The sequence below is a fragment of the Ochotona princeps genome, chromosome 1, assembly GCF_030435755.1.
Source record: "Ochotona princeps isolate mOchPri1 chromosome 1, mOchPri1.hap1, whole genome shotgun sequence".
Taxonomy (NCBI): domain Eukaryota; kingdom Metazoa; phylum Chordata; class Mammalia; order Lagomorpha; family Ochotonidae; genus Ochotona; species Ochotona princeps.
The window spans coordinates 44,177,087-44,465,444 of NC_080832.1; the positions used below are offsets into that span (position 1 = coordinate 44,177,087).

Sequence of the window (288,358 nt, forward strand, 5' to 3'; positions counted from 1 at the left end):
TGTGATATTGTTCTTCTAGCCCTCAATTTTCTGGAAAAGAGTTGGAGGCCATGGGACTACAGCGTGCTCTAGAGCTGAACAAATTCACGGGCCATTTTAGGGCAAGTAGGATGGGATTAGATGTTCCAGTCATCACTGTTATCCTAAGCCTGCCACGATCTGAAACTTAGCTCTTGGGTCTGGGCCAGAACCAGACTGACCTTCAAGGGAGAGTAAAGAAGGCAGCAGTTTGTGGACAACTGTGTTGGCGAGCTGTTACCCCATGCTGTCCGAGGGCTGAGCCTATGTGGCCAATAACCCACAGCACACAACCAGGGCCCCCTCCTACTGAAATCTTATTACACAAGTGCACTTCAAAACATTTGTGGAAAAATGAGATTAAATAACAGATTGAATTTCAGAATCCACACTTTTTCATAATATGCATTTCCATCACTTCTTTGAAGACCCCTTGTATGTTTCGATTTCAGAATGTTTTTGGCACCAAAATGAACTTAACCTTTAGTTCCATTTTCGATACAATTTTACGTGAAGTTCTCTCATGCCTTTTTATTTTATTTTTTTAAAGATTTATTCATTTTTTTTAAATTACAGCCAGATATACACAGAGAGGAGAGACAGAGAGGAAGATCTTCTGTCCGATGATTCACTCCCCAAGTGAGCCGTAACAGGCCGGTGCACGCCGATCCGATGCCTGGAACCTGGAACCTCTTCTGGGTCTCCCACGCGGGTGCAGTGTCCCAATGCATTGGGCCGTCCTCAACTGCTTTCCCAGGCCACAAGCAGGGAGCTGGATGGGAAGTGGAGCTGCCGGGATTAGAACCGCGCTCATATGGGATCCCGGGGCTTTCAAGACGAGGATTTTAGCTGCTAGGCCACGCTGCTGGGCCCTCTCATGCCTTTTTAATGTTTGAGAAGAAGTGCTTATCACTATATCTTTTGGACTCAGTTGAAAGCAGCCATTTTTCTGTCTTTCACAGTATAAATAATCTGCCTGATTCATGCAGGTGAAAATTTGCTCCATAAACTGTATTAGGAGATTATCTGTGGTGGATTTCAACATACTTAACAATTAATACAGAAATTGGTGTAATGTCCCAATTAGGGGACATGCTATGTAATTTCATATATGTGCAATGTATATGTCTTCTACCTTTTGTTATTATCCACAATATATATATGTCATGTGAATTAATTTTGGATGTTCACTGTTGATTATTGCATTCTCTGAATGTTTGTGACAATGAATTTATTTGATATTCAGGTAGCTCATCGTGCTTTCATTTTGCAGTTCAGTAATTGGTGATATAAGATACAAACAACATTTTAAAATGCTAGTATCAATGACTGCAATGAAAATATGGATTTGTTATTTTTATGTTTTAAAAAAAACTTTCAAACACAACTGAGTTGAAAAATTCTGTGAGATTTTTTATATTTTGTTTGATTTAAAATGTTAATAGATTATTCAAACATAGCCTTAAAAATAGGAGTATGAGAAATTAAGAAATACGTTGTGAACCTAAGTAGAGGGGGAAAATCAATTTTACTTTAGTCTAGATATATGCAAATAAGTATAATTTGGTAATCAACAAATAATAGTAATAGTAATCCACATTATTTCACAAAGGTGCTTTGAATGACTCAATAAGTTCAATCTTTGAGATATAAATGAAATAATTAAATATCAGCTTCCATTGTTTATTGATTTCCACTTAACATAGCTGCTAGATATTGCTTTGTTCTTACCAATGTCATATTGAACATATATTTATAATCATTACTATGCCATAATTATTATATTACATTTCAAATTGATTTTTTAAAGTTGATTTATTTTGTGTTCATAAAGTAGATTCCAGATTTTACAGACTGAATTTATATCAGGTAAATGACTTCTCCAATCAGTACATTATTGATCAAAATAAAGTAAGAGGATGTATGAGAGATTAGGTGGACTGCACAAAGTGACAATCTTTTTGGGGAGATAGCTTGTGTTAAAACTGACAAAACTCACCTTAAACACCAAAAGTCACCTATATCCAGACACACCAAACAGGAAGCCTAAAGGCTGTCCAACAGCATGGTGAAGCAGCCAGTTTCACGCTAGTGTCTAGTTTTAATGGTCCCTCCCTATTTGGCCACTCCACAAGTAATTTCCAGATGAAAAAATTAGTATTTTCTACACTATCTTTCTGTTTTTATATGGATCATATTTACAGTCACAAGAAAGATCAGAAATTAGTTCTTCCATAAACCTAAAAATTATAGCTGGTCTCATGTGTGGTTTTATGACTATAATTTACTACTTGTTAAGATTCCAGGCATCCACTGAGATATAACAAAAGGTTCCACTCCTTAAATAAGCCCACATCCTCCCAGGGGCTGTTTTAGTGATGTTAAATTCTATTTACAGTTCCAGAGATCCCTAAATTCTACCACTGCATAGCAATATATTGAAAATTCTTTGAAAAGAAAATAGCACAGTAAACAGAATGTAATGGATTGAATTCCTTTCTCCTGCCTAGAAGATAGTTTTCGCCATGAAGACAGTCTTAACGATTTAAAATTATTTAAGTGAATATTATATTAAGTATAATTGCTCTTAATTAGCCAATTAAAACCCTGTTGACCTCAGCGAACTCGGTAAGTTTCACAAACATGTAATTTGCTTTTGGAAACACTTTGGATAGTTACCAGGTTTTCCAACTGGAGCAGTAGCTGCTGGGTGCCGCTCAGCCTGGTGCATGGAGGATCTTCTTCCCAAGAGTCACGGATGCCTGAGTGGTTTTGAGTTCATTTAGTCACAAGCCTGCCTTCCTCTTTGCACAATTTAAGGCACTTATTTATCTGGTTTTTGTTTGTTTGTTTGTTTGTTTGTTTGTTTTGTTTCTTTTTTGTATAGTTTTACTCTAAGTCGGCGTTTTTTTTCCCCTTTCTGGCAGCTCATTCATATATGTTGACTTCTCTCAGAAGAATTTTCATTATGCTGTATAAACCCTAAGCTGTTGCTGAAACCAAGTAGAAAAAGCCCCCCCCCAAGTACATTATATATTAACTTATAGATAGATAAAAATTGAACATATTTATGAGGTACTGTATGATGTTTTGGTACATGTGCACATTTTGTAAAGTCCACTCAGGATGAATATATTTATATCTTTAAACTACTTAACATTTATTTATGGAGAAAGAGTCCAAAAGCTTATCATTTAGCTTTATTTTTAAAAATCTTTATCAACATGAAGAGGGCAGATTTCATGTGTTTCATGAATTATTCTAATTATCATACTGCTCTCCCTCCCTCAATCCCTCTTCCATTCTTTTAATTTTACATAAACATAATTTCGTTTTATTTTATATCCATAGCCTTAATGCATCACTAGGCATAATGTTTAAAAAGTTGGACTGCTAGTCCACAGGAGTGTAGACAACAGTTAAAAGCAATAATCAAATCACAAGATGTCAGTCTCATTCTTACACATATTTTTATATATCACAATTGAGAAAACATGTGATTTGTCTTTTTAGGATTGGCTTATTTCATAAAGCAAAATGGTCTTCGGTTGCATCCATTTTGTTGCAAAATACAGGATTTCATTATTTTATCTTTGAGTTCATTGTGTATATATATAACCACATTTGATGACATTCTGGGTTGATTCCATATCTCAGCTATTATGAAGTGAGCTGAAATAAACGTACATATAACTTGTTCAAATGCTGATTTTATGTGCTTTGGATAAATTCCCATTTCTTAACTGTATTATTTTGTTGTTGAGCTTTTTGAGTTATTTATAGATCCTGAATATTAATCCTCTATCAGTTACATAGTTTGCAAATATTTTTCCCATTTTATTGGCTGTCTCTTCACTTTGCTGTTGATGGCTTGGCAGTGCAGAAGCTTCTTTGATGTAATCCCATTTGTTTATTTTTTTTCCATCAATTGTTTGTGCTTTGGGGATCTCTTCCAAGGAGTCTTTGCCTATGTCTATGTCTTACAGAGTGTCTCTTGATGTTTTCCTCCAGTAATTTGTAGATTTTGATCCTTGATTCTTTCAGAGTTGTTTTTTGTATATGGTATAATGTAGTGATGTTGTTTCAGACTGCTCCATGCAGAGATCCAATTTTCTCAATTGTATTTTTTTATTTGAAGAGATTGTCTTGCCATCAGGAATTGATTTTAGCTTGTTTGTCAAAGATTAGTTGGTTATAATACATGGAATAATTTCTGGGTTTTCCATTATGTTCCATTGGTCTAAATGTCTATTTCTGTGCCGGTTTCAACTTAGGCTTCTTTGTGGACTTTTGCTCCACCTACTAACGCTGACCAGAGTTATCTGGCTCCACCCAGCCCCACGTCTGGATATCCCCGAAGGTACTGTAAATAGGAGCACATTCCCAGGAGCAAAGACTTAAGAGAAACTACTATTTCTCCAGATGGAGAAAAAGTATGGAAATTAAAAAAAACATAAATAAGGAAGACAGCATGACTCTTCAAAAGGAACATGATAATACTTTAATATTAGACTGTGAAGATTGAGAAAGTGACAGCGTGTCTGGAGAAGAGTTCCAAAGATTGGAAGATTACTCACAAATATGGGTTAAGAAATTATATAAGTTAAGAAATCTGTGAATGACATGAAGAAATAGAAAGAGTAAAGAAATATTAAATAGAAACATTAGAAATGAATAATTCAATATGTCCAATAAAAGATAAAGTAGAAAGCCTAAACAGCAGAGTTAGTGAACCCATGGAAAGACTGAGGATCTGAGCTGGAACACAATGGTTTTCAGATATATTAGGCAAAACAAACAAACAAACAAACAAAAAACCAAACCAACAGAGAACATGAAAACTGTTCAGAATCTAAGGAATATCATCACATCGAATAGCAACATATTTCCATTTTAGATATCCCTGGTTTGATTTTTTAGTAGAGAAGTAGACAGTATGTTGACATTATCTGTGTTCACCTTTCTGTGCAACAGAAGACCTTGAGTTTTTTACCCCAATCTAGGTATAACCCAGTATCTAAAAAATTGACATTTCCTACTTACACTCTTCCCCAGCTTCTCTCTCTAAACCAACGCCATACTTTCAGCTTCTATGAGATTATATTTTCTTTGGACTCCACATATGAGTGAGATCATGTGAGACTTTCTGTGCTTGGCTTGCTTTACTCAACTTGAGTCCAGTTTCATCCATATAATTGCAGGTGACAACATTTTCTTTTTCTTTTTTACGGCTAAGCAGCATTACATTGTGATGTGACCCATTTTTAGAACAATTTATTTATTTGTAAGGCATAGTTACAGAGACAAGGAGAGACAGAATAAGAAACATGTTCGATCCTTTTGTTCACTATCCATATGGCTGCAACAAGGGATGGGCCAGGCCAAGAGCTTCATCCATGTCTCCACATAGGTGCAGGGACCTAAGCAACTTGACCACCTTCCTCTGCTTTCCTAGTCGCATTGGAGGTAGCTGCATCAGAATAGAGTAGCCAGGATTTGTACTGTCGTCCATATGGGGATGGCTGTGTTGTAGATAATGGCTTAACCTGTTGCATTACCATGAAGACTCTGTGCCCTCAGAGTTCTTTTATCCAGTCATCAATAGATAATTTTTAGGTTGTTTCCATTTCTTGGATATTAAGAACAGTGAATTAAATATGAAATATGGGAGTGTAACTCTTCTTTACAGATATGTCATTTGCTCCAGGAAGCAAATGCTAAAGTAGAATGAGGAGTGTTAAGAGATTTATTGGAAAATGACCCTTTGAAATATAAGGAGGAGCAAGAGTCAGAAATGGAAAGACTAAAGTGCAGTTCTGACAGAGTCTCAGGGTCTCAGACCAAAACCTGATGATTAGAGGAGATTGGCTCTGGAATGAATGATAGAGATCTAGCATCTTTGCTAAGCTCAGACATTGGCTCTGGATACTTGGAGAAAGACGCAGCAACTACTCAGAGATACAGGGCCAGGAGTTGCAGGCTGTCAGATAATTGCAGTCTTGGCAGCCAAACACTAAGATCTTTCTTGAAGGGAGATCACAGAAACCAACCTGCAATTCTTATACTGTCTCACCTCTGAAATCTTAAATTTCAACATGCTCTTCTCTCTTCCTAATGTCATGTTTTTCCAACTTTCACTCCCTTATTCTCATTATATTTTCACTTTGATTACAAAACTTCCACTGCTTTATTCCCTCGCCCTTTTCCCAACCTTTTGGCTTTCTCTGAATTTTACTGCTTTTTCCAGTTCAGCTAGACCCAGATCCTCACCACTGCAATCATTTTTCAGCCAATATCATTAAGTATCTCATCCTTTTTCTTCCCACAATTCAAAACACTACTGATCTGTGTCTTTATTCCAAAACTGCTGACTTCAGCTACATAAAAAAATCATACTATTACACAATAATGTCACATGATTTCCAATTTTAACCGTTTTTTTTACTACATTAGAAACCCTATAATTAGGTACTTCCCTCACATATGGCATCTGAAATATGTATAATATTTATTTTTCATGTTAAAGAAATATATTCATGGAAAACTCATGAATAATTTTAAACCACATGTATCAGATTTGAATTCTGGCTCTTTACTTCTGTATGACCTCATTGAACTTTTCTGGGTCTTCTTTCCTAATCTATGAAATGGAGTTCACACTGAATTTTTATGATAATTATTTTAAGGATTGCATAAAATATGTAATTGCTATAGTGAGAAGTGCAAAATCATAATATATACGCAAATGATCTTTTCCTGCAGTAATTGCTACCAATTGTACTACACTGAAAAATCTCATTTTTCATTGAATATATACCAAATTCCACAATTTTTAAATATGTTTTCTGCTATTCAGTCATCATCTTTACTATTGTGGATTAGTGTGGGTAAGAGAGAAGGCTGTGCTTGTGTGTTTAATACAGATACAATCTGCTTCCAAGGATTCCACAATCTGCTTCCACACTTCCACCTTTCCACTTACCATTCATCGATGGATAATCTTCAGGTTATTTCCATTTCTTGGGTATTGTGAATAGTACATTCAACATGGGAGTGTAAATCTTGTGTATAGATGTGTCATTTGCTCCCTGGAGCAAATGCTAAAATGGAGCAAGGAGTATAAGAGATTTGATATCTTTAGTCATTGGTATCTCAATGACTGGCTTCAATGTTTCATATCTTAACTATACTCTCCACAGTCACTTCAATCCAACTCTGGAGTGAAAGGTCTCATGAGGCTCATTTTCTGTGACTTCCAGGAATCAGAGACTTGACAATGAGGTGTTCTTGTCCTCTTGTTCTGGTCATATCATTCAGCCCCTCTCCCTAGTTTTCCTTCCTCTATTTTGATAGCACTTGGTGGAACACCAAACCCCATAGCCATGCAAATGTCTATATGGAGAGTTTGGGGAATCATATTTTAGAATTAAAACTTCTGTGAATTGGCTTCAAATAATTTGGTAAGTATTTCTCAAGTGTATACTATTTCACCCTAATTGTTGGACTAAATAGTAATTGCAAAGAGTAAGGAACTGCTATCAGTCAGCACTTCATTATGATATATATATAAAACATGAACTACAACAGACCTGGCCTAGACATGTAATGTTCTTAGTAACATCTAATGAAGTTCCATCTTTGGGTTAGTTGTATTGCTAGCCTTTTCCAAGATACTTTATAAATATTAACTCATTTAAGCCCTCACAGTAACCCCAGGAAGTCATTACTATTTTAATCTCCAAATTATATATGAGAAAACTGAGGCAAGACAGGATAAATAACCTGTTTGTCTTTGTCTTTTATTCACTGTTGTATTGATAAATTCTATCAACCAGGAATCCAGCTAAAATTCCAAATTCACCTTTTAAAACAGCTGTTTCAGTTCTATTTCTCTATCATTACAAGTGATTGCCTGCGATTATAAAGCCAATAATGGTGGCTTGTAATATTTTTGATGCTGAAGAGACTGTAAACCATGGTTCTCGATATATCCTTGATAGACCAGAATTGTCTAGTCTGTAACTTTCAATTATTCATCCAAACATATTTTTCTATTTGGTTGTAATTTCCTTTAGAAACTATCAATCTTTAATGGTTGCATTAATTTTCTTATAAGCTTTTTGAATGTATGTTTATAAATACAAAGCTCTTTGAGGCTTCTTTGTATTATGCCTGGGATTTCCTTTTTAAAAAATATTTATTTGGGCCCGGCGGTGTGGCCTAGCGGCTAAAGTCCTCGCCTTGAAAGCCCCGGGATCCCATATGGGCGCCGGTTCTTATCCCGGCAGCTCCACTTCCCATCCAGCTCCCTGCTTGTGGCCTGGGAAAGCAGTCGAGGACGGCCCAAAGCTTTGGGACACTGCACCCGCGTGGGAGACCCGGAAGAGGTTCCTGGTTCCCAGCATCAGATCGGCGCGTACCAGCCCGTTGCGGCTCACTTGGGGAGTGAAACATCGGATGGAAGATCTTCCTCTCTGTCTCTCCTCCTCTCTGTATATCTGGCTTTCCAATAACAATAAAATCTTAAAAAAATATATTTATTTTTATTTGAAAGTCAGATATACAGAGAGGGGGAGAGGAAGATCTTCTGTCCACTGATTCAGCTGGAGCTGAATCAAGTGGCTGCAACAGCCAGAGCTGATCCCATCTGAAGCTAGGAGTCCAGAGCTGAGCTGCGTCTTGGTCTCCCACATGGGTGCAGGGTCCCAAAGGCTTTGGGCTGCCTTCAACTGCTTTTCCAGGCCACAAGCAGGAAGCTGGATGTGAAGCGGGGTGGCCAGGATATGAATCCGGCATGTTCAAGGCAAGGACTTTAGCTGCTAGGCTACTGTTTGGTGCCCTGGGATTTTCTTGTAATTTAAAAATACTGCTTTATCACTGTTACATCCCTGTTTAGCTCTGAGTATTGTTCACCCAATTTGATAAATCTGACTCAGAATAAGACAGTTCTCTCTCTGTATATATATATCCAACACTATGATTTGTGAATTGCACATTTTCCATTTTAAAGTTGCTATTTTTTGGAATGTGCTATTTTCAATGGGGGTCTGTATTAGCCAGTTTTTCTGTGACTTCAATGAAGGATCAAGCCTGAGACAAGCTGGATATGAAGAAGGTTATTTATCTCAGGTTTTTGGAGGCTGAGATGCCATGATGCAGGCTTTGGCAAAGGCCTCATGGAAGACGCTCAGGTATACTTAGGGGAAGGATCATCAAGTGAGCTTGGAAGCAGACAGTGAGTGTGTTAGTGGGGTCAAACTCAGGCTTCCATAGCAAACCTTTTGGGAGATCTACTTTGCTAGAACATATTTCCAGTGACTAAAGAACCATCCATTAGGCCCCGCCTCCCAAAGCTTGTACCATCTCCCAGTGACATCACCCTGCAGACTCAGCCTTTAACACCCAAATCTTGCAGAGATATCCAACTTCCAACTCATACAAGAATTTAACAGAACTTGGTATTATGGAGTTTTTAGTACCAATTTTATTTTCTTCAATCTAGTATATATTCTTTAAAATTCCTTCAAAACATCTATGTTCATTTCACCTGAGCAATATTTACTTACATGTATATGTATACTCACAAGCATACAGTCACCATTTTGATGGCTTATCTTTTCTAAATAGAACAATGACTGAGATTGAAGTTGACTTATGTTGAACTATAATCTGCTTGTAAGATTCTCCCTGAGGTTCTAACACAGTATCCCAATAGAGCAAAATGTGTCAGCTTACAGTATCAGATTTAGTAATGGTTATATAGACCTTAGATGCACCAACTTGTGCTGTGATAAATTTTGACCATTCTGAGAGCCAAGGATAGTGGGTATGTCATTGGGGCAAATACTGCTCACGTATCATAGATGTTAGGGAGCTGGTATCAGTTCAGTATATATTCTGACTAAATGCTTAAAATGGGTATAGATTACAAAGCCATCTGTATAATATTCTTCTAATATTTCAACAATATGTTTAAGCTGTAAGTGCTCAAAAATTTAATCAACAGAACCACAACAATTTTTTTCAGTGGTGCTAACTCTGAAAAGAAACCTTTTTAAAAGATTTATTTTAGTTTTATTGGACAGTCAGATATACAGAGAGGCTGAAGATCACGGTCATCTCACCCTTGGTGACCTCAGGCCTGCTGGCAGGTTTAAACCCCTGAGATCTTTCGTTTGTTGATTCACTCCCCAAGAGGTCACAAGGCCCGAGCTGAGCTGATTTAAAGTCTGCAGTCTGGAGCCTCTTCTGTGTCTCCCACCTGGGTGCAGGGTCCCACCCAAGGCTTTTGAGCCTAGGCCTTGGGCTAGGCTACCACGCAGGGCTCGAAACACGTTTTTACTGTCTGCTTTTATTCTTTCATAGTAATGGAAATGGCTGACATAGTCTCAGCTTCAGGTGTAGGTGTGTGTGTGTGGGCGCGCGCGCGCGCGCGCGCGTTCCCTTCTGATCACTTAACCCCTAAAAGTTTTAAGCAGTTATTTCTCCATGTAGGTGTCTTTAAGAAAAAAAAAATGCAAGCATATCTTGCAGGACAGGAAAAAGCATCCCAGGACTCAAAGCCTTTATGAGGGGGCAGGAGACTACATTCTGGTGGACTCCAGACAGGCCCAGCTCACAGCCCTCCTGCCACTAGCGCACTCTGCCAGTATTTATTAAATGAGCTACTTGCTATCTAAAATGTTGGAAAATCAGCTATTGCCCATGAAAACAATATTTAAAAGTAAGAGGATGCTGTGTCCCTCTGCAAGGTGTGGGATTCAGGTTCTAGGTTCAGGCGTGGGGTGACGATTGTAGAAAGCAGATCCTTGGGAAGTTCATGGCAAAAGCATATTATCAAGAAACTATGATTTTAGGATTTTAACAATAAAGTAAACATTTTTTAAGTTCCACTTTCCCACAAACACGGGACCACTACATCACAATTCTGGGCCCTCTTTTAACTATGTGGTTCTAATTACTTCTGGACCTTTTTAATCTTCTCCAGGTTTTGCTGCTCACTTCCGGGTGTGGTATCAGTGTTCCCCACCTGCAGCAAATTCAGGAAAGCTACCTGCTTGTGGTTGTCTGCTGTGGTCCATAAAACGAAGTCATGCTGACTGAAGACTTTAATCCCAATCCCAAATCTTAGCTCCTCCTTGATTGCCCTCTTTTCTCCAAAGATGGTGACGCTGAAGCGGGGCCAGGTCCTCTCTCGGGTGTACCGAAGGGCAAGGGAGTGGGGGACACTCTGGAGAAGGGGGCGTGTATGGCAACACAGGGTCTCGGCCAAGTCACTGCCCTCCTTACCTGACCCAGCGCTGGGACGGCGAAGGGCAGATGCAGCTGGACGTTAAGACCAGCTGGTCTTAAGACCAGCAGAGAAGCGAGGCAGCGAGCGGGTGCCCACCCACCCGGGCCGCAGTCTCCGCCCCGCGTCGCGCACGCTTAAGTGTGCGCCCGAGGCCCCGCCCAGGCCCGGCCTCGCCCCCGGCCCCAGCTCCGGCTCCGCGGGCGGCGGGGGCGGTGAGAAGCCGCAGCTGCAAGTTCGCCGAGAGCCTCTGAGCCGTTGCTCAGCCTGGGATCCAGCTGCAGTCACGGCGGAGCCGCCTCTTCCCCGGCCCGGGCCTCAGCCTTAAACCGGCTGGGCCATGGCAGCCGCCGCCACTGCGGCCAATCTGGCCCCTTCGCTCCTCGGCCGTCGCTGAGCAGCCGTTAAGTCGCCTGCCTTCCTGCGGGCGCGGGTGCGGCCGCGGCCCAGGCTCCACACAAGTTTCCGCCGCGAGACAAGCCGGAGGCAAAGGCGAAGGAGGACGGACGTGCCCCCGGCCCACCCGCCCGCGATGTGGGGACGCTTTCTGGCTCCGGAGGCCAGCGGCCGCGTTAGCCCCGGCGAGGCCCGCAGCTTTTCGGCTGGTGAGGAATGGGGGGTAGCACCGGGACGGGGTGGAGGGGACGCGCCGACCACGGAGCCTCGGGACCCCGCCGCCGCTCCCTTGCCTCCTCAGGCCTCCCTTCCCCCTGACGCCGCCGCGCGCTTGCCTGCCCCGATTGCCTCCGCCTGCGAGCACCCAGTCCGGCGGCTGACGTCTGGCGGTCCTGGTCGCCGGCGCGTCTGTCCCGCATCCCCGCGTCGGGGCCGCACCTCCTCGAACCGCAGCCCGCAACTTTGAGCTCCTCCGGACCTCTCGGGTTGGGCTTTGTGTTCGCCGTCATCCTCTTGCTTGAGGGGAGTGTGAGGGGCGGTATTGGGGCTTGCCCGCCGCGCGCCGCCCCCGGGCGGGAAGGTCGCTGCGACCGTGCTGCGGCAGCAGCCACCGGGGCTCGCCCACGGGACTCGTGTGGGGACGCTGGCCCTGCTCTGCCGTGCGCATGCCAGTTGCCGCTACTCTCTGGCACATTTTGGGGCAGGAGGAGGTTGCTGGGGCTGCCACCCGCAAGGGGACTTCAGCCCATCAGGACCTGGTCGCCTTCCCGCAGTCCGTCCTATCCTAAGGGGAGGAGGACACGTCGTGCCAGAGCCGGTACATCTTGGAACAAGAGGGATTGTTAGGTCGTTTGCTTCTTCCAGGCCCCTTCCGTGGAAATGGGGGGTTTAAGGCGATGCTTGCACTGAGGGGTTGTATGCCCAGGACAGCCATTTCGTGCCTGCGACGCCTGCCCAGTTGAGTGGGAGCCACCACGCGAGGACGAATCATTGCCTCATTTGCGGCTGGTGTTGCCTGTGACAAGTTACCTAAGGGTGATGGTCCTCCTAGGCACCTTGAGTTTTCTTGAGTTTTGAATCTGTTTGAAAAGCTGAAAGTCACCCCAAAATTACATACCCCCAGTTTTCTCCGTAATAGTTGGTGGTTGTGGAACTTCCTGTTTTGTAACCTTGTTCCACACGGTGTTCGAGGTTGGCTTGTGCAATTTGGAGACATATTAGCCTGCATTTTCAAAGCTATCATTTTGCAAGACAAAAAAAAAACCAAAAACATAAAAAAAGCAAAAGCAGAAGCAGCCTTTAAAAGGGGTCTCTTGGTGGTAATATTTTCTATTTTAAAGCCATCAAGCAGTAGGTGACTAGGATGTAATCAAAATTTTGAATAATTCAGTTGTATGACACTTTAGATATTTGAGAAGTGGTTTTTAAAAAGGTGTATCTATCCATCTCCAGAGTTAGGCTTGAAGTCAGACTCTATTCTTGTAATGCTTCTAGAGATTTTAAGTCTGAGTTTAGTAAAAAAAAACAAAAACAAAAACAAAACAGCAACAACAGCAAACACACACACACGCAAGTGAGGAATTAGATTTTCCAAAATGTGCAGGATTTGTCTGAGGAGGAGGAGACGGTGGCTGAGCGTGGGGGCTTGCTCAGAGTTGACCAGTTCTGCCATCCCTGTGGCTGATACTCATACATCATTGTCCCTAGGGGATGGGCAGAGTGTCTTCAATTTATCTGTACATGGTAAAAGCCATCTGTATTGTCTTTGCAGCTTCACCTCTTAACTTTCATTTGTGATAATAATAGCTTGTTGGAAGGCATGTTGCAGAAGCATCGTGTCCATTTTTCCATTGTTTTCTGGGAAGAACAAAATTTAGAAGTATTTAGAAGTTAAAGAATTGAAGGCCTTTGATATTATACTGCAGTTTCCAGACATTAACTGTAGCATATAATGTAGTCTGAAAGAAGATTGTTTCATAAATATAACCCAAGTTTAAGGAATTTAGACAATAAATCTGTGTATAAGGATGTATTTCATCTGGGCTTTAATAGTGACAAAACATTGGCTGAAAAATTGACATAGCTTTCAAATGATTTTTTCATTTTTCATCTGTGTTTTTCTTTTTTTACAGTAGTAATGATGCAGTTACATTTTTGGACAAGTACTTAAAATTGGTTTTTGAAAGTTATTCCTGAGATGAAAACCTTTGTGGTTTCTTTAAGCATATGAACAGATGACGAAGGTCAAGATGGTGACTTCTCGATTGAAATGGGGATCTTTTATCCTTTGAGAATTTGATGAAAATGCGTATTTCAAAATGCTATCCAATGTGTCTTGTGATGACTTTAAGCTACTTTAGGACTTGTCTGAAAACAGGGGTAACCCATCTTCTGATTGAATTTATTAGTGAATGCCTTGGTCCTGAGGGCCAGTATGCAGACAGGGATCAGCACGTAATTCCTGGTATTAAAATGAGTCTATCTTGGTATGTGGGTTGAGTCTAGCTGTCTTGAAACTGGGTGGCTTGTTTTCTTCTAACTAGACTAAAGGGAGACCCAAAGGTAAGAGATCGAACTTTCTAGAAAGTTGAAGGAAACTTCTTAAGGAATTACAGTAAAATACAGATAAGAGAAGGAACAATTGTGGTTTGGCAGATACTGAACTAAACTCACTCTAGGATTTAATTTCAGCTTCACCAGTAGTTTTTCAGCTTTCTAGGATAACTATATTATAACCAAAAATAAAATGAATATTTCCTTATGTTTCCACACATCAAATAAAAGTTTCCTCCCACCCCCTGCTTTGCCGTTGGCAAATTTAGTTAGATGGCCTTTCCCCCCTTTCATTTTATTTGAAGGAGTTCCAGAGTTAAATAGTACATCTGCTGCTTCATTCTCCCAAAATTCCCAACAGCCAGGGTTGTACCAGGTGGAAGTCAGGAGACTGGAGTTTAATCCTGTTGTCCCACGTGGAGCCATCACCTGCTGCCCGGCAATATGTGCGTTGGCAGGAAGCTGACTCAGAAGTGGAGGAGCCTGGGTTTGAGTCAGCACTCACACCTGATGTGGGCATCCCTAATGCTGACTTCACTGCTGCACCTGAAGTTTGCCACTAGGTGGCTAATTGTACATTTGGTTGTGTGTGTTTGGGATTGCCTTATTGATCAGTAAGTTTTAAAATTGGGTGAACGGTATAGTTCACTTAGACATTTAAAGTTTAGGATAGTTTTGTGATGTTTGAATACTTGTACTGTAATTCAGTTAATACATTCTTAATATTTTACAAATAGTAATAACAACCCTTAAAACATTTCTAAGTAGAATACTGTACCTTTAAAGTGTGTTAAATATAAGATGTTACAGGGCATTGTTTCTTTTTTAAAAAAGGATTTATTTATTTTTATTGGAAAGTCAGATATACAGAGAGGAGAAAAGACAGAGAAAAAGATTTTCCATTCGATGACTCACTCCCCAACCAACCACAACAGCCAGAGCAGCTCTGATCTGAAGCCAGCAGCCAGGAGCCGGGAGCTTCTTCTGTGTTTCCCATACGAGTGAAGGGTCAAGGCTTTGGGCCGTCCTTGCCTGCTTTTCCAGGATATAAGCAGGAAGCTTGATGGGAAGCGGGGCTGCCGGAATTAGAACTGGCACCCATATGGGATCCCAGTGCGTTCAAGGCGAGGATTTTAGCCACTAGGCACCATACCAGGCCCCACGGCACTGTTTCTTGATATGAAGTGTTGGTCGTTGTCTCGAGCTTCAAGTGTACATATTTGTAGTTAACACATTGCCTTAAGGTGTTTGTTTAGTGATGTCATAATGATAGTGGTAATAGCACAACAGGTAATGTTTTCTTCCATGATTCTGAATTAGATGGACATAAGAGTACTATCCTAATGTTTAAATATAACTCATTAACTTATGGACATATTCTCTCATAGTGAGGGGTGAATCTAAATTATAGTGGTGACTTCTGTGAAATGAACTAGATTAGTAATTGGAATTTGATCACATCTTATTTTCAGTGAAGCTGATGAATTGAGGCCAGGCAATAAATGGTGAGTTAATAATCTCTTTTCAGAGTTATGATTCTTCTGTGTGGATGACATGTTTGTGTACTCTGAAGAGATGAGGAAGAGTCGAATCTCCTGTATAATATTTTACTGAGTTACAGCTTAAGTGATTATCAGATGTGCATTAATAGATGAAGACTGCGATCATCTAGGATAACATTAAAGCCAAAATATAAAATTATTATTGCTTTAAATATTTTCAGGGCTGATGGTGTGGTTTAGCAAGTCAAGCATTGCCTGAAACTCCAGCATCCCATGTGGGTACCAGTTCTAACTCCTGGCTGCCCCGCTGCTGATCTAACTCCCTGCTAATGAACCTGAGGAAGCAGTACAAGAAGGCCTGAGTCCTAGGGCACCTGCCACTCCCATGGGACACCTGGATGGAGTTGTAGCCTCCTGCCTTTGGGTTGGTCCAGCCCTGGGTATTTGAGGCCATTGTGGAGTGAATCAGTGGATAAAAGATCTATCTCTTTGTCTCGCCCTCTGACTCTGTAACTTTGCCTTTCAAATAAATAAGTACATTAAAAAAAACCTGAGACTTTCAAAATAATCTAAGAAGAGTAATTTATTATGTAAGGTCACTAAAAACAATGATCAACATAAAAAAACGTAGAAGTGCTTTTTATATTAACATTTTACTTATACTTTCCATAGTTTTTATAAAGATTTATTTATTTTTGGAAAAGTCAGATTTATACAGAGAAGGAAATACAAAGAGAAATATCTGCCAGACTCTGTTTCACTCCCCTAGTGGCCACAATGGCTAGAGCTGAGCTGACCCGAAGTCAGGAGCCAGGAGCTTCTTCTGGGTCTTCCATGTAGGCGCAAGGTCCCAAGGCTTTGTGCCATCCTCTACTGCTTTCCCAGGCTACAAGCAGGGAGCTGGAAGTGGAGCAGCTGGGACACAAAGTGGCGCCCATATGGGTTCTTGGTGCATGCAAGGCGAGGACTTTAGCCACCAGGCTACAGCGCCTGGCCCTCTACATTTTTTTAAATGAGAGAAGTCTACTGTCATTACCTAGCATAGTGTTCATGTGCTTTGTATATGTTTGTGAATTATTCTGTCAATAAATTAATTATATGCCCGTCATTGTGCTAGTTCGTCACTGAAGAAGAAAGATGTGGTGCCTACTCTAAGGGGGCTAGTTTTTTTTTTTTTAATGTTTATTTTTTTATTGGGAAGTCGGATATATAGAGAGGAGGAGAAACAGAGGAAGATCTTCTGTCTGCTGATTCACTCCCTAAGTGGCTGCAACGGTTGGAGCTGAGCTGATCTGACCCAGGAGCCAGGAGCTTCTTCCGGGTCTCCCATGCGGGTGCAGGGTCCCAAGGTTCTGGGCCATCCTCAGCTGCTTTCACATGCAGGGAGCTGGATGGGAAGCGGGGCTGCTGGGACATGAACTGGTGCCCATATGGGATCCCAGTGCATGCAAGGTGAGGACTTTAGTCACTAGGCTACTGGGCCCAGGGGTTAGTTTTCTAAGGTGGAGAAAATAGTAACAAGATAGTTGGAGAGAAAACTGGGTAACATAGTATAGGATAAGCAAGGCTACTCTGGTGAGTTGGTTAGGAAAGGGCTTAAGAGGGTAAGGTTGCACTGAGATATAAATAATGAGCCAGGAATGAGGTGAGAGGTGTTCAGGTAAAAGGAATTAAAACACAGTCAAGGCTCAAATGTGCAAATGAGTTTGGAAAGTTGGAAAGTCAGTGAGTCTGGAGGTTAGGAACTTGAGTGTGAGGTTAGGATGGTGTGATAACAATGTAAGGCATTGTTCGGGTTGTGAGCTATGCAACGCTGCTGGCTGTGAATGGCCAGCAGAGATAATTCTTTCTCAATACTCCTGGTGCCAGCTATGGGGCAGTCATTGTTGTTCTCAGTATGGGGCACAGGTAACACATACCCTATCCTTAGTGATAACAGGTCAGTCTTGGCTGGCATGTGGGAGAAGAAATTGTAAAGGGGCAAGAATAGCAGTAGGAAAGTCAGGCCTTTGCAGTTACTAGCTGAGAGATGATTTCGTGGACTAACTTGGAATTGAAGAGCTGAGGAAAGGTTTGGAATGGGCTTGAAGTAAAGAGAAGTAGCTTACTGATGTTTTGGGGGTGCCAAGTGAAGGAATGAGAATCAGAGATAACAGATTTGATCCAGCAATTAGGTTGGATACTGGTGTTGTTGCTGGAGATGGGAAAAGTTGGGAGAGGTGATGAGTGTAAATCTAGGTGGAGTCAAGAATTCTGTTCTGGTCTGTGAAGTCTGAGATGTTTCTTTGCAGTTCAGTTGACATGTTGAGCGGAAAGTTGGGTGTACAAGCCTGAAGCTCAGTGGGGAGGTCATTGGGAGGGATATAGGAATGTAGGAGTTGCTTGTGTGAAACTGTATGTAAGGTCATAGAGGTGGGTGGATCACATGGGGGTATTAATGGGGAAGACAGCAGAGGTCTGAGCCTTGGAATACTCATGCTTTCTAATCCAGGAGAGGAAGACAGGCAGCTGAAGGAACCGAGAAGCAGCAGCAGCCAGGGAGGTAGGAATAGAACCAAGACAATGTGGCCTTCCAGAAGAGGGGGACAGGTGGGAATCGATCAGTGCCACTGCTCAGATTCAGTGGGAGACTTAATTTTTTCTTGTAGAGTTAAAGGAAGGGACACATACACATGCACACACAGGAAGAAAGAGACCAAGAGCTCTTCCAACTGCTGGGTCACTCCCCAAATGGCTGCAACAGCCAGAGCTGAGCTGGTTCAAAGTTGGGAACCAAGAGCTTCCCAGGTCTCTTACATGGGTGCAGGAAACTAGGTAGTTGGACCATTAACAGGGAGCTGGATGGGACCTGAACTGGTGCTCATGGAATGCTCATATCATAGGCTGCAGCTTTACCCACTACACCACAGCACCAGTCCCAAGACTTAAAATTTTAAAACTGGCAAAGATAGATACCTAACTCCGTTGTGTAGGGTTTGATATATAGGTGCGCAATAATTTGTAAGTTACTTTCCCTTAATGCCCCTTAAACTGATGTGACTAGAATGACTAATATGCTTGAGATGTTTCATGTCATTATTAGGAAGAGTATCTTGTATTTATACAGAAAGCTGGCATTAAATGGTAGCTGCCCAAGTTATCTGATCCACTGGATGATATTCTTCCACCAGAAGGTAATAGAATGGCAGACGCTCTCAATCAGGGGCCAGACTTGATTATTTATTTTTATTTCATGCTGTTACTGACCTCCCTCCTGTCTGATAATCTCTCTCAGAAGATCATCAAACCACTGCTTTTATTTTTTCCTTACTTGGTGAATTGCTTTGAGATCTCATTAGATAGTGCTAAATAAAAGCAGGTAATTTTTAGGCTTTTTAGTTACTGGAAGGGAGTTAACTTCAGATTAAAAAAACCCTTCTTCTTATGCCCTTTTCATAGAGTGGATGTGTAGTGAATATTGATAGTCAAAAAAATAATTTCCAGTGTTAAAGTTCAGAGTTCTGAACTACAGTTTTTAGTTGCTCCTTGGGAGGAGAGTAGGGTGAAAGCTCTGAACTGCGTTTCATATAGTTTAGCATTTTCTGTCAGTTGGCTGCATTGCTTTTGTAGAGTCAAAGATTGCATTCCACTTAGCCATAAGAAATTCTGTGTACAAGTCTGTGATCTTTCTATGACTTAACTTTTTTATTTTTAAAATTTATTTGAGAGGAAGAGAGGCGGTACAGGCGAGTGTGTGCCTGTACAGTGAGGGGATGAGGGATGAGCAATGGTGGGCCATGGAGTTGGAGTCATAACAGCTCTCTTCAGCTGGTGGAACTCTACTGCTTGAGCCGTCATCACTGCTTCCGGGCCTCCACATTGGCAGAAAGCTGGAGTGTGAACTGGCAGATGGAACCCAGACACTGAAATGTGGACTATGGGCATCCTGCACGTGGAATAGCTAGGCTGTGATGTTTCTGAAGCTGAGCATTCCCTCTCATTTTTGTAATAAGATGCTGTAGAATTTAACCAGATGTTTTAACTTTGGGACAGAAAATTTCCAGATATTTATAAATTTTCTCAAGTCCTTGAGATATTCTAAGACTGAAATCTTGTCCTAATTGTTATTTAAACATGTTGTATGTGATACTCATGTTCCTAAGTATCAGGAAAATAAAAAGATTACTGAAGAATAATTCGTACTGCTTCCTTACTATCATTATTTTTATTTTTTTGCATTGAGAGGTTGGGAATGAGAGAAAGAGGGAGAAGAGGGAGGGAGGGAGGGAGGGTGAGAAAGAGAGAAATGAAGGAGTTTCCTGTCTGCTGGTGTTGTCACCAAGCGCTTGCACAGGCTGGGGCAGGCTGCAGGTGGGTGTGGGAACGCTGTCCGGCCCTGCCTCCTGGATGGCAGTTGCAGTTGTCTGAGCCATCACCTGCCACCTCCTACAGGGCACGTTAGTGGCGAGCTGGAGTGGTGAATAGAGCTGAGAATTGATCCCAAGCAATCCAGTGTGGGATGCAGACATCCTAATCAGTGTATTACTGGCTGGCCAGACACCTCCCTCTGCTTCCTGGGAAGGTCTGCAGTTTCATTAGTTTTAGAGTTTGGAAATTTAAGAGAAGTTTGATGAAGGTTTTTAGTTTTTGCCAGGGTCCTGATTAGTTTTGGTGTATTTTGCTACCATGTAGAATATTTTCTTTGTTAGCTGAAAAATAGTTGTTTTCCAAGACAAATAGAAACTCCTCTGGAATACTTAGTGTACTCCCACGTTTGTAGTGTTTGTATTAACTGTCTCTAATTTTTGCTACTTACGTTTTTCAGTTTATCAACAGAAATCAGGGCATATGAAAGGCTAAGTTAAATATATGTCTTGCATTCTGAACACTGTTTTGAATATACTTTTTCATGTAATCATGAGATAGGACTCTGGCCTATCAGCACACTGAAATCAACAGACATGTATTTTTTAGAAAGAGATAATTATCATAATTCATATGTTGTGTTTTTTCTCCTTGACTTTTTTTTTTCTGCTAAATATTTGGGGACTAGATTTGAGTCATACTTTTTTTTAAAATATTTTAAAACTTTTATTGGAAAGTCAGGTATACAGAGAAGAGAAGAGACAGAGGAAGCTTTTCCATTTGATGATTCACTCCCCAAGTGACGGCAACAGCTGGAGCTGCACTGATCTGAAGCCAGGAACCAGTAGCTTCTTCTGGGTCTCCTGTGTGGGTATAGGGTCCCAAGGCTTTGGGCTGTCATTGACTGCTTTCCCAAGCTACAAGCAGGGAGATGGATGGCAAGTGGGGCCTCTGGGATATGAACCGGTGCCCATACGGGATCCTGCAAGGCGAGGGCTTTTACTGTTAGGCTACCGCATCGGGCCCGTCATAGTTTTCAATAAAAGGCAAACTATTTATTTATTAATCTAATCATTTACCTGTTTAAGGGCTTTGCTGCAGTAGAACTAAAAGCAAGGAAATTCAGGTACCAGCGTTGTGGTGTATCAAGCTAAGCTTCTACCTCTAGTGTCTGCATCCCATGTTGGTGCTGGTTCAAGTTCTGACTGTTCTACTTGTACTACTTGCTTATGGTCTGGGGAAGCAATAAAAAATGGCTCAAGTCCAAGGACCCATGCACTCATGTAGGAAACCCAGAGAAAGCATCCGGTTCCTGTCTTTAGATGGATTCAATTCTGGTGGTTGTGGCTGTTTGGGGAGTAAACCAACAGGTGGCCTACTCTCTGTCTCTCTGTCTCTTCTCTATAATTCTGCCTTTCAAGTTATTTTTTAACTATGTCTTGAAAGTTTTTTTAAAAAGTCTTAAGTCTCAAGATATGTTTTAAAGAAGTCTTAAAAAAAACAAGGACTTTCTGAATCACATCTGAAGCACTTTTTCTATATTAAAATAGTTAAAAAGTGAACCTCTCATTTCCTTTTTAGTTTTTATTTAAAAAGAAACAGTATTTATTGACTAGAAAGGCTGAGTGACAGAGAGGGCAGGAGAGATAGAGCAGAGTGCTTCCCCTCACTGATTCACCAGAGAGGGAGCAGCCTGAGGTCAGGAGCATGGAGCTTCCTCAGGGTCTCCGTGCAGGTGGCCCCTGAGCCTGCGAGGGTCTCAGCGGGAAGGTGGATCTGAAGTTGAGTAGCTGGGATGGGCTGAAGTGTCCAAAGCAGCCTCTCAGCCACTGCCCTGAAGCCCCTGCTTCCTGTCTATTCTTTCTTTTGATTTATGTACTTTAGGACTGACATTGTGGCACAGAAAGGTGCTGCCTGTGATCCAGCATCCAGTGTTGCAGCACCAGTTCATGTTCTCTTAAAACTGAAAAATAATTACACACACTCACGGGATCCTTTGTGATGCTTTGCTCTAGTATAGATTGTAGAAAGAATATATCAATGTAATTTTCTTTACCTCACCAACTTTTTGGTAGCAAAAGTGTTAAAAATATATTCTTTTGCAATTTTTTTACTTTTTTTAAATTTAATTTTTAATAATCTTATTTAGTTGATTAGGGTACAAAGGGTCAAGAGCTACAGGATGAAAGTGGATAATATTATTGTTTTCACACTAATATCATTTTTTCCCTGTATCTGGGGTCAGGGGAGAAACAAAGGGAAAAGCCCCACCCAGCCTCACACCCATCCCAGATCCCCAATGTGGGGCATGCTCTGAGGGTCCTGCTCAAGCAGTGTTGATAGTTCAACAGTTCTGGATTGCTGCCAATCTCACCGTTCCCATCGTGATGAAACCTACTCAGAGTCCACTGGCTGACAGTCTCTTCATGGTTGGGGTTCTGAGATCAGCAGTTCAGTTGGAAGGATCTCTAAAGAAACTTCATCTGAGATGATCCCAAACCTGATTTTTGTGTGAGTTTGCCAGTACAGGGTCTTGCAGTCTGTCACCCCAAACAGCTTATGCACATGCTAGTCGTTGCTATTGCCGGTTCAGTCCTGTTTCCAGCACTGTCTTCCCCTTGAACCAATGGGTGTTGTAGTCAGCTCAATCCTACCCACTTCATACTCGGTCCTCACAAAAACTAGTGGGAGCTGCAGCCTAGTTGGGGCGACTCCATATAACCCCCACCAGTTCTGTACCCTACCCTGGTTCCCATGCTTGCCATTATGTACCGCAGGGTTGTTCAGTCTGTCCCACATCCCATTTAACTCTCGTACATGTCAATGGGCATTGAAGCCTGGTTCAACCCAACCAACCTACTATCCAGCCCACACACCTACTGGCAGGTGCCTTTCTGTCTAGCAACCCGTGCCCCAATCCTGGTTTTCGTGCTCTCTAGTGAGAGTGGTAACCCCAAAGGAAGTGCCCACTGTCTCCCTTCTAGGCCACTCCAACTCCCAGATTGTGCACTCTCCAGGTGGTTCTGGCATTTAACTTGACAGAAATAGCTCCCAGTGCCAGCCTCTGCCAGCTGATGCTGCGGCTAAGCCCAAACAACCTTCACCCTCTCTAATTTTTGCTTGCAACAGTTGAAACAGTCAGCCTAATCTGGCCCTTCCCTTGTCTAGCTGACATGAGGCCCACAAGTGTTGTAGCCCTGCCTAGACTGGTCTGCCCCCATCCCAACTCATGCTCTCCAGTGGCAGTGGTTGTCCAGCAGGGGAGCCCACATTCCCCTGTCGGCTTTGCCTCCTCCCCCTGGTTTTCACATGTGCTGTTTGGGCACTGCAACCACATCTGGTGTGGCTCATCTCACTTTGGCATTCCTTAATGTGCACTGGTTTTTGTCGCCACCGAACCTGGCCTGACCCATGCTCTATTCTGGTGCTTGAATTCACCAGTGGGTGATGTGAATGAGGTCAGCCTGGTCTGCCCCCAACCCATGCCAACGTATGCCAGTGGGATAATTTCCATAGCTTGTTCTGGGCTGTTTCCTATCATGCTTCTTGCGCTTACCTGCCGGGTCTGTGTCCTGCCAGAGGGGTTACCCAGGCTCCTCCATCAGAACCTCTCCCAGTGCCAGGTTTTGCGCTTACCAGGGGGTCCATGAGCCAGCCCTACTCAGTTCACCTCCTGTCCTAGCAGGAACAGTGGCTTTTCCTGACTGGCCTTCATCCCAATCTGGTTCTTGCTGTTGGATGTTTCAACCCAGCCATGGCTCGTCCATACCCACATACAGCTCACACATGGCTCAGTAGGGGTTAAGACCTAGCCTAGTTCGTCCCACATCTACCCTGGTCCTCCAGGACACTAGACAATGTTGGAGTCTGGCCCGGCTTGGTTTGTCCAGTCCTTGTCCACACTTTTTCCAAGGGAGACTACAACCGTATCCTGATCAGAATGCAGCCCCCCATATCAGCCCATGTGCTCCTTGGTAGGAACCTCAACCCAGCTAAGGTGTCCCCTTAGCTCCCCAACCAGACCTATTCCCAGCCTTAGATCTTGTGCATGCCAGTGGTTGCTCTGACTCAGCTTGGCAGAACCCCTCACCTGTCCTGTCCTGCCCCTGCCTTAGACACTGTGGCTTAGCGTCCCTGTCTCACATGTGGATAAGTAGGTGCAAGGGCCTAATCGGCATGACCTGTGCTCCAGTCTGATTTCTGTTCTTGTGAGTTAGGGTTTGCTTGGCCCTGCCCATTCCTCCCCCTTCCAGTTGCAGCCTGGCCCACCCCACATCCTATTTTAGGACACGTATTTGGGTGCTGCTGCCATGACCTGCCCAGACTGTTGTGGGTTCCTTTACCCGTGAGTGATGGCAGGTGCTATGGCCACACCTGGCTTAGTCCATTGCAACCTCAGCTTGTGAGCTAACCAGCAGGACTTGTATTTGCACGGGGTTGGGCCCACACTTCCCCACAGAGTCTACCCCCGGACCAAGTTCTCTCGCGTGCTGGATAGTGTCTTGACTCTGCCAAATGTGACCACTCCACCATTGCACCACCCAGTCAGGTAATGGTAACTAGCCCTGCCAAACAGGCCCCCATCGATAGCTTTGGTGTGGACTGGTGTGTGGCTGTCAATGATGCTCTTTGCTACCAGCCCATCTCTGGATTCCTAATTGGGCTGGTGAATCAGTCTGACCCAAATTATCTTATGGATACTTCCCTCCAAGCCACCAGGTCTCAGTCTCCACGCATGAGAAAAAGTTTCATGACTCTATCACTGGAAATGACCCAGAATTCACTTCTCACCTACACTGAAACTAGCCTTCATCATGGGTGTCCCCAGGCAGCAACTACGTATCTTAAAAACCCCAGAATTTGCCGCTGGGTGACCAGCAGGCAAAGCCTGACACCAGTTGGTACACTGGCCACCCAAGGCCGAGGACTTGTTCACTGCCTTTGGCGTGAGCCCTCAGCACTGGGTCCGGCCCGGCAGGGGCGCCCCCACAGCCGCAGTTGCTCCCAACCCCCTCTCTTGCAATTTTGAAATACACAGTACACTGTCAGACTCCTACCACATGTAGCACAGAAAATCACTGGAATTTATTCCTCTGTATAACAAAGCTGTGTGTGCTTTCTTCAGCACTTCCCTTCTCCCATCCATCTCCCTCCTTTAGTGTTTGGGAAGCAGACACATCCTAGTTACCAGTTACTTAAATGCAAGAAAATTCTGTTAGCTTAGATTGAGATAGATTTTAATGATATAGACACATCATCTAGCTGGTGTGTTTATGTGAATTTATGAATATTACCAACAGCTTGATGCTCCTAACTTTATTTTAGCTGAGTGGAACCATCTTCACTCACTAATTACTTTTTTTCTGGTCTTGGAACTTGATCTTTTTTTATTCTTGGTTTTTATTTTCCTCTGATCTAGAATTTCACTTCCGGTTAGGACCTTCCTCGCCTGAGTTAGGATCATTTCATCTCTCTGAATTTGGAAGAACACATAACCTCTCAGTACATTCCCTTGCTTGCTACCTGCTACTTTTTTTTTTTTTTTTTTTTTTTTTTTTGGTGTGTTATGACTGGCCCTTCATGAAAGCTGCAGGTGTTAAGCAAATGTTGAATGTATGGCCATTTACTTTTGTGAATAATTTATGTGAGGCAGAGAGAATCTGTATGCACTTCTACTTGCTGGCTTACTCCCAAAATACCCCCTACAGCCAGAAGTGGGCTGTGGTTTGTAGTTTGAGGTTTATTTCCAGTTTTTCAATACTAGGACTGCAACATTGTGTGGCAGAGGCCTGCTATTGCAAGTACATTAGCAGAGAGCTGAATTAAAACTTAAGCAGCCAGGTCTGAGTGTTTGGATTAGGATGTTGGGCATCACAGGTGTGGAATTAATCCGCTGCACCCCTGTGGTACTGTTTTTCATCCACTAGACAGTTCGTTTAGGGATGGTTTAAGTAAAGCTGCATAATATAATGTGTACGTCTGCGTAAGTAAGCACCAACTGCATTGCACTGCTGCACACCAAAGTCACATGGATGCAGACTGTCGTTGTCAGTCGGTTGTGAGGAAGAACTCTCCTCCCTCCCTCGGTTTACTTACATACTGTTGCCATCCAAGTGAAGATATCAGTGATACCCTGTATATTAAATATTAATGTATTGCTTTTTCTTAAATTCTAAATAGAAACAGTCTGATATTCCAGCAGCCCACAAGTGGATTTACCTACATAGTCCCTGACCTGTGTGTGTTTAAACATGTTTTTAAACGTGACAGTGAGAAATAAAGTCAGAGAAGCTGTTGGAAAGTGTAGATGCTCTTAACTGAATAGGAAAGGGAAAGGACAAGATGGAAAACTCTGGAAAGAGGACAGTGATGCACCTCATGAGAAGCAGAATTTTTATGGCATTTGAAAAATGACTTTTCTTCTCTGATTATTAAAATTAAGCACATGTCTGAAAGAAAATTCACAGTTACAAAAAGTGGCGGAATGCACTTGACCCCAGGTTGCTTGGTTTCATTTTTTTTTTTTTTTACTTTTTTCTCCATAAACTATAGTGTTAACTGTATAAGAAAAACTGAAATGATTAGAGCCACTTATCCTCGGGAAAAACAGTGATAAAACGAAGAGGAAAACAGGGTTGAAGAATGCAGTTTTTTTTTTTTTTTTGAAAGTGTTTCTGTCAACTTAGCTAGACATTATCCAGTGTGGTGCAAGTTTTTCTGTTGCCCTTAAGCTTTCCCTTTCTGACTACATATAATGTCACTGTTTTCTGTATGATTTAATGATTAGTTTGTGTGTGTGTGGGTAAGAGAGAGACTTTTTTTTGCGTGTTTTTTTTTTAACCTATTGGAGTCTATCCTATGTTAACTGGGAATTTTGGGTTTGACCATTAGTTCTTTATACAAGTTAAAATTACTCTTTTATAAAGTTGCTTTAATAAATATTTACTGATTTATAAATAGATACTTAAATGCAAACTGGCTGGGAGTACAGTTTAAAATAACCTGGATTCTGAAATAACAGACAACAGCTATCAAATAAAATCCTTGTTTTAATCCTCTTCTAAGGGAAGGATATTTTTGTATCTTCCATTGTAAGGCTTTCAAAATTCTAATTATATTCTGTGAGTGTTTATTGGGTACCTAGTGGTAAGGATGACTGCGTTTATTAAGACCTTACCTGCGTGTGCTAGGTACTGCATGCTATTTAGAAAAAGAAAAGCTACATTCTACTGCTGCCAGTTTGGTAAGAGAGAAGAAAATCATATACCTGTGGGTGCATATCATTTAGTAAGGGCTATTTTGACATTGGGAGTGAGCAAAATAGTAGCACTTATAATCAGGGAAGGCAGAGCATGTTGTCTGAACTGGGCCCCAGCAAGATGACAGAGAAAGGAAGTAGTTTGAAGTCGTGAAATAACCTGATCTACTTGGAGGCTGTGATTGGTAAGTATGGCTAGTGATTGTAAAGGAATTGGAGTTAGGGAAGTAGGAATTTCAATGTTAGAAAATAGGACTGTCAGTTAAAGTTCTTTACCAAATTTAGGGACTCTAAGTCTTGTTTAATACACTGTGAGGAATCCATAGACTGTGTAATCAGGAAAATGGCATATACTTCTGACTTGAGTCTAAGAAGATAATTCTGATGAGCATAGAGGCTGGCCTGGGTGGAGTTACTGCACAAGAGAAGCGGTTCCAGGAGATAATTTTAGCTCTCCAGCCAAAAGATATGATCTGTGGCAGTGGGGTGGAGAGGAGAGATTAATATAATTAATGTTTTTGAAATACAGTGAAAATCTTCAATAGTTGATTAGATTTGTTGTTGAGTAACCTGGATTTAATTGTATCTAAGTGATATAGTGATTTCTATTGATATGTGGAATTGGGAAGAGTTGGTAGCCATTCTGACTTTGTGCCAAAGTTTTTTTTTTTGTTAAAATAAGAAATATATGCAGCTTATATGATAAGAAGGAATTGTACTTTGACATTTTCTATTTTATTTTAAGAGGTTGGTCTGTGAATTGGTTGTTAAAACCTGCTAATACAGAGGTAGTCTGAATTTTAAAAAATTGACATTTGTATTCGTAATTTATGATATGTAATCATCTTAATGTGAAAGCATAAACTTTGTCACTAGTATGGTGTTTTATTCTGGCTTAGAATTGCCATTAAATGTTCAACAAGGAGATTATTATTTTAAGTGCAGTGATATACACCTGTAATGATACTGTGATTTTGCTTAAAAAATAGTCAGAAAATATAATTGCTGCTTTATTCAACATTGATCTTTCATGTTTTCCTTGTGAGTTGTATAATAGTTCTTTTTAATAACGTTTCCAAGTGCATTTGGTATTCTATTTGAAATAGTTGAAATTGGTATTGAAAAATGTAACATATTGTCTTCTGAAAAGAGGTTTTATTAAACATCATTTAGGGATCTTTGCTATCCTTAGGGCAATGCTTCTGTCCTTGTTCTAGAGCAAGCCGTTTCAGTGACTGCACTGCTTTAGTGTGCTAGGATCTAGTAGCTGATACTTAATCCCAGAGGTCACTGAGCTTTAATGGTTTTTGTAGGTGCCAGGAGCATGTTTAGAGACTCAGTAATGTAGCTTTGTAACTATTTTGAGAGATACTCCTCATTAAATTACCTACTAAGCTTGTGTCAGTTTATCCTGCTCCATGATTCTGAATTGACTTGTCTAGAGACAAGAACATTAATTCATTCAATCTAAATTAAAAGATGAGAGTGTTGTTTTATCTATGACAGGTGTTTATCGTCTTTAGTGTTCTAGGCACATAAAATACATTGGGTGGTTCTCTGTTCTATTTAAAGGTTGAGATAAATGAGGGGAGTCTGTAGGAGATTAAGTTATACAGATAATTCTCTCATGATGTTTCTGGCTTTTTGTGAAACATGGGTGAACTACTTTCTTCCTTAAAAACTTTAGAATAAAGAAAAATAGAATTAAGGTAACGAGTTTATAAGCAAATTAAAATATTTTGTTAGCTTGAAAGGAGAAGATGTTCTAGATAGGTCAGGTGTTTTCTCTGTTGATTGATCCATTTGATTTGTTTGAAGTGATTGAGTTTAGCACCTGTTTCCTTTCCCTAGAAATGGGGATACCAGCATAGAAAAAGGAGAGCCACATTGGTGAATATCAAAACATACGAGTTGCTGTTCCTCCAGGATAAGCTCCTACAGAGTAGCTTCAGCGTTTTGCTTTTTTTTCTTTCCTTCTTCCCTCTCACACTCACCTTCTCTCCCTCTCCATCCCTTCCTTCCCTGCTCTTCCTAAGACAGAATTACTGGGGTTGGCTCAATGGCTCACCAAGCTAATCCTCTACCTCCAAGCACTGGCTTCTTCCCATGTGAGCTGGTTCATGTCCTGGCTGCTCTACTTGAGATCAAGCTCTCTGCTTTTGATCTGGGGAAGCATCAGATGATGGCCGAAGTCTTGGGACCCTGCACCTAGTTGGGAGACCCAGAGAAAGCTTCCAACTTCAGATGGGCTCAGCTCCAGCCGTTGTGGCCATTGGGGAGTGAACCAGTGAATGGAAGATTTTCCTGTCTTTCCCTCTCTCTTTAAATCTGCCTTTCCAATAAAAATGTACAGGTAAGAAAGAAAGAAAGAACGAAAGAAGAAAGGAAGGAAAAAGAATTACTGAGAGAAAGAAAAGAGAGTTACTGAGAGAAACTTTCCATTCTTTTGTTGACTCTCCAAATGGTCATCACTTGCAGGGCTGGGTCTAGCTGAAGTCAGGAGCGCAGAGTTCCATCTGGTCTCCCACCTGGCTGGCAAGGGCCCAAACACTTGGGCCGTTTTCTGCTTTCTCATTCACATTAGTGGGGAGCTGGATCAAAAGTGGAGTAGCTGGGCCTTGAACTGGTACTCCTATGGGACGTTGCAAGCTGCAGTTTCAGCCACTACAGTAGAGCCATTGGATATGTTTTCTGATTAATTGATTGTGTTATTATTGAAACAGACAATCTATATAAGCAGAAACAGTTATTCCAAGTTTTTATTTCAAATTCAAAGAACATTTTTCCCATTGAAATTTGTGGATTACAAGATTCATGTACATTAATGTCTAGGTTCAAGTATCTCTAACAGTTATGGCTTAATTTATGTGTTAGAAGCTCTCCATTTTAGTCCAGACTACACCAATTAGGGCAGCATTATCATTCAAAAAACAGACAGACAGACAAACAAAAACCCTCCTAAGATGTTTAAGTGGTCCTTTACTGGTAAGTAAATTGTTTGATTTATTAGTGTTAAGGTGCGAGGCATTTTCAAACAGTCCCCCCCCCCCATCAAACTAAGCTTCTTCCTAATTAAAAGGAAAATCAAAGCATAATGCCAAACAAACTCACCAGTAATCCTATCATCCAAAGGAAATTGTTTACCTTATCTTGTGTTTCTCTCTTCCAGTTGAAGTGTGCATGCCTAGCTTTTGTTTACTGTATTGTACCTGCAGCACTGGGTCAGGACTGGCACACTTGGCCTTTGTCTTCGATGAACGTTAGTACAGTCTGAAAGGAAAACAGTGCATGAACTGATACCTTCTGTGCAAGGTGGTGGGTACTGAGAGCGATGGACAAAGAGGAGTTCAGAGAATCCTAGACATCATCAAAGCAGAGATTATCTGAGTTTCCCATTTATCACATTTCATCTTATTTGGCTTGACAGCACAAATACCTAATGTTTTTGTATTTTCTCATTTAACATTTTAATGGCCCAAATCCTTTTTGTTTCTCCCCATTTGGATGTATTTGTAATTCTCATATAATACAGCTCAGCCTCTGTCTCGAGTCTTATTCCTCCAAATGGTTTGATTTCTTTGAGAGGATTCATGGGATGAATATGATTCATATAAGGACTCATGCATATTGCCTAATAACTTGCAAAGGTTTCTTTTTTGAAGTGAACAAATTAACAGTGCACTTAGCAATATGTGGGGATACTTTAGGAATGTTGTTTATTTAAAGTTTGCTAGACTTACTGCAAAAATTGATATCATTTACTCACCAGTTATTTTTCTCATAATTTTATGTGCTTTTCTCTTTGAAATTTGTCTTTCTTTTTTGTCCACTTGTGTGATACTTGGTTTGTATTTTATTTACTGTCTGTAATTTTACATTAACACTTTACGTGCAGTTTTCCTATTTAAAAAACAGCTATTTGACAACTTAAAATGTTACTGCTTACCTTTGTGTCTTTTTGTAAGAAAGAAGTACACACTTTTTTTTAATTTTTTTTTTATTTTATTTTTAATTAATATTTAGCATTATATGACAGTTTCATAGGCTTTGGGAATTCCCCCTCCCCCTCCCCTCCCCCCTGGTGGATTCCTCCACCTTGATGCAGCATTACAGTTCAAATTCAATCAAGATTCTTTCCTTGCAAACATATATTAAGCATGGAGTCCAGCTACTTATTGTCCAGATGGGTTGAACAGTTTCTTGGGGAGACCATTTCTGGTCCGAAGTCAGAGCTGGTATAATATCATCACAGTCAATTAAGAGTCCCAATATAACATCAACAGCAATTTGCAATATTATGGAATTGACATGGTTTTGAGTAACCAGTATGTTAAAGAAAAAAAAAGAAAAAAAAAAAACAAAACCAAAAACAAACAAACAAAAAAGAACAAAATAACAAAAAAGCAAGTCCTAACCACAACCTATGATTAGCTCATTGACATCTCAATTTTAGTTTATATACAGGACCGGACCGGCTGCTATATACCCCGAAAAGGCTGCAGGGTACCATTCAGCTGTCTCATGTCTACTTTTAAAGTAGTAGTCCACCTTGTGTGCCCGGCTAGCTCAGTCGGTAGAGCATGAGACTCTTAAAGTAGTAGTTCACCAAAGAAAATTCTGAAACTTTTTTTTTTTGAGTTGCTAGGAAAATAGGCTCTAAGTATGTGCTGACAGTTCCTGACCTAGTGGTTCAACTTAATGATCACTGACCTGTGAAAGTGCAAAAGCCATATGCATTCACTAGCAGCTCTGCTTTTCCTTTTAATCTTTCCTGAGCCGGGATATGTGGTCACTTGTGATGCTGGGCAGTAGCAGCAACACCAGCAGCAGATTGCCGCTCCTAGTTAGTCATATGATCATGAATGGAACAGTTAGTACTCTCTGGGGTGGTCTTTTGCTCAGTAAGGTATACTATTCAGTAGATTAGGTGTACTTAGTGCATTTCAGCCTGTAATATTTTAAACTTTTGATAGACTTGGTGTAAGGATGTGCTGTGGTCTGTGATTTAGAGGTAGGATTTAGTTTGTAGAGAGGCAGAGTAGTAGCAAGTCTTAAACCACATTTTCTGCCCCCCCACCTTTTTCTAAGACAACTTTTGAATAGGAGATAGCTGGACACAGATCTTTAAAAGTACTCAAGTTATTTGGAAATCAGATGAGTAGGTATTATATTATATAGATAATACGGATGAGATACCATGAGGGAAATTGATTGGTGTGACTGTTTTCTTCCAGACAGTTGTGCTTCCTCTCTGCAACTCCCAGTATCCATAAACAAAATTGAGGTTTTCCTCCTTCCTCCAAATTGTTCTAGGATTCTCCAGGGAAATAAAACCAATAGGAAATTATTAATTGAGGAATTGGCCTACAAGGTTGTGAAGGCTGATAGATCTCAAAATCTCCATGGTTGCAGTTGGCACCTGGAGACCTAGATTTCCAGTCTGGAGGCTGGAGGTTCAGCTCTCGGGGCTCTGGAGCCCATGTTTCAGCTGAAATTTGAAAGTAGGGAAAACCCAGTGTTTTAGTTCAAAGGTCATCAGAAATAGTTTGTCCACATGTCTGGACTCCCCATGGTCCAAACACTCTTAGACATCAAATATATTACATATTGGCATTGTTCAAGTATGCCATACAGATAAACTGAGACCATTCAGTTCCTGGAAAACAATGCTCACAGAGCCTCAGCATCTCACGAAAGACTATGTTCTGAACAGCATAGCCCATCAATCAATAACTTAGAGCTAGATTTTCTTCTAAATAAAGAAATGAATGAACATACTGGAGGGAGTTGTCCATTGTGAATCAGTTGATCCTTACAGAATATTTTCCAGTTATAATAATTTTTACTGTATTTGGGGATTGGCAAAATATGCCCACTGGAGAAATATGGCTTTACCACCTGTTTCTTTAAATAAATGTATATGGTAGTGTAACTACACACAGTCTTTTGTCTGCAGCTGATTTACTACAGTGATTTACTGTCACTTGAGGTAGAGATTGAATGCCTGCAAAAATGAAAATATTTATTGTCTGGACCTTTACAGAAAATACTTTGTTGAGCCATTCTTCCTGGCAATAATTACAACATAAATTGATTTATTTTCTTAGATTCTGATGATAATGCCGTAGTATTAGTGTATGCAGTAGATTTTGCCTTCCGTTACTGGTGCACATATCTGTGTGTTTGTGTTGATGTGTGTGTTAGAGATTGTGTTCTTCAATCTAAAATGATTCCCTAAACAAGATGTCATCTATAGGGTGGCAGTGTGTTGTGGTTAGAATGATGCAGTGCTTGGTTTTGATAAATAGATTAATGAGATTTTTACTTCAGCTATCCAGTATAGTAACAATTGTTAGTAGGAATCTACTGGATTTATATATCCTGATCTTTTACTGGTCCCTAATTTACAGTCAGATGTTGATGCAATATGCAAATCAGTATGCATAGTTTTCATCATTTTTGTCATAAAGTGATAGTTGTCAATGAAGTAGATACTCCTGTAATATAATTGCATTTTAGAAGAACCTTGGAATTAGTGCTAATGGTTTGATGTAGAGCTCCCTGAAAGTTCTTTCATCCATGTATATAACTGTTTACTTTCCCTTCAGTTGTAGAATTGTGTGTGTGTGTGTGTGTGTGTGTGTGTATTCAGCTATGTAAATTGCTTCTCTCCCACAATACTATTTTTTTTACTATCCTTTCATGTTAGAAAGGTGAATTATCTTTAGCATTTAAAAATTGTCAGCTAATTTATAATATATACTTTGTTTCTAGATTTCATTTTTAAGCATTTTTGTCAGTAATGTTCTGTTATGTGTTTGTATTTTGGTTCTTTCTGATATTTCTTTAAGGTAAGTTGTCAGCAGAAGGTCTTTTATCAGTGTTGAAATTTTTATACCTTTCCAAAGATTGCCCTTTAGAAAGAGTTTATCAGTTTGCATGGCTTCAAAAATACATTGAGTATTTCTCCTTCTAACACCAGTCTTTCAGATTTTTGTCAATGTGTTAGTTAAAAAATCTAAATTTCTTTAATTGCTGTGAGATTGAACATAGCTTCTTGACTCTTTTATTGTTATTTTTAATTTGTATAAGATAAGTAGATTTTATGAATATATTTGATCATTTTTATTTGAAAGGCAGATTTACATAGTGAGTGCATGAGACAGAGAAAGATAATCTTGAGCGCATTGATTCACTTCCCAAGTGGCTGCAGTGACTGGAGCTGAACTGATCTGAAGCCAGGATCTTCTTTCTGGGTCTCACACATAGTTGCAGGGTCCCAGGGACTCCTGTGTTGCTTTTTTAGGGCATAAGCAGGGATCTGGAGTGTAGGTGGAATAGCTGGGTTATGAACCGGCTACACATGGGGTGCCAGTGCAGCAGGCAGAGGATCAGCCTGTTAGGCCAACTGCACCAGCTCCAGCATTCATATATATTTTTTTTTCTGTGATGCAGATTTAGAAGTATAGGATTCCACTCCCACCCTGCTCCTTCTTGATAACAACCCTTTAGTACTTTATCCCAAATTATTATAATAGCATCATCATTCATTTTATAGTAACAAACTTGACTTAATGATATACAAATGTATCATGACATAGCAAGTAGAGGAAAAGGATTAAAAAATAGCATAATGTAAAAGTAAAATAAGAAATTAAAATGGATATCCTGCTTTTACTCAGGAGTAAAGATGCATGCTGTATGTATATAGCAGCTAGTTTCCAGTATGCTAATCTTACTTATGGAGAATGTTTTTTGTATTCTGTGTATTAGTTGTTCTGGATCAGAGAGAACATGTATTTGTCTTTTTCAACTAGCTTATTTCACTAAGCATAAGAACAACTTTATGTTCCATATATATTTCCACTATGCTATTTGCTGAGTGTCCCTAAAAAACTTAGATCTATAACAAATAGATTTATACTTATGAGAGTATGTTGTGGCCTGATTGCTTGTTTTCAAAATGCTTTTGATGCCATTTAAGTTCACTCAGATTGGTTAGCACCTGATGGAAGAGAATATTTTGATATAGATTATAGACCACAGAGTGGGATAAAGTTATTCACAGAATACCTTCATCTGGTGATTTAGTGTCTGAATATTTAATCAGGTGAATTAAATAAATTGTATTATCAGAGAGGTCCAGAATCTACGTATATTTAAGTGAGAGGCCTGAAATTGAAAGCTGAAATATTTTTGGTCAATATTTTTCAATTAATTTAAATGTAGTATTTAAGGCTGCTTATATACTTCATACATCTGTAGGACCTGAATTTAATGGATTAATTATATAATGTTTTGAAATAATATTAGTGTGGCATGTTTTATTAAACCGGAATCATTAATATTGACCCTAATATACTAAAAGTAAGCTGAAATGTGGCTTAATACTAATCTGTTTACTAATATTGATTTTTATTTAGTATAAAATTATTATAACAAAATATTCCTAAAATATGGTTAAAATGGTGTAGTTTTACATACATGCTTGTGATTTTGAGATTTGATATTTAAATTTCCAGAAAGCATTCTTTTTCTTTCAAACCCAAAAAGATCTCACTTATAATTCAGTAAAGCTGTCTTGTTTCAAAATATAAGCATCTTGTGATATTAGTCTTTTACTCTGAGACAGTTGCAGTCATAAGTGTAAAACACAAATGAATTCTCTAACAATATGTCTGTATAATTAAGCTGTACCGATAATCTGTTGTGATTATTTTTTAATGAGTATTATTGAAACAACAGCTTAAAATTCTTGTAGAAGCTTGTTAACTTGCTTTAACAAGTTGTAGTTTCTGTTACAAGACTTACTATGTTAGGCATTGATAATGATGTCTGGTACTACAATCTTCATATGAAAGCAATGAAGTTAAAATGATCCTTTCTAATTATTATAAAAGTTCCAAGAACTCATTTATTTTGTCACCTAATTTGCAGTAGTTTCGTTTATGCATTGAGTGACATTGTGGTATATATGGAAAAAATGTAGTGTGCTAATATGATTAAAACAGAAAATGACAAAAATTAAGTGAGAACTAAACATGGTGATTGGAAATGAGCATTGGAAGAGTACTAAAAGACAAAAATCTGATAAAAATACAGATTTTATGTAGCTCAAAAAGGAAATGGAGGGAGGTATACTAAAACACCGTGCTGTTAAGTTTTTCCAGAATAAATTAATCAATTCAAAATTTTAAATTATTTTGCATATTAAGTAACTATGTTAGGAAAAATGATTTAAAACTTTTAATTTTGGGGGGGATATATTTTGGAAAAAGAGTGCGAAAGCATGAGAGAGTATGTGTGACAGATCTTCAATTCATTGGCTCACTCTCCAGGTGACCACAAAGACGCAGGTGGAACCTGGCTTAAACCAGCAGCCAGGAGCTCCCTCCTGGTCACCCACATGTGCCCAAGCACTTGGGTCATCCTCTGCTACTTTCCCAGGTCATTAGCAGGGAAGTAGATCAGAAGTGGAACAGACTGTGCCCACTTGACATGCCTAACATTGCGGTCTGTGTCTGTCTGCTGTACCACATGTCCTCCACAGAATACAGATTTAGTCTAACACAAAAGGATAAATGGAACAAAATGTAGGGTAGCACCAAGCTCTTTTTATCAAAAGAAATAAAACAAATTCAGTTAAAATACTCCGCAAAGAAGGAACTATTATATCAGGCAACTACATAGGGACCCAGGACACACGAAAAGCAGAGTACCGTGATGCCTCGAAAAGAACAAAAGAATCCTCCAGAATTAGTCTGAACTGAAGGGAATCTATGAAATGGCAGACACAGAATTAAAAATAATGGCTGTAAGGAAACTTGAGATTCAGTACTTTTGGTAGACTAAAAAGGAAATCAAGGAGTGACATGAATGCAAATGTTACCAAGGATATAGAACTCAAGAATCAAATAGAAATTTTGAAATGAAACCTTCAACCACTGAAGTAAGAAAAAAAATACAGTTGAGAGTTTCAACACCGATGTAGACCAAGTGGAAGAAAGAATTTGTGACCTTGAGGACAAGAATTTTGAAATAGCCCAGACAAGAATAAAAAGAAGGTCTACATGAAGTATGGAATACCATTAAGTGACCAAATATTTGTATTATAAGTATTTCTGAAGGGGGAAAAATGGAAAGGATATTGAAGATTTGCTAAATCATCTAATTAAAAAAGATCAGCAACAGAAAGTTTTTGAGAACATAAACTAGATAAATCTCTAGCTAGAGTAACAGTGAGAAGTAGAAAAAACTAGAGATGAAAAAGGAGATTTTATAGCCAGTGATAAATCCATGGAAAGAATCCCAAGAAGTTGCTATGATAAACTATATACTGATAACTGGAAAACTTCAAATAAATGAATGCTTTCCCGGATACATATAACCTACCAAGCTTAAATCAAGAGGATATAGATAATCTTAGCAGACCCATTATCCAGCAAGCAACGATTTGAAGTAGTAATCAAAGTCTTTCACCAAGGAAAACTCTGGGATTCTGATGATTTCACTGCTGAATTCTATACAAAATATTCAAAGAGAAAATAAGTCTAGTGCTTTTCAGACTGTTCCAAAATATTGAATGGGTTGGAAATCTACCAAACTCTTTTCATGAGGCCAGCATCAAAATAAAAAATGCAGCACAAAGAGAAAATTGCAAACTTATATCTTCAATAAACATAGATGCAAAAATTCTTGACATACTAGCAAATCAGATCCAGAACTGCATCAAAAAGATCATACAACATGATCAAGTAGAATTTATCACAGAAGAGCAAGGGTGGTTCGACATTGAGAAATGATAGTCGTGGATCACATCCATGGACTAAGAAACAGAAACCAAACGGCCTCTCAGTAGATGCAGAGAGAGCATTCAATAAGATTGAACACCCCTCGATGATAAAAACTCTCCACAAATTAAGTATGGAAGGGGACATTCTTCAAAATTGTAAAGGCTATTTATCACAAGCCAACAGTCAGTAATACTGAATGGGTAAAAGCTGAAAGCATTTCCCCAGAGATCTGGACCAAGACAGGGATGGCCACTTTCACCACTATTTTTCAATATAGCATGGAAATTCTAGCAAGAGTATTTAGGGAGAGGAAAGGATTAAAAGGCATCAACATTGGAACAGAGAAATCAAACTGCTTGTGTATAACATGCTTTTGTACATGGAAAAACCTAAACAACCCATGAAAATGCTTTAGAATTGATAAAACAATTTAGTAAAGTTTCAGATCACAAAGTAAACATGCAAAAGTAACTTGTTATATGTTAATGATGAACAGTAGGCAGTTCTCAAAAGAAGAAATACAGGCGACTACAAATAGATGAAAAAAAAATGCTCAACATCATTAGCCATCAGGGAATGCAAATCAGAATCACAGTGAGATGTCCCCTGTCCCCTGTCAGAATGGCTAAAATCCAAAACACAGAGAATAACAAATGCTGGTAAAGTTGTAGAGAAAGGGGAGCACTTAACTGCAATAGATTTACCATATATTCCAGCAAATCACTACTGTGCATGTACCTAAAATACATGAGCTCATTTTATCAAAGATACCTGCTCTACCATGTTTAGTTACCACACTGTTCACAATAGCATAACATGGAATCAACCAAAGTATCTTTCATGAGATGAATGGATATAGAAAGTATAGTGTCTGTATGTATATATGATGTATATACATCTGATATCCTGGCATTCAGTTTTGCTTTTTTGTGATCTGTCCTTACCACATATATAGATTATATAGAGATCAAGAAAGACATTTCATACAAGAGTGACGGAAAATCAAGTATTTAGGAATAAACTTAACCAAAGGAGCAGAAGAGCCCTACAGTGAAAATGATCAAACATTGATACATGTATACATACATGTAGAATATCATTCAACCGTAAAAAATGAAATTCTACCATGGAGTCAAGTGGAGGACATCAGATGAGTAAAATAAGAGATACCCACAAACAAATACCTCGTGTTTTCTCATATGTGGGAGCTAAAATTAAAAAGAGACGCCTATGTGTGTTATTGCTACAGATAGTTTTGTGAGATATTGTTCTACTTTTGGTGTTTACTTGTTAAACTTCTTGATGAAGTATTTTTTTTACTGTAATGTAATTTTTAAATATGTAATCTGAAAAATGAAAGAAATGGGCGAAAGAGTGAGGGTTGGAGGGAAAGAGAAAGGAAGAAAATACCATGTTCTTAAAGTTGCATACACAAACCATATTGAATCTGTTAAAAACAAAGTTAAAATAATTTCCATGACCATATTCTACTTATACTGTTCTGTAATATGATCACTTAGAATTTCTCTGAGATTAAGTCTCACTAATACCTGAATATAGAATCTCAGAAGACTGTTGAATATGCCGGAGCTGCATGTTAGCATGTGAAGGTAAACAGAGACATTTAACATTTATTTATTTATTTTTTTTTTTTTTACCTTTTTTTTCTTTTTTTTTTTTTTTTTTTTTTTTTTTTTACAAAGTCAGATATACTGAGAGGAGGAGAGACAGAGAGGAAGTGGAGCTGCCGGGATTAGAACCAGCGGCCATATGGGATCAAGGCGAGGACCTTAGCCACTAGGCCACACTGCCGAGCCCGACATTTAACATTTATAACCACACAGCAATGGTTTCAAAATCCAGTATCTGAGGAAGAAACAGTTCTTCAAATAGAGGAAGCTTCAAAATCAGCATTGATTTGATGTATGTGTCATATGTTTCTCTGGTGAATCCTAGGTCTTTATTTTTATTTATTTATTTTATTTTTTATTTTATTTAATTACATTGTATTATGTGACACAGTTTCATAGGTACTGGGATACCCCCACCCCTCCCCCCACTCTCCCCCCATGTTGGGTTACTCCACCTTGTTACATAACCACAGTTCAAGCTCAGTTGAGATTACCTCACTCCAAGCATATACCAAACATAGAGTCCAGCATCTTGCTGTCCGGCCTAGTTCAACGGCTTCTTAGGGAGACCCTTCCCATATACCATCAGCAAAAATTTACATCATTATGGAATTAGTTGGCATAGTAATGAGTAACCAATATGTTAAAAATAAAAGCGAGTTCTTAACCACATTCTGTGACCACTTCATTGACATTTCAATTTTAGTTTATACACAACTTATAACATAACATACATAGCATGACATGTTTTACATAACATCATATCATCTTAAATTAAGGCAAACATGTGGTATCTAACCTTTTGGGATTGGCTCATTTCCCTTAGCATTATGGTTTCCAGTTTGGCCCATTTGGCCACAAAGAACTGCATTTTTTTTTAAAGATTTTATTATTATTGGAAAGCCGGATATACAGAAAGAAGGAGAGACAGAGAGGAAGATCTTCCATCCGATGTTTCACTCCCCAAGTGAGCCGCAATGGGCCGGTGCGCGCCGATCCGAAGCCGGGAACCAGGAACCTCTTCCGGGTCTCTCACGCGGGTGCAGGGTCCCAAAGCTTTGGGCCGTCCTCGACTGCTTTCCCAGGCCACAAGCAGGGAGCTGGATGGGAAGTGGAGCTGCTGGGATTAGAACCGGCGCCCATATGGGATCCTGGGGCTTTCAAGGCGAGGACTGCCAGACCCTGCATTTTGTTTTTTTTTAATAGCTGAGTAGTATTCCATGGAGTAGATGAACCATAGCTTTCTTATCCCATCCTCTGCTGATGGGCATTTTGGTTGCTTCCATGTTTTTGCAATTACTGATTGTGCTGCTATGAACATTGGGATACATGTTGGTTTCTCATAAAACAGGTGATTTGGATATATTCCTAGGAGTGCTATTGCTGGATCATACGGTATGTTGATTTTAAGTTGTTTGAATGTTCTCCATACCGATTTCCATAGAGGCTGTACCAACCTGCATTCCCACCAGCAGTGGAGTAGGGTTCCCTTTTCTCCACAACCTCGCCAACATGTGTTGTTGGTGCTTTTTTTCATGTGGGCCAATCTTACTGGCGTTAGATGGTACCTCATTGATGTTTTAATTTGGATTTCCCTTATTGCCAGGGAATTTGAGCATTTGCCATTTGGGTTTATTCCTTTGTGAAATGTCTGCCCATTTCCCGTGCCCATTTCTTGAGTGACTTATTTGTTTTGGTGTTTTGGCTGTTTTGTAGTTCTTCGTATATTCTGGAGATTAGCCCTCTATCCCCTATGTAGTGCACGAATATCTTCTCCCATTCTGTGGGTTTCTTTTTTACTTTGTTGATTGTTTCCTTTGCTGTACAGAAGCTTCTTAGTTTGATGAGGTCCCATTTGTTTATTCTGGTCTTGATTGTTATTGCCTTTGGTGTCCTTTGAGGAAGTAGGAACCTACCCCTAGATCTTGCAGAGTATTTCCAACATTATCTTCCAAAAGTTTGAAGGTTTCTGGATGTAGGTTTAGATCTGTTATCCATTTAGATTTGATTTTAGTGTATGGTGAGAGATGTGGGTCTAGGTCTTTATTTTTAAATAATTTTGTGCTGGCACTGTAGTGGGGTTAAGCTGCTACCCTGTACCACCATCCCATATGGGTGCTGGTTTGTGTTCTGGCTGCTCCATTTCTGATCTGGGTTCCTGCAAATGCTCCTGTGAAAGCATCTGAGAGTAGCCCAGATCTTTTCCCCCGGTGCATCCTTGCAGATGAATCATGCAGGTGAGTTTGACCTGTCCCCGACTCAGCTGGTGTGAAACAGCAGAGCAAAGATTTTTCTCTGCCTCTGTAACTCTTTCGGGTAAATAAATGTTTAAAAAAATATTTTGAGCAGAAAGCCTTTTATACCTGTATGTTTTTAGTAAGGTAATAAAATGCCTATTCAAAGACAAATGTATTAATTGTTGCATGTTTTCCTCTGTAGGCCCTGATTATTCATCATCATGGTTACCTGGTAATGAATCATTGTGGCAGGCCACAGCTGTTCCATCTCATCATCGACATAACCAAACCAGGAGACACAGCGTAGCTTCTGACAGTGGGGACACTGGCATCGGAACTTCCTGTTCTGACAGTGTGGAAGGTGAGCTCAAATCCTCAGTGTTTAGATCTTTAGCGAATGGTTGTTACATGAGAATATTTGGTATGTTTTATTGTTCCAAGGTAAATTTTATAAAATAGCATTTAATGCTTGATAAAATTTAGTGTTGCTATATGTTAAATTATCTCTGATTATATTTAATAAAAATTTTGAGATAAGTGTAAGGTCACATGTAGTTTTAATTCAGAGAAACCCTATGTATAATGTATCCATTTTGTCTCATTGTAATGTCTTTCAAGCTTACAGATGCTGCCATTGGAAGAGTTGAGACAGAACATTTTTAGATACCTTATATTGCTCGCACTTGCTTCGCTCCCTTGCCCTTATAATCCTTAGCATTTCCATTAATCCTTAGAAAATACTCTGTATGTATGATTCTATCATTTCAAAGATGTTATAGAAATGGAATTGTACCATTCAATGGACTTTTGGAATTGGCCTTTTACCCTGAAGTGAGTGCACATAGTTTGTGTGTATGAACAGTTCATTACTTTTTATTGATGAATGGTATTGTGCAAGGGTGGTGTTTAGCCATTGTGCCATTGAGACCATCTGGGTTATTCAGTTTTTGACTTCTGAATAAAGGTGCTGTAAACATAACATCTGTGGACATATGATTTTTATTTCTGTGGTATAGATGCCAGTGTTACATTTTTTTCCTATTTGTATTTCTTGTACCCCCCCCCCTTTTTTTTTTTTGAGAGGTGGTCATGCCACACTGGGGAAAAGGAACTGTGGTGAAATCTTAATCAGTGATGGTGAGGCACGGGGGTTAGGGATGGTGTTCTATATTCCTGTGATTAGGCCTCAGTGTTTCAGTGAACCTGTGCTCCTGGGCTGTGAACTTACAAGTGCTTTTCAATTTCTAAATTTATATTTTCACCATCTTGACTAGGACGGGTGGGACTAGAGTAAGGAACTTCCCATCCTAAGCATGGAAAGCTAGAGTTGAATAGAATTTCTTATTTGTCTAACCCTGTTTCCCCAGTACAGTTAGGCCCTGCTTAAAGTCATCAGGCTAACATCTGGTAAGATAGGGCAGAACTTGTTAAGAAAAACAGGCTGCTGTGGTGTATTTCCAATTGGTCTTTTCCCCTCGGTCTACAGGAAGCCTGCATTTTCCTCTGATGGTATTCATATTCACAATGAGAATACCATTATGATCCTGAATGTGAAACAAAAGTCTCCTGTCCCCCTATGACTGGGTGCTCTAAAATTTTAAACACAGAATTGCCCAAAACCTAAATTATAGAACAGTAAATTTAATTGCCACCCGCAGCACTGGCATCCCAAATGGGCATTGAGTCGAGTCCTGGTTGCTGCACTTCTGAACCAACTTCCTGCTAATGTGGCTAGAAATGCTGCGGAAGATGGCCCAAGTGCTGGAGTTCATCCACATGGGATACTCAGAAGTTCTTAGCTCCTGGCTTCAGCCCCGCTCAGTTCTGGCTGTTAGGATCATTTAGGGAGTGAACCAGCTTCAATGGTCAATCTCTCCCTCCCTCTCTATAGTTCTGCTTTTAAAAATAATTTTTTAAAAAAGATATGTTCATACCTAAGTGTCATCATTTTGTCAGTTGTAAATTGAAGTTTTACTGCCTGTGCCTTGGTTCACATGAGGTCTCAGCTGTTAGATTTCTGATCTGGTGAATTACGATCTTGTGTGTTTGCTTGTTGCTCTCCTATTGTGACAACAGTGTTTGTCCTGTGACCTCACTGCTCTTAGGGAACTAAAGAGTCACTTTTACATTTTGTCAGAAAGTGGTGCAGTAACCATTGGCCTGAAAGCCTAACCACTAATTATATATATTTTATATATTTATTTAATATTTACTTGTTTTACTTGAAAAAGAGGAGGGAAGAGAGAGACACAGACAGAGAGAAGGAGAGGATAGGAGAGAGAGAGAGATAAAGAAATATTCCATCAACTCGCTTACTTTTCATATGGTCACAGTGGTCAGAGCTGGACTCATCTGAAGCTGGGAGCCAGGACCTTCTTGCTCTGCTACATGGGTGCAGGGACCCAAGGCTTGCTGCTTTCCCAGGCACATTAACAGGGAGCTGGATTGGAAAGGGAACAGCTGTGAAGTTTGTTTTTGTTGTCTGTACATCATTTTGAGGAGAATTGACAATTTTGTTGAGTTTTCCAATATGTAAGCATGAGGTATTTCTTCATTTATTTAGATCTTATATAGCTTTCATCATACATATCCTATTCATATTTCATTAGATATGCAATTAGATGTAGTTTTAACTGTTTCTAATGACTTTGTTTATGATGTGTTATTTATGTAGAATAATCGATAGGTATAACATACTAGAATGCATTTGGTTTTAAAAATATTTAGCTTGTTTCTTGTTATCTGACCTTGTTCAGCTCTCATTTTTGGTAGATTCCTTGGGATTTTTGGTGTAGATAATCACATCATTTATAAATAGGAGTGGGTTTTCTTTTTGCTTTGTGTGGTTTTAATTACTGTCAGGACTGGAACATCCAGTGCAGTGATGAAAATGAGCAGTAGAATGGGTATTCTTGCCTTGTTTCTGTTTATCTTTTGCTGTTAAGTAGCAATAGCACAGGTATTAGCTGTAGATTTTTTTTTTTCACGTACTGTTATTTGAAGTAATTCTCCTCAATTCCCAGTTTTTGGCGTTTTCACATGAATGGTTGTTGGATTTTGTCCAATGCTTTTTCAAATAAGTAACTAAAAAAAAAAGTACGAAGTCTGATCTGGGATCAGCTACTTTACTCCTCAAATGGCCTCAACAGCCAAGGCTGGGCCAGGCCAAGCCAGGAGCCAGGAACTCCAAACAAGTCTCCCACACGGGTGGCAGGGGCCCAAGTTCTTTGGTCATCTTCGTCTGCCTTCCCAGGTGAATTAGCAGGAATTCCAGATTGGAAGCATACCAGCCAGGAGTTTTCTCAGGTGTTGACTTAAACCTGTTACACTACACCAGTCCCTCAAGTGCTTTTTTTTTTTTTGGTTAATGTATAAATTGATCACTGATTTTCTTTTTTAGATTGTTGACTTGGTGATGAATTGCTGGCTTTCAAATGTTACCAACTTTTCATCCCTGGAACAAACTCCCGCTAATCATCGTGCATAATTCTCTTTATATATAGCTGAATTCTACTTTTCCTCATTTTTAAAAAGGATTTTTCATGAAGTTGTGTGTTTTCACCCTTTGCCTAGCCCCTTCCAGCTTTGTTGTGATCTTGTGTTGTTTTGATATAAAGGTTAACACTACTTCTTTTTAAGTTTTGTTTTTAATATTGGTTATATCGTTGAAAGGGTTGCCTACCCAAGTATGCCTCAGATTAGGTGGGGAGGCTGGAGGTGTGCAGCAAGGTGGGTGAGATCAGTGTTTTCAGTTTTCTTTCCCCCCTCCGCTGTCCATGGGAGGTGGTGGGGAAAGGGCCCGCTCCTTACTGTTGAGCTATCAGTGTCTGGGGATGTAGCTGGTCGTGTGATGTTGCCTTAGTGACCCAATGTGGGGAAAACTGTCTGAGGGTATTAAGTGATGATAGTATTTCTGAGAGGTTGTTGCCTTTGTCGCATAAGGGTTGAGAAAAATCTCCATTTACTGATGAGATCTACTTCAGTGTATCCATAGACTTAAGACACTTGCTGCAAAGGTTGGCCCAGGAGAGTTATTTAACCTGTCAGCTTTCCATCTTTTAATGAGGTGCTCAGTGTCCCATGTTGGTCTAGATGAGCTGGCTGTCTTGTCTTTTGTGTGTTCTCTGTTATACAGGTGTCAGCAGCTGAGGAGGCCCAGTCTTGATGCATGTACTTCAAGGACAGATCACATATCTTGTGGTTTTCCCTGTGGCTGGGGTTTGAGACCAGCCATCTAGTTGGGGAGTCCCCCAGGAAACTTTCTGGAAAGTGCTCAGACTTGACTCTTTTGTGCCAGCTAGTGTAAGATCAGGTTTGGTCTGCTACCTGTACCAGCTGATCGGGGTTCTGGTGGATACAGCTGCCTGGTCAGTTCTCTTCCAGCCCCATCTCACGTGAACTGGCAGTTGCTGTATCCCAGCCAGTCCCAGCCCACCCACTGGCCTGGCTCTCATGCATACTGGCAGGTGCTTGGCTTGGGCTGCCCTCAGTCCCAACTCTCACTGGTCCGTGCTGCTACCTAACCTAATACTACCTTTATAAAATGAATTTGTAAGTTTTCCTTCAAATTTCCTGAAAGAGATTATGTAAAATGCTGATTTTCTGAAATACTTGAGAGGTTTCTTCAGTGAAAAAACCTCAAGTGGAAGCTGGAAATTTCTTTCTGAGAATTTTTGTATTTTGGAATCAGTTTCTTCAGTAGCTGTCAAGTGATGCATATTACCTGTTTCAAATTGGAAGGGTTGAAGTAGTTTGTTCTTTAGAGGGTATAGTTATTTTCATCTACTTGTAAACTTTGTGTGTAGATTTGCTCATAGAGTTTCCTTATAATTTGTTTAATTTCTGCAAATCTTGAGACAATTCACCTTTTTCATTCTGTTCCTGGTTATTTGTATCTTTTTTCAGATTTCATAGCAGTTACTGAATTCTACTGAACTTTTCAAAGAACTGCCTCTTTTCTTGCTTTACTTTTCCATTTTCTATTTTTGATTTAAAATATTTCTCTTTTTGTCTTCATTATCAGATTTTGCTGTTTTTGTTTGTAGGTCTTTCATGTGGGAGACTAGAACACTAATATGAAGTCTTCCATTTTTAAAATTAGGCTTTAAGTGGTTTAACTTTTTTCTTCAGAATTGCTTTAACTTTTTCCATGCAGTTTGATAGTTTGTATTTTTCCCCCTCGGTTTAGTGTGTTTTCTTAATTTCTTTGTAAATTCTTTGCAGTACAGGATTATGTAGATTATATTGTTTAGCTTTGTGTTTGAAGATCTTTCTGCTGACTTAATTTTTTTTTTAAGATTTATTTATTTTTGTTGGAAAGGCAGATTTACAGAGAAAAGAAGAGACAGAAAGATCTTCCACCTTCTGGTTCATTCTCCCAAGTAGCCACAGTGGCCAGAACTGCGCTGATCTGAAGCCAGGAGCCAGGAGCTTCTTCTGTGTTTCCCAAGCAGGGGCAGGGTCCCAAGGATTTGGGCTGTCCTTGACTGTTTTCCCAGGCCATGAGCAGGGAGCTGGATGGGACGTGAAACAGCTGGGACACAAACCAGCACCTGCATGGGATCCTGGTGCATGCAAGGCAAGGACTTTAGCCGCTTAAGAATGCTGTGCCATGTCCTCTGCTGACTTTTCGCATTTTGCTTGTTTCCATTGTGGTCAGTAGCAATATTCTGTAGTTTCATTTCATTTGTTGAGTATTTTTAGGCACAGTACATGTTCTGTGTTTGCTTGGAAAGAGTATATGTTCTGCTATTGGGACAAAGTTCTTTAAATGTTGATTAGAGCATAGTAGTTGTTGGTTTTGAGGTTTTCTACATTCTTGATGATTTTCTACCCGGTTTTTCTATCAACGATTGAGAGGATTATTAAAAATTTCCAATTATAATTACTATTTCGTATATTTTTATATCTGTAGGTGTTTGCTTTATGTAGTGCAGCTTTGTTCAATGCATACACATTTAGGATTAGTGTTTTCTTGGCCACATAGCATTATATAATGTCCCCTCTAGGTTTGGTTTCTTTGCTCTGAAGTCTACTTTATCTGTTATTAAATACTCATCCCTACTTCTCTGATTACATATGTGGTTTATTTTGATCCTTCTATGTTCAAAATTTCTGTACCATTTTAAACTTTCAACGTACATTTTAAGCTTTTCATACAGTGCAACTTGTTCGTTTTAGGATATCCTGGGTTTAATTATATAATCAATATTTAAGAGCCTGGATTTAATTATGTAATAAATATTTATATTTTCATGTTATACTTTGTAAATTATATTACATTGGAAAATTTAATTATTGTAATGAACAGTGTATTTATTTACCTAAACATGTTGCCTTCATTAACCACTGTTCTTGCAGTTGAAAGGGACACGACACAGTTTCTTATTGTCAGGAGGAGTTAGGAGACCGAGCTTCTTCCTGAACCTTTGCTGCTGTCTGAGGATAGAGGAGAGTGTCCCGTCTTTGCCAGGCTATGCTAGAGGTCCAGGTCTCCATTTCATTAGTGACACCACAATGTGTATTGCATCATTACAAGCTAGGCTTGTGGCTTTTTTTTTTTTTTCATAGTTTTGGGGACTGCAGCTCTAGAAATAAAATATGTATAAAAAGTATTGGCAGGGCCATTCTCCCTCTGATGATTCATGGGATGGCTGAATAAAATAGAGGTCTGAGGGGAAGAATTGATTATTAAATCTTAAATAGCGTTACTTTAGAACATAGCTAATTGAGATCAGATTTCAAGTATGTCATGAATTAGATTATTTTGTATCAATGTGATAAGATGCACAATATATACTTTGATCTTTGATCTTTTAAAAATTTTGTTACCTATTAACTGTAGGTCTGTGTAGCATTTAATTTTTATCTTTTTAAAAGTTAAATATATGCTTGTTAAATTCCAAGTATTGTGGAATAACCTGAAGAGTGTTCATCCTTGAACTGCAATATCCAACAGAGAATTACCCTGCCATTGAATTATATCAATTTCTAAATACTACACAAAGTCTGAGTGCTAACCAAATATAATTTGAGTTTGCTTTATAGTATAACCGCATAGTATTTCAGTTAATTGCCTTCAGCTCTATTACTGTTACTATTTAACTGGATGAATAGAAAGCTTTTTTTCTCGATTTTAGATGATATGACATGAAATGCTGCATTATTTTGGTTTGACATGAGAAGTTTTAGGTGAAATGTATGTATGTTTGAATTTTAAAAGAATGATTATTCTAAAACCTAATCATAAATATTAAATATGTGATTTATATGCTTCTTGGGAGTTGACATTATTTTAATTTATATATACTTGATATGTACAAAAATGTGAAAATTTTCTATAGATATTTGAGGTAATTTATGTAAAATAACAGTGCAGAGCTATGTCCCATAATATGTGGTTACTGAACTAACTGTGCCTAATCCAAATGGAGATAGTATAAATGTAAAATACACACTGAACTTTGAGTGTTTAGTATAAAAAGATATAATACCTTATAAACATTTTTCATATTGATTACATAATGAAATGGTAGTATTTTTGATAGAGTGAGCTAAATAAAATACATTAAAATTCATTTTGCCTGTATCTTTCTACTTTCATAATTTAGCTACTACGAATTTAAAATTGGGTGGATGGTGTGAGTTGTATCTCTACTGGCTAGCACTGGGACACAGTCTACATTTATAATGGCTTGACTTTCAGAGATTATATGTGTGTATGAGTATGTTTCTGTATTTCTTAGGATAAATAATACTGCCTTTGAAGATAATTCCTGCCAACCCACTTAATATTTTATATCTGATAAATTATTTTCTGCTGTCAGTTGGGAAAGTACTGTGAGCCACACTTATGGTTTGGCACTGGCAAGACCTTCATTACAATGGAATTCATCTTTGGCAAAGAGAATGGGTGGGGTGTACAGGTTTGGGTCAGGACAGATGTTTTTATTGGGGAGTTTCTGAAGTTCGAAAGCATTCACTTGTTCTGGTGGGGAATGAGAAAAAGAAGCAACTCCTTTACTATCTGCTGCAATTGTCTTACTGAGTTGGAAATGCAGGGCCTTAAACTTAGCAGGAAAAAGGAAACATTCCTTTTTATAAGAGATTCCAGATTGAGAGTCTCAAAGTATAATTTGTTGCTAGACTAGTACGCTCCTATGTGAAAGCGAATGAGTTATTGCAGTGGAAGAAATCAATTTCAGTAGTCTTTCATATATAACATTTGATTGGAAATTATTTAGAAGGAAAGAGCCTATTTTTGTCACAACTTCTAGAGTTTGTCTATATATTTTAAATAACATAATACATATTTAAATATTTAACCTGAATAGTGAAGTTTGGGTTCTGATTCATTTTAACAATTATTTTTCTTTGCAAGGTAGTTGTGGTTGAATAATATCTCTGTATACGAAATGTAAAAAATTTGGGGGAGTTAGATCAAAGTACATGGAATAGTCTTTGATTCCATGGTACATAACTTTAAGCATACCATTAACTTACCCAACAGTAAACAAACTGCTGTCTATAGACTCTTCATTTTGTAGTATTTGATAATAGCTCATGTGGCTCTGAGTCCCCACAGGTCTAACAGTATCCTGTGAACTGTGTGAGCTATCGTTACTTATATTCTTTATTTTAAGGTTCTTTAATTTGTTAAAAATATATAATCCAGAGATAAATGTTTATCGGGTAAACTGAAAGCAGAATGTGTTATAAAAATACGAATACCATATTCTACAAATGACTATTACATAGTGGTGTGTTTTCTTCCCTTTTAATCTGCATCTTTTAGAGATTTCTTCATTTAATGAATGTTATTGAATAGGTAACTGTGTTCTCTGAACTACAGACTAACGAGGAGATCAAAATGGAGAAGACCATGCCAGAACCTCTGTAGGGAAAGCACTCTAGTGTGGCAGAGTCTTCTGAGTTACCGGGGAGTCAGTCATGTCCTTTGACTTGTGGTATTTTGAGATTTAAAATAATGCTAAATAAGGATGGGAGATTGTTATATTTAACAACAGTTGATGAAACTGAACATAAGCAGTACCACTTTTTAGCTGTCGTAATTTGTTCATGGATATCAAATTCCAGGTTGGTAGGAAACAGTTCTGTGGCATGAGGACCAGAATTTTTTTTTCACTATTATCTACAGATTGTACAAGTAGCTGTTATTGCCTCAGAAATTAGTTTTAGGTGGAGTTGTTCTTGAAATGTGAACATGGTGTGTACAGCGTAATCCAGTGCAGTACTGATCTTATAGCTGAAGGAGTAGCAAGAGAAACTGTAGCACAGGACTCTGATGAGGCAAAGAAAATAAGACAAACAAAACCAAACAAAAACAACTAACTTCTGGCTTCCGACTGACTCTGTAATAACCTCCCATAGGACTTGCATGTCCTGCTTCATATGCGTCTGATTAGCAGACTGTCAGGCTGTTTAAGTGCTTTTTAACCTCCCAAAGTCTGTTTTGGGTTCATTTTCAAGTATTCTAACATACATTTTTGGCTTTTAAAAGGTACAATTAATGTTAAGTTCTTTTGGTAATTAAAATTTCTTAGAGATTGTTGTCTTATCTAAATTAACCACATGGCATTTTCAGATATAAGGGAAGTATAAAAATGAACTTCAGTTTGATCGTATCTTATTTTTACTGAAAGGTAATAGGACTGTTCAATTCATAAATGTTAAAATTACCCTATGGGTATTTATATATCAGGAAGGAAGAAGCATAATTTGGTACTTTGTCTTTATTCTTTAAAAAGTCAAAGCCTTCTAAGATAAGAACTTGGCCAGTCATTTATTCTTTTAAACAATATGTAGAGTGTCTTTTTTGTGTTACAAACTGCCCTGAGGATTAGGAATTAAATATCTTCTGCAATCCTTTTGTACATAAAGGCAAGTGGAGAGAGAAGACAGATAGCAAATTATTATAAAATAGAATGAGTAGCAAGAAAGGCAGAGAATATAGGATGATGGGGAGTTTACTATGTTAAGAGAAAGATCTAGAGCAAAAGTAACGTTTAACTTGACGCCCAGAAAAATTTAGGAGTGTCGTAGAGGTCAGGAGAACAGCCTAATCAAAGGTAGAACATTAAATGAACATTGTGGTTGACATGAGAAATGACTGTCCAAGCAGCTTGACCCACTGGTCCTGCCCCCGTGCTGGAGCTGCCTTTTGGAATAGTAGTCTTCCTACTGCTTCCTAGGATATACATTAGCAGGAAATAAACTGGAAATGAAGCTGGAACTTGAACCCATGCTGATGATAGGGGACACAGGTGTCCCGAGTGAAGTTTAACCACTGTGCCAAACATCCACTTACTCCTTATTCTGTCAGACAGGACCACTTCTCAGTCAGCGCAGATGATTCGGAGCCGACCGACAGTGGCTACTTAATATTTTACATTTTAAAACTGTCTGAAAAATGGGTAGATATACAGAGACAAGGAGAGACAGGAAGATCTTCCGTCGCCGATGGTCTGGTTCAATCCCCAAGCATCTGCACTGGCTGGAGCTGAGCCAATCTGAAGCCAGGATCCCAGAGTTTCTTCCAGGTCTCTCACGCGGGTGCAGGGTCCCAAGGCTTTGGGCTGTCCTCGACTGCTTTCCCAGGCCACAGGCAGGGAGCTGGATGGAAAGTGGGGCTTCCAGGATTAGAACCGGCGTCCATATGGGATCCTGGTGCATTCAAGACGAGGACTTTAGCCGTTAGGCTGTTGTGCCAGGCCCAGACTTGTATACTCTTACTGTCATGTAAGAATAAAAAAAAATATTTGGCTACAGGGGAAAAAATGGAACTGTCACTAAAATAAAAGGAAGCAGTCAGACATGCATGTTTTTCACCATCCATGCTGTGTGAGATACAGGTTTATAATGTTTCTGACAGTTATTTGTACCATCATGCCACAGTATAATTCATAGGTATTGACACATGATTTCTTCTGAGTGTTTTGTTTAGCTGCTAAATTTAGGCCTGTGATTTAATGTTCATGAATGCTTTGAGCCAGAGGTCCACCTTTCTTTTGTTGTCAGTTGTTGACCATCCTACTTAATCTTTATTAATGTAGGAAAAAATGTAATGTGTGTAGTCATGGTAATCAGTCTCCACGCTAAGTCAAATACAAGAACATTGGAACACTGGAATGCTCGTGTAATCACTTTTGTAATATGCCATTGGTGCTAAATATTTTTGGCATTCTTTTACTTTACAAATTTCTATTGTCTCATGCAGATATTTTTTTTTTCAGACTTAAATTTATCTCTCCTCCCCCATCACTCCTTTCTGCAACCTAGGACTCATTTTTTTTTTTTTCTTGTTCCTGAAAGAAAGGAAACTAACAGTTCCTTTAGTGAGTGTTTTGGTAGTAAGCTCTGGTTTTGTTTAGCTATAAGAATATTTTACTCTCAGTCTTGAAAGAGTGTTTCTCTGCAAAGAAATTTTTTGAATGTTAGTTATTTATCTGTAACTGTCGGGAGATATTAGTGCAATATGAATTCCATTATTGCTGTTGAGCTGTTAGGATTCTCATAACTATTGAGTGAATTGTCTGCCTTCCCTCTGTGGCTCACTTTGCCTTGTGTTGTGTTTCACAGGTTCTTTATGGTGTTTTCTTCTTGCTTTGCAATTATGTTAACAACGGAATTGTAAGCACTGAGGGAAAAGATTATATTCTTGCTGTTATTACAAATATGTATTTGTATTATCTTTTCTGTTCAATTTAGTGTCCCATAGAAGTTATTTCCATGAGATTCATTTGTTTAATTATTGTTGAATTAACTTCCTATAACTCTTATGCATGCAGTTTAGAATATTTAAAAATATTCATCAAAAATAAGTAGCTTGGAATATTCATTTAAATTTATTTAGTAAATAAACAATACTTGTTACAAACAAATGTCAGATAGCCAGGCCTTTTAAAACACGGTTAATTTTGGCAACAGATTGCCAGGAAATAGGAAGTCTGATGCGGAAGCAAGAATATCAGTTACTGAGTAATATTATATCCATCTCTTCCATTATACTGTATCTTTAAAATATATATATATAGTAGTTTTGAAGAACTTCAGACATAGCTCTGAGTTTATTGCGTGATTTGCTTTTATGTTTTATTAATTTTCAACTTTAACAATATAGACCTAAAGGAAAAGATATTTTATGATGTATGTCCTAGCAAAGTTTCTTTCTACTGGTGTAGACTATGAAGTCTTCCTCCTAATTAAGTGCTAGTATTTTATCTTGTTGCAGAAGAACTTTCGATTAGCAACCATTTTGACTTTAGAGGTCAAATTTTCCTCAGGTTTTTCTAGAGAGATGATATCCATACAGATTTTTTTCAACATTGCATCTGTCTTTTGCCTTCTCCCACCTTTTTTTTTTCAAATGTAGAGATCAAGTTTCACATTGATTTTTTTTAAGTGTGTCGGACTCTTAATGTGCTGTTTAAAGCAAATGATAAATAAAAATATGGACAATTCTGATAAATGCTTATATAAATGGCGTATGTGCGAAGATGTAAGCAAGCTTCAAATACAGCAGGTTAGTAACTAGATCATCAGGAAGTGATTTGATTCTAGCAAGAGCAGGAAGTTTAATAACAGGGAAATGAAAGCTTCATTCTATTGAATATTAACATAATCAGCCTTATGAATTCTCTAATTTCAGAATTATTTGCTTTTGAACAAATATATTTTAGCCTCATTTTAAAACTAAATACCCATTTAGCTGTTAATTGGAACAAACATATCAATGGTAATTTGCATCCTGGAATATTAGAGTAAATAGAGATTATTCAGAAATGAATATAGGAGTTGTATTCTTTTTCTTCATCTGTGATAGGTTGTGAATGAAGTGCTTTTCTTTTTGCTGTTGCTAGTGCTGCTTCCAGCCTCTTCAGCAATGTGTTCTCTTTTTCAGAATCTTGAGGGAACAGTTTGAAGAATTTTCTAACTCCTTTTTGCCACTTGGGAATTGGGCGTATACCGACTGGATTTTTCGTGTATACTTGTTTTCATCTTTCCTTGATAAAAGGTGCCAGGGTAGAAGAACCGAACATCTTCCAGGGAACCTGGGGCTCTTGTTTGCTGTGCTCTGTACCATGTTCCCACCTGGAGGAAAGGAAAGGAATGAACTGACTTCCTAACAGGGTGTTTCCCTGGACAAGGACCTATCTTTGTTTGAATGACAGCAGTGCAGAGAAACAGAGGGCTAGTAAGAGACATATGTTCTCTCTGTTGGTTCATTTCCCCAAATGCTTGCAACAAACGGGACAGAATCTGACCAGACCAAGAACCGAGAGTTAGTGATCCAAGTTTCCCATGGGTGGCAAGAATCAATCGCTTGAGCCAGCAACTGCTGCCGCCTAGGGTATATCTAAGCCACTGTTCCAAGTGCTTGATCCTGAATACTGATTTATATCTTTGGAAGTCTGACTTAAGGAGAGGGGGAGAGAGAAGATGAGAGATGGAGAGAGCGCTTCCATCCACTGGTTAACTCCCCGAGTGGCGTCAATGGCCAGGAATGCACCACGCCAAAGTCTGGAGTCTGTAACTGCATCCACATTGCCCTTGTGGGTGCAGGTAGCCGAGGACTTGGCGCATCTGCCACTTTTCCAGGCATATGAGCAAGGAGCTAGATAGAAAGTACAAGTAGCTGGAGCTCAAACTGGCATCATAAAATAGCTTACACTGATGTACCATAATACTGGTTCCAATATTGTTTAAAAGAGAGGGTAACATGCAATCTAGGATAAAATTTTTTCCATATATGATAGATTTATGGAATTAGCAGGAAGGGAAAAAATGTCTTATTTTTGTATATAGTTGGCAGTTTTACTTTAGAAATTATTTGCTATTGTAGTTCATATTGATTTATAAATGTATTAAGCTGTAGTAGTATTTGATACAGGTTTATACAGGACAGATCGCTCCCCACCCTTTTGAACTGTAGGCACTAATGAAGCTGTAAGCACTCTTGGTTTATTGTTGTAATGTAGATCTGGAGGGGTGGGTGATGTGAAGGTCTTTTGCATTTCATTCTTTTTATTATAAAAATAATGAATATTGAAAGAAGGAATTTTATCCCCTATCGAAGAGATGACAATCATTGTGTTCATCTGTTGCCGGAAAAAGATGATTTGGCAGTGAACTGGAGGTTAGGATTTTGTCTGGGATTCAGAAATACATTGTCTTAAAATGATTTCATTTGTTGATCAGGGTATAGCAGTGTCATTTTCTTACGTTTTGCTCTTGGAATCTTAAATGTGTCTGAATCACTAGCTGCTCTGTACCTCCATGAATGCTGCGAACTTTCACTTTTGAGATATTAGTTTCAGATTTCACTGTTTTGACTTCTATTTGAGCTACATGATGATATGATAACTTACAATTGGGATTTGTGGCTACAGTTAGGTGACTTAATACAGCACATTGACAGCTGTATCACAATGCACAATTACATCTACCTGTAATTAACTGTTTTTCCTTAGTATAAAATATTTTTGAGGTGTTGAAACTTAAGATTTTCCAGACTCACCACTGTGTGTTATAATGAGCCTTTTCTCAAGACATTTTCACTGCAAAATGATCCTTGTTCATTTATTCATTAGTTTTGTGTGCACATAAATGCATGTATGTCAGCGGTAAGCTTTGATTCTTATTTTTGACAGTAGTAACTCTGGTTGTCATAGTAAATCCAGATTTTACCCTGAAAGTCAGGTGCTTGCCACGATTGAACTTGGGATAGTAAGCTTTTTTTTTTTTTTTAAGATTTATTTATTTTTATTACAAAGTCAGATATACAGAGAGGAAGAGAAACAGAGAGGAAGATCTTCCGTCCGATGATTCACTTCCCAAGTGAGCACAATGGCTGTTGCTGTGCTGATCCGAAGCCAGGAGCCTCCTCCAGGTCTCCCACACGGGTGCAGGGTCCCAAAGCATTTGGGTCATCCTCGACTGCTTTCCCAGGCCACAAGCAGGGAGCTGGATGGGAAGTGGATCTGCTGGGACTAGAACCGGCACCCATATGGGATCCCAGCACATTCAAGGCGAGGACTTTAGCTGCTAGGCCATGCCACTGGGCCCGGGATAGTAAGCTTTTAAGGCTTCACACTGAAGTCAGTCACAGATAGAATCTTGTTAGGGTGGACGGAACTGAACAGTTATTTAAAATGTATTTCCTGAGCTGCTTTGTATTGCTTCTGAATCAGTCTTTTAGAGGAGGGCACAATGTCCAGGGTTGTTACAGGTTGGTAATTTTATACTCCGTGTAATGTGTCATGAATGGCAGGTATCAGTTGCATTCAGATTTACAGGAGTAAATGCTAATCTAATACGGCACTGCTGATTTTTTTTTTCCTGCAGTTTAATGATACTGAGCTAGTAAAGACAGATGGGAAAATAGCACACAGTCACATCCACGTAGAAGCCAAGCCTGGTGATGGTGTTTGATAGTCTCAGCTGAGACATGAAAAGTGAGCCACTCGCCTGATGTATGATTCACATTGCAGTAGTAATGCTATTTTTGTGAGATATTTCAAACTCTGTTAGGTCACAACACAGCAAACATCTTTGCAGAATTTGACCAAATAATAAAATTATGTTCAGAAAACTACAGAATTGCTAGAAGTGATCACTGGGGAAACATTTCAAAATCTTAGTGTAGGTGTGACTAAATTCTGGGTAGGTTTCCAAAAGCACACGAGGGAGAAGCAAAACAAGACAAATGGAATTATATTGAGGTTGGAAGGCTCTGTACAGGAAAGGAAACAATCAGTAGAATGGAGAGTCATCTAATAAAGTAGGAGGAAATATACGTAAGCTATTTGTCTAACCAAGGATTGATAGTGAATGTACTGCAGCAACTCCAAAAACTCAACAGTACGGGCATGTTGTGGCCTAGCGGATGAAGCTGCTACCTGAGGTGCCAGCATTCCATAAGGGTGCCCATTTTTGTTCTGATTGCTCCACTTTGGAGCCAACTCTCTGCTAATGACCTGCAAAAAGCAGCAGAAGATAGCCCAATCTTTGTGTCTCTGAAACCTTTGTGGGAGACCCAGTGAAGCATCTGGCTGCTGGTCAGCCCGGCCCAGCCATGGCTATTGCAGCCATCAGTGGAGTAAACCAGGGGATGAAAGTACCACCACCTCTTTGTCTCCTCCTTTCTCTTGAACTCTGATTTTCAAACCGATTTTTTTTTTTAAACTCGCACACGCACACGATATGGGCTGAGGACCCAGCAGTTCATGTGAGAGCCAGGGACTGGTAAGTAACCAGGCAGATGCATCCAGTGGTGTATGTTGGGTGCAGGGGGCGGGCTGAGCCCAATCTTGCACCAGCTGGCACACGTGAGAGCAAGGTCTGAGGACCCCCAGGCAAGGTTTCTTGGAAGGCTCTTCAACTACCCTACTGAGCTTGATTCTCGAGCCCTGGACTGGGTCAGGCCAAGCCAGGAGCCTGAAAGTCCTCCTGGGTCTCTCATGTGAGTGGCAGGAGGCCAGTTGCTTGGGCCATCGTCCACTGCTTTCCCAGGTGCCTGGCAGGGAGCTGAATCAGAATTGGAACAGCCAGGACTCAAACCACACTCATCTGATGCTGCTGTGGCAGGAGGCAGCTTAGCACACTGCACCACAGTGCTTGCCTCAAATGTAACAATATTTTTTGAGACTCTTAATTTTCAAGAATGTATATGTAAAACTATGTACAATCTCGTATTATATGAGTAAAAATATTCAATAGACTTGTGGAGGCATTTGCCTTGTTTCTATTCAGAATCGACCCTCAATAGAGTATTCTGCCGTATTTTCTTGTTTAGTTGGATACCATTCTGTTGATTTTTCTATGTTTAATCATTTTTTCTGTAATCCATCTTCATGCTCAATGTAGAATAATCGTAAATATAGCTTTGGTCAGTTTCTCCTTTGTTTCACTTGCAGTAAAGGGCTGGTTCCTTCTTTAACACAGTACTTGAATATTCATATGTATTTGTACCATTCCACCTTTGTCTGTAAAGATTTATTTTTATTGGAAAGGCAGATCAGATTTACCGAGCGAATGACAGAGAAAAGATGTGTTCCATCCATGGTTCACTCCCCAAATGGCCACAGCGGCCGGGGCTGAGCTAATTTGAAGTCAGGAGCTAGGAGCTTCTTCCAGGTCTCCCACGTGAATACAGGGTCTCAGGGCTCTAGGCCATCCTCTGCTGCTTTTCCAGGCCACAGGCAGGAAGCTGGATGGGAAGTGGAGAAGCTGGGACAGGAGCTGGCACCTATATGGGATCCTGGCTCTTGCGAGGTGAGAATTTAGCCATTGTGTGGAGGTCTTGCCTTTCTCTTTAAAAGGATAATTTGAGCAACATTTCTTTGAATTTAACTCCATATTATAGATGAGCAAAACACTTTTTTTTTTAGTTTTGAGTTCCATTTTATTTATTTGAAATGCAGAGATAGAGATGCTGCCTCTCTTGGTTCACTCCCCAAACACCTGCCACAGCCAGGGCTGAGCTAGGCCCCAGTCAGGAGCTAAGAACTCCATCATGTTGCCCATGTGGGTGACAGGGAACGGCAGGCTGGGGGTGAGGGACCAGGCCTAGGGACTCCAGTATGGGAATTTTTTGGTCCCAAGGGGTCTCCTAAATCCTTGTGCAACAACACCAAACCAAGATTTTCTTTCTTACAGCAACGTTTTTTTTTTTTCTGCTTTATGCTTTGAATATTCAATTGTCTTATTCAGCAGGAAAAACTGATTTAGTAGATGAAGAATTTACTCAAGGATATTTGGTGCTTGGTGCAGTTTTGGGGAGACTGGACTGTGCGGCATTGTAATAAAGCTTTCAGGTGCCGCATAGCCTGTCTGGAGCCTGCTGCCCTCCTGACTGTCACACTGGGGGGAGCAGCCGTGCAGCTCAGCTGCTGCCACTGTGGGACCTCCTCCCGCTGCCTTTGTGGAAAGCCGGTGCCTTTGCTCATGTCTGTACCAAACCCATCACTTCTGGACTGAAATCTTGTACAAGTGACTTGTACTTGTGGGATATGTTGTGAATTTGAAGTTCATTTTGGTAGGTTGTACTTAGAGGGGAGTTTGAGTCTGGGAAGGCTCTGCAGAACCTTGTAGGTGGTCCAGAGTAGGACACTTACCCTCTGCTTTCTCCTCCTGATGCAACATTTTCTGTTCATCTCCAGGTGAGTAACTCTAGTACAGAGACTAAATCTTTAGATTAGCCTGTTCTTTAGTTAGTCTGGCTCATTGTTATCTGAATTTTTTGACTATCACCAATTCTTTCCCCATTTATATATTAAAAATATCAACACACAGGTAATATTCAAATGTATTCTGTTAGAGTCAAACAATATGGAAGGTTGTAGAATAAAATGTGCAGGCTGCCTTTTACTCTTCAGTATGTCCAATTTCCCTCCACCAGTTTAAAGTTATCTTCTCTTTCTACATATCCCCTGATTATAATCATTGCTTTTAATTGTACATTGTGACATTTTGTGATTTATTGTGATAATTTGTCACTGAATGATAAGGTCATTTAATGTAGAGTTACTTAGTTGGTGTTTTTGGACTTTTATTAGAGAATACTGAATTATTGCTGTGTGTTGAATAATACAGTATGAGGCCCTGATACTCACTTTTGAAGTAATAATTCCCAGTTTGGGAGTAAATGTAAAGATGAAGATACAAATCAAAGCCCAGAGCGTGTCGTAGGTTGTATTCCTCTGTCGTTGATGATGCTGGCAAGTTTGTCCAGAGGCTTTGGCAATAGTTCCTCTCTGCAGATACCTTGTTAGAGCACTGTCTGCGCGTTCTCCTGGTTTGGGAGCTCCTTCACCCATGCTGCTGATTTGAATTAGAGGCTGGAGAGTTCAGAAATGCTGAAATCCAGTGTAAATTTCCTCAGTTTAGGGAAGATGCAGAAATACCATTTTCTGGTAGAGTTGTGACTGGCACTTCAGTGCTGGAGTGTGAGGAAAGGCCCTTCAACAGGGAGATACATCTTTTCCTTTAAAGGCAATATAGTTTGATTAGGTAGGGTGAATATAAACATGCTTCTAGCAAGTGTTTTATTTGTAAATGGTTGGTGAAAGGCCGTCTACTTCATTATCTTTTTCCAAATTTAGGAAATGGAAGTATGCAGACACTTCAAGAATTTAAAAATTGGAATTAAAAGTTGTCATTTTTGTGCAGTTTTGAGTTCCGTGAATGGTAACTTTTGTGACATGTTTTGGCGTGAAATTGTTTTGAAGATTGCTTGTAAGTTTTATTATTTCAGATAAACTAAGAAAACACTGATATCAGTTTCCTCATTTTAAGGAAGTATTTTGTTGGAATCTCGCATTCATATTTCCTTTTGGCCATTTGCACTTTAATCTCATTCACTTTTTTGTAATTGTAGCTGATGTGTTAATTGCAACTAATCTTTTCTCTCTCCAGATCATTCAACTTCCAGTGGCACATTATCGTTTAAGCCTAGTAGATCATTGGTGACTCTTCCTACTGCCCATGTGATGCCATCCAACTCCAGTGCTTCAATTTCCAAACACAGGGAATCATCAGATGGCGCAAAATGGGCTACCAGCTTCTTGCAGGCATTGAGAGACCAGAGCAGGGGGCAGCAGGACGCCTCACTGGACATGAAGGACTTCCGGCCTCTTCGGAAATGGTCATCTTTGTCTAAACTCACGGGCCCAGATAACTGCAAGGAGAGTGGCGCTGCACATGCTCAAGAGTCAAGGGATGCTTTGGAAAAGACGGGGCGGGGCAAGGTTTTACCATCACAACTAAGGACAGTGGGGCCTAGCTGCTTACATGATAGTATGGAGATGCTTAAGCTAGAAGACAAGGAAGTCTGTAAAAAGCGATCATCCACGCTGGACTGCAAGTATAAATATGAGAGCTGCAGCAAAGAGGACTTCAGAGCCACCTCCACTCTAAGGAGACAGACCTTAGACATGACATACAGTGCCTTACCTGAAAGCAAGCCCATTATGATGAGCTCAGAGGCCTTTGAGCTTCCCAAATACATAGGACTCGGTCAGCAGGCAGTGGGGGGAGTTCCCATTCAGCCTTCCGTGAGGACTCAGATGTGGCTTACTGAGCAGCTGCGGACAAACCCTTTGGAAAGTAGAACTACCGAGGACTCTTACAGTTTAACTCCTTGGCAGCAACAACAGCAAACTGAAGAGTTTCGGCAAGGAAGTGAAACACCAATGCAGGTAACGTTCAAACTCTAGTGTTTGCTGCCCTCCAGTGGATGTTAGGAGTACTGTAGCACATTCACAGCCTATGGCAGTCAGATTTCATTTTTCCCTACATGTTAAGGAGCATAGTGGTGTTAGATACTTTAAAGGTGTTTCTTTGATAATAATTTACAAAATATTTGAGGTACAATAGCATAAAAAAACTTAAAAATATCTTATACCTTTGCTTTAACTTCCCTTTTCATTTATTAAAGGGACACACAAAGCAAAATATATTCAGTCTAAAAAGCTTGAAATAGAATCAAAGAGGCTGGCATACTGTAATGTAACATTAACTTCAGGGTACTAGGTATTAGATTGTATTTCTGGTTTTGTCACATGAGAACCTGGATGACTTTTGACCTTTCAGTTTTTCTGAGTCGTTTGTTAAAGTTTGGTAGTGGTTGATAATGTTTTAAGGGTTATAAAATAAAATGGTGTAGAGTCTAAAGGGTCCAGGGACTAATGTTTAAATGGCTAAATTTTTTTTTCTTGGAAATGTTTCCAGTCTCAGAAACCAAATTTTCTGACATAAATCATGGGCGTTTATTATTGAGGAATTTGTGACACAAATTATAGCAAAACTTACAAAATTCCTTTAGAGTAATAATTGTAAAAAACTGCTCTTTAATATAAGAAATAAAGCAACAGTCTGAAAGGCAAGGAGAGCACTCAGAAACCTCGTAAATGAGTGTGATCTCAACGCTTCAGTGTAACCTAAATGAGCTACATTCATAGAAGGGTCCTTAACAGAATGTGATTTCTTTATTTTTAGACACAGTTCTAACAATTTTCATTACACGTATGTAAACCATGTCATGAAACATTGATTGGATTGCAAATAAAAAAACCTAACTAGATTTGTGATATATCGGTTTTAATGATTGAAATATAGGAAGTGAATTGTTTTAAACGCTATCACATTTTAACTTTCAAGTGCTTGTGAATTTGAATGTTTTTAGGCAGTTTCGAAGCTATCCAGAGGGATTTTGTGTAAGACAATGGAACACATTTTGTAGGGATAAGTACTAATTTATTCCTCCTCTCATTCTGTGTTTTCCCCAACTTTGAGGCAATACAGAGAAGATAAGGAAGTATTTGGAGGTCTGTGGGAAAGAAAAGCTTGTTTTTAAGTCTTCTGTGCGATGGGTAGAGGGAGAAGGCCAGTAGCAAAACCATACTACTTCTTCATTCACCTTATTTGGAGATGGTTTCTTTGTAGTGCTTTTAAATTTGGGAGTGGAAGGACAGACCTTGGGAGAACTAGGCTGTGGTTGAAATCTCTAAGTGGCTGCTTTTCCTCTAATTTCCATCTTGGATGTCTACACAAAAAGTTCTGAATTATGTTCTCTTGCAGCCTCCAAGTACAAGTACTCTTTGATTTTAAAATTCTCATTCTAATGGTTTATTAAAAGTCTCGTAGAAAATTTGAGTTCTTGATGATTTTCACATATAGACAAGAACCTTATTAAGGATTGAGCCCATCTGATATATAGTGATTTTCACTCAAAATTATGAGAAAAAAAAGATAGTTCCTCTGTATCTAAGAAAAGGAATTTGCCTGAAAGTCATGTTTGAGTGACACGTATTAAGAACTTTTTAGAACTCATAGTTTTGATTTTCACAGCCTGTATTTGCCTTACCAAGTTAATTTGTGACAGAGAAGCTTTGCTCTTGGTGGGACTCAGTCGAGAGCAGTGGCTGAGCCAGCAGCGTGGTCCTGCCTGTGCCATGCTCCTAGGCTGAGCCAGCCACCTGGTCTCACCTGTGCCATGCTCCTAGGCTGAGCCAGCCACCTGGTCTCACCTGTGCCATGCTCCTAGGCTGAGCCAGCAGCGTGGTCTCACCTGTGCCATGCTCCTAGGCTGAGCCAGCCACATGGTCCTGCCTGTGCCATGCTCCTAGGCTGAGCCAGCAGCGTGGTCTCACCTGTGTCACACTCCTAGGCTGAGCCAGCCACGTGGTCTCACCTGTGCCACACTCCTGGGCTGAGCCAGCCACGTGGTCCTGCCTGTGCCACGCTCCTAGGCTGAGCCAGCCACGTGGTCCTGCCTGTGCCACACTCCTAGGCTGAGCCAGCCACATGGTCTCACCTGTGCCATGCTCCTAGGCTGAGCCAGCCACGTGGTCTCACCTGTGCCACACTCCTAGGCTGAGTCAGCAGCGTGGTCCTGCCTGTGCCACGCTCCTAGGCTGAGCCAGCCACGTGGTCCTGCCTGTGCCACGCTCCTAGGCTGAGCCAGCCACGTGGTCCTGCCTGTGCCACGCTCCTAGGCTGAGCCAGCCACGTGGTCTCACCTGTGCCACGCTCCTAGGCGGAGCCAGCCACGTGGTCTCACCTGTGCAGTGCTCTTAGGCTGCTTGTATTTTTCTCAGTCATCTAGGTTGCAGCTAGAACAGTACTCTGAAGCATTTGACTGAGTGAAAAACGAAGCAACAACTGTGCCCCTGTTGGTTTAGGGTATAGAGGAACTCAGGCTCAATTTTTGGTTCTTTCCTTTGTGCCCCATTGTACATTGCCCCTCTGCACTCTGAGACTGTAAGGAATTTGATGGAAGAGGAGAATTTTTGTCTTCTCATTGTGAAGAATGTTATCCCTTTCTATGTGTCCATATCTGTTTTTTATCCTGAGGGAGCGGAGGAGGAGGAAAATGTGCATTTATGTGCATAGCGGCCATTAGACTCCTATAGACTAAGAATAGTATGTTTTCTTTATTGGTATCTTGTCCTCTTATTACAGTCATTTAGAAGAGGAAGATGAAAGTTTCTCCCCATTTAAGTCATAGACACTTAATTATTTCACCATAATATCTAACATATGTTAGATTTTTGTATTTCATATAAACATATATTTGTATCTTTATATTTGACAAAATTAAATTCCTAAAGTACCTTAAATGACTTGATTTTGGTCTAATATGAGAACGTTTTTAATTTTAACTTGGATGTGTTTTAATATGTCATCTGAGAAGGAACAATTTCATTTTTTAAAAATTTTTTTCACCCTAGTTTCTTAAAATTTTTTACTATTTGGTATACTCTAACTGTCCATTGGAAGCTGTGGACTGTGACATTCTAGGTAGGGTATACCATGACACATTCAGTAGATAGCTAAAAGTATATACAGTACTTTGGTATATATGTTTTAACAAACTGATCTCAGTTTTTAATGTTAATTTTCTGTATAATCTGACTTGTAATTTTCAGACATTTTCAAAATGCATTGTTACTTAAGAGAACAGAAAATTTTTTTGAAAATATGTAATCTTCCCACTTTGCCCTGAGACCAAAGAATTATCATAGGAGAAATAATCTCTAGGTAAAAGCAAATTATTTATTTACTTAAATATTAATAATTTATTTATTTAGATAATTATTCATTTAAGTATTTATTAAATATATGGAAAGTCAGATACAGAGAGGAGAGAGAGGAAGATCTTTCATCCGATGATTCACTCCCCAGGTGGCCACACTGGCTGGAGCTGAGCTGATCCGGAGCCAGGAGCTTCTTCTGGGTCTTCCACATGACTGCAGGGTCCCAAGGCTTTGTGCCATGCTCTACTGCTTTCCCAGGCCACAAGCAGGAATTGGATGGGAAGTGGGACTGGCAGGATTAGAATCTGTGCCTATATGGGATCCTGGTTCATGCAGGGTGAGGACTTTAGCCACTAGGCTGTTGTGCCAGGCCTGAAATTTATTTTTACAGATTTGTCCTCCTGTGTCTCTATTAGGAAATCTTGGCTTTTCGTTTTTGAAAATCAGTCCTTAAGAAAGAGAAGAAAGATTTCTGGGCCCACAGTGTGATGACTCAAGGGCTAAATCCCTGCCTTGCACACGCTGGGATCTCATATTGGTTGCTGGTTCCTGTTCCAGCTACTCCACTTCCGTCCAGCTCCCTGCTTGTGGCCTGGGAAAGCAGAGGATGCCCAAAACCTTGGGACCCTGCACCCGCGTGGGAGACCTAAAAGAAGTCCCTGGCTGCTGGCTACAGAAGATCTTTCTGTTTGTCTTCTTCTCTCCATAAATCTAATCTGCCTTTCCAATAAAAAATAAATAATTTTAAAATAATAATAAACCTCCTAGAAGAAAATCCTAACAGGATATAAGTAGAGTGTATTGGAATATCATGAGAATATTGTAGAGGAAGTTCATTTAGTTCAAGAGTATGTATTTTTTAGATTTATATATATATATATGTATATGTATATATAAGAGGTAGAGAGAAAGACTTTGAGAGCTCCCCCATCTGTTGATTTTCTTCCCCAAATGCCTGCATATGGTCAGGCCTGGACCAGGCGGAAGCTGGGGGCTGGACACCGAGTCCAGATCTTCCTAGTGGCAGGAACCAAATCACTTGAGCCATCCCTGTTAGCTCTAGGATCTACAGCATCAGGAGGCTGGAAGGAGCGGAGTTGTGTATCAAACCGAGAGACTGGGCTCTCAGGTGCAGGTGTCTTCGCCAGCATCCTGACTGCTGCCCTGAATGCTCACCCCCAAGAACATTTATTTTTAATACAAATGATTCTGATGATTTGCATCAAACAAATATTATTTTTAATCAATTAAAATATAATGGTTCACAATTCAACATTTAAAGCTTAGTTCCTTTTAGCTAGTAAATTAGAATTCATTTCATAATGTAAACTAAGATTTAGAAATTAAAAAAAATTATAACATTGTTTCCTTATACATCTTACTCTTTACACATCATAAGCAGAATGGTACCATTTAAAGAATTTTTTTTATTAATTATTTTGCATTATATGACAGTTTCATAGGCTCTGGGAATTCCCCCCACCCCTCCCCACGCCCCTCCCCCCTGGTGGATTCCTCCACCTTGATGCAGTATTACAGTTCAAATTCAATCAAGATTCTTTCCTTGCAAATGTATACCAAGCATTGAGTCCAGCTACTTATTGTCCAGATGGGTTGAACAGTTTCTTGGGGAGACCATTTCTGGTCCGAAGTTAGAGCTGGTAGAATATCATCACAGTCAATTAAGAGTCCCAATATAACATCAACAGCAATTTGCAACATTATGGAATTGACATGGTTTTGAGTAACCAGCATGTTAAAAAAAAAAAAAAAAGCAAGTTCTTAACCACGACCTATGATTAGCTCATTGACATTTCAATTTTAGTTTATATACAGGACCGGCTGCTATATACCTTAAAATGGCTATAAGGTACCATTCAGCTGTCTCGTGTCTATTTCATTTTAGTATTTAGCCATTTGTTGTGTTGAAGTATAATTTTGCTGATCTTGGCAGATTTTAGGATAATGTGGACTGGCTTGTAACTCTAACAAGACATTTGTCGACGATTAAGGTGCAGAACATTTTTTTGGGGGGGAGGGGAGTGTTTTTTAAACGTAACATGAAAGTACTCTGAATACTGACAGCACCCAATTTTAATTGCTATCAGAGATGGAAGGAGAGTAAAATATTTTTATTTACAGAAGAAAAATTTCAGAAATTTACATTTAAAGAACAGTGTAGTAAAATGAAAAGACCTTGTCAGTTTAACTTTAATACTTGTTTTTTTTTTAGAACAGTACAGCTAGTTGTAGAGCTTAATACTTTCTGAGTAGGTAATTACTGAGGCCAGTGAGGTAAGTTTATCAGCTGTTCATAAGCTTTCTGGTGACTGTGAGGGATCTCCAACCTGTAGCTGCTCTGCTGAAGATCTTCCATTAACATGAGGCCACCTTTCCTCCTTGTTGTTCAGATGTCCATGAATTAAAACTAATACCCTTTCCATCATCAGGGAATCAAAGAATTTAAAGTAGTTTTTCCTTTACTGTTTGGCTACCAGCTGTCATGTTAGTTTAAATTCAAGATCTATATTGGCCTTTTAGACTCTTATAGTAGCTGTATCTTACCAAATAGGGTTTGTTACATAGATATAAACCATTTTAAGCTTAACTTTATTTTTTTGAGATACTACTAAAATAATTTTTTTTTCTTTTATGTTTGAAAGGGGGTTGGGAGAGAGAGGCAAAAGTAGAGAAAGAACTTCTTCAGTCTGCTAGTTCACTTGCCAGATGCATGGTAACCAGGACTGGACCAGGCTGAAAGTACAAGGCTGGAATTCAGTAGGGTCCCAATATGAATGGCAGAGTGCCAAGTACTTGAGCCATGTCTGCCACTTTGCAGGTTTGCGTTAGCAGAAAGCTGGATTGGGAAGCAGAGGCAGGACACCGACCCAGGCACACGTGTGGGCAGTATACAACAGTGTGTTCACTGCTGTGCCTATCACATGCCTGCTCTTGGCTTCATTTTAAACTTAAAGTCAACTTGGTGAAATTTTGGTGAATATTGTTTTCTAGCACCAAATTTTAATTATTTTATGAGTTGTTTGGAAGATGGCTTAAAATGTTAAGAGGCAAAGTTTAAGTATATTCACCAGGAAAATAATTGTAAGTTAATATATCATTGAGTTTATTATTTAGCTCACTAATTACAGTTACAGGTTAGTATTAGTGACTTTGCATTTAGCACAGTATGCACCTATGTTTTTTGTCATTTATTTGATAATGGTGTTATTTGTTTGGCAATAGCTGTATCCTGTTATAAATAATGGGACAGAAACTTCATATTAAATTGTAATCTAAGATTTAGTTTTTATGTGGTTAAGTAATTCAAATTTTTATCATTTTTTTTTTTTTAGTGCTGGAAGTAATTTTTCTGTCAGAGAAATTTTTAAGTCTTAGTCCATACTGGGCATGAGGCTGAGTAAAAGATAACCTATAAGGTTATTCTGAAGTTTTAACATTTCATGATTACAAACATACAGTATGGTAAGTTAAGTATTACAGTTCAGATAATCTGCTACATTGCTATAAATTAACATGAGACTTTATTTAAATAGTATTGATGGCTAGATAACTGTAATCTATTAAATTGCCCAGTAGTCCTCATCTTTTGATCATAATGTCCTCAAAAGAACATATTTATGGCTTATTAGAGTTCTGTATTTCTTTGAGAAAGTTGAGGGCTATTTTATTTATGTACGGCCTTATTTTTCCTTACTTTTATCTTAGAAAATTTTTAAAATTTTGGTAGAAATAATATAGAAAAAGAAACAGTTTCCATTTTAGTCTGTGGGCTCTGCTAAGGAGTTACTACAAAGGCTTTTGTGTAAAAATAACAAGATAACAGATGCGAGGCCTCAGTGGCTGTTGTGAGTAATGACACTTGATTTGAATTATTATTTTGGTACTTAATGGAGACCTGGGAAATACTTAGCATCAAAGAAGCTTTTACAGTGCAAGATAAGTGATATTTACCCCACAGAATGAAGCTAATGTCTTACATATGAAGTGAACTTGCTAGCAGTGCTGTTTCAAAATTAAACTCTTACTTCATCCTCAGAAAAAATTTGGAATGGAAATTTCTTAAGCCGTGTTGAAGCAGTCAGCAGTTACATTATACACACTTCTTATAGTCATTTTAAAGTTACTTTTGGAAAACAAAGCCCTTTTCATGGGTGCAGGATCTGGCAATCAATACATTTGCTAAGAATTTGTTTTACTCTCAATTTTGGCCTTTTCAGAGACAAACTCTTGTGTTTCAGAGGCGTTGGTTGGTTTTCCCTCTTGGTGGGGTGGCTGGTTTTGCACTGGTGGGGAGTTGTAGATCTGGAGCTGAACTTCAGAGTAGCATCACAATGATGCAGATCAGCAGGAGACATATTAAGATGAGACAGAAGTTGATAAACAGGTTCTGCAGGTTCTGCCTTGCTTGCTGAGGCATTTCAATGGTTGAGGCTCTTCGTATGGCAGAACGAGTGAGGTACTGAACTTTCTCCATGGCGCTAAGAGGGCAGGAAGTCTGGAGTTTTAATATGTCAAGAGAAAGCTGAAAAGCTGGCACCAAATATGCGAGGACTGTCTTCTTTTAGGTAGCCTGGAATGTAAAAATAGTGAGTAGATTAGAATCATATATATATAAAATCTATTTGCTAACTGCGTAAGGTGCACGTTTGCATTCATTTTTTTCAAAACACATCAAATGTCTAAGATCTCTGTGTCCATCCACACATGTGTTTCTGTGTGTTTCTCTTTGTGATTTTTCCTGTGAAATTCAGTAACTTCAGTCTTTGCTTGAAGTATCAGTTGATTTATGATACAGCTGATTTTGAGCTATTCTTTTGGATGTAAATTGTTAATATATAGTTGAAATTTGTTTTTCTCTGTAGAAATGATTGACATGAACATTTAGTGCACTAATATCTCCAGAAGCAACCTCATGAAAGTTGTATAAAATATTATTGCCTGAATTTTTTCTTTCTAAGATTTAGTTCTTTAAATCTGATCTGCCTTTTCAATAAAAATAGAGAAAGAAAGATCTGTCCACTGGTTCACTTCCCAGTGGCTACAATGGCCAGAACTGAGCCAGTCTGAAGCCAGGAGTCTCTTCTGGGTCTCCCACCTGGTTGCAGGGTCCCATGGTTTCAGGCCATGCTCTACTGCTTTCCCAGGATGGATGGGAAGTAGAGCAGCCAGGACATGAACCAGCACCCATATGGGATCCTGGTGCATGCAAGGCGAGGACTTAGCCACTAAGCAATAATGTCCTATTCCTGAGGTCTTAATTTTAGTCTAAAACAGATGGATGATTGCCAAGTTGTTTTATCAGAAATATACATTCAAGTTGTAATTTCTAATGTAATTTTGTAGCTGTGTAGAAGGTGATTTTAAACATTTGAACAAAACTGAAGTATCACTGCTTCATTGTCTACCCCAGACAGTTCCTGTTTACATACCACCTGCACTATGAACAGTAGTTTCCATCCTGACTTCTTTCTGAGCTTGCATAGCACTTTCTTGTCTCTGGGGCCTAAGCTTTGATATTACAGCAAGAATCAAACAAAAAGTTTATTATGTCATTCTAGAAACATTAGATTGAGAATAAAATTAACTTTAGGGACAGGTATGTGGCATAGCAAATTAATTACCACTGGGACACTGGCATCCCACGCTTAAGCGCTAACTCAAGAGCCCTAAGTCCTGGCTACTCTGCTTTCAATCCAGCTCCCTGCTGATGTACCAGAAAGCAGCAGAGAATGGCTCAGGTGCTTGAGTTCCTGCAAACAGCATGGGAGAACAAATGGAGTTCCTGGCTTCTGGTTTCAGCCTTGCCCAACCGAAAGCTCTTGTGGCCTTTTGAGGAGTGATCCAGTGAATGGAAAAATCTCTGTCCCTGTCACTCTGCCTTTCAACTAAATAGCAGATCTTTAATACCCCTCCAGAGAGAGTCACCGTTGGCGTGTGATGATATTTCATGTTCAATCAAAATATTTGTTTCAATTTTTGAAATGAGAGAAATTTTAAATGGAAATTTTAAATCCCATAAGTAATTGCTCAGAGATAATAACTGTTGATAAGTTAAGAATAAAACAGATTTTTTAGCCAATTTATTCCTCTGCCAATCTTGCAAACATTAAAAGAACTTTGTTCTCTAAAATCAACTTTGAAATGACTGTAGTCTGTGTATAATCTCACCGTTGACTTCCTCGAGATGACTTGTTGCTATATCATTTTGAATGAAAATATTAGTGCCTTCCCCAGCTGCCAGATAGCATTTTCTTGCTAGTCTATGTCCTATTTGAACCCACCCCAACCTGTCAGCCCTGTTCCTGAGAGAAATAAGTGCTGAAGAGAATTATTAAAAGAATTTGAACTTATTATTAAATTATTAAGTATTATTAAAAGAATTTGAAGAAAAAAAACATGTTTTATAACTTGACATTTATTCTTCAAAAGGAGCTATGTGGTATATAGTGGTAAGATTTTAATTTTTTTTTTTTTTTTTTACAAAAACATTTTATTTGAGAAGGAGGGAGAATGTGAGTGAGCATGTGAAAGCCCATCCACTGGCTTATGCCCCAAATACACACATGTGTGGGGATTGGCCCAGACTAAAGCCAGAGCCTGGTATTCAGTCCAGACCTCCTCAGCAGGTAACAGAAGCCCAGTTGCATGAGCTGTCTCTTTGTCTCCCAGGCCCGGCATTAACAAGGAGCCCGAGTCCAGAGCTAGAGCGGAAATCTACCCCAGGTGCTCCAAACTGGGGTGCAGACATCTTAACCATTAGGCTGAACATTTGCCCCAATCATGTCATTTTCATTACTTCTACTTGGCTCTGTTACATTTTGGAGTCAGATGTGCTACCATTGAGCCATGAGGTTGGCCAAGCTCTGTTACATTTTGGATTGTGTAATTGATAGGACTTTCATTTGGTTTGTAATAAGTAGTTCCACACAGCCAGGTTACATACAGTCTTTGTTGTCCAACACAGGTAGCTAAATGCAACACAGGTGACTAAACTTATCTATAACATCCTCTATTTAGATCGATAGTTCAGTGTTTAATAACTTTTGTTTGTTTATGGTTTTTTCTCTGAAGAATTCGAAGTTTTCTTTCATTCTTTGAGTAGATGTGGCCTTTACATTTGCCTGGATTTACGGAGCCGGTATCAGTGAATTTACATTATTGCAGAATTATGGACTGATTTTCTTTATTCCTTTATATATTTGACTAATTGCTATCAAAAAGGACATATAATACTATAGTTTGAAAAATAAAAATTAACATTGGTGATTTTTATTTTTATAAAATTTGAGGGCTTAAGTGCTCTTAAAAATGTGTTTTCAAAGTTATTTTGAGATAAAACTTTGGAAAGAAGAGGGCTGGCCAGCATTTCATCAAGAAGCCCAGACAGGAATCATTCCAACTGACATTTATGAGTGGTGCACCAGTCACATGGAGTACGTCACCTTTCCAAAAATACTCTGTTCCTTTTTTTATTTTGTCTTTTGCACATGTTGTTCTGCCTCTGCCTGTTGTAGTCTGTTCCACCTCCCTCCCGCTTGTTGATGGTTTGCCAGACTTCAGCTGGCAATTTAAATAGCATGTGATATTACCTTTGATTAAGGTCGAAATGGTCATTAAGGTAGGATTAGTTTATTAGGGTAAAACCTCTTTTTAGGAGGTCTTCAGTATTATCTGTATCAGAATAACAAGTTGTGCTGTAATTTAAATTTACATATCTCTTTCTCCAGTCAGATTTCTAGTTCATGAGTGAAGGAATTAAGTGTTCATTTTGTATCCCAGTATCAAGGGGGGTGGGGTAAGTGAGAGCTTTTGATTAAATCTAAAAGTTGAGCAAGGGATTTTTATGACTGAAAATTTTAGGAAACTATTAATGTTCAAAGACAGTTCTGTGATTAATAGGTTAGGTAAAGTAATAGAATTTATTAGTGAAACACACACTGCTAACCTCATCATCTCCTGTCACAGATGAGGAAAAGCAGCAGTGGAGGACATAACCAAGTTATGAGTCTCCTGATAAACATTACTTTAACCTGAACTTGGCTTTCTGCAATTGTGTGTTTCTTATAACCCAAAAATCTTTGAGGCCATTGGCTAACAATAGCCAGTTGCTATTGAAAAAGGAGAAATTGTTGCTGAAAACAAATTGTGTGTAAAGGAGACTGATAAAGATAGTGACCTATTTCTTGTCAAATTTATAGTGATTTGTAGTGATTTTATGTTCTTATGGTAAAGCTTAAAAGAACTCTGTCACAAGCCGCGTTACTGGTACGCAGTAAATTGGAAGGACTAGTTAGTAGCTGTGTCCTCTGAAATGAGCCAAGTCCGGATCCTGCCAGATACCCTTCACACAGAGGGGGCTTCCTGGAATGTGTTGAGAGGGAACAGCACAGTCCTATTTCTGGAGTCCTCAGTGACCTTCACCACATCGTAATTTATGGCCAGGTCGTCAGGTGCTTAGCATTCAAAAGTCCTGAAATCTTATTTTTGACCCTGTACTTGTAGTTATTACAGTAATATTTGCTGGCGAGCATAGAGGCGTAGCGTATTTTTTCTAATTTTCTCATCTTTCCCCTCAGACCATTCTTTTCAGATAGTCATAAATAGATTGTATAAAAATGTTTAGAGCTTTCATCTGTCCTAAACTAGCCATGGAGACTAAAGTTACTCGCACATTTTCTCTCTTTTTTAAATTATTATTATTATTAGAAAGGTAACATTATGTGGTAAATGGTTGGGGACAGGAAAATATTCATTTACAGATAAATTTACAAATCTATCATCCGTGATCTAAAATTGAAGCATTGGAACTATTTGTAGAAATGCTAGATCCTGTCTCTTGAGTTGTATTGTGTGTCTGTGGAATCTAATTTTTGGTGAAATAGGATAATTCCTTTTTATTTTTCTTTGTGGGATTTATAAAGCTTTTGACTGTCTTTACTGCCTCTGAGCACATGGGTTAGAGAAATCAGAAGTGTTGTGTTTTTCTGATGTGCAGTACAGATCAGCCGTGATTCTTAGCAAGTATCATGTGCCGTGTTAAGGAGTGGAAGGTACTGTGTGTCCACGCTGGCAGGAGCCCTCGGTGTCTGAGTTCTGCTTCAGCCTCGCGGTGTCAGATGTATTGTTGTGCACAGCGTACCTTCAGAATATGCTAAAGTAGTCACCACTTAGAAGTTAAACTTTCAGGTTTTTTTGGGGGGGGATATTATTTCTGTTAAAATAAAAACATTTAAGATTCATCATATTTGTGAAATTTAGGTTTTTCTTCGCTTTGTTTACATCATCTTTAGTAAACATGGACTAGTACATTGCTAGTAGATTCAAGTCCTAAACATCTAAGACTGTAGTGTGACAGATGGATTTATCTGATTTAGTTGACTCAGTACGTCAGAATTCTATAGAGATTGAGGTTGAATGAATGAATTTCTTTGTGTAAGCTTTGAAGTTGCTATTTTTTCTTCCACTCATTTCCATTCTCACAGACAGGAAATTGTTGTGTCTGCATCCTTTTTATTTTCACTTTGTTCAAATAACTTAGTGAAGTTCATCATTAGATTAACTATCCTTACATGAATGATCACTCTGTTGGCTTACCAGAGTTCACGTTTTCATTTTGACATTGCCTAACACTAAACGTGGATTCCTGTGGGACGTTACTGTGGGCAACTGCACTGCGAACCCTGTAGGCCCCTCCTGAGTGTGTCTGCAGGCTGCTTCTGCTGGCTATTCGACGTTTGAAAACGAGTATACTACAGACTCTTAAATTAACTCCCCAAGGAAATGGCGTTACAGCTCTGCCTTGGAGAGGATTCTTTAAACAACAGTTCACTTGAGATTTTCTGAAATTGTCACATTACTGTTTATAGTTTGCATGTAGGTATTTTTGTTTTTTTAAATAGTAAAATAATGTAAAAATTGAAATTGAAATTTTTTTTACCCTTTTAGTATGTAAAGCTTCAGATCCTTATTTACTTTTTGAAGAGAATTTTGGCTTGGAGTTTTAGGGAAAGCTTAAGGGACAGTGAATGCCACTTAATATACCCCCATTCATGTAATCTGAACGCCTTAAAAACAATACATTGTAAGAACCACTAGAGGGCCTCAGTAGACTGTTTCTGAACTGGAGTGATACTGTTTAATACATGTAAGGTTTAAGAACATTGATGCATTCAATCTTGAAATATACAGAGACTACTTATCTAATTTATGTCAGTTGAGTAGTTAAAAGAGATTATTTCCTTCATTTCCATCCCCTAGGTTTATTCCTTTGCCTGTATGATCAGCCTAGGAAACTAATTTGGTTGTGGTATGCTGCTTAATAGTGAATGACATCTTTCTTATGTCTGTGGTTCTGAAAATCATCCTAAGAATATCGTTTAGGCTATTAGGGATATAGTGTGTAATGCACAGCTTAATTTTAAATTAAATGGAGTGATTTAAGTTGATAGAAGTTGGACTCTGTAAATTCGCATTGTTGAATGGTAAAGTTTTTGAGACCTGTCAGTGTCATTGCGTTTTAAGCCAAGATGATCAGCAGTGTAGGACGGACATGTGGCTCAGCCCTGCTAAGCTTCGGGTGAGCCTCCCTGTTGCTTAGCTCCCAGCCTTGGGCAATTTGCAGTTTTGGTGTCAGATTCTTAAATTGTGAAACACAGGTACAGTATCAAATATACAAAGAATTAAGAGGAACTGCTAGAATATTTGTGTGTACCAGGACATCTAGCAAATTACTTTTCAGAATGAAGACATTTTAAGTGACATTGCTCATTTCTGGGATGGGTAATTTCAATGTTCCCTTTACCTAACCTTGTGTAATACTTTAAGTATTCCACTTTTGTTTCTGAAAATATTCTACTTCAAATTAACGAGATTAAAAAGCTATGACATATAAACATGACACATGTATATTTATACACGTGACATACGCATATATATGTCCCAAATGCAGCTGTCTTCATTTGTGTCTACCAAAATGTAATTCTGATGTTTCCAGTTATAAGAAGTGATATTGATGTTATGCCTGCAAGCGTTCTACAATTCCTTCAGATGTTTTTAAAATTTAGTTTTTCATAATTTATATAGCTTTCATGTTTATCACATTCTATGCAAACTATTTTAGCACTGATGTTTTAACCAGTATGTTTATAAGCACAGTGTTTAAGAGTATTGTCCTAAGCTAGGGATGAACTAGAATGAGACAAGTGCTGGCTTTGCAGCAGGTGTCATGCGTCAGATGGAAGAGCAGTCAGTTTCTGTTAACCTGTGCCCACATTAGCTGTGGGCATTTTAATGGATTTCTGCCCTTTCTTGGTGTGTTTTTGGAGTAATATATGGTAAAAATCTGGTATGAAGAAAATTCTTGAATTTCCCATTTAAAGTATTAGGATATAATTTGGTACTTGTGTAAAAATGCTCAAATATGTATATAAAACACTTCACCGAGTAGTTTATACAATAATAAAGGAAATATTTCATAGTTAGGGATATTGAAAAAAATTACAGTTCCTAAATGGTAGATGAAAAATAAAATTGCTTTTGTATGTCTAAGGAAAACAGCCTGTACAGTTATAAAGTACGTATTTTACTGAACCATAGCTAATATTGTTTTCAGAATTGAGAATTCTGAAGTCAATTTTGCTATCATATGTTTATAAGTATAAAAATAAAATCTATGTCATTTTATTAATGCCCTGAAAGAACTAAGATATTTCATTTATTAAATCAGGATTTTAAGAGTACTGTGGAATTCAAATAGAAGTCAAATTTATTGCAGTTATCTCCATTCCTAGGAATTTCTTTTTCTTTTTCATATTCTTGCTAGACTCAAAAGAGAAAATGGACAATCAATAGATGATAGTAAGTTGACAATGTATTCGTTAGTACTTAGAATAAAAGCTCATTTTATCAAGTTTGTTCCAATGAGATAATTAAGAGAGTATTTCAGTGCTAGAATAATTTCTCTTTACATTGAAAATTTTGAAATTTTAACTTTAAAAGGACATTTCTGTTTTTGTGTTGTGTTTTCAAATTTCCAAGTTTGTTCTTGAGGGCTCAGTATTGAATTTACTGGAAGAAATTTCATTTATTGAAAGTATAGGATTTTTGAAAGTGTCTCCTCGAGGGTGACTAGACTTTTCCCATTTTGTGGTTCTGTTCTCTTGGTATTGATATCACATTAACATGAGACTTGATGGGCATTGTGTTGTAATTATCATGCAGGTTGAAAATTTTAAAAAATGACAGCTTTATGGAGATGAAAATGCTGAGAATATTTTAAAATTTTATCAAATCTTAAATTATTTCGTTAATGTTCACCAGAAAGAATTAAAGACAGTGCTGGAATAAGCAAGCTGATAGTCTGCATGTTGTAGTCCCATAGCTGCACAGGTTATTACAGACAAACACTCGCCTATTCTTGCACAGAGTAACATGCAACAGAATTATGCCACTGTTTTTGTGTGGAAAACTTGAACAGTCACCACCACAAATATGTTAATAGAATTTTTAGATTTTGAAATGGATAAGAATTTAAATTTGAAAAGTAAAAAGTGTAAGTTATACTAAAATAACGCACCAATTCAGGACTCAAGATGAATGTGATCTTTGTTTTAAAGTTAACTCTTGCATTTTACTGTCACTATACACATAAACATTTTTATCAGGCATTTTGCTGAAATCTTAAAACTATGATGAACTGTTTTTAAGAGCTCAGTTAGTTTGAGTCACAGAAAGTAAGAATTACCAAAATCAGTGAAATCCATTTCTTACCTTTGCTACTGTGATCACCACACTACAGAATATCAAGTTATGTGAAGTCTTCCAGGCAGTAAGCTGGGAAGTTTTCTGATTCTGTTATCTGTTACCAAGTTGATGGGAATAGTTGCAGTAGGTGGAGGAGAAAAAGTATTCTAGGGAGGTCTTATGACGTCACACAGGAATTCTGAAGTTCTGATTGGTTAGCCACAGGCTTACCACAGCCAAACTTCAGAACTTCGTTTATCTTACATTAGGTATGGATAAGTCGTTAACACTCTGTGCTTTGTTTTTGTTTGTTTTTAATTTTAAGAATATGGAAGATAAATAAGTTTGGGTGGTAGAAAACACTTCAAAGATTTATCTATCTTCAGATTAGATATAATTGTATGTTGATGGTCATGATGTTAAAGACTGAAACCTCGTTGTAATGAATTTTAATAGAATGAGAGTAGCAGTCTTAAGAGCACACGTTCATTGAGTTGTTGCTGTTGCTTTAATACTGCGTGTTCATAAAGTTTTAGCAAGACAATGATTTATCATTTTCACAGAATTAAATACTTTTTCCTGTCTTCATTTTGTTCTTAGTTTTTTGTAGGTTTTTGGGAGTATTTGGGTTTGAGTAAACAACTCTAACAATTGGTTTTATTTTTTAAAATTAGCTGGAGAGGAAGTAAGAACTACTAAATGTGTATAATTCATTTGTAGTTTCTTTGCTTAGGGGTTTAATAGTGTATTTATCAATAATAATTCCATTTGTAAATTGTTATCTCACCCCAAGAAATATAGCAATTTACAAATATAAGGAAATAAATTTTAAATAGCTGCATTAGGTTACTTTAAAACCTTACTAAATATCTGATACCCTGAATTACAGTATCAATGTAACTTTTTAGCAAAAAGGATTGTTTGTAGATTCCTAGTCAGTTGCATCCTAGTTAATGAAAATCTTAGTTCATTTTACATTTGTTGAAATTTGAGTTCTGTAATTCTTTTTCAAGAATAAGCTTCATCTAATGTAGCAGTTTTCCTGAAAATTGTAGTGTAAGGATATTTCAAAAAATTTTGGGGGAATTGGAATTAAAACTATTTACCTGTATCTTGAAATTCATATACAATTTTTTATAGTAGGCATTTTTCATAAACTTTTTGAAGACTCATGTGCAGGAATAATTAAAAAAAAAATTTGCAGTAAAAGCAAACTTGTCTTTTAATTCCAGTTTCCTGAATTCCTTGAAGCACCATTATAAATGAAATTTTTGTTAGGTGGAGTGATGTTTTTGAGCTTTGTAGAACAGTTTATCTTACAGCAGAACTGGGATAAGAATTCCTTTGAAAAGTGATGTCTTTCTCCCACTTTCTGTTTTTGTTTTTACTTTTTGGTTTTTTCTCAGGCATAAGAGTTGCTTGAATCACTACACCTGCTCTAAACTTTAATGATTAATTCTCTTCTTTACTTTTGAAGGTGCTATTTGTAATGTTTTTTTTTTCCCCAACTGCTCACAGCAGGGTAAACTCATCCTGCTGCCCATTGTTCAGGGTAACGGCAGTGCAGCTGCCTCTGTGTCCTTAAATGGAGATGATCTTGGCCTCTTCCAAAGAAAGATAAAATCCTTCTCTTCAGCAAATCTCTTGTTATTTAAAGAATCAACCAAAACTAACTGAAAAATATTTGACTAAAGATCCTTTGTGACCATTGCTAAAGGAAAATTTAGTACTTAAAAGTAAACCCTATATAGAGGAAATTATAGAATAACAGTTGGCACTTTGTGCTGTGTAACCACTCTTTTTTAACTACAAAATAAGAATCTCTTATTATTGTCAGTTGCGAAAGAATCTCTTATTATTGTCGGTTGTTAAGTTGATAAAACTTAAAAGCCTGAAGTGGTTTGTAGAAATCCACTAAAGATAAGACAACTACTAAGGAACACTGGGAATCCACACCTAGACATGTTTAGTTAGCATTCATTATACATTGGGATGTTGTAGGGGAAGATTGTAATTTGGATGTTGTTTTCATAGAGTAGTACATGTTAACTGGAGTAAATGAATTACAGAATACCTTGAAAGCTTTCAGAAAGTCGGCTCTAACTTGGTCTGCCGTTTGCACATTCATGTGAACCTGAAGCTGGGAGGGGGATCATTGCAGCCTGGAACTTGTTGTTCTAATAAACAGAACTGGTAATAGTTGGAAAAGCCAGGGAACTGCCATAGAAATAAATGTCTCTATTTTAATCTGTGAATTTAACAAACTGCTGTTCAGAAATAATTAAAAATTGCATCTGTATGGACTTACACAAACTTTTGACAAGACAGTAAATCAGTACATGTAAAATATCTGGTATCTCCAATGTTTTCTGGATGCTTAAAAAACATATATAGGAATGTGAACGCCTCAGAAAGATACTGAAGGTGTGTTTTCATTTTGCCTTTGGGTTAGCTGCTGCTGATTATGATTATTCCATATGGACTTTCAGGAAGTGTGTTAAGTTTTAGTCTTAATCTAATTGCCCAAACAGAAGAGTTTAGTGGGAACATTGGTGTGTTACAATATAATCAGTAGATAAGATCTTCAGAAATCTCTCGGTTGTGGGGCTGGTGAATTGGTGTTGCAGGCTAAACCTTTACCTGTGGTGCCAGCATCCCACATCGGCAGTGGTTCATGTCCTGGCTTTCCACTTCAACCCAGCTGCCTGGACAGGCAGCAGAGGATGGGCCAAGCCTGTACATGGGAAGGAGCTGGAAGAAGCTCCCGACTCCTGGCTTCAGATCTGTGCAGCTATGATCATTGTGGCCAGTGGGGAGTGGGTGAACCAGAGGATGGAAGATTTCTTTCTCTGCCTCTCTCAAACTCTGACTTTCAAGTTAAGTAAATATTAATAAATAAATAAATAAATAAATAAATAAAATCCTCAGCTAGATCTGGAAAGGTTTTTAGAGGTGGTATCCTGTCCACCTTTGTTTAAAGTGACACTATAGTTTGAAGAATTTAGGGCATATGTCCTTATACAAATAACTTCCTTAACTGTTGAATCTGTGGAATGGCATTGTCCAGTTTGGATGAGCAGCAGTGAAGCACTTGTAATGGTTAACATAGTTGCCATATTATGCAATCTAGTGTTCCTAGTTTTTCTATTGTGATCCGTGGGTAGAGGTCAAAGGTCTTTGAACTCAAATAGGAAAATGTTTGCATCTTTGGTTTTCCTTTACTCTAAAATGAAATTTAGTGTTTTTTCAGTTTGGACTGTAGAATATATAATGTCTCAATGTTAGCAGTACCTTTGTTATAAAAATCTCAGTTAATTCCATATGCAGTAGACCTTCTGTGTCCTTGAGTTTCCCATCTAAGGATTCAGCAAAGTGCCAGTTGAAAATATTGAAAACATTTGTTCGGAACATGTACAGACTTTTTTCTTTGTCATTTTGCCCAAACATTAGAGTATAGCAACTATTTACACTGACTTATGTATTAGAAGTAACCTAGACATGGTTTAAAGTATGTAGATGGGACATGCATGAATTGTAGGCACATGCACATGGCATTTGTGGGGGTCCTTGGACCCAGCACTGTGTGGATAGGGTACCGAAAGGTAACAATGATATTATGGTTATTAGTAACCTGATATCAGGTTTTGATTGATCACTGTTTTGAGATTACCTCAACTACTTATAGCTTTTGAATATTTTACTTCAGTGCATTAAGAAAGAAATATATATATTGCCACATCAAAGATTTGGTGTTGTAAAAACTAATTTTTTTAAAAGATTTATTTATTTTTATTACAAAGTCAGATATACAGAGAGGAGGAGAGACACAGAGAGGAAGATCTTCCGTCTGATGATTCACTGCTCAAGTGAGTGCAGCAGCCCGTTCTGTGCCGATCCGAAGCCAGGAACCAGGAACCAGGAACCAGGAACCTCTTCCAGGTCTCCCACACGGGTGCAGGGTCCCAAAGCATTGGGCCGCCCTTGACTGCTTTCCCAGGCCACAGGCAGGGAGCTGTATGGGAAGTGGAGCTGCCGGGATTAGAACCGGCGCCCATATGGGATCCCGGGGTGTTCAAGGCGAGGACTTTAGCCACTAGACCATGCTGCCGGGCCCAGTAAAAACTAATTTTTTGAAAGATCTGTTTATTTTTGTTTAAAATCCAGGAGCCAAAGCCTCCCCTGGGTCTCCCACATGGACCCAGGAACCCAAGCACTGTCTGGACTATCCTCCATTGCTTTCCTGTGTGTGCTAGCCGGGAGCTCGATCAGAACTGGAGCTGCCAGGACTGATGCCCATGTGGAATGCTGGCACTGCAGTTGGAGGCTTAGCTTGAATTGCCATGGTACCAACCTCTTCAGAATACTGTAAAATTTACAGAATTATTGTGGAGATAGTACAGATTTTTCTTGTAATATTCTACCAGGAATTTTATCTGATGTTTGAGTTTATTTGAAAAATAGATATCATTTCCTGGTTCAAAGCCCCTGACCCTCAGTTCATCACAAACTCACAGTAGCTGGACAAGATGCAGAATTGTCTCCTAGTCCAAAGCCAAGAACTCAGTCCCGATCTGTTACAAAAGTGATGGGAGTTCAAAGACTTGACTCACCACCGCTACTTCCCAGGATCTACATTATCAGGAAGCTGGAATTAGCTGGAGTCACTCCAGTGTGGGACCTGGGCATTTCAACTGCTAGGCAAACACCTGCTTTGCCTGTTGCTAGCAACCTCCGTTAGTATGGTACTTGTGTCTTCACAGTTATTGATTGATTCTCACACTGACTTCAGTTGTCATGTCTCCTTATTTCCCCTGGATTGTATCATTTTACCAGACTTTCCTGTTGTACTGGCCATATATTTTTGTATCATTGCACCCAAATGGAATTTAAACCATGTTTTTCTAATGGTTAAACTCATTAACATGCCTTTGAGAAGAAGGCCAAAGAATTAAGGTGGCAGTTGTAACACACTGTATGTCAGCGACACATACGTACTGTAACTCATGTGACTTCTCACTGTTGAGGTTAGTTCATCTTGCACCATGGCTAAGGTGTGGTCATTGTTTGGCTTCTCACTGTAGTTATTGTTGCTTTTCCCTTTTGATACTGTACTCTGAAAGTGTGTACGTGTGTGTTGATGGGGCTTGGGGACTTCCTTCCCCACCTGTTGCTAGGTTCATGACTGATTCACTTACCATAAAAGACAAGTCCTTAAATTTCAAATGATGTGGAAAGCTTAAGGGAATAGGACCCAAAGGAACAGGTGAACTTGGGTCTTTTTTTTTTTGCCAAAATTTGTTGAAAAAGTGAACCTTCACTGAGCAATATGGTGGAATAAAACGTATAATCTCATGTTAATAAAGTGGGAAGAAAATTAGCAGTGCCTATTTTCTTATTTCTGTTGTCTTCAGAGATAAGGATATTCCTTTTGTATAATTGAAACAAAAGCACCTCTCCAATGAGGATTGTATGACTTGCTTTGTAGGACCTGCTTCAGGGAACATGGGTGAGAGGAAGTGAGAGTGGGTTTCCTCTTGTTATTGTTTTTTCAAATGCTGAAGTGCCGTATTTTGGAGTAGCATGCTGTGAGGGAAGTGACTGCGCACAGTACAGGCTTATGCTCTACTGTCGTAGAAGTGGTGTGGCTACAAAAATTACTTGGAAGGTTGTTTTTTATGTACATAAATGCGTTCTAAGAACAGAGCAGAGGCTTCCACTACTCTTTAGCTACCAAAAAATTCCATGACACAAAAAAAGCTAAAGGATTTCTGTGTAGCAGAATGCTTCTGTACTTGTATGGAGCAATCTTTTAGCACAGGATGACTGGGTTCTCCAGCACGTTGAAATCCAAACAGGTTGGTATTTAGGCCCTGTCTTTCATATCTTCTCTGTTACCACGTTCCTTTGCAGTCTGTGCTCCGGCTGCCCTGCATGCAGCTGCCTGTGGCCATCTGAACGGGGTTTTGTTCTATTTTGAGCCTTAGCACTTTTTGTGCTGCTTCTCAGTGTGTAAGAACATCTTTCTTACCAAAGCTTATTGTCAAAATGCTTTCTCAATTTACCACTTCTATGAAGATTTTGTTTCCATACGCCAAATAATTTTGCATTAATCACTGTTGTTATATGTGTTCATTGTGTTGACTAGTGTGTCTGTAGTAGAGAAAGTACCGGAACTTTTTGAGAACTGATCAATTGTACTGCTATTTATCTTTTATTGTGCCATTACTTAGAATAAAACCTGTCTCAGGGTGATAAATACTGATCAAATAGAGGGCTGATTGGATCAACACAAGTGGGAGTGAAGAAGGGTTCTCAGATTCTGTGGTGAGTTACCCTGTAAAAGTGTCAAGGATGGTAAAGAAATCCTTTTCAGTTTCAAAGTTTTACACAAGGAAGAGGATTGAATGATTTGTAAACATGGGCTAGAAATACAATAATAGAGTTTTTCTTGTTATTTTAAAGTATAAGATGTATCTGCAGGATAATATGTTGGAGGGTAAAATAGTTCTTATTAAACTGTTGTCTTAAGAATTAATATTTTTTGAATGCAGAAGGAATAAATGTAGGAGGGAAGGAGGAAGGGAATATCATTATGTTCTTAGAATTGTATCTGTATCATATATCACTCACTGGCAGATGGGAGAGCCAGAATGGCGGTGAGATAAGCTGGTTTGGGCCGCAGTACCATTAGGGCCAGGACTAAAAGCTGGCTGGGCTGCTCTAGGCTGTAGACCCTACTAGTGTGAACTGGAACTGGGGGTGAAATAGGCCAGGCCAGGCTACAACACACACTGGCAAATGCTGAGGTGAGGTGGGCCATGCCAGACTGGGCAATAACACCCAACCAGCAAGTGTGAGATCTGGGTGGGGAGAGGTATGAGCCTGGGAGGGAAGCTGCGGGAGGCTCCCCTGCTGGGAGACTATTCCCACTGGGGAGCATGAGAGCTGGGAACAGGCAGACCAGGTTGGGCAGGACTATAATATCTGTCAGCCTGCAGGTGAGCTGGGTTAGGAGGAAAGCCAGGCTGGGCTGAGTGAACCTACTCCAATGGTAAATGCAACAGCCATAGTGGGTGAGGGTTGGTTGGGCTTTGCTGCAGCACCAGCTGGCAGGTGCTGGTACTGGGGGCAAATTCTGTCAGGCTAAACTGCAGAACCACCTGGAAAGTGCAAGATCTGGGAGTGGGAATGGGCCCATTGGGGAAATTGTGGGCACCTCTCTCTTGGATTGCCATTCCAACTGCTGAACATGAGAACCTGGATTGGGGGCAGACATGGCTAGACAGAGAATGGCACCCACCAGCATGAGTTGTGAGCTGAATAGCGGGGCTTGTTGGGTTGAACTAGGCATCAATGCCCATTGACATGTATGAGAGCTGAATGGAATGTGGGACAGCCTGGACCAGTCTGCTGTACATGCTTGCAAGCACGGGAACTAGTGCATGGAATGGGACTGGTGGTGGTTATCATGGGTTGCTCTGACTAGGCTGCAGCTCCTAATGGTTTGCGTGAGGGCCAGGTGTGAGGTGGGCAGGATTGGGCTGGGCTGCAGTACCCATTAGTTTGAGTAGAAGACAGGGTTGGAGACAGAACTGACCGACCTAGCAATTGCAGCCACCAGTGTGTGCGTAGGCTGATATGAATGACAGGCTGAGCCAGATCCTAGATTAGCAAGCACACAAAAGAATCAGGTCTGGGATAGCCTCAGATGAGTTTTCTTTGTGTATTTCCCCAAGTGAACTGCTGGACTCAGAACTTCAACCATGGAGAGAATTGCAGGTTCCATGGTCTGACTGTAGAGTGCATGTGTCAGAGCTGGGCCTCCTCAGTGGCTTGGGCGGAGCAGTGGACAGCATAACCGGATGCACATGGAGGATGTGGCGGTCCATTGCAGCCTGCAGAGGACACCTAGTACCATAACAGAGGATGGAACAAATTGATCAACTACCCCAGCCAAGTGTTGGCAGTGAATATCTGGGCAAATGGAGACTCTCAAATGGACTGTGTCAGCCAGTTGCTCCAACCCTTGACCCTTCCCACCCTAATCAACTGTGTAAACATCATCAAAAGTAAAATAAAAAATAAATAAATAAAAGCAGCCCCTGGGGTTAAGAAATACATTTACATCAAAATAAGCATTTGTTAATTCTAAAAAAGAGAATTGTATCTATACGCATCTCTACTCCCAATTAAGCAATTAAATATACTTTGATAATTTTACACTAGATTTTCTACCTTTGGCTATTCCTACAAGGCCATGATACACTTAAATAGTAGAATGTTAAACTACTGTTACTAAAGAGCTATTTTACTGTAGTAATATGGGAGAAGATGATGGGAGGGGAAAATTAGGAGGGGTAAAGGAGAGGGAAAAGGTGAAATCCCTGTATCTACAAAATGTTGTCATTGAAACTAACAACAATTAAAAAATTGTGCATACAATTCACATTGCATTTTGTAATTCTAATTAAAAATTTAAAAAATTGTTACTCATTGGTTTGTGGTAGTCCTTGGTGCTTTATATATTCTTAATACTGGTCTGTGTATCCTGTTTAGGTTTTTTAATGATAATTATTTCTTTTTGACTTTTTGTTAATAAATATGTGTGTGAAACCACTGCCTCATACAGAAGCCAGCACATTAACAATAGCATGTATGTAACCACATGCCGTACTCTGTTGCCCATTATCCCTACTAAAGGAAGTGATGATTCTGAAACTGGGTGCATTTTTCAGTTTTTATTTTTAGATCATTTTGTGGCATTTTCTTAATTCCTTAAAGGTATTTTTTATTAACTTTATGAAAAGGATATCATGTAATCAGAGTATTTAAAATCCAATTTGTTGTATTGTCCTGGATGAAGCAGTCTTTAAGATAGACCAATTTTTCTGGAGACTTTTTGACAGGCAGTTAATTTTAATGGTGGCTCATTTAAGCATTTTCGTATTTACATGGTACATACTACAATAAAATGCAGGCCTTGAGATTTTGTGCCATAAACAACCCAAAAACAACATTTATAATTTGTTCAATTAGAAGCATAGAGAAAGAGAAAGAGGCATGGATCCTGTCTGCTGATTTACTCCTCCAAACTCCTCAGGTGCTCCTGTACCTTGTTTGGCCCAGGCCTGAGCAAGAACCTGGAACTCAGTCCAGTTCTCTCACTTGGGTGGCAGCAGTCGGGCACACTGGAGCCATTCCATTCCTCCTCCAGCGTGAGCATCAGCAGGAAGCTGACCCCGAACGCCAGGGTGAGATGCAGGTATCCTAACCCCTAGGCCTAAGAGTTGTCTAGAGGTCTTTTCAAAGGTTAGACTTCTAGATATCTGGGAGGAAGATTTTATCTTAACAGTTGGGGTTTCTCTCTATTAAATATTTGAGATTATTGCCTTGTATTTCAAAACTTTTGAAGAAGGAATTAGTTGAAAAATCATCTAAGCTGAAATCAGACCAAGAATAGTAATCCACTGTGCAGAGTGAGAATTCCCTCAATAGGCCAGTGGTTGAGGCAAAGAGTTTTTCTTAAGGGGAAATGGGGAGTACTGAAATAACCTGTAAGTGACCTCAAGGTTGCTTTTAGAATTAATTTGTCAAGCACCTGAGGCCCAAGCATTTTTATTTTTCATAGTTGTCTGAATTTGAAAGATTTTTTTTGTTTTGAAATATCTAGCTAGAAATAGGGAATTGTATTGACATAAAGAATGGCCAAAAGGATTCATGTAGTTTTGCATACTTTTCAGAAATTTCTAGAATGCATTTTAAGTGGCAGAATGCCATAGCATGCTAGGTGGTGACTAGAAACTTGTCTCTCAATTATACAAGTCAGTGGAAAAGAACTGTTTGGTTTTTAAAGTTAACCATTTGTATAGGGTAATACCAGAAGAAAGAAGGTCAGATTTGAAAATCAAATGAGAACATACAACATGAAGCCAGGAGAATGCACATTTTCATTTAAAGAAGCCAAAGCCAGAATAAAAAAGGGAAATACACACACACACACACACACACACATTCCAGAACAAATGAAGCAATAGAAATAATGAGACTTAAGATAACCAGGTATTTGCTTCAAAATTCTGTAGACTATGATGCTGTGTGATTCTTAAGGAAATTCCAGAATTGTTCAGGAATTTGTAGTTTCCCCACAGATTCAGTTAATCATTCATGAGCATTTAATCCATTACATTCTGTTATTTATGTATATTAACTTAATTAAAAAAATAATTATAGCTACAAAAGGGTTTGGGCAAAACTTCATTGGTACATAAGTTCATGATTAAAGTAGTTTGAAGACAGCTCTGTTGGTTTTGATTGAGTGATGGAAGCTGACCTATTTTTTGATCTTGGATACACTCTTTCCCAGCTTTACTTTGCATTATGGCTGTAATTAGCATGCTTCATGCTTGGCTCCTTTCTTCGTTGGTATATATAAACATACACACATATAATTTTGAAAGATTTATTGATTGATTTGAAGAAGTTGGAGTGAGGGAGAGAGAGAAAGAGATTGTCCATCCCCCATTGTGTGCAACATCCAAGGCTGGGCCAAGTTGAAATCAAGAGCGAGGTACTTCTGGGTCTTTTATGTGGGTGGCAGGAGCCCAATCCTTTGGCCATCTTCCACAGCTTTCCCAGGACATTAACATGGAGGTTAATAAGAAGTGGAGCAACCAGGACACAGCCTAGAGTTCTGTGGGTTTCTGGCCTGTCTCCTGTTGCTTTTTCTTTAAACAGATTGGATCTAGATACAGATTGAATTTTGAGAGGAAAGATGTCCGTTTCTTCAAAAGAAAAGACTGAGTAGTAATTGTGGAGCATTGTGGAAAGCAGAAATGCCTTCACTTTCTCTTTATTCTTATGCAATGTATTTTTATGAAACATTTTTAAAAATCAGTTTCTTTGGTTTATTATTATTATTTCTTTTTACCGTCCTCCAAGGTCTTTTAGTTTTGAAGTAATTAGATATGTTAAATTTTTGTTTCAGTAAAGCATGGTAGAATGACACAATAAAAAGTAGAAGAAATAATAAGACTATTATTACATAATAGTCTTAAATAACAGTTCCTTGTATAAAATTTTGGTTATCAAGATGGCATACTTCAGTTTAATGAAATTTTTTTTGTTTTTGTTTTTGCATAGAGAAAATATGTAGCAATATACTCCACAAAGAATTTCATGAACTTAGAATGATACAGGTTTTATATTAAATGCACAAGCCTTTTCATGGTAACATAATTTATATTTTTCTTCTCAGTGAATACAAGTTTAAAAAATTGGTTATTTGCAGTTTATTTTCATCTTCATTGTTGAGCCTTGTGAATTTATTGTATGTGAGGTATCATATTCTGTAACAACAACATAAAAACACTTGTGGAGTATCTCTGCAGATAGCTATTCCAGGAAACGGGAAGATTTGCTGGGCTCTTTGACATGTTGTGAATGATGAATTGTTTCAAGGACAAAGGCAAATGAAGGAGATGGAGATAACCGACTTGAAGTATTGAAGAGGTTGTATTCTAGTTGACTGTAGTTGCCCTGGATTATCTAAATTTGTCCAGGCCAAAGAATTTTGAACTATTTTCAGCTGCACTAGTGTAAACTTTTATTAGAGGAATGTTTGACTGTTAAGTGATGTATCTTGGCAACTTTTCCTGGCGTCTGGGTCTCATCTAACATGCATTTAAGATTGTTCTAGGTGCCCAGTGTTTATTCAATAATGGGCAAGTAGTTGCCACTTTTGAGAAGATATACCTATATATGACCCTCTGCAATGGCTAGTAGCATGCTATACTGTTTTAATCAACAGAGAAGAGTATGTCTTATGCATTTGTGGGAAAACATAAACTAAGGACTTTGCCTCAAGTTTTCTAATTGTTAAATGCAGAAGATAAGTGCAATAAAAAGGGCCTATGCTTCACCTTTGCAGATTTTGAAACATTATTTTGGAAACATTTTCTGTTCCAAAATGCCTCATATAATTGTAAGCATTTATCATTGCTCATGCCTAATTTTATTATTACTTGCAAGTTGTAAATATAAATTGTGTATCTGTGTGTTTAAATTATTATATTCTCCTTAATTCATATTGGCTCCAGTCAAGTAGAAATGTAATTTACTAATGAAATTAACATAATCACTACAGGAATTTTCTGTTGTATCAGTGTGTGAATTTTGATACCTGCTCTTTTGACAAAATAATATCTGGGATTTGGGGAATATGACTAATTTTGTGTTTCATTGCCAGTATACACCTACTGGTCTGACCTCATTGGTTGTTATAACTTTATTTGGTTGAAATTTTTGTTTCTTTGGAAAAATGAAAAATAGGACAGAGGTTACTGGAATATTAAAATCCATTCCTTTTTTCAATGTTAGTAAGCAGGATTGCTCTCTGCCTTAAAAAAAAGCTACTCTGCTTTCCTGAAGTATTGATATCGTTGAGAGCCATCTAGTAGGTGTTACCAGCTTGTCTTGCATTCTTGGTGTAGTGTAGTTACTTTATTTGGGCTTTTCTCTTAAGACTTTTGAGGATGTACTATGGCATGCAAGTGATGAGGAGATTGGCAGTTAGAGCCCAGACCATGCCTATTAAAATATCCATGCCCTTTGTTGTACTGAAGTGTTCTATTGTAGATAGGTCTTCATTCCCTGAAGTTCTAATGTAATGTAGAGGTTAAAATAGGTATAGTATTTCCTGTAATTATGATTTTTTTTGTTGCAGGCTAACGTCCCTGAATTGCATAGCCATAATAAGCTTAATTGTCATAACAGTTCCAGTCTATTTAATGATTATATTTATCTTTTTAACTGCCATTCAAACTAGAATTCTCAAGCTCTGTAGATTTGTGCCTTTTCTCTGTTGGCACTTCTTCTATCATCATTATGTATAGTTGTATTTTGTGTTCTTTTTTACTTAATGTCTGAATCTCATCCATATTGGTTAGTATACCAGTCCTATTTAATTGCCATGTAGCATTCTGTTGTATATATTTATTATAGTTAATTATCAGTTCCTTTGTTAACACGCATTGAAGTTCCTTCAGATTTGTTATAGCAAGTTCATCTTGATTCTGGTGTTAAATAGAATAACATTTTTAAAAATTTTTTTGATTTATTTATTTATTTTTTTTAAAGATTTTATTATTACTGGAAAGCCGGATATACAGAGAGGAGGAGAGACAGAGAGGAAGATCTTCCATCCGATGTTTCACTCCCCAAGTGAGCCGCAACGGCCGGTGCACGCCAATCCGATGCCAGGACCAGGAACCTCTTCTGGGTCTCCCACGCCGGTGCAGGGTCCCAAAGCTTTGGGCTGTCCTTGACTGCTTTCCCAGGCCATAAGCAGGGAGCTGGATGGGAAGTGGAGCTGCTAGGATTAGAACCGGCGCCCATATGGGATCCCTGGGCTTTCAAGGTGAGGACTTTAGCTGCTAGGCCACGCCGCCGGGCCCTATTTAATTTTTATTAATTACATTGCATTATGTGGCACATTTTTATATGCACTGGGATTCCCCCCACCCCTCCCCAAACCCTCCCCCCCATGGTGGATTGCTCCACCTTGTTGCATTTCCATAGTTCAAATTCAGTTGAGATTCTTTCATTGGAGGTATTTACCAAGCATACAGTGCAGCATCTTATTGTCCTGGTAAGTCCAACAGCTAAATCGAATAACATTTATCGGACATGATGTTTTGAGAACTAATTTTTCTTAATTCTACTAAAAGGATACTTTTTCTTAATCTTTAGATAGTGTTTTTATTTTTAATCCACACATTAAAATTATATGTATGGAGATATAGCATGACATTTTAGTGTCTGACAGATAGTGTATTACATATACTGGTAATTGACATACCTGTTATCTCAAATACTTACCATTTCTTTGTATTGGGAACATTTAAAATCCTTTCTCCCACCCTTTTCCCCCACATTGTTCCCAAGCTCTAGTAACTGCTATTGCTTTGTTTATTTCAATGTAATCAGCTTTGCAGTTTCCAGGTACATGTGAATACATACACTGCTTGTCTTTCTGTCCTGGAAAGATTTTGCTTCTCATTACTAATCCAGTTCCATGCATAATGATGCAGATGACAGAATTTCATTCTTGCTAATGGCTGAATAAAATTCACATCTTTACCATATTTTCCTTATCTGTTAATCTTTTTTAAACTATTTTTTTAATTGGTTACATTGCATTATGTGACACAGTTTAATAGGCAGTGGGATTCCCCCCACCCCTCCCCAAACCCCCCAGCACCCTTCATCAGCCTCCCCCCCCATGGTGGACTCCTCCACCCTGTTGTGTTACCACAGTTCAAATTTAGTTGAGATTCTTTCATTGGAAGCATCTACCAGGCATAAAGTCCAGCATCATATTGTCCAGATAAGTTCATCAGTTCCTTGGGGAGACCATCTCTGGTCTGAAGGTAGAGCTGGCAGAGTGTTTTTGACATTTCAAAGGATGTTAATTGCTGCCATTCTCACCACTCCAAGCACAATGCGGTCTCTGGAGAATCCACTGATTGACATAGTCCCGAGACTTATCTGTTAATCTTTCGATGACCTAGGTCTAGTCTATATCTTGAGTAGTAATAAGTAGGACTGTATAGGCAATTAGTGCAGACATGTCTTTGACAGATTAACTTTCTTTTAGAAATATACTCGGTAGTAGATTGATGAATCTCATATATATGATCTATATGTATGCATATGTATATATGTATATATATTTTGTGTGTACATATATATATTTATATACATACATACATATGTACATTCATATAGTGACTTTTTTCCCTCAGTGTTTGGAGAGCCTCCATACTGTTTTCTATGATGTTTGGTGGGGTGGGCTTCATACTGTTTGAAATCTGTGCTTACTTGTATCACCTTGTAGCTTACACTTGTGCTTCCTGATGATAATGATGAGCATTTTTCCAAAGACTTATTGACCATTTGTAAATCCTCTTAAGAAATGTCTGTTGAAGTCATCTATTTAAAGTTAGATCATTTGTGGACATTTTTTCTGTTTAGTTGTTTGCATTTCTTACACATTTTGGATGTTAAACCATGTGAATGAGTTGTTTGCAGATTTTTTCCCCATTATGTGATTTCTTCACTCTTGATTATTTTTTTTGCTGTGCAGAAGCTCTTTAGTTTGGCATAATACAGTTTTCCAGTTTTTATATTTTTATCAGTCTTCTAAGTACCATTTATTGAAGAATCTTTCCTTTCCCCAATATCTGGTCTTGCTGCCTTTTTGGAAAATCAGTTAAATATGTGAGTTTTATTTTTTGAGTTCTCTGTTCTGGCCCATTGGTCTAAAGGTCTATTTTTTTATGCCAGTACTGTGCTGTTTTGGTTAATAGAGGTTTGTAATATATATTGAAGTCCGGTATTGTAATACTTCCAGCTTTTTTATTTCTACTAATAATTGCTTTACATATTTGAAGTCTTTGTGATTTGATATTTATTTTGTGGTTTTCCTTATGTGAAGAATATCTTTTTTTTTCTTTTGATCGGTGTAGTGAGAGAGAGATTGAGAGAGAGAGAGAGAGAGAGAGAGAGAGAGAGAGGCAGGCAGGCTGACTCTTCTGTATGCTGGTTTATTGACTAAATGGCTGCAATAGCTAGATCTGGACTAGCATTAAACCAGGAGTCAGGAACTGCATTCTGGTCTCATATGGGTGGCAGGCTTCTGAGTATTTATAATATCATTGGCTGCCTTCCCAGGTGCATTAGCAGGAAGCTAGTTTGGAATCGGAAGAGCTGGGACTTGAACCAGTGTTCTGATATGGGATGCCAGCATAGCAATTGGTAGCTTAATTTGCTGTGGCGCTATGCTAGTTCTCTGTCCTTGGTGTTTTGATAGGTATTGCATTGAATCTACAGATTTGTCTTGGGTAGTATAAGCATATTAACACTACTTTTCTAGTCCATGAATATGTGAGATCTCTATCTGTCAATACATGGCCTATTTATTTTCTTTCATCAGTGTTTTATAATTTTCATTGCAGAAGTCAATCACTTTCTTGGTTAAATTTATTCCAAGATATGTATGCATGTATGTATTTATGCATATGTGTAGATGCTTTGTATAGAATTGCTTTCATAACTTATTTCTAAGGTATTTCATTATTGTATATAAAATGCAATTTTATGTTTATTTTTGTGTCCTGCTTTACTGAATTTATCAGTTCTGACAGGTCTTTGATGGAGTCTTTAGGTTTTTCTGCTTATAAAAATCATGTCATTTTCAAACGGGGATAATTTAATCCTGTCTCATTGGACTGTCCTTTATTTCTTTCCCTTGTCTGGCATATTTAGTAAGAGTGATGAGAGTGGATATCTGTCTTGTTGATTTTAGAGAAAAGGATTTCTTTTTTTTCTGAGGTTAAATGTATATCTATATCTATATGTATATATATATATATACACATATATATATAATGGGATTAAACTTTAAAAAATGTGTTGTTGGAATCTTGAGAAGTGTAAATAGTTATGTTATCATACCAGCCATTGTACACATTTCCATCACTGCAAAAAGTTACCTTTTGATTCTTCGTAGGCAGTCCTCTAACCCAACCCTGGAAACTGTGAATCCATTTCCTGTTTCTGTAGTTTTACCTCTTCCAGAAGTTTTGTAAGCAGCAATAGATAGTATGTAACATTTGAGTATGGCTATTTTACTTAACATCATGGTTTGGGAGTCATGCACGTTATTGAATGTGCCAGCAGTGTGCTTCTATTGCTCAGTAGATTCTTTATGAATGTAGCACAGATTGTTTATCCATTTAGCAGTTAGTGTGTGGAGTTGTTTTTAATTTTGGATGATTGTGAGTATACATTTATCTGCATGTCTTTGTGCACATGTGTTTTATTTATTTAGTTTTTGGTAAATACCAAAATCATCTAACTACCTTTGCTCTTGTTTGAAAATAAATTGACCATTTGTGTACTAGTATATTTGTGAATCTTTGTTTCATTTCTTTCTGTCACCACAATTATTAGGAATATTTAGTATAGTTAGTCTTGAATTCAGGTAGTATACATTATCTGTATTTCCATACAGAGTTTAGAATTGGCTTGCCATCTTTGAAAGAAAGATTTGCTGGAATTCAATTGGAATTGATTTACTCTATAAGTAAGTGTAGGGACAATTGATATCTTAACAGTGCTGAGGTAAATTTCTCCTTTTAAAGGATTTCTGTAATTTCTTAGTGATGCTTTATGCATAATTTTTATTGTACAGCTTTTCTACATAATCTTTTAAATTTTTAAGTATTTTTGATAAAATTATGAAATTTTGTCTACCAATTTTTATTGCTAGTATGTAGAAGTATGATTGATTTTTAGAATAATAACCTTGAATCACATAACCTCACTAAAGTTATGTATAGTTTTAACTTTTAATTACCTTATTAATGTGTTAGGTTTGTATTTCTGGGATGAGCCTAATGCTTTATTATATGTATTTCTGTGATAGATATTTAAATTTAATTAGTTTATTTTTTTAATTTGTTTATGAGGATTGTTTGTCAAGGTCTCTTTTTTCTAATATGTTGTCTGGATTTACTATCAGAAGTGTTTGACTTCCTTTTTTCCAGTTTGGATACCTTTGATTTCCCTTTTGTTGTCTAAGGTCTCTGGGTAAAACTTGTAGAACTGTATTGAACAGCCCTATGTAGAGACAGTGATGTCTTTGTTTACTTCAGGATCTTACTGGAAATGCTTGCAACTTTCCCCATTCAATATTATGTTGGCTTTGGGTTTGTCTTACACTGCCATGATTGTGTTAAGGAATATTCCTTCAATACCCAGTTTGCTTAAAGTTTTTATTTTTATCATGAAAAGATGTTATATTTTATCAACTGCTTTCTCTGCATCTATTGAGATCATCATACTTTATTCAATTTATTAATGTGACATACTACATTTATTGACTCACATATGTCAAACCATCCCTGCCTATCTAGGATAAATTCCACATGGCCTGAGTGATTTTTTTTTCCTGTTATATTGTTGGATTTGATTTGCTGGTATTTCATAGAGGATTTTTACATCTGTGTACATCAGGGTTATTGCCTTATAGTTGTCTTTTTTATTTTATTTTTGTCTAGTTTTGAAATTCAGGTGATGCTAGCCTCATAGACTTTGGGAAGATTTCCTCTTGCAGTTGCTATTAATAGTTTGAGAAGAAACTGGAATTCGTTGTTCTTGAGAAGTTTGGTGGAATCTAGCAGGGAAGTCATATGGTCTAGCTTTCCTTTGTTGGGAGAGTCTTTATTACTGATTTGATCTCTGTCTTCATTGTTGGTTTATTTAGATTTCTGTGTCTTCCAGATTCAATCTTGGTAGGCCACGTATGCCCAGGTATCTTTCCATTTCTTCTGGATTTTCCAATGTTGGCATATAGCTTTTGTAGGGATTCCCGATTATTCTTTTTATTTCTGTGGTATTTGTTGCAATATCTCCTTTTTAATTTCTGATGTATTTAATTTGGGTTTCCTCTCTTTTTTTTGGTTAGTTGAGCCAATGGTGTATCAATCTCATTTATTTATTTTTTTCCAAAAACCAGCTCTTCATTTCACTGATCTTTTGTATCATTTCTTGTTTCGATTTTATTTCCCCTCTAATTTTAATTGTTGTTTTTCTTCCTACTAATTTTTGGTTTGTCTTCTTCTGGTTTTTCCGCAGTCCTTGACATGTATTGTTTCTTTATTTGATGCTTTTCCAATTTCCTGATGTAGGTAGTAATTGCTGTAAACTTTCCTCTTAATACTATTCTTGCTATATTTCGTAAGTTTTGAAATGTACTGATGTTCTCTTCATTCCTTTCCAGGAATTTTTTGAGTTGCCTTTTGATTTCTTCTTTGACACATTGTTCATTCCGGAGGATGTAATTCAGTCTCCATGTCTTTGTATGTTTTCTACAGTTTCTTAAAGTTATTTTTTTCCAGCTTCATTGCTTTGTGGCCAGAAAAGATACATGGAGCAATTTCAGTTTTATTGAATTTATTGAAAATTGCTTTACGGCCTGGTGGATGATCTATCATAGAGAAAGTTCTAAGCAGTGATGAAAAGAATTGTATTCTGCAGCTATGGGATGCAGTGTTCCATAGATATCTACTTGGTCTGTAGTATACATTAGCTCTAATCTTTCATTTTTGACAATTTGTCTTATTGATCTGTCCATTGATGAAAGTGGGGCTGGTCTCATAAAATGAAATGAAAAATGTCCACTTTTCTGAAGTTGTGCTTAAACATTGGATAAAATTCTACAGTGAAAACTTTTGGGCCTGGAGATTTGTTTTTTTAAAAAGTTTTATTTCAAATAAATTTGATTCTAATAATTTATAGGATTACTCATCTTTATACTGGGTGAGTTTTCAGAATTTTGTGGTTTATGTTTTTTTGAGAAGTTTCTCTATTTTATAACTAGTTGTTGAATTTATGTGTGCCGAATTGTTCCAAATAATTCCATTATTGCCCTTTTAATTAATCTGATACCCTGTAAGTAATACCTTCTATTTTGTCCTTGATACTGGTGAGTTTCATTTTCATTTTTTCCCTCAATCTAAAAATTTGCCAGTTTATTTCATCTTCTCAACTAGTTTTTCATGTTATTTATGTTATTTTCACTGTTTTTCTCTTTTAATCTATTAATTTCTGTTTATATTCTTATTTTCTTGCATCTGCAGTCTTTGGGTATATGTTCTAGTTATCTTAAGATATCTTAAAATACCTTACCTAACAAGCTTAAGATCTTGGAGTTGGCGTGATGCTGAGTAGCTGGGTTCCTGCTACCCATACGTGAATCGTGCAGTGTGTTCCTGGGTCTCAGGCTGCTTGCACTATTGTGAGTGCTTGGGGAGGGAACCAGCAGATAGCAGCACTCTTTCTTTTCATGAATATTGCTGTTTTAGTTTTCATGTATGCAGCTCCCCCCCTTTTTTTAAATTAAAAGTGTGTTAATTTCAGTGATGCTAAGTGATAGTGATATTTTAAATTCAGTCGTTATATTTGCCCTGTAGTAAATTGTTGCTTTAAATATGGTCATTATTGCACCTCAGAGAGAGCAGGTGATGGCTCTCAAGTACATGAGTCCCTGCCACCCAGTTGTTACACCTGGATGAAGTATCTCGCTCCTGTCTTCAACCTTTCCCAGCCCTAGCTGTTGCAGGCATTGGGGAATTAAACCAGTGGATTAAACTTGCTCTGCTTCTCTCTGTAACTGTCATTCTGCCTGTAGAGTTACTAAAAATGAGTAAATAAGCATTTAAAATACATACAAAGTCCAGGCCAGACATTTTGGCCCAATGCATACATTGCAGTTAAGATATCTGTGTCTGGGTTTAGAGTGTGTGCATAGGTTAATGTTTGCGATGGACTAAGCTGGACCCCATACTGGCCACACACGAGTCATATCTGGGATCACATCAGATGAAGTTTCTGTGGGGATTCCCCCCACCTGAACTGCTAGACTCAGAACTCCAACCATGGGGAAGATCATGGGATCTGTGGTCTGTGTAGTGCATGTGTCAGAATTGAGCCTCCTCAGTGGTTTGGATGGAGAATACCCAGATGCACATGGAGGAGATGGCAGTCCATTGGGCCTGCAGAGGACACCTGGTACAGTGCAGAGGAAGGAAGACAGAACAAATTGGTCAACTACCCTAGCAATGTAGTGATAGTAAATTTCTGGGCGAATGGAGACTCTAAGGTGAACTATGTCAGCCAGTGGATCTTGGAAAGATTTTCTCATCCTTGGATCAGCGAGCTTGACAGCATGTCAGAATCATGCCGCATAAGTAAACCTCGGAACATGCTCCATGTCGGGGGTGACATGGAGTGGATGGCCATTCCCCATGCTGGGATACTGAGGTGTGGTTAGGAGTCTGGGTGCAGCTTCTCCACCTATCTCTCCCCTTCCCTCAAGACACAGGGAGAAGAAAAAGAAAATTTGGAAGCAATGGTCTCATCTACTTTCTCCTAATCCTAGACCTTTTCCACTCTTATCAACTATGTAATCATCATTAAAAATAAAGTTTATATTAAAAATTCATGGAAAAACTATGAAAAATTTATGCATAATGAAAGTTCCACCATCTTTGTCACCACAAACATGTTGCCTCACAGTTGTACAAGCTGGCCATCAAAACATCAGCAGTCAGTTCCTCTGAGTGCTATGAAGAAGAATTTGTCCTAGGCCTCTTCCTTAGCTTTCGCTGTATTGTGGGCAGTGTACGTTATGCCTTGGCATTTACATACATCACTTTGCTCTCTGCTTTCATCCTTCTGTGATGGTCCCCCTATAACCTGTCACATTGTTTTCCCTCTGTATAAGGTCCAAAGCTCTCTTTTCACTTTGCAATAGAACACACCTCATTTTACTTTGCTTACATGTGCAAAGGCCCCGTTTCCAAATGATGTCAGCTTTCCGAGGGACTAATTGTTAGAATTTCAGCATGTCTTTTTGAGAAAACACAATTGAACTGTTGACACCAATATTTAAAAAAGAAAGTTTGTTGACTCCATTTTTTAATCATTGAGAAACTATTAGATAGCATATGTTTTCCCGACAGACATGTTTAATATATTAATAACATTAATTATGTTTGTGCAGGTTTTGACTGGATCATCTCATCAAAGTTACTCACCTTCTGACTACCAAGATTTCAGTAAGTGGGAATCAGTACTGAAGATAAAAGAAGGACTTTTAAGGCAAAAAGAAATTGTAATTGATCGGTGAGTCTTTTTGAAAAATCACTAAATATTTCAGTTGTATGGAAATAGAGCTTAATGAAATAAATACTTTTGCATCCTCTTCTTGGACTTTAAGAACTGTGCTTCCTTCTCAGGTGGGTCTTTGGGTCAGTGGTTAAGATACTGGCATCCCACATCAGAGTACCTAGGTTTTATTCCCTGCTTTGCTCCTGTTCCAGCTTCCTGCCCTAATGTGCATCCTGAGAGGCAGCAGATAATGGCTCCAGCCACCCACGTGGGAACCCAGATGGAGCCTAGCCTCGTCTCAGTTGTGTGAACATTTGGGCAGTGAACCAGCAGATGGAAGCTGTCTGAGTGTATCTGTAGCCTTGCTTTTAAGAATGAAAAGCAGAAGTCTCGAATCTCAAAATTGTGTTAAAACTATGTGTCTGCCCCTTTCCAGCTCCAGTCCTTTTAAGAACTGGGGTTTCCCTGGTTTGCTTAACTAATTTCTAAGATCTCCCTGTACAACTTTAGTGCGACTCATTATTGGAATTTTCTGTTTCCTGCTTTAGGTAGCAGATTAGCTATATTGACAATGATCAGGATTAAATGATTCTTTCCCCAAGCTAACGTTAGAAAATGGCAAATGGGTTTTTGTTTTGTGTTTTAATATTCATTAATTAGAAAATCCTAGATTCAGTCTTTTCACTTGCATTGTAATTTGAATTAGAAATGTAAGGTCTTCTTTACCTTTGTCTCTAAATTGACTTGATCTTTTTTGCCCTTCTGACTGCTTTTCTGATTTTAACACAGTATACTCTGAGTTAATTTATTAATTACAGTGTACCTTTATGTTACTTGTGTTTGGGGTTCCCAGGACTTCCTGATTCTGAAAAGCTCAAACACATTAGCTACACTTTTTTTTTCTGCATGTTTCTATCTCTTTTATACCTCCTCTTTGGGAACTCTCATTATACATTTATTTGTCTACTGATGACAGTCCCACAGCTCATTGATGTTTTATTTGTCATTTACTTATCCTTTCCTATGAGTATTTTTTTATTGGTTTCCATAACGGTGTGTTCAGTTTCACTTCTCTTTTCTGCATTGTCTTAATCTGCTCTCAATCCCATTCAGTTTGTTGTTTGTCTTTTTTTTTTTTAAAGATTTATTATTATTGGAAAGCCGGATATACAGAGAGGGGGAGAGACAGAGAGGAAGATCTTCCATCCGATGTTTCACTCCCCAAGTGAGCCGCAATGGCCGGTGCTCGCCAATCCGATGCCGGGAACCTGGAACCTCTTCCGGGTCTCCCACACGGGTGCAGGGTCCCAAAGCTTTGGGCCGTCCTCTCCTGCTTTTCCCAGGCCACAAGCAGGGAGCTGGATGGGAAGTGGAGCTGCCGGGATTAGAACTGGTGCCCCATATGGGATCCCGGGGCTTTCAAGGCAAGGACTTTAGCCGCTAGGCCACGCCGCCGGGCCCCTATTGTTTGTCTTCTGTGTCTCAAGTTGCTATGACCACTCTTTCTTCTAACTTCTTGGACATATGGATACACGTATGACTGACTTAGTGTACTTGTCTATTACTTGTACAATCTGTGTCAGCTCTCTTTCAGTTAATTGGTTTTTCTTATGAATTTTGTTTTTGCTTTGTATTTTCAGTAATTTTTAATTTGATGTCATATGAGTTTTAACTAGTTTTAGATATTACATATTATTGTATTCCTGAACTTTGTTCTATGCAGCAGTTTTTGCCCAGTTGACAATAACCACTGTCTGATGAATCATGAAGCTGTACATAGTGGTGATCGGGAACAAGTAGTTCTCTAGACCCCAAGTGAACCATACACACTGTTCCTTCTAAACTCTTTGGTTGTCCCCTTTCCCCCAAACCTCATATATGCAGTAATTAGTTTATTAAGTATATGCAAATCAGCCCCCTCGTATATGCATTAATTAGTGTGTACCTGACTGCTCAGGGTGACTTGGCAGTGTGAACTGTTACACCTTAGTGTCTACAGATGCCCAGCTTTTTTTCTTCAGAGAGACTGTTCTCCTGAGCTGCAGCTTGATAACTCCTAACAGTACGCTCGGGCAGCTGAGGGCTCACCTCATTTGTTGCCCGTCTTGCAAAGATTACTGTTCTTAATTGCCTGGAAAACAACTTTTTAGACTGCTCATTTTGCTTTTTATATTTCTCTCTGAATTTTCTCAAAGAATAGTGACTTTTAAAAAGATGAAAGTGAGTGGAACAAGTTCTGAAATGCAGTCCAAAATATAATCTTGCTAGTTAGAAAAATTAACTTTGCTAGCAATTTCAGATAACAGCAAGCTATTTGTTTAGCTATGTCAGTGTTATTTCTTCTTCTTTTAAGATATATTTACTTTTATTGGAAAGGCAGATTTACAGACAAAGAGAAAGAGCTTCCTACCACAGCTGGAGAAGTTGATCCAAAGCCAGGAGCCAGGAGCTTCTTCCACATCTCCCACGTGTGTGAGTGCAGAATCCCAAGGCTTTGGGCCATCCTCTGCTACTGCCCCAGGCCTTAAGCAGGGAGATGGATGGAAATGAAGCAGCTAAGACACTGTGGGTGCCATGGGATGCCCCTATGGGATGCCATGCTTGGAGCTGAAAGATTAGCTAGTAGAGCCAAGGTTTTTTGTTTGTTTGTTTGTTTGTTCTTAACGATGTTATTATGAGACTTGGTATTAGTTTTTGAAGATGGTAGAACTCTTAGCATCATACCTGACATGTAACAGTTTAAAATATATAAGGTTGCAAATTTACTAAATTAAATAACTTGCTTAAATTAAGCCCTGAAGAAAAAGATTTGAAGTTGTGTCTCTGGTTGCAGCTTGAGATTATGTTGGTGAACGAAATGTCAGAGCTACCCCAAAATGCAAGTCTGTTGTGTTTCCACCATTGGAGATGTTTGTTTCAACTGCAACTTATGTTTCGAATATAATAATATGTAATATCTAAGACAATAGAACTGGGATATTACAGAGGTAATGCATGTTTACAATAGCTATTGGGCTACTTGATCTTTTTTTTTCATATTGTTTCCTTCATGTTTAAAGGGGGGTATGAAGGGAGAAGGCCCACCCAGTTTCCCACCCTCCCCAGGTCCCGTATGTAGGCCATGCTCCGAGGTTCTTGCTCAAGTGGTTTTGATAGTTCACCAGTTATTGATCTTTATAAAATACCTTTTCTTGTTGGCAATGAGATTCTTAAATGCTTCAATTGGTATAGAATGTTAGAATTTGGATGAATAGAACTAATGAGGTTTAAGGTAATGACATATTACATTAAGGAAGAAAAATTTATTATGTTAGATAACAAAAAGAAAACAAAGCATGACTTGTTAGAAACTTAAGAGACGATTCTACGAAAGACTGCATTGAATGGGATGTGGGACAGGCTGGACTAGTCTGCTACACATACTGGCAAACCAGGGTAGGGAGCGGGCCTGGTGGGGGTTATTGTGGGTCGCTCCGACTAGGCTGCAGCTCCCACTGGTTGATGTGAGGTCCGAGTATGTGCTGGGCAGAACCAGGCTGGACTGCAACACCCTCTGCTTCCAGTGGAAGTCGGGACTGAAAACAGAACCGAGCCAGCAATTGCAACCACCAGCTGATCGTGGTGATGGATTGTGCCAGGCCCTGTGCTTGCTAATACATACAAGAATGTGGTCTGGGAATACCTCAGAGTTTCTTTGGGGATCTCCCCAATCGAACTGCTGGACTCAAAACCCTAACCATCAAAAGACAGAAGACAGAACAAGTCAATCAACCACCTCAGCTAAATGTTGGCAGCGAAATACTGGGCAAGTGAAGACTCTATGATGGACTGTGTCAATCAGTGGATTCTTCAACGACCTCATCGTGCTTGGAGTGGTGAGACTGGCAGCGATTCATAACTGGTGAACTATTAAAACCACTTGAGCAAGTATCTCAGAGCATGCCCCACATCCGGGACTTGGGTTGGGTGGGAAACTGGGTGGGACTTCTCCCTCAATATCCCCCTTTACCTCAGATACAAGAAGGAAACAATATGGACATAATAGTCTTATCCACTTCCCTATAGCCCCTGAACCTTTTTACCATAAAAATTGTCAAAAATATAATAAAAAATATATATATAAGAAAAAAAAGACTGCATTGTATTAATTGCCAGAAGTACTCTACAGAATAAACTCTTACCTGTAGTTCCACACGTTTCATGTTCCTGTAACTTCCCCTAATAATTTCCCTAAAATGATTTTATAGTTGTATAAGATACTGTTGTGTGAATTTTTGGAATACTGAAAGTTCTACTTTAGCTGTCTCCTAGAAAAGCATATTGTTTATAATGTAACATCCATTTATGTTTTGCAGACAGAAGCAACAAATTACCCACCTACACGAGAGGATCAGGGATAATGAATTACGGGCACAGCATGCCATGTTAGGACATTATGTGAATTGTGATGATTCTTACGTGGCTTCATTGAAGGTAAGACTACAGAGGATTTAGTAGCTATTTGCAAGTTTTAAGTTAATATACTTGGAAGATGAGAACATTTTCAATTGGTTATGTGTATGTCATTAAATGGGTATATCCCTTTCTTTTTATGTTTCAATAATTTTTTATTTTGTAGAACTTTAGTCAGCCTGCTTCTTCATTAAAATTTGAATTCTTTGCTAATATTAATAATGCTCTGAAGAATTAACTTTAATAAATATTATTTTGCTTGGATTTAAGTATTTTTGTAAGTGAAATTCCCAGAAATTCCAGGTGTTATATGTATGGTATTTATGGATATTACCACATTGCTGTTCAGGAGAGAAGTTTGTAACTTCTACTCCACCTGTCCACTCCCAGCTGTGTTACTGTATTATCAACTTTATGAGTTTTTCCCTTTTAGTAGGTTTATAAAAATGGCAAAAAGAAGTTATCTCCATGGTTTTATTAATTCATATGAGGGTACTTCCAAGAATTCATGTCAGGTGATTAAAATGTGTTTATTTTGCTTCATACAAATTTTGAAATCCATGTATAGTATTTTTTATAGTGTGCATTTTTCACATATTATGAAAACAGTATTTTTGCACTGAAATAAACCTAAATTTTCACAGATTTTGAGGAAGGGCCTGATTTCTTGAGAGTGATATTGAGATTCCTTTTTTATATTTAATATATGTTAATTTTGTTCTTTAAATGTCTTAATATTTTTTATTAAGTTTTTTTTCATTTTCTTAAAATTATTTTTATACAATTCCATAGACTCTGGGATTTGCCTTACCCCAGCTTCAAGTCCTCTCCTCCGCCCCCTACTGATTTTACCTGTATTATTGCAACAGTATAGTTCTTCATAAATAGTCATAAGTTCATCATTCTGCTATGTAAATGTATCTTGACATTGCTGGCATGGACAGTAACAGAGTCTAGCATCCTATTGTCAAGGTATAGTTAACAGTTTCATTGGGAGTCCACTTTGATCTGGAAGTAGAAATGCATTGTGTCCTCACATCTGGATGTGATAGTCTCTACTACCAAGTTAGTATATACCCACTTAAATGAAAAGCCAAAAAACAAAATCAACAATAGGAAGAAAAATAGAAATTTACAGCACTGTGAATTTAAATAACATGCTGCTGAATGATGAATGTAGCTGAAGAAATGAAAAAAAAAATCAGGACCTTCCTGAAGAAAATGGTGTTACTGTATGACCTATGAGTCAGTAAAGAATTTAATCTGAGACAAGAAAAAACTGGTATGAAGACATGAAAGTAAAAACCAAAACACTGAAGAAATCTGAGATATAGTTTCTGCTGATCTTTTTTGGTGAGATGTGTCTCCTGTTGACAGTTAGATGGATTTTGTTCTTTGATTCAGTCCATTGATCTATAACAGTTGGTTGATGAGTTTAATCATTTACATAAAGGGTTAGTGTGAATAGGTGGTAATTTGGTCTTGTGATTTAGCACTGGGTTATTCATTGTTTGATTTAGTCTTCTGCTGTCATTTTACTGGGATGTTCTTCACACTTGCCTTGGGCTTTCGTGGGTGCTATTCCTTTTCTCTATCAAGAGAACATCTTGTATTATTTGTAGGGCAGGTCTGGAAGAGACATATTCCATGAGGTTTTTTTTTTTTTTTTTTTTTTTTTACTGTGGAAAAAGGAAAGCTTTGCTGTATATGTTATCCTGGGACAATAGTTTCATTTTTTTTTTCTTTTTTGGTTTTAGAATCTGGGATATGTCATTCCATTCTCTTCTGTTTTTCTCCTCTTGGTCACTGTACTTCTGGTTAGCAGGCTCTTCTCCTTAGGGCAGGTTTCTAAGCTGTGTCACTCACTGGTCTGCAGTTCAATTTTACTTATTGTGGTTTGTACCCATTTCTTCATTTTGTAGTCTTGTGCCACTCACTCTAGCGAGTTTCAGACTTGGGCTCTTGTATTGTTCTTTCACCATGGTCTCTGAAGCCCCAGCTCGTGGCTCATCTCTGCTTCCTGTGATCTCGTGCTGAGGCTGCACTGTTGTCCGTACAACCTTTCTTCCACTTTCATTTAGAATAGTTCTCAGGAGACACGAGGTGTCCTAAATAACTGGAATGTTGGTAGTGCTGATCTTGCTGGAGCCTGCTAGCTATTAGATCTGAAGGCCACCAAGGCTTGTTTTGGGTGGGACCCTGTGGACCTGTGCAACACACTGAACTCAGTGAGTTCACTCCCAGCTCATTGCATGCACAGCTCAGTGTTGTCCCTGTAGTCTCAAAACCTTTGCCACAAAATGGTGCCTGATGTGGCACTGTTGGAGTTCTGGATCTACAGTTCTGGGGGCTACCCGGACCTATTTTGAGGAGCCTGTAGAATGTCATGTTGCTACTATTTTCCCTGCATGAGCAGTGCAAAGCACTGAGCCGGAGATGAGTTTGTTCCCTGTCTAGTGCATGCACAGGTTCCTGTTGTCCTCCCTGTCCCACAGCCTTTACCTCAATAGACAGAATGGCACCACGACGTGGCAGTGGTGGAGTCTGGGCTATATAATCCACCCTGCTCTTGCACCACCTGCTTGTGGTGCTGCACTTTCTGCTCCTGGTCAGATCACAGAAATCAGCAGGACAGGCAGTTCTTTGCCTGGGTTTATGTACTGAACTCCTGTTGAACTCCCTTTCCCACCTGGTTGCTAGTGGAGCTCTGGCCACTGGTAGAGCTCAGATCACCACTTGCTAACTACCACTGGAGTAGCTGATCACTGCAATACCACTCCGTTGTCTACCGCTGCTCTGTCAGTCTTCAGGTGCCTCTCTCTCATCAGTCTGTCTTCTGTTTCCTGGAATCTTTTCTCTCTGCTTCAACCTCGCTAATGACTCTTCATCTGTTTAACTGTGTCCTTATGCTATTCAACCATTTTGATTCTCAAGTTTGTGTTTATAATTTAAAATTTATGTATGTAAAATTAGTTCTTTGTAATTTGTTTGGAACATATATTTCCCAAGATTTTAAAAAAGTTTTTTTTATTAATTATTTTGCATTATGTGACAGTTTCATAGGCTCTGGGAATCCCCCACCCCTCCCCCTCCTCTCCCCCCTGGTGGATTCCTCCACCTTGATGCAGTATTACGGTTCAAATTCAATCAAGCAAGATTTTTTTTAAGATTTATTTGTTTTTTATTGGCAAGGCAGATACACAGATAGGAGGAGAGACAGAGAGGAAGATCTTCTTTCTGATGATTCATTGCCCAAGTGGCCACAATGGCCGGAACTGAGCCAATCCCAAGCCAGGAACCTGGATTCTCTTCTGGGTCTCTCATGTGGGTGAAGGGTTCGAATGCTTTGGGCCGTCCTCAACTGCTTTCTCAGGCCAGAAGCATGGTGGGAAGTGGGGCCACTGGGATACGAACCGGTGCCCACATGGCTTTAGCTGCTAGGCCACCGCACCAGGCCCTATTTCCCATGTTTGTTATGTTTTCTGTTTATATCATTCATTTTCCTTATGCAATTAATTTTTAACAGAAAGTCTCTCTAATTCTGAGTAGTTTTCGTCTTTGCAAAGGAACCCATTCAATAGAGCAGTTCTTCAACATATGTGCTAAATTGTGAAGTTTCAAAAATGAAGTATATATCCTGCCTTCATGGATGTCCAAACTTAGGGAGACACCACACAGGAAAACACTACCATTCCTTCTAAATTAATTTGTGCTCCGTATGGGCAAAGCATCTGTTGAGCGTAGCAATAGACAGTGGGTGAAATTGGTTTTGCTGGTAAAAATATTGCACTCCATGACGCTTTTAACAAAATTTACATGTAGGACCTGCATTTCGTAATCACTGTACTTCTTTTTGTTTTTAATTATTTATTATTTTTAATTCATTAATTACATTGTATTATGTGACACAGTTTCATAGGTACTTGGGTTCTCCCCACCCCTCCCCAAACCCTCCCACCATGGTGGATTCCTCCACCTTGTTGCATAACCACAGCTCAAGTTCAGTTGAGATTCCCCCATTGCAAGCATATACCAAACATAGAGTCCAGCATCTTATTGTCCAGTCAAGTTCAACGGCTTCTTAGGTATACCCTTTCTGGTCTGAAGACAGAGCCAGCAGAGAATCATCCCAGTCAATTGAAAGCTCCAACATACCATCAGCAAAAATTTGCATCATTATGGAATTAATTGACATAGTAATGAGTAACCAATATGTTAAAAGTAAATGCGAGTTCCTAGCCAGCTTCTGTGACCACCTCACTTACATTTCAATTTTAGTTTATACACAACATATAACAAACCTAACATAACATGTTATACATAACATCGTGTCATCTTAAATTAAGGCAAACATGTGGTATTTAACCTTTTGGGATTGGCTCATTTCCCTTAGCATTATGGTTTCCAGTTTGGCCCATTTGGCCACAAAGAACTGCATTTTGTTTTTTTTAATAGCTGAGTAGTATTCCATGGAGTAGATGAACCATAGCTTTCTTATCCAATCCTCTGCTGATGGGCATTTTGGCTGCTTCCATGTTTTTGCAATTACTGATTGTGCTGCTATGAACATAGGAGTGCATGTTGGTTTCTCACAAAACAAGTGTTCTGGATATATTCCTAGGAGTGCTATTGCCGGATCATATGGTATGTTGAATTTGAGTTGTTTGAATATTCTCCATACTGATTTCCATAGAGGCTGTACCAGCCTGCAGCCCCACCAGCAGTGGAGTAGGGTTCCCTTTTCCCCACAACCTCGCTAACAAGTGTTGTTGGTGCTTTTATTCATGTGGGCCAGTCTTACTGGCGTTAGGTGGTACCTCATTGATGTTTTAATTTGGATTTCCCTTATTGCCAGGGAATTTGAGCATTTTTTCATATGTTTATTTGCCATTTGGGTTTGTTCCTTTTTGAAGTGTTTGCCCATTTCCCGTGCCCATTTCTTGAGTGGCTTGTTTGTTTTGACATTTTGGTTGTTTTGTAGCTCTTTGTATATTCTGGAGATTAGCCCTCTATCACCTATGTCGTGTGCGAAGATCTTCTCCCATTCTGTGGGTTGCCTTTGTACTTTGTTGATTGTTTCTCTAGCTGTACAGAAGCTTCTTAGTTTGATGAGGTCCCAATTGTTTATTTTGGTCTCGATTTCTACTGCTTTTGGAGTCTTTTTTAGGAAGTGAGGGCCTACCCGTAAGTGTTGCAGTGTGTTTCCAACATTTTCTTCCAAAAGTTTGAAGGTTTCTGGATGTAGGTTTAGATCTGTTATCCATTTCGATCTGATCTTAGTGTATGGTGAGAGATGTGGATCTATCTTTTTGTTTCTGCAGGCTATTAACCAGTTGTCCCAACAGCCTTTATTGAACAGACCTTCCCATTTGCCTGGATTGTCGTTTGTCTTTTTGTCAAAGATTATTTGGCTGTATTTGTGTGGGTTCCCATCTGGTGTTTCTATTCTGCTCCATTGATCTTCCTCTCTATCTTTGTGCCAGTACCAGGCTGTTTTGATAACCACTGCCCTATAGTATGTCCAGAGGTCTGGGACTGTGATTCCCCCTGCTAACTTCCTGTTTTTCAGGATGGTTCTAGCTATCCGTGGTTTTTTGTGTTTCCAGATGAACCTCTGGATCATTGTTTCCAGATCTGTGAAGAATGTTTTGGGCAGTTTGATTGGGATTGCGTTGAATGTATATATTGCTTTTGGGAGTATAGACATTTTAATGATATTGATTTTACCTATCCAGGAGCATGGGATGTTACTCCATCTTTCGAGGTCTTGTTCAATTTCTTTTTTAAGCAGTTTGTAGTTTTCTTCAAATAGGTCTCCTACATTTTTGGTTAGGTTTATTTCCCAGATATTTCATACTTTTCTCTGTTATTTTGAATGGTATCTTGCTGGTTAAATCTTTTTCCATCTTGGGGCAGCTCGCATACACTATGGCTGTTGATTTTTGTTCATTAATTTTGTACCCTGCCACTCTACCAAACTCTCGTATAAGATCTAGCAGTCTCTGTATTGAGTCTCTTGGCTCTTCTATGTAGAGAATCATGTCATCTGCATATAGTGAAAGCTTGACTTCTTCGTTTCCCATTTGGATTCCTCTGATTTCTTTTTCTTGTCTTATGGCCTCAGCGAGTACCTCTAGGACTATGTTGAACAGCAGCGGAGAAAGCGGACATCCTTGTCTTGTTCCAGATCTCAGTGGGAAGGGTTCCAGTTTTTCTCCATTCAGTATGATGCTGGTGTTGGGTTTTTCATATATGGCTTTAATTATGTTGTGGATTTTTCCATCTATTCCTACCTTGGTTAGGGTTTTTAGTAGGAAGTGGCGTTGGATTTTGTCGAAAGCTTTTTCTGCATCTATTGATACTATCATGTGGTTCTTGTTTTGCAATGTTTGGATGTGGTGTATCACATTGATGGATTTCTGGATGTTGAACCATCCCTGCATTCCAGGGATGAATCCTACTTGATCTGGATGAATGATCTGTCGGATGATGTGTTTTTGAATTCTGTTGGCTAGGTTTTGTTGAGAATCTTAGCGTCGATGTTCATCAGAGAAATAGGTCTGTAGTTTTCCTTCTCAGTTGGGTCTCTGTCTGGTTTTGGGATTAAGGTGATGTTGGCTTCATAGAATGAGTTTGGAAGAGTTGCTTCTTTTTCTATTGTTTTGAAGAGTTTGTAGAGGATTGGGGTCAGTTCTGTTCGGAATGTTTTGTAGAATTCTGCAGTGAAGCCGTCTGGGCCTGGGTTTTTTTTTGCTGGGAGATCTTTAATCACTGATTCAATCTCTGCTTCAGTTATGGGTTTGTTCAGGTCGTTTGTTGCCTCTGGGCTAAGTTTTGGCAAGTTGCATAAGTCTAAAAACTTTTCCATTTCTTGGTGATCTTCTGATTTGTTGGAGTACAGTGCTTTGTAGTAATTTCTGATTTTGTTCTTAATGGTTGCAGTGTCTGTTGTTATGTTGCCTTTTTCATCTTTGATGCTGTTAATTCTTGCCTTCTCTTGTTTTTTCTTTGTCAGTCGGGCCAGTGGGGTGTCTATCTTGTTTATCTTTTCAAAAAACCAGCTTTTTGATTCATTGATTTTGTGTATAGTTTTTTTTGTTTCTATCTAATTAATTTCCTCCCTTGTTTTGATTATTTCTTGTTTCCTATTGTGTGTGGGGCTCTTCTGCTGCTGTTTTTCCAATTCCTGGAGGTGTGTGTTTAGTTCCTTTATTTGGCGCCTCTCTTGGGCCTTGACATGGGCTCCCATTGCGATGAATTTACCCCTCAGCACTGCTTTGGCAGTGTCCCATAAGTTTTGGAATGTTGTGTCAGAGTTTTCATTGGTTTCCATAAATTTTTTGATCTCATCTTTAATTTCTTCTCTGATCCATTGTTCGTTTAATAGCATGTTGTTTAGCCTCCAAGAGTTTCTGTATTTCCTGGGGCATTTTGAATTGCTGATTTCCAGTTTCATTCCGTGGTGGTCTGAGAGGGTACATGGTATGATTCCTATCTTTTTGAAGTTATTTAGGTTTGCTTTGTGTCCTATCATGTGGTCTATCCTTGAGAAGGTGCCATGTACTGCTGAAAAAAATGTACAATCTGTGGCCTTAGGATGAAAAATTCTATAAACATCTATCATGTCCAGTTGTTCTATTGTTTGTATGAGCTCTGTTGTTTCTTTGTTGAGTTTTTGTTTTGTTGATCTGTCTGTTGTTGTTAGCGGGGTGTTAAGATCACCCACTATTATTGTGTGCATATCTATGTCTCCCCTTAAGTCCGTGAGTAATTCCTTCACGTAGCTAAGTGCATCTGAATTTGGTGCATATATGTTCATAATGGTAATTACTTCCTGATGGATCAGTCCCTTCACCAATATATAATGTCCTTCCCTGTCCTTTTTGATGTGTGTCAGATTGAAGTCCACATCATCTGAAATTAAGACAGCTACCCCAGCCTTTTTTTCTCGTCCATTGGCATGAAATATCTGTTTACAACCTTTCACTTTCAGCTTCTTCGAATCTCTTCTGGTTAGATGTGTCTCTTGTAGGCAACAGATAGTTGGGTGCTGTTTGATAATCCATTCTGTTAATCTATGACTTTTGATTGGTGAGTTCAGGCCATTTGTGTTAAGAGTTAAAATTGAGAGGTTGTGAGTTTGCCCTGCCATACTTGTTTTTGTGGGTGTTGATATCTGTGTAATTGCCCTTCCTTGTGTGGACTTAAGTGGGGAGACCTTCCTGTTTGCCATCTTTGGTTATGATTCACCTCCTTTTTTTCTGGATTTAGTGCATTTCTAAGGAGATTTTGTAGAGCTGGTTTTGTGCTGGCATATTCTTCTAGTTTCTCTTTGCTATGAAAGTATCTGATTTCGTTCTCAAATACGAATGAGATCTTTGCTGGGTACAATATTCTTGGTTGACAGTTGTTCTGATTCAGGATTTGGAAGATCTTTGTCCATTCTCTTCTTGCTTGTAAGGTCTCTTCAGAGAAGTCAGCAGTGATCCTGATTGGTTTTCCCCTGTATGTGATCTTTTCTCTGCTTCGTACTTGTCTCAGGATTCTTTCTTTGTCTTCGTTGGAGTGGAACTTGAGCACCATATGTCTGGGTGAAGATCTCTTTGGGCCATATCTGCTGGGAGTCCTCTGACCGTCCTGGATTTGGGCTGGGTTCATGTTCCAAGTGTTTTGGAAGTTTTCCTGTATAATTTTGTCGAGCACCATTTGCATTCCTGACTCTTTTTCCGCTCCTTCAGGAAGGCCAATAATCCTAATATTCGATTTTCTGAGGTTGTCTTTCATTTCTTGTATGGTCTTATTGGCTTTGTTCAGACTTGTTTCCAGCTGTTTAATGAGCTGGGTATGTTCGTTTTGCGTGTCTTCCATTTCAGAGATCCTCTCTTCTGCTGTATTTATTCTGTTGGTTAGGCTCTCAATTTTGTGCTCTAAGTCAAGGATTTTACTTTTCATTTGTTGTTTTTCTGTGACTATGTGGTTCTTGAATTCCTTGAAGTCCTCCCAATTCTTCTCATTGTCTCTGACATATTTTAACATTATTTTTTTGAATTCCTTGTCTGGTAGATCTTCTATGTCTTCATCTCGCATCTCCGAAATAGACATTGACTTTTGATCCTTTATTGGTGGGGTGTTGGCTCTCTCATCTGGATCATTACCTTTTCTGGTATTTCTTCCCATTGTGTTAGTGTTTCTTTTTTGAGAGACCTAGGCACCAGTGTGCTGAGGGGTCTCCAAGCACTATCCTGTAGAGATCAGAGTCTGCAGGCGTGGAGTAGCAGGGTGTGGGAATTTTCAAGGTACTTTTGGTGCGTCTCCAGAACACTGGACCTCAGGGCGCCACTTCCAGGGGCCAGCGGATTCAAAGCGCACTCTCAGCTTGTCCCCTACAGGTATGCTACCACAGGGCGTGGGGGAGTGAAGGCACTCTCTGTGCGCGCCCCCTGTGCGCGGGATCACAGGGCTCGGAGGATTCTAGGTGCTTTCTCGGTGTGTCCCCAGTGCCAGGGACTGCAGGGCGTGGAGGTTCCAGGTGCTCTCTGGGAACGCCTCCTGCACGCGGGTCTGCAGTGCCCTCATGGTGCGTCTCCCAAGCATGGGACTATAGGGCGTGGGGTGTTCCAGGTGCTCTCTGGAAGCACCTCCTGCGCAGGCCCGCCCACCCCAGTGCTTGCAGGGAACCGACCGCCCCAGCGCTAGCAGGGTACTTCCCAGCCCAGAGGCGTGCTCGGGTTCCTGTGGGACAGCACCGCCCAGCTGAGTGCCAGACTGCAAAGGCACGGGGGAATATTCAGTGTGCCTTTTGCCTTTCTCCTCAGTGCACAGTACCGCTATGCGTCACCTCCCAGACACAGTTTTGGCAGTTTCAAGGCACTCGCCCTGTGTCCCCAGACGCTGGAATCTTGGGGGGGGAGGGGCAGGGAGATGAGCAATAAGGGTGTTCAGGCTCTGTGCATGCCCCTGGGGGACCAACTCCCGGAGCCTCCAACCCACCACTGTCCCCACCCAACTCACTCAAACCTCAGGTTCTTGCAGTCTGCCTCTTCCTCTGGTGGGAACCCTCGCTGCGGGTGCGTCTCCTGGCGACTGCGTCCGGTGCAGGTCCTGGCGGGTCCCAATGGGACCTGGAGACTGCGATGGGTGCAGGTCCTGCCGGGACTTGGCGACTAGGGTGGGTGGATGCCAGCAGGTCCTGATGACTTCGGGTCCTGATGACTTCGGGTCCTGATGACTGCAGTGGGTGTAGGTCCTGGCGGGTCCTGGCGACTAGGGTTGGATGGTGCCAGCGGGTCGTGATCACTGTTCTTCCTCTCCGCCTGAGTAGAATTTCAAAGCAAGCCTAGTGTTGTAGTCCTCCACAAGTCAGTTCGTGAGGCACAGTAGGGTACAGCTGCTAGAAGCATTCCCTTGGGGGCCTATGGCCTTGGCGCTCTGGCAGAAAAAGGGCAAGACAGACTGGTGTGGCTGGGAGGAGGACAGAGGTGAGGACTGTACTTCTTTTTAAGGTTTATATGCTTTTCTATATAAACTTTGTAACTTTTTTCCTATATGCCTTTTTCCCAGAGGAAAAGAAAGCCAGGGGTTTTTTTTGTTTGTTTTGTTTTGTTTTGATCCGTTACAGAGACAGACAGATAGAGACAGAATGAGAGATTTTCCATCTGCGGTTCCATCCTCTAGATGCTGCAGTGGCTGTAGCTGAGCTGATCTGAAACTGGGAGCTAGCAGCTTTTACTGGATCTTTCATGTGAATGCTGGGGCCCAAGGCCTTGAGGAATCCTTTGCTGCCTTCCCAGGCCATCAGCAGGGAGCTGGATTGAAAATGGAGCAAATGGGACAGGAACTGGCACATGTATGTATGTTGATGCCACAGTTGGAAAATAGCTTGCTGTGCTGGCACACAAGTCCTGAAAATTATTATTTTAGTTTTTGAAAGACAAATGACAGGTGGAGGGCGGTGGGTCATAGGGAGAGGCAAAGTGAAATATTTGGTCCACTGACCCTCTCCTCAAATGGCTGCATTAGGCAGGGCTGGGAAGCAGCAGGCTGAAGCCAGGTGCTTGGAATTCTGTCCAGGTAGGTATTCCACCTGGGTGTCAAGTGCCCATGCACTCAAGCCATTATATACTGCTTCCCAGGCACATTAGCAGAGAACTAGATAAGAAGCTGAGCAGTCCAGGCTTGAACCGTGTTTCCATATGGGATACAGTGCTTAATCTGATGTGCTGTGTTGCCAGCCCCAACTCTTAGTTTTTTTGGGGTAGGCTGGGAATCAATCGTTAGACCAGGTCACTTTTCTATGATGTATATTTCTCTTTGTTTATGTTTTTTCTTGGTCTTGTTAAAATCTTAATATCTATATCTGAAAAAGTCACTTTAAGTGAAATTTCCCTTTGTTATGTCTTCAAATATTTTTATAAATGATGACAGTGTTATATTACAAACAAAAAATACAAAAGAGCAAATAGCTATCAAATTTATCTGAGGCAGAAGATTTTAACAGATTCCAATGTACTCCTCACACTTTAGTTCTTGAGAAGTCAAAAGAATTTGTTAATGCTTAGTTTCGTCTATGACTTCTGTGATAGTAAGACTGTGTTCTACAGTACTGAGTTTAATCAGGTACAGTTACTTGGAAATAGTGTTCTCAAATATGTAACTAGTAATTTGCTTTGAGAACAATGTTTTTAGTAGAACTATTCAATTTATCTGTATAATTAAAGCATATAATTACTGAATTACCCAAAAGAAGTAAAGCAGTAGATGCCTGATAGCTGAGAATGTTGTGGTTTTTTTGTTTTGTTTTGTTTTGTTTTGCCACAGCCTTGGACCAGTAGAGGGCTCTCCAAGTCCATCTCTGAAGCTAGATCTAGATATGGAAAGATGCAGATAAGAGTTGCTGAAACTATTAGAAGGCATTTAAGTGGAGAATCAAAACTGAGTTGAAATTTTTGATTTAAAAAGAAATTGAATGCCAGAAAAATCCCTGAATACTAAATAAGCATGATAAATCTAGAATAAAAGATTTTATCAGTTGGTAAAGATAGTTTGATAAAATGTGAAAAAGCAACATGGAGTCCTGCAAGGTAGCCTAGTGGATGGGGTCCAACTGCATGCACTGGGATCCCATATGGGCACTGCTTCATGTCCCAGCTGCTACACTTCCCATCCAGCTCTCTGCTTGTGGCTTGGGAAAGCAGTCGAGGATGGCCCGAGGCCTTGGGACCGTGCACCCGCATGGGAGATGCGAGGAGGGTCCTAGCTTCTGGCCTTGGTTGGGCTCAGCTCTGGACTTAGCGGCCACTGGGGAGTGAGCCAGTGGATTGAAGGTCTTTGTCTCTCTTTCACTCTGTAAGTCTGACTTTCTGATAGAAGTGGATAGATCTTTAAAAAGAAAAACAACATGATAAAATGTTTCTTTACCATAGGTTTATGAGCAGCTTTGCTTATTTTATACAATATTTGGCATATTCACGTTTTCTTGTCTTTGATTTGTTCATCCTAACTCCACTGCACAGAAAGCAGATTATGCTTTTAATATTCTGTGTATTCTAGAGTGAATAAAAGCAGTTTGTAAAATAAGCATTGTTTTATAGATGAAAATCATATTCTTGAGAAGTAACTTCCATTTGCCCACTATAAACTTGGACTAATCTGTACTCCAGGGAACTTTAGATGTAGACATCACGAAGGCTTGTGAGTAGAAAATCACAATGTCTTTATCGTAGATAAACTCCAAAACTTGTTGGTTTAGTGCTATAATTGGTAGAACCAAAGAATGGTTTCTCCTTAATGCTGTGTACCAAATTATCTATTAGTGGTTAACAGGCCTTCAAGAAAATTGTGAAAATGTAAAGCACTCTTTTTCTTACTGTTAATAGTATTGAGGGAAGAAGAGGCCTCTGTTTTCCATATGCATGTGTACCTTTTAAAAGATCAATTGGATAATAATTGCTCTTATTAAGCTTCTTTAATGAGCTCTTCCTTGATTTCTTTCTTTCTACTCCATTTCTTTTCATTTATATCATTTCTATTATTTTTCCCTTCATCTGTTTTGTACTTTGACCAGATCCCTTGATTCTGTTGAGCATTAAGTAAATGAGTCCCAGCTTGACATATGAGCCATTTAACAAAACATTAAACATCTAATGTGTTTATAAACTGGTGCCACAAAGTGTGAGGAGTTTCTGCCTCCATTGTTCTCAAAGTTCACAAAGAGGGACCGATATCAAAAACAGTTTGTTTAACCATTTCCTAACTAGGCATTTAGATTCACCATATACAGGTACTATTTAGACTCTAGTAATATAAATACGGATAAAGTTGTCTCTACCTCTGAGGAATGTGAGTAGAGTGTATAACATGGGAAACCACAGATAATAGTATGTTGATGGAGATGGCCAGAGGGATTACATTTAGGAACTCCTGCTAACATAAAACTTATCTTACCAATGTTAGATCAGTATTCCCATAGGAAAGGATATCTGGTCTGAGTACTGTTGCACTCAGTTAATTCAGCCAGGAGTTAGTGTTTTAAGCAGAATGCATAGCAAGTAAAAAGACTCATAGGATTGAGAGAAAACGAAATATTTAGAAAATTGTGTTACCCTCTGTGGAAGAAGAATAAAATGAAAGGTATAAAAAATGTGAGTGAAGATAGAAGAAGGGGGGCCAAGTGGTAGCAGAGTCATTAGAAGTAAAGGGTTCAAGTTTGCTTAGAGCAACCCCACTTTATGCCTGTTGTACTAATACAATTATTAACAGCATCTCTTCACTCTGCAGAGTATCACTGTTTATACTCAGTGTTAGAAATTGCTTTTAAAATAGAAGGTGTTTGAAATGGGAAAACCAGTCAGAACGCCATCTTAGTCCACAAGTTGAAAGAACATCTGAATTTTAAAATGGTGGTGGTCAAGATGAGAAAAAGAGTACATACTCACTCCTTTGGTGTCTTTCACCTTATAACATGGTTTGTGGGCTGCTGCCCACCTAATTGGCAGTCCCTGTTTTTTTTTTTTTTTAAGGTTTATTTATCTTTATTGGAAAGGCAGCAGAGAGAAGGAGGGACAAAGAGATAGAACTTCCATCTATTGGTTCCCTCTCCAGGTGGCCACAATGGCCAGAGCTGTGCTGATCTGAACCCAGGAGCCAAGAAGCCTCCCCCTGATCTCCCACAGGGTATTGGGCCCTCCTCCTCTGCTTTCCCTGGCCACAAGCAGTGAGCTGGATGGGAAGTGGAGCAATCAGGACATGAGCCAACACCCATATGGGGTCATGGGCTTGAAGGGGGAGGATTATCCAATTGAGCCTTCACTGCAGGTCTTAGTCCCTGTTTCATAGAGTTCTACTTCAGTCATAATCTTAGCATGCATCGGATCTGCTGTAAGTGACACCAGCCTTTTACAAGATTACTCAGCATCATTACTACTTGTCTGGATTATCCATGCTACCTCCACAGTCACTTTTTTCATGAGTTCTTTAGTTTAAAGTTGCATGGGTTTCAGTGGACTATACCTAATAGATATGCCTCTATTAACTTTTTTAAGCAAATAAACTTTGTTTTTTACAATAGCTTAGGTTCACAAAAAAGAAAAAACTGAGTGGGAAGTCTAGAGGTTTCCTGTATATCCATGTCATTGCACATGTACAGTCTGCCTCAATGTTAATATCCCTTCAGGATATGTTTATTGAAGTCAGCCTCAGTTGATGCATTGTTATTACCAGAATCCCCACAATTCACTCTTGGTATTTTGTATTCTCTGGCTTTTGACAAATTTATTGTGATATGTATTCACTACATGGTTTCATGTACCAATAGAAAAGTTATGCATTGGGACTTACACAATGGCATAGCTGTCTAATCCTCCACCCTGGGTGCTGGCATCCCATATTGGTGCCAGCTCTTGTTCCAGCAGCTCCACTTCAAATCCAGCTCCCTGCCAATGACTTGGGACACAGTCGAGGATGGCCCAAGGCCTTGGGCCCCTGCGTCCGTTAGGGAGATCCAGAAGAAGCTCTTGGCTCCTGGCTTTGAACTGTCCCAGTCCTACTGTTGTGGCCATTTGGGCAGTGAATCAGCAGATGAAAGATCTTTCCCGATGTCTCTCTTTCTGTGTCTCTCCATCTCTTTCTGTAACTCTGACTTTAAAATAAATAAATCTTAAAAAAATAAACTATGGATTAAGTCTCAAAATCTTTTTAGTACCAAAGTAAACTCAGTAATTTGTAATGTATCTGAACATGATCTATTTTGAGGCATTAAGAGAGATGAATTAGTCTGAAAAAAAATCCTCTCAGAGCAATATAAATTCTGCTAAAATTGAAGAATAGCAATTTTGTAGTGAAGATTGAATGGAAGAATGGTGAAATCACTAATGCTGTGTAGGAAGCTTATGGAGTCAGTGGTCCTGAGAAACCAGGTTTTTTTTATTATTATTTTTAATTCATTAATTACATTGTATTATGTAACACAGTTTCATAGGTACTTGGATTCTCCCCACCCCTCCCCAAACCCTCCCACCATGGTGGATTCCTCCACCTTGTTGCATAACCACAGTTCAAGTTCAGTTGAGATTCCCCCATTGCAAGCATATACCAAACATAGAGTCCAGCATCTTATTGTCCAGTCAAGTTCAACGGCTTCTTAGGTATACCCTTTCTGGTCTGATGACAGAGCCAGCAGAGTATCATCCCGATCAATTAAAAGCTCCAACATACCATCAGCAAAAATTTACATCATTATGGAATTAATTGACATAGTAATGAGTAACCAATATGTTAAAAGTAAATGCGAGTTCCTAGCCAGCTTCTGTGACCACCTCACTTACATTTCAATTTTAGTTTATACACAACATATAACAAACCTAACATAACATGTTATACATAACATCGTGTCATCTTAAATTAAGGCAAACATGTGGTATTTAACCTTTTGGGATTGGCTCATTTCCCTTAGCATTATGGTTTCCAGTTTGGCCCATTTGGCCACAAAGAACTGCATTTTGTTTTTTTTAATAGCTGAGTAGTATTCCATGGAGTAGATGAACCATAGCTTTCTTATCCAATCCTCTGCTGATGGGCATTTTGGCTGCTTCCATGTTTTTGCAATTACTGATTGTGCTGCTATGAACATAGGAGTGCATGTTGGTTTCTCATAAAACAAGTGTTCTGGATATATTCCTAGGAGTGTTATTGCTGGATCATATGGTATGTTGAATTTGAGTTGTTTGAATGTTCTCCATACTGATTTCCATAGAAGCTGTACCAGCCTGCAGCCCCACCAGCAGTGGAGCAGGGTTCCCTTTTCCCCACAACCTCGCTAACAAGTGTTGTTGGTGCTTTTATTCATGTGGGCCAGTCTTACTGGCGTTAGGTGGTACCTCATTGATGTTTTAATTTGGATTTCCCTTATTGCCAAGGAACTTGAGCATTTTTTCATATGTTTATTTGCCATTTGGGATTGTTCCTTTTTGAAGTGTTTGCCCATTTCCCGTGCCCATTTCTTGAGTGGCTTGTTTGTTTTGACATTTTGGTTGTTTTGTAGCTCTTTGTATATTCTGGAGATTAGCCCTCTATCACCTATGTCGTGTGCGAAGATCTTCTCCCATTCTGTGGGTTGCCTTTTTACTTTGTTGATTGTTTCTCTAGCTGTACAGAAGCTTCTTAGTTTGATGAGGTCCCAATTGTTTATTTTGGTCTCGATTTCTACTGCTTTTGGAGTCTTTTTTAGGAAGTGAGGGCCTACCCCTAAGTGTTGCAGTGTGTTTCCAACATTTTCTTCCAAAAGTTTGAAGGTTTCTGGATGTAGGTTTAGATCTGTTATCCATTTCGATCTGATCTTAGTGTATGGTGAGAGATGTGGATCTATCTTTTTGTTTCTGCAGGCTATTAACCAGTTGTCCCAACAGCCTTTATTGAACAGACCTTCCCATTTGCCTGGATTGTCGTTTGTCTTTTTGTCAAAGATTATTTGGCTGTATTTGTGTGGGTTCCCATCTGGTGTTTCTATTCTGCTCCATTGATCTTCCTCTCTATCTTTGTGCCAGTACCAGGCTGTTTTGATAACCACTGCCCTATAGTATGTCCAGAGGTCTGGGACTGTGATTCCCCCTGCTAACTTCCTGTTCTTCAGGATGGTTCTAGCTATCCGTGGTTTTTTGTGTTTCCAGGTGAACCTCTGGATCATTGTTTCCAGATCTGTGAAGAATGTTTTGGGCAGTTTGATTGGGATTGCGTTGAATGTATATATTGCTTTTGGGAGTATAGACATTTTAATGATATTGATTTTACCTATCCAGGAGCATGGGATGTTACTCCATCTTTCGAGGTCTTGTTCAATTTCTTTTTTTTTTTTTTTTTTTTTTTTTTTTAATTATTTATTATTTAACTTCAGTAATTACATTGTATTATGTGACACAGTTACATAGATACTTGGGTTCTCCCCACCCCTCCCCAAACCCTCCCACCATCAATTTCTTTTTTAAGCAGTTTGTAGTTTTCTTCAAATAGGTCTCCTACATTTTTGGTTAGGTTTATTTCCCAGATATTTCATACTTTTCTCTGTTATTTTGAATGGTATCTTGCTGGTTAAATCTTTTTCCATCTTGGGGCAGCTCGCATACACTATGGCTGTTGATTTTTGTTCATTAATTTTGTACCCTGCCACTCTACCAAACTCTCGTATAAGATCTAGCAGTCTCTGTATTGAGTCTCTTGGCTCTTCTATGTAGAGAATCATGTCATCTGCGTATAGTGAAAGCTTGACTTCTTCGTTTCCCTTTTGGATTCCTCTGATTTCTTTTTCTTGTCTTATGGCCTCAGGACTATGTTGAACAGCAGCGGAGAAAGCGGACATCCTTGTCTTGTTCCAGATCTCAGTGGGAAGGGTTCCAGTTTTTCTCCATTCAGTATGATGCTGGTGTTGGGTTTTTCATATATGGCTTTAATTATGTTGTGGATTTTTCCATCTATTCCTACCTTGGTTAGGGTTTTTAGTAGGAAGTGGCGTTGGATTTTGTCGAAAGCTTTTTCTGCATCTATTGATACTATCATGTGGTTCTTGTTTTGCAATGTTTGGATGTGGTGTATCACATTGATGGATTTCTGGATGTTGAACCATCCCTGCATTCCAGGGATGAATCCTACTTGATCTGGATGAATGATCTGTCGGATGATGTGTTTTTGAATTCTGTTGGCTAGGTTTTGTTGAGAATCTTAGCGTCGATGTTCATCAGAGAAATAGGTCTGTAGTTTTCCTTCTCAGTTGGGTCTCTGTCTGGTTTTGGGATTAAGGTGATGTTGGCTTCATAGAATGAGTTTGGGAGAGTTGCTTCTTTTTCTATTGTTTTGAAGAGTTTGTAGAGGATTGGGGTCAGTTCTGTTCGGAATGTTTTGTAGAATTCTGCAGTGAAGCCGTCTGGGCCTGGGTTTTTTTTTGTTGGGAGATCTTTAATCACTGATTCAATCTCTGCTTCAGTTATGGGTTTGTTCAGGTCGTTTGTTGCCTCTGGGCTAAGTTTTGGCAAGTTGTATAAGTCTAAGAACTTTTCCATTTCTTGGTGGTCTTCTGATTTGTTGGAGTACAGTGCTTTGTAGTAATTTCTGATTTTGTTCTTAATGGTTGCAGTGTCTGTTGTTATGTTGCCTTTTTCATCTTTGATGCTGTTAATTCTTGCCTTCTCTTGTTTTTTCTTTGTCAGTCGGGCCAGTGGGGTGTCTATCTTGTTTATCTTTTCAAAAAACCAGCTTTTTGATTCATTGATTTTGTGTATAGTTTTTTTTGTTTCTATCTAATTAATTTCCTCCCTTGTTTTGATTATTTCTTGTTTCCTATTGTGTGTGTGGCTCTTCTGCTGCTGTTTTTCCAAATTCTGGAGGTGTGTGTTTAGTTCCTTTATTTGGCGCCTCTCTTGGGCCTTGACATGGGCTCCCATTGCGATGAATTTACCCCTCAGCACTGCTTTGGCAGTGTCCCATAAGTTTTGGAATGTTGTGTCAGAGTTTTCATTGGTTTCCATAAATTTTTTGATCTCATCTTTAATTTCTTCTCTGATCCATTGTTCGTTTAATAGCATATTGTTTAGCCTCCAAGAGTTTCTGTATTTCCTGGGGCATTTTGAATTGCTGATTTCCAGTTTCATTCCGTGGTGGTCTGAGAGGGTACATGGTATGATTCCTATCTTTTTGAAGTTATTTAGGTTTGCTTTGTGTCCTATCATGTGGTCAATCCTGGAGAAGGTGCCATGTACTGCTGAAAAAAAATGTATAATCTGTCTCCTTGGGGTAAAAAGTTCTATAAATGTCTACCAAGTCCAGTTGTTCTATTGTTTGTACGAGCTCTGTTGTTTCTTTGTTGAGTTTTTGTTTTGTTGATCTGTCTGTTGTTAGCGGGGTGTTAAGGTCACCCACTATTATTGTGTGCATATCAATGTCTCCTCTTAAGTCTTTAAGTAATTGCTTCACGTAGCTAGGTGCGTTGGAATTTGGTGCATATATATTCACAATGGTGATTACTTCCTGATGTATCAGTCCCCTCACCAATATATAGCGACCTTCCCTGTCTTTTTTTATGTCTTTCAGCTTGAAGTCTATCATCAGAAATTAGAATAGCTACCCCAGCCTTTTTTTCTTCATGCCATTGGCATGAAATATCTTTTTCCATTCCTTCACTTTCAGTTTCTTAGAGGCTTTTCTGGTTAGATGTGTCTCTTCTAGGCAACAGATTGATGGGTTCTGTTTCAGGATCCAGTCTGTTAATCTGTGTCTTTTGATTGGTGAGTTTAGGCCATTTGTGTTTAGAGATAATATTGAGAGAAATTGATTTTGAGCTTCAATGAGTGTGTGTAAATGTGCAAGTGTGTATTTGCGACTATTAGAATCTCTGCCTGGTTGACTGTCCTCTTATGGATATTAGTGGGGAGGTCTTTCCATTTGCCATCTTTGATTTTGGTTTTCATTTTTCCTCTCTGGGTTTAGCACCTTCCTGAGGAGGTTGTCTAGGGCTGGTTTCGTGCTAGTGTATTCTTCTAGTTTCTCTTTGCTGTTGAAATATTTAATTTCATTCTCAAATACAAATGAGAGTTTTGCCGGGTACATTATTCTAAGTTGGCAGTTGTTTTGTTTCAGGATTTGGAAGGTTTTACCCCACTCTCTTTTTGCCTGGAGTGTTTCTTCTGAGAGATCTGCTGTGATTCTGATTTGCCTTCCTCTGAAAGTAATCTTGTCCTTTTTTCTTACTTGCTTAGAATTGTTTCTTTGTATTTGCTTCAACGCAGTTTGAGGATCACGTGTCTGGGTGAGGATCGCTTTCCGTCGAATCTATTGGGGGTTCTCTGACCTTCCTGGATTTGTGCTGGATTTATATTTCCGGTGTTCTGGAAGTTCTCCTGTATTATCTCATTGAACACCCATTGCAAGCCTATCTCCTTTTCCACTCCCTCTGGAAGGCCTATTATTCTAATATTTGATTTTTTTGAGGTTGTCTTTCATTTCCTGTATGGACCTATTGGCTTTCTTCAGATTTGTCTCCAACTGTTTGATGAACTGCTGCCTTTCATTCTGAATGTCTTCCAATTCTGATATTCTGTCCTCTGCTGTGTTCATTCTGTTGGTTAGGCTTTCAGTTTTGTGTTCTAAATCGAGGATTTCCTTTTTGACTTGATTTATTTCTGCAATGACATGGTTTTCGAAATCCGTGGACTCTTCCCAGCGCTTCTCGCTGTCTCTGATGAATCTCATCACTAGTTTCTTAAATTCCTTCTCTGGTAATTCCTCTATGTCATCATCTTGCATCTCAGGTATTGAGATTAGTTTTTGGTTGTTTTGGGGGGAAATACTTGATCTTTCTTCTGAGTCATTACCTTTTCTGATATTTCTCCTCATTGTGTTGTTGTTTCTTGCCATTTTGGGATTTTAGCCTCTGACTTGCTTGTCCGGAGCCGTTGCCCCGGTGCTGTAGCTTATAGGAAGTGTGACCCAGCAACTGCTGTATGGAGTGTTGGCCTAAGTATAGCTAAGCACAGCAGGGGGTTCCAGCTGCTTGTTGTTCAGAGTTTAAGCTAAAGTCCACAGTAGCAAGCCATCACATCAGTTTGTAAAAAAACATAGTATTGTCCTTGCCCTAATTTAAGGAGACTAATAATTGATAGCAGAAACAATAGCTAACATCATAGAGATATCAGTTTGCTCAACTAGACAATTCCAACCAAAAAATACTAATGTTCTGTTCTGTGGGTACTGAATTATTTCACCCACAACAGCAGCACTTACTTGGACGTTTTTACGAATGGGATCAAAGTCCTGATGCATTCCTGAGGAAACATCGTAGGAGATGAACTATGGCTTTGTCAGTGTGATCCTGGAGACAAAGCAATGACTGCTTACCAGATGGCAGAAGTGGCCTAGTCAAAGCAAAAACAGACCAGATGGTCTGGATTAAAGATCCTGGCAATAGTGTTTCAGAATGCTCAGGGCGTTGTGCTTGTTAGCTTTCCGGAGAGCCAAACCAGGTTAACACCTGCTTGTTAGGAAAGTGCTTTGAGAAGGCCAAAGCTTTAGCAGAAAAGAAGGCTTCACCAGGGAGTGCTCTGTCCTGACAATCATGACAATGTTCCCATTCAGTCCTCTTATCAAAACAAGGGCAACTTTGCAGGTTTAAATGGGATTCATGTTACAGTTTTCATTTGGCTCCTTCTGATTTCTATGTGTTATCTAATCTTAAAATATATTAAAGCACAAGTATTTTCTTGAGTTAACGTAAAAAAAAAAAGTGCTGCATTGACATGGTCTGATTCTGCAGTCTTGTTTCTTTAGGGGTGAACTGTATGGCTGGTGTCATCACTTGCAGAAGTATCTTGAACTTGAGGAAGCGAATGTTGAGAAACAAATTTTATGATTTGTTGTATTTTAATTTCACTTTAGCACAAACTGAAGTCACCTTACGAAGTTTCATCTAGCCTGATTGTATCTCTTACAGGATCATACAAAATACTTTCATTGACCTTAAAGAGCTTCTGTACTCTGCCTCTTTAATAACCCTCATTCCCTGCTGACCTCTGATAACCTGTGGTCTTTTTATTGTCTGTATGGTTTTGCCTTTCCCAGAATGTTCCTTAGCTGTAATTATGTAGTAAACTTTATTGCACTCTCTCTTCAGATTGGCTTCTTTTACTTAATAATTTGTTGACGTTTTCTCAGAGTCTTCTCGTGGCTTGATAGTTCCTTCTCAATGCTGAATAATGTCCTGAAATAGCACTGTGTAGTCATGTTTGCCTACTAAAGAACACCTTGGCTTTTTCCAAGTTTTGGCCATTATGAATGAAGCTGTGGTAGTAATATGGGGAAAACAAAGGTGTGTTTTTCTTACTCTGGTGTCCGCATAACACAATAGTTCTGAAACTGGTGTGTGGTGCTTATTTCCTTATACATCTGACAGTCAACTTGGAAATTCTCCAGCGAACATTAGCTGGGTGTCCATCCTACAATTTGTTTCTGATGTGAGGGTATGGGAGAAAGGGTACATACAGAGCTCTAATGCCTCTCTGTCCCACCCAGGTGTGCTACCCTCTAGGAACTTCCACATGTTCATGCTCAGTTATCTACAAGTTTTCTAACCCCAATCCTTTTAGGGTTTTGGAATGGAAACTTCATTATGTAGGTGTAATTGATTTATTCAGTCATTGACTGCAGGCAGGTCAACTCGGTCTTCAACCTGTTTGTTTCCCTTTCCTGAGGTTGGAGGATGAGAATGAAATTCCCTATCCTCTGATCAGTGACCATCTTTCACCTTGCAGCTAAGAGTCACCAATCTTCGAATTGTCATACAAAAGATTCTGAAAATTCCAAGTATTTTGTGAGTATGTATTAGGAAAAATGGATGAATACCCAAATATATATTATCCTGTTATATCACAGCTGCTGTAATGTCTAAGTGCTTGTTTTTCTACTCTGTTGAATATATCTTTTAAACACAATTACTGAATCTTTTGGTAAGAGGAATGTATTTATTTTGCAAGAAATTGCCAAAGTGTCTTTCAAAGTAGCTGTACTAATTTTCCTTCCCCCAGCAGTAAATGAGAGTTCTATTTGCTCTGCAACTTTACCATCCTTTGGTGGTATCAGTGTTTCCATTTTTATACCATTCTGTTATATATATATATATATAGCTATCTCATTGTTGCTTTAAAAACATGACGAGCATCTTTCTCTTCATATTTTACTTGACATTTTTCTGTCCTCATTGATAATATATCTGTTCAGAGTGCTTGCCCGTTTTTTGTTGGGCTGTTATTTTGGATAAACAAGTACACTTTTGCAAATATTTTCTTTTAATCTGAAACATCTCCTCTTTTTCTTGCAATTATGTTTTGCAAAGCAAAAAGTTTGAGTTTTAATGAAGTCTAGCTTACCAATTTTTACATGGATCATTCCCTGAATATTCTTTTAAAAACATTGTTATAGCTGAAGTCATCTAGGTTTTCTAGTGTTACTTTCAAGGAGTTGTATAGTTTTGCATATTACATTTAGGTCTGTGATCTAATTTTAGTCACATTTTTCTAAAAGACATAAAGACTAAATCTAGATTCATTTATAAATTTTTGTACATGAGTATCTTACTGTTAACATTTGTTGGAAGATCTGTTTTTATTGCAATGTATTACCCTTTGCTCTTTGTCAGAGATCAGCTGTCCATGTTTGTGCGGGCCTATTTGAAGATTCTGCTTTGTTCTGCAGATCTTTTTGTAAATATTATCTCTCATGGAAAAATTGCCTAGGTTTATTGTGGTCATGAATCTGAAAGTTGGATGATGTTAGTCTTTTAGCTTAGTTCTCCTTCAACATCTTGCAGTCTGTTCGGAATCTCTTCATACAAACTTTAGAATCAGTTTACTGATATTGCTGTAAAGTCTGTTGAGATAATAATGAAGTTGGGACTAATTGACATTTTGACAATACTAAATCTTCCTATTTATGAACGATGAGTGTGTCTCCACTTAGTTTGTGAATATCCATCATCAGAGTTTTACAGTTTTCCTCTTACAGATCTTGTGCTTACTGTGTTATATTATTCATGCTTTTGATTTTCTGAGATTTCTATTCTGTTCCATTGATCTGTGTGTCTATTTTTGTGCCAGAACCAAGCTGTCTTAATTGTATCTGCCTTATAGTATATCTTGAAATTGGGAAGTGTTGGGGCTCCAGGTTTTGAGTTTCTTGTTTTTGGCTATTCAGGATCTTTTGTGTTTCCATATGAATTTTTGCATCATTTTGTGTTGATCTGGGAAGAATATCATAGGTATCTTGATTGGAATCACATTGATATTAGTTATTTTATAATTTTATTTATATAACTTTATTATTTATTATTTTTATTATTTTAAAAAAGATTTATTTTTAGTAGCAAGTCAGATATACAGAGAGGAGAGACAGAGAGGAAGATTGTTCCATGTTGTGGTGTCTTCTCTTTTTTTCTTAATGTTTTGTAACTTTTATTGTAACTTTCATTGCCTTGGTTAAATTTATTCCAGGGTATTTAAATTTTTTAGCAGCTGTTGTGAATGGGACTGTTCTTTCAACTTATTTTTTAGTCATGGAATTGTTTGTGAATACAAAGGTTTTCGATTTTTGTGTATTGATTTTATATCCTGCAAGCTTACCAATCTGATTTTCAATAGTTTCTTGGTAGTCTTTTTGTTCCCTTATATATAGAATCATGTGATTTGCTAACAGGAAGAATTTTATTTTCTGCTTTCCAATTTATAACCCTTTGATTTTTCTTTCCCTTCTGGTTCTGGTAAAACTTCTAGGGCTATTTTGAATAGCAGTAGTGATTATGGGTGTTCTTGTCTGGTTCCAAGTCTTAGTAGAAATGCTTCTAATGTTTCTGTATTCAATATGATGCTGGCTGTGGATTTTTCATATAGTGCCTTGATTGTGTTGAGAAATATTCCTTGAATACTCAGTTTACTTAAGGTTCTTTTTTTTTTTATCATGAAATAATGTATTTTATCAAATTATTTCTCTGTCTATGGAGACAATCATGTGATTTTTATTCTTTAATTTATTTATGTGGATATCACATTTATTGATTTGCTTATGTTGAAACACTCCTGCAAACCCAGGGTAAATCCCACTTGGTGCGGTTGAATAATCTTTCTGACAGGTTACTGGATTCATTTAGCTAGTATTTTATTGAGTTTTGCCTCTATGTTCATTAGGAATATTAGTCTATAGTTCTGTTTCCTTCATTGTATCTGGATTTCTTATTGACTACACATAGATGTGGATCTTGTGTTTCAGTCCACTTGCAGTATCTTTTATTTAGTGCATTTAAAATATTGATACTTAGAGTGACTTTGGATATAGTTCAACCAATATCTACCGTATTAAAGTTTTCTATTTGGTTTTTCCTTGTTTGATCGCTTCTCAGCTTTTGGCTAAGATTAGGTGTTCTTTGTTTTTTTCCAACTTGCCACTTGGGGCATTTAAATGAATCAGTGTTCCTTTCTTCTTGCATTACACAGTGTGATATAAGAAAGAAAAGGTACACACTGTATGTGTTTTGAATATATTTAAATACCTAATCTAGTGTTCTAAGTTTTCTTCAGCTTTTTAAAAAAATATTAATTTTTGTTTAGTTCTGGAAATTTCTGTTATCACCTCCTCAGGTTTAGAGACCTTTTTTCTATCAGTTGAATCTTAAGTGTTTGCTAGTGGATATATCACATTCTTAATTTCTGTTAGTTTTTGCTCTTGTTGTTACTTTTAGCATTCCTTTTTGGCTCTTTACTAGAAATTCTATGTTCTTACATTATCCCTCTGTTCTTGTAGTATGTTTATATTTTTTCCATTGAGTTTGTTTGCATGTTAGCCCCAGTTTTTATTTTTACAATAGTATAGTTCCTCATAGTCATAAGTCTATCATTTGCAGGCATGGACAATGGCACAGTTCAGCATCCAATTGTCAAGACACATCCAACAATAGTTTAACTGGGAGTCTATCCTTAGTCCAGAAGTAGAGGTGCACACTGCACCATATCCTCACATCTGGACATGACAGTCTTCACTACACAGTCAGTATACATCCCCCCAAGTGAAAAGCCAACAAAAAAAATCTACAATAGCAAGAAAAATTTATAATGTCATGAAGTTAAACAACACACCACTGGATATGATAGTTTCCATTACACAGTTACTGTGCATCCTCTTACATGAAAAACCACAAAACAAAATCAACAACAGGAAAAAATTAGAAATTTACAACGCCATGAAGTTAAATAACATGCTAATGAATGACGAATATAGCTGAAGAAATGAAAAACAAAATCAAGAACCTTCCTGAAGAAAATGGTGTTACTATATGACCTATAAGTCAGTGAAGGATTTAATATGAGAAAAAAAAACCGTTTTGAAGACATGAAAGTCAAAACAAAGCATCAAAGAAATTCAAGATGCAGTTTCTGATGATCTTTGTTAGCGAGATATGTCTCCTGTAGGAAACAAATAGATGTTTTTTTTTTAATCCAGTCTGCTAATCTATGCCATTTGATTGATGACTTTAAGCCATTTACATTCAGAGTTAATATAAATAGGTGATAAGTTGTTTCTGCCACTTAGCAATGGGTTGTATATTGATTTGTTTTTCTGTTGTTATTTTACTGGGATGTTCTTCACACTTGCCTTTGGTTTTGGTGGGTGCTATTCCTTTTTTCTGTTAAGAGAACATCTTTAAGTATCATTTGTAGGGCAGGTCTGGAAGAGACATATTCCTTGAGATTTTCTTTACTGTGGAAGAATTTTATTTCATTTTCAAAGACAAAGGAAAATTTGCTGAGTATTCTGGGGTGACTTTCTGTTTTTGTTTTAGAATCTGGAATATGTCATTCCATTGTCTTCTGGCCTGTAGAGTTTGCACCGTGAGGTCAGCAGTGAGTCTGATTGTAGTTCCTCTATAGGTCAATTGATTTTTTTTTTCACAAGCACAGTTAAGGATCTTTTCCTTATATTTGACTGAAGAGAGCTTGATTATCATGTGTTGTGGTGAAGATCACAATTAGTCAACCCTGTTGGGAGTTCTGTGCCTCTCCTGGATGTTGTTTCCCAATTCTTTCTCCATATTAGGGCAGTTGGCATTTATTATTTCATTGAATGCATCTTTAAACCCAGCTTCTCTTTCTGTGTCTTCTGGAAGTCCCTTAACTCTTATAATTTGCCCTTTTAGTAGTGTCTTTTAATTCTTGAATAATTTTTTTAAGCTTGATCCAGCTCTGTCTCCAACTTTTTGATTGTTTTCCCGTTGTGGCAAGAAGTATCTTCCAATTCTGAGATTACTTCTTCTGCCTCATTCATGCTATTATTGAGACTCTCCACTGTATTTTTAATTTGCCGCCTTACATCCTTCATGTCTAATGTTTGTGCTTCGTTTTGTTTCAGTGTTGCTATTTCCTGTGTGATAGATTCCTTACATTCCTGCATGTGCTTCTTGTTATTGATAAGAAACTTTATATTGGGCCCGGCGGTGTGGCCTAGCGGCTAAAGTCCTTGCCTTGAAAGCCCCGGGATCCCATATTGGCGCCAGTTCTAATCCCGGCAGCTCCACTTCCCATCCAGCTCCCTGCTTGTGGCCTGGGAAAGCAGTCGAGGGTGGCCCAATGCATTGGGACCCTGCACCCGCGTGGGAGACCTGGAAGAGGTTCCAGGTTCCCGTATTCGGATCGGCGCGCACCGGCCGTTGCAGCTCACTTGGGGAGTGAATCATCGGACAGAAGATCTTCCTCTCTGTCTCTCCTCCTCTGTGTATATCTGGCTGTAATAAAATGAATAAATCTTTAAAAAAAAAAAAAGAAGCTTTATAACAAGTATTTTGAATTCTGTATATCCCCCATTTTCTCATTGTATTCCTCCGTTAACTCTGAGGTTGGGAGTGGTTTTGCTCCTTTGCAGGGGAGTCTTCAGTGATATTCATGTGCCTCTGTTTTTCTCCTCTTGGTCACTGTACTTCTGGTTAGCAGGCTCTTCTCCTTAGGGCAGGTTTCTAAGCTGTGTCACTCACTGGTCTACAGTTCAATTTTACTTATTGTGGTTTGTACCCATTTCTTCATTTTGTAGTCTTGTGCCACTCACTCTAGCGAGTTTCAGACTTGGGCTCTTGTATTGTTCTTTCACCATGGTCTCTGAAGCCCCAGCTCGTGGCTCATCTCTGCTTCCTGTGATGTCGTGCAGAGGCTGCACTGTTGTCCGTACAACCTTTCTCCCATTTCCAGTACGAGCAGTTCCCAGGATTATGGAGACACGAGGTGTCCTAAATAACTGGAATGTTGGTAGTGCTGATCTTGCTGGAGCCTGCTAGCTATTAGGTCTGAGAGCCACATGGACCTATTTTGAGTTGTATGATGCAAAAGTCAGTATTATTTTCCCTGTGGAAATACACTGAACTCAGTGAGTTCACTCCCAGCTCATTGCATGCACAGCTCAGTGTTGTCCCTGCAATCTCAAAACCTTTGTCACACTGTACAAAATGGTGCCTGATGTGGCACTGTTGGAGTTCTTGATTTGCTGACCGTTAGGTAGTGCACTGCACTGAGCCAGATATGAGTTTCCAGCATAGTGCTTGCGTAATATTGTCTCATAGCCTTTGCCTCCCTACTAAAATGGCGCCTAATTTGAAACCTCTTTGTGTTTGGGTTCTGAAATCCACCCTGTTCCTTCACCATCCATTTGGGATCTGCTGCTCTGTCTCTGCTGCTTGTGAAATCAAACAAACCAGCAGGACAATCAGTTCTTTGTCTGGGTTCACCTCCCAAATTCCCAGTGAATTTCCCTTCCCACCCGGTTGCTGGTGGAGTTTGTAACACCAGTGGAGCTCAGAACTCTACTGGCTGAATGCCGCTGGGGTATCTGTTTACTGCAAGACCACAGTAAACTCCACAGTCTGCTGCTTTCACGTATCACCAGTCTCCTAGTGCCCCTCTGCCATCACTCTGCCCTCTCATAATTTAAGGAATGTGCCCTCTCTGCTTCACCCTGGCTAATGTGTCTTCCCATCGGTTTAAGCATGTTCTTACCATATTCCACCATCTTGATTCTCCCCCTTCTGTAGTTTTTAAAACATAATTATAGTGAGCTCATCATTTCTGACTCTACATCTAATTTTTATTCACTTGAAATTGTATCTGTTGCCTTTTTGTATGCCTAGTAATTTTTTGTTGAAAGCACCCATGATATCCCATGTTTGGTAATGAAGCATTCTATAGACCTCTGATTAGTTCTCAGTCTTCCAATGAGCCTATTATTGCCTTTATTAGAATATTCAAAATTTTCTCAATTTTTCTCTTTTCTGCCCTAAGATGTGACAGGATGGCTAGAAAGGGCTAGAGTTGGATTTGATTTTTATCTTTCTCAAGGCTAGGCTTGATTGAGGTTGGATGTTTCCCTTCATCCATATTTTTAGGCTCTGAGAAAACACCATCACGTTTCTTGTGAGGATTGTCATTTAAGAAGAGATTGTTGTGACATTTTTAAAATAAATGCAACATTTTTGAAAGGTTTCTTTTTTTATTTGAAAGGCAGGGTTAATGAGAGAGCCTTTATGGAATGCCCGTTCTGCAGGTAGTAACTTTCCTTACCATGCTATAGCACTGGTCCTTCTCACATATTTTCAAGTGGTTCTTTTTTTCCTTCCCCCTTCCAGAAGCAGAATATTTATGAGGAATTTGTTGAATTTCTGGGGGTACAATTCACAAAAAATATTCCCTTCCTTGTAATTGGGCCTCATAAAAATGTTTTGGAAGACTTATTTATTTTTATTGTAAAGCAAGATCAGATTTACAGGGAGAAAGAGAGAGAGAGAAGGATCTTCTACCAACTGGTTCCTGCCACAGTGGCCGAACTGAGCCAATAGGAGCCAGGAGCCTCTTCTGTGTCTCTCATGCAGATGCAGGGTCCCAAGGCTTTGGGCCTTCCTCTGCTGCTTTCCCAGGCCACAGGCAGGCAGCTGGAAGGGAAGTGGAGCAGGCAACATATGAGCCGGCACCCATATGGCATCCCAGCGCATGCAGGGTGAGGACTTTAACCCACTAGAGTACTGTACTGGCCCCAGTTGTGATTCTCTATTCATTTGCCTGCTTCTCCAGGCTTAGGGTTAGCAGTTTACCAGTGATCTCGCTTCTGTGACAGATAGTACAATTGTTGATACTTATTTTGTTCAGTATTTTACTTTTGATTGAATAGATTGGTGATTTCTAATCATGTTTCATACCAGAGTATTAACCAAAGTCTGTGTCAACATTTTACACTTGTATAGACTAGCCATCCGTTCTTTTGATTTCTGGATCCTTCTCAGTAGCTGATGTGCATTTATTTCTACTTCTATATTCAAGTACAATAAAAATGTCAATGGGTTCTAATTGTAATTTCATATATCTCCTTAAACCCTTTTCTCCTATATGATATTCTTAGCTCACAATAAAATCTCCCATGTTACTTAGACCCAAAATCTTTTTACTTAGTTATTGGTAGCATTTTTTGTCCATTTAGCATAAATCAACTGTCTAAACCTTTTACTCTGCATCTAGAATATACTCATTCTACTCCTTGAATGAGTTTGCTCATTCAGCGCTTCGTTTCTTTTCAGCTAAATTAGTTAGAATAATTTCTTTAAAATGACATATCCATTCTCAATATCCTTTAGTTCATTCTTTACTTTGATTGCAGTTTTGTCAGTTGAAGCAATGGAAAGAATGAGCTAGAAGATATTGAGAATGAATATTGATGGGCAGAAAACAAGCTCTATTACTTCTGTGTTATTCGTGAGACAACTAAGTGATGGTATATAATTGGTTTTTAACAATAGTTGCATGATTACACAGCAGGAGAGCTTCCTGTTACTTGTATGTTCTCTTGGGACATAATCATTTCCAATTATCTTAAAGCTTTGTTTTTTTCTTTCCCAATAGCCACAGTATGAGAATACTGCACTTCAGACTCCATTTTCAGAGCAGTCAGTGTCCCATTCCCAGCAAGATGAACTTGAGCAAAAGCTTGCATCTACTGAGAAAGAGATTTTACAGCTCAATGAGTTTCTCAAACAGCGAATGAACCAATTTAGTGAAGAGAAGAAGAAATTGGAGGAAAAGGTAGGCATATTTTAATGAAATTTCATTAGATTCACTTTATTCAAGATGTAATTGTCATTTTCCCCATTTCTTATATCATACCAAGTTACATATTTGCAATAATGAGATTAATTTTGTGTAACTTTTGAGAAACTTTGGGCTGTCTGCAAATTGAAAAAATTTTATTGAAGAATGAAGACTAGTTATGTCTTTCTAACTAGTGGTTAAAATCAATTCCCGTTGTCATTAATTGTTATCCTTTCCCTTCCTCGGTCTCTCATTCTCTGTTTGTTGTGCTGGGAAACACAGTTGATAAGTGAAATGAAACTGGTCTTTGGTTCATAAGGGTAGAACTTTATGGTATTAAGTTCAAGTTTCTGATTCAGAGTGAGCATATATACACATATGTACCAAATATATACATATGTACCCACAATACATACCTGCATTTATTTGACCTTTCTGCCTTTATTGAAAGTATATTTACATATTGATCAGTTTTAAGATTTTAGGATTTGAAAAAGACAGGCTATTAAAACATGTAAGATTTTTATTATAGAAAGGACAGTATAGTGGAGTTTGAGGTGGGATTGTAGCCCTCCTTGAGAGTGAGTGGAGAGGCTGAAGTGAGTGCTTGGCCTCTTGCACAATGGGCAACAGCCTGTTGTTTGTTGAGAGAGGGTGGGGGGTGATGAGGAGAGACCCATATCCACTACACTAAAATGGATCTAAATGGGCGAGAGAAACACTTGGCAGGTATGTATCAGAGTCAGTGTACACCATATGAGATTATTAGCCCAGGACATCCCTGACAGGGAACTATAAATAGTCAAGGGCTAAGCTAGCAGAATGTTAAACACTGAAATGTCACAGTGTTGTGATCAGGGCCATTTTGATTCTCTTTGAACTTCATATAGAGTCCTGAGAGATTTGGTCTTCTAATTCTTCCTTATTTTTTTCTTTCTGTGCTTCAATGCCTTTGATATTCATTCATATTGATACACACATCAGTAGTTCCTATCTGTTACTGAGTGATTCTGTTAGACAAAATACAGAATGTATTTGGACTGCTTCTTTGACTTTTGAAGAAATTGTAAATAAGGCTGCTATGTACATTCTTGTACAAGCTATTTGTTCTGCACAAGTTTTCTTTTATCTGGATCAATGTCGAGGAGTATAATTGCCCTGTCATAGGGGCCAGAGGATAGGTGGTTAGCTTACAAGGAACTGCCCAGTTTGTCCCAGGTGTTTTTCTTTGTGCTGTTGAATGCTTTCATTATCAGCATTTGAGAGTTGCAGTTGCTCCATGCCACTCTATCTCACTTTTTGATAATAGTACGCATAGGAGACTAAGCATTTTAAAATAAAGATCAAGTTCTTTTGCTTACCGAAAATCTTGTAATATTATCCCATTGTCTTTTTAGAAAAGACAAAGGAACATTTAGCACAAGGTTTGTCCTTATAACAAATTTTAAAGTATGTAATATGGCATTGCCCACTATAGGTATGATGTTGTACAGCAGTTCTCCAGCACTTATTCATCTTGTGTAACTGAATATTTAGAACCATTGGATATTAACTCCCCATTTCCCCTTGACAGCCACATTCTGTTCTCTGTATAAAAACTCCTGCAAATTTTATCTCTCTCTGACATGCTTTAATTTATTTTATTAGGGTTACTTATGTTGCAAATGATAATATTTCCTTTGTTAAAGCTAAATGATATGAGAATACTATAAAAGTTTTGTGGAAAATTGAATTAAAAGATAACACATATTTTCCATTTACTTTTTCAGTATCTTCATATCTAATCTCATGTAAACAACATTCTACTTTATTTTTGTCCACTCTTGCATTGAACTTTTGTTTCTCCATCTTAGGCGTTTATAAATTATGCTGTAATGAACATGTGAATGAAAATGTCACTTTGGATCCTGGTTGCAATTCTTTAGATGCATATTCAGAATTGAAATTGCTGAATCATGAAGTTTTATTGTTGATTACATGAGGAACCACTATAGAGTTTCCATAGTACATATACCATTTTGCATTTCTACCAACTGTGCACAAGGGTCTTTTTTTCACGGCCTCACCAACACTGTAATTTCACTTTTATAATAGCCATCTGTGTAGATACGAGGTCATCATCAGTATGATTTACATTTACATTTCCCTGATGACTTGTGATGTTGAGCATTTTTATACACACAGATCTTTCACCCATTTTTTATTTGAATTGTATTTTGATTTTTATTGTTGAGCTTAAGAACGTTTCTGTTGGGCCCGGCGGCATGGCCTAGCGGCTAAAGTCCTCGCCTTGAAAGCCCTGGGATCCCAGATGGGCGCCGGTTCTAATCCCGGCAGCTCCACTTCCCATCCTGCTCCCTGCTTGTGGCCTGGGAAAGCAGTCGAGGACGGCCCAATGCATTGAGACCCTGCACCCACGTGGGAGACCCGGAAGAGGTTCCAGGTTCCCGGCATCGGATTGGCACGCACCGGCCCGTTGCAGCTCACTTGGGGAGTGAATCATCGGACGGAAGATCTTCCTCTCTGTTTCTCCTCTGTGTATATCTGGCTGTAATAAAAAATGAATAAAATTAAAAAAAAAACATTTCTGTTTTGGTTATTAGCTCTTATTTCAGTGTATCATTTGCAAATATTTTTACGTTGTGCTTAGAAGTATAGCTTTTGGTTTTTTCGGTTGGTGGGAGTTTCAAACTTCTCCACTTGCTTTGACACGGCTAATATTGTATTTACTCTGTGCATAGAACACCTCTCAACTAATTCTTAGATTTCTTACAAAAACAATTTATGCATTTGTTGTTGTTATTGAGTCGATGTGCTTGTTGGAGAAAAGAGAGTCCAAAGATGCTTACTCTTCATCTTGCTCACGTCATCATTTTCTTTAAAATAAGAGTCAAATTCCTTATTGTGGTCCTGCTTGCTTATGTAGTCTTAGACTCTGCCAGTCTTTCTGTGATAATCTGTGTCATCATTTACCATGTTCTGTTACTCAAATCCACAAGACTTTGTTTTCTGTTTTCAAATCTTTACACAAAGTGGTTCTTTTTCCTGTTAAATACATAACTATTTTTTCCCACTCCCTAGTCACTTAATCATTTTTTTTCAAGTTTCAGTTTGATGTTTTGTTCCTCAGCCTCTCCTGTGGTTAACATTTATAGCATTGAATTTAGCCAAATTTTTGTCAATAATTCTCCATGTTTCTCTGTAAGCTGCATGAAGTCAGGGATTGTACCTGAATGTGTCACTTTAGCATTTGCAGCACCAGTAATAGGGTCTAGAATATTGAGTAAATTAATATTTTCAAGTAACAATGAGGTATGTTCCCCAGAAAAAGAGACAGAGATCAAAATTCTCTAATAATAATTATATTTATTAAACCAGAGTGAAAACATTTTTTAACTATTTCATTATAACAATTTTAAGAAATGTGTTTGAAAAGGAGGGAGAGAGCCAGTAAGGGAAGTAGAGGGAGATGGGAAAGAGAGAGAGAGAGAGAGAGAGAGAGAGAGAATGAATCTGCCATCTGCTAGTCTTTGCCATAATACCCACAAGTAGCCATGAAGTTCAATATAGGTCTTCAAATCAATGGCAAGAATGCTGCCTTTGAGTCATTACCTGCTTCCTCTCCTGGTACTCACTGTCAGAGCGCTGAAATTGGAATCAGAGCCAGGATTCGAAATCTGATAAAGAGAGACTGGCATTCTCAAGTGGCATCTTTCCCACTATCAGTGGTGGGTAGTGTGCTGCAGGTAGACCATATAAGGCCTGTACAATCATTGGCTTGGGCCCTGCACGTGGAAGACAAAATTAAGAGAATCTATAGTAGGGTAATTTTTGATGACCTTGGAAGTAATGTTACAAATATCCAAATGATCCTTGGCAGAGAAAATCTTCCCCACTCCTGCAAAGTGCCCATCTCCTTCTACCCAATGTTTTAAAAAATAAAGGAAGGAAGACAACTATTGGTAAACCTGTTCTAAAAGAGCCTTCTTGTTTACCTTTTACAAGTGATCTCAGTATTACATCATTCCTTTCTGAAAGGAAAAAGAAACCTGATCTTTTGTGATTAGAACAGGAAATGTCTTACCTACTTTATCTGGAGGTAACTGCATAGTTCAGACCTCAGTAACCTTTGATAATCTGAAATAGCACAGCATTTGACAGTTTAAAAAAATAATAAAAACAGAAAAGGGCAAGAAAGAAAGACCATCTCATTAGTAAGCTAAAAAACCCCAAGAGTGAATATGTGTGATCAACAAGTAACAGAAATGGTAAGAAGTCAGAATATTGGCAGAGATTTGTAATCAAGGGTAACAGTAGTAACAGGACAGCCAAGAACGCAGTTGGCTATCCAAAAGAAAAAGAAGAAAACTAGAATATCTTTGCATGTTAGACAGCATGGCTGGCTTATTCTACTCCCTAGTTTTTTTAGACATCGTTGTGTCACATTTAAAATACTTAAGAAATTATAGTGCTAGCAAAAATAGACTAATTATGTTTACTTGTGCCACCACAGAGTCATTTGCTAAAGCAAGACCAGCCTGGATTAATAGGGAATTCAAGCATAGCTGGTTGCTGGAAAACTTGTAAAGACTTGGCAATGAGTCATTTGGAAGAATTAAAAAAAACATGGACTTTAGTCACATGATCTACATTTAAATACTAAAGCTGAGACTATGGCTTCACTACACAAGATCTCTAGCTCTCATATTTTAAAAGGAAATTGTATTATATGTTCGTTCAGGATAACACCGTGATAATCATTTGTATTTTTCCGTTCTGGTAGATCACAGCTTAACTGTCACCCTAGCACACTCACCTTTAATCCCGAGAAAGCTCAAATAAGTGCTGTGACTTACCATTTTTTTTTCAAGTTTTCTTTTTACTTAAACAAATGGATGTTAAAATGAGGTGTGATTAATGTTTCCAGCTGGTTTAACAAAAACTGTCATATATTAGAACTAAAGCAAATTAGATAAGTCCTGAAAGAAAGTAGATTGCAGAAAAATATTAGCTTTAATAAAATTTTAAAGAGTAACCCATTATACCACTAACTACTGTCACTAAATTTCCTTTGGTGAAGAAGGAGGGAGGCTTTAAAAATATTTAAGAACTTATAAGTTTCTTAAAGAGCATTATATGTTTAGCAAACTGGTAATTTAAGATTAGTCTACTTTATATTCTGAGCAACTGTCTTTGTATACTTTGTATTTTTAATTGACAATAAGGGTGATAATTGTGAAAGAACTAGGAAAATGGTGTAAGGAAAAAGGTGGTATATTTCAATTGATAAGAAAATTCATACACACAAAAAATAAGGTAAAGCCTGTACAAATTGGAATTTGCTAAGATCATAAATGTTCTGTGGAGATATTCTGTTAGTACAAATCATCGATGTTAAAATGACATCAGTAGCATGACACCTTAATTTTATGATTTTTAGAAAGAAAATGTTTCATAGTATGACACAGTGTCTTAACAGTGATCTTTCTTGAGGTACAAAGTGATTGTACTAATTCCTTTTCTGTTGCTGCATTTGCTAGTTCAAGGCTAGCAATTCTTTTTAAAAATTTTTTATTTTATTGGAAAGAGATTCATAGAGAGGAGAAACAGAGTGAACCTTTCGTCTGCAGGTTCACTCCCCAAGTGGCTGCAACAGTCAGAGCTGAGCCAATCAGAGCTGGGTGCAGGGTCCCAAGGCTTTGAGCCATCCTCTACTGTCTTCCCAGGCCACAAGCAGGGAACTAGATGGGAAGTGAAGCATCAGGGACAGGAACTGGCGCCCATGTGGAATCCTCACAGTTGTAAAGGAGAGGATTTACCCACTAGGTTATCATGCCTGGCTCAAGGATAAGCAATTCTTTTGCAAGTGTTTTATTAACAGAGCATCTTTATTTACTTGTAAACGATCATTCCTTCATATAAAGCATTTGGATATCCCTTTACAAAAAAAGAAAAAAAGAAGAAGAAATTGTCCTCATTCCTCTGGAGATTATTATTTGCTTCACTGATTTCAAAGTTCTTGTTTCTGTGACTTTCTGAGTATCCAATAACTTTTCTTCACGCCAAGTTATAATGTGCTTTTCAAGTTAATTTAAATGCCATTTAGATGTAAGTTTCAATATGTATGTAACACTGCTGAAATGACTATTATATATGTGCAGCCTTGACCACGAATGAAGGCAATAATAACGTAGCAAGAGTTATATAGGCCTAAAACTCTTGATATGAAATTTTGAAAACATGTCAATGTTAGAATTAAATAAGGTAAGTCCTTATTATGTAAGGTAGATCTAACATATAGTTAGTCTTTACTATATAGGGTAGATATTCACTGTAACCTGGAAATGTTGGTAAATTTGATGAAGCCTTAAAGTGGAATGTTCATGTTTTGTTTTTTCAAAGAGTCAAAGCTGCTGAAGACTCATATTCTTTTTCTTTAGCTTAAAACCAGAGACAGATACATCAGTAGTCTGAAAAAGAAATGCCAGAAGGAGTCTGAACAGAACAAAGAAAAGCAGAGAAGAATTGAGACTTTGGAGAAGTATCTGGCTGATCTTCCCACTCTGGATGATGTACAGAGTCAGAGTCTACAGGTAACATGAATGGAAGATTCTCATTTTTAAATGACGTGATAGCTTGTATTTCTGATAAGAACAGGTACTGTACTTGATCTTAATCCAAAGGCTCAGAAGCAATAGCATGTTATTTCTAAAGTTGACCTGTTTACATTTGTCCCATTATAAAAGTTGTTATTACTGTTCGTCAAAGTGTGACTAGATCTTTCTTGTAACGCATCATTTACTCCTCTACCTTAGTCTTAGGACAGTTTTCCCTTCTTAGCAATACTTCATGCATAATTTTACTATGAACTCTGGTGAGGTCTCCCTTATTGTAACCTTATTTATAAATTCATTGTTATTTTTCCATCTTTTCCTAAGGTGTTTCTTATCCTAAAATGTTCAGTTGACATTTGGGGATGGCGGAATTTTTCTTTAAAGATTCATTCATTCACTTGACAAAGGGGGAGAGGGAGAGAGGTCCTCCATCTGTTGGTAAATTACTCGGATGGCTTCAATGGCCAAGGTGAAACCAACTGGAAATCACAAGCCAGGAGGCTCTCTGGATCTCCCACATGGGTAGCAAACCTCCAAACATTAAGCCTTTTTCTGATGGCTTTTGCCAGGCCATTAGCAGGGAGCTGGATTGGAAGTAGAGCAGCAGAGACACAAATTACCATCCACATGGGATACCAGTGGTGTTTCAGGCCGCAGTGTCAACTGTGGGAATAGAAACTATTTTGTTTGAGATCTATTCTGTGTATTGAATGGTGTACCTTCTTACATAAAAATGTCTGCTCTATATATACTAGATGTCAATGGCACTAGTCTCTTTTATTAGAAATTTCATCTTAATCCAATTCTCTCAAATCTTTACTCTAGATGAAAAGGAGATAGCGTAATTTTAGCTATATCTGTTAATGCTTGAAAATAACAATTTTTAGTAAAATGTATGTAATATTCCTTGTTATACTGCGAAAAATTTTATTTTAGCTGCAGGTTCTAGAAGAAAAAAATAAGAATTTGCAAGAGACCTTGATGGAGACAGAAAAAAAGCTTGAGGAGATCAAAAAACAGTGTCAAGATAAAGATGCACAGTTAATATGCCAGAAAAAGAAAGAAAAGGAGTTAGTAACTACTGTTCAAAGGTAAGAATACTTTCAGAATTCTTTTCCTTCATTTTTCAGTTATTCATATTTTTTGTAAAGCACTTACTTCACTTAAAATGCTGGCTTATAATTATTCCTATCTGAAAAAGCTATTATTAACCAAACGTATAATTTCATTAAAGTAGATTGTCCCAGTTGTGATTTAACACAGGTATCATGCCAAAGGTTGATGAGAATAAAAACAAACAAAAAAGCACAAAAATTCACAATTGCAAACTAAAAATCTTAATATAAACCCTTTATCTGACAGCTTTTTTAAAAAAAGAAGTAAAAATGCTAAATAATAAAAATGAATCCAGAAAAATACTAAGATTTCTTAAGTAGCATCTCGACTGCTAGACCAAATGCCTGCTGTAATTTTAGTATTTTTGATGCATCTTATTTCTCTTGAAATTTTATAAATACACAGAAATTATGTCTTCATTCTGAAATGGGAAAAATTTATTCTGAAATTGAAAAAATACCTTTAGTACTTTTAGAATCAAAGAGAAGGTGTATTTTTATGACAAGCAACAATGTATTGCAAAGCAGTGCACGGGATGTGTCTTACATAACAAGTCACCTGTGCTTTAAGCACATTTGAAGTCCTTATCAGGATTGTCGGTTCTTTGTCCCGAATCTGTGAATGGCATTACTTTCTTTTTTGGAAGAAAGAAAGAGTGGAAAAGCCATGATACTTGAAAGAAGAAAAAAATGAAAATATCACAAGTCAAATGACAAAAATCTTTCATTTCATACTCTGTTGTACTTGGAGTATAATTTTTATTAACCTAAGTAGAACGGTGCTGAGGGTTTTTAGTGATGTTCTTTCTAGTGATATTTCTTTAAATCAAAACATCATTAGTTATCTCTTCTCAAGGCCACTTTTTTCTCCCCTTAACCCTTTTATAATTAATGTTCCAGAAGGGCTTCCTTTTATTGTTTCTTCAACTGTTTGCTCTGAATAGCATGAAAAACTATTACACCAGATTAGGAGCATAGATTATGTTCTTATTGAAGAAATGTAGTTCTGATATTGTAGAAATGTAGTTCTACCGGTTTAGATAACAACCTACATGCCAGTATTTCCTGAACTTAGAATAAAGGGCAAAAAGCATGTATCTATATTCTTAGGCTTCCTGCCATTGGCATCTTAATGTAAGAACTGTGTTTCAGGAGAGAGAAAAACAGTAGACGTTACAGAGCCCAGATTTGGACTATAAAGAACTCCACTGAAGCCAAGCATGGCACATGTTCAGCAATTCTGGATTCTGGCTCAAATTTGCTATTTCTGAAAACATGATCAGCCTGGAGCTAATTATATGTCCTTCTAATTCCTATAAATTGTAGATGCATGTATTCATATACTCTGTAAGTCTTGATTATTGCTTGATTAAAAAATATTGTAGATTCTAAGAAAGGGATATTGTTTATGTTAAAATCATCTATCCAAATCAGCAAATACAGCTAATTTTATTCATATGCGCATGTCTTTTTTAAATAGTTTGCAACAAAAAGTAGAAAGATGTCTTGAAGATGGAATCCGCCTTCCCATGTTAGATGCAAAGCAGCTTCAGAATGAAAATGATAATCTCAGAGAACAAAATGAGACTGCTAGTAAGGTCAGTAGCTATCTTCTCTCATAATAAACATGAAATCTGTGTTGTCTGGGAATGTATGTATAGTTAAAGAATTTTATGCGAGTTATATTTTTGCTGTTTAATGGCTTGTGGAGTGTTTGAATGCATTTGTCTGAAGAGAAAATGGAAATTAAAAGAACTTTAAGCCATTTCAATAAGAAAAAAGGATATCTTTTTTTCTTGGATTATTCAGTGTGTCTGAAACTTAACTGAAATAAATACTTTTATAGTTATTTGCATGTGTGATCTAAGTCATGCCTTGATTTAAAGGATGCTGATACGAATGCACTGTGAAAAAATAAAAAGAACCTTTTTTAAAAAAGGAAAGTTTGTCATTTCTATATTTTTCTTTGTTTTCATAAAATACTGATATTTTTAAGAAGCAGTGAAAAAAGTGAATTGATCCAGACCAATTTATTTCCTGTTTTTAGATAATAGACAGCCAGCAAGATGAGATTGACAGAATGATTGTAGAAATTCAGGTGAGGAATATTTTATATATTCATTTTAATTTAGCTATATGCCGATTTACTCTTGATACTACATAACCTAGAAATATTATATTATGTATATATTTCTATGAACAAGATTAATAGATGCAATCTGGTAAATAAGCTCTTTTAATAATTATGAAAATTGTTCTGGGTCTTTTCTCTAATTGAATGCAATTTTTTGCTACCATTTAGCATGTTGCTTTAAGGTATTAGTGTTCTAGTAAAAGACAATGGACTAGTTGGAGGCCACATGTTATCTGATCCTTATGTATTATTTTCACTTGGAAATGCATCTGCAGCCCTAATCTATCCATATTCTGCTCCTTTCTTCCATCCAGTTATCTCCAGAGTTTTATAGTATGCTCCATTTCTCTGTCCCATCTCATAAATGTTGATATTCAGCAAGTGTTTCTGTGGCTTCCCTGGTATATCCCCAGTGATACTGCCTAGCCTAATTGGTTCTCTCTGTTCCAATTATGATTCCTCTTCACCCATTGTTGTGTCCAATGTTGCTATTAGGTGATGCTTCTCAAGTACATAAATAATGTTACCTCTTTATTATCTGTAGATTAAAAAATAAGGTTTTGTAGTTCCTTCCTATCATGACATTTATTGCATGCATATATAAGGATTTGTGTACCATACATACATATGCATATGTGATACACAATAAGTTTCAGTGTTTGTAGCTTCTCAAAACAGACCAATGTTCTTGGAATGCCCGTCTGACATATAAATCAGTTGCCAGATTCTACAGAAGCATTATTTCCATGAAACCTAGAAAGATGACCTCTTAGGTAGAATTGAACACTCTCATTAGCTTGACTCCCCTTCCTAATAACTATTACTTTTGTTGTATTATAAATTATTTTTTGCCTCAAAAAAGAGGATGGCATATAACTATGTTTTCTTCTGTATCCACTCATACATACTCATGACCTGTTTGCATGCAGCTATATACTTGTTTATATATAGGAATATATTCCATTAAGATGCCTCCACAAGTAGAAAAAAGGGCACATTTCAACTCATTTCAACTGTCACAGATCTGAAAGTACAAACTGCTGTGAGAGGTACTGCAGGGGTACTTCAAAGGTGCCATTGAAAATGAGTTAGGGGCCCGGCGGCGTGGCCTAGCGGCTAAAGTCCTCGCCTTGAAAGCCCCAGGATCCCAGATGGGCGCCGGTTCTAATCCTGGCAGCTCCACTTCCCATCCAGCTCCCTGCTTGTGGCCTGGGAAAGCAGTTGAGGACAGCCCAATGCATTGGGACACTGTACCCGCGTGGGAGACCCGGAAGAGGTTCCAGGTTCCCGGCTTCGGATCGGCGCGCATCAGCCTGTTGCGGCTCACTTGGGGAGTAAATCATCGGATGGAAGATCTTCCTCTCTGTCTCTCCTCCTCTGTGTATATCTGGCTGTAATAAAATGAATAAATCTTAAAAAAAAAAAGAAAATGAGTTAGGAGATGTTCATTTTGGTTAAAAAAACAAAAACAAAACTTACAAGGAGTCTTTAGATAATTTCATGTAGAATTAAAATGATTGAAAAAAATAGACATCAATTTTTATACCACTATAACCTTACTTTAGTTCCATTTTTTATGAACCTTTTAAGGTAAAGTACCTTGTTTTTTGTTTTGTTTTGTTTTTAAGAGGTTTATATGTTTGTTCAAAGAGAGGGAGAGACAAAGAGATCTTTCATTTGTTAGTCTACTCTCCAGTTAGCTATAACAGCTGAGGCTCAGCCAGACTGATGCCAGGAGCTAGGAGCTTCTTCCAGGTCTCCCAAACACTTGGGCCATTTTCTGCTGCTTTTCCTAAGCTGGATCAGAATTGGAGCCCCGAAGACACAAACCAACTCCCTCATGGGATTCTGACACTGTAACACACTGTAACACTGTACCTGCCACAATGGTGATCCCTTAAGTACATCTTTAAAATATTGTGACCAGAGTTTCAGTGATAAGCTTCATTTGTTGGTTATTGTTAGTTTGAAGTGAGATAATTTTTATTATGTTTACTTGGAAAATATTACCTAAGTGAAACAAATTCCTTTCATTGTGAACTATGAAAAATCAGACAATAATGGCTGACAGAATGTAATAATCTACAGATTCCGGTACCTTGTAAACAATCAAGGTTTTATCTACAAATACAACATAAGGTTTACAACCTTTGGTACATCTGTTGAAACAGCCTGGCCTTTGATTAAATTGACAGGTGACAATATAAGCCAAAAAATAAAAATCATTCCAGATTATTTATGATTGTGTCATGCAAACCATTTACCTTTTTTTCCTTCTATTTCAGAAGTAATATTAGAATTGGGAAATAAAAAACTAAAAATATGTTACTCTGCAGGCCCCAATGGGCTATCATACCCTCCATATGCATCAGGGCTTGCCGTCCACTGCTCTTTTCCACTGAGGAGGCCCAGTTCTGACACATGCACTCTATGGTCAGACCACAGATCCCGTGATTCTCCCCAAGATTGGAGTTCTGAATCGAGTGGTTCAGTTGGGGGATCCCCAAAGTGACCTCAGCTGAGGTGACTCCAGAACTTACTCTTGTGTGTTTGCCAGTATAATGTCTGGCTCAGTCTGTCACCCACATCAGCCTACACACAGACTAGTAATTGCAATTAATGGATCATTATCTCCAGCCCTGTCTCTTATTGTAAACCAGTGGATGCTGTGGCCCAAACCAACCCTGCCCACCACACCCTCAGCCCTTGCATACACTGGTGGGAACTGTAGTATAGTCAGAGTGATCCTCAGAAACCCCAACCAGGCCAACCCCCAGACCGGGCTCCTGTCTTTGCCAGTATGTGTAACAGACTGGTCCAGTCTATTCCATATCCCATTCTGCTCTCATATACATCGATTGGCACTGCAGCCTAGTTCAACCAACTTACTCCACTATCCAGCCCACACTCATGCCAGTGGGTGCCACCACCTGTCAGGCCAGGCCCTTCCCCAGCCCTGGCTCTCATGCTCACCAGTGAGAGTTGTAGCCTATCAGAAAGGTGCCCACAGTTTCCCTACTGGTCCCACTCCCAGTCCTGGATCTTGTACTTTACAGGTGGTTCTAAGTCTGGCATGACAGGATTTGCCCCCAGTTCTAACACTTGCCAGCTGATGCTATGGCAAAGTCCAACCCACCTGCTCTTAACTTTGGCTCATGCATGCACCAGTTGGTTAGTCCAGCCTGGCTCTCTCCTAACCCGGCTCACATGCAGGCTAGCAGGTGTTGTAGCCCTGCCTGACCTGGTCTGCCCCCAGTTCCAGTTCTCACACTCACCAATGGGAGTAGTGACCCAGCAGGGGAGCCCACATTGCCCCACTACAAAGCTCATACATCTCCCCCAGGTCTCACACTTGCTGGTGGGGTGGGTGCTGCAGCCCAGGCTGGAATGGCCTGCCTCACCTTGGCATTTGCCTGGTCCGGCCTGGTTTTTCACTCAATTCCAGCTCATACTGGTGGGCACTATCACCCCTCTTATCTCTGCATTGTTGCTTTGCAAGCAAGCTGCAACATTATGGGCTTGGAGCACTGCAGATGCATTTAGGGCATCCTCTTCTGGAAAAACTCCATGACCACATACTGGACTTCTTTAATAGCACCTATACGGTCACAATTTTAAAATATTTTAAAATGTACTTTTATTTTATTTCAAAGGGAAGAAAGAGCTAGCTTTCATTTCTGGCTCAGTCCACAAATGCCCACAACAACCGGGGCTATGCCAAACCAAATCCAGGAACCTAGAACCTAGTCTGTGAGTGGTAAGGGCCCAAGTGCTGGAGCCATCGTTGGCTACATCATGGGAAATGCATAGACAGTGAGATGGACTGGAAGTGAAATAACCAGGAACTACATGAGATGCTGATCAATACCAAAATGTTTTTATCTGAAGAGAAATAGTGATTTACCTACTATACCAAATATCTTGCTCAATAGCAGTTTGTAGAAGAACATATGGTATTATATTGATTTCCCATTTTCTCCAACTTACTTTGCCAAATGGGCCAAAGATTTGTTTGTTCCCTGTTGAGTCTCAAGTACCAAACACAATGGCTGACATGTGGAAATTTGACTAATGAACATTGAAAATCCTTTTGTTCCCCAAATTTCGTAGGGTAAATAATATGTCAGGCTCTTTGCTACACACTACATCTGTAGAAGAGCTACAGTAATCCTCTCAGTAAACTGAGTGGGAGGCATAGGCATAAAGATATTGTATAGATGGGGGTGGGTGACTTACAGAATTGTAGAGTTCTTTTCTTTATTTGTTTCAACTCATTTATTGGTCCCTCACAATTAAACACTTAGGTTTTTTGTTTGTATTTAGTACTTTATGATGACCTTTTCTAGAAACCTAAAAATATTTCCTGATTTGATAAATGAACACTAGTTATTTGCCTGGCCTTGTGAATCCTGAAAACAACACTTTGAAAAAATATTCATGTTGCTTTATAACACAGTAATTCGCCATATTTAGTGGACACAGTATAAGCCGACTAACCTAATAGAGTAATTTTCTTCAGTTACTAACACTTTGAAGCTCCCTAGCTTTCATTACTGGCAGAGAGGATGGCCAAATTTATATCAATGTAATTTACATTATTCTGTCCATATGATATGGCACTATTTTCAAATTTATTTGAATTTATGCCAAATATAAAATAATATGTAATTAGAGATAACAGAGAATCTTTGTTTTAAAGCTAATGTAACTTCACTTATTCATCAAGCAGTGTATCATGTTTAGGTTGCTAGCTGAGAGGAAAAGAAGAAAAAAATTGTGTAAAATGATATGGTACTTAGAAGTCCATAGTCTAGTTTGCCTGATGTGAGGGTCTGACATCTATTGATAAGTTTACATGCTCATCTCATTCTAAGTATTTCGTCAGATAAGTGTAACTATACTCACCTTACACATGCTGGAATTCAGTCTCAGGTAGTTGATTCATAATTATACAGGTAGTAAGTAGCGGGATCAGACTTTCATCTCATATGAATCTAAATCCTTATCCTCTTCCCATTATGTCCAGGTACCTTAATGGTAATATGGAAATAGAACATTTTTTGTATTACACAGTATTAAATCTAGTGTAAAATTGTACTGGTATTTTATAGTTTGGTTGCTCTTTTTTCCCTGCAAATGTTGGAACATTGCTCTACTTTAGAGTATTTAATGGAAAAGAAAACTTGGTATTTCGTTGCTTGTTGCCTCTATGTCTTTGCAAGCTGTTGAACTGACCCAATTTGCAAAGATGACTTAGTATTTGAATTATAAACTTGGACTTGGCATGGTAGCCTAGTAGCTAAAGTCCTCACCTTGCATGCGCCAGGATCCCACATGGGCACCAGTTCATGTCCCAGGTGCTCTATTTACGGTCTAGCTCCCTGCTTGTGGCCTGGGAAGGCAGTCAAGGACAGCCTAAAGCCTTGGGACCCTGCACCCACGTGGGAGACCTGGAGGAAGCTCCTGGCTCCTGGCTTCAGATTGGTTCAGCTTTGGCCATTGTAGCCACTTGGGGAGTGAAACAGTGGATCTTTCTGTCTCTTTTTCTCTGTATATCTGACTTCTCCAAAAACTACATGTCTCACTGCCTCTCTGTGTTTCTTTAAACTGTTGACCAGATTTGTTCATAGTTCTTATGGCATATTTGGAGTACTACATTACTGTAACTACAAGCAAGTCATTCTGTTTTAATTCCAAAAGGGAAAAATAAAATCCAATGCTATGCAATTTGTATCTAATTTATAGGAGATTAAGAAAAGATATTTTTCTTATAAAACATCACTGAAACATAGCTATAGTTTTAATCATCTTATGCCAGAAATCAAATAATGTCTTACCTAGAGAAGGCCATTGGCATGTTTTGTTGAGTCAGTTTTGGAAACTGACAAATTGGTGGTGTACTAGTTATGTTGTATTTGTTCTTGATATAGAAAAAATAATTCCTCATACAAAAATACATTCTGATTTGGAAGCTGAATTGTGTGCTGTAAACATACTGGTTTAGCTATTTTTTTCAGCTGTCAAGATAATGTGTTAATGGCATTGTTAATACCTGTTTACTCACTGATTTTTAGCATTGTTGCCTGTCTATATCCATGAAGTCAGTAGAACTACATTACTTTCCTCTCCCACAGATTTCTCTCACGTAGCTATACGATACAGGGACATTTTACGTCATTTCCAAAAACACATGGATACAATCAAAGCCTGATTTGAGTTCCTCACTGGGTATCACCTTCCTTCCTGTTTGCTTCTCAGAATCACATTTCACTCTCACAGGCTTGTTTCCATGAGTGGTTATCCACTCTACACTCTTTTTGATACAATTTAGTTGGCGGTGAGCTCTCCCCTCCCCTTCCTCCTCCCCAAATTCCCTCCCCTCCAGTCTCTTCTCTGTAGCATCATAATGTGTGTCCATTGTGACTCTACACTCTTAGCTTTTGACAGAAAATGCTTAGGGTAAAATGTTTGCTACAAAGTGTGTCTTCATGGAAAATTCCTACAATAGCCTTTCTGAACTGACAGCTATCCTTGAATATTCATATTACCACAATACAAAGAATGAAGCCTAAATGGTTTCCCAAACATGTTTTCTGTTGTGATAATCCCCAGTTTCTTTTTTTTTTTTAAGATTTATTTTTATTGAGAAGGCAGACATACAGAGAGGAAGAGAGACAGAGAGGAAGATCTTCAGTTTGATGATTCACTCCCCAAGCGGCCGCAACGGCTGGAGCTGAGTCAATCCAAAGCCAGGAGCCAGGAGCTGTTCCGGGTCTCCCATGTGGCTGCAGAGTCCAAAAGCTTTTGGCTGTCCTCGACTGCTTTCCCAGGCCACAAGCAGGGAGCTGGATGGGAAGCAGGGCCGCAAGGATTAGAACCGGTGGCCATAACGGATCCCGGTGCGTTCAAGGCGAGGACCTTAACCATTACGTTATCATGCCGGGCCCAATCCCGTTTCATTAGGTAGCAGTTTACAGAGTTCTTCATTCTGTCATGTTGGAAACATAACTCTCAGAATTTTCAAAGTTATGTCAGATTCTAGGAAATTAGCTCACTTAAGAAATTTTGAAATATATCTGATCTGAGAAAAAGAAAACAAAAAACAATAGTTGTTTCATGGTGTTTGCTTCTTCGTTTTTGTTTTTATAAATATTTCTAAAAATTTCCCTTTTATCAGTCAAAAGGAATTAAGAAACGAGGTTTAACATTTGTCCACACTTGAGCCAGCGTGAAGACGGAGCCTCTGGTGCCCAGAGCAGCGTTTCAGTGTTTACTGTGTTAACAGCCAATGCCCTGATGATACCAGGGGTGGCAGGAGCGGAGCACTTCTTGGTTGCTGTTGGTAATCTCTGCCTTCCAGTGATAACATGACAGAATGAGAAAGAGCATCCTGCTGCTGCACGTGAAGGGCCGACACTGAGATAAGGGTTCCAGGGATACAGCTATGGTTCTTAATTCCTGTCTGTTTCACCTCTGTGCTCTTGGCGTTAATTTTGGCTGTTTCAAAGTCAAGAATTCCAGGAGAAAGGCAAAACGCATAAGAAAGCATTGGTCTGATTCCTGTACAGACCTTAATGAGGGATTTTGTGAAAGGTCTTTTTCCTGGAAAGAATGATTTTTAAGCTGAAGCATATTAGAAAACTGAATCTTCTGTTTAAAATGGCTTATAGTCAGTTGCATAGAAGTAGAATTGAGAAATTTTCTCATCAAATGAATTATCCTGTAAAATATTGAAGTAATATTAGCTCCTTAAACTCAAATAAAATACTTGTTTTTGTTTTCCTGATACATTTATTTTAGTAGCTTTACGATAGGTAATCCACTGAATAGTCCATGCCTAACTTGGCAGTTACCTCAATGCCTTCTGCATAAGTAATGCTCAGTAACTGTTTGTTGAATGAGTAAATGTAGCTTTTTATTTTAACAAAAACTAAATGTTTGAATGGTTATTCTTTGATAAGTTTTCATTGATTCACTCATTTAGCTTATACACTATATTTATTTACTGAATTTCTACTTTAAGCAGAGGTGGCTTGAACAAAACAGGCAAAAAATTTTGTCCACAAGGAAGTTGATACAGTATACTGAATACAGAATGGACTGTCTAATATTTAAGGAAGAAGGAATTGAGGTGTTTATTTGCATAAATATTTTCTAACAGGTAGAAGTCATTTGGTCACAGAACTAGCTTAGTTTAGCCTGAGAAAAAAATAGTAGAATCTACTATAATACAGTTTTTCACTGCCAACATATGGCTGGGGTAGTTGGTTGATTTGTTCTGTCCTCTGTTGTGGTGCCAGGTATCCTCTGCAGGTTCCCACAGACTGCCATATCCTCCATGTGCACCTGATTGTACTGTCTACTGCTCCGTCTGAGCCTCTGAGAAGGCTCGGCTCTGGCATTTGCATTCCATGGCAGACCATGGAACCTGCACTTCTCTTCATGGTTGGGGTTCTGAGTCCGGCAGTTCAATTGGGGAGGTACCTAAAGAAACTGTCTGAGGGCCCGGCGGCGTGGCCTAGCGGCTAAAGTCCTCGCCTTGAACGCCCAGGGATCCCATATGGGCGCCGGTTCTAATCCCAGCAGCTCCACTTCCCGTCCAGCTCCCTGCTTGTGGCCTGGGAAAGCAGTCAAGGGTGGCCCAATGCGTTGGGACACTGCACCCACGTGGGAGACCTGGAAGAGGTTCCAGGTTCCCGTATTCGGATCGGCGCACACCGGCCCGTTGCGGCTCACTTGGGGAGTGAATCATCGGATGGAAGATCTTCCTCTCTGTCTCTCCTCCTCTCTGTATATCTGACTTTGTAATAAAAATAAAAAAAATTCTTTAAAAAAAAAAAGAAAGAAAAAAGAAACTGTCTGAGGTGATCCCAGACCAGCTTCTTGTGTGTACTTGCAAGTATAGGGCCCACCACAGTCCATCGCCCCAATCAGCTGATGGTTGCAATTGCTGGGTCGATTCTGTTTCCAGCTCTGTCTACTGGGTGTTGCAGTCCAGCTGATTCTGCCCAGCACACCCGGCTCTCACATAAACCAGTGGGAGCTGCAGCCTAGTCAGAGCGACCCACAATAACCCCCACCAGGCCGCCCCCTGCCTTAGTTCCTGTGCTTGCCAGTATGCACAACAGACTAGTCCAGTCTGTCCCACATCCTATTCAACTTTCATATATGTCAATGGGCATTGAAGCCTAGTTCAACCCAACCTGCTTTTTTTATCCTGACTTACAGGCCTTAAACATTCTGTTTGCTCTGGCACCTCGCTTCTCTGCCTCCATCTCCTATCATTCTTTACCGCTTTGGCTGTCTTCCTGTTTTTTCAAACACAAAAGATACCATCTGCCTTAGCACTGATGGAGACAGGCTGTAGCTTTTTGTGGGACATTATTCCCTTCTGTCATTCCTGTCTTCCTTCACATGTCACCTTTTCCCTGAGCCCTTTCCCCACCTAACATTTCAAATCCTTCTCTCTTATATTGTCTGTTTTCTATAGCTGTAATGAAATTGTAAAATAGAATACTGCATACTTTGTGTATTTATATTTCTTTTGTATTTTCCCCCTTATTCCACAAAGGACAAGGGCTTTGTAGGTTTTTTTTTAATACTTTGCATATCATTTATCATGATTAATTATTTAGGTCATGCAAAAAGAGTTGGGAGGGGAAACATTTAGAAATTAAATTTTGAGGAATATGAAACAACTATTAGAAATTAAAGAGAAAATCGATATAATATAATCACTATATCAGAAACATGTCAATCAAGTACATATACCTGTACATTACAGTTACTGTGTTAGATTTCCAAAGTTGACTCCAAACACCCTGGAAAGTTTGTCAGTTTCTTCAGTGGGCTGTGAACTCAAACCTTTTTTCATAATAATAGCAAATAATGAACGGTTTCTCCTTTCACTCACTCCGTATCTGTACTGATTGGAAAGGTAAAGGAAAATAAAGCACGGAACCCTTAATACCATCGGGATGATCAGAATAATCTACTGGACTCAAAGACTTGGCAACCTTGCTGTCACAGAAAACCAAACCAGCGAAAATACACACAGAAAACAAAATCTAACTTTAGAATGTTTTTTTAAGAAGAAATTTTTTCACTTCGTTAATTTTCATCTTCAGTGCTTTTAAAGTATATCCAGTGAAGTGGGAAGAACAGTGTTGGCTGTTCACTTTGTCGCTTGGTACACTGCCAGTTTGTGACAGTTACTTTTTTTCTGAATGACTATGTCAAAGAATGTATTTGTAAAATGCATGAATGGCATTGGACTACATTTGAATGCATGCATATATATAATTCATGTATGTTTAAACTATCAACATAAGCTTTCTTTCAAAATATGTCCTCTTAAACTGAGTTAAATCTGTTAGCTAAGACACATCTGACTTTCCTCCCACTGAACCACAGGCTTATGGAGCATTTCTGCAACCCCAGAGCATAACAGCAGCTGTGCTTCAAACCACTTTGACACTTCCAGAATGATCATGTTATTACCTGTAAATTAGCAAGTTGTCAGAATTCTTAAAAATATTATTAAACTAAGAATTTAAAAGTAGTTAAATTTTTAATTTTATTAATCCTGTGTATGTTTAATGAAGCAAAAACTCATTGATACTCTAAATTTCACAAAGCTTAACACTAGTATTTCAGAAAGTGGATCATTTCATATATTTATACTGAAGTATTCAGATTTTGAGTAATTACATTGTTAAAATTCCAAAACTTTCATAATGCAAAATTCTTGGTATATAATACAAATTTTTCATATTAATTGGAAAAATTAAAAATTTTAAGTTTTCTTGATAGCATAAAAATACTTGATACAGATATAAATAACTAAATAATGCTATGGAGTCACATATAACAACATTTGTTTATACTTATAAATACTAAAATGCGTTTCCAGAGCTTATGTGGATGTTAAGTAAAATGCCAAAAGGAATTAGCTGGCAAGATCTACTTTGTTAAAAGACAATAGTTTTGGGGCCCGATACGATAGCGTAGTGTTTAAAGTCCTTACCTTGTACACGCCAGGATCCCATACGAGCGCCGGTTCTAATCCCGGCAGCTCCCCTTCCATCCTGCTCCCTGCTTGTGGCCTGGGAAAGCAGTTGAGGACGGCCCAGAGCTTTGGGACCCTGTACCCTCGTGGGAGACTCAGAAGTTCCTGGCTCCTGGCTTCGGATCGGCTCAGCACCTGCTATTGCAACTGTTGGAGAGAGAATCATCGGATGGAAGATCTTGCTCTCTGTCTCTCCTGCTCTATGTACATCTGCTTTTCAATAACAATAAATAAATCTTTAAAAAAGAATGATTTTGATTTTGACAAGACTTACACATTTATTTGAAAAGCAGGTTACAAGAGGAAGAGACAGTAAGAAATCTTCCATGCACTGAATCATTCCCCCACGTGGCTGCAGCAGTCAGGGCTACAGCAGGCTGAAGCACGGAGCCCAAGGCTTCTCACTAGTCCCTTGTGTTGGTGGCAGGTGCCCAAGCCTTCAGTCCATCTCCCACTGCGTTTTCAGTGGAATGGCATGACTCCAGCTGGAACCCACATGGGATGCTGACGTTATAGGCAGCGGCCTAACCAGCTGTGCTACAATGACAGCTGCTTTAGACTAGCTTTTTAAAAATTAGAAATGGCATTGTGTACCACCTGAATTATGCTGCTTTTTGGAGACCTTGATTAATATTCAAGTTTTTTTGTTTCCTTTTTAATCTGGTAAGACTGTTCTAAGCTTAGTAGAAATTTTCTTTTTACTTCCTTTTATCTTCAATGTTTAAGCATGTGCTTTTTGTTCATACAACTTCGAAGATGTAATAATATTTTAGATAAAATGTTTCTGTTAGCACTGCATATGATTGCTATAGTTTTCTATCTTGGAAATTGTACCACATTTCTTCCTTCTGGGACAAAAATATCTGTGAGCTATTGCCCCTATTGGAGAGCTTCCTTTAAAGCTAATGAACAGGACATGTTGAAAATAATATTATTTCTCAAGTCTGATTTTTCATTCCTGCCATAAACGGCACAATTGACAAATATTTTAGAGTTGTTCTAAAATAGGAGATGGCCTATTTTCACTTACTTAAATTCCCTCTTCCATAGGAAAATATAGCTGGATTTTCTGCTAATTTTTACTCACATTCAACATGACTTGTGATTGATAAACATATAACCCCTGTTCTTCCCTAAGAAACAATATGATAGCATTATTGAAACACCACAAAAGGAAAAGATTGGGGCCCCGTCTTTTGGCTAAAGTCCTTGCCTTGCATGAGCTGTTATCCCATATGGGTGCTGGTTCTAATCCTGACGGCTCCGCTTCCCATCCAGCTTCCTGCTTGTGGCCTGGGAAAGCAGTCGAGGACAGTTCAATACCTTGGGACCCTGCACCCACTTGGGAGACCCGGAAGAGGCTCCGGGCTCCTGGCTTCAAATCAGCGCAGCTCCAGCCATTGTGGCCACTTGGAGAGTTAATCAATCGACGGAAGTGCTTTCTCTGTGTCTGTTCTCCTTTCTGTATATCTGATTTTCCAGTAAAAATAAAATAAATATAAAAAAGGAAAAGATTTTTTAAAACCCTGCACATTACTAATAACTAAGGAGCAAAGGAAAATGTTTCTTTAGTATGTACCTAAAAATCAGAATAACTAAACACACTTTAAAGATCTTCTTTACTGCTTTGGTGTACTCAGGATACTCTTAAAACAGTGTTATGCCTAGAGAGTCTATAACTTTATGATGGAGTAAGATTACATATCAGAATTCCACAGTCAACCTTTAACGAAAGTTCAATATCATATTCATTGCTTAGAATACTATACAGCTTGAGAAGGGTTTAGCTGAGCTTCAGATGATAAAAAAGATAGCAATGTTCTTATGAGATTTCTTACATATTAAGTGTTAGAAGAAAAATAAATAGATGTGTCGCTCATGTTCCTAATGCTTTTTTAAATCAAAAAATATTTTTTTGTGATACAGCCTTAAACAGTAATTTTAGGTTTGACATGTGTTTACCCTGATTAAAAACCTCTCTTGATAAAAGTAGTGCTGTTTTCTTTGGAGTCATTCATTCTGCAAATGACATTGAAATGATTTAAGAGGCAGGTTTCATCTTTGAAGCAACTGGAAATTAAGGAATATTGGAAGTATCAGGAGCCAGCATTCCTGGTTACCTCTACTTCGATTAGCATTTTTCTTAGAGTATTAACATGCTGTGTTTTCAAATTTTTCTTACTCCAGTCAATGCAAGGAAAACTTTCTAAAGAAAAATTGACAACTCAAAAGATGATGGAAGATCTGGAAAGGAAAGAAAGAAACCTGCAAAGATTAACAAAGGCACTACTTGAAGTGAGTAGCAAAAATTCAACTTGTTTCTTAACAGTGTTTTACTATCTACTTAAGTAAATGTTTATTTTGTACATATTAATAGAAAAATCTTCAGTGAGAATTTGATTTGGTGTTTCAGTTTATTAAATCCACTAGATTTCTTACCAAAATTTTAATTAGATGATTTTTATTTTTTTTCTGTATCTTAGTATGTAATTTGACTACAGCATAGTCAGATAGCACATAGAGTTTAGGTCCCAAAGTGAATAAATAAAACATACATTAGATACAAAAGATTATATTTGAAAATTCATAAGAAAGGTGCAGTGTTGGCACCTAAGGATTAAAATAGACCACTGTCTTGGGGTCAAAACAATGGCTCGACTGGCTGATTTTGCACCTACAAGTGCCAGCATCCCATAAAGGTGCTGGTTGATCTCCATGCTTGTGGCGCTGGAAAGCAGTGGAAGGTGGCTTAAGTCTTTGGGATCCTGCACACATGTGGGAGATCCAGAAGAGGATCCTGGCCTCGGATCAGCTCAGCTTTGGGCAGTTGTGGCCATTTGGGGATAAACCAGCACATGGAAGATCTTTCCCTCTGTCTCTCCTTTTCTTCCTACTCTGTATATCTGCTTTCCAATAGAAATGAATAAATTTTTAAAATAAGAAAGATCCCACTGTCTGTTATGTAGATGAGGTATTTGGCTTGTATTTAAGGACATGTTATATATACATATATGTGTGTGTGTATGCTTATATTAGGCTTCATAAACTATCATAACTCTCAGAACATTTTGTTTCTAATGCTCTTCAGAAATATAAAGATATTTTCCTGTGTATCCATAATACCATTTGCACATCCAGAAAGAGTTCCCTAACACTGTTATTCTTTATATTCAAATTTCTACCGCTTAGTTTTCAAGTACTTTGTATATGACAATCTCAAAAAGTTTATGAAAATTGGTTATGAGTTCATTTCTGTGGAAAACTCTGAGGTTCCTTTATAATTTAATAAATTTTTTATACAATGTGTTTTCCATAAGCTTTTTGAAACACTTTCGATGTGGCTGCTGAGGCTAGTGTTCATTCAAGAACCATGCATGCATTTCATCGTTGTGCCTGGGAGATGCAAAGTCCATTTCTCTCCTTCAGGATATTGACTTGCTGAAAAAACTTGGTTATCTCATAGGCTTGTAGTAGAGCTAATTGCTAACTCATAGTATTATTATCTTGTTTATCCTGTATCTCTTAAAAAGCACAAGTTAGAGCTAAAGCCATGACTAAATTCATGACAAACTTTTTGGCATGAAACCTTATAGGTATTGTTTATCAGATTACATAGTGTTTGATTATTCCGCTATAAGTGACACACAAATACCAATCTAATGGGGCTAAAGTAATGACAGCCTCATTCTTTAATTGAGAAGTTACAACTCCTTCAAAGAGCAAGTATGAATATCCAAGTTTGTTGGCACTGTTTCTCTTGCTTCATGGCCTTTAGGCATCCACACATAGTCATTGCCTGGATCTTTAGTTGATTGCGGATTTTTCCCCTAATTACATCACTTCTTTTACCTGTATTAGGTGCCATCATCTAGAATTCTTTCCCTCATCACCCCAGGCTTTTTGTGGAAATACAATTCCAGTTGTAAAGCTAATTAAGCTTACCTTTAATTCATAATTTTCATATTGAAATTAAATGAGTTTCTCTGACTACTAATCATTAGTCCATATTGATAGTTCTAATTCCAATTTAATAATTCAGATTTGGTTTTCTTCCTGTTTTCTCTCCTGGATTTTATACTTTTGTCTTTTACACTGAAATTTTGGTTCCTTATCACTATTACCACAAGTATTTTTTGGTCTCAACACAAATACTTGAGTAACTAAACTGCTGTGTGTTTCAGCTTTTTTTGTAGTTCTTTGTATGCTTCGAGTAAATCTCACTATAGAAAAGGTGCACACAGCCAAGTTGATCAGTGTGTGAGACTCTGTAGAAAAAGGCTGTGAAGTGGTGCTACCTTGTCTCTCGGGTTTAATCCAAGGCATTAAATGACAGAGAACCACTTTGATTTAAATTTGTTATTTTTCTAGGGTTTTTTCCCCCATTGTTGGTGTGCAGCTAAATTTTAGTATGCATGTAGTTAGTATTACTCTACTGTTTTTCTGTAGACTTGCGGGGCAGAGAGTGTTATCCTGTATGTGACCATGAGCACGGTTCCTGTTCTAACAGCCTGGTTTTTGTTTTCTTTATCCATCACAGAACCAAAGACAAACAGAAGACACGTGCCCTTTATTGGATCAGGGCCACGAAGGCGACCAATCTAAGCAGCCGACCGTGCTTTCTAAGCGGCCACTATTTGATTTGTCTGTAATTGATCAACTATTCAAGGAAATGTCCTATTGTTTGTTTGACTTGAAAGCATTGTGTAGTATTCTTAATCAGCGTGCTCAGGGCAAAGAGCCAAATCTTTCATTATTACTAGGAATCAGATGTAAGTGGCTGATAATTTGTCCTTACTTTATTCTTTAAACATTAGAAACCTGTCTTCACTAATCAGGAACTTTTGACTGTCTTTTTCCTGTGCATTTTTATATGTTTCCTAATTAAATTTGTAACTTTCTGCATGTGCGAATGTAGGTGTACCTGTTATTATATCACTGCTAGAATTGGCCTCACTAAAATTACAAGAGTGAGCAGAGTCATGGTGGATATGGAGTGCCACATGGTAGAATCCGTGGAGATGTTTCTTATACCAAATCTGTAAGTGTGTGGCAGGAGTCGTAATGAAGACGACATTCCCAGTAACTCTTCCAAAAGTAATATTCCTGTTTGCTTTCATGTAGTAGTTGTTTCACAGTACACTGGCCATATGTCCTTTGATAAAATAGTTGCTTTCTTTGCACTGAGTCTTACATGGTAGTCCCTTAATATGAACAGCCCTGTGATCACTTGAGCCAGTTTTCATGGCCTATATGCATACCTCCCAGTGTGACAGCCACACATTCGCCATCTTGAGTTCTTTCTTCCTCCATTTGTTATTGTGAAAGCTGTATTGATACCTGCTCTGTTCTGTGTGATAGTTGCAGGAATGCTCATCCCTCAAAGTTATAATTTATTAGAATATTGACATGTTAATCTCCTTTTAATAGAGAAGAGACAGATTTCAGTAGGGAGGTAATAGTATAAGACCACATGATAAGATTTTCGAATCAACATTTTATGTTGATTAACTGCCTAATAATAATATATAATTCAAATGAAACTGTAGAGGGGGGTTGGTTTTATTTAGTTTCATCAAAAAGAAATCCACCACTTTGCATCATAATAGGTATGTGTTGGCAAATCAAATAGTTTTTTGATCAAAGTTTATCACTTGCTAAATGAAATATGTTTGTCGTAGAATTTTTCACTTGATACATAATGTTTATACATTTGAGTGTTAGTGTATAAATAACAAGGCTTAAATATATTTACTCAGCAAGCATTTTTAAGATGTCTTTGTGGTCCATGCACTTAGTTAAAAGCTAGTAAAGCACAGACTATGAACAGATGCCTTGCCCACATGTTAAAGAAATCAGTAGTAGTAGGAACAAAGTGGGTGAAAAAGCAACTAAATGAGTGTAGGAAAGACAATGCCAGAACTCCGTCGAGTACCTGATGTTTGCTGTGGGGCTGAAAACAGAAAGAGGATAAGACTGCCAGGTGAAAATGGGTGATTTAGTTAGAAATAATCTCTGGGGAGCAAGAAGCAAGAGTTCACACGTGTATGATTTATTTTCTTTTCCAATTTAGGGCTGATTGCCCTTTCATTATTTTATAGTTTGCATACTCAGTCTCCTAGATAGCATTTTGTTAACTCTGTTACTAAGAGAGTATTCAAGAAAAGGGAGACTCAAGAATTTAGGTATCCTCATCTCCGAATGTGTATTCTGCATTCATTAAAGTGTAACTACAGAGAGTGGCTATCAGCCTAGTGTTAAATACTGTGTATTGGGCTGCTTGAGTTCAGCTCCTGCCTCTGGATCCTGATTCTAGCTCTCTGCTAATGCAGACTCTGGGAGGCCGCAGTGATGACTCGAGTAACTGGGTCCTGTTGTGCACTGACAGATGTGGGGTGGTTTGCCAGCTCCTGACTGGCCTTTGCTTTGCGGGCATCTGGAAAGTGAAACAGATGAGCATGCCTTATCGTGCCCTCTCCTCACCCCATCTCTCCCCCCACCCTCCTGTTTCATGGACTCTTAGGTAGAAGGTTATAAAAAGTTAGCAAAGCAAAATCAGCCCTACTCCCCGCAGGGAGCTGTGCTGCCTGGCTGCACATACCCGTGCTGGTCAAAAAGCTTCCAGGCCAGGGAGAACCCGAAAGCGTGCTGAGCCTCCCTTTCCCCAGCTTGGTCATTGAGATCCCCAGAAAATTTTTGTTGTAATTTGTATTTCCTTTTTTTATTCATTACTATTCAATAATCTTCTCCATTCTCTATTTTCTGTTATTTTTATACCTTTCACCCATTGAGGTATTTGCCTCTTGCCTTCCCTGCAGTGTATCTAGGCTGCTAGATGTTAGATCTAGGCTGCTAATTCAATTCACTTGTTTTTCAGATATGGTAGTTTAGAAAATCAGAGACCACAATGTCCTAAGCACAGCCTGTTTTTTGTCCTCCTTTAATCTGCTCCTCATCTTAGTGAATGGCACCACCATTCACTTGTTACCCCAACCCAGATTTTATCCTTCATGCTACTTTTTCCTTCATTTGTCTCATACCTGATCCCTGACCCTTGATGATGGCCAACTGTATCTAACATTCCTGCCATTGTAGCTTGCACTGTTGCTTTAATGCGGGTTTCATAGTTCATCACCTGGACTGGTCTGCCAGCCATTTTACATGTTTTCACTTTGCTGCTGGAATTAATCATCCGAACTTTAAAACTGGCTATTTAGTTATTTCACAGTGATAGGTAGTTCCTGACTACCTCTGAGCCTTTATTTCTTGGCACGTTCCTGTCATAATTTGTGCTTTATTATTTTAAAGCTGAATATTGCATTTTTTGAGGCTTCTCAAATTCTGTCACACTGGTTTGTTTTCTGCCTATAATGTTGTTTGTTCATTTCTGCTTCCTGTCCTAACCAGTAAGCAAGTGTCTGTTACCTCTCCAGTTAGGACTGATTGTTCTCATCCTTTGCTGCCTCTGCAGCTTGAGTGTAGTGGGAGATCACCTACAGTCCCTCACTGTGGTCATTTGCTTATGAAATTGTGCATAAAGCCTTGACAGGCCACCATGTCTATTACTTTGCTGACCTTAACAACGTCCAGCATGGTTGCTGGATCATGATAGATGTTAACACTGAAAATAAGTTAAGTCATCTAACTTAGTGATCCAATAAATTAACAGGCCCATGAAGGGTATAAGGAAGATTTACTTCATGATTACTGGCTTTGTTAGCTTTTATATTGAGACATGTTTCCAACAAAAGAAACTGAAGCGAGTAATTAAAAGCTAGCTGACTCATCACTTTGCCTCCAGTTATTCAGCCATTGTGAAGCTGTCTAAGTGAATCACTTGTTTAGGATTCCAGAAGCCCAATTCACACATTCACTCCCTCTCTTTCTCTCCTTTTACACACACACACACACACACACACACACACACATATATCATGTATTTTAAAAGTTAATATTTTCATGCCAAGGTTATGTGTTTCGCCTAGCCATTCAGACATCATTTAGGATGCCCACATCCCACAAGAGATTATCTAGAGTTGATAGCCTGTTCAGGATCTTGACTCCTGCTTCCTACAAATTCAGACCTTGAAAGGCAGCTGTGATGACTCAAGTAATTCACCACAAAGGAAACCTGCATTGAATTCCTGAGTATAAAGCTTTGCATACCCACACGATACCACCTTTATGAGCATGTGAAGTGAGTGATCCAACAAATGGGGGAACACTCTCTTCTCACTCTGTGTCTTCAATTTATTTGCAATGAAACCTACTTTACAGTTATAAAAATTTCAGGTATAGCTTCTCACTACCTGAATGACTTTCTGACTTGGTCAAATAGGAAGAGTGCATGCTGTAGTTGAACTTGAAGAGCCATTAGAGTTTTTTCACTTTTGGAGTATCATCATCCATTCCACCTATTGTATTTATGTGTGTTACATGAACTAAATAAACTTTTTTTAGAAGGCCAAGCAGATAATCTGTTAACCGTTTTTGTTCAAAACAATATGAGACCTTTTCTCCATGCTTTATTTTCGCAGCAATGAGTTGTTCAGCGGAAGAGACCGAGAATGACCACAGCCCAGAAACACTCACTAAGAAGCTGTCAGATGTGTGCCAGTTACGGAGGGATATTGATGAGTTAAGGACTACAATATCAGACCGCTATGCTCAGGATATGGGAGACAACTGCATTACCCAGTGATCAAGTATTGGTCCCACAGCAATAATGACCCATTGTGAAATGCTGCTGTTTTTCAGTTCTTCACCTTTGTATTTAGTACTTACAGTGGAATGTTGCAAGTGACGTATGACTTGCATGTAGGTTTTTCCCCCCTCTCTGGATGGTTTTTACTTAATTGAGGGGAAAAGATGTGAGATTTTAAAAGAGCTTGTCTAATTAGGCAAAAATATCAAATTGTCATTTGAAAATTGTGATAAAGTCTAAAAAAAATTGTATTCTGTAACTACTGATTGGTAGGACCAAGCTGTGAAAGAATGTCTTTCAGGTAAAGGGAAAAGATTTCTTTGAAGCCTAGAAATTTGTGTTTATAAGTGCATGTTTGTATAGTGTGTGTGTACTTTACTTACAGAATCTTAAGGATTTCTAGGATTAAAGCAAAATTTCTCAGAAAGGCACACATTATTTATTTGTATTTCTTTGGTATAGAAGCTAGTGTATACTTCAGGATTTTCAACAGTTGGCCGAACAAGAGTTGCAGTAGCAGTGATCTAACAGACAAACGGTGTTTCGAACAATTGCTCTGCTAGAATGATGACATTATGGAACTGAGTTAATGTTAGTACTGTCGATAGGTTAGCTGTTTTTCCAGAGTGATTGTGGATGCCTTAAAGGTATGAAATTTTGTTATGACAAGCTTTTTCGTTAGTATTATAATCTGTGTATCACAAGGAAGTTGGCTTTAATTTTCATATCCCTTACTATTTATAGTTTATTTGCCTATTTTATCTGTCATGTAGACAAAGCCATACATTACTAAATGCAAACCTCTTAAAGTATGCTATAATTATTGTAAAAGAAAGATTAACGCAGTGACTCTGGAACAACGGCTTATTTATCCAAATCTCAACGTTTACATTTTAACAATTTTCTATCTGTTTAGAGTTGAAACTATTTTGAAAAGAAAAGAAAAAAAAACAACACATATTCTTTGTATCTAAATTTACATTAGCATATATCTACACTTAGGTGATATTAATTCCCTTTAGTAGATAATGTTCAAAACAGGGTCCTTCATTGACTATGAATTTGGCTAGTTTAGCTGTTCATCTGGAGTACAGGGTATTGCTATGAAATGCAACCGATCATTAAGTAGATGCAGAATCTTTTACACTTCCAAGTGAATAGCGTTCATGTGCTAGTTGATATTTTGGGAAGACTGTATATTTTGACCTGCAGAGCATCTACTTATGCTAGTTTGGTAATGCTTTCTTACGGTAAAATATCGTCCTCTGTAAGTTGGTTTGATTTCTTGATGTAGCTGAGTCTTGTTTAGGTCGAGTGAGACTAAATAAGAGGTGGAGGAATAATGTGTATGAATCAGACAGGGTGACATTGTGGTGATCAAGACCAGATTATGTGTGTTTTCTCGCCAGGCTTTTGTATTCTTATAAAGGCTGTTTCTGGGAAATATTTTTCTTAAACCTATTTTCAACAGTGGTAGCAAATGTGGGACAAAGCCTTCAAAGACACTACTTAGAAAAACAGTTTGAACTTTTGGCTTATGTACAGTCCTCGTTAAGTTGTTTTATAGTCATATATGAACAGCTGCAATTCATTCATAAAGACATAGATTTCCCTTCCATGCAGTGCCTGAGTCCTCCGTGCCCGTCTTACTTCTTACATTTGGGCACTAAGCTGAGATCAGTGCTTAGTAGGGATTTTATGCCCCAAATCCTGTAAGCTGAGGAGAGATTTAGTCACTGTAAGAACTTGACTTTGTATTGTGTTCCTTGATTTTTTTCAGGTTTGTAATTTGACCAGTCAAGGAATAATACAGTTGTGTCAGGAATCCAAGGCAAAGAATTATGCCTTGCAAAATAAATTCCTGTGAAAATGGCCCTTTGCAATAGGACAGTTAGTAACATCTTATGCAGACTGGCCATAGGTGTGGCAAACATTTTTACATTGGCTTTTAGCAGAATCCCTCCCTGCTACCATGACTTTGAAATAAAAGCACACTAAAATAATAGAACTAATGAACAAATAATTCCTCATTTGACTCCATAGGTCCTTTAATTAATCACCATCCAAAGTTTCTAGTGTATGTTTTGATGTTTTATGATTGTTGTGAACAAATTTAGTTACTTGTTTTAATCTGTTAAAAACATTTTTTTTCTGGCTTACTTGGCATAAAGTATAGTTTCCTTTGTTTTTGTAAGTTAATGAGGGTAGCTGATAAAATTTCACATAGTTGAAGACTAAAGTATTTTTGATGCATTTCAGTTTCCCACATGTATAATTCTTTTTTTAAAGATGTGATAATTTTACTCTAATTTTTAAATTACAAATGTTAATCTCTTAGAGTTTGGAGTTTATAAAGTAGCCTTGATAACAAGTAGACAGTCTCAGGGCATTTTGGAGAAGTGAAACTTGTCATATTTGACCTTATCAGTATTTATTTTTTTACTTTTATTTTTCTGAAAATTACCCTATCCTAAAACACCCTCTTCTATGATATTGGTATCACTTTGAAAAGATTTTAGTGTTAATCCAAGTAAGATGAGCAAATAGTAGCCCGGTAGCTTCTCACCCCAATTTAAATTGTGGTATTCGGGGAAGTTAGTACAATGACATATGCCTGAAATAAAAATTAACCTAAAGTTTAAGTAAATCTATTTGAAAATTTCTGTAGATAATGAACCTTCTTTTAAATGATGCTTCTGTGAATCAAATGTCCTCTTAGGAAATTTCTCCTAGAACATTAGCATTTATGATTAGTCATTGGGCGTTGAAGTTGAGCTTATTCTGCCTCAGTCAATTTCCAGCAGAGGTAAAGTGACAGTTGTCTCAGTGAAAGACTCAAATAACTCTTGCAGATGAAACTAACTTCATTTGATATAAAAAAAAAATAGGATGAGTTTATTTAAGCTGATGGCAGATTTTTGGTGGCCTCTAATTTTAAAAAAAAGCATGAATATGGGTTAGATAAGATATACATGAATTTATTTTTAAATGTTTGGACCCTCTTAATATGTGAAATAGAATTCAGTATTTCTTGTTAGCAGTATTATATTTGAAATATTTTTTGTTCATGACAATGCATTAAATTGAGCTAGACTTATTTCAATAGCTTGCTAGATATGTTCTCAAGGGCTATAAAGGATTGTTTTAAAATTACTAATAAGTTTATAAATTAATTCTATCATTGTGCAACACCTAATAGCAATCTCCCAGAGGATATTTTTAAAAGAACTGCTTTATTGATGAAATGTATTTTAAATACCAGTAATAGTTCATTGAGGACGTAATAGCTTGAGAACCTGGACATATTTATACATAGCATGGTTCAGATCAGGCACACCTTTAGTTTGGATCATTGGCATTTTCTTATGTTTATTTCTATCTTTGTAGATTTGTGATTACAATAGTAAGCACCCATGATCATTCAGACTGTATGAAACTGCCGGTAGCTGAGGCTCTCAGATCCAAAAATTGATTCATTTTGTTTTCTTTGTTGATAGTTCCCTTCAGTATTCACAAAGCAAGAGAAATCACTTCCTATTTGCTATAAAGACCAAAATTTCCAACTTTTCCCCCAAATGGCTATATGATTACATCATTCTTTAATCATGAAGGGGAAATATTTTGGATTTTTTTCTTATTTATAAGAAATATTGAATATAATAGTAAGAATGTAGTCTCAGATCAGTAAATCATTAGCAGCACTGTGGCAGCTGCATACAGAGAGAACTTTTGTGCCTTTTTGCCTGAAGTAAGCATTCATTTCTTTTTATATTAGCTGTTAGAATGCTGATAATTATTGCACCTTGTTCTTCTGCAAATAGACTTAAGGACTTTTTTAGTAAGCAAGGAGCAGTTTTTGTTATTAAGTGGGTACCTTTGTAAACATGAGACGAGTTACTGGCTGTGTCTTTCGAGCCCGGTCTTCCCTGTATAGTGAATGGAAAACTTAAGAATGTATTCATTTGTGTGTGTATGTATGTGTGTATGTATATGTGTATATATGTACATATATGTATAGTTATTTAAATATATTGACAAAATTCAGCATCACATTGATGTGATGACAAGAAGTTGTAAGGTGCTAGGTGGTTACATCACAAGCACAGCAGAGTGTATCATCAGTCTCTAAGACTGGTGGTTTTGTAAACTAGGTTCAGTTATTGAGCCACCCAGAATACCTCGTGTAAATAGAATGTTCGTGACTTAACTGAAATACAGTTAGTGTAAAAAAGAATGTGAAGCCACTGGTTGGCTTATGCCTCCGGATCTATATTCTTACCTCTTTCTTTTTATAAAGGGGTTGTTTTGTTTTTTTCAATAGCGTTTACAGCTAGAATTTTGAATGCCAAAGTTCTATTTATTAAATTAAAAAAGTTTTCACTGTTAATGGCTTGTATTTTTCCACTGGACTATTGTTTGTCAATGTTGGAATTTGTATTTACAGAGAAATAAATTTTTTAATAAAAAGGTATGTCTTCCAAGTGTCAATATTAATATAAGAATGTATTTAAAATTATAAACTGTATCCTGAATTCTCCAAAGCAAAATACGCCAGGTGGACTTTAAGGTAAACAGTTTCTATTTTCTTCTTTTATTGGAACATGGAGACTTGTATCTTCTAAGTCTGTGTTAAAATTTTTTCAAACCCTAAAGCATTTTTTTTAGGATATTTTTTCGGGATATTCCCATTTTCTGATCGATGCTTTAATTACAAATTTATGTCTGTATCCATTTCAGCTAGTAGTACTATGTCCCCTGTAAGAATTTCTGAAACACTTCTTTTTTGCAAAACCTGACAGGTAACATTTATTAAAACATGTCATACAAAAGGGCATGATCTCTTGTATAAGAAGAAAAATATTAACATTCAATTAAGTAAAATGCTGTATATTGAAGACAGCAATATGTAAAGACAGAACTATTCAACTTCTGCAACACAGGCATAGCATTTCATAAAATATCAATAAACTATGCACCTAATGATAACCTTATCATCAAATGGTTCTGTGGCCCAAGAGTCACCTGACTTGCATAAATAAAGTAATTTTTCTGGAACAAACATTGGGAAACAAGGCAGCAGCAATGGACATGACACAGACTTCAAGCAAAACTAAAAGCAAACGAGAAAGATCACATTTACAAAATGTTTCCCAGCATCTTCCCATTGGACTCTATCAGTAGAGACTTGAGGAAGAAAATTACCTTTAAGTTTCTAAGGAGCCAAGAAAAAAAAAAAAAAAAAAACAAACCCTGGTTTCACTGAACAAAGTTAGTGACCCATGAAAACAACTAAAGTGACATTAGTAGCACAAAAGGGGTTGTTGATTGGTTGCCACACTTGTGTGGTGGGGAAGAGGTCTTACACACACCTGGAGCTGCTGTGGCCATACCCTCTCCACCTGCTTCTGCTGCACTGGGCCTGGACAGCAGCCAGGCTGCGTGTGCCTGCACAGGGGTAAGCAGGGTCATCACCGACCTGACCCACTGGGCCCATTGATGGGTCTTCGGGCTCTTGCTGCTCGGGATGGACAGGACCACAGCTAGAAGCAAGGAGGGAACAAGGGCGGGGTCAGAGGTCACTGAAGCAACCCTGACAGACTGGACCACATCACATACAACCACTGCATGCTTCTGGAAGGGCCCAGAGCTGTCAGCTGTGCCAAGGCAAGGGACACAGACCCTCACGGTTTAAGTTAGGATTCTTCTACTTTCTCAACAGATAAAAATCTGGCTTTGGTATTCTACATTGCAGAATAGGCTGGTGAGTCACATCTTTTTGTTCTCCCTCTTCTAATATTGAAAGCCTACTAAAACATGTACAGATAGGGCCTTATTAAAAAGTCCAACTTGACATCTCAATGTTGTGGTTTGCTGCTCTAGGCCCAGAGCTGCTTTATTGTGGCTCATGGTCAGATTTAAAAATCACCAGAACTTCTCATGAATCCAGCAGTGGAGTGCTGTTCCTCAGGTGGGCTGTCTTCACTACAGCACCACCTCACTGTCTGTTCTTCCCAATGTCCACGGGTCACATGTGTGTCTCTGCCATCAGCCTGCTCACTCTTATTGCCCAGGTCACACCCTATCTGCTTCTGCTTTGCTAATCCTTCTCTGCCCCCTTCAGTGCTTCCTCATCCTAGTCCACCATCTAGCTCTCCCTGCTCTTTCCTTTTCTAAACCATCCTGTTTCCGCTTCTGCAGAATCTTCAAAATGTAGGTTTTAATCCAGCTATCAACAGCTTCCACTGTCTGTTAAAACTTTTATCTATTGTTTTAATTTTTAAATTGTAGAAAAATTTTTGATGATTAGATGATCTAGATGGGAAGGATCAAGAGTTAGGGAAAGTGGGTGAAATCATTGTTTCTGAATTTTCTGTTTTTTCTTGTCTTGGGGGACAGGGAGAGATAAAGGGGGAAGCTACATCCAACCTTCCAGATGTCTGATTACCCAGGGATGGGAACTCCCACCCAGGGTCCCAATGGTTCCCATGCTCCAAGGGTTCTGTCCAAGTGGTTTCGATAGTTCTGAAATGCTGTTGATTTTGCCAGTCCAAGGTGAGGTAGTCCTCCCAATGTCCATTGGCTGACATTGTCAACCTCAAGTCTCCATTCTCCCAGATTTTTTGCTGTCGTCATTTGCTGGGATTGCTGTCCGGTGTGTTCAGTTCTCCTTCCTTTGCTGTGGTACCCAATGAGCTGCATTCTCCATGTGCATCAAAGTCTGCGTCCACTGATCCACTTTTTTCACTCATAGGTAGGCTCTAGGACCCGGACCAGGCGAACCAAACCCCACCAGATTCCCCGCTGCAGAGGATCACAAACCTGGTACCCCCCTCATGGACAGGTCCAAGAACCCAGGCCAGGTGACTGGAGTCCCACCAGATCCCCCACCCCTGAAGCTCATGAACCTGAAACCTACCTCACAGGCAGGTTCCAGGACCTGGGCTAGGAACTCGAGCCCTGCTCCATCCCCCACCCCCAGGGCTCATGAACCCAGCACCCACCTTGCAGGTGGGCCACAGAACCCGAGCCAGGCAACCCAAGCCCCACTGGACCCTCTGCCTTCGGGGACTCACGATCCTGGCACCCTCTGATCCCAAGCTGGCTTGGCTGTCCTCACCTTGGTATCCACCATTGTGTTACACAGCCTGGCTCGGTCCAGCCTGCCCCCAGTTCCAGCTCCTGCTAGTGGGTGTTACAGCCTAGCCCAGTCCAGCCAGATCCCTCTCCCAACCCTAATGTGAACTGGCTGGTGTTGTGACCTGACCTGCTGGGGTCCGTGCAGTAGGTGTGAATAACATGAAGGTGTGAAGAGAACAGCTCCCCTGCTTGGCAGGACCCGGGGGAGCTTCCAGCTGTTTGGCAGGACCCGGCTGATTTCTCTCTGTCCACCTTGACACAGTTTTGCCCCCTTGACACAGTTTTGCCCCCTTTTTGCACATACACTCAACCACCCCACTAAGAATTTCGTAATCCATTGAGGCATTGTTTGCCCCTGTGAGATGGCTTTTGCAACTAACATGAGCTTGAGAGTTAATGTTATTGATAATGTCTTAGTGAGTGGGCCTGTAACTGCACACGGGAGTACAATTAAGCCCATGCAATTTCTGGACACATTGTTGTGTGCCTACCCATTCCCCTGAAATCTGGCCCAGACATATAGCATGCCTTCTGGGAAATGGCTTGATAAGAATTTTACAAACTAATGGAAGTGATGAGAGTACGGGCTGAAACTGCCATGACAAAAATTATAGCTACTGGGACCCCAATGGCTATCCTGTTACTGGGACCCTAAAGGCCATCCTGTTACCGGGACCCTAAAGGCCATCTTGTTACTATAACCCTAAAGGCCACCCTGCTGTGACAAAACTATAGCTACTGAGACCCTAAAGCCATCCTGCTATGGCAAAAATATATATATAGTTACTGTGACCTTAAAGGTTAGCCTGTCCTTACAATTCTTTTTTTAAATTTATTTATTATTTTTAATTCATTAATTACATTGTATTATGTAACACAGTTTTATAGGTACTTGGATTCTCCCCCAACCCTCCCACCATGGTGGATTCCTCCACCTTGTTGCATAATCACAGTTCAAGTTCAGTTGAGATTCCCCCATTGCAAGCATATACCAAACGGAGTCCAGCATCTTATTGTCCAGTCAAGTTCAACGGCTTCTTAGGTATACCCTCTCTGGTCTGAAGACAGAGCCAGCAGAGTATCATCCCGATCAATTAAAAGCTCCAACATACCATCAGCAAAAATTTACATCATTATGGAATTAATTGACATAGTAATGAGTAACCAATATGGTAAAAGTAAATGCGAGTTCTTAACCACCTTCTGTGACCACCTCATTGACGTTTCAATTTTAGTTTATACACAACATATAACAAACCTAACATAACATGTTATACATAACATCATATCATCTTAAATTAAGGCAAACATGTGGTATTTAACCTTTTGGGATTGGCTCATTTCCCTTAGCATTATGGTTTCCAGTTTGGCCCATTTGGCCACAAAGAACTGCATTTTGTTTTTTTTAATAGCTGAGTAGTATTCCATGGAGTAGATGAACCATAGCTTTCTTATCTAATCGTCTGCTGATGGGCATTTTGGCTGCTTCCATGTTTTTGCAATTACTGATTGTGCTGCTATGAACATAGGAGTGCATGTTGGTTTCTCACAAAACAAGTGTTCTGGATATATTCCTAGGAGTGCTATTGCCGGATCATATGGTATGTTGAATTTGAGTTGTTTGAATGTTCTCCATACTGATTTCCATAGAGGCTGTACCAGCCTGCAGCCCCACCAGCAGTGGAGTAGGGTTCCCTTTTCCCCCGCAACCTCGCCAACAAGTGTTGTTGGTGCTTTTATTCATGTGGGCCAGTCTTACTGGCGTTAGGTGGTACCTCATTGATGTTTTAATTTGGATTTCCCTTATTGCCAAGGAACTTGAGCATTTTTTCATATGTTTATTTGCCATTTGGGATTGTTCCTTTGTGAAGTGTCTGCCCATTTCCGGTGCCCATTTCTTGAGTGGCTTGTTTGTTTTGGTGTTTTGGCTGTTTTGTAGCTCTTTGTATATTCTGGAGATTAGCCCTCTATCACCTATGTCGTAGTGCACAAAGATCTTCTTCCATTCTGTGGGCTGCTTTTTTACTACAATTCTTTAGAACATAGAAAATGTAGTTGTTTTGCTGCTTTCATAATTTTTTAACTAGAGGAAATATAGGACGATTTTACTAACATCATAAAGATATACTTTTGATTATTGTTTGATTGTTTATGAGGTTGTAAAACCTGCAGTTATAGGGGGATTTAATGTTTGAAACTTCTTGTCTTAGATCTTTATGTTTTTTCTCTTCTGATATGTTTCTCCCAATAAGTGATGGAAAAGTTGTAAAATAAGAATTGTAGTAGGAGTGTGTTACTGATTAATATGTGTTGTCTGCTGAGGAATTCCCGGCTGCGACATCAGAATGGATAATTCCCTGTGTTAAGGTGAAACAATTTGCAGAATTATCTTTGGAAGCACCCACTTGTCCATTGTAGAGTTAAAACCAAAATAGAGTAAACATGGCTCATTGCTAACTGCAATTCTTTTTGTCATTATAACTCCTGCTTTACTTGCTTAGTTAACAAACTGTGTGAACTTACAAGCCCAATGTCCAACTAATGCCAATGACCCCGATCTCCATAAACCAAGGCCCCAGCCTTACTAACCCATAGATAATTCAAGGTAGGGGTCTGGTTGCCACAGGCGGCGCCAAAGTTAGAGCCCAGACCTGAGGAGAGCAGGTGGGGTGGGGGTGGAGGTGGGGTGGGGGCTGGCCAGCTGAGATAAGCAAGGAATGTGGAATTCTTCCTCACTCACCTCTCAAGCTGTTGTAAATTGTGCCCCCCTTTAAGTTATGTCATACTGTCCCTAAAGAAAACTTTGTAATTGTACTGCATGGGGCCGCACTCTGCGGTCGAGTGGATGCAATACCATAACGTAAAAGGTCTGTGCCAGAGCTAGTGACTGTTTCTGTAGAAATAAAGTGAACAGCTTTCTTGCATTGTCCACGATGATCTTGGAATTGCAGTGGTCCATTTCTTCTCTGTATGCCTATTTCATGCACCCTTCTCAAGCTCCGAACTCAGGTGGAGCTGGACTCTGGCACTGACCTGGGGCCCCTGCACCCTGTTCTGGTTCTCAGATCTGCCAGTGAGTGTTATGAACTGGCCCAGCCTAGTCCATCCCAACTTGACCCACATGTATGGTGGTGGGTACTGTAATCTGGCATGGTGCAGGCTGCTTCTTGCCTTGGGTCTTGCACTCACCTGCAGGGACTGCATCCTGAAGGAGGAGTTTCCCAAGCTCCTGTATCGGGTCTCCTCTCAGTGGCAGATCTCGCATACAACAGTGAGTCCTTGGCCCAGGCTGACTTTGTCCACCTCTTGTAAGAGCAGGAACAGTGGCCTTGCTCAACTGGTCCACACCCATTTTGTTTCTTACTGTTGGATGTTGCAGCCCAGCCAAACCTGGTCCACATCCATACCTACCTTTCACGTGATTCGGTCAGTCAAGACCTAGTCCAGCTTGTCCTACACCCACTCTGGCTCTCACAGGTACCAGTGGGTGCTGGAGTGTGGCTCCTCTTGACCAGTCCTCACTCATACCAAGGTAGGCTGTAGCCATGTCCAGCCAAGACTCCCCTTAGCTTGCCAGCCAGGCCTGTTTCCATCCACAGCGCTTGAGCATGCCAGCAGAGATTGCAGTTCCATGGGGGTGAGTCCACATTGCCCCTGTATATTCTCCTCCAGACCCGACTCTCACACATGCTAGTTACTGTTACGGGCCATCCTAACATTACCTGTCCTCTGTTTCAACTCTCACTGGTGGGTACTGTGATCGTGCCTTGCCAGGTAGACCCTAGCCTTAGCTTTAGTATGTGCCAGCGAGTGGTGCTTGGTGATGGTGGATGCAAACTACCGCAGCAGTGTGCTGGTAATTCAGCCTGACCCTTAAAGGCCCGGCCTCAGCAGTAATTCCTCACCTGGGCATGAATCCTCAGGTCATCACTCACCTCCACCTGTGCGATCCCCCAGTCCCCCTGCAAATTCACACCCTCCAAGGTCCCAGAGCGTACCACTGGGTAGCCAGAGGGCTCTGCCCAGTGCCATTGATGGCCAGAGGCTGCCTGAGGCAGCTGCCTGACCCAGGCAGAGAAGTAAAGAAAACTTTAATCTGATATTTATTATCCCTGTTTTAAAGTTTATTTTCTCTTATTTTCAAGTTTTTCTTAAGTTTTATTGACTTAAGAGACAGTGAGAAAGAGAGCTCCCATCCATTGTTAACTACCCAAATATATGCAGCCACTGAGGCTAGGTTAGGTTTCAGCAGGAAATCCAATCCCAGTCTCCCATGTAAGTGGTAGAGGTCCAACCACTGGAGTATTCACCTGCTGCCTTCTACAGTGCCCAGAATTTTCTTTTGCATTAGTCTGATAGGCTACATTCATCAAATTAGACACGCACATCTGCTCAAAAAATAATCAGATTACTTCAAGTCAACTCAATGCATCTTTTCCACAGTGAGCTTCCACCCATGTTAACATTTCAAAATTTAATCTAGATGGTATTATATCTAACTGCATTTCTGATATTTCTGTGTACCTCAGGGTGGCTTGCACTCTGAGTTCAGTAAATGTATGCTTTTCACTGGAAACAACAGTTGGTTTCCAAGCTATTTGAATAACAGCACAATGTTTCTGCTAACAAAATAAACTCTCTTTTGTTAGGTTTGATAATCTTTTTGCTTGTTTCCCAAGTGTTTGAATCATGACTTAAATTGCTAAAATTATTGAAGCTATTTCTGGTAGGGAGACTACATAATTATCAAATAAGTTATTGGACTTGGGGAAAATTCTTGTAACTTTTAGACTGTTAATAATTTGCATTCACTAATTCTTCTTGTGGTTTAGCAAGGCAAATCATGTTACCAATTTCGGAGTATCCTAATGTTTTCAGCATTTCTATTCTCAGTAAGCCTACTAATTTCAAGGCTTTGGGAATGGGATAATTGTTGGGAATACACACAGGCTAGCTAGATTTAAGAATTCAAAGGAAGGTCTGAAAAGTATTTTGAGAGAATATGGTTCAGAATTGCTTTAGCTAGACTAAAATGTCCAATTTCTAGTACATAAAATGAGGTTATCCATCATCTCAATTCTTTCCACAAATATCCTTTTGTAATATTTGAATCCATGATGAAAATTATTAAATTTCATCTGCATCTTTGGACAGTAGCTAATTGCTATTGGCATGTGGCAGGCAATATACAAAGCAGAGCTAGAGAATGTGTCTAGAATAACTGTTGTAATGGAGAATGAAGAGTGTTACCATAGACTGCTGAATATGATAGCATCAAGGATTGGAACCTGGGGCAATGGCTCAATGGCTAAATCCTTGCCTCACGTGCTCTGAGATCCCATATGGGCACCAGTTCATGTCCCAGTTGCTCCACTTCCCATCCAGATTCCTGCTTGTGGCATGCAAGAGCAGCAGAGGCTGGCCCAAAGCCTTCAGAGCCTACACCCACACAGGAGAGCTGGAAGAAGATCCTGGCTCCTGGCATTGGATTGGCTCAGCTCCAGCTGTTGGCGGCTACCTGAGTAGTGAACCAACAGATGGATTATCTTTCTGTCTCTCCCTCTCTCAGTAAATCTGCCTTTCAAATAAAAATAAATAAATCTTTAAAAAAGGGCACCATGGATTGGTAAACATGGTGGGAAAATTAATCAGAAAGAAAGCAACAATACCTTCTATGTGCAAATAGCAGAAAAATATATAAGGATTTAAGATTCAGTATTTTCCCAGCAATTAATCTGCAACAGGGGTAAACTAAAACAACAGATCTATAGTTACTCTGTAGGCTCACACATGAATTTTTTGTGTATGTATGAAAACAGAAGGTGAAAGACCAAAATTTAAAGCACATATTTTATTTCCCAAAATATGTTTCACCAAATTTAAGACATATTTGTAAAGTGAGGGTATCAGCTCTTTGGTTTATCCCTAAAGAGCTGAGGGTCTCAGGAATTAAATCATACAAAATGTAGTTCTTGTTTCATAATTTGCTGCAGAAAAACTGGATGCCCTTGAGAGATTTTACTTATGGGAAAGGCAGCCTGATAGAGGGGGAAATCTAAGGAGAGACAGGTCTTATAGCTACTGGTTCTCTCCCGCATTGGTCACAAAAGCTAGGGCCAGGCCAGGCCAATGACAGGAGCCTTGACTATTCAAGTTTCATGTGGGTGGCAAGGACCCAAGTACTCATGCCATCTCCTACTGCTTTTCTCAGGTGTTTTAGCTGAATCTTAAGCAGAGTAGCAGGGACACAAACTGGCACCCTGATAAAGAATATCGGCATTGTAAGAGGTAGCTTAATCCGTTGATGAAATGCTGTACTTTTGTACAGTCAATGGTTTCACCATCATCTTACCCTTGACTCACCATTACTTTAATGTTTGCTCTTGCTTCAATTTGAGTGGGGAAATATTTTCAAATGGGTATTTTAACCATCTTAATAACTCAAGCGGGATCCTTTTGTTTTAGTCTATTTGATTTAAAAATGTGGGATCCACATAGTTTTTTCATAATAAATATTTTCCATGAGCCCTTCAAGGACACCTTGTAATACCCAGGAGAGTTACATTATTGATGCGTAAAAGAAATGATTATTTTTATTCGATGTAAAATAAGAAATGTGGGAGGGTGGGAAGCAGTGCTACTCCAAAACATCAGCCATTATTCTGTTAGTGTTCTATTCTCTTGAGTTTAATGTCTAATTAAACTATCATGCAGACTATCTAGAACAGTGTTGGGGGTCACTTCCAGTCAAATTTCTATCCATGGTAAGTCCCCACCTGCTACGTGAAGGGTGAAGCTGGAGAATATATTTCTTTACTTTGTGAAATTATTATAAAAATACAATTATCACATTGTCCTCAAGCAATTAATTATTTTTAGGATTACATGGCTATACTTCTTGGCTTTGTTGTGATTCAAGAGTAAACTTAAGGATTTACGATTTCTGTGGTGCTATCCCACTCTTTCTTGACTCCTGGAACAGAAGTGATCTGGAAACCTTTCCCATCCGAAGTCATCAAAAATGGTGGGCGTTTGGGGTGCCTACAACTCATAGCAGTGCTTGTGTTGAGGTCCTTTATCTAATTCTGAGCCAGCTTCCTCCTAATTTACAATCTAGTTAGCAGAAGTTAATACATCAAGTAACTGGGTCACTGCCACTCAACATGAGAGGTCCTGATTGAGTCCTGGGCTGCTGGCTTTGGACTAGGGCAGCACTAGCTGCAGCAGGCATTTGGGAAATGAAACCAGAGGATGATCTCCTCCTTCCTTCCTCCCTCTCTCTCCATTTCAAATACACACAAAAAATTTTAAGATGGTAACTCTATGGGAAAAAAGCCTGTGTTTAGTGACTTTTTGGTATCCACTTATGTAGGGTAGTAGAATATATAAAAGGACTATTTAAATTCACTAAAATGTAATCCAATGTTAGATTTAATTTAAATAAAAATCAAAGACTACTTTTCAATTTGCAAGTGGTAAAGTTTTTTTCATAAATCTGAGTGAAGATAATTTTCCCCAGAATATTTTTCCCCAGAAAAGTACCATTATGACTCATATAAAATGAACATATGTCAAAGATTTTTGTAACTCATTAAATAAAGGAACTGGGAAAAGCTATTGCAATTGATTCAAAGGAGAATCTGAAGAAAAATGCATTTGTAAGTTATGAATATTGAAATGATTTGCAAGTGGGTGCAACTTCATTTCAATATTCCCGATTTATTTTTAACAAGAATGACCTTCAATTATAGGTAAAGGAAAGTCAACCGAAATTCCACCAGACACTATCTGTTTTTATTTTGACAGACTAGAATTGTCAGTAGATAATTTTTTTGCCTCATTACCAGTTACCTAGAACTTACAAGACTGAAAAATAGCTCCAAAACAATGACAGGCTCACATCTGGTGCTTTGAAACAGTGCATTCTAAACAATGCATAGTTTTCTATTGAAGATAATCAGTAATAATTTTTTCTTATTCCAAATTCCCTTACAAATATTTCTGTACAAAAGTACACATCATCCCAGGGCATTTTTATCACTTCATTGTTGAGACTTATGGGCCTGAGAACTTTTTTTTTTTCTGTGTTTGGAGCCCTAGGCATAAGAACTTTCACAAATTCTTTTTTAATCCAGTCCAAAATCATGTTTTCTAACTAGGATACTGTATATAAAGCAACAAACAGCTGAAACAAACACCTGAAACAAATTTATAGAACATCATCATACACATGACATTTCAAAATAAATTCATTTGACATAGATTAAAACCATGCTTCACTTGGGAAATTTTATTTTCCGTTGTTTGAAATCATACTTTCTTTATTTTTCCTCTTGGTAAGCGGATAGTCTACTAGTGCCCTTGATAAGCTAATTCTCTCTATCACTGATATATCAAGTAGCATTTGCTATCTCCTGTGAATTATTCACACAGATCTAGATGTTTTGAAAGCCTGTTGCCAAAGGAGCACACAATAGGATCAGCAGTAACTTGACTTGAAGTTGCTTGTTCCACTTGCCCTGAGCCTCAGAGGTTGTCACCAAGAAGGAGATTACTGCTGAGGGAGTAAGGCTCAGGCCAGTCTGTTGTTCACAGAGGATAACAGAGATTCAAAAACAAACAAACAGAAAACAAAAACAAAAACAAAAAACACTTAAGCTTTGTCACTTTTGGATGACTTATCATCTCCACCCTTGGCCAAAAAAGAATCAAGTATCGCTTTTGAAAATGTCACCACCTGTCATTTTATTTCATAACAGAGACTGAGCATACGTATTCAGTCAAATCAACATTTTATTTTAAAAATCTTGTGAAAATCGTGTATGCTTACTATAGAATTTGTGAAGGAAATCATGTGTTTTTGTAAGTTAAAAAATGCAAGTGACTCAGTTTGGCTTTCAAAGTATTCCTAAGACAGTATATCCTACTTTTCCACTTGGGCCAGGCATAGAGGGGAGGAAAAAACCCAACATGAAAAATGTCCAGTCATCAGAAGAAATCCTGCTCCAACTGGCAGGCAGGAAGTGGAGCCCCTAGCGGCTGTACTAAGGGTAGGAGAACAGAGAAGAGCAGCTCAGGGCGGTACCTGGCTGATGCCATCCCAAACCAAAGAGAAGCACATTGCTTGTTTACAATATTGTCAAACTGTAAGTGGTATAAATCTTTGATTATGGCTAGTGTTCTCATAAATTTCAACCTCCAAATGGTTCTGCGAATAATCATTCAGTGAACAGACAAAATTACAACTCATTAACCCTGTCCATTTCTTCTTCTAAAGGAAGAATTTAATGATCACAATTAAATGTCACTGGGCAAACAGAAGTCAACTAGCGTTCACTGGGTTTAATAGCTGTGATGAGAAGAATTCTTTTATTTGAACCTCAAATGTGTGCATGTCTGAGTGTGTAGCTAATGGAACTGGATAGGACACTTGGTGTGAACATTTATAACTTCCCATGATTTGTAACTGAATTAATTAATTGATTAATTAATGTTGATTTGTAATTTGAAAGCCAGACGTACAGCATCAAAAACATTTACAAGTGGCTGAAGATAACATTAATTATACATGTTAAAAATGTTTTTCAAAATACTGTAAGAATTCCAGTTATGTGTTTGTATTGTTTATTATATTTTCTCCACTGACTTGTAGGATGCATGAGAGCAGAATGCTCTTGTCAGTTTTCTTCCTGTGTTCACCCTGTGCTCGGGTTATTGTCTGGCACACAGTGTTTCATAGCAATTGCTGAGTGATGAATCCACTTTACATGATTACCAAACATTGCAGGAACAGTCAGACCTTTTCCAGACTATTAACAACACTTACTTGTGTATGAAATTTAGTCTATGGAAGCACACTCTATTGCCTATATAAAATAAACTCTCAGCTAGAGGGCCCTCACTACTAATATCTGGCTGTGAACTCTACTTTGAAATTTACAAGTCTGAATTTATAGCCTTGCAACTGTGCTTTAAAGCCTTGCAACTCAAAGTACGTCCTGAGAGCCACGATGATGTCCACATTAGCGGAATCATGGGAGAAATGCAGAATCCTGGATGCCTCTCAGCCTACTGGACCAGAATCTGCATTCCAAGGTGATGCAAGTACAGATCCTAGTTTGTGAAACTGTATAGGTCCCGAAGTTGCTGACACTGATGGCAAGTGTATATTCTGAAGGGATTACAAAAGAAATGGATGAAAACGACAGTATTTTAGGACCCAAGTCTTTCCCTGTGATGAGGTGATAGAGATTGTGTATGAAGACAGCTTACAGTTAAGTTTTGCACAAGGCAAAGAAATAGGGCCCAGCTTAGTAGCCTAGTGGCTAAAGTCCTCGCCTTGCATGTGCCAGGATCCCACATGGATGCCGGTTCTAATCCCGGCATCCCGGCACCTTGCTTGTGGCCTGGTAAAGCAGTCAGGACATCCCAAAGCCTTGGGACCCTGCACCTGATGGGAGATCTGGAAGAGGCTCCTGGCTCCTGGCTTTGGGTCAGCTCAGTTCCGCCCGATGCAGCTGCTTGGAGAGTGAATCAATGGATGGAAGATCTTCCTTTCTGTCTCTCCTCTTCACTGTACATCTAATTTTCCAAGGAAAATAACTCTTAAACAAAAGAAATAGAACTAATTGTGGAGTTTGTATCACTTCTTCAAGGCGAGAAAGTGAAGGTACAGCGACTTCTCAGTTTAGCTTTGAAAGGAGGGAAGGAGAATCTGTACATGTAAGTGCAGCTAATCTGAAGAGGCACAAAAGTCAACCTAGCACAATTAGTAGCTAGTGACACTCATGGAAATATCTTCTTTGCTCCATGCTTTCCTTCAGAGTTACGCTATGTTACACAACAGCGACAACGGGAAAAGATTTTTAAAATAAACAAATACTTACAAATTTCTCCATACCACAAGCTCTTTCAAAATAGAACCTATGCCTTTTCCTTGTTAAACTACTAAATACGATGAATTACTGCTGACTTCTGACTCCAGCCAGCGAGAGACTGATAATAAAACAAGGCTCTTTCTGCCAATATTTATTGAGGACTTCTCTGAGTCCTCTTCTGACCCATTCCAGTCCCTCTCCTCTTTGCTTGTCTTCGTATGGACTCTGTCCGACTACCCCGTGGCACAACCAGCTCACGACAAGCTGCTTGCTAGTTTTCTGCTACCTATGGGGGGTGGTTTCCTTGCAGTTCTGGTGCCGCCCCTGCACGTGCACAATTCAGAAAGACCAGGAACAACTTTGAAAGATGGGACTGATGGTTAAGTTTTCCCTTCTTCCCCAAAGACTGTAAGTAGAGCTGTAGTTTCTACACTTTGCAGAGGGTCATTTTACAAGATGAGCAAAATATTTGCACCTCATTGATCATCCAAGTTACAGGAGGATGTTTCATCCTGCCTTACAAGCCTTTTCCTTCCCTGTGCTTCCAGCCACCAACGAGGTAATTGAACTTTAAGCTTATGCCTCCAACTATTGCTTTCAGAAGATCTTGGCGTAAGGCAGTATTTAGTACATGCCCAGCCCTGTTTTAGGCTCTCAGGGGTGCAGGGAACAAAGGGTACTGATGCTTATTTCAGGATGTTGTTTTTTTTAACCTTCATAAGAATGTGAAATTGCAAGTTGTATTATACTTTATCTTAGCCAAAAGGCTGATAAGCGATGAAGACGCAAGTTGCATCCTTTGTGTTCGTGCTAACACTTTAGTTTCTTAAGGTGTTGTCTACAGTGAGCTCTGCTACCAGAAGAAATGGGGATGCGAGTGAAGGTGATAGAATATTTAATAAACTAATGAATAATTAGGGCATATGGTGCTTAGTAGCAAAATGTAGATGGGAAAAAAAAGACCGGTAGGCTTCATGGAAGAATCCTAGGTACTACAACCAAGTATTTATCACAATATGTTTTATTTCTTACCGTTGGTTTCAGTTGTAGATTTTTTTCTTGAATTTTTATCCCAAATATCAATTTTTTTTCCTTGATAATTTGTCTTTTTTTCTCTAATGCTTAAACAATTGGTGTATCTCCCTGTGAGATCATAACCATCTTTATAGAGATACAAGCTGTGCATCGGGTGTTTGATAAGTAGAGCATGTTCTAAGCAGATTCAGAATACATTCGAAGTTAAATTTCAGCATAAAATGTCATTTTTTACAGATTTTTAATGTTTAGCACTTAGGTTTCACAATTATGCTAATGGGACTAAAACATTTTCTTTCAGCAGGGAAAATTGCCAAAAAGTAACATTTTCATTATTAAAGCCTTTGAAAATATGTCAAAGGAAAGATAGTTATTTTCATCTTATCCATCATTTCAAAGCATTCCACAGTGAAGCGTAGGTGTCATTATTTTTGGTATTCCTGATCCATGCCTATTTTGATCTCTAGAATCTGATGAAAACATAATAGCCTCTACCCACCCCCACCAAGTACACGCCTGACTTCTCCCACAGCAAACAAGAATCCTGTGGTAGTCTTCAGAAGCACCTCATTTTCCCAGAGACTCTGTTGCTCTGGGGTGATTGGTGATGACCCATCAGCCACTATGAGAAAGAACACCACGGATGGCACATGCTGCTTAACTTACCTGGGCTCCTTTTGGTGGAAGCAGCTCCTGGTGACTGTTCCAAATAAGCATCAATATCATTCACTCATAAACCCACAGGGAAATATGAGAAGTCATGAGGTGGGGTATATCATGCCAGCAGACTTCCTAAATTTGTCCTCAATCATAGTATCAATATACTAAAAACTTCATTGGCTCAACTCTAAACACAATCGGCAGTGTTACTTTCCATCTTCTGGCTACAAGTTGGCAGGTTTTGAAGCCAGTTCTAAATTCTGGCTCATGTCAAAAATAATCAATCACCTTGTAAACAGAATACTTTCACCTCTCACAAAATAGCAGGAGGTTCTGCTTATACTAAGATGGATTGGAAAAGCTAAATTGTGGTTGCCACCCTAAAGAAGGATTTAGCATTTAACAGAATAATTTTTGCCAAGAGTTTGGCTCATTTCTTTCCAGCACAGAACACTCATTTTCTATGCCTGCCTTATTCTTAGCTGATCCCCTGCTGGATTTTGCATCAGTCACAAGGCAGGGGGTCCTAGTCTTTTAGTTTCTTATAGTGAATTGGAATTTGTGATTTGCTACCAGGAAAAATGCTTTTATACTTTCTTGAAGTATTAAAGTGAAATGCAAATAATACATAAAATCCTTCACTGATTTCTTTTGTTTTTATTTTATCTAAAAGGCAAAGAGATAGACAAATGGAGAGATTTTCCAACCATACATTCACACCTACGCATACTGATAATAAATAACTAATAATGGACCAGGCTAAAACCAGGTGCCTGGAACTCAATGTGGATCTCCTACATGAGTATAACGACAGCATGTACTTGAACCATTACCTGCTGCTTCCAAGGATACATTATTGGGAAACCGGGTCACATGCAGAGGAGCTGGAGTGTGAGTCAGGCACTCCAGTATGGATGGCAGGCATCCCAAGCAACAGGTTAACTGCTGTGCAAGTTGCCTATTGCTCTTCACTGACTTTTTAGAAAAGTTTGATTTATTTATTTGGAAAGCAGATTTACAGAGAGAAGGAAAAACAAAGATGTTCCATCTGCTGGTTCACTCCCCAGTGGCCGAAATGGCCAGAACTGAGCCATTCCAAAGTCAGGAGCCAGGAGCTTCTTCCAGGTCTCCCATGTGGGTGCAGGGTCCCAAGGCTTTGGGCTGTCCTTGACTGCTTTCCCAGGCCACAAGCAGGGAACTGAATGGAAAGTAGAGCGGCCAGGATATGAATAAGTACCCATATGGGATTCTGGCTGTTGAAAGGCAAGAACTTTGGCCACTAGGTTACAGTCCCAGGCCATCACTGATATTTTAAATACCACATGAACAATTCCTGAAAATGCATGCTACCTTTATAAAGTGATGAATTTTCAAGAAATTTTTAACCAAGGACCAAGGTTTATGGCAAATGGCCTTTTCTCCTCCTGCAGAGCCTGGGGTGAAAGGGCTCAACACCTGCTCCTCAAATAATACTCTGCATTTCCAGGCAGTCCCAAAGCTGTGTGAATCCAAATAACAGAACTCACTGTGGCTGCAGCAGTCCCTGGAGCCTTAATGGATATGATGGGTTCCAAAGCAGCTTTGATCAGAAGCTCCTGCCCTTGAGTTTGTAGGAAACTTTCCCAGATTTGGAAACAAACAACAAAAAATTCAAAATGATACTTAATCCTACTTAGCTTGTGATATTTGAGCATATATTCTTGTGAAAGCTTGGGTGTATGCTGTGTCGTCCAGATGCTCAGAGGGAGGGATTAGAAGTGGAAGGACCCTGATTCCTCAGTTTTCACCAGGCCTCTATCCTGCCCTCAGGTCCCTCTTATTTCCAGGCATTTGATTTGGAACTACAATTATGTCATTATCTAGCTCAGAGGTTCTTCAAGACGTGTTTCCCTGGATCAGATGTCAGAATCTCAGATTCTTCTCTGGTGGAGAAGATAGAGTTATGACTGATACACACATAGGATTGAGTCCAGTAGTTGCTAAAATGTCAGCTTAAAAATAGGTTACGGAACAAGGGTTGGACCTTAGCCTAACATGATATGGAGTTTCCAATGATCTCTTTCTACATTCAGGAGAGTTGGATCAAAAGAAAAACTTGACTCACCCTCTCAGTTGTTGCCTGAGAAAGCACAGAATAATGGTCCTTTATAGGGGAGAACTGAGGATTCAACTCAAGGCCTAGTGGATGGGGTCTAGAAGTGCAAACACCTACTGTGCTCAATCGAAAGTGGTTGGAGAGGCCAAGGAAGAGCCAGAATAACCTGTCTTGCTTTTGCAGGGCCTGCTGGATCAAACACTTCTCTCTAAGAGAAGCATCAAGTGAGGGCTGGAGGTCAGCTTTTGTAAACTCAATCATTCCTTTCCTTGCCCGCCCAAACAGGAAGAGTAAGAGAGAAACTTTACAGTTACAAAAAATTACATGTTAAGTCATGTTTACATGTATAGGTATTATCTCTTCATTCAATATTGGATACTCTGACTGATACCTTATTCTGGCTACTGTGAGCAGTGCTACTATGGGGGAGGTATCTGTTTGATACAATGAGCTCATGACTTCTGGACATATATTCAGTAGTGACATGGCTGGATCAAATGGCAAGTTTGTTTCCAGGTTAAAAAAAAACAAAAAGTAAAACAAACAAACAAACAAACAACAACAAAAACGCATCCCCATGCCCATGCTGTTTTTCACAGTGGCTACAGTCGTTTCCATTCTCAGTAGCAGCAGAGTTGTTGAGTCATGCCGTTTCTTCCCAGCCTCAAGAGCATTTGGTACTCTGTCTTTGGCTAATAGCCACTCTGGCAGGAGTGAGGTGATATCTCATTGTGATTTTTATTTGCATTTCCATAATGTCAGTGATGTAGAGCATTTTTCATATACTTGCTAGTATTTCTTTTTTTGAGACCCTTCTATGAAAGTCTTCTGTCAATTTCAATGGGTTGATTTTTTTTTGTTACTGGTATATTTATTAATCGTTTCCCATATAAACAGCTTGAAAATATTTTTCTCTGTGTGTTGAATGCCTCTTCCCTTATTATGCTTCCTTGGATGTGCAGGAGCTTCTGAGTTTGATACAGTTTTTTTTTTTTTTTTGATACAGTTGCTTTTGTTGCTTGTGCTTTGAAGTCTTGCCCAAGAAGTCATTACCTACATCAAGACCTTGAAGTGTCTCCCATAAACGATTTTCCAGTGACCTCACAGTGTCAGTCTTAAACTAAGTTTTTGACCCATCTTGAATTAATTTTTGTAAACCAGGAGAGTTAAGGATCTATTTTCATTTTCAACCTAAATACATCCAATGTTACTAATCTCTTGTATTGATGAGAGTATCTTTTCACCAGTGTATGATTGGAGCACTTTTGTAAATACCAATTAGCTGAATGAAAGTGAATTAAGCTGTGGTATTGGTTGATATCCAGTTCTTATGTCAACACCAGGCTCTTTTAATGACTGTAACTTTGCAGTATGCTTTAAAGTCAGGTATTATGATGCTCTCACTTTGATTTTTCTTGCTCAAGATCACTTTAGCCATTCTAGGCTTCTTGTGATTCCACATGAAACTTAGGATTGCCTTTTCTAATTCTGTAATGAATGTCGTTGGTGTTTTGAAAGGGATTGCATCGAATCTGTAGATTGTTTTGGATAGTAAATACACTTTAATTATATTAATTTTTTTAGTTCATGTGTAAGGAATGTTTTTCCATTTTTGTGTTGGATAATTTTTCATCAATGTATTTATAACTATTATTGTAGATCTCTTTCCCTTTTTGATTAATATTTTCCTAAATATATTTTTTAGTGGTTATTGTGAGTGGATTTTTTTCTTCACTTCCATTTTGGTGAGACTATCACTAACATGTAAAAAACTCATGTTTTTGTATTGTTGATTTTGTAGCCAGCAACATTGCTGAACTGATTTATCACTTTTAAAAAATATTTATTTATTTTTGTTGGGAAGTAAGATATATAGAGAGATATATAGAGATATATATAGAGATATATAGAGAGGAGGAAAAACAGAGAGAAAGACCTTCCATCTGATGAGTCATTCCCCAAGCGCCTGGAACTGAGCTGATCTGAAGCAAGGAGACTGGAGCCTCCTCCGGGTCTCCCACGTGGGTGCAGGGTCCCAAGGCTTTGGGCTGTCCTCAACTGCTTTCCCAGGCCACAAGCTGGGTGGGAAGCTGGGCTAGTGGGATTAGAACTGGCACCCATGTGGGATCCTGACATGTTCAAGGTGAGGACTTTGGTCATTAGGTCACTGCACCAAGCCCTGATTTATCACTTCTAATAGCTTTTTGGTGGCATCTTTAGATTTTCCCATGTATAACATCATGCCATTTGCAAACATGGATATTTTTATTTCCTTGTTTCTGATTTTGATGCCATTTGCTTAATTATTCTCCTTATTTGCTTTTGTAAAGCATCTGATACTCTACAAAATTAGAATGGACATCCTGGCCTTATTATAAACCTGGGGGACAATCCTTTCAGCTTTTCCCCATTCAGAATGATTTTGGCTATTGGTGTGTTGTATCTAGCCTTTGTAATTTTTAGGTGTGTGCTCTGTACCCGTTATTTGTTGAGGGGTTTTCATTAAACAGGGATGTTGAATCTTATCAAATAGTTTTTCTGTACTTATTGAGCTCATCACATGGTTTTTGTTCTTCATTCTGTTCACATGACTAATGAATGGTTATTGATTTGTTAATGTTGAACCACTCATATCTCCAATGAACTCACTTAATTATGTGCATAGTCTTTTTTCCCCTGTGGTATTGGATTCAGTCTTCAAGTATTTTGTTGAGAATTTTTGCATCTGTATTCATCAAGGAAATAGGTCTATGATTTTATTTTCAAGATGCATTTGCTCAGTTTTGATATCAGAGCAATAGTGGCCTTGTAAAAATAGATAGATTTCCATCCTATTCTATATTTTGCAGTAGTTTGAGAAGTGTTGGAGTTAGTTCCTCTTTAAGTAGTTTGTAAAATTTGGTACTAAAAGCCTTGGGTCCTGGATTTTCTCTTGACATCAGAACTTCAATTACTGCTTTAATTTGATTGCTTGTTATGTGTGTTTAGATTTCCTATGTCTTCTTGCTTTAAGGTTTATAGGTTATATATATATCCAGGAATTTATCTGTTTCTTAAAGATTTTCCAATTGTTAGCATGTAGCTTTTTATAATAGTTTCCTATGACTATTTACCTGTCAGTGTTATCAATTGTAGTGTCTCCTTTTTTTTTTATCACTGATTTTACTTGTTTGAATATTTACTCTTCTTTCATTTGTTATTCTAGATAAGGGTTTGTCTATTTTGTGTATCAAAAAATCAGTTTTTTCTTTTGTTAATCTGTATTTTTTGTTTCAAATTCATTTATTTCTGCTTTATGTATTTTCAGTTTGGTCTGTTGTTTTCCCAGATTCTTAGATTTTTTTTAATTTGAGACCTTTCTGTCTTTCTAATATAAACACTTAATGCTACAAATGTCCCTCTTAAAACTGTTATTGCTAAATTCCACAGGTTCTGATATGTTGTTTTTTCATTTATTTAAAAAATTGTCTTATTTTTAGTTTCTTCAATTATTCATTGATTATTCTGTAGCATATTGTTTAATTGTCATGTATTTGTAAGTGTTCTGTTCTATTCTATTTGTTACTGGTTTCTAGTGTTATTTCTTTGTGATCTGAGAGGATACATGAAATAATTTCAATTTTACAATTTACTGAGACTTGCTATGTGGCCTAATATATGATCTGCCCTAGAAAGTGTTCCATGTACTTATGAGAAAAATGTGAATTCTGCAGCTGTTGAATAAAAAGTTTTGTAAAGAAATGTTAGGTTCATTTGTGCAATTTTGTGGTTCTACTTTGGTGTGTCTTTATTGATTTTATGTTTCAATGATCTGCCAGTTTATGACAGTGTGCTGTTGAAATCTGCCATGATTATCATTTTGGATTCTTCTCTCTGTTTTTAGATCTAAAAGTATATGCAATATGGGTGGTCTTGTATTGGTTGCATATTTATTTATGATTGTTGTATTTTCTTGCTGAATCAATTCTTTTATTAATACATGATGTCTTCCTAGTCTCTTTTTCCAGTATTCGATTCAAAGTCTGTGGTATATGACAACTGGATAGCCACTCCTGCTCATTTTTGGTTTCCATTTGACCAGTACATCTCTAGCCCTTCACTTCCTGTCTGTATGTATCGTTATATGTGAAGTGAGTCTCTTGTTGACAGCATATATTTAAATCTTGGTGGGTTTTTTAAAGATTATTTTTATTATTTGAAAGGTAGAGCTACACAGAGAGAAAGGAGCACACATACACACACACGTATCTTGTATCTACTTGTATACTCCCTTAGTGGCCACAATGGGTGGGGCTTAGCCAAGATGAAACCAGGAGCCAGGAGTTTCTCCTGGATCTCCCACGTGGGTGCAGGGACCCAAACACTTGGGCTGTTCTCTGCTCTTTCCCAAGTACGTTATCAGGAAATTAGATCAAAGTAGAGCAGCAGGGACATCAACAGGGACCAACATGGGAAGCCTGCATTGCATACGACATTTTAACTCACTACTCCACAGTGGCAACCCTGTGTCTTGATTTTTTTTTTTTATTCATCCACCCAACCTAAAATTTTTGGCTGTGAAATTTGATAAATGAGAAGCTAATTCCTTTCATTTCATTGATTTATTATTGATTATACCTGCTCAATTAGTGTTATGTTTTTATAATGTTTAATTCTAATTTTCCTCAGAATTTCTCAAAATGTTTGTGATGCAGTCTCATAATTTTTATTTGCCTGGAAAATATTTTATTTCTCATTCACTTCCAAAGAACAGGTTTGCTAGATATACTTTTCTTAGTTGGAAGGTTTCTTTTCTATCCAGATTATCATTCCATTCTTCTGGTCTGTAGGGTTTTTGCTGGGATGTGTGCTATTAATCTAAATCCTTTATGCCTAACTTTACATTTTGCTTTTCTTACTGTTGAGTTCCTCTCCTTGTCCTTACCTTTTGACAATATGCCTTGGATAAGGCCTTTTTTTGGTTGAGTCTCCTTGGGGTTCTTTGAGGTTTCTGTATGTGAATGTTCATGTCTCTTTCAAGACTTGGTCAATTTTATACTATTATTTCATTTAATAGGTTCTCAACACCTTTTTCTTTCTCATATACTTCAGGAATCCATATCATATGAATATATTCATATATATATTCCTATATATTCCTTCATGATACTCCATATTTCATGTAGGCTTCGTTCATTCTTTCATATTTTTTCTCTTTGTCTGAGGAGGTTATTTCAGAGGTGTCACCCTCCAAATGAGAATTTTCTTCCACTGAATTTGTATTCCTGTTGAAGTCGTAATAGTATTTTTTCCCCTGATTTACATTTCATCTCCAAAATTTGCTTGGTTCTTTTCAAAATAATTTGTATCTCCTTGGTGATTTTCTCATCGATGGCCTCCATTGTTTCCACCATTCCATTGTATTTCATTACAGTCATTATTTTGAATCTTATTTCTGGCATTTCATAAATTTCCTTCGCTTGGGAGTTGTCTCTGGAGAACCGTTGTGGGTTTTTGGGAGATATCATGCTTTTTTGCTTTTTTCTGCTTCCATGTGGATGTCTGTCTGTGGGCAACAACCCATTCTTTTTATGCAGCAGGTTTTATTGGAAAAAAGCTTATTGCTTAGGTGAAATGCAGGTTATCCCCTGGATTTTTGTTCTGGCTTTTGTTCTAGGTAACCCAGGGATGCAATCTCTGAGTGACCCATTTGACTTAATCCACACCAGCAATGTTTGTAAGTAGCACAGTGATCTTGTCTGCAGCAGTTTGTGTGGTAGAAGTGGCACTTTGAGGTGAACTTGAGCTTCCTAATACGTGTATTCTCAGACCCGAAAGTTTGATATCACATACATCAAGACTATGATAGCCAGAGCCTATTTCTTGATGCTGAGGAACACCAAGGGACTGTCCCCCCATCTCATCAGCAAATGTCATTGATACCACAGTTTGTGACTTTAATATCTGAGGCTGCAGGACTATGTGATGTGTCCTGTTGGCAGAGTGAAACCGGTGCTGAGGCTTTTTGCACAAAATGCCCTGGTCCGCAAGCTGGAAGGTGTGAACTAGACCTCACTTTAATTCTACAGTATGACTACAAGATAAATAGGATGTATTTTGTTAGTGGGCAAGGGTCTGACGAGGTGAAAAGCAGCTAGGTTCTCCACCTGGTCCCACCAGGGAGTTTGCTGCACACTGAGGAAATCAGTACTGATTGTCCTGGTTCCGGTGTTACAGAAGGCAGCAGGATTACTACTCACGTCTCCCACGGTGAGAAACAAGTGTTGCGAATGCTGGCAACCACCTGCTGAAGAAGAGACATGCAGCAAGAACTTTCCAGATGCTGCGAGAGTGAGTTAGTCCAGAGATCACATACCAGTATCAACAGTCCCAGCTTGTAAGGCATACATAAAACTGCCTCCAGTTCCCATGCAACATGAGGTGGTGAGGTTGGGTATTATGCCTGTGGCTCCTCTACTGTAAGAGAGGAGATGCAGAGAGCACTTCCTCAGGTTGTTTCTGAATTTTTTTTTTTTAATGAGATGCTGCTTTTTGTAGCCCCAAGAAACCAATGTGAATACCCCCTGGACAGTGTAGAGTGAATGACTGCAGCTAAGGGGTTAATGACCCCCAACTCCCACAGCTGCAGGCTGCTGGGGGTCTGCTTTACACTCTGCCAGTCACTCTGCCTCTGGCTCTGGCTCTGCCAGCTTCTGGTAAGAGCACGGCTGCTTGATGCCACTGTCCAAAGACAAGAGCTCAGCATCGCATCTGCCACAGCGAATTGAGTCTGGTGCTTTGCGGGAACCGGGGTGGGAAGGGAAACAACGTGACCTCCTTCTCCAATGAGCTCCCTCACGCTCCAGTCAGCTTGGACTATACTTGGAGACAGCAGGGACTGGGGAATTCTCTAGCAGTTAGAGCTGCCAGCGGAGGCACACCGCAGCACTTTCCCCCTACCCTGTCTTGGCAAGATGGCATTTCTATGCCGGGATCTGGGAGTGTTCAGGAGCCAGGGCTGTAGATGTGAGGGTGGCTGAGGGGCATGCGTGCTCTCTCTGCTTTCTCTGGTCACTGTCCCGCAGAGCCTCTGCTCTATTCGCTGAATTCGCAGAACGCATGGCAATCAGTCCTGGAACATGATGCTTTGTTTTTCTGTGGCTGAGGTCAGTGTGATTTTCCACTATTCAGCCATTTTGGATCTCCTTATGACATTAAAACATCCACATTTGCCTCAGTAGTGGCAAAACTGCATACATTACAAATACACAGTTTAATGAACAGTTTAAAAGCTAGGTTTGTGCAAGTTTTGCCCTCATACAACCCACGCAAGACAAGCAAAACAAAACAAAAACAAAAACAAAAATACCAAAACCATACTCCTGACCCCTCCAAAGCCCCATCTGGTCATACGGAGAGTAACCATTCTTTATTAAACAGCTGTCTGGCAGCACAGAGGGGGCAGCTGAACGTGATTGGCAGGCTGTGGGTCTTTCCACACTGGGGCTCATCTCACCCCTCTCAGCATTGCAAATATGTATCAGGTTTTTCTGTTTTCTCAGACATATTTGTTCCTGTTCCAATAAGGAACAATGTGTAAAGGGGCAGAAAGGAGGTGTAGAAGTATCCACTCTGATAGTATTTTTCATCCTTACAAAACGTGAAAAGGTAGGCAAGCATTTTCCCAACATATTCTGAGACCCAATAGAGTCAACCAACATAAGGACAAAGGCATACTCCTTAGTTGATACTGGTAGATGTGAGATATTAGGAAAATAGTCTTCAAATTTTCAAAGCTCAGGTTTCAGCTGCTAAATTCCATTGCAAAAATAGTCAAGGATTAACCTTTTTTGGTTTATTACAAAGCAAGAGAGTGTAATTCTCTTGCTTGATCCCCTTGAGCCCGCAGTCTTAGAAATGGGAAATCTAGTCTACACAAAAGCCAAGTTCAGCTCTCAAGATCAAAGCATACTGGTGAACTGAAATATGTTTGTTTCTTGAATCTTCTTAATCTACCTTGCATCAAATAGCATTTTCCACATGTTTTGCTTACTAAGAAAGCTGTGAGTATTGTATACGGTTGCTCAGTCACCGTCATGGTACAGAGGGATGCTCAGTTCTTAGTTGAAAGCTCTTTCATCATCATTTCTTGAGTAATTCCAATTTATTATTTTTTGTAAAATTTGAAGAACAGAGTTACAGAGACAAAGATAAATTGAGAGAGAGAAAAAGAGAGAGGGAACTTCCATCAACTGTGTCATTCCCCAAATGACTACAAGGCTAAAACTCAGCCGAGCCGAAATCAAGAGCTTTCTCCAAGAGCTTTCTCCAGGTCTGCAACATAAGTGCTGGGGCCCAAGGACTTTCGTCATCCTCTATTGCTTTTCCCAGGCCATAAGCAGGGAGCTGGATTGGAAATGGAGCATCTGGGACATGAACCAGCACCCATAAGGGATACCGACACAAATGGCAGAAGCTTAGTGTACAATGTCATAGTGCCAGCCCTGAGATGACTTCTTACTGCATTCCATGTGATGCTGGTACAGCAATGGTGCTATACTGAAGATAGAACATTGTCCTTAGATTTTATGAACTTTAAGCTATCAACTGGAGATAATATTTAGTCTTTTAAATACAACCTATTACACAAAATCCTGGTTGACACCACAAAATAATCCTCTCAAAGCACACCTAACTAGTCTCCAGATCTAGCTGCAATATAAATCAGATTCCACAACCCTCTTCCATGTAGCTCTGTCACTTCCATTTGAACTTCTCACTTCATAACTCCTTCACCATGGCAGGAGTCAGAGTGAGTCATATGCCCCCCCATTTAAAAAATGATTTTGGATGATGTTTACATAGTTGACTAGGATAGGGAGGGTCCAGGATTAGGGAAAAACGAATTAGACCCCTGTCTCCACATTCTTCTTTCCTTCATCCTGTATCTGGGGGAAAGGAAGATACAAGGGGAGAAGCCATACCCAGCCTCCCAACCGCCCCAGAACCTGGGGATGGGGAATGGCCACCCGATGTCATCCCAAAGTCTCCAGCTTGGAGCATGCCCCAAGGGTTCTGCTCAAGTGTTTCAAAAGTTCTGAAATGCTGTCAATCTCGCGATACAAGGATGAGAATATCCTTCCATGGTCCATCAGCTGTCACAGTCTACCTCTGAGTCTGTTTGCTCAGACCTTTTCTGTACTTCACTGGGGTAGTTGATCAATTTGTTCTGTCCTCTTTCCTCTGCTATGGTGTCAGGTCCTCTGCAGGCTCCAATGGTCTGACCTATCCACCATGTACCCCTGGGCTATTGGAGACTAAATATTGTCTCCAATATGTCCACTGCTCCTTCAAAGCCACCGAGGAGGTCTAATTTTGACACATGCACTCCACAGAATGTAGTAAAGCAATTTTCTCTCATCCAGTAACAAATTCACATAATTTAAAAATAAAGGTGTCCATATAGCAACAGGATTTTGTTTGTTTGAACATCAAAGACTTTATTTTATAAATAGATTCTTGCTGCTGGTGGTGATGGTAATAGTTTTCTACTGAAATTTTCCAAATTTTCTTTCATACACAACACTAACCATGGATAAACTTACAGCATGGAAAAAGAACAAAATAAGTCATTTAAATGTCATTTCTGTGAATGTCATTTTAATCAAAGCACTTGAACTTCCCTTATTGTAATTCTTCACAGCATCTCTCATAATTAGGAAGAACTCTGAGCCAGCACCATGGTGTTAGAAAAATTTGCAATCAACGGCATGTAACTGAAATGGCATCAATAAAAATATCAGACTGTAAAACCATTGATACATGTAGCCTTCTAGCAAGTCAATTTCAACAGATCTTAGTGGAGGTTTTATTTTTTTTACCCCAGCCTTTGTCTATTTGATCTACCAGCAACCACAAGGCTTTGAGGTGGTAGGTCTGAAGACATCACACAAAAAGCTGTCCTTCATGAAATGTTGCTTCTCATCATTGCACTAAGCTCTCATGCACAGGTCTCCAGCAGCAGCATAGGGTCATGAGAAGCCCAAAACTGAAGCCAAGAGCATTTGAATAGAAAGCAAAGTTTCCTCTTGTGACTTCAAGCAACTGCACCTTGTATGTAACAGCTGCTATCTCAGCAAGGAAAATGCTTTGTCAAGTGCAGCAGAAAGCCCTCATTCCTCATCACCACAGAGCTTACTGCATGAAGGAGAAATTCACCTTCGCAGAATCAGACAAGGAGGGTACATGATAATATTTTTCTCCTATGTGGAGCCTCACTCATCCAGTATCAGTGCTTCTGTGCTAGAGACAGGGAAGTGAAGCTCAAAGTCATAAAGTGACTTGTGTAAAGTTACACAGCTAGTAGGTGCAGAGGTTGAGATTAGAACTAGTTTAAATCTAACTTCAAAAGTGAGGCTGTTTTCTTCACATTGCTGCTTCCCAAGGAAATTTATTGCGTAGGCTAAAAGCACTATTATGGACAAAATGGTGATTTAATACACTTTTTAAAAATGTATTTATTTAAAACAGAGAGAGATTGATCTACTGCTTGTTGGCTCACATCCCCAAATCCTACAATAACCTAGACTACGCCAGGCCATAGTCAAGAGCCAGGAACCCCATCTAGGTTCCTTACATGGGTAACAGGGACCTAAATACTTTGGCCATTATCTACCCACGCATATTAGCAGGAAGCTGCTTTAGGAATGGAGTAGCCAAAAACTAGTACCAAATACTCCAATAGGGAATGTAGGATCCTGAACTGGCAGCTTGATCCATGATGCCACATGCCTGACCCTATCATATACTTTTTTTTAAAGATTTATTTATTTTATTACAAAGTCAGATATACAGAGAGGAGGAGAGACAGAGAGGAAGATCTTCCGTCCAATGATTCACTCTCCAAGTGAGCCACAACGGGCCGGTTCATGCCGATCCGAAGCTGGAAACCAGGAACCTCTTCCGGGTCTCCCACAGGGGTGCTGGAACCCAAAGCACTGGGCTGTCCTCGACTGCTTTCCCAGGCCACAAGCAGGGAGCTGGATGAGAAGTGGAGCTTCCGGGATAAGAACCGGCGCCCATATGGGATCCCAGGGCGTTCAAGGCGAGGACTTTAGCCACTAGGCCACACTGCCAGGCCCCCCATCATATACTTTTAAATAATACTTTTTCCCCTCAAAGATTGAAATTTCATTAAAGTATACATTTTCTTTTGCATCTGTCGAATACATAACAACATTTTATAAATATGGAAATGCCATAAACTATACTTGATGTTTAATTATATCTCAGTGCACAAAAGGTCTTTCTTCTCTCCCTAGAAAAGCAAGAGACAGAACAGCAAAAAGTATATATGCATAAACACATACACACACACCCAAATTAAAATTTCCCCTTTGGTACAGCAATTGCTATGACCTTGTGAGGTACCCAAAAAGATTTGATCTGGAGTTTATAAACTGAGACCAAAAGGGGTTTCCCTGGCAAGGCTTTCCCTTTCCCCATTCCTGGCCACCCCACCCCACCCACTACATCCATGTTCAGTCCCTTTGGAGCCTTCCTGTCAGACGTTTAAGATCCCAGGATTCCACTCCAAGTTCCATATCAATCCTGAAATATTCCCCCAGCTGCACAAAAGGGGGGAGGGATTCTGCCCAAAGCTGATTAGGTAGCAACTAACTTGAGAAACACATGATTTGGGGATAGCGTCCACTAGGCAGATGAGGGAAAGTGAACACAAATATCATGTCAGGCTGTGAGTAAGCAGTTTTCTTCTCTACCATCACATGGATCCTACCACCTTCTTGAGAGGGATAGGATTCTTGCTTACTGGGAGAAAGGGGCAGTGGTTGGTTTCCCTTTCCAGCTCCCGTTGGGGTCCTGGCGTGTAGTCCAAGAAAGAAGCAACTGTGGAGGGAAAAGGAAGTCAGAAAGGAATCTGTTGATGAGCTTGAACCTCAACTTAAAATGAAAGAAAACTATCCTTTTGGGGGTTCTTCTAGAACCACATTTCATTTCCAGTTTTATCTCACTGAGAACGGGACTACTTGCCCAGGCTCCAGGCCAGTACCACAGGACTCAGAGATTCCGGGAATTGATATGTGTGTGTGTTAGAGGAGAGGGTAGAGCTTTATTCTTAAGGTGAGCAAGGAGATAAAACCAAACCCTCCTTTCTACACTCCCAGGGCCCTCTGACTCCCTCATCTACCCCTCTGACTCAGGATGGTACTAGCTGCTAAGGGTCACCTGTGAGAGGTGGCTCTGTCTACATCACCCCATTGAGTTGGTACATCCCAATGGTTGCCAGCCCCTCTTCCCTTAGGACCTAAAACATAAAATTCACATAAAAGCATTCTCCACTTGTCACATTAAAAAGACAAAATCCATCTGGAAACATACAGAAAGCAAGGAGAGACATACATGATATGAAAGCTCAGAGGCCCCAGCAGGTCTCTTGATACCTGATACAACACATTCTTATGCAATTTAGGACCAAGGCCCTGAGACCCTTCTGGTCAGTAGGAGTAAAAAATGTGGAAATGATGGTCTTCCTGTAGGTTCCTACACAAGACAGGGGCAGACCAGGGTTTCAATAGCATGTGTTGTCTCTGATTGGACTGATCTCCATCCCTTAGCTCCTGCTCTGCCCTTGGTGCCCACATTCTGCATCTCCCCAGCCAGGGACAAGTGGGACAGTCTATCGGGTCAGATAAGATGTGAGGATCAACAGTTCTGAGTCACTGTCTGCTTGGTGACTGGCAAGTCCTGCTTCCTCTGGTTGCCAACATAGAGCATCACAGTCCCAGCGTTGACCCACTGAAGGGTTTGCCAGCCTCTGCTGGAACTCCCATGCTGTCACTTATCTTCCTGTATGCAGGCTCTCAACCTAGTTGGAACTGGAACAGGTGGTGAAGCTGGATAGCATCAGGTTACTGAGCTGCTGTTTTTTTCAGGTAGGATGATTTCCCTGAAGCCCTCCTGGTGGGAGAGGGCATGGTCAGAGCACTGGGACTGCTTACAGACACCTGCTGTGGTGCTGGGCTTTTTAGCTCTCTCCTGCTGGATACGGTGGACCACGCTGGAGAAATGCAGCTTCAGTTGACTCTACGGAATGGAAAGACAACAACACAGACTTGGGGCATATGTCAGTGGTGAGCACAATAATGAGTCACCTTGTGGGCTGGGCCACAGTGTCCTGGGCATTCTTTGGGAATGGGAACTGGTTCTGAAACATGACAAAGAGCCCATTACTGTGTGTGGCAAAAAGAATGGCAAAGTAGACAACTAGGCTGCCTAAGAAGACAATGTGGTGATGACCATTCAGCAATATGTATTCAGCCCAGTTTGTACACTGACCACGATGACTAGTGTGACATGGCTGCTGTGATTGCAAACTGAGTGGGTGTTGGTCAGGAGGGTTCCATCTTCATGGTTGGTTCCTGGAAACCCCTTCTGGTGAACATGAAGATAGAGATGTTTTGGGTGATGCAGATGAAGAACCCCTGCTTTTTGCAGAGAGGTTCAGCTGGCTCACATAGCTTAAGGAACTCCATGTTTGATTGTTCTGGGACATCTTGATCAAAGACTCCAATGCCAGAACTGAATGAGAGATATACATAATGTAATATAGAGAGATGACATAATGAGCATAGATGATCTAAGCTAATAAAACACAGAAAAAGCCAAACCGAAAGTGAAATATCCTGAAACAACAGAGGCACTTGCACATGTGCAGGCGGTCCCAGAGCCCAAGCATCATCAGGAAGAAAAGGAATAATTGGAGATTAGAGAAGTCTAAATCTCTTCTTTCCTGCTGATGCCCATTCCAGTGTGAGCCATTTTGGTCATTGTTGGGAGCAACAGACTTACAGGCCTTGGACTTGTTGGTCTGCCTGACAGCCTGCTGCATTGCAAAGCCTGCCCTGGGCAAACAGGGTCACAGCAAACAGGATATTACAGCTAGAACATCCCATGCAAAGCAAGTGGAACAGAACTTGCTGAGTGGGCTGTAACCTCCGCATTTGTTCCCATTCAGATGTTTTACCCAAGATTACTTCCCTGTTCTCAATGTAGATAATTAGTTCCTTCCCTGTTTCAATGAAGATAATTAGTTCCAGGAAACCCCTCCTCGGTCCCTCCTCCCGTAGAGAAGAAGGTATATATATGAGGAGTAAAATAAAGAGCATGGGCACTCTCTTTTACCAAGTACGTGTGTCCATGTGTTTCTTGGACCAGCAGCCCAGGGGCTAGCAGCCCCGCGTTCTCAGTCCACCCTCAGGGTTTGAGCGTTGTGTGCTGCAGGTCGGGACAATTGGTGGTCCGTAAGGGGAACCTGATGTGATGGAGTTACTGAGGAACCGACTTTGGCCGAGGTGTTTGGGGTGCGAGGCAAAGAAGGTGAGTCAATAATTGGTTCAGAGATTTCTAAGCATCAGGTTACTAGAGTGCTGATGAAATTATTAAAACATACTAGTATCAGAATAGGACAAAGTACAGCATAAACATTATTTCCTAGCTGCTAATACTAGCTAGTTTTGCTGTCTTGCTTTTAAAAAGCTTTTTAAAAAAAACAAAAACTAAATTTTAAATTAAGCAAATTTATTTTTTTAAACAATGACTGATAAAGATGTCACTAAAATACTCATAAATTTGAGGGTGCTCACTACTTCAACTTCCAAAATTCTAACTATTTATCTTGATGTATATAATTGTTCCACAGAATTAATATGATTTCATTTTAATAAATAGGAACCTAAAATTTTTGAATATAGGAATGTTTGAACTATGTTTTTTATCTCAGAAATTTAGTTACTAAAGTGGAAAAGGTATTTTGGAATTCTGTTTATTTATGTATAATAAACCTTACAATGTATAAATAAACAGTTCCTATTAAATCAACATTTTATAGAACTTACTTTTAAGTAAGAATATATAATCAAAAATATGTGTATATTTTTGATTGTTATGTGTGTGTGTTTTAGCATATTTTCTTATTGCATATTGAATTTATATGTTTTTAAAATTACATTTAGACAATTAAGTAATTATGTATCCTTTATGTAACAAGTTAGTCCTTGGAACAATTTTTACAGATGGGTTTTCCAATGGTCGTGCCCCAGTAGTCGACCAGGTATTCTCTTTTCCTACACCTTGTACGTCGGCTCAATTAGTAGAATTACATGCTGTGATATTAGTTCTTCAAAAATTTAATTCTGTCCCCTTAAATATTTATACAGATAGTGTTTATGTAGCCCAGTCTTGATCTCCGTTAGAGACAGCTGCAGTTTTAGTGCCCATTATCACAGCCTTTTCCCTGTTTGTTAAACTGCAGCCATTAGTAGAGCAACATAAGGATCCCATGTTCATTGCACATATTCATGATCATACCTCTTTACCTGGTCCTTTAGCCTATGGTAACTGATGTGCTGACTTAGCCACTCAGACTATTCTACCAGTACTTAATTCCCCATTTGATCAAACCATTGAGTTTCACAAGCTTTTTCATTGTAATACAAAAGCACTACAAGACCATTTTAAGCTTACTCATGAACAAGCCCGTGCTGTTGTTACTCGGTGTTCCAATTACTCCGTTTTATTGCCAACACCAAGCTAAGGTGTTAATTACCGCGCAGGCAATGCATATGAGATGATGAGTAACTTCATCATATCATTTGTGAGCAGCTTTCAGGAATAGCCATCGATTGTTCACAGCTACCTTTTGTTTGTCTCTAGTTAGCACCAAGATTTCAATGGTGGCCAGTGTCAGGAAGGTAAAAAATCTCTGGAATTCATACCAGCAGCAACATATTGTTCTCAGCCTCCTGGTAGATGCTAGTCATTTTTGTCCTCCCAAATGTCCTGCACCAGGCTGGCTTGGAACCATCTCTTGGTCCATTCCTGATAGTACTGTTCAACCAGGGCCTTGGAGGACATTATCAGAGTCAGTTCTTCATCTGTGCACTTATTCCAGTGCTCAGTGGTGGTGCTAAACAGCTCCTGGATGGGGTGGTGGAAGTTTGTCAAATACGATGGCACTGGATCTCTTGCAATAGAGTCTGAGCATCCCTTCTAGACTCCACACTGTGATTGTCATTGCTTGCCCATGATATTGAAGTTCAGGATGGCCATTATATGGTAACAATGGCAATGCCCATCTCACCAACAGTTTCGGGGTATGAGACTGGATCACAAACCTAAGGTTCCTGACCACAGTGACCCGGACCCTATCATCAAGGATCATACTTTGTAGTACAGCCATCCTGCATTTTTTTTCTGCCACACCAGTGCCACACAAAGGATGTATAACTTCTGTATGTGTGTATGTGTGTGTGTGTGTGTGTGTGGTGCGGTGGGTGGGTGGGTGCATCTTGAGAGTTGCAAAAAACCGAGGTCCCAAAATAGAACTTCTTGTCAGCCAGAGGGTTAAAGGAGTCAATGAATTCAGGCCTCTTAGTTCAGCTTTGTATTCAAGGTCATCAAACATGTCACCAGCAGCAGCCATTGATGGAGCGCTTGTTAAAGAAGATGATGACCAGCTACACCATGGAGTTATGGTCAGCTCAGCAAGTCGTCCTCCAGCTCCAGCGGACTGTGGCTCCCACTGACCTACCCGCGCTGCTCCAGTGGATGAGAACCACCCACTTTTGAGGACTGAGGGGTTAGCTCCCGGAAAAGCACTTTACAAGAGAGGTTTGCTGTGTGGAGCAGGATGCGGTGATCCTGCAGGAGATTTTGATGAGCTCTCTGAAGAGAATACTGATGTCATATTGAAAAGCATCGCAGAAGACCTTCACAGCTGCTTACCTCTAGAAACCATGCTCTCCTTAGAACATCTGGCCATTTGAAAATTACAGGGGCAGCCAGAACCTACAGTTCAAGTTGATGCATTTCTTTATGATGAAGATTTTATTGATTCATTATGTGAAAAAAGGAAAAATGAACAGAAACTACTGTACAATATGCGGCTCACACCAGACAGAACTTTTAGGATTTATTTCTCACTCCTTCTCCCTCATGGAATTGAAGTTCATTTATCATCACGTACTCCCTGATCTGTCCAGAAAGATCTTGGTGGATGTTGGCTCCAGGCTTGGCACAGTTCTTCATGGGGGTTATCTGTACAGTTCAGCAGTGCACCTCTGTGGAGTAGAACTGAATGGAGATTTTTGCCAGTTGCAGGAAATGGTCATGCAGAAACACCAGTTCAGTGAGAATAAAGAGCATGGGAATACATCAACCATAAGGTAAGGAAGCGAGGATCCTTATTAGTGACGGTGCTGAGTCTTGAGGAGTCTCTCTCAGACTAATATACAGTTATCCTCCTGGGCTGAAGAGATACCACTGAACTATGATGTATACCCACAAAGGATATTGACACAGAAGCTCTTGAGCAAATTCACTTATATAAGATTTTATAGCAGGCCCCACCCGCTGCCATCATGGTGCAGTGGATAGGATTGGGAACGGGGCGAGCTTGGGACCTGGGATTTAAACTTCCAGCAGCCTTTTGGCTGCTAGTGTGTGCCAGGCCAGGATCATCTCCATGCTTGTAGCCCCAATTCCAGCCACAACGTACACGTGGTGACCTGTCCCCGGGCAGCTAATGCGCCATTTGGCATCAGGTTCCACCTGTTGGCCACCCGGCAGCCTGCTCTGGGGTTTTGGGCTTTGAAGTGCTGCTTAGGTAACTGCATGTTAAGCCCACTGTACTTCTGGGATGTCAATCAATCCTAAAGAATCCCAACGACAGAGTAACTTTTCCTTTGAAGGTTAGCGAGGGTAATGAGACCTAGTAGGTTGGAGAAGAGGGACCAGATTATCTTTATGTATAAGACTGATATGCCAAACTCCTTTAAATACTTGGTAGTACTTATAATCACCAAACACCAGCCTATGCAAAAGCTAAGGCTCAGGGCTTGTCTAGCAGGATCATATACTATTGCCTGACATGTTGATGGATCAGGAAACCGGTCACATTAGGCAGGACCATGAAATTAAGTAGCACACGAGAAAACCATATCCGGGGGTAGATTCGGCGGGGGGTGTATGGGCCAAACCCCATGGAAATACTAGCCCCACTGGTTAGCTCAAAAGTTGGATTGGTGATGGACTGAACTAGGTGTGACCAAGAGCCTGCCATCACTCACAGGTAAAAGAACCCACAACAGTCTGGACTGGTCACAGCAGCAGCACCAGAATCCGCATCCTGAATAGGGTGTGAAGTGGGCCGGGCTGCAATGTTCACCAGCTCATACAAGGCCAAATGGAAGGCTAGACTATGCCAGACACTGGGCTAAACCCAATGGTATGTATGAGAACTGGGTCAAGGAGGATAGGGCTGGAATGGGGACTGCTCTGAATCTGATCAGGATATGGTTGTAGTCTCACTTAGCACAAGTGTGGACAGGGACTCGACACACCAGACCAGGCTAGACTCCAACACCATCTGGTGCTCTGGAGGACCAGAGTAGATGTAGGATGTACTAGGCTAGGTCTCAGCCCCTACTGAGCCATGTGTGAGTTGTATGTGGGTATGGACAAGCCGTGGCTGGGCTGAAACATCCAACAATAAGAACCAAATCCAGATTGGGTTGAAGGCCAGTCAAGAAAAGCCACTGTTCCTGCTAGGACAGGAGGTGAACTGAGTAGGGCTGGCTAATGGACCCCCTGGTATGCACGAGATCTGGTACTGGGAGAGGTTCTGATGGAGGAGCCTGGGCAACCCCTCTGGCAGGAGACAGTCCCTTTAGGTGAGTGCAAGGACCACGATAGGAAAGCATCCTAGACAGGGCTATGGAAGGGTACACACTGGCATACATTTGGCATGGGTAGGGAGCAGACCAGGCTGAATCAGTTCATATCATCCACTGGCAAATCTGAGCACGAGACCAGAGTATAGGTCAGGCCAGGTATGGTCACGACAAAAAACCAGTGCACATAACGGAATGCCAAGATGGGGTTACCTGTGCTGGATATGACACAGCGCCCAACCAGTACATGTAGGAACCAGGAAGCAAGGGGCGGAGCTGGCAGGGGGATTTGTGGGTGTTTGCCTGCTGGATGGCTACTCCACTGCAGAGCGTGAGCTGGGATGGGGACAGACCAGACTAAGCAGGGCTACAATGCCTGTGGGCCTCATGTGGACTAGATCAGGGAAAAGCCAGGCTGGGCTGATTGTTCCTACTGGTGCAAACAAAAATTAGAGTGGGTGAGGGTTGATTGGGCTTAGCCGCAGCATCAACTAGTAGATGCTGGCACTGGAGGATAATTCTGTCAAGTCCAACCATAGAACCACCTGGAGTGTGCATAATCCGGGAGTGGGAGTGACCTAGAAAAGAAATAGTGGGCTCCTGCCTCTTGGGTTGCCACTCCCACTGGAGGGCACGAAACCAGGACAGGGGCTGGGGTGGCTAGACAGAAAGGCACTCAACAACATCTGTGTGGGCTGAAAATAGTGGAGCTGGTTAGATAGAAATAGGTTTCAATGCCCATTGACATGTTGGAGAGCTGAATGGGATGTGGGGCAGACTGGACTAGTCTGCTACATATACTGGCAAACCAGGATAGGGGGCGGGCCTGGTGGGGGTTATATAGAGTCACCTTGACTAGGCTGCAGCTCCCACTCATTTATCTGAGGGCTGAGTGTGTGCTAGGCAGAAACAGGATGGACTGCAACACCCATTGGCTTGCGTAAAAGACAGTGCTGGAAGCAGAGCCTACCCAGCAATTGCAACCACCAGCTGATTAGGCGATGGACTGTGGTGGGCCCTGTACTTGCTAGTACATACAAGCATGTGGTCTGGGAACACCTCAGACAAGGTTTCTTTTGGGATCTCCCCAATCGAACTGCTGGACTCAGAACCCTAACCATGAAAAGATAGAGGACAGAACAAGTCAATCAACCACCTCAGCCGTATTTTGGCAGTGAAAAACTGGGCAAACAGAAACTCCAAGATGGTTTTGTCAATTACTGGATTCTTCAACGACCTCATCATGCTTGGAATGGCAAGATTGGCAGCAAATCAGAACTGTTGAACTATCAAAACCACTTGAGCAAGACCCTTGGTTCATGCCCCACATCAGGGACCTGGGGTGGGTGGGAGACTGGGTGGGGCTTCTCCCTTAAAATCCCCCTTTAAAAATAAAATAATAATAATAAAGATTTTATAGCACTAAAATAGTCCTACCTCAATATAGGTCTCATTGTGTATGTTACAGAACAATGAGAATGAAACATATACTAGTATTCTAATACATCTCTTCCAGTGTTATTACATATTTGTAATACTTGTATGTGTATATGAAGTTATGCATATGTGTGTATATACAGGTACACATGCAACTGTTTTGTGTTGTATAATTAAAATATTCATCTGAAAAAATAAATAAAAAAAGAGACGATGTTTCATGTGAGGGTGTCTTTCTTGTCAAAGAAAATATGTTTTATCTCATGCAATTTCTCATTCATGGGGTTAATGCAGGCCACTACACGAGTCTGCTTAATGCGTGCAAAACATGTTTTCGTACTGGTGGATGAAGTAACTGGCCGGGTAGGATGATTGCCACACTGACAGAGCAAAATGGGCACAAGGACATTGAGGATGATGATGTAGAGAAAGGCACCTTCCATTGTTTCATCTCAGAATAGGTATTCCGGTGGTAATGACAGTGGCTAGGATCTGTCCTTTAGACCAGGAACCCTAAAATCCAGAGCATAAGTATATTCTTTGGATCATCAATACCTGTTCTCTTAAGTTTTGTTCTGCCAGTTTTCTTCATTAGCTTAGCATCAGCACCTGCAAAGTTGAGCGCCTGGAAGTACCACTTAGCGATGTATTGTAGCACACAGGTATAGCAGCATAGTGTTTTGGTTGCCCAGGGGAAGCAGGTGGGTCCAGCAGGGTTTCCACTGAACTTGTCCAGCTGGAAAGTTTGTAGATCACATTGCCACCAACCTTTGCAATTTCAAGGTGCCCAGAATTGCTTGATGCTCCTTTATGTTGGTCTCGCAGTAAAGTTCTGCTGCACCTATACAGCACAGCCCACGGTACTCACTGCTGGAAAGGAGATCTACTGCTGTCGATAATATTACCAACACAGACACTCACTCACCACTCTCACTGGAGGAGTTCCTTGATCTGCACCTGGGACAGCTGGCTGTCAAAGTGTCAGACACAACTCTCACTAGCATCTTAACAACTATAGTGGTGAGGACAATAAACAAATGGTGGTGAACCAGGACAGGGAAGAGAGTTGTAGAATCAATTGCAAAAATGATCAGCAACAGTATGTAAGTGGTGGCAACTCCCTGAAGCTGCTCAGCTTGTTTGTGAAGTAAGAAGCAGAGACTATGGTACTTGGAACCTGCAGTTCCTCACATGTGGGACTTTCTCCCTATAGTCTCCATCATTACCAGGGCCCTCCTTTCTTGCTCTGGTGGGTGCTTTTTTGCACAAAGTGCCACCTCCCCTAGCCAGGTCAGGAGACATTCAGTGCATGGGCTCTCCACCTGCCCAGCTGTGGCTCTGTTTCCACTCCTATCACCCATCCTCAACTCTGACTCCTGGGTCCCTGTATCTCAGCCCATTCTTCTGTGTTAGCTTCGATCATGGAGGCCTTCCTAGAGATTTTATAGGACATATCCTTAGGATGAACTAATTGCTCCAAAATTAAACATATTTCTATTAGCTTAATAATGCTATTGATTTGGGAGGGGGATCTTAGTCTCTCTGCTAGTCCCTTTCCCTGTCCTTGTCCCCATTCTGCAACATCAAAGGAAGATGATCCTTGGAAGATTCCTTGTGGCAGTGTGTCTGAGGGGCTGCAGCATGCGGTGGGGGCTGGTTTGAAAGGCAAATGGGCCCTGACCTCTCTTCTCTGCTCAGAGGAACCTCTTGCCCTGGTGTATCATTCTTGCATTCCTCTTGCCAGCTCCATTTACTATGTAATACTCCCTGAAGATCCTTTGCTTTAGGGCTTTTGGAAGGGAGATCAAAGCAAGTGCTCCCACGGCCAAGAAGGAGGCAGGTGGCTTAATTCACCACCAGTAAGAGTTACATTATCTGTGGAGTACAAGGCAACTCCATTTTTGGACCTGGGCTTAAGCCATTTCTGTTGCAATTTATAAAATGTTTTTTTGATGGCATCACTTGACAATTTGAATCCCACTTGGCTTTGGTCTTAGTGTTTACAATTCATCATCCCACTTCATTCCTGTAATAACTTTGGAGTCATTTATTTTCACAGTCTTTCACAAACCACCTCCAGTCTTCCAGCAACAATGTTTCTTTCAAAGTCAACATGAACCTATTTATTATTCTGACCTGGGGGTGAAGGTCTATGGCACTGATCTGGGTACCCATTGGCCCTCACCCAGGTTCCTCTAAGAACCTCTTGATTTAACTCTGGTTTTGCATTGTCCTTACAGCAATAGTGTACCTCAGGATATGTTGTTCCTTCACACACACCCATAATTCCTCCTCTTTTCACCAGAGTAAAAGCCAAAGCCTTAAAATTTGCCTGTATACTCTGCAACTCATCACTTATTATTAACTTCTTTGACTAACTGCTCCAGCTACACAGGCCTCCTTAGCTTCTTCTGCAAATGCTAGGTGCAGCTGCTCATAGGGCCATACTCTTGATCATTCTATTTGAATACATTTTCTACAGATCTTTCTGCATTTGCCTCCCCTTGCCCATATACTGCCTCCTCAGTACAACTATCCAAAACTACTTCTCAAAATCACAAGTTGATCTCCCACTTTTGTGCTTAGTATCCTCCATGATTTTATGTATGGCATATACAAATATGCTATGTGTATCTACATATTTTATACAGCATGTAAATTATATATAATAAATATATAAACATAAAATATAAAATTGCACATATATATAAAACATGTATAATTAATTTATCATGGACAGCACTTATTGTATGCTTCTCCAAGTGAAATACAAGCTATTGTGCTCGCTTCGGCAGCACATATACTAAAATTGGAATGATACAGAGAAGATTAGCATGGCCCCTGCGCAAGGATGACACGCAAATTCGTGAAACGTTCCATATTTTTTGATGAACTATGAAAAAAAAAGAAATACAAGCTACTTATGTGTTTTGTCCATTGTTGTAGTGCAAGTGCCCAGAACACATTTGTTAACTGAATGAATAAATGAATGGACATGAAGCTATAAATTTCTGTACTTTTTCTATTTCCTTCTATGTTTGGTTGGAAACTAAACACATTTTACTGCCTTCTCTTTTACATAAAGGCATGCTAAAATAGCAAGGAGAAGGCAGTACAACAAATACTAAGTTTTATTCACTTTCCTTAACTCAATAAGTATGTTATTGCAGACAAATATTGTGCACAGTATACAAACACTTGCAACTTTCTAACGTATAATGTTTATTTCCTCACCACTCACTGCCTGACTGCTAAGCCAATGTCGGCCAATTAGAATTTTGTTATGACTTAATCCTCCTTTGTTTTCCTGCTTTTGCACAGATAAACCAAAACTAGCTTCTAAAACAAAGATAGTCCCAAACTAGAATGACTTAAGAACCCAGAAGAGTGCTTCTCTTGCAACAGTTTTGAGCTGAGTGCTTCAGCTTGCCCAGGGCTTCAAGATGTTGTCCATATCCATTCCAGCAGCGGTTCTGCTTTCCTAAGATATGACACTCAAGCTGCTTTAGTCAATGACATTCCAGCAGGTTTCACCTTTGAAACCATACAATTCAGTGTGCACCTGTCATCATGCAAAATTGTGCATACATTACCACTTATCACAGAAACACTTCATTACTGCAGAAAAAACCCTGTACCCATTATCAATCACTCCCCATGTCTTTGTCTCCCCAAACCTTGGAAACTGCTAATTCACTTTTGCTTTAGATGGGTTTGTTTATCTGAACATTTTAAATAAATGTATTCATAAAACATATGGCCTTAATGTCTGGCTTCTTTTACTTAGCATAATATTTTCAATGTCCATCTGTGCCTATGCCTCCATTTTGCTCCCTTTTGTGGTTCAGTAGTAGTCTTTTGTAGGATTATACCACATTTTGTTAATCTACTTGTCAGCTGACCATTATTAGGGATTTGAATTATTCATATTACAGTGATTGGTTGTGTAAGCTGGTTTGAAACTGATGCTAAGGAGTTATTTCCATATTTTGGCAGTTATAGATAATTCAGTTGTGAAGAATTTGTGTTCAAATTTTTCTAAGAATGTATGATTTAGGACTAGTACGGTAGGTTAGTGGTTAAAGTCCTCACCATGCATGTGCCAGGATCCCATATGGGTGCTGATTCGTATCCTGGATGTTCCATTTCCCTTTTAGCTCCCTCCCTGTGGCCTGGGAAAGCAGTGGAGGTTAGTCCAAAGCCTTGGAGCTCTGCCCCCCAAGCGGGAGACCTGGAAGAAGCTTCTGGCTCCTGGCTTCGGATCAGCTCAGCTCTGGTCATTGCAGCCCCTTGGGGAGTAAACCAGTGAATGGAAGATCTTTCTGTCTCCCCTTGTCTCTGTGAATCTGACTTTTCAATTAAAAAATAGACAGATCATATATATATATATACACACACATACACACACAAACATATATTTTTCATTTATTTTAGGGATATGTCTAAGAGTGAATTTACTGGGACAAATAAAAAAAAAGATCTACATTAAGCTTTCTGAGAAATTTGCCAATCTGCTATTTTTAATGTGTTATTATTATTTTATCTGTATCCAGGGTAAGAGAAGAGATAAAGGGAAAAGCCCCACCCAGCCTCCCATCCATCCCAGTCCCTGACATGGTGCATGCTTCGAGGGTCCTGTTTAAGCAGTTTGATAGTTCAGCAGGTCTGAATTGCTGCCAATCTTGCCGCTCCATGCACGGTGAAATCTCTTCAGCATCCACTGGCTGACATAGTCTCTTCATGGTTGGGGTTCTGAGATCAGCAGTTCAGTTGGAGGGATCTCCAGAGAGACTTCGTCTGAGGTTATCCCAGACCTGATTCTTGTGTGTGCTTGCCAGTGCAAGGTTCGGTACAGTCCATCACCCCAATCATCTTATGCACATGCTGGTCATTGCAATTGCTGGGTCAGTTCTGTTTCCAGCCCTGTCTTCCATGCTAGCCGATGGGTGTTGCAGTCCAGCCGAATCCTGCCCACTTCATACTCAGCCATCACGCAAACCAGTGGGAGCTGCAGCCTAGTCAAGATGACTCCATATAACCCCCACCAGGCCTGCCCCTGCCCTGGTTCCCATGCTTGCCAATATGTACCGCAGACTTCTTCAGTCCCACATCCCATTTAGCTCTCAAACATGTCAATGGGCATTGAAGCCTAGTGCAACCCAACCTGCCCTGCTATCCAGCCCACATATTACTGGCGGGTCCTATTCTGTCTAGCCACCCCTGCCCCAATCCTGGTTTTCATGTTCTCCAATGGGAGTGGCAACCCAAGAGGCAGGAGCCCACTATTTCTTTTCCAGGCCACTCCCACTCCCAGATCATGCACTCTCCGGGTGGTTCTGCAATTTAACTTGACAGCATTAACTCCCAGTGCCAGCCTCTGCCAGCTGATGCTGCAGCAAAGCCCAACCAACCCTCACCCACTCTAATTTTTGCTTGCACCAGTAGGAACAATCAGCCCAGCCTGGCTTTTCCCTGATCTAGCTCACATGAGGCGCGCAGGTGTCGTAGCCCTGCCTGGTCTGGTCTCCCCCTGGGAATCACACAGAATTCATCCCTCACCTACACTCACACTAGCCTTAGCCCTGGATTTCCCTACGCAGCAGTTACATACCCTAAAAACCCTAGAGCTAGCTGAAGAGTGGCCAGGAGGCAGAACCTGGCACCAAATAGGCACATTTTCAGCCCAAAGCCTAGGACTCGATCACCATGTGGTGACAGTGCTTATGGGCTGAGTCCCGGGCATTGGGTCCAACCTGGCCTGGGTACTCTCCACAAGCAGATTGCCACCGCTGTGGAGGGCTGCTGTCACATGAGCCGCCAAGGTCGAACTCCCACCCCCTAGTTTCCTGCTGCCACCGCCAACCTGTTTTCTGTAAAAAAGCAGCAACATTTGAGATTCCTACCTTTGATGTAAGAGTTTCAATTTTTTTACTTTCATATCAACACTTGGTAACTGTCTTTTCCATTCTAACCACTTGCTAGAATAGACAATAAACTTCTAAATTCATTTATTACGTAAGTAGTGTTTCATTGTTTCATTTTTGATTTGTGTATCCCTAAAGACTAATGATATTGAACTTTTTCTTTGTTCATTTGTATGGCTAAGTCTTTTTTCAAACCATTTAGCTTCTTATTGCTGAATTACAACAGTTTTTAAAATTTGAAGGTAGACATTTATCAGATACGTGTTTTGCATTTTTTGCCTGTTTGTAGGTTGTCTTTTCACTGACGAGTATCTTTTAAGCACCTTCAGTTTAATGGCTGTGGAAAATGTGGCCGAGGTAATAAATACCTCGTCCAAGATTCTGACATCGACCATGTTGCCTAGCTTTGTTTGAAGTCAGTTACAGACCACGAGACTGAGGTCTAAAGCAGTGCAGGAGAGGAATGGAGAGGAATGGGGAATGCGAGCTGCTTGGGGGCAGAGCCTGTAATACCTCCCTGTGCTGGGTTTCAAGCTCTTTTCTCATTTCAGCGCACTGGTCAGTGATGGCCCGGACAACTCTGACACACTAGGGTGGGCATACATGGTCCTGGCATTGATTGTGGAGTGGTGGCAGTGTGCAGTGAGTGTCATCCTACTGCTGTGAATGCCTTCCCTGGGCTGTTCATATGAAAGAAAACAAACCAACTTGTTCCTTGAGCTGTTAAATCTTATTTGTACTTATTCATTTAGCTTAGGTTAGCTTTCTTTATCTAAGATTGCCATTTGAAGGAAAGGTTTCAGTATTAGGACATTCACTGCTTTTCAAGAAAACAAAGGTTGGCTTTTTTTTTTTTTTGAGTCAAAATAGTTTTCTTATAAATTCAGCATTGGGCTCAAGTTCGTACTTTTGGAGTAATAAATTCAACACTGTTCTTCATAATAATCTTCAGGGGCTAGTGCGGTGGATTGTCAGGCTAAGCCTCTGCCTGCTGTGCTGCCAACCCATGTGGCTGTTGCTTTATGTCCCAGCTGCTCCACTTCTTATGCAACCCCATGCTAATGGACTGATAAAGCAGTGGAAGATGGCTGAAAACCAAAAGAAGTTCCTGGTTCCTGGCTTCAGACAAACTCAGCACCAGCCTTTACAATCATTTGGAGAGTGACCCAGCAGATGGAAGGTTTCTCTTTGTCTCTTCCCTCTTTTTTTCTTTGTGGCTCTGACTTTCAAATTAAATAAATGCATCTTAAAAAAATAACAAAAATTAGGGACAAGTCTTCAACTATTTGATTACAGTTTGAGTGCAACCAAGTCGTCTTTCATCAGAGTAAACAGGTAATGTTCACTAAAGCTGGATGCCAATTTCTCCTAAAATGTACCACCTTGTATGGAATTTATTATTACTCTTTTTCTTATCACATTTTCTTATTCTTTTAAGCTTAGAAAATCAGAGACCTGGGAGAAGCTCTCAAAAAACTTTGGTTTAGTCTTCTCTTTAGTTGAAATGTTCTGTCCAGATTAACATAGAGAAATCTGATAAGATAGAGGTATTTGTGGGTTGCAAGATGGAAACTGTCTTTGTATTTTTAATGGACACTCCAAGACAGACTTTGAGCTCCAGGAGAATCTTCTGGGTCTCCCAAATGGGTGCCAGGATCCAAGGCCTTGAGCCATCTTCTACTGCTTTGCCAGGCCATAGCAGGGAGCTACATCAGAAGCGAAAGTGAGGAAGAAAAATGAGAAAGAGCAAATGGGGTAAGGGCATCAATCTTCTTTCTAATGACGAAAACGAGAGCTTTATGAAAACATTTTAAGAAGGAGGTAGTGTGGGATTAAAATGGCAGCACATGACTGGGAAAGCCCTGGAAAAATTTTTTTCCATGAAGGTATTTTGGTAACTTTTCTTTTTTTCTTTTTTGATTTTTTTTTTTTATTAATTTCATTGCATTATGTGACACATTTTTTTATGCACTGGGATTCCCCCCACCCCTCCCCCAACATTACCCCCCCCCCACGGTGGATTGCTCCATCCCGCTGTATTTCCATAGTTCAAACTCAGTTGAGATTCTTTCATTGGAGGTTTTGACCAATCATAAATCCAGCATCTTATTGTCCTGGTAAGTTCAATGGCTTCTTGGTGAGACCATCTCTGGTCTGAAGGTAGAGAGTATCATCCCAATCAGGTAAAAAACCCAACATAATATTTACAACCATTTACAACATTATGGCATTAATTGACATGGTATTGATTAACCAATATGTTACTAGGGAAATGCAGGTTCTCAACCACAACCTGTGACTTCCTCATAGACATTTCAATTTTGGTTTATATTCAACCATGTTCTATATACCTTAAAATGGCTATAGATTGCTATTCAGCTGTCTCTTGTCTATTTTAATGTTAGTATTCAGCATTTTATAGCATTGAAGCATGATTTTGCTGAACCTGGTTGTTTTTCGGGTAGTCTAACTCTATAACTTTAACAGGACATATGTCAACAGTTTAGGTGAACGTTTTGGGAGGGGTGTGCAGAGAAATCTTTATCACCCCAGAGAGGAGTAACTGATCTTTGTGTCCCACCCAGTGAGGTATAAGTGCATCCCGGCTGACCGCTTCCTGTCTGTTTCTAAGCCTTCCCATCTGTTCTCTGTCTATCTATTCTAGTTTGTTTGTTCATTTGTTTGTTTGTTATGAGGGGTTTCTGGAGCGATCCTGATGGTCCTTACGAAAGAGGGTGGGGACCCAAAGTTGGAAGCAGGCAAGGGCCAGAGAAAGCTCCTCTCCCTAGTTCCAAAGGAATTTTACTGTTCTTCTGTTTCTGTGGACTGCTCAGGGATCCTGGTTGTCGTTCCGATGACCCTGGATCCTGCAAGGCAGGAATTGGGCTTCTTCCATCCCACGTTGTAGATCCAAATGGGGGTGGGTGACCTCAGAGTTCTTGGCCTCTGAAGGCACTCCATTTCCCCCGTGGTCTCCTTGGCAGTACGGATGTAGTCCTCGGTGCTCGTACTGATAGTCCTTGGTGAGGCTCCGGGAGTCTTCAGGGTTGGGATACAAGCCTCCTCCTGTCCCCCTGCTCCACTCTGGGGTCCCCCCCTGCTCTATGCGTATGACCTCCTGTTAAGAGGTTGTTAGGATTGCTCCTGATTCCCCCCACATGTCTTTGTAGTTTTGCTATTGTCTAATGCTGACTCAAGTCTGCTGTCTATGAGTTACCAGTTATGATCCTGATAGGTTATCCCGTCTTCCTCACACCTACTAGGGTGATGTAAGATTTCTCTGCTCTCCCTCCCCATTTCCAAGTATCATAGGGCCTTACAAGTTTATTAGGTTTTACAATTCTTGATGTAGATCATAAGCAATCTGACTCATATCGATTGTTGGTTCATTGGTTACTTCACAATGTCTCATTGCATGAGATACAGGCTGTTTGGGGTTGAAATAATATTACTGTTTTCTGCATTGACATCATTTCATAACAGCCACATCAATCACAACAACAACAACAACACCAACAACAGATTATAGCACTCTGATAAAATAATGTGTCTCTGAGTAACCAACACATGCTTAACTAAAAGGAAACAGAGAAGTCTTTTGGGAAAATGATGCCATCGTCTACTTCATGAGCACGTGATTAATTCTACTAGTGAAAAGAGATTATTTGGAAGCAACCAAACTGTCATAAAAACATCAAAACATATCAGAAAGTGTTTCAGTCTGGCCTGGCCCTGTGCGTCTTGTCCCAGTCCACACTTGTGCCAAGGGAGACAACTGTATCCTGACTAGACGCAGCCCCTTTCCAGCTCATGTGTCCCTTGGTGGGAACCTCCACCCAGCTACAGTGTTCCCTTAGCCCCTCAACCGCAGCCTGTTCCCAGCCAGTGATCTGCCTGCCTGTGGTTGCTCTGACTCAGCTTGGCCTAGCCCTTCACCTGTCACAACCTTAGCCTTAGACACTGTGGATCAGCGTCCGTGGTGGTAACCTTTCTTTTTTCACTTCTTCATTGCCACTGTGGGAGGTCCATGTCATCAGGGAGGCCTTCTCTTTTTGCCTGGTGGAATCAGTTTTCTTTTTTCCTTTGGTCAAACCACTACTTAAACGCACTTTCTCAGTCTCCATGTTGTGAAACACTCCTCAAAATAAAACTGATCAGGACTTGACAAATTTCTCATTTTCTCAGAATTTTAAATGCTTAGTTGGTTGAAAGGGAGAAAGAGGAAGAATGAGAGAGGGAGAGAGAAGATTCTCTCTCTATGTTCATTCTGCTAACACCCACAGAAGCCAGAAGAATTGGGTCTCTCATGTGCTGGGTAGGATTTGATCCCAACCTGATTCATCACCTACTGCCTCCAAGGATTTGCCTCCACAGAAAATCAAACTCTGGGCAACTCAGGGACTCAGACAGTCTGGTGTGGGAATGTAGGCCTCCTGAGCAATATGCTGATGATGTACTACACGTCTGCCTCTTGCAGTCTTCAGCACTTCGTTAAGCACACATTATTGTGACCTGATTCAAACACATCCCCTGAACTGGTCCAGTCTAGTCAGGGATGTCCTGACTTGCTTGATGCCTACTCTGACAGGGATGCTGAAGTTCAAACATGATTTGAGCTCCTAAAATCTAAACTAGTATTGAGTCTCCAAAGCTCATGGTAAATCTAGGAACAGCCAAGCTCCACAAAAATTATGCTTACAGAGGGAGACACATTTTTCTTTCTGTTGACGCTGTATGGATTTTCTCCAAATAGATGCAACTAGAAATGCGAATCACCTCTGTAAGACTTCTCAGGGAAAACGATGGAGAAAAATGGTAGAGAACAAAGAAAGCGAGCAATATCTCCTTCTGGAGCCATCAGCTTTCTGTGCTACGGTGGAACTACTGAGCAGGGTTGATGATTCTGTTGGCAGTGGAGGATAGCTGTCCTACTTATCCCATTCATCTTACCTCCTTGAGAACTGCTTTATCTGTCTTACTTCGATGCATTTTCTTTCAGACTGAGCAGTGATTTCCTTCTCACAATGCCCCCAGAAGCATATCACCCTGAAAGCAACTGTGGCTTCTCTGGTCTCCACAACTGTTTGGATCTAAGCAGGATTGCAGTCTGGTGGGGCACAATGCCATCCACGTTCTGGAATGGCCTCTCCTGCTTCCTTCCCCATGGCACCAAGCCTCTTTGTGACTATAAAACTTTTATATATACATGCACACATTTGTACAATGTAAAAGCAAAAGAAAAGCCAGAACAAAATTTGCAACAAAAGCCAGCTGCTATGCAACCAACAGTGCTTTTACTCTGAAGATCAGTAATGGAAAGCAAAAGGCTGTAGCTGGCCACCTCTGTGTCTGAAGCCATCCTCAGAGGCTGCCAAGCGCCTTCTCTAAGGGATGGGGTCCGCTTTCCTTCTCTCTCCCTGACCACCGTAAGATCCCAAATCATCCACTGGGTACTCCTCAGGGTGCCGACAGAAGGCCACAGGCAGCTAAAAAGGATGTAGAGCTTGCTTCTCCTTCAGAGAAACCATAGCTTGCCCATTTCCTTGCAAAGCACAGCTGAATTTGCAGCAAATGCCTCCCAGTTTGGCTTAGTAATCTTTGTGGAGGATCAGGTGTTTGTCCCTTGGAGGATTTTGTTCCTTTTGGGGTTCCCCGTGTGCAGATGGGAACTGACTCTGGATCCTCTTCATACACTTTTTGAATAACAAGTCCTCTTTTGAGCTAACTTCGTTTCTGTTTGTAGGCTTGGTTAGAAATTGTTCTGAATTTATGTTGATCCTACTATTGTCATAACAATTTCCCTCAATAATATGGATTTACAATATATCCTCTTTTACAGTCCTAGATTTTTTCCTTTTTCCTTCAGTGCCAATATACTCCCTGACACAACACAAACATTTCTTATCATCAATAGTTCTTTAATTAACTTTTAAAAATATTATTTATTTATTTGAAAGAGTTACGAGGAGAAGAAACTCACACATATGAGAGAGAGATCTTCCATCTGACGGTTCAATTCCCAGATGGCTACAAAAGGGTAGGACTGGGTTAGGCCAGGTCTAGGAGCTTTGCCCAGTTTCCCATTTGTGTGGCAGGGGTGCAAACACATGGGCCATCTTCTGTTTGACTTAAGCCATTAACACAGAACTGGATAGGAAGTAGAGAGCAGCAGAGCAGCACAATTCTGCTGTATGTGGGATGCTGGTATCACAGGAAGTGGCTTTACGCACTACACCACAACATTGGTCCCAATTAATTATTTTTTTTAAAGTCTTATTTATGTATTGAAAGATACACGCGCGTGCGCGAGAGAGAGCTCTTCTGTCTACTTATTCACTCCTCAATTGACCATAATCAGCCGGAGCAAGCCCAGACTGAATCCAGAAACCAGGAACTCTATAAAGAGCTGGGTGGCAGAAATCACAGTACTTGAGTCATTGCCTGCTGCCCCCAAGTACATTAGCAGGAAGCCGGATTGAAAGTGTAGAGTAACTCGGACTTGAACTCAGCAATCTGAGAAGGGATGTGAGTGTTTCAGGTGGTGGCATAACCAGATGTGTCCAAACTCTCTCCTTTTCATTCACATTTAATGGGCAAATAAAAATTATGCCTTTTTAAATTGTTTTTAAAAATACATTCTTTTAATGAAGGACATCTTATAGAGTTTTGTTTACATCCTAATATTTTCTTCAAATTTGATAAACATTTGCAAAATTCCATATTTTAACCCTGAAGATCAGTGTTCTCTGCCCAGAGTGTAAGGCATGTGTGTATTTCTGCCAAATAAGACAAATTTCTCTGAACCAAAGCATTGTTCCCAATCAAGGTTTCCTTTGCAGGAGTCACCCCTTAGAGAAGCTCCACATGGCCCCTCCACACTGCCCAGCAACCCTCTATCCCCTCATGGAGTGGTCAAGTCCTCCTGCAGATCCAACAGCAGCTGGCCTGGTGCTGTAGAAAGTGCAGAGCACCACGGAAGGGCACACACTGTCAAGCCAATGTCATCTCCTGGCATCTGCTTTTCCCTCACAACAGCAGAGCCACCTCCTCTGCCACCAGGAGATTAAGTTCATCCCAGCTGAGCACAGCAGGCCTAGCAGCACGTCCGTGTGTGCTTTCCCTCTGTGAGTCTGTGTTTGTTCCCTCTTCCTTTATGAGGTAGCATAGCAACCCAGCACAGCGTGCCTCCAGCATACCACACCCATGGTTTTCTTCTCATCCCAGCTTTTAGCAGCCGTGCCCCTGAGCCAGCAGCCTGGCCTTGGGCCAGAACTTGCTTTGGCATGAGCCAGCTCCTTCCTCTCTCAGGGCATCTGTGCATATTTTCTTTGCCTGTTTCACCCTTAGATGTCTGTAAAGCTCTTATTTAACCCTGAAGATGCCCCATAGCCCCTATCTCTGGCCTTCTGGGAATAGGCAACTATAGGTACCTCTGTGTTTTCATTACCAAGTGACACACGCCCATGCAACAATTGTAGCATATCAAATTTTTTCTTTTCTTTTAAGATCTGTTTATTTTTGTTTGAATGACAGATTTATATAGAGAAGGAGAGACAGAGAAGAACCTGCATCCACTGGTTCACTCCCCAAAGGGCCTCAATGGCCGCAGCTGAGCTGAGCCAAAGCCACAAGCCAGAAGCTTCTTCCAGGTCTTTTAAACTGGTGCAGGGTCCCAAGACTTTGGGCCATTTTCCACTGCTTTCCCAGGCCACAAGCAGGGAGCTGGATAGGAAGTGGAGCAGCCGGGGCTTGAACTGGTGGCCATATGGTTCTCTAGTGCTTGCAGTGGGGAAGATTAGCCAGTTGAAGATTTTTCTGTTTTGCTTTTTGTCTTCTTTAGATTTGATCCCCGAACGAATGTTACCGTCATTTTTGTACTGCTATAATGCGTTATAGTGTCCAGTGACAATTTCGGATAAATCAAGAAAATACAAAAAGTGACTAGTGTTTGTGAGAAACGCTTTTGCATTTCCTAGCCTTCCCAAGTGACTGTCTAGAATGAACTATTTTACTTCAAAATCAGTTAGAAAATATCCAAACAAGTATTTCCATTGAGCTTCACATTCCTCAGGCCAACTGTGGTATGACTTCACAGCTGAACATTTTACTGAGCTTTATTTCAAACAATGCACGTCAAACTACATTCCAGAGTTTATCTGCCAGTCTTTTGCTTTCAGATTTCCCTCCAATTTAGTGAGCCAAATGTTCTAGAGCTGTCCTGGACTGTTCCCTTACTTACCTCCAGTGTCATGTCCTCACCACCAAACTTGCTTATATTCAACACAGTAGCCTTCTACCTGGCTTCCCAGCCTGGTCCATAACCTACCTGCCTCTCCCCTTCTTTGGTATCTATTTCAGTACAGCCACTGCGGGTGTCCCATTCACATCCCTGTGAATCCATATCACATCTCTGTTCAAAACTCGCCAGTAACTATGTGTTCCCTGTTTATCCCTAGCACCTGACTTATCAAAGACATTCAGTACTTCTTGAATGAAGAAAAGAATATTTAAGGCTTAGCATGAAAAACAGATACAATCCATGAGACTGTTTGGATTTCTAATATGTATGTAATATGAATGTACCATGTTTATGATATCATCAAAATATTCTGGAAATATCTTTGCATTGAAGATAACCTTCAGCAACACATTAATCACAGAATAGTCATTTGGTTCTGGCTGGTCACATAACTTTGATGGAGTTTTATGGGTTTTGTTTGTGTTTATATTTGTATTTTTTGTTTTTGTTGTTATTTTTGGCTTTGAAAGGAAGAAAACGAATTAGAAGATTTCATAATCTCTTGAAACTTGAAATATCTATGATGTGTGTGTGTGTGTGTGTGTGTGTATAAGAGAGGGAGAGAGAGAGAGAGACGGGGTGGGAGCAGAGAGCGAGAGAAAACTTCAGCTTCTTCAATTTTTCAAAACATCGACTTTTCTTGCTGTTTCTGAATAGCCATTTCATTGGTTCTGGCTTTTAAGCCACTTCATTGATATTGGTTAATTTCAGAAAACAAACCAGTAGAGACTCTGGGAGAAGAATCCAAGCTGAGCAAAGTGGGGTGGGTTAGCAGCCCCTGGAAAGGCAGAGCCAGTGAGCTGGGCCCAGTGAGGCAGACTATGAGGAGGAACCCCAGGTGCCCTTGAGCCCTGGGTCAGGAGGGCTGAATGAATGTGAAGGAATGTGTCTCCAAGTGCAGATCATTCATACTGTTTCACAGATTGTGCTGTAACCCCGAGGCTGTCTGCAGTGGTTTCTCAGAGTATATTTAGATAGCAAGCCAAGCTAATGTTGATGTAGTCATGAGTATCACTGTAGCAGATTTTTGAGTATTAGGGTGGAAAGGTTGCTAACCTGTCCTTTGGCCGATGGATTACAGAAACAAATATAAAAATTATGAAAACATTTTAGAATTTTAAAGTCTAGTTGAATTCGCTTTTCAAAATATTTATTGCATAACTTTAAAATGCAATACTTTATAACCTGCAATTATTTGTGTGTGACTTTTAAGTTCTGTATTTAAAAATGGGGAAATTGCCTGCTTATGCAACTTTAAACTCCAGTAATTTCAGTTCTTGCTCCTAGTTGGAAAATAGCAGATGCCATATGAAAGCCAGGCAGTTCACATTCCTCAGCTTCAGCCCAGCCACTGACCGTCATCACATATTGTTCAGAACTATTTTCCGACTCATTGACAACATTCTTCAGTTTCTGCTGAGTGATTCTGCAAATTGCTTCCATCATCCCTGCTCCAAGTTCCTCCCAACAATGCACCTGCCATGGGTAAACAAGCATTTGCTCCCTGCTTAGGTCATGCTCCAATCCCAAATTCACAAAGCTTTGAGAATGCTTTAAAGCCTGTCAAGACCAGAACTACACAGAATCATTTATAGAATTGCTATGTCTTCCATTGCTGATGAAATCTATAATGTACCTTTTTATTTAAAAAAATCACAAATTTCAGAAATGTGTCATGTAAACAATAAAAGTTTTTCATTATCAGTGCTGAATTTTTTCCAAAATTTTTTCTATTTTGTAGACACATGGATACATATACTCTCAATCAGCACATGGCATACATAAAATGGATTTCTTCTTCCTTCCATCCCTCTCACTCTCTTTTCTTCCTCTCACCTCTAATGGAATTCTACTCACTATTTTGTACACAGATCATTTTTTTCATCCTGTAATCATCATAGAAATCCTTTATAATAGCACATAAAAGTTTCTTCCATTTCAAAAACTGCGCTGGGTATTCTGAAGTACAAATGTCCATAATTTATTTAACTATTTTACTGTTGGCGGCGGGGAGAGCGCATTTGGATTGTCACTATTTTTTCAAGGTTACCAACAATGCTGCAAATATAGGAAGAAGGGAGGAAGAAAGCAGGGTGAAGGAAAAGGAGCAATTTGAGAGTCAGCATTAGCATTATAGCTTTTGTCAGCCTTTGGAGAAGTGAGAGGTGATTTCAGGCTGCTGCATCCCCATAGGATGCTGCAAAGCCCCTCGTAGACCAAAGAGCACTGCCTTGTGAGTGTTTTGAAGCAGAGCCTTCTTGTGCTACTGCCACACTCATTGCACCCAAAAGTTAAGATTAGTAATACCTAACTTCTGATTGCGCTTATGGGATGTCTCCTGGACCAGTCTGCACCTCAGAGCACCCTTTGATATTCTTTATATATATATATGTATTTTATTATTATTGTTATAATTTTATAGTACAGTTTCATATTCCCTTATCCCCTCCCCAATTCCTTCCCCCCCTTCCCCTATATCATTATTAACATATAGTTCTTCATACTCAGTCATATGTCCATCATTGCGAGCATGGACAATGGCAGAGAGTCCAGAATCCTATTGTCAAGATGTAGTAAACAGTTTCATTGGGAGTCCATCTTTGTCTGGAAGCAGAAATGCATACCATACTACATCCTCACATCTGAATGTTAGTTTCCGTTTCACAGCTACTGTACATCCCCTTAAGTGAAAAGTCATGATACAAAATCAACAATGAAAAGAAAAATAGAAATTTACAATGCCTGAAGTTAAATGACATGTTACTAGACATGACAGTCTCCATTACACAGCTACTATACATCCCCTTAAATGAAGAGCCACAAAACAAAAGCAACATCAGGGAGAAAAAAGAAATTAACAACACCAAGAAGTTAAATAACATGCTATTAAATGACTAACGTGTAGCTGAAGAAATGAAAGTCAAGAACCTTCTTGAAGATAATGATGCCACTGCATGATCTATGAGTCATTGAATGATTTAATCCAAAGGAAGTGTTTTGAAGAGATGAAACTAACAGAGAATAACAAAACCCATGTGATATAGTTTCTGCTAATCTTTATTGAAGTGTGTCTCCTCCAGACAATAAACAGATGGGTTTTGTTTTTTAATCCAGTCTACTAATCTATGACATTCGATTGAGCTTAAGCCATTTACATTCAGAGTTTAATATACATGGGTGTTACGTTGGTCCTGTCATTTTAGGAATGGGTTGTTCATTGGTTTAGTCTTCTGTTGTCATTTTACTGGGATGTTGTTCCCGTTTGCCTTTGGTTTTGGTGGGTGCTATTGCTCTTCTCCATCAAGAGAACATCTTGAAGTATCCTTTGTAGGGCAGGTTTGGAAGAGGCAAATTCTTTTACCTTTTATTTAGTGTGGAAGAATTTTATTTCATTTTCAAAGACAAAAGAAAGCTTTGCTGGATATGTTATCCTGGGCCGACAATTTTTTTCTTTTAGAATCTGGAGTAAGTCCCTCCATTCTCTTCTTGCCTGTAGAGTTTCCTGTGAGAGATCTCCTGTGAGCTTAATTTGCATTCCTTTATATGTCAATTGATTTTTTTCACGTGCACATTTAAGGATCTTTTCCTTATGTTCAATTGAAGAGAGCTTGATGATCATGTGTCTTGGTGAAGATCTCTTTTGCTCAAGCCTGTTGGGAGTTCTGTGCCCCTCCTGGAACTTGTTTCCAAACACTTTCTCTAGGTTAGAGAAATTTTCCTTTATTATTTCATTGAATACATTTGCAAACTCAGCTTCTCTCTCTGCACCTTCTGGGATTCCCATAACTCTTAGATTTGGCCTCTTAATAGTGTCTTTCAATTCTTGGATACATTTTTGGCCTGATCCAGCTCTGCTTCCAGCTTTTTGTTTGCTTCCCCTTGATGACAGGAAATACCTTCCAATTCTGAGATTCTTTCTTCTGCTTGCTTCATTCTGTTTTGGAGACTCTCCACTGTACTCTTAATTTGCTCCATTGTGTTCTTGAGTTCTGATATACCAGCCTTGATTTGCTTTATTGCTTCCTTAAATTCTTTGAACTCTTGCATGAGCTTCTCATTGTTGATCAGAATCTTTAAAATCAGTCTTATGGCATCTGTGTGCTCCATTTTCTCGATGTCTTCCTCAGTTAACTCTGAGGTTGGCATAGGGTTTTGCTCCCTTGCAGGAGAGCTTTCAGCAATATTCATTGTGCATTTGTCTCTTCTTTTGCTCTTGATCATTGCACTTCTGGTTAGCAGAGTCTTCTCCTTGGGGCAGGTTTCTAAGCTGTGTCACCCACAGGTCTACAATGCAATTTTACTTATTGTGGTTGGTTCACAACTTTTGTTGCAGCCACTTGTGCTACAACCTTCAGCGAGTTCCAGGTCTGGGTTCTTATGTCAGATTTCCATCGTGGTCCCCACAGCCCCAGCTCCTGGCTTACTAATCTCCACCTCCTGTGATACCGTGCTGAGGTTGCACTGTTGTCTCTGCTACCTTTCTCTCACTTCCGGTTGGAGCAGGTCCCAGGATTAGAGAGACACCAGGTGTCCTATAATTAGGTTGTTGGTGGTGCTGATCTTTTCAGAACCTGTTGGACGTTAGGTCTGGGTGCCACATGGACCTATTTTGACCCATAGGATGCCACAGTCAGCATTATTTTCCTGTGGGATCAGTGCAATCACTGACGTCAGCAAGTTCTCGCGAGATCAACACATGCGCAGTTCACTATTGTCCCCTGCAGTCCCAAAGCTATTGCCACAGTGCCCAAAATGGTGCCTGATGTACAACCACTACAGTTCTTGATCTGCTGGCCGTCAGATTCGAGGGCTATCCAGACCTGCCTTGAGTGGAACCCGTAGAATGCCACGTCATTGCAGTTCACTGAGACAGAAATGAGCTCACTCCCAGGTCAGTGTATGCTCAGTGCTTTCCCTTGTCTTTGCCTCCTTACACAAAATGGTGCCCAATTCAGCTCTAGGGGGCTGACTGGACTGTGAAATCCACTCTGTTCTCGCACTGCCCGTCTGAGATCTGCTGCTCTGTCTCTGCTCCTGGTCAAATCAAACGGACCAGCAGGATGGACAGTTCTTTGTCTGGGTTCACCTCCCGAGCTCCCAGTGAAAGTCCCTTCCCACCTGGTTGCTGTTGGAGTTCCGGCTGCTGTGGAGTTCAGAACGCTGTGCTGGAGTATCAGTTTCTGCAACACCACACCGTTGTGTCCGCTGCTTTCTTGTGTCTGTCAATCTCCAGGTACCCCTCTGCTGTTGTTCTGTCCTTTCCTATTTCCTGAAATATGTCTTCTCTGCTTCATCCTGGTTAGATGTTTTTCTGTCTGTATATACGTGTCCTTACCCTATTCCGCCATCTTGATTCTCCCCTTTATATTCTGTTTAAGAATGCTGGAATCCCTGGATCTCAGAAAAGACCAAGGTCTCAACCTGCCTAGAATCGCACTCAGGACGTTCACTGGGCCCATGCTTCTCACCTTCTCAGACACAGCTCCCAGTGCAAGCGCCTCTGCCCATCCATTCTTTTTGTCCTGCATCTCTCTCCATTCTTCCAAAGCCATCCTTTCACCTTCCCCATGACATGGGTCCTCTAGAATCAGTATGACTTCGAATCAGAGTCTGCTGTGTATCTCCCTTTGTTTTACAATAGTTCCTTCTTCTTTCTTTGGCAGCATGTCACTCCCTGAAGAAAACAATATCAACCTTCCCATATCCCAAGGGTCCCATGGATCTTGCTCATTCTTTTTTTCATCTGTATCATCTGTACATGTGAGTCTGAGAATGAAAAGAGGAAGAGAAGATTTCAAGAGAGGAAAGATGGCATTCCAGACAATATCCTATTCTGTTATGAATAAGTCCCTGTCATTTAGGTTTTACCATTTCCTTTCCATCTCTTGTCACTCCTATCTATAAATGTCACTTACTCCTTGGTCAAATTTTACCTCTTGCGTGCATCCCACAACCATACTCCCATTGGCCAGTACTCCTCTCCTATAAAGTTTGAAGTCCCACTTCCCACCTAACCCTCATTTCCTCTTTTCTAGCTTCTTCACTCCTTTACTGCCTTCTGATTTTATTAATTTTTATTTTTAAAAAAGATTTATTTCTATTTGAAAGGCAGATTTATGGAGAGAAGAAGAAACAGAAAGAGAGAGATTAATCTTCCAACCATCAGTGGAATAGGGTACAATTAACTCACATTCTTACCAGAAGATGTTATTACAAAATACAAATAAAAGTTACATTGAGCTTCTACCAACTCCAGTGAAATTGGCCTGTGTTTAGAATGCCACTAACACCCAGTAGCCGAATGGATAAGGCATTGGCCTCCTAAAATTTCACTAACAACAGCTGTTGGTGTGGTTTTGGGGAGGAAAGACACTAGGAGGAAATGTAGGCTAGCATAACCACTATGGATGTCAGTATGGAGAGTGCTAAGACAACTGAAAATTGATCTATGACCCAGCCATCCCACTCCTTGGAATATATCTAAAGACACTGAAATCTGTATATGAGAAAGATCTGTAATCCTATATTTGTTTTTTTTTAAGATTTATTTATTTTATTACAAAGTCAGATATACAGAGAGGAGGAGAGACAGAGAGAAAGATCTTCCGTCCGATGATTCACTCCCCAAGTGAGCCGCAACGGCCGGTGCACGCTGATCCGAAGCTGGGAACCTGGAACCTCCTCCAGGTCTCCCACACGGGTGCAGAGTCCCAATGCTTTGGGCCATCCTCAGCTGCTTTCCCAGGCCACAAGCAGGGAGCTGGGTGGGAAGTGGAGCTGCCGGGATTAGAACTGGCGCCCATATGGGATCCCGGGGCGTTCAAGGCGAGGACTTTAGCCACTAGGCCACGTTGCCGGGCCCCTGTAATCCTGTATTTGTAATAACACAACATACAATAGTGCAGACATGGAGATAACCCAGAAACCCACCAAAAGAGCAATGGATAAATAAACTGTGGTACATCTGCTCTATGTACTACTGAGCCATTAAAAAGAATGAAATTCTACTATTTGCAACAAAATGGAGCCAACTGAAAACCTGTATGCTCAGTAAAATAAGCCAGTCCCATAGGACAAGTATCTTATGTTCTCTCTGACATAAGGCAGCCTTCATGCAAAATACAGACTCGATAGATATGTAGATAAACATGTATATGCATATAGTTTTCTAGAGAAGCTGTATAATGTAAACTAGCACACCTGGAAGTGAAGATATATTTCAGTACACATATACATTTCAGTAAGACTGTACTGTTGTAATAATATGGGGGAAATTATTGGTGGGGGAAATAGGAAGGGTGGAAGGGGACATCCCTAAGTCTATGGAACTCTAACATAAAAAATAAAAACTAAAAAAAAAAAATGAATAGGAGTAGCCAAGACTATAACTGACAACCACATGTAATGGCAGCACCAGCAGGTGGAGGATTAGCTTATTCAGCACTGTGCTGGCCCCTTCCTCCTGCTTTTCAACTGTTCCAGGAGCTTCCCATGGGCAACCCTGTCCTTGAGCCTTCAAATGCCAATTCTGCTTCCTAGTATACTGCATCTTTGCTCAGATTCAAACTTTCCCTTCTATACTATCCTTATTCCTTTCTCTCTGTCTAGGTTTAGATCCTTTTCCAAAAGATGGCTATCCACTGTCTGAACTGCCTTGATTTTCTCCAAGGGATCTCCCTCCTCCTAGTTTTGCAGATTTTCCTTTCACGCCAACTGGCATCTCCAGTGGATGCCCTTGGTGCTCTATTCCATGTCAGGGAAGCCAAGCATTTTCCTCTCCCCTTCTCCCACACGAATGAGGACTCCCCTGTTGGTATTCCACTTGTCCTAGTTTCACCCTAACTTATCCTTGTTTCTCAGCGGTTTGCCTTGACTTCTTTCTGTTTACTTTCATGGGTTTGTGGAATTATCTGCTACCCAAGGCACCTTCATTCTGCAAGCTCAGGGTTCCTTTAGAAATTTCAAAATTGTCTTAGCATATTTTATGTCTTGAACTTTGAAATAAAAATGGGAGACATCAACTTTGGCAATTCATTTCTCAAGGTCAGTAATTACAATAACACCTCATAGTGATATGTGTGCCCCTTCTATTATTCGCAAAGGGAATTCTATTTATTTTTATCTGATCCTAAAATACTCTTTCCCTTTTTATGGATGGGAGAATGAAGCACAGTGTTATAAACTGACCCTTACTAATATTCATATATTCTAGGGACAGAGCAAAGGATTACTGAATCTCATCTTTGTGCTTATTTTTTTTTGCATTCCCAAGGAATAAAAGACAATCAAGATTTGAATTAAAATCTAAAGTTTTATGACCCACAAAACCCTTTGTCCTCAGGGATAATACAAAAAGGACATCATGATTTTCTACTATCCTTGAACCATCCTAAAGTTCGAGCAAGGGCAATGTTAGTAACATATCAGCTCTAATTTTAGAAGGAACAAGAAGGGGATAAGACAGACATGTGAGGTCTAATCAAAAGCGCTATCATTTGGGGATGTTAATAGGCCAGTTATCAGGCCTCTGACAGGTCTGACCTATTTGACCCCATTATCTGAGGAGGCACATGATACTGGATCCAGCTTCTGGTCACCCGGCAGATGACTCAGCCACGATTGCTGAAAGCCTGTTGGAAACAGAATTCCAAGATCCAATAGGAGCCAGGAAACCTTTCCGCACACTCTCTAAATAGCATGTGATAACTTCCTCTATCAAACTAGAACAACACCTGTTTTTTCTCCCCCTGACCTAGTAAGTGTTGGGTGCTCAGAGTGTGCAGTAAATGCTTAATAAAGAAAACACCATTTCATCCTCCTTCAGGCTCTCCCTGAGATTTTTTTCCCCTAACTCCAAGAAGATTGAGAATCCCAGGTGCAAGCTATGAGAGTTTTACTGCCCTTTGGTCATGCTGGTGGCTGATTTCTCCATTAGGAATGTTTTAGAGGGTCCAACGTGGTAGCCTGGAGGCTAAAGTCTTTGCCTTACATGTGTTAGGATCCCATATGGGCGCCAGTTCATGTCCTGGCATTCCCACTTCCCTTCCAGCTCCCTGCTTGTGGCCTGGGAAAGCAGCAGAGGATGGTCCAAAGCCTTGGGACCCTACACCCACATGGACCTGGAAGAAGCTCCTGGCTCCTGGCTTTGGATCAGCTTGCCTCCAGCCATTGTGACCACTTGGGGAGTGAATCAGTGGATGGGAGATCTTCCTCTCTGTATATCTGACTTTCTAATAAAAATAAAATAAAGCTTTAAAAAACAAAACAAAAAAGAATGTTCTAGAATAATTAATATCTTCTCTGGCTCCCAAGAGCTTCTTTGGTCTTTGGGTCTCCTTTTACCCAGAAGAACTTCAGGGGGAGGGGTCCTTAGGGCTGAGGAGCCAGAACAGAATTGGATTCCAGGATCTGGTGTGACGGATGGATGCTGAGGTGCTCTTATTGCTTATGCCCACTTGCTTTGGTGTCAGCACTAAGTCCTCTCTAGGTTGACTTGTGCTTTCGACACTGGGAGCACAGTTGTAGACTTCCTGTTGCCATTACTCCATAGAACAGAAAAACACTCCCAGTAATGCCTGAAGCCATGTAAAGGTCTTCTAAGAAGGTGCTAGAGCATTGATTGATTAACCACAGGTGATTGTAGAGGTATGTGAACATCAGGTTCTCTTCGGCCTTGGTGAGGTAAAGCTATTTATTGATGGGAAGTCAGTATCTACAGATCCTCAAATACCATTAGTTCTCTAAACAAGTGGCTATTAATAGTGGGAAAATCTATCCTCTGATTAGACCTTCCTCATGGGAGCTCTGATGTATGCATGATACTTGTTGCCTTGTTGCGCTCTTTGCTTTGACAGCCTCTTGCCCCTCTCTGAGACTCTGAAATAGCCACAGGCATATGCCATCCTTTATCTGCTACAGAACATGGGCCAGATTGCCTGGAACAAGACAGGTCCCAGGCCGCCCTATTTGGAATGTTGGCTTCCAGCTTCCTATTCATGAAAGAAGCACGTGACAAAAGAGATTAAAGTGGTATCTGAAGGTGACCTCCACTTTCGCAATGTGGCCAGTCAAACCCGCTTCTCCTCATGCCAAGGGCAAACGAGCAACAGCTGGACATGAAAGGATGGAACATTGACGATTCACTAAGAGATCTCTGCCTTATCACACTGCACACAAAAACTATTTTGATATTTATGTTCATGTCTCAAAAGTTAATGGAAGTGGGCCAGGTAGTTAAGACATTGGTTAAGACGCCTGTGTCCCATATCTACTTCCCTGGATTTGACTTATCGCTCCAGCTCCTGATTTGAGCAGACCCTGGGAGGCAGAGATGATGGCTCAAGTAATTGGGTTCCTACCATAAACATGAAGATCTCAGCTGGGTTTCTGGCTCCTGGATCAAACCAAATCCAGTTCCAGTCATTGCTGGAATGTAGGGAGTGAGTTAGCAGATGGGAGCTATGCTGGTCAAACACCCACATACGCACATATACAGACAAAAAATGGCTACAGCATTAATCGAAGCTATTATCAGAGCCTGAAGAGTGAAACTTGAGGTCCTAGGTAGGCATCTTCTTATTCCAGAATTCTTTCAACCCTCTATTCTACAGGTGCATAGATTAGCCCCTGCTTATTGCCAAGCTCTGCTCTCAGCAGAATAAAAAAGACAATCCTCTCGTTATCAGGGACCAACTGACATTTTAGTGGGAAGAGACAAGAAACAAGGAAACAAAAAGGAACAAAGTTGTTTTCAGATCATGAGAATTGTGATTGAGAATATAAAATAGGATATTGCAATGAAGCACAACTGCAAAGGGGGAAGGTCAGCTTATATTTGGGTGGTAAGGCTAAGGTGTTAAATCCTGAGCAGGGCAGAACATTGAATCCAGGAGAATAGCAGAGTTACTGTCCATGTGTGACTATCCTACATGTGTCCAAGAGAGAGAGCAGGTTCGTGCCTTTGAACATCAGGCAAGACTGAAAAGAAATGATCTTGAGAGCTAATCAGGCGGCATTTTAAAGATTTATATTTCTAAATTGCAAGTTAAGTGACAGCTTGCTAGTCTTTGGCTGTGTATGTTCTGATATTTTTAAAAAGGTAACCATGGCTTCTAAATGGAGAATTGACTTAGAAGGGAGATATGGAGAAGGACTACATAGGAGGGTATAGAAATAGCAACAACCCAGGGTTTGATTGAATTAAAGCTGAGTGCTTCGTTCATTAGGGATGGATTTGGGAGATACATTTTGGAGGCAGAGAAAAGACTGAATGGTGAATTACATTTGCCAGCAAGGAGAAGGAAAAGAAAAAGCTTACATTGACAGTGTCAGTTACTAAGATGGGGAAGACTATCAGGAGGATTGTTTGGTTGGAATGGGAGCCGGAAAGGCAAGCCAAGGTGTGCACAGTCAGTCTGAGTCTTCAAAGCTGATGTTTGAAAATCAATGGGACTTTTTTTAATGTAACATTTGCATTTCAGAGAATTGTGTAGTTGAAAAAGTGAGTTGTTGTTTGATAACATCCTGTATATACTGAACACATTTTGGTTTTCCTAAGTTTTCCCTTTCTTTATTTTTTCTTTTTGATAGAAAAATGCTTCAAAAGACTAGCCTTACCAAGTCTAGTGTTAAGGTTTTCTACTGTATTTGTATTTGGCATATGGAATTTTTCATTTAAAATATTTTGCAGTTATTTTTCTTCAGTATTCCTGTCTCTTAGCGAAGTATTTCTCATCCATGCCATGCATGGATTTCCTTAATGTAAGTAATTTTCTCAGTGTTTTTTCAGCTTACAATAATACTTATAAATTCCTTTTCAGGCATCTTGTCAATCTCCCCGTCTTCACTATCCAATAATAATATATTGTTTTGTTCATGTTGGAAAAGCATAATGCCTTCCTTGTTTATGCTTTTTGTATTTCTGTGCAGATTTTTATGCGCCTGGGGGAACACGTATCGCTATCTCCTCTGCAGGACTGCTTTTCAGAAATATTCCTCTGTGGCTCAGAAAAGCCTGCAGCTTATGCTGCGAATCTGGGGAAAGCTCTAAGCACCGTGGGCGGGGCAAGTTGGGTGTGGTGGATCTCTTTGGACTGCATCAATGCTGACAGTTGGTGCCCAGTCTCAGCCCTTCTCCGTGTCACAGTGAGACAGCTGATGGTGCCTAGACACCCCCAAACCTTCAGGTACATGAACTGCTTAGAGCATGAATGCACTCCACAGCGTGACCCCTGAGCCCTTTGCAAGGTCTGTCACCAGGACTCAGGAGTTTGGAGTTTCCAGCTTTGGACTGGGCAACTGCCTGGAAACTCAGCAACACCTCACACCTTTTCTCAGGAGTGCTGCTCAAGTCGAGGTCTCTCGGTCAAGGGGTGCAGGAAGTCCTCTCTGCACCTTGTCAGCCACTCTGTCCTCAGAGTGAGCTGTCTCGCATGCCCCAAGTCGGGGCAGGGATGGACTATTGCTCAACCTCATCTAAATCTGGTGGTTTGGTTGGGGAAGAAGAAGAAAGCAGCCTGGCCTCCCTTCTTTCAACCACTGTCAGCTCTTCAGGACAGACTCAGTCAGTGGGAACTATGAAATTCTCCCCGAGCCAGCGGCAGTGGCAACCACTTTGCCTAGCGGAGGTGGTGTTTTCCCACCAGGTGACAGCTACGGGAGTCCCTGGTAATGTGCACCCACCTGCTGTATCTCCAGCCACGCTCATTGCTCTGTGAAATCTTGGCTCCCCTCCGTATCTTCTGTTGCCCTCCTTCCCGGCTGACCGTGTCAGAAATTTCTACGATGAGCTTCCACTAGACATCAGACTATGGGACTGACTGGTCCTGAATTCTAACCTCCAATTGTAAACTGAAATAAACCTTTTTCTTTCCCGAATAAATGAGTTTCATGTATTTTGCTTACAGTAATGAAAAAGGGACTGAGATGCTTCTCCTGCATCTTTGCATGTACTCAGGCTGGGAGTTAAAGCTTTGTCTCATCGATCTGAGGCTTTGAAGTTTAGACTGATAACACTGAGTCCCCAGCTTTTCAGATGGTGCATATTGGGATTTCTTGGCTTTTGTAATAAACTGACTAATTACATAACGATGAATGCATACATACTAAATCTTCTCATATGTGAAGGTAATTTGAAAACCTTTTGGAAAAATGGAATTAAAACATACGTATATTTTGAACCCTAAAATGGGAGTCTATGCATAAGAGAGATCTTCAAAAACTTCATGGAAAATATGTATTATAAAAAATGTTATGGAGATTTCAAACTTTGCATCAAAATACACTTATTTTTAAAATTTTGTTCACCATGAACTTTTTTTAAAGATTTATTTATTTTCATTTCAAAGCCAGACATACAGAGAGGAAGAGAGACAGAGAGGAAGGTCTTAACGTCTGATGATTCACTCCCCAAGTGGCTGCAACGACTGGTGCTGTGCCAATCCGAAGCCAGGAGCCAGGAACTTCCTTCAGGTCTCCCACAGGGGTGTAGGGTCCCAAGGCTTTGGGCCATCCTCTCCTGCTTTCCCAGGCCACAAGCAGGGAGCTGGATGGGAAGTGGAGCTGCCGGGATTAGAACCGGCGCCCATATGAGATCTTGATGTGTTGAATGTGAAGACTTCAGCCACCAGGCCATGGTGCCAGGTCCTGCCATGAACTTTTTTAAGTACCCTGTTATCGCTCTGTATAATCCTACTATTGTGTTTCTATTGATAGTACTGTTAAACTTCTTAGTTCACAAAGATAATAATGATGATTCCCTTTTCCATTTCTGATATTGTTTCATTTTGGCACATTGTATTAACTTATTATGTTAATTTGTACATTGTCTCTCTGATTCTTGGTAAATCTTGCCAGATACTTACCAAATTTATTAATTTACAAAGAAACACATTTTGGTTTATTGATTTTCTCTATTGTAAATTCCATCAGTTTCTCTTTTTTAACCTAAAAAAAGTATGGAGAGAGAGAGCAAGAGAGTGAGAGAAAGCTCCCACCTGTTGGTTTAACTGCCAAGTACTTGCACTGTTAAGTGTAGGCAAGATTGAAATTGGGGTCTAGGAGCTCAATGCGCACCTCCCAGGTGGGTAAGACCCCACTAATTAAACCGTCACTGCTATGTTCAAGGTGTGCATTGGCAGGAAGCAGAAATCAGAAACATAAAATAGACGCCAAATCAAAGCACGCCTGCTGCCTTAACTATGAGGGCAACCACCTGTCCTATCTTAAAAACATTAAAAAAAATTTATTTGGAGGACAGAGAATTTGGGGGCAGGGGAAAGATAATTAGAGTGGAGGAGAGAGAATTTCATTGATTTCTGTTTGAATTTTTATTGTTTATTTTGTCTTGCTTGCTTTAGGCTCTTATTGCTCTTTTTTGTCTACTTTGCTAAAGTGAAAGCCGGGGCTATTAATTTTAGATTTTCTTCTTTACTAATACATGCGTTTAGTGCTACCAATTCCCCATCAAGTACTACTTTCACTATAACCCACACACTTTGATAAATTATGCTTCTGTCATCACTTACCTAAGACATTTTTAAATTTTTCATATTCCTGTGAAAGATGTGTTATTTGGAATTGTGATGCCTAATCTCCAAAGATGTTGAAATTTTCCAGATATCGCTGTTATTGATTTATCATTTAAAGCCATTGTGGTTTTAGAGAATAGCTTGTGTGATTTCTGTTTTTAGAAGTTTGTTTAGGTGTGTTCTATGGCCCAGAATGTGAGCTACATTGATGATATTGCACGAGAACGTGAGAACAGTGTGTATTCTGCTGTTGTCTAATGAGTACTCTATAAATATTACTTAGATCCAGTCAGCTGATGGTGCAATTCAGCTCAACGATATATTCATTGATTTTCTGCCTGTTAGAGCTTTCAATTACTGATAGATGAATGTTGAAGTCTCTCATTACAGTGTGGATCTTTCTACTTTTCCTTGCAGTTCTGTCAGTTCCTGTCTCATGCAGTAGATACTCCCCTCCTAGGCACAACATGTAAGGAATGTGTTTACATAAAGAATTGATCCCTTTTTTGTTAAATAGAGGCTTTGCTCTTCATCTCTGGTAAATCTTGTTCCAAAGTCGGCTGTGTCTCAAATTACACAGCTACCACTTTCTTTTGATTAATGTTAGCAAGGTATATCTCTCTCCATGCATTTACTTTTAATCTATCTCTGTTTGTAAGTGTAAAGAGGATTTGCTTATAGACAAAATATAGTTGAGGCTTATTGTTTGCTTGTCTGTTTGTTTTAACCTCTGATGGGTTTCTTTTCATTGGAACGTTGAGAGCATTCTTATCCACATTCTTGATGTAATTAGATTAACATCAACATTTAGGCATATATTTATTTGTTGCCCTGTTCTTTGTTTCTTTTAATTTTTTTCTTCCATGCTTTCACAATTTTGTTGGTTTTAATAAGGCACTTTAGTGACTCTACTTTTATTTCTATTATTAGCATACAAATTATCATTTAAATTTTTTTTCAGGACCTGGCACAATAGCTAAGCAGCTGAAATCCATGCCTTGTATGTGCCGGGATCCCATATGGGCACTGATTGGTGTCACTATGGCCCTACTTCCCATCTAGCTCTATGCTTGTGGCCTGGGAAAGCAGTTGAGGATGGCCCAAAGCATTGGGACCCCGCACCTGCATGGGAGACAGGAAGAAGCTCCTGGCTTCTGGCTTTGGATTAGCTTGGCTCTGGCCATCATGGCCACTTGGGGAATGAATCATCGGATGGAAGATCTTCCTCTCTGTCTCTCCTCCTCTCTGTATCTCGGATTTTCCAATAAAAGTAAATACATCTTTAAAACATTTTTTTAAAGTGGTTGTCCTAGAGTTTGCAATATGAATTTATAATTAATCCAAGTCTGCTTTCAAATAGTATTATACCATTTTACAGCTGGTGCAGTTTCTTGTAACAAAATATTCTTAATTCCTTTCTCATGTACCTAGTTATAAGGCTATTCATTATAACCAAATCATTATTCATTTCATTTCTTCGTAATCTATAATAACTCAATATATTACTTGTATCATTATTTGGAACAAATTCTTATTTGTTCAATCCATTAAGAACAGGAAAAACAAAGCATTTTACTTTGCTTTAACATCTTCCTTTCTCACATTCCCTTTCTTTACATAGATACAAGTTCCTGATGTTTATAGTTTTCTTTCTCTCCAAAGCTCTTCTTTCGTTGTTCCTGGTAAGGCAACTAAATTGACAACAAAATCTTTCAGTTTTTGTTTGTCTGAAAAAAACTATATTGTTTATTCTCAAGAGTAGTTTCAGGGATTAAAACTTCCAGCAGCTAGTGGGTGCCAGGCTGGGATCGTCTCCATGCTTGGAGCCCCAATTCCAGCCACCACATACAAGTGGTGACCTGTCCCTGGGCAGCCAGTGTGCCATTTTAGGCACCAGGCTCCAACAGCTGGCAGCCCGGCGGCCAGCTCTAGAGTTTTGGGCTTTAAATTGCTGCTTAGGTAGCTGCATGTCAAGCCCACTGTACTTCTGGGATGTCAATCAATTCTAAAGAATCCCAATGACAGAGTAACTTTTCCTTTGAAGGTTAGCGAGGGTAATGAGACCTAGTAGGTTGTAGGAGAGGGACCAGATTATCTTTATGGATAAGACTGATATACCAAACACCTTTAAATCCTGCTAGTACTTGTAATCACTGAACAATGCTGACCACCAAACACCAGTCCATGCAAAAGCGAAGGCTCAGGGTTTGTCTAGCAGGATCATATACTATTACCTGACATGTTGATGGATCAGGAAACTGGTCACATTAGGCAGGGCCATAGTAACAACTAGCACACGAGAGACAAGCATATCCGGGAATAGACTCTATGGGGGATGTGTGGGCCAAACACCATGGAAATACTAGCCCCACTGGTTAGCTCAAGGGTTGAGGTGGTGATGAACTAAGCTAGGTGTGACCAAGAGCCTGCCATCCCTCACAGGTAAAGGAACCCACAACAGTCTGGTCTGGTCAAGGCAGCAGCACCTGAATCCGCTACAACATTCACCAGCTACAACATTCACCAGCTCATACAAGGCCAAATGGAAGGCCAGACTATGCCAGACACTGGCCTAAAACCCATTGGCATGTATGAGAACTGGGACTGGGAGTGGGTCAAGTGGAGGAACTTGGGAAACTCCCCTGGTGGGTCATTGCTCCTACTGGTGAGCACATGGTCCAGACCTGGGGGTTGGAGAAGCTGCGCAAAGTAGCTCCAATTGCTGACTAATGTGTGAGTTGGTAATGGAACGGGTGGACTGGGCAGGACTGAGCAATCCTTAGCCCACAAGTGAAACTAGAAACCAGTATGGAGCACAGGTCATGCCGAGCTAGGCTCTTACACCTACTGGTCTACATGAACCAGGGATGCTAAGCCACAGTGTCTAAGGCAAGGGCCGGGACAGGTAAGGGGCTGTGCCAAGCTGAGTCAGAGCAACCACTGCCATGCACGTGATCTATGGCTGGGAACAGGCTCTGTAGGGGAGCTAAGGGGACATGGTAGCTGAGTTGGGGTTCCCACCAAGGAGCATAGGGCTGGAATGGGGACTGCTCTGTATCTGATCAGGATATGGTTGTAGTCTCACTTAGCACAAGTGTGGACAGGGACTCGACACACCAGACCAGGCTAGACTCCAACACCATCTGGTGCTCTGGAGGACCAGAGTAGATGTAGGATGTACTAGGCTAGGTCTCAGCCCCTACTGAGCCATGTGTGAGCTGTATGTGGGTATGGACAAGCCGTGGCTGGGCTGAAACATCCAACAATAAGAACCAAATCCAGATTGGGTTGAAGGCCAGTAAGGAAAAGCCACTGTTCCTGCTAGGACAGGAGGTGAACTGAGTAGGGCTGGTTCATGGACCTCCTGGTATGCACGAGATCTGGCATTGGGAGAGGTTCTGATGGAGGAGCCTGGGCAACTCCTCTGGCAGGAGAAAGTCTTTGCAGGTGAGTGCAAGGACCATGATAGGAAAGCATCCTAGACAGGGCTATGGAAGGGTACCCACTGGCATACATTTGGCATGGGTAGGGAACAGACCAGGCTGAATCAGTTCACATCATCCACTGGCAAATCTGAGCACGAGACCAGAGTATAGGTCAGGCCAGGTATGGTCACGACAAAAAACCAGTGCACATAATGGAATGCCAAGATGGGGTTACCTGTGCTGGATATGACACAGTGCCCAACCAGTACATGTAGGAACCAGGAAGCAAGGGGCAGAGTCGGCGGGGGATTTGTGGGTGTTTGCCTGCTGGATGGCTACTCCCACTGCAGAGCGTGAGCTGGGATGGCTTGGGGACAGCCCAGACTAAGCAGGGCTACAATGCCTGTGGGCCTCATGTGGACTAGATCAGGGAAAAGCCAGGCTGGGCTGATTGTTCCTACTGGTGCAAACAAAAATTAGAGTGGGTGAGGGTTGATTGGGCTTAGCCGCAGCATCAACTAGTAGATGCTAGCACTGGAGGATAATTCTGTCAGGTCCAACCATAGAACCACCTGGAGTGTGCATAATCCGGGAGTGGGAGTGACCTAGAAAAGAAATAGTGGGCTCCTGCCTCTTGGGTTACCATTCCCACTGGAGGGCACGAAACCAGGACAGGGGCTGGGGTGGCTAGACAGAAAGGCACTCAACAACATCTGTGTGGGCTGAAAATAGTGGAGCTGGTTAGATAGAAATAGGCTTCAATGCCCATTGACATGTTGGAGAGCTGAATGGGATGTGGGACAGACTGGACTAGTCTGCTACATATACTGGCAAACCAGGATGGGAGCGGGCCTGGTGGGGGTTATTGTGGGTCATTCCAACTAGGCTGCAGCTCCCACTCATTTATCTGAGGGCTGAGTGTGTGCTAGGCAGAAACAGGATGGACTGCAACACCCATTGGCTTGCGTAAAAGACAGTGCTGGAAGCAGAACCGACCCAGCAATTGCAACCACCAGCTGATTAGGGCGATGGACTGTGGTGGGCCCAGTACTTGCTAGTACATACAAGCATGTGGTCTGGGAACACCTCAGACAAGGTTTCTTTTGGGATCTTCCCAATCGAACTGCTGGACTCAGAACCCTAACCATGAAAAGACAGAGGACAAAACAAGTCAATCAACCACCTCAGCCATATGTTGGCAGTGAAAAACTGAAGATGGGCTATGTCAATTACTGGATTCTTCAATGACCTCATCGTGCTTGGAGTGGCAAGATTGGCAGCAATTCAAAACTGTTGAACTATCAAAACTGCTTGAGCAAGACCCTTGGTTCATGCCTCACATCAGGGACCTGGGGTGGGTGGGAGACTGGGTGGGGCTTCTCCCTTAATATCCCCCTTTACCTCAGATACATGAAAGAAACAATGTGGAAATAATAGTCTTAGCGACTTTCCTGTAGCCCTTGAGCCTTTTTACCCTAATTAACTATGTAAAGACTGTCAAAAAGATGATAAAAAAAAAGAGTAGTTTCAGTAGAAAGAGAATTGTAGGTTAATGGAAAAGAGAATCCTTTTTTTTTTCCCAAAATTTTGAGCATTTCACTCCATAATCTTATTTCTGTGATTTCTGCAAATAAGTATGGTGTTCTTATTGTTGTTGCTGCAAGAAAGGTGTTTTTATTATTTTCTTTTTTTGTTTAAGATTTTCATTTCGTATGTGATTGTGTACAGTTTTAACATTATATTCTTAGGTATAGATTGTACTGTGACATTTATAGTGGTTGATATTACATGATCAATGGTTGAGGATTTGGTATTGATTTTGAAAAATTCTCATTCCTTATCAGCTCAAATATTTCTTCTATTCTTTTATATCGTTTTTTTTCTTGCATTCCCATTATTATACACTTCTTGTAGTTCTTGGATATTCAATCTTTCCTTTCTCTCTTCATTTTGTAATTTGAGAAGCTTGTATTGATATATTTGTTTAAGCTCTCTGATTCTTTCTACAGTTGTGTCCTGTCTACTGTTGATCCTTAATAATTATATTAGAGTGAGTTTATTTTTTATTTTATTTATTTGTTGCAAAATATGAGTGATTGTGAAAAAATTCAAGGAAAACAAGTACATATTATGAAAAAGTATATGAACTTCAAAAAATTTTGTACAAAAATAAAGACAGATACTTGTTATGACATGTGTAAATACTATTCCATTTAAAACCCTGAGAAGAGTCAGACATCAAGACTTCTCAAACTGAAGCAAGAACAAATAGCAAATTGATGGTGAAACTTTGGTGAAAGAAAGGTGAGTTTTGTTGATGCTGAATTGAAAGTTTGTGGTGGCCATGTCCCAAAGAAATCAACAGTTTATAAATGGGTAACTAAAAACGATATAAGACAGCGTTGAGGATAGAGCCCACAGAAGTAATTCATATAAATCATTGGGAAAAAATAATCTTATTTGTCCCGACCTGTAGGACACGGACGCTCTAACCCTGAGGGTGGACTGGGAATACTGGGCTGCTAGACCCCGGGCTGCTGGCCCAAAAAACAATGGACATGCATACTTGGTGGAAAAGAATGCCTCCTGCTGTTTATTTTACTCCTCATATATATGCCTTCTTCTCTGGGGGTGGGGAGGGGAAGGAGAGGGGTTTCCTGGAACTAATTATCTTTATTGAAACAGGGGAGGAACTAATCATCTATATTGAAACAGGGGATTAATTAATCATCTGAACAGGAATAGGGTGGAGGTTCTATACTGCTTGCTTTACCCAGGATGTTCTGGCCTAATATCCTGCTTACTGTAGCCCTTGCCCAAGGCAGGCTTTGCCATGCAACAGGTTGTAAGGCATGCCAAGTCTAAGGCCCATAAGTCTGTGGTGCCTAACACTTATTCATGTACTAAATAGTGACTAACATCATAGATAATAACTAGTACCACATGTCTGCCAATTGGTTCAGCCTACATAATTGTGACTGAAAACTGAAGTTAGAGAAACCTTTCTGTTCTATAAATGCCAAAGTGCTGTGCCCAGAGCAATTGCAGACAAGCGTGAAGCACTTACAGAAACAATAAGCAAACTGGATCAGGATCCTAAAGTATTTCTTCCTAAAGCTGTCACAGGATGTGACACAAAGCCAAAGAATTATAACCCTGAAAACGAAGGAAAATCAAAGCAAGGACTACCCTAAATGGAGGATAGTTCAACAAAGCAAAAATGAACTGGTCAAGAGTAACCCTCAAGTTTTCATGATGCTCACAGCACTTTGCTTCCATTTCATGCAGGTCCAAAGAATGGCAGTGTCTGCTCATCAGAAAACAGTTTTGATAAGTCAGCTAGAGATAAAGCAGCAAAACGACTAGCAGAGCTTCTCCCTAGACTTGTCCATCATAGCAATACTCCTGCTCATTCCTGTCCTCAAATGAGAGCAAGTTTGTATTTTCATGAGAAATATTTAGGCATCTTCTTTATAGTCCTTATTTGGTTTTGTCTGACTTCCTTTTGTTTCTTAACCTTAAAAAATGCTTAACGGACACTGGATTTCTTCCATCATGAAGCAATAAAAAACAAAGCAAATGAAAAAACAAATTGATCTGGTTGTGTTTCCAGAGAGGTTTTTTAGAGAGGGACAAAATGGCTGATATTATCATTTAGAAAAGTGACTTCAATTCAATGGAGTTTCTATAGAGAGAAGGAACATACTTTTTTTTAACTTTAAAATTCAAACTTCAAGAGAATTTTGAAGTCCCCTGTTAAACAAAACATAAGTTAACATTTCAGCTGATTTTAGGTGTACTTTGCTGTGATTCTGATTAAACTACAATGTTATATAATCACTACCCACCTCCACAGTTATTTTATCATCCTTACAGGAACTCCCTTGGTTAGACAGAGGTTTCCCATTTTCTGTTTCTCCTAGCCCCTGCTATCCTATTGTTAAGCTCCACAAATTTGCCTACACCAAGTAAGTCACATGAGTAGAATAAGTGAACATCTGCCGTCTGTTATTGGGTTTGTTTTGGATTTTTATTTGTTTGGATTCTTTCCTAGACACTGTGAATCTATGCTGTGGGGAGTCTAGACTTTATTATGGTTCAGGAATGTTGGTAATATTTTAGTTACCAATTTATATTGTTTTAGTTACCCTATATAGTTCAGATTTTAGCATTTGACTGAGCTAAAATTAAATACCATGAAATAGAAAAGCCAAACTTACTGGTTTCTTTTTTCAAGCATCAGCTCCCCTTCAGAATCTGTTTGTTTTTGTTGTCCAAAAATGTCAGGTTGCTTCTAACTCAATATTGTTCACAGTTGTAGTTACATGCTAAAGAGTCAGTCTAATAGAAACTTATTTAGCAATTCCGTTGTCTGATTTTTGAACAAAGAATAAGTAGCAGAATCTGGGTGACTCCCTGGTTTACCAAGGCTTCTGGAGAGAGTAACCCAGTTTCTTTCTCATATGCAGCTTGCTTTAGTTCCCCCTCCCACCACCATGAAAATTCTGACTTGTTGATTCTGAATTGGTATTCAATAACACATTCTTTTGGAGAGGCTCTGGGTGACCCTTATGTTCAAGAAACTGCAGGTCAAAATTGCATTAGGCCCCCATTACTCAGAGTGTGTGAGTTGTTAAGACTGTACACTCTCAGCTAACCTTCTCCAATGTCATGCTGAATTTTAATTCATATTTTAATAAATTGTGAAGTGATCCCCAGGAATATTAAACTTGGAGACACACTGGCTTGTGCTATTGCAATCTTTTGATGTAGAATATGAAGTTCTCCTAGGTTGTCCTTTCTATTATGCATTTATTCATCAGATATTTTTGGTAATAAATAACACAAAGATTCTACTTTCTACTTTCATGGCTGACAGCCAACACATAAGTAAACAAGAACATAAATTGCTACTAGCCTGTGACATGCTACAAAGGAAACAAACATGGTGAGGAGATTCAATTTAAATTGCCTAGCGGATTTTCCTTTTATTTTAAATCCCAAATAACAAAGCTGTACCTTCAGGTTAATTAAATCAGAATTTCTGAGAATCAAGATGGTAGAATAGGGTAAGGACACGTTTAAACAGACGGAAAAACATTTAACCAGGATGAAGCAGAGAAGACTCATTCCAGGAGGTGAGAGATGACAGAACAACAGCAGAGGGGTACTTGGAGACTGAAAGACACAGGAAAGGAGCAGGCACAGCAGTGTGGTGTTGCAGTGACTGATACTCCAGCAGCATTCAGCAATCAGCAATCTGAACTCCACCAGCAACCAGGTGGGAAGGGACTTTCACTGGGAGCTTGGGAGGTGATCCCAGACAAAGAACTGTCCATCCTGCTGGTCCGTTTGATTTGACCAGGAGCAGAGATAAGCAGCAGATCCCAGATGGGCAGTGTGAGAACAGGGTGGATTTCACAGCCCAGTCAGCCCCCTAGAGCAGAATTGGGCACCATTTTGTGTAAGGAGGCAAAGGCAAGGGAAAGGACTGATCATACATTAAGCTGGGAGTGAGCTCATTTCTGACTCGGTGAACTGCAGCAGCGTGGCATTCTACAGGTTCCACCCAGGACAGGTCTGGGTAGTCCTCAGACCTGATGGCCAGCAGATCAAGAATTCTAGTAGGGGCACATCAGGCTCCATTTTGTACACTGTAGCAAACGCTTTAGGACTGCAGAGGACAACAGTGAACTGCACATATACTGAGCTCGCAAGAACTCACTGAGTTCAGTGGATTGCATTGGTCCTGCAGGAAAATAATACTGACTGTGACATTGTATGGGTCAAAATAGGTCCGTGTGGCACCCAGACCTAACGTCCAACAGGTTCCGAAAAGATCAGCACCACCAACAACCTAGCTATATGGGACACCTGGTGTCTCCCTAATCCTGGGACCTGATCCAACCAGAAGTGGGAGAAAAGTTGTAAAGACAGCAGTACAGCCTCAGCACGGTATCACAGGAGGTGGAGATTGGTGAGCCAAGAGTTGGGGCTACTTAGACCATGGTGGAAATCTGACATAAGAACCCAGACTTGGAACTCACTGGCGGGAGTGGCACAATTGTCTACAAGCAAAGAGCTGTGTAACAATCGCAATAAGTAAAATAGAACTGTAGACCTGTGGGTGACACAGCTTAGAAAACTGCCCCAAGGAAAAGACTCTGCTAACCAGAAGTACAATGACCAAGAGCACAAGCAGAGACAAAGGCACGATGAATATTACTGATGATTCCCCTGCAAAGGAGCAAAACTTTATGCCAACCTCAGAGTTCACTGAAGAAGACATCGAGGAAATGGGGGACACAGAATTCAGAAAACTCATTTTTTCTAAGATGTATTTATTTTTATTGGAAAGTTCGATGCATAGAGAAAGGAGAAGAGACAGAGAGGAAGATCTTCCATCTGATGATTCACTCCCCAAGTGAGCGCAACGGCCGGTGCTGTTCCAATCCGGAGCCAGGAGCCAGGAACTTCCTCCAGGTTTCCCGCAGGGGTGCAGGGTCCCAAGGCTTTGGGCCATCCTCCCTGCTTTCCTAGGCCACAAGCAGGGAGCTGGATGGAAAGTGGAGCTGCTGGGATTAGAACCGGTGCCCATATGGGATCACGGGGCACATTCAAGGCAAGGACTTCAGCTACTAGGCCATGTAGCTGGGCCCCAGAAAACTCATTTTTAAAGCTTCTAATCAGCAATGAGAAGCACATGCAAGAGTTCAAAGAATTTAAGGAATATTTTACACAAGCAGTAGCAGCAATAAAGCAAGTCAAGGCTGATATATCAGAAATCAAGAACACAGCAGAGCAAATTAAAAGTACAATGGAGAGTCTCCAAAATAGAATGAAGCAAGCAGAAGAAAGAATCTCAAAATTGGAAGATATTTCCTGTCATCAGGGGGAAGCAAACCAAAAGCTAGAAGCAGAGCTGGATCAGGCCAAAAAAAGTATTCAAGAATTGAAAGACACTATTAAGAGGCCAAATCTAAGAGTTATGGGAGTCCCAGAAGGTGCAGAAAGAGAAACTGGTTTTACAAATATATTTAATGAAATAGTAAAGGAAAATTTCCCTAACCTAGAGAAAGTGTTTGGAAACAAGTTCCAGGAGGGGCACAGAACTCCCAACAGGCTTGACCACAAGAGATCTTCACCAAGACACATGATCATCAAGCTCTCTTCAATTGAACATAAGGAAAAGATCCTTAAATGTGCACGTGAAAAAAATCAGTTGACATATAAAGGAATGCCAATTAAGCTCACAGGAGATCTCTCACAGGAAACTCTACAGGCAAGAAGAGAATGGAGGGACTTATTCCAGATTCTAAAAGAAAAAAGTGTTGGCCCAGGATAACATATCCAGCAAAGCTTTCTTTTGTCTTTGAAAATGAAATAAAATTCTTCCACAGTAAAGAAAAGGTAAAAGAATTTGCTTCTTTCAAACCTGCCCTACAAAGGATACTTCAAGATGTTCTCTTGACAGAGAAGAGAAATAGCACCTACCAAAACTAAAGGCAAATGGGAAGAACATCCTAGTAAAATGACAACAGAAGACTAAACCAATGATCAGCCCATTCTTAAAATGACTGGACCAAAGTACCACCCATATATGTTAACCCTGAATGTAAATGGCTTAAGCTCAATCAAACGTCATAGATTAGTAGACTAGAATTGTCTGGAAGAGACACACTTCAACAAAAATCAGCAGAAACTATATCACATGGGTTTTGATGTTTTCTGTTAGTTTCATCTCTTCAAAGCACTTTCTTCTGATTAAATTCTTCAATGACTCATAAATCATACAGTAGCATCATTTTATTCAAGAAGGTTCTTGATATTTCTTCACCTACACGTTAGTCATTTAGTAGCATGTTATTTAACTTCATGGTGTTGTTAATTTCTTTTTTTCTTCCTGTTATTGATTTTGTTTTGTGCCTTTTCATTTAAGGGGATGTATAGTAGCTGTGTAATGGAGACTGTCATGTCTAGCAACATGTCATTTAACTTCACAGCATTGTAAATTTCTATTTTTCTTTCTATTGTTGATTTTGTAATATGACTTTTCATTTAAGGAGATGTACAGTAGCTGTGAAATGGAGACTAACATATCCAGATGTGAGGATACAATGTAGTATGCATTTCTATTTCCAGACAAAGATGGACTTACAATGAAACTGTTTGCTTTATCTTGACAATAGGATGCTGGACTCTCTGCCATTGTCCATGGCCACAATGAAGGACATATGACTGTGTATGAAGAACAGTAATGATTTAGTAATGGTATAGAGGAACTGGCGGGGGGGAAGGAATTGGGCCTGGGATAAGGGAAATACCAGGAGCCTATGGAACTGTATCATAAAATGATAATAATAATAATAATAATAATAAAATGTAAAGAAAATAAGTTTATACAAAGAAAAAAAAATTTCTGTCTTTGGGATCTTGGCATTGCCCAGAGGTTCTAATGTACAGTCATGGATGAAAATTGATTAAACTAATACAGACTAATAGGCCATGGCTCAGAGGTCAAAAAAGGTCTCATTTAGTCTGAGACCTGAAAGATGCACTTATTTGAACTTAGAATGCATGTTGTAGTCTTAAGTCAATCCAAAACCAGCAGATACCTTTTATCCCCACAAATTTTGATCTTTTTATGGACCACCTGACTTTCAAAAAGCAAAAGCAGAAGGCATACTTTCTAGTTTTTAGATACATATATTTTGGTAGACCTTTCCCTTCTCTATTTAGAGACATCCCCACTTGAATCCTGACTCCATGATCTAAGGATTGGTTTTAAGCTGTTCTTGGCCTAGGATGATGGCATGAGATGAAGTCTCTGCCAATAAGCCCATTCACCTAAACCTTGTATTTACATAGCTGGGTGTAGAATTGCTTTCTACTGAAGCTGGCTGAACCAGAAACAGGCAGAAGTTTTTTGAGACCTTGGCAGCAGTGTTCTCAACAGTTGGATTCCTCGTGCAGAACTTTGAGTACAATCACCCCACCATCAAAAGTATGGTGGGACATTGAACTTCAAGCCTTGAGTGATTTGTCTGAATGGATGTATGTTGTAGGAATGTCCACTTAGACAATGCCTGAAGAAAAGAAATCTTAGGCTGATCCACTTTACCTTTGCTGGAATGTGGTCTGCACTCATTGATGTCAAACAATGAGCTTAGTTGATTGTTTATGGTCATTAAATCTGTCCTTTGTTTTGGCACCTAGGGCAACAGAGCTTACAACTCAGAGCAGACTGTGGATTCCTAATGAGTATTTGAATCAGGGCCAGGACAAGTTTCACAAATGCAGATAAACAGAACTCATCTGCTTATAATTTGGTAATATAAATATGCCAGCCTGTGCATTCCTGAAGCCCTGTGTTTGGGGATATCCATCACCTTGGTGGTGGAGGGCAGCATGTGATTCTCAAAGCATAGTCCTCACAGTTTCTTGTTAGAGTTCTTTTGTCTCATTGTTCTAAAGAGGACGACGTATCAGTGAATTTTCCAATTCATTCAGGCATGCTTTGTCATGAGAGTAGAAAGTATATGAAATAGAATTACAATTCCCAGCAACCTGTCAACTGTTGGAAGATAAATTGCATCTTACAAATAGTAGGTATATTTAAATCTAAATGCTTTTAACCTGAAAAAGAATAGCATGAGGATGATGTAGATTGGATGGGCCTGTCAGGGGAAGTTGTAGGTCAGGTTTTTTCCCAATAAGGAAGTATGAACTCCATTTTGATGAAAGATGGCCCCACCAAAGCCACGGGAGGCTGCGTACAGGCAGAAGTAGGCACACTGCCTGCCTGTGCTCTCCTGTCCTTGCTTGCTGGGTCTCTACTGCTGAAACTCACTGTGCAGGTCTCTGAAGAGCTATGCTGGCCTGGGGATGACCCTCAGCTGCTCCCTTGACCCCAGGCTAGACTGATGGGGTAGCTTCAGCTCTTGGCCTTATTAGTAGGGATTTGACTTTCATGTTTTTAAGGATTTATGTGAATTTTTAAAAAGCATGTTTCGATAAAACATAGATAACCTCAAGCTAGAATTTTGGAAAAAGCATATCCTCTGGTTTTTATATCTACAAATGATTAGTTAAATTCTTTAATTCAATTGTTTTCTAGAATTTCTACTGTAGGTCACTCCCTCCCAATCTTCTCACCCCGGGGAAAATAAAAGGGTGGCAGCTTAATTCTCAGGGAAGGCAAAACCTTTCATTTTTCTTTCTTCTTAAATAGACTCTTTCTCTTCCAGTTTTCCATCTTAATCTCCAATAGTAAACAGTTAGAACGACTGTGAGATTTTTCTAAGAAACAGTGCAGTTTCAAATTTATTGGACTTCGAAGGCTAAAGAATTTCAAATTGTACAAAGTGTCTTTTTTTTTTTTTTTTTCAGAAGATAAAATGTTGCCAGACTTTGCAGGCAGTTCATCGCTAAACTCTGCCACTCCGCTGGCAGGGAGGACTGTCACTCTCCATCTCCAGCCCTGGCCCGCAGTTGGGGAGGTGAGGTTTGGGGGGTGGGGAGCGGAGGATGAGGGATGCCACTTTCCCGGGGGGTCAGCTAGGCTTATTTATTGCCCTTACTAATGGGTTTTATTAAATTGTCTTGCAAATCTTCACTGCTTTAAGCAGAGTCCATTTCCATTTGCTTTTCCATCTGTGTCTGCCCTTTTATGTCTGCAGTTTGCTATTTACCTTCTGCCTTCCTGGAAAAGCTGCATCTTGTTCCTCTGGGCTCCCATGTGATGCTCCCCCAGAAGCAAACAGTTCCTGGCTCCCCAGGACAGTGGTCATGTGTATGATCTTTCCTCATTTGTCACTGTCTTGGTTCAGGCCCTTCTTGTTTCTTGCTGGGATGGATGATCACAGAATCTGCTAAATGCTCCTCCTCACTGCTACCATCTTGAATGGCTTCTAACAATTTTAAGGAGAAACGGTGAACTCCTTAATATGGAAAGAATGATAGGATCAAGGAAAAAAGGAAGAAAGGAAGGAGGGTTGGAAGGAAGAAAACAAGGAGAGTAGGTCCAAAGGAGGAGGGAAAGAGACAGGGAGGACAGTGTTTTCCTGCCTTGCACACTCAGCCTCAGCCATGTCAACTGTTGCCTCTTAGTTCCACCATTCTTTAACACAGACTTACATACACTCCATGCTATAGCTCAGCATCAACTCCTTTAGTCTTCTTCTTTGCCATAATACTGCATGAGTACCCTGCCTCTGTACCTCTTCAGTCATTATATCCACTATTCCGTTTATATTAAGTATTTACCTGTTGTCTTACTGGACTATGATGGACCAGGCTGCAGGGTTTTCTTCATCCTTGAATCCAGAGGATAACTCTCTTTGTCCATTTTAGGTTGCTATAATAAAACAACCAAGGCTAGGAACACATGAAGAAGAGACGTTTATTTATATCTAGGTCATAGTCCTGGGAGTCCAAGAGCATAACACTGGCATCTGCTTAGCTTCTGGTGAGTTAAACTCTTGGCGGACAAACGGAAGGGAAAACCAACAGTGTGGAAAAGCATACAAGTTAGGTGAGCTGCCAGGCTTGCTTTGTAACAACCACCCTCATGGTCACTAATCCAGCCCCACAAGAACAAGAACTCTTATGGGCTCTAACACCTCTCAACACTGTTACGCTGGGCTGCAAGCCTCAGCAAGAGTTTTAGTGGAAATAAACCATGCTAAATCACCGCACCAGCGCAAACCTGACATATGGTGGGCACGGAGTAAATGCTGACGAATCAAGGGGAGCTCCCTTTATGCTGTAGTGAGACTCCTAATGTCTTGGATTATGCTCTCCAGTGTTTACTCTGCAGATCCCAGCTCTGGCAACATCATTCACTTCCAGGTTTCCCTTATGAATACACAAACATGACTTTAGATTCTGTCTTTCCTTTTCCTCCTTCTTTGGTTTTCGGTCTTTATTAAAAAGTACTTGTTAGCTAATTTTCTGTTAAAATAATTTATCATAATTTTTCTGGCCTAGAATGTGCTCTATCAGAGAGTAACTTACATCTTTCTAGCCCAAGTGAGGTGTCTAAGGTCCAAAGAAGTTGCCAATCTGTTACCACCATTCAGCTGCAGTCTGGTATGCTAGATGTGAATTCTTGTGAGTATTTTCCAAATTTTATTCTCTTGATTTGTTCCTGTGGCACTCTGAGATGTTGGTGTATATGATATATGTTTTAGTAAATTCATCACTGAGAAAAAAAATAAGGACGTTTTGTGATGGAATTTGACTGAATTTCTTCTGTGAGGGTTGACATTTTCATCTTCTGTATCTCTCATTTCTTCAGAAATTCCTTTCTTCCTTGTACAACATTGGCCAGAGAGTTACTATGTATATTTGAGGTATGTTTTATGTTTGTAAAATCTGTGTCTATTTCAATTCTGATTGCAGACTGTATCAGTAAGGATAGGCTTAAAGGCTATTAAAATAGCATCCAGTAAACAATGAGTCAAATTAGGTAGATATATCCTTTCCACTCATGGATGATATTGTATGTCAGTGAACTGACAGTAAGATGGTTTTTTCTTGTGGCTATTCATGGGCTTTATGGCTACCAAAGTTGATGTTTGGTTCTGCCGTCTTCAAAATTCACCTTCCAGACTTCCTGCCTGTGATAGCTCTTCATCTTCACAACTAGAAGAGGAAAAACATGAAGGCATGTGAAGAAGGTTTAATGGATTAGACCAAGAAGTATAGGGTCAAGCTGACTTGATTTTCCTTGAACTGTACTTATTTTAGAATAGAAAATCAACACAGAGGGAAACCCCTGAAGTCTGAGCAAACTGTAGCAGCTGGCTTCCTCTAGGAATGCAGCATACTTCTGCACTCTTACTCTGCTGGCTAGAATTCATCAGCTGGCCTTCTCAGATTACAAGAGAAGTTGGTATCCAGAAGCTCCCTGTGTGCCCACAGAGCAGCCCCTGTCCCTTAAGTTCTGTGCTCAGATCATTAGCAAACATCTCTTACAGCAGCACACACTGACCTTGATGGTAGTAAAAACTGGCTAAACAGAGGAAATAGGCACAGAGGGGTAGGAGAAGAAACCCAAATCCTCCGGAGACAGAGGGCTGAACAAAGTTTTTGTTGGTGACTATTAACATGTGGAGAAAATAAAAATTATTTTCTCTAAAAGTTTTTTTTGTTTTATTGGAAAGGCAGATCTTCCAAGAGGAGACAGAGAGAAAGATCTTTCAGCTGCTAGTTCATTTCCCAAATGACTGCAACAACCAGAGCTGAGCTGAGCCAGGAGCCAGGAATTTCTGGGTATTACACAGGGGTATAGGGACCCAAGGACTTGGGCCATTCTCTACTGCCTTCCAGGCCACAAGCAGAAAGCTGGATGGGAAGTGGAGCAGGTAGGATGTGAACTGATGCCCATATGAGATTCTGACACGTGAAGGGGGAATTTTAGCCAACTGGGCCATTGCACCAGGCCGAATCACCGCATATTGTGTCACAATCTTAACTAGAGTTTACAGTGGGAATTTTCATGAGTAAGAACAAATGTGATCGTGTTTCAGAATTCCCTCTCTTTCACCCACAAAGGCCATCAAGGATTCAGTGGGAGAAGGCCCACAAAGAACAAAGAAGTTGTAGGGACAAGCACCACCAGGCTTCATACACATGAAGCTTCCAGGAATGCCGGGGTGTCATTTTGGCTTCATGAACAGGTGAGGCTTGCAGGATTGTGCCCTTCAATGCCTTATGCGTATGCAAATAACAACAACAAAAAGATACATGTTTTACTTTGTCAATCAACTCCTCTTCTAACTCTGGTACATTCAGTCCTAATCCTGTTACCCTCCTACCCCAAGGTCCAGCCAACTTCTTAATCTCAGGAGGGCAGCATACCAGGAGGGGCTGTCACACGCACTTACCATACGGTGCCTGGTGTGACAGAAGGAGAGGCAGTTGTCTCTGAGGCGAAGGTGGTGTTAGAGTGGTGCTGGGCTCTCTCTTTGGCTTGGGCTCAGGGCATTTGGTAGAGTCTTGTTCCTCAAGGAGCCAGTTGAAAGCATTTGCCTGTTCAACTGAGCCCTTTTGATATCCATTGTGTCTCCGTTTCTGCTTCAACCTCTCTCATATCGCCTCCTTACAGGCTGAGAGGGAGGGGTGAATGTTATCTTGTTCACAAACCTCAGTAGCCAGTCCTAGTTCACAGACAAGTCCTGACATGCCTCTTAATATTGCTCCTTACTCTAAGTTACAATTACCTTTCATTAACTAATGTTTCATATTTCACACACAGATTAATCACATGTCAGTTTATATGCCAGACATTTTACATTTTGAGGAGATGGCCGAGGAGTGGTTCGAATCCCCTCCCCCCCCCCCCGGGGAGATTGATGAGAACCAGCCATTTTGGATCCTGCACCACCTTAGAAACCTGCTTCCGCTTCCATGGACTTTCAAACTTTGGAGCATTCTGGTTGCCCACCAATCCTCTGTAACCTCATGATGCCATACCTGAGAATCCCACCCACCAACCCCTCACTGCCCCATTCTCTAGTCCCCGCCCACTGCCACATCTACCAATCCCCTGTGGCTCTGACAATCTTAGCCACCAATCCCTCAGGGCCTGGCCACAGTCCCTATCAACCAATCCCTCAAGGACCCCAGCAAGCTCCAAGATCCACCCTGAAAGCTAAAAACGCCCTTCCAGTCTATCCCCTTCCCCCACCTCCTTTCCTGTCCCCTGACCTTTACCCTGCTGGAAAAAAGGACCTCTTGTGTGTCTTGCTGCCAACTGGTGTTTTGGCTTGTGGCAGCAAACTTAAACCAAAAAGGGCTATTCCGAAAAGACCTAACAATGTCTATACATAAAAATATTTTAAAACTAGTTTTGTTATTATTGCTACGTTTGTCACAGTGGGGCACATCTGTGCTTGAGAACCTCGCCTCACTCCTGTCTTCTAGCAGACTTGCCTTGGCCCATCGTGTATTGAACTCCATCCTGTATTAGTCAAGCATCACTTGTTGTAAGGTTTCAAAGCATCCGATATCATGCTAAATGCTTTAGTTAGCTACATTATCTCACCCTCACAACACTGAATTTAATTTTCCCTTCATTACAGATGAGGAAACTCAAGATTCATAGGTTAAATAATTGGTGAATCAACAGATGGATAAATGCTGCAGAATGTGGACTTCAGTTCTGTTTCACTCTAATGCCTGATTACACAAATGGCATTAGAATCTCCTGAGAGGAAATCATATTACTAATTTTGATCTCCTCCTAGAACTCCTGATCTCCTTTCTAGAACTCAGTTATTCTTTCTTCTAGAAACTGGCAATGTTGACACATTCTCAAAAGCTGAGCTTTTAGCTCAGTTCTTCCCCACGGTTTTTCCTCAGATAAGAGCTCTGTCTTGCCCAAGGTCATGCCCCCTTCTTGAGTCAAGCCACACTTGGTATGACTGATCGATGTGGCAGTCCAATGAGCACATCCAGACGTCAGGTGGAGTTCTCATTGCTACCATCTCAGATGGTTTTTCCCTCTGTGCAACTCTGCTTTCTCCAAAGTTTTTAGAGGAGGTTACTCAGCGACAATGTTGTGTGCCTGCCATGGGCAAAAACTAACTGTTCTGAGAACAAACTCTGCTAGGTTATTTTATATGCAAGTCACAAGTCAAAAACTGAACTCCAAGGGGCAGGTATTGTTCTTAAGATAGTAGGTTCAGATGCTGGAGGTCATTGAGAAGAGAATCAGCAAGGCAGAGAGGGACAGAGGCAAACAAGTGCCAGGTGTCTGTGAATGCCAGCTGTAGAGGGGATACTGTTTTGACAGGGTCGATGGTGGGCGAGTCTGTGAATGCCAGGCAGCACACGTTCCTAAGCTAAGTGGCCATGTGTTCCATTAGCTTCCTTCCTCTGGGAATGTGGAGGGCCATCTGAAAACCTTATGCAGACAACATAAAGGATGGTGATTAGTCCTGGTATGGAAAGTGAATAGTCCATAAACAAAACTCAGAAGTAAATGAAATCAGTATAAAGTATGGTTCCCCAGATGAATAAAAACTGCTGGACAAGCATTGTGGTGGTGAGTTTGGTGTCATTTAAGGAGGATTCCTCTGGCTTCACTGCTAATCTATCTATCTATCTATCTATCTATCTATATATCTATAGATAGATAGATATGCACACATATATGTGTATGCACACACACACACATATATATGTGTGTGTGTATATATATATGTCTTTTTTTTTTTTAAGATTTTATTATTATTGGAAAGCCAGATATACAGAGAGGAGGAGAGACAGAGAGGAAGATCTTCCATCCGATGTTTTCACTCCCCAAGTGAGCCGCAACAGGCTGGTATGCGTCGATCCGATGCCGGGACCAGGAACTTCTTCCAGGTCTCCCACGCGGGTGCAGGGTCCCAAGGCTTTGGGCCGTCCTCCACTGCTTTCCCAGGCCACAGGCAGGGAGCTGGATGGGAAGTGGAGCTGCCGGGATTAGAACTGGCGCCCATATGGGATCCCGGGGCTTTCAAGGCGAGGACTTTAGCCGCTAGGCCACGCCGCCGGGCCCATATATGTGTCTTTTATCATTACGTGTCATCCACTGTTCAAGATCCTGTTCATGCCACACTGGCCATGGCAGTGCCAATCTCCACCTCAGATGGGCTTCCTGGGGCACCCAAACTTCGTTTTAGGCCATGGTAGTTGTCACAGTCCGTGAAGTCTTTGTTATAAAAACTAGAACCCAGAAACACACACACCAATCAAGAATGCATTATTTACTACCACTTACTCCTGTGTTCCTTCTGTAACTGGCCATGTGGAGAGGAGAATCCTGGATCTGGGTCTCTAAGGTGTACTACTTGTATAACTTTTTATTTAGTGAAGGGTTAGGCTTGTGTTTATAAAGAAAACTGAAAGTATATCATTATAAAAATTGAAAGAAAAATAAGAAATGAAGGGCTCACAGAAGTAAATGAGGGAGGGAGGGAAGTATCATTTTGCTATTAAAGCTGTATAACACAGGGGCCAGCACAGTCTCAACAGGCTAATCCTCCACCTGCCAGTGCTGGCATCTTATATGCAAGCTGATTCATGTCTGGCTGCTGTATTTCACATATAGCTCCCTGCTTGTGGCCTGGAAAAGCAGCAGAGGATGGCTCAAGTCCTTGGACCCCTGCACCTACGTGGAAGACCCACAAGCAGTCCCTGGCTTCAGATCAGCTTTGTGCCAGTCGTTGCAGCCGTCTGTGGACTTAACCAGCAGATGGAGGACCTCTCTTTCTCTGTCTCCTCCTTTCTCTCTCTCTCTTTCTCTCTTTTTGTCTCTCCCTGTCTCTGTAGATCTGCCTTTCAAATAAAAATAAATCTATTTAAAAAGCTGTGTATGTAAAATAGATAAAATTAGTTTACTTTATAAAAATAGCAAAATAAAATTAAAACCCAACACGAGTAAAGATTTAGATCTGTATAAAATCATCATTTTGAATTCTAAAATATTTGTGCTATCATTTCCCTCCTGCCTACAAACACAGTCATGATTGTTTTACAAATATAAACACAGGCATTAACTAATGGGCAGGGCCCAAACACCGCAGCAAATACCAGGTTAGGCAGGAAGTTGGATGTACTGTGTCAGAGAGAGAATCTGGTAATTTTTACATTCTAAGTGTTTCTTGACTTCACTTCTTTTCCCCTTCCTCTTCATTTTCTCTTGCCTGGGTATGTCTGCTCTTAGCCGGGTTACCATTACAGATCCCTAATTTGTTTCTATCTTGTCTTATTTCATTCAAACAAATTTCTATAGCATAGCCCATTTTTCTCCGGTAAAAGATCTGCTGTGCTATCCCTCTTGTTTAAGTCTTTGGGTGGCCAACCTTCAAATTGTGTTTCCATGTCACAGGGCAGAGATGTCTTTACAAAGTATCAGTTACGTTGGAAAACCCCCAACTTTGTTTCACATGTGACATTGGATTAGTTTATGTCCATGGACTATTAGTGAGAGCTCACCTCCAAGCTGTGGAATTCTAAGAAATGAATGTAATACTTCATGCTCTCATCTCAGCTCTTCTGGCTGAAAGGAGACAAGGCCCCAAGGGTTGATGAAGTCATAATACAGAAGAAGCCTTAGAAGCCACCTTTCAAAAAAATTCATATATTTAATTTTTATTTGACAAAGATAGTGAGACAAAGGGTTCTAGCCACTGATTAACTCCCCAAGTGCTAGAACACTATCTGGGTCTCGCACATGGGTGGCTGGGATTGAAGTTCTTGGGCCATCTTCTGCTACTTTCCCAGATACATCCGCAGGAAAATGAGCCATTACTGGGAGCCATGTCTGCCATTTGTGTGGATCTTTCTGTGTTAGTCATTTTGAGTTTGTTAGTTTTTAATCACACTTAAGTTTTAACGTGCAGCTAATTTCCAGCAGCCAAGTCTTCTTTTCATGTAAGTTTACCATAAGCCAAAATGCCAGTTGTAGCAAGGTGCTTAGGAGGTCCCTTATTCCAGCAGTGTAGGAAGAGGAAAGAGGGTGAAGGAGGGCAGGGAAAGGGGGCAAGATGGAGGAGGACTGGGAATAACCAGGTAAAAAGGGGAAAGGGCACACCTGGAGGCTCATTTCTTACAACCCAGGTGAACCTGAAAGGTGTAGGGGACATGGAGAATTGGTTGGGAGGGGCTGGTGAGGGATTGGTGATAGAGTTTATCACAGGTGATTAGTAAGTGGGTGGGGATTAGGGGGAGGGTCTCAGGTAAGACGCAGGAGGTTACATTTCATTGGTGGACAACCAGATTGGCACGAATTTCAGGAGCTGTGGGAAAGGGGAAGCAGATGCAAAATTGCTCACTCTTTACAGAGTTGTTTTCAGATTCTCGAACATTTCATGCTTCCTTTTGGCTTTGGGCCTTCAAAATGGTTATTGTTTCTTGCTTCCCGCATACTTCTTGTCCCAATTCACAACTTGATAAAGTAGTACTACTCAACTGGTGGCAGTGTCTCTGAGCTCTGGGCTGGGATGCCACGCTCTAAGGAGGCCTTGTTGGCTTGAGTTGGCAGCTGCGTGGATACACTGAGACAAGTTCTGTGAGTATTAGGAGTAAGACTGTGGAGGGGATGATATTTCTGCTATCTATTGAACTGCTGCCAATGGGTAAAAAAGTTCAGTAGCACTTAGAAAAACAGGAAGCCAACAGGAAGGATCAAATTCCTTCTCCCACGTGTAATCTTTTGAGCTTTCCTCTAGTGCCCACGATTGCCACAACTTAAGAAGCCATCTAGCAAAGTACAAATGTGAATCACAGAGGCCCAGCCCCAGTGTTAACAAAACTGGGGACAGGTCTGAAGCTGGAAATAACCCTAGAACAGTGTGGAAACAGGTTGGAGAAGGCAAGGCTGAACAGGGAGAAAATGCACACTGGGCATATTCCGTCTACACCAGAAATTATTACCATTAGCTTTATCTGCCCTACTCAGCTCTGTTGCTGACCAGAGCTAATCAATTCAGGGTTCTAACCTGAGCTGACTTCAGATTATCTTTCTGGCTTTTGAAACTTGAAAAAAAAATTACATAAATTCTGGACAAGTTAGGGCTGAGTCGAGGAAGTACATGTGCAGAGGACTGCTCTTCTGGACACCGATTGTTCAGGCCCGGCTTGGATTCCGTGTGCTTCCAATACATTTTTAAGCTAAAGAGAACAACACCCCTCTATGCATGCTTGCATCCTACAGAATTGAACACTTAAAAAATCACCAACAGTTACAGTTCCCAAGTAAAGTGAGTGGACTGTATGAGAACAGAGCAGGGGCTAATATGAGCAGTGCTTTTAGGACTCCTTAAAATGGCTTCTCATTAGACAAAATATTTCTTGCCTTGCTTTATCTCAGCAGTTTCAAACTGGAATTTAGCCCAGTCACTCCTATCTGCTGGATTTTGGATTCAGAATGATCATTGATCTGTTATCTTTGATCACATTGATGAGATCTTAAACTTCTCTGGTCAAAAAGCTCCTCACTACTCCGAACAGGTGGGAAGCACAACGCATGCCTCTGGCCCTGTGGTTGATTCAGCCTCTGAAGAGTGCTCCCACATGGAGGATCTGGGGTCAGAGACTGTCTCCATGTGCACAACTGAAGAAAGGCAATCTGGGTGATAATAGATAGTTTCAGGCTCACAAGGACTTTTCCCCCAGCATCAATTCTCTTCTTAATATACTGTGTCTGTGGAGAGAGCTCCAGTGATAGCTATTTCTCTTTCTTGCTCTCTCTCAAGGAACTTGTACAATTTAGGTATTTTGCCCCAGAGTAAAATGCCATCAACAAATGTGAAAGCAGCTTGAGCCTTTCATTTTCTTGGCAGGACATATCAGAGTCCTTGAGTCTGTGTGATCCACCTCCAAGCTCCTTCTAGTCTCTCTCTCTCGACCCACAGAAGGTCCATTTCCTGTGCAGGACTTAGTGCTATGTTATTTGCATTGGTTACATACTAGTCTATGAAAATTGTGTCTATAAAGCTTATTTATAAATTGTATCACTTAAGTAGTGACAGGATGAGATAGTACACTTTCAGGATGCCTAGTGTTACCATGGCCCTGAAGAAAGAAATGTGCTTAGGGCATATTTGGATTTGTTAAGGAAAGGAAACTACAGTCAAAAATAAGAATAAAGAAGAAAAAGAAAGGAAGGAAGAAAGGAAGAAAGGCTAGACTGAGAAGGTGAGGGGGAGAGAGGGAGAGAGTGACAGAGAGATGAAATAGGAGAACATCATTCAACTAGTAAAGTGAGGCCTGGCACTTTAGAAGGTCCCTGAGGAAACAACTGCCTGAATGTTTTGTCACAGACCTCTGGGGCCTCAGGATATGCACAGGGCTAAGGTATGTGGTCAGTCTCATAAGCACAGCTGTTCTCCAGGGGTCCCTCATGTTATGCATTACATGTAGTAGATGACTCACAGCAGGCAACCAGAGGGACTCATCAGATTATTGTGGGGAGGAGCTGGGGCATAGGACAACCCACTGGGACAGGTGTGCTGTGGGAGGAGCAGGACTAGCATAACATCCCACAGCTGACCATGTGCGGTACCTAGGTGGACACAACCTTGGCCCAAAGCCACACTCCAGTTCCTGCAGTTGCTGGCAGTAAAACCTCAGGCAAGTCACGTAGCCTTTTCTGTTTCCAGTTTCTCTTCCGTACAGTGGGGATGGCAAGCTCTTGCCTCTTAGGATTATGTGGAAAATTAGATGCAAAATGGCACAATAATCTTAGGACAATGTCCAGCATATATTAAACATTCAATAGTTGCCAACTATTGTTGGAATTGTTCTCTCAAAATCAGATCTCAAGGGACTTTTTGTTAATGGACAAAAGGGTCTAATGAGAAAGGAAAAAAGAAGGGATTGTAGACCTGGGAGGGAAGGGAGAAAGTAGCATTGGAATACTTTGAGACTGACTTTGTGCCAGACACTTACCTTGCATTGAGAATATCCCAGCTGCCAATTCTTATTCCTCTGTCTCTATCTTAACGTGGTGTAGTCTCAAGATAAAACTGCAGCTTGAATAGATAAAGCTGGTATTGTGGCATTGAGATAGCCTAGGGTAGGGGTTATCAGGATAGGTGTTAGAGACAAAGTGACTTCGTTTACACCTAGATGGATCAGTTGGTTCTTAATTTACCACCAATGATGGTGGCTTTCTCATCTGAAAAATTGTTATAATGAAAGTGCCTACCTTGTAGTATTGTTGGGAAGCTTAAATAAGTTAATAACTAAAAGGGTAGGTAATGTCGCTAGAATATCATAAGTGCTCCAGAAACAGCTATAGTTTAAAATGTGAAGGTAAATGTCATTTCCTTGTGGGTTAAATTCCAAGGGTATGTTTTCACTTTGGATCTTCAGGAGAACTTTAGAGCAGAATCAGTTTCACTGATGCCACAGTATTTATGAGCTGCCTTTCATTTGATTTTCAGATTCTGAAAATATGGTGACTCAAACACACAAGAGTGTCCAGGATTCATTGGTAAACATTTATGTGTTTCCCAAACATGGGAATAGAAAGAAGAGGCAACTGTCTATTGAAAATGGACCAGATGGCAAGAATACTTTCATGTAGCAGACAAGGTGAATATAGGGCGGGGATGATGAAAGCGAAGAGGGGCGTTGTGGGTGGGCAAAACAATTGCCTGGTGGAGTGGAGTTCGCCAGGTTTGGATGCTTCAAAACAGGGTCTCACCCATGAGATGATACCACACAGAGCAAGGCCTATGCTTGCTTCTTTTCTCCTGTCTTTTCTCTTGTGATGCCTGTATACTTTTAACCTCTGGAGCTGGAATAATTAGTTCCAAAGAAGTGTTGGAAGGATATTTTTCTTGGCAAAAATGGCAGCAAGGACTGCCAAATATCTTCTAAATTGTAAACAAATCATCTACCTCCATCAGGGAAAGATCACGCACATTATTCCTGGGTCAGCCTAAGATTTTCACCTGCTCCAGTCTGTGATTTGAATTCTCCCCATCATCTGAAACTTTACCACCTGGTGTGCATGAAGCACTCCATTACTCTGAGCAATCATGGGTGTGCCATCTGCTAGAATCAAATAACCAGGCACAAGTTAGGAAATAAAAATCTCCTATTTGATATAAACAAGTTAGGAGGACACAGCTGTAGTAGCACTGGCTAGAGGGTTGGCACCTTCTCTCAGTTTTGTCATCGACTGCCACTCTCCATATGTCTATTGTTACAACTCCAAGAGGAGGATATGGCACTAAATGACATTTAAGATTCCTTCCAAGTTTTGGATTCCATGGTCAGTGTGCTTCCAAGCAGTTTAGTCTTCATCTTCATGAGAAAACCTTGCAGGATTTCAGTACTCACTTTATGTCAGAGTCATGTGTGTCTAGAAACTCCTGGCTCTCCATCACAGTGCACAAGATCTTCCTCTTACCAGCCCTAGGCTTGCTATGTTCTAAGTTGTACCCTGTTTGGAATGCTGTTTTTGTTTAATAATAATGATGATAATAATAATAATAATAATAATAATAATAATAAATGACTAGAGTCATTTATTTTGCGGTTTGAATCCTGAACCATAGTCTTAGCTACGTAGCTTAAAATATGTTGCATTTGGAGCAGGTGTTTGGTCGAGCAGGTAAGACAGACCTTAAGATACCCACCCACAGGAATACCTAGGGTCAATTCCTGGTACCAGCTCCTGATTCCAGCATTCCTACTAATGCAAATGCAGTATAGGCAACTGGTGATGGCTCAAGTACTTGGATTACTATTACTCATTTGGGAGGTGTGGGTTAAGTTCCCTGCCCCTGTCTTTGGTCCCAGCTCAGCCTTAGCCATTGTAAGCATTTGCAGCATGAGCTGGAATATTGGGAGCTCTCATTCTTTGAGTGTCCTTCTCAGCCAAATAAATAGCACCATTAAAATGATGCACTCAACAAATATTCCTCCTCTAGGGTACAATATTTACCTTTAAAATGGGTGTACCCCAAATTGTGGGGAGATATTCACTTGCACTTAGAATGTTTAGGGACCCAAAAATCACACACATAAGCAAATGCACACAAATAGTGTTTAATTACGGCTACTGAGAATTCAAGAAACACATACCAAACACCAGATATGTATTTTTCATTGTTCTAGGTTTAGATGAGGTGTAAGCTGTGTTGCAATGACAGGCATTTCCTTCAGGAAGCTTAAGCTTTATTCAGAGCTATAAAATATTTTGTATTTAGATTTTCTGTGGATATAAGGTATATTCAACATGGAATTAACCATCTTCATGTGCAAAATTTAGTAGCCTTTGATAGCTTCACATTGTTTTATTTTTATCTATAATAACGGATTCATTGACTGAGCTACAGTTCTGTGTATAAAAATAAATGGTGAGTTCATCCTCTAGGTGTCTCTGTGCTAAACAAATAAACATAATGTAATAGGTTAAGAATGTATTTATTTACTTTAGAGATTACAGAAACAGGGGTATATAGAGAGAAATCTTCCATGTGCTGGTTCATTCCCCAAATGACCAAATTAGGACTAGGAGATTCTTCCAGGTCTCCCATGTACGTGAAAGGGCTCAAGGACTTGGACTATCCTCTGCTGATTTCCCAGGTGTTTTAGTAGGGAGCTGGATTGGAAGCTTTGCAGCCAGGAGTTGAACTGTCCCATAGAAGATCCAAGTATCACAGTGGTAGCTTTACCTACTACACCAATCTCAATAGGTTAAGAATTTTAGGGCAGCTGTCCTTTCCTCCCTACATTCCCTGTATTATTCCTTTCTTTATATATCCATTCTATTTCTACAATGATATGGAACCCATTACACAAGTATAATCAATATAACAAGATAAAATCAGTGAAATTTGTCAGGGAATATAGAGGGAGGAAAGTGAAATAGATCCAGGTATAAAGTTGGCACAGAAATGCCTGCCAAAGGGTCTTGCAAACAAGATAGACTTCAGATTGCATTTCAGCCTCCCCTGAACCAGCTTAGTATGGAAATTTGATCCATTATGAGTCACAGGGTCTTTCCCATGTCATTACACAAAAACAGGTGTTTAAGAGCACATTTTTTTCTTGCTATTGGATCAAGCAAATGTTCTTGGTGAGTTGTAGCTGACAGGATCTGTACAATGGACACAAGAATGAATTGTCATAGACTAACAACTTACTAACAATGTTTGGCATAGACTAATGACATTGCTCAAAATACCATTTAGTTAAGCAGTCTGGTCCCAGTGTTTACCAGTCTTTTAATTTGGGCTAATCTGAGCACAGATTTTAGAGAATCTAGGGTGAGCTAAGATGTTGATCTCCATAATACTCAGACAGCTGGGACACCTGGTATATACAAAAGTCAAATTCCAGAACCCTTGCAATGGCTTCTAACTACAGCAGTGTGCCATACAACATTACCATTTTGCATGTATCCTTACACCATAAGAATGTGAGGAGTATTATTTGGGACTACTTGCAATAAGGCAAGACAGAAACTAAGTGAAACATTTAGTTATCTGATAGGCCTTTAAGTTATGGAACTTTAAAAAGTTGTATAGGCTCTATACCGGTCTAATCTGAGAAGGCTGTGTCTATAAATCTGGTAAAGGCAAAGCAAATGTATGCCTTTAGTGTCCCTAGGGGCAGAAAACCTGCCCCGGAAGGTTATAATGAGCTAGAGTTGACGCACAAGTAAAACACTGTAGACTGGAAGACAAGTATGCTAAGAACCATTAAATCCAGGCAGCTGGCTTTAGGTTGTGAATCTAGAAGAGCCATCTTCCTAAATACTTCCACGCACTTTCCTGTCATACTTAGAAATCTGGTTTTTGGTTGCACAATCCAAATCAGTCTCTTCATCTTTACATGGCCTTCTCTTCTGTCTCTGTCTTCTCTTCTGGGTCTTCCAGGTCTTTGGGTTTACAACTACATTCAGACATCACTGAACACGGGCAGTATCTGTTGGTGTCTTTGCCGTGCTGAGAATTGACTACAGTCAGTATGGGTCTCCATTGCTGGGCAGTACCAGGTTCACATAGGATTCTGGGAGCAATGTGGCTCAGCCCACCTTCATTTCCACTGGAAGCTTCTTTTTAATCCTTGTATGACCGAAAGGATTAGACAAAGCTCTTTATGCTCTCATTTTCTAAAACTGACATCCTTTTACTTACAGCACCAAAAATGAATTTCTAATTAGCTCTTATGTCTCTGGCTATTATTTTAAAAATTCTCCACATTGATGCCTGGGAAAAATTGATTCAGTGTCTTAGGATTTTAGAACTGAATCCCAGCCTGCAGTTATGTTGTTTCACACTGTGTGTGAGCCCAATTCTTTTTTTTTTTTGATTCCTAAGTATGACATCATCAGGTTCTTCCCCCACCAACCCCCTAGCATGTTGTTTTTCTTTCCTTCTATTGAGACCAACTCTTGAAGAACAAGATAGATAGTCACATGCACCTACCTTCATTTTTTAAAGATGGAATGGTAATATCAGCAGTCTATGCAACATCAAGTGTGCCTTAAAATATCCTTTCAAGAGGCAGAAGAGATTGAGGAAATTAGTCAGCTCTTGCCTGTACATGCATTTCTGTGTTCTTGAGAAACTGTCAGGGGGAGACTAAGATGGAGTGGAAGAAAAACTCATGGCAGCCAATTGGTACTTCACAGGCACTCAGGAAAAGCATTCTGGGAAAAGTGGTTTGGATCATTGACTAATATGAAACTTTTAGTGTGGCCTGTGCATTTTCTTCCTTCCTTCCTTTCTTTCTTTCTTTCTTTCTTTCTTTCTTTCTTTCTTTCTTTCTTTCTTTCTTTCTTTCTTTCTTTCTTTTTTTCTGTTTCTTTCTTTCCTTCCTTCCTTCCTTCCTTCCTTCCTTCCTTCCTTCCTTCCTTCCTTCCTTTTTTTCAACTTATTTATTTGGAGGACAGAGAGAAAGAAATTATCTGCTGGTTTGCTCTCTAAACGGCCATCACAGCCAGATCCAGGCACTAGGCCAGGTTGAACCCAACATCCCAGAAATCATGTCTGTCTCTCATGTAGGTGGCAGGGACCTAAGCACTTGAGCAATCATCTGATACCTCCAGGAATGCATTAGCAGAGAAGCAGGTTTGCTAGCAGAGGACTCAGGACTTGAGCCAGGAGTTGACCCACTCTTCCATAGGCTGTAGACACCCCACACAGGGGATTAGCCTATTGCTCTACAATGTCCACTTCTGCATTTCACTCTGTGTGAAACACTCATATATTGAATGTCAGGTGAAAGAAGGCTGATATGCATTAGAAAGACATCAGACATTTTGAAAGGTTTCCCTATGATTAATTTCTATGCATATCTGTTTTTCAGGTTTATTGCTTTTCTGTTTTATTTTTTATTCCAAAAGATAGCCATTTCCTGACATGATGGGAGCCTGTGGGAGTAACAGTAATGAGTTATGGAGAACGTGCTTTTTAAAATCCATGCTGCAGTGTTTTTATTAAGTCCTTTTAAGAACCTTGATTTTTGATATGAGGATGTATTAACCTGATGACCAAGTCAAGCTGACAGACCTTCAGCTGTTCTTCATCAATATTGCTTGGAGATAATCAAATTCAATCCAGCTAACTAGGAAATCTTATTTCTTTTATTTATTAGATTTCATCATTTAGGGAAAGGATCCAACCCTAGCCTAGTAGACCTTAAATCTATTATCATTACTGTGGAATACTTGGTGCTCTTATGAAAGAATATTCACAATCTAGATATTATTTCAAGAATATCTAGAAATATGTATGAAATAGGGGAGGGAGGTTCAGTGGGCCTCAAGGACCACCCATGCAGAAGGTTGTGTTATTTGACCCACACAGGTGCCTGTAGCTGGGACTTGTGGCTGCCCTGGGGGAGGGACACTTGTGGCGGGCTTTCAAGATCCCCTGCCTACAGGCTTTTTGAATCCAGTACAGGTATGTATAGCTGAGCACACTGGCTCCCTGTGGGGGAGGGAAATTCAGTGGGCCTCCAGGACTACCCCATCCTGGATGTTTGGTTTTTTTGACCTCCTCCAGTGCCTGTAGCTGGGCCATATGGCTCTACCCAAAAGGGCCTGTGAAGCCCGGGTGCCAAAGGTGCTGGGCGAAGACCTTTGGGCTGCTCAGCAGCATGCCCTCATGATTAGAGTCTTAATTTGTAGGGGCATGATGGGATCACACAGGTGGTAGTGAGAGATTACCTGTGGTTTTTATGCCCAGGTAGGAATTACAGCCGAGGGACTTCCACAGATAAGTCCATGACATGTGTATGTAAGTAGGGAACTGATACCAAATTGGTTTGGAGAGGAGAACAAGAGTGACAGAAGTGGGTCTGATAGAACAATCTGTAGAGGCAATGTGGGCTCACCCCTGTGGAACTGTATTCTCTGCTGGCTCAGCCAAGAGCTGTGGATGGGGTCAGGCCTTGCTGGGGAGATAAAGGGGTGCCCCAGTTGGATTGGGGTTCCTACTGGTGAGGCCAAGAGTAGGATTGAAGGCAGCAGGTGTGCCTTCAAAGTGTGGCTACAAAGTGCACCAGTGTGGGTGTGCACTGGGACTGTGGAGCAACAGATTGGGCTTGACTTCAGCTTCCAGTGGTACTCGTGAGAGCCAGGTTGGTTGTAGAACAGGCCAGAATAGGTCTTGACTCCCACTGAACTATGTCAAAGCTGTGTCTGAATGCGGACCAGGTATCATTGGGCTGCAACAACTGACAGTAAGAACCAGAATGGATGTGGCTGGTTGAGCAAGGCCACTGTTCTTGTCAGGACAGGAGGTGGACAAAGTCACCCTGGGCCAACGATGCCCTGTTGTGCACAAGAACTGCTACTGGGAGGAGACTTGATGGAGGAGCTTGGGAAACTCCTTCACTGGGATGCAGTCCTTGCAAGAAGCAAGGCAAGGAGCAGCCTAGACCATGCTAGATTACAGTACCCACCAGCATACATGTGGGTCAGCTCTGGGGGCAGACCAGTCTGGGCCAGCACATAACACCCACTAGCAGATTTGAGAACCAGGGCAGGAGGCAGGAGGAGCCAGATCAGATTGCAACACCAGTCAGTTCACATTAGGACTGGGACAGCAACCAGGCTGGGCTGGGATATTCTGCAGCACCCACAAGCAGGAACTGGAATAGGGGACAGACTAGACTAGGCCAGGTTGTGCAATAAAATTGTGGATGCTGAGGTGAGGTGAGTCATGCCAGCCTAGGCCCAGCAGGGTCCAGGTACTGAGTCCCAGGGATGGAGGAACCAATAGAGCTCAGGTAGTTTGGTTCAAGTCCTGGGACCCACCTTCTTGGTGGGTGTTGGGTTCATGACCTGCAGGGTTGGGGGATATTGGAGGGCTTGGGTCTCCTGTCCCAAGTCTCAGGGCCCGACTACTAGGTTGGTGCTAGGTTTGTGAGCCCTAGGGGTAGGGGATCTGGCAATGCTTGGGACATTTGGCCCAGGTACTTGGACTTGCCTGCAAGAGCATGTCCTACTTAAAGGAGAAAGGTGGAGCAGTGGACACAGGCCCTGTTGTAAAAGGAGAATATGGCAGCATATTTGGTTCTTTAGCAGAAGAAGAACAGAACAAACTTGACAACTACCCCAGACAAATGATGACAGCAAAAAAATCTCGGTGAATAGAGCCAATGAACATGGGGAGGGTGATATCATCCTTGGATTGGTGAAATTGGCAACATTTCAGAACTATTCCAACCACTTGGACAGAACCCTTGAAATAATGTACACACTGAGACTCTGGGTTGATATAAGGTGGCAGTTCCTCATCCCTGGGTATTGGGACATGTGGAAATTCATGAGTGGTTTCCTTATTTGTCTCTCCCCTCCCCCCCAGGAATAGCAAAGACAAATAGCAAATTTGGAAGTAATGTGCTTGCCCAATTTTCCCTAAACTTCAAGTCTTCCCATCCTAATTAACCATGTAATCATCATTGAAAAATAAAATTAAAAAAGAAATACCTATGAAATAAAGATGCTTAATATTGCCCATTAATATCAGAAGAAATTATCTTTTAGTAATTTTTGTTTCTTTAAATTTGAAAATCAGTAGTAAGCGTAGTATTAGAGGCTAGTTAATTGTTTCTGCCAGCTTCAAGATTGTGTTTCAATTCCACCTTCCTCATGTTTGAGAAATCGAATGCTCTAGCTGAATACTTAATTAAAAAGATCGTGTTCATCAACAATATCACCTTCTATTTTTCACACAAGAGGTTTCCTTTGTTCTCTAAGGATAGTTCTTTTTGTGTCTAGATTTGGAGAAATGATCATGAACCTGTTTGTTCATTGTTACCCATTGCCTGTGAGGGGATCAAATCTTTTCTAAAACATTATTTCTTATTTAAAAAATTGTTTCCATAGATTATGTCTCATAGAAAGTCAATCCTGAAGAGTCAAAATCTTTGCAATGAATTTCTCTTTTTCTTTTTCTTTAATCTAGTGATAGCTAGCTTGTATTGCTTTAAACAAAACCACTGACTATTTTTTCAAGCTTTATTGGGCTGTCTATTGGAGAACATGAATATTACACAAATATGATATGGAATACTGTGTGTTTAATTTGGAAGCATATAATTTCTCTTTCATATGAAATTATGTCCTATTTTCCAAATACCAAGAAGACAAAATCTGAAGTCAGAAAACCCTGAGGCTGATTCCTGACTCTTCCCAAAGCATGAGACACTCAGTCAGTGCCCCTTCTGACACCTGAATCCCATAACCCTCCTACCACAGCCAGCCATGTTCTCTCATTCTTCATTCCATCCTGATGCAAACCACCCCATGCTGCATCAGCACTGACTTTAGAAAAGTCCTTCACTAGGCTGAACTGAATTCCATCTCCCTGGACTTTCCTACCCATGGTTCTGTCTTATCCCTTGTGGCTCAGACAAGTTTAATATGGCTTCCTTCTTCATTCAGTTAGACTTCCTGGCTGTCTACAGAAGGTCAGATACAGTGCCACATTGTGCCTCATGGATTGTATTTTCTAGGGTTAGAATGAAGGGTGATAAAGTGGATCATTTTTTAGAAGGGTAACAAGTGCTAAGAATTCAGAGCCAAGGAATGTAAGGGTGAGTGGTGGGATCTGTGTCTTAGCAGAATGTGAATGGCCTCCTGGAGATGTGCTCTAAGGTGTTCCACACCACAGAGAGCCAGAGATGGGCAGTGAGCAGGGCAATGACAGGGCAGAGGTTGTGCCATCCATCACCTGGAGAATGGAGCCGACCGAGGCTGAAGAAGAGCCAATGGTTCAGGTGGAAGTAAAGTGAGCTGAAATTAAGCTTATGATGATGGGCCATGGGAAAAAGGCACAGACTTAGTGACCTTTAGAGGTAAAGGTTCTTTGCTGGCTGAACAATCAGGAAATAAACATTTCTGACTATTTGAGGACCTGTATATGTCAGTATAAAGCCAGAGCAATTACACCAAATATGACTTGTTTCGTGAATAAAGATATATATGTATGTGAGTATTTTCATAGCTGTTGTTGAATATATAAAAATGAAAATATCTCCTGAATGAAAGTCAGTTTTGCTGACCCCATGTAGAAAGAGCCTTTAAATAAAAAATGAAGTTTCCAGGGCAAGGTTTTCATTTATGGGTAGATCCTTCATAATATGGTCTAGATGGTTATCTTGCTTGCCAGGGGGACAAGGCAAAGAAAAACTCAATGTTAGTACTTGAGTTACAGAATCATCATTTATTATTTTTTTCTTTGGGGTGGGGATTCTGCATGATGCATGCACTGTGTTGGTACTGCTAATTGCAGTATGGTCAAGCAAAAGGAGCAGCTGTGAGGTCAGAGCCAAGAGAAAACAACATCAAAGCTGCATCTGAGCTTTCTAAACTGAAAAATAAATACTGGTGCCAAGGGTGTTAGGCAAAGCAGAAATGGGTCCTTTACTACTAACTCAGCAATTCTGAGTATTTTTAAACTTCTAATTTTTAAAATATTAAAAATTATATATATATATATAATTTTATATATATTTATATATTTATATATTTATTTATATATATATATAAGAGAGAGAGAGAGAATGAGTCAGAGAGGAGAGAGAGAGAGGAGAACAGTGTCATCCAGTGATTCGCTCCCCAAACAATGGCCACAGTGGCTGAGGCCACGTCAGATTCAACCAGTAGTCCACAACTCAGTCAAGATCCTCTCACGTTATCAACAGCTTACACCATCCCTGCCGCCCTTCGGGGTTCACATCAGTAGGGAGCTTAAGTCAGGGAATGGAACCTGTTGGTCAGCCCAGGCTTTCTGATGGGGGATGCAGGCATTGTAAACAGCATCTTAACCACTAGTCTAAAAACAACACCTTCAGATACTTGTTGGGTAGTTAGAAGTTCTCAGTCTTTGGTCTGCAGTGAACTTTCCTCTTACTTTAAATTATTTGTGCTTGCACTTCAGTTTCATTACTTACACAAAGGAAAATTACAGTCTCCTCAAGCAAGGTTACAGTAGTACCATTCATTGGACCCCTGCTATAATAGAGATTTCATTTCATCATTAAAAAACCTGAAAAAAGACATTCTTCCAGTATTTTATTATATTTTAATGTTAATTTATTTTCATCTACTTGAGAGGCAGAGTGATGGAGAGGAAGAGAAAAAAAGAGAGAGGGAGAGAGAGAGAAAGAGGTGGGGGGAACGTCTTCTGCCCACTGGATCACTCCCCAAATGCCTGCAACAGCCAGGGCTGCTGAGGCCAAAGCCACGAGCCAAGAACTCCAACCAGCTCTTGAGGTATCAGCCAGGACTTGAGATATCAACTGCTGCTTCTCAAGGTGCTCAGTAGCAGGAATTAGATGGGAAGCAGATTTGATTATCAAATCAGAAACTCTGTGATATAGAACGCAGGCATCCCAAGCGACCACTTAACCAATGCATTAAATTCTCACTCTACAATATTTAGCAAACGTGGCTCAAAGTTCCTAATCAGAAAACAGGCATGGGGCTGGCTCTTGGCCTAATAGTTAAGACACCTGAGTCTCAGAGCAGAGTGCCAGGGTTCAATTCCTGGCTCTGGTCTAAGCTCCAGTGTTTTTTTTATAATACCCAGGAAATAGCTGATGATGGCTCCAATGTTTGGGTTCATGCCTCACTTGGGGGACCTGCATTTGCCTCCTGGATCCCAGCTGTTAGTTCAGTCAGCAGATGTTATGGGCATTTGGGGAGTAAACCACAAGATGGGAATTGTGCTCTCTCTCCTCTCTCTCACTTTTTAATACTTTATTTATTTTTATTGGAAAGTCAGATTTATGGAGAGAAGGAGAGACAGTAAGATCCATCTGCTGGTTCACGCTCCAAGTGGCCGCAATGGCCAAAGCTGAGTCAATACAAAGCCAGGGGCCAGGGACATCTTCCAGGTCTCCCATGCTGGTGCAGGGTCCCAAAGCTTTGGCCTATCCTCTACTGATTTCCCATGCCACCAGCAGGGAGCTGGAAGGGAATTGGAGCAGCTGGGACATGAAGTGGGACCCATATGGGATCCTGACACGTGCAAGGTAAGGATTTAGCCACTAGGCGATTGAGCCAGGCTCCTCTCCTATCTTTCTGCCCCCCTCTCTCTTTCTACCTTTCTCTTTGTAATTCTACCTCTCTAATAAGTAAATAAACAAGGAAACAAATCCTTTGCCTATATAATTAAACTCCAAACCATTTAATTCATTTCAAAGAATTCTGGTGTGTAAGTTATTCTTGTTAATTCTGCTGTAATACAATGGTAGGCTGCATTGAAGCTGGGGCCATAGGTGTTGTCACTCTGATGTCTACCTAAAATTTCTTGGCACTTGCTATCCACGTCACCTCAGATGCTGTTTTTGCACATCTTCTCCATGGGGCCTTTCCAATCTTTCCAATCTCATCACATATCTGTTTTCTCACCCCATCACTGTCCACTCATTCATTTGTGTTCTTTATGACATTATCACTACTGAAACTTCCCATACTTGCTAATATTATTATTATTATTTTTCACTCCCCAATTTTAAAAGATTTATATGTTTTTTTGGAAAGGCAGATTTACAGAGAGAAGGAGAGAAAGATATAAAGTTCTTCTACCCACTGATTCACTCCCTCAGTAGCCATAATGGCTGGAGCTGAGCTGATCTGAAGCCAGGAGCCAGGAGCTTTTTCTGAGTCTCCCATGTGGTTCAGGGTTTCAAGGCTTTGGGACATCTTCTATTGCTTTCCCAGGCCACAGGGAGGGAGCTGGAAGGGAAGTGGAGCAGCCAGGATATGAACTCACATCCATATGGGATCCCAGTGCATGCAAGGAGAAGCCTTGCTTTCATCACTTCTCCACTTTTTGACCAGATTTCTCCAGTGATCAACACAGCCCAGCGCATTCTGTTACCATTCTGTGTATAACCAAGGTAAGCCCAAATGCGAGTCAAGCTGATAAGCCTCTAATCTCCACAAGCAGCATCTTGTCATTTTGCCCACAAATAGAGGATAGCTAAGTGCAAAATGAGGGACAAATTATACCTGAGTGATTGTGCCTGTGGATTGAGAATCAGGCTGGAAGCAGGCATTTAGCACATCAGGTAGGATGCCACTTAACAAATCCACATCCTGGGCCCGGCACGATAGCGTAATGGTTAAAGTCCTTGCCTTGCACGCGCCGGGATCCCATATGGGCACCAGTTCTAATCCCGGCAGCTCCGCTTTCAATCCAGCTCCCTGCTTGTAGTGTGGGAAAGCAGTCGAAGGTGGCCCAAAGCCTTGGTAACTTGCACCTGCATGGGAGACCTGGAAGATCTTCCTCTCTATCTCTCCTCCTCTCTGTATATCTGACTTTGCAATAAAAATAAATAAATCTTAAAAGAAAGTGTCATAAAGAAATAAGACTTGGGTAATGGAGAAGAGTGGGTCAGGGGTGAGGCTAATGGATGAAGGTCCTTGGGAATGTAACAGATGAGCTGAAATCTGAATGAAGCAAAGGACATTGTGGGCTGATGGCTAGATAGAAGAAAATTGGTCTGCTGGAGGAGAGGAGTCAGTGTGGTGAGAGGCGTGGGGGAGAGGAGGAAACCAGGATAAAACATTTGCATTTTATTCTAATAGCCATGGGAAGATTGTGGATATGGCAGGATGGAATCAACATTTGGAAAAATAAAAAAAATTTCTCACTATGTGGAGAATGGTTGTGAAGAAGCAGATGTGGGCGAGTACTTACGAGGCAATTTCCGTCATTCCGGGCCGAGAGGAAGGTGGCTCGGGAAAGAGTGGAGGCAGCAGCCCTGGCCAGGAGTTTGACGCAAAGGTCACTTGCTGGAGGATGGGCTGCAGATGCTGATGGCAATCTTAAAACCGAGAACCATGTTGAGGTGTTTGGCCTGAACATGCAAGCAGTCAGTGGGCTGTCAATGAGGTGTGGAAGGCTGCAGCAGAAACAGGTTTTTTGGTGGGGGAGGGAGTGAAGGTCTCATCTTCTGTGTTGTGAGCATTAGGCTTTTAGAGGATTATTGAATATCCAAGTGGAGACATGGAGTGGGCAGGAAAAGGTCTGGCCATGGGGCAGGGGTAAAGGAGGGATCATTGGAATTAAGCTGGTATTTAATGCAGCAAGACTAAACGCAATGAAAAGGAGATGCAAACCAAGGACAAGAGCCATGGGGAGCCCCAGCATGTGCCCATGGGCAAGAAGGAACTCAGAGAGACCCGTGGGGTAGAGAAATACCACGAGAAACTGACTAAAGAAATGATTCAAAAGGGAGGGTGTAATCACTGTGTCAAATGGTACTGAGGCATTAAGGAGAACAAGGGTCAAGAAATGACCACAGGCTCCCAGCTAAAACTTTACTGGTTGGTGACACACAAGTTTCCCTGGTGTAGGACCACGGGAAATGCAGATCAGAACAATTGAAAACACTCTCCAACTAGCAAAAGAATATTAAGTTGTTCTGGAGGAAGGAAGACTTAGGGGAACTGTCCACTTTTCAGTATCATTCTACCTACTAAGGCAACAGATCTTTCTCAGTGTGTCTTCTCGCAAAAGCATCTCATCTGTGCCACATTCTGTGGTTGTTTCTTTTTCTTTTAAAAAGATTTATTTACTTTTATTGGAAAGGCAGACCAAATTTATGGAGAAAAGGAGAGACAGAGAGAAAGATCCATCTACTTGTTCATGCCCCAGATGGCCACAACTGCCAGAGCTGAGCTGATCCAAACCCAGGACCCAGGAGCTTCTTCCGGGGTATTACATGTGGTTGCAGGGTCCCAAGGTTTGGGGCTGTCCTCTACTGCTTTCTCAGATCACAAACAGGTAGCTGGATCTGAAGTGGAACAGCCAGGACACAAACTTCCCCTACTAATAGTAAGCCATGAATGTAGTTGGCATAGTGTTTTTTTTTTTTTCCCATAAAGATTTTATTTATGGGGCTCACCATGGTAGCCTAGTGGCTAAAGTCTTCGCCTTGCATTCGCTGAGATCTCATATGGGCACCAGTTCATGTCCTGGTTGTTCTACTTCCCATCTAGCTCCCTGCCTATGACCTGGGAAAGCAGTAGAGTATGGCCCAAAGCATTGAGATCCTGCACTTGTGTGGGAGATGTGGAAGAGGTTTCTGGTCCCTGGCTTCAGATTGGCTCAGTTCAGGCCGTTGCAGCTGCTTGGGGAGTGAACCAACAAACAGAAGATCTTGTTCTCTGTATCTCCTTCTCTATATATATCTGCCTTTCCGATAAAAATAAATAGATCTTTTAACAAAAACCTTTAAATTTTTAAAACTTATTTTAAAGTTGTAGATACAAAGGAAGAGAGGAAGAAATAAAAAGAAGAATCATCTATTTACTGTTTCACTCCCCAGATGGCCATATTTTCACAGCTAGATTAGTCCAAAGTCAGGGATCATGAGCTTCATCAAGATCTTCCACTGAAATGGCGGCTCCCTAGACACTTGAGCCATCTTGCCGTGCTTTGCTCAAGCTATTAGCAGGGTGCTGTATTGGAAGTGGAGCAGCTGGGATCAGAACTGATGTCCACATGGATACTGGTGCGGCAGGTGGTGGCTTTAGCAGTCTTGGTATACTTTCTAGTGCCTGCTAATTTAATATGATTGATTTTATACTTGAATATAGTCAGCCTTCCCTTTCCTACATACTTTTCATCACTAGAATCTTACAGATAGTGCCTCAGTGGTTTCATCAACCAAACCTTTGTTTGAGTTGTCATGAGACATTTGTTTTGATGTATTCTGATGTCTTTGAAGTCAGACACACCAAGCTTTCAATCCTAGCTTTACATCTACTATCTGTGTATCCCTGGCCATTTTACATTTACTAACTGTGTATCCCTCCATTAACTCAACAATAAAATTAAGACATTCTATGACTCCCATCACTAATGAAACGTCAAGAACAAACTGAGACAACTTCTACAATGCTTATCCCAGTGCCTAGTACATGGTAGAATAAACAACACTTGTTATAATTGCTGCTACACAGAAACATGCACTATGTTTCCAAAAAGAATTGAAAAAAAAAAAAAAAAACATTTGACTTAGAATGCTCCAAAATTGATAGGGAGCAGAATATCCAAGGAAGAATCAATATAGTAGGACCAGGGCTTGGTCTATAAAGAGAGTAAATAAGTTTTCCTTAGAGAGGCAAATGCAAAAATTAGGGTTGGCATGTCATTTACTAAACTAAAGAGTTCATTCCATTATCCTAAACACAGTTCTGCTTACACGCAGGAAGGAGCGTGTAACCCAGCTTCTTTGCTCTCAGGCATTCATCTCATCTTGAATCATAAGATGCAGGACAAAAATCAACGCCTTTAGTCTTGTTGTTAGTTGATCTCATGCTTCTCATAGAAATCCTAGAGCCCCAAGTTGACACATTTTTCTGGTAACTGACAGGTGGAATAAGATGTTCAAGTGATGAACATGAAGAGAAGCACATTTCCTCCTTGAAGCAACAATAGACATATAGAATTATCAACCACCTTGCAGAAAATAATCCTCTTGTATTAATAACTCCAAGAGCACTTTTTGCAAGCTGGTATTGAGGATGGTCTCACATTTCCATCTAGAAATAGGTTTTGGATTCTGATGGGCTGAGTACAAACAGAAGTGATATAAGGAGGAACTGGGCTAATACAAGGTGTCTGGGGTAATTTCAATTACTTGGACCCACTTCCTACCACCTGGACTTTGTTTTCTTTGGGTACACAGGTTTGTGGACACCCGTCTTACCACTTTGGCTGAAGCCTGTATTCACCTGTCCATTGCTTCAGATGGGCCAATAATGAATAGAACCTAGCTTGATGCCAAGTAACTGACTATACCTGAAGCTTCATTTTGGTTGTTTGGGAAGAAGTATGACCTAATTTATATATTATTTTTTAGATCCTCATTAATTAGTATGTTCACTTATGTTTTTGGTTTTCTAAAGATAAATATAAGGCATGTAATAGAAAATAATTCAGTTCATTGTAATCAAGATAGGCTGCAGGTCTGAATTATTTGCCATATATTGTCATCTCTACACTATTTTACTTGGGTATAGCTTCTCTTCAAGCATGCCTCTTGGATGAATTAAAGAATAATGTGAAGATTTTGGGGGGGGGAACTTTCTAAATATAAATACAGGGAAATTAAGGTAGCTAATGATCCTATTAAAGAAAATAAGGTTCATTTTCAGTATTGATGACAAGAACCAATTCCATGTGCAGTAAAATATTTCACAGTGTTTTGCTAATGCAGGAGTCTTGTAGTGTTGACAGTTAAGACATTGCAAGAAAGAATAATTTTTAATTTTGCGGAGTCATGATTTGGTTTTAAATTCCTTGGCATTTAGAGAGTGTTTCCATTTAATGAATATGCAGTGTGATATTTTTAAAAACTTTATTCCATTAAAAAAAAAAACAAATGTGCATACTCTCTAGAATAGTGTCTGAAATATACTTATTTGTACTCAGGAGAGTATTTTCCTTTTTCCTTGATGACTTTAAAGGCAAAGGATCATTGTAGTTACATGTACAATCTAAAGTGAATAATTTCCTGAAATGTTCTAAGAAGCTGTCATCCAGAATTCGCTAGAGAAGAAGAAAGACAAGTGGAGATGACTGACTACGGAACATTGCCGCAGTGTTGGGTCAATCACTTTAGGAGGAGTAGTCAGAAATCACATGATGCATCCAAAAAACAGCAGATGCTATTATAATCTCATTAGAAATGGATGGGAATTATGCTATAACCTGAAGAAGGTATCCTACTCTATCATGATAGAATGGAAATAAGGAAAATTGAATTCATATAGAAATGTCTATTTCTTTTTACTGTCAAGAGTAAGGGAAAAAATTAGTTGGTTTCATTTAAAACTGAAGTAATCCATTTATTCAGCCACAGGAGAAATGGCAGAAAGGATTTTCTCTTAAAAATCTCCCATGAGTCCAGGCGCAGAAGGTGACGATGCTACAGTGCCCCACTTTGGGAGACTCTGAAGAGACTCTAGAGGGGGATGGGGAGCAATATGCACTCCTCAGGGCATACAAGGCTGCTATGCCTTTAAAATTTCAAAGCTCAGGTGATCTTGACCCCTTGTTCAACAATGGTGATTTCCACAAGCCTCTACATCACAGAGGTCAGTTTCTGAGCAGTTCATGTTACTGTAACATTCAGGAGGACTTCTCACAGCTTGTTGACCTTTTTAGTGGCAGTTTTGTAAGAGAGCTGCTGAAGACCCAACACGGGCCATCAGAGGTTACTGATAGTGGCACCTAGCGCAGGTCCAGAGATGAGGAATTGAAGCAGTGCGCTCTTAATCCTGACAGATGGAACATTGCTGCTGTAGGGGCCTGTCTGCCTTGAGCAAGTAGCAAGGGCAAAGTCAGTCCCAAAGGCCACTCTTCCACATGATGGGTAAGAGTAGCAAAGGACACTTTCTTTCCAGAGGCCGTTTGCTGCAGGCAGGTACCAGGTGCTTTTCTTCTTTCCAGGACCATTATATTGAAGGGGTTGGATGCAGGGGAGGTCCTCCTGAGAGGTACTTACCTACTTGCCTAGAAAGCTGTTTGGCCTCCTAGAATAGGGGAAGATGTGTGTATAGCTGACTCTAGTTTCTAGTGATCACTAACCAGGGTACTATTACACAGTAAGGCCATCTGAAAAATTTGACCAACGGTAACAACTAAGGCTAAACATCCCTCCTTCCGACTAAAACATCTTCACTCTTTGAGGACATAAAATAACCCAAGAATTTTTCTTCAAAAAAAATTTTTGTGTGTGTTTTTGGAGCCAATGTGGTGACTCAAAAGGCTGATCTTCTGCCTGCCGCACTAACATCCCATACGGGTGATGGTTCATGTCTCAGCTGCTCCACTTCTGATCCAGCTCCCTGCTTATTGCCTGAGAAAGCAGCAGAGGAGGACCCAAAGCTTTCAGCCCAGCACTCATGAGGGAGACCCAAAAGAAGCTGTTTCCCAAAAAGAGAAAGCTAGACAAAGGTTCTTTTCCCTTGTTTGTTTCTTTGTTTGTTTGTTAGTGATTACACTCCACATGTCAACCCCAACCAGGGCTGACTTAGGCTGAAGCCAGGATTTAGTAAGTTCATCATGGTTCTTCCACGTGTGTGGCAAGTATTTGGGCCATCATCAGCTACCACAAGAGTTGCATTGATAAGAAATTGGATTGTAAATAGACGCTCTGCTGTGGTATGCTGACATGCCAAGTGGTGGCCCATCCTGATGCTGTACAAATGCCCACCCCGATTTAAGATTTGCAATAAAATAATCTCCAGTGTCTCCTCCCATGATCAGATTCTGTGTCTAAGTTTGAAACCAAACTTAAAATGAATTTTGTTTCTGCTTTGAACCTTGGGAATTCATTCAATTGACACTGAAGTGCAAGGCCAACAAACAGGTGAATAAAAGGCAATTTTAATAAGCTTTATTGAACACATGAAGAGATACACTCTTTTACCTGATAGACGAGGCGGGCGTCTCAGTAAAGGACTGAGAGCCCAGGCTACATTCAGACTGGGGTTTTTACAGAAAAGAGAATGGGTCTCCTGTGTCTTCTCCCATCCTCTGGGAAAGTCAGAATGGGGCATTTCTGAATATTGAATTCCTCTAAACAAATCCCTCTGAATAATGCTGGCCATCAATGTAATAGTCTATCGGAAAAACAAATGACTCACTCAATTCACTTTTTAGAACCTTATTGGGCCAGCTGTGTCACTTCCTCAGGTCAGTGCATTCTTTCTGATTAAAAAAGGATAGACAAGGCCACCTTGGGCTTGGGGAAGTAGACAAGTGGCTGGATCTTGCTTTCAGAACTTGCTTCCTAGTTTCATTGCACATGAAGTTACTTTTCTTGCAATCATCTCATTTTCTTTGACCCCTTACAGAAGCAGGCTAAATCTACCTTGCCGACTTAACTAGCATTGCTAGTGTTTATAAGTCATGATTATAAATTGAAAATGAATGCCAAAGAAGTCTTTAGCTATGGACACCAAATTCTCCACATTAAGTTGTCCTCTAATGCTGACAATTTTCCTTTTAATTAAACGTAGCTTGATAGGCAGAGTCTTGGGAAACAAAAAGCAGTTATGGGATTTACTCAACCATTTGTATGCATGTATGACCTATTTAACTTTTAAAATCCTATTTAATGCCAAAAACTGCATTAGAGAATTTAGACAAAAGCTTACAGGGAGCCCCATAATGAGACTGTTTTGATTATTCCAGTGATTAGAGCATTTCCTCTCTCTTTAGTAATTTCATTTAGAACAGTAGTCATTTTAAGAACAAGAAGATTCTTTTCATTGCTTTTCTAGTTTGCTGTGAAATTGGCAAGTAGCCAGCCATCTGTGAAACTCCAATTATTGCTTTACTTAAAATTTATCAAAGCCCTTTCAGGTACTATGGAAGTAATTCTCCTTTCCTATGGAGACAAGGCTAAGAAAAGCTTTGAATGAGTTCCAACTTTGTACAAAAATATGTGTTATCATTAAGTGTCTTAATCTATTAGTCCAAAGTCTCCAAAATGGTATTTGTGGACACTTCTGGGAAAGTGAGGAGTGAGGTACGGTTGTGATCCACTGCCATAAGACAATACTTTTTGGCTCCTAGGAATTTATTAACTTCTTCATTCTGCCCCTCCACACCCCAGTGTTCCATCTGACTGTCTTTATTGGCCAATCGTATTCCTTCAAATGTAGGAGTTTATCAATCTCCACTGTAATTTATTTCTCTCTAGTTCCAGTACTACCATCTCAGTAGGCTTATGTGCTTTCTCCTTGCCCATTTTACTTTTGTACACATTTAGCAAAGAAACGATAGTGCCGATACCTGAGACAGTGCCACTGGGACTTCTCTCACTTCAGTACCATCCTTGGCTATCCATGACTCAGAGAAGGAGGGCTGCACAGTGAGAGAAACATCTTGCAGGAATGAAAACTCAGAAGCAGTCTCATGCTTCTGCCATGCTGCCTCAGACAGTGACATCTAGTGGCAGGAAGACACAGCCACCCTCCCAGACCACCAACCTTCCATGGGTACCTAAAGCCAACAGGATCACACAGCTAGGTTCCCCTAGTATGGACTAAATCGATGTCTACGATCTGCACATAAATATTGAGTGCCCGCATTCACTCTTGGTTTGCTCCTCAAATGACTTCAATGGCTAAGGCAAGGCCAGGCCAGAATCAGGAGCCAGGGGTTCCATGTAGGTCTCCCATATGGGTGGCAGTTCCCGAGCAGTCAGGCCAGGCTCGGCTCTTTTCCCAGGAGCAATGGCAGAGAACCAGATCAGAACATCAAGAACTTGAAACTGCTCATTTGGGAACTGGGTATCGGTCATGCAGGCCAGGGCTTACCACCCTGCAGGGCTTACTTACCTTGCAGTGTCACCACACTCCCATCCCCCACCCCTGCTTTCAATCTTTTTTTTTTTTGAATGTTTATGTATTTATATTTCAAGTTGAAACAGAATTACAAGGAGGAAAGGAAGAAGGGAGGGAGAAAGAGAGAAAGATCTTTATCCACTGACTTTCTCCCCAAATGGCTGACACAGCTAGAGCTGCACCTGGAGTTTCTTCTGGGTCTCCCAGGGGCCAAAAGCTTTAGGTCATTCCCTAATATTTTTCCAGGCCATAAGTAGGGAGCTGGATCAGAAGTATAGCAGCTGGCTCAAACCAGTGTCCATATGGGTTGTTGGCACCATAGGTGGAGGATTACTTTGATACACTACCATGCTGGCCCACTGCTTTCAAGCTTGAAAGTGTTAATGGGTGCCTTAACATGGCCTTCCCATTTACAAGGTTACCTAATGCGTGCATTTTTTTTCTCTGCCTGTACTGAGTTTGGAGCAATAGGCTTGGAAGACTATTCTCCATAGTAAAGAGTAAAACATTTCCTTACCCTGAAATGATCCCCATGTATTCATCCCCTCAGGATGAGATTTGCTGAACAAGCTCATTTTCACAGTTTCACAAATCCTAGCTCATCCACTCCAGGCCTTTGTCCGTGCAGGTGGAAGGTTCTGATCTCAGAGCCTACTTGCAGGCGTCACTTCCCACTGCTCACCAATTTTAATTCAGGCTGCAAGAATATTTGGAAAAACTTATCTGACTATCTGAAATGTGACACACAATAGCCGCCCTTCAGATACTGGTTACAGCCATCCAAGACACTGTATTACATTATCTTTGAATTAGCCATTTTGACCATTTGGAGAATAGAATAGAGGCTCTGCCTAGGCAGCCCATGGTGAGCCATGAGCTTGCCCTTGTAGAAAGAAGAAAGACAGGGAGAAAAAGAAGGGAAAACAGTCAAAGGAAGAAGAAGGGAAAGAAGAAAATTCAAAATGAGCATTTATATAATTAAAAAAAATGGTATCAGTTAACACCACTTCATGGGGAGTGAGAGAACTCCATGGTGTTATTGCCTGTCTCAGTCTGAAACTTGAAGGTTCAAACATTGTAAGCAGTTGTTCAAAAACATTCCCTAGAAGGGCACCTTGAAACAGACATGGTGATTGCTTCCTTTCCAAGAACAGGAATTTTACTGAAAAGAATTTAAGAGTATCAGGAGAACAAAGAGCACACTGTGTAACAGGATGTCTTACAAATGTAACTTGTATTTATGGTCAAAAAGCCAGATTCCATTACAAGATGAATGAGTGCCTTCCTGTGCAAGGTGTTTTGTTGGGTACTGAAAACAGATAAGCTGGATGTAATTTCAGCTCCTGTTATTTCAAACATGACAGTTTGTTTTCCTGTGCAACACTAACACGGTATAATAATACTGCCCTCCTGCTGAATTTTACTTGTTTCCCTTATGGTAACAGAACAACCGTTTGGCTGCCTCCTTATCTTAGCATTGCAAGAACCTTCAAACACATAGGAAACTTAGGTTTTATGAAAATCACAGGGCCAGCATTGTGTCATAGTGGGTAAAGCTACTGCCTGAAATGCTGGCTTCTGTGTCTTTACCTCTCTCTGTGTAATTCAATTATATAAGTAATCCCCAAAGAAAAAATAAACAAAATTTCGATTCCTTGAGGAAACATGACTTGTACATTTCTGTCTGTTCTAGTTTGATCACAGTCATTTGGAATTGAAGAGCATATAAGCACAGGCTGAGGTTCAGTTTTATTTTGCCTTTGATCAAAGATCCTACCAATGAAAAGTAAATAAAATCTCAGAGATACACATTTTTTCAAGGAAAAAATACTAAAGCCATTATAGTTTTTAAGCGACACTTTTTAACTACATGCTATTCTTTTCATAGACATAGACTGTGATGGATATTAAGAGCACTTTTGCACTTTATAAAGCAGCATGTTGCCGCTTAATTTTTCCTGAAAAAGGAGCATATTTCTTTTTTTTTATTAATTATTTCACATTATGTGACAGTTTCATAGGCTCTGGGAATCCCCCACCCTACCCCATGCCCCTCCCCCCTGGTGGATTCCTCCACCTTGATGCAGTATTACAGTTCAAATTCAATCAAGATTCTTTCCTTGCAAACGTATACCAAGCATAGAGTCCAGCTACTTATTGTCCAGATGGGTTGAACAGTTTCTTGGGGAGACCATTTCTGGTCCGAAGTTAGAGCTGGTAGAATATCATCCCAGTCAATTAAGAGTCCCAATATAACATCAACAGCAATTTGCAACATTGTGGAATTGACATGGTTTTGAGTAACCAGTATGTTAAAAAAAAAAAAAAGCAAGTTCTTAACACAACCTCTGATTAGCTCATTGACATTTCAATTTTAGTTTATATACAGGACCGGACCGGCTGCTATATACCTTAAAATGGCTATAAGGTACCATTCAGCTGTCTCGTGTCTATTTCATTTTAGTATTTAGCCATTTGTTGTGTTGAAGTACAATTTTGCTGATCTTGGCAGATTTTAGGATAATCTGGACTGGCTTGTAACTCTAACAAGACATTTGTTGACAATTAAGGTGTAGAACATTTTTTTTGGGGGGGGGTGTGCAGGAAAATCCCCAACACCATGGTGAGGGGTGACTAACCTTTGTGTCCCACCCAGCGAGGCATGAACCAATCCACGCCAGCTCTTTCCTGTCAGATTCCAAGCTCTACTTTTTGTTGTTTGTCTATTTATTTTAGGTTTTTTTAGTTTGTATGATTGTTTGTTTGCTATGAGGGGTTTTCGGAGCGATCCCGATGGTCATTGCGAGGGAGGGTGGGGGTCCAGAGTTGGAGCCAGGCTCGGACCAGAGAAAGCTCTCCTCCCTGGTCCCGAAGGACATTTATTGTTCTTCTGTTTCTGCAGACCGCTCAGGGCTTCTGGTTGTCTTTCCGATGACATTGGTTTCTGCACGGTAGTGTTTGGACTTCTTCCATCCCCTGCGGAAGCTCCGGTTGGGGATGGGTGACCTCAGAGTACTCGGCCTCCGAGGGCATCCAATTCCCTGTGGCCTCCTTGGCAGTTGGGATATAGTCCTTGTTGCTCGTATTAATAGTTTGTGGTGAAGGTCTGGGAATCTTCATGGTTGGGATCCAAGCTTCCTCCTTACCACCAGGAGCATATTTCTTATAAAAATGTTTAATATGTAACGAAGACAGTCTGATCAGCTCGTGTAGGTTTTGAAGTCTGTGAACACAAATGACAAGCACATGGAAACTCAGATACAGCCAACAGGAACACAGGCGACAGCTGTTGTTTTAAACAGGTGCCCTGGGAAGACGATTGCCCTGTAAATCTGCTATTGTGCCAAGGACAGCATACACAGAACTTTTCTCTTTTTGATAAAAAAAAATTTGGTATTTATTTGAAAGGCTCAGTTACACAGAGCGAGGAAGTGACAGACAGCAAGGTCTTCAACTTGCGGGTTTACTCTCTAAATGACACGATGAAAGGAGTTGGATAGATCTGAAAAAAGGAACCAGCAACCTCGTCCAGATTTTCCACATTGGTACAAAGGTACCAGGCATGGGCCATTCTCTGTTGCTTCCCAGGCACATTAGCAAGAAGTTGGACTGGAAATGAAGCAGCTAGCATTTGAACAGGCATCCATATGGGATACAGGTGCAGTAGGCAGCAACTTTACCTGCTTTGCCACAATGCCAGCCCTGAAACTTTTCTGTTTATGAGAAATTCTTTTTGCGGGGTGAATTAATATTATCTTTCATGTGTTTCAAATGTGGGCTTGGAAGTTGTAACATTTAAAGCCTTTAGAAGTTCTGGGATGAATAATTCATTTTGCAAATTACAAATGTGTTTACTTTGGCTCTTTGAAGCTATAGCTTTGAGACCAACACAGCACTTCCTAATTTGGAAATATTTTCTTTCTGGTTTTTACTTTGACATGTACCCAGCTATCTACTTCTGTTGCTATTTCTAGCATCCCAAGGGAGCTGCTTCCATGGTTGTCATAGTGCAAACAAATACACAAGAAAACCAAGAACTCAATGCTTTCATAAAGCATTTATTTTTATTTGAAAACATTATACAGGCATTACACTGCCACAGCCAGTCCATGGGGGAGCATGCAAAATATCAAAAATGGACAGTTTGTTCAACTTAATTGGTGTCAGTTTCTTTTTTGGTTCATATTTTCCTTTTGCAATGTCAGGATTAGTGTGCTTCGCTATGTGGCTTAACCATAGAATCCTACCCATGGGGTAAAATCTGCACTGGTAGCTAGCTGGGGACTACTAAATGGTTAAAAGGCAAAAATAAACCCAAAACAAACAATACAACACGCCTGTCAAAAGGTTAATAGCACAAGTAAGCGTTATCTAAACTAAACATTGAAACATTTTTATGAGACACAGTGGTGCAAATGTTTCCATTGCATGGTCCACTTGGCTTTGTTATTTCTGAGTTGGAAGCTGTGGGTGGGTACTACCAAAGTAAGTTCTGTATCCGGTACCAGCTCCATTGAGGAAGTCAGTGAGAACTGCCACTGGTTCCTAGCAGGGTTTAGGCGAGCCGTGGTTTGCTCTTAGCCAGACACGTTTTCGACCAACGGCTACGTCTTATTGGTTGAGGAGACAGTGGTGGTAGACTGAAAAGCTACAAGTTTTGCTGGTGTCTACTGAGGTTACGGAATCTCATGAACTGAAACAAGTAGAGTTAACGACGTCCTATTCCCACTTCCCACCCTACTCCCAAAGGATCAACGTTTTTACATAAAGAAAGAATTTGTTCTTCCTTATTTTATTTTTCCCTGAAGGGTCAGTCTGGAATTCTGGATTTGGACAAGTTAGTGTTGTCAGCCTTTCCATGTGGAAACACATCGACATTGTGAGGCAACCCAGTAATATGAAAGTCTGAGTATAAAAACCAGGACAGTAAGTGTATACAGCAAATTGTTCTTAACATTCACATTTGGTTTCCATACAGTGGAGTCATTTTGAAACATGCCATAAAATAATTCAGATGGCAACCTTTCGACATCTGTTAATGGCAAACCTTTTGGGAATTCAATTTTTAAAAATTACCATCCCAATGAATATATTTGGAAATAGTTTCACCCAGTTCTTAAGATTTTTTTTACTAAGTTCTACAAATTCGTGTCATAAAAAATGAATCAAAAAGATGAAAACATTTGGCTTAAAATAAATACTAAAAATGCAACAAATCAAGCAAATTACGCAAACCAAAGGAATGTAAACACACACCAAAAAACCCACAGTCTTTAAAGGTCTTCAGATTTGAATGGACAAACTATTCAGAGAAAGGTATTTAATTGGCTTAAAGGTAGCAGAGAGCAGATGGTGGCTGTTTTAGTTTGATTCAGCTTGAATAGATTCCCCCTGCCACCCCTCACAGACTAGGAAATAGGTTTCTAAGAGGGCTGAATTGACAGGGCCATGAAATTTGCACATCATAGAAGATTCCCTCTCCCTCATTTTCAAGGGTGAGACCACCCACCCACCTTGTGTGGAAGGCAAGCACAAGGCCACGTGGGTGCTGATGGACAGCATGGGTGCATCGGTCAGTGACCTGCAGGCGGTGCCCAAGCTCTGGGCTTCATTCTGTCCTACTGCATGGAGGCTTCACTGGTAATTTGCTTCACTGGCTTGAGAATACTAACTTGAGCTGTCCAAACTCTTGTAAGATTTATCTTTCCTTTATAAACCCTGCCATTCCAATGAGGATCTTTTTGAACGGTATTGAAGTTATTTAAAGACTTTCTCACACTGAAACACAAAATCTGCTCTACAGCATATAGGTCTGTGGTATATCTTAAGGTTCTGTGTTTGAAGTAAAGGCTTCTTCTAGGACAATAGATTACCCTGGTGACATTTCAGTCTCAATTTTATAGGCCTCTGAAATATTATCTGTATCTATCCTTGAGAATGTATGTCAATATAATCTGCTAATGAATGGATGCCAAAAAGGACCAAGGTTTTTCAATGGTGAGATCTTTACCATTACAAAGTGGCCAGAGCAATTGATCTATTTTCAGACTGCTCTGCATCAGCACCTTGACTTTGTTAGGAGATGGCAAAACCAATAATACAATATACACCATGCTGGTGTATATTAAAAATGGTGTCACCCAATTAACAAGGTAGAGGATCATTACTTTTACTAATGTCTTAGCTGATTTGCACATTGTCATAAAGGATATCTAGGAATGAAAAAAGTAAAAAGTAAAATAAAAAACAGTGTTTGAAGAGAGGCTATAGGGAGGAGTAAAAGGTTTAAACTATATGTGTCTATATATACATATACATATACATATGCATATACATATACATATACGTCTCCCTAAGAACAAATGGTATTATTTCTGGGGTTTCCCATAAGCCACAGAAATGGAACAGTCCTTATCCTGTTATTGTGGGGACTTCATTAGTAGAATCATGTGGCACAACTGAAAGGTAATGGCCTGGAGTCCTCAGAGATTGAAATATAAAAAGGCTACAATGTTTGTGTTAAATCTATTCCTAGAATAGAGAATTATATGGTCAGTTGCCCCTCCCCACAAGGGTCACAGC

The 288,358-nt window shown here is 40.0% G+C and overlaps 2 protein-coding genes, 1 non-coding gene and 1 pseudogene across 5 annotated transcripts; 3 read left to right on the forward strand and 1 right to left on the reverse strand.

The window, feature by feature from the left end:
- The first annotated feature begins 2,477 nt into the window (after positions 1–2,477).
- CEP85L (centrosomal protein 85 like) lies at positions 2,478–165,326 on the forward strand. 3 transcript variants are annotated; one of them, XM_058680892.1, is made up of 13 exons: positions 2,478–2,646; positions 42,225–42,383; positions 61,457–62,238; positions 99,965–100,086; positions 104,427–104,544; positions 135,468–135,647; positions 142,094–142,246; positions 143,204–143,358; positions 144,863–144,980; positions 145,430–145,480; positions 158,772–158,879; positions 161,122–161,353; positions 165,119–165,326. In XM_058680892.1, the coding sequence occupies exons 3-13, from the start codon at positions 61,531–61,533 to the stop codon at positions 165,280–165,282; spliced, it is 2,109 nt and encodes a 702-aa protein (XP_058536875.1). In that variant the 5' UTR covers positions 2,478–2,646; positions 42,225–42,383; positions 61,457–61,530; the 3' UTR covers positions 165,283–165,326. The 3 variants fall into 3 exon arrangements, with proteins under 3 accessions (XP_058536875.1, XP_012785926.2, XP_058536813.1); XM_012930472.2 differs by lacking the exon at positions 2,478–2,646 and adding an exon at positions 11,424–11,913; XM_058680830.1 differs by lacking the exon at positions 2,478–2,646 and adding an exon at positions 15,357–15,762.
- Positions 69,440–70,163, reverse strand: PLN (phospholamban). Its single transcript, XM_058680976.1, has one exon. It carries the CDS (start codon positions 70,070–70,072, stop codon positions 69,914–69,916), a length of 159 nt encoding a protein of 52 aa, XP_058536959.1. The 5' UTR covers positions 70,073–70,163; the 3' UTR covers positions 69,440–69,913.
- Positions 165,327–203,610: 38,284 nt separating the features above from the next.
- LOC101532335 (uncharacterized) lies at positions 203,611–204,485 on the forward strand (annotated as a pseudogene).
- Positions 204,486–210,033: 5,548 nt separating this feature from the next.
- On the forward strand, positions 210,034–210,140 carry LOC118758346 (U6 spliceosomal RNA). Its single transcript, XR_004995644.2, has one exon. It is a non-coding gene; the product is annotated as a U6 spliceosomal RNA (small nuclear RNA).
- The last annotated feature ends 78,218 nt before the right edge of the window (positions 210,141–288,358 follow it).

Coding starts and splice junctions, on each gene's coding strand:
- CEP85L (XM_012930472.2), top strand. CDS start 11,841: ATGTGGGGACGCTTTCTGGCTCCGGAGGCCAGCGGCCGCGTTAGCCCC. Junction 142,247..143,203: donor TACAGAGTCAGAGTCTACAG/GTAACATGAATG, acceptor ATTTTATTTTAG/CTGCAGGTTCTAGAAGAAAA. Junction 158,880..161,121: donor TAACAAAGGCACTACTTGAA/GTGAGTAGCAAA, acceptor TATCCATCACAG/AACCAAAGACAAACAGAAGA.
- PLN (XM_058680976.1), bottom strand. CDS start 70,072: ATGGAGAAAGTTCAGTACCTCACTCGTTCTGCCATACGAAGAGCCTCA.